Source organism: Schistocerca americana, chromosome X, assembly GCF_021461395.2.
Source record: "Schistocerca americana isolate TAMUIC-IGC-003095 chromosome X, iqSchAmer2.1, whole genome shotgun sequence".
Taxonomy (NCBI): Eukaryota; Metazoa; Arthropoda; class Insecta; order Orthoptera; family Acrididae; genus Schistocerca; species Schistocerca americana.
Window position 1 is genome coordinate 593,364,486 of NC_060130.1, and position 288,358 is coordinate 593,652,843.

Consider the following 288,358-nt stretch of genomic DNA (forward strand, 5'->3'; position numbering starts at 1 on the left):
TACTTCCGGTTCACAGAAGACAATCAAGGAATAATGAAGATAAAACACAATTTTGATAGTGTAATTTGAACTACTGAGTGAGAGCGAAATATGACATTGTACAAAAATTCCTATATGCAGAAAAGCCTTCATGGCAGTACATGGAATAACAAGGTGGTGATTAGTGACAGTTCATAAATTTATGAAGTTGTGTGAGTCTCCTCGTGATGAAGTGGGTAAGCATCGAAATAGGCCATCAGAAGTTAATGAAGTAGAGGGAAAGACAGTTTATGAAACTTCCTGGCAGATTAAAACTGCGTGCCCGACCGAGACTCGAGCTCGGGACCTTTGCCTTTCGCGGGCAAGTGCTCTAACATCTGAGCTACCGAAGCACGACTCATGCCCGGTACTCACAGCTTTACTTCTGCCAGTATCTCGTCTCCCGCGAAAGGCAAAGGTCCCGAGTGAATCTCGGTCGGGCACGCAGTTTTAATCTGCCAGGAAGTTTCATATCAGTGCACACTCCGCTGCAGAGTGAAAATCTCATTGTGGAAAGACAGTTTATGTTCACATTGTTTCATTTAGTGTAGATCAAGGCATTGTTGTTGTTGTTGTTGTTGTGCTCTTCAGTCCAAGAGATTGGTTTAATGCAGCTCTCCATGCTACTCTATTCTGTGCAAGTTTCTTCATTTCCAGTTAACTATGCACCCTACAGTCTTCTTAATCTGCTTAGTGTATTCATCTCTTGGTCCCCCTCTACGATTTTTACCACCCACGTTGCCCTCCAATACTAAATTGGAAATCTTTTGATGCCCCAGAATATGTCCTACCAACCGATCCCTCCTTCTAGACAAGTAGTGCCACAAATTCCTCTTCTCTCCAATTCTGTTCAGTACCTCCTTATTAGTTACGTGATCTACCTATCTAATCTTCAGCATTCTTCTGTAGCACCACATTTCACAAGGTTCTGTTCTCTTCTTGTTTAAACTATTTATCGTCCATGTTTCACATCCATACATGGCTACACTCCATACAAATACTTTTAGAAAAGACTTCCTGACAATTAAATCTGTACTCGATGTTAACAAATTTCTCTTCTTCAGAAACGCTTTCCTTTTCATTGCCAGTCTACATTTCATATCCTCTCTACTTCGACCATCATCAGTTAGTTTTTATTTCTTCTCCATGGATTTTAATTCCTACTCCGAATTTTTCTTTTGTGTCCTTTACTGCTTGCTCAATACACAGATTGAATAACATCGGGGATAGGCTACAAACCTGTCTCACTCCCTTCCCAACCACTGCTTCCCTTTCATGCCCCTCGACTCTTATAACCGCCCTCTGGTTTCTGTACAAATTGTAAATAGCCGTTCGCTCCCTGTATTTGACCCTTGCTACATTCATAATTTGAAAGAGAGTATTCCGGTCAACATTGTCAAAAGCTTTCTCTAAGTCTACAAATGCTAGGAACGTAGGTTTGCCTTTCCTTAATCCATCTTTCGGTGAAAAAAATGCATGAAATATTTTAACAAGCCGAGACTCTAATGAAACAGAAGCAGTCTGCATGGACTACCACAAAACTGTATGCTTACCATGTATTAACATAAATACTAACGATGTTATTACAAAAAGCAGTTGTCTGTTTACTTTTTCACATACACTGAAGACATTGAAAGAACAGGGCCCAGTAACGTTGTTTCCTTTTTAAATCACTTTATGAAAGAATTATTACACAATAAAGTCAAACATCTTGAAGTTTTTTGTGATTTGTTTTCAGGCCAGAACGAGAATTACTCTGTTCTAAGTTATTTTAATTACCTTGTGACTAAACTAAACCTTTTGGAGACAGTAAAATAACTTTCCCTACTAGGGGATATTCTTTTACTGGGCGATAAGAATTTTGGACTGATTAACACAAAAGCAGTAGCAGAAGTTCCAATGGCCTGGGTGTGGATCATGTTTAAAGCTCGATGTAAACCTAAGTCTTTCGATGCTGTCGTGGTCAGTCAATATTTGGCAGAAAACTGGGAATTATTTACGGAAAAGGATATGCTAAATGCTAAAAAGGCCTTTTAAGAACGGTAGTCATCACAAAAAAAAAAAAAAAAAAAATCTGTGCGTCATTCAACAGCGAGAAAACTTAAAACAGAGTTTGGTTTCCATTGGTGGTAAGAGATTCACAGTGACTTCAAGAGCAGCAGTCTGGAGAATACCTATCTCCTTCTCGCAGAGGTAAAATATAAAAAGGTAATACAATATTATTTTAGCATAATTTTATGTAATAGTAGTAATAATAATAATTTGTCTTCACAGGCCCTCTAGCAATATCGAAAAAAAGTGTCATGACCTCCAGGTTTTGCAAGAGTATTGCAGACAAGAGGCTAGAGAGTTTCACACAAATCGTTTCACGAGGTTGAGAAGTGCACGTTGGGACAAAGTGATATTATATTTTGTTCTTATTACCGCTTTATCACACGACGCTAAAATGGCCACGACAAGCTATTAAAAAACTGTCTTTATTATTTGAAACATTGTTCTTCATTATAAAATATTCTTGCACATGATCTTTAACAAAAACTACATTTTACTTGCAATATCTTCTGTTTCCTATACATAAGTAGCAAGTTTTTCCCTTGTATGGCATTACTTTACTTTGAATATTATACCAGTAAAACTGCAGTTTGAATATTTAAGGCATCAGTTTATATAAAATTTAATGCACATGTCTTTCCAAATGACTTTAGTATTCACTAATTTTATCCACTAGTACCCATGAAATCCGGTTTCAACCTTTAAAATTGTACTCTTGAACAGATTGACTATGGGGGCACTGCAGATTCTTTTCCTGTCTTCTTCATATGTCACTGGCTTCACATATGTGCCGGTGAAGCTTGTAAACGTCTTACCACGCGTTCTGAAGACCTGTATAGGAACATTCATAAACATTTCAAAGCTAGCGCTAAGGAACAGGCACAACTGCATGAATTTCAAACTTTTTTAGATATCAAAATTCAGAAATGTTGTATGCATTGCAGCCAAATCGCTATCTTTGCAGGCCTTTGTAGTGAGAATTTTAGAACAGTGAAATGCTTTGTGTCTCTGTTTTGTTTCTAAGTATGTACAGGAGAGACTGGTTGCGGCTGAAGAAAATCACCGATCCCTCAGTGACAATTTTTTAAAATTATTTCATTAATTTTGGCCTATATTTTACCGAAATTCACAGTTTTAAATAAGTACTTCCAGCATGGTGAAGTTGTTATCATTGAGTTACGTGAAAAGTTGGTAGAAGGATACAAGGAAATGTTGCTTCAATGTGCATGGACTGGCAGTATGTCATAACCAATAAACTATCTGAGCTTGAGCCCAACAACAAGTCAAGTTTCTTCCTGATAGCCAAACGTATTTAGGAGCTGAAATTCTCAAAGCAGTTCAGAAACTAGAAATGAATGGGGCGCCGTGAAAGACTTTTACCGCAAATACAGGCTTTTAATGCAGACAGGAAGTTCAGAGCTAAAAATCAAATATAACTTTGACGATGATTTATTGGCATTTCTTGCAGTTTTGACACCTACAGCGGCTCTTTCAAACAAAGGGAAAAAATTCTCTCTCCCATACCTCTTACGTCAAAATTGTCAAGAACAGTCTCTTCCAATGATAATACTCGCCTATAACAAAACATGGTGACTGAAAGGAACTTCCTATTGTAAAAATAGAAGAAAATATGAAAAAAATGTGCAGAAGTGGACGTATTTTGGGGAAACATACTCAATATAAAACTTTATCTGGCGAGAGAGGATTCCCGGTCCTACCAGAATTTGCATTCTCGTGACTGTCCCTTCCACATTCAAATATCGACTGCGAAAGAGTTTTTAGTAAGATGAGTTTTGTAAAAGTGAAAAATAGGAATAGGCTCGTTACTTCTACAGTGAATGGATGTTCGCCTCTCAAGCAGTGTGTGAGGAGCAACAGCTCATACAAACATTTTGTTCCCTCTGCAAATATGCTCAGTAGCATGAAAAAAAGCGCACTTAAATTCGTGGCGTTCCACTTCAGTTCTTCCGTTCCTGACCCTCTAAAGGAGGAGGGGAATGATGATGCATTCGATTTTTAAGTTTTCCTCGAAGGTAAGCAAACACCTTTTTATAAATTTTATGAACCCTGTGTAATTTTAATAAATTATTCCCTAATAATAATTTCAGTAACATTAAAATGCGGAGAAATTAACATGAAATAATCGGAATAGATCTATTTTTATGCAGTGTATGTACGATTCCCTAACGAAACGTACGACGATTTCGATGCAGTTGTACATACATACATACATTAATCCTTGTTCCATAGATCATAAATCCATTTCGTAATGATGTGGAATGTGTCACTTTAACACACGTTTTCTTTACACAAAATAATTAATTAATTTTTTTACGGTTATTACTCCATATCTAAGAATTAATCTACTGAGTAGGGGGAGTTATAACTCAGAAATTCTTTTAATTTGCTTTTAAATGTTGGTTGGCTATCTGTCAGACTTCTAATACTATTTGGCAAATGACCAAAGATTTTTCTGACAGCATAATTCACCCGTTTCTGTGCCAAAGTGAGATTTAATCCAGAATAGTGAATATCATCCTTTCTTCTAGTGTTGTAGCTATGCACGTCGCTGTTATTTTTGAACTGGGATGAGATATCAATGAGAAATTTCATAAGTGAACATATGTATTGCGAAGGCACTGTGAGTATCCCGAGTTCATTAAATAAATGTCTGCAAGGTGATATTTGGTGGGCTCCAGCTATTATTCTGATCACACGCTTTTGTGCAATGAATGCGTTCTCTCTTAATGACGAATTGCCCCAAAGTACGATGCCATACGAAAGCAGTGAATGAAAATAGGCATATTAGGCTAATTTACTAAAATGTTTGTCAACAAAATTTGCAATAACCCTTATAGCATAAGTAGCTGAACCTAACCGTTTCAGCAGATCATCGATGTGTTTCTTCCAATTCAATTTCTCATCAATGCACAAACCCAGAAATTTTGAGTACTCTACCTTAGCAACAGACTTCCGTTCATAGCCTATATTTATCAATGGTGTTATGCCATTTACTGTACAGAATTGTATAAACTGTGTTTCCTCAAAATTTAGTGTGAGTCGATTTGCAGAGAACCACTTAATAATTTTCTGAAAGACATTATTTGCAATTTCCTCAGCTGATTCTTGGTTCTTGGGTGTGATCCAAAACGCTGCGATCCAAACGGTGCGATCCAAAGCACTAAAAGATTGATAACGCTCCTTGTATATGTATTCGTGAGCATTTTGTGAAGCTCTACTGTTACTGTAACTTCTTTCGTAGTAGGTCGCCTGAATCTTGACTCTAATGTAAGAAATGCAGCTAGATGTCGACTCACAAAAAAATGAGATAGTAACTGTATATCTGTGTATCGCTATGATCTAGTTACCATCTTCCGACCGTCCTAGCATCACATCCGAAACTGACATGCAATTTTGGACAGTTACTAATTATTGAAGTATCTGAATTAATTATTAGCCTCAAATGCTTCAGTTTCTTTTATCCAAGTAATTTGCAGAAGACCTCCGGGGAGAAACCCACCACCCTACTACAACGAACATGAAAACAATCAGATGCAGCAACAAGAAGCATCTGCTAAACTCACAAGAAAACTTCCAAATTCGAAAGTCAATAGCAGAGAGGAAACACACAATTAGTGACCAGAGAAACGTCAGCAAGCAGACGCTATTTAAATTAGTAGAGGAAGTCGTAAAAATATGGACTACCATCTTGTTTCTCGTCCATAAATTTCTCAGTTTTTCACGTTAAGCAAACAAAATATCTGTAGCACATATATATTTCAAGCTTCCTATATCTTCGAATACATGCTATATTAGGAACATTTCTAAATTAGGCATAACACAAAGTTTGGCATTTTTGGCACTTCAGATTGTTGGGTGCAAATATGGGATACTCTATTCGTTTCAAGTTTATTAAAGTTAAAACAAATAATGGAAAATCTAATAATTCATTGTCAAAGAAAACACTGTGAAACATAAGAACACAGTAAAGAAACACACGAAATATACCATTCTCAGTTATTAAATTAGTTACTGTAGGTAATTTCACTTGCAGAAGTCACAGACATATCGTCCTTTAGCATAACGTGCACATTCAGCGTGCGCCCACGTTTCGCACATTAGACACATTACCCATTCTTCCCCTGCCTCGTGCTACGAAAATTTACCTGAGCAAAAGAGATAATTGCCATCTTTATTAGTGGGTACATTGTTGTCCAGAACGCTTCTAAGGGTGAACGAATCATCTCTCATACTAAAAACATCATCCTCAGTAACGATTATTCTTGGTTCCTAGGCTTTGGTGGACTCTGCTTCTTTGTCTCTTGTTTATTTGTTGCTGTCGTCGATACTTCAGGAGATCTCTTGTATGGAGACGAGGTTGGGACTGCTGAAGAATCTGCTTTTCTTCCCTTAATTCCTGGCCTCTTCTTTATTTGTGCAATGGGTGAGATTTGTCATGGTGTAATTTCAGATGTGGCAGCAGACGTTTTTCCCTTGACATCAACATAAGCCTTTCCACTTTGAGAAGTCACAGCTCTTGCAGATGGTTCATTGACTGGATCATTAGGTAAATCCTTAATTATTCCTTCATTGCTGGCAATGAAGTCTGCATCCGTGAAAATTGAGGGTTTGACGGATATATTCCTGCCACCGTAGACCCGTTGACTGTTATCTCCCCTGTCTGGCACTGGAGATAGACTTTCCCATTCAACTCGGCAATGCCCATGTTTGTTACTGGACCTGCATTTTCCCTCATTCTTACGCATACCAGCTCATAATAGTAGGCTTTCAAAGGACTCATGAAAATTCTATCCAGCGGTTGCGTATTGTGGGAGACATGAGGAGGCAGATAGAAGGTTTTAACATGGTTTCGCGTGCGAGATTTATAATACAAATTTCTGGAGTGGCCTATGTTCTTTTCTCTAATCTGGTACCGCGCGCCGCGGAATTTGAATCCGCGCCAGACGTCATGGACGTCGAAGACCCATAGAGGTCTCTGCATCATCGCGCCGTAAGCTGTGGCGGCGCGCGCCTCCTGGCCCGCTTTTAGTGTGGGGGCGCCACCGAGGAACACGTGGTCCCAGCGGCCAATAGCGGCGCCCCCGATAGCATACTTAGCGCCTGCCTCGCGCTCAGCCAGCATCTCTGGCTGTAATCCGGAAGGATACCGCCCTTCGATTGGCCTTTCGGTTCTAATCGAAGTGTTAGGTATATTGCAGTTGCCAGCCACCCTGCAGCGGTCCAGCCTGCAGCCAGCGTCCAGCAGCGGTCCCTGCCAGAGTCCAGCAGCCAGCAGTGGTTCCTGCCAGCAGCCAGCAGTGGTTCCTGCCAGCAGCCAGCAGCGGTTCCAGCCAGCAGCGGTTCCAGCCAGCGTCCAGCAGCCAGCAGCCCGCAGCATCCAGCAGCCAGCAGCGTCCAGCAGCCAGCAGCATCCAGCAGCCAGCAGCGTCCAGCAGCCAGCAGCGTCTAGCAGCAGCAGCAGCAGCAGCAATAGCGTCCCCACCGGCCAGCCAGCCAGGTCGCCTCCCCCACCAGCAGCAGCAGAGTGGGGCTTCGGCCCCAGTCTCCTTCATAGTTTCTCCGTCCCTTCTACTCTGTGTTTCTCGTCGCCTTGTCCGTCCCTTGTTTGCTTCTTTGTCCTGTCCTGTGCTTTTCCCCTTCTTGTAATGTCGACCCCCACCACCACCATTACTGCCACCACCACTGCCATCATATACACATCCCCCTCCGCCGCCGCCACCACTATCACACGGTGTGCCGCATCACTCCCCCCTCAGTCCATCCCCCCACTCCTCACTCTCCCATCTTCCTCACTATTTGTCACCCCATCCCCGGCTCCTCCCTCCCGTGCCTCCTCTGATCCCTTCCCTCCACTCCCTCCCTCTGCTCCTTCCGCTAGGGTGGTCGCCCGGTGGGCTATGGCCCACGCTCAACTCTCCCCTTCACCTTCATCATCATTGTCTTCACCGTCGCCTTCGCCATCGCCCTCACCGTCTCCGGCGCCGACTCCAGCACCGGGACCTGCCACTCCCTGCCACATTCCAGTCGCTCCCATCCCCCACACCTCCTCCGCCGCCGTCAAGCGCCCCAGTGGCACCCCTGCCTACTGTACTCCCAAAAAGGCTCCGCCTCGTCCCCCTTCCCCAGCCCATGATGACATGGATGTCTCTCCGCCTGTCCATGCCCCCTCCTCCTCCTCCTCCTCCTCCTCCTCCCCCTCCTCCTACCGCTACATCCTCTCCCATCCTGATCCCTCCCTTCTTAACGCCCGGAACCTCACCCTCTTCCTTTGCCAGAATTTTCCTGGTGCCCCCATCTCCCTCCTCACTCCTCGCCATGATTCGGTGCTCATCTCCTCCCCCAGCCCTACCCTCCACACAGATCTCCTTTCCCGCATCCCTGTCACCCGCTTTGGCCCTAATGCCTCCATCACCCATGCTCCTTCCCCGCCTCCCTCCCGCCAACCCCAACCCCCACATCGCCCACCAACCCTCACCACCATGATCACTCGGCTTAGTCCGGCGATCACGGAGGAGGAGGTGTTGACGGAGCTCAAAGCACATCCCCATCTGGAGGTGCATGCAGTTCGCCGCATCCATAACTCAGCCGGCCCCACCCGCCTTATGAGGGTCTTTTCTGAACACGCCCCCTCCATTGACCGTCTCCTGAAGGAGGGTGCCCTTCTCTTTCACCAACGCTACCAAGTTGACCCTACCCGTTCCCCTCCTCAGTCCCTCTGCTGCCAAAGGTGCTTGTGGTATAATGTACACCCGACATCTGAGTGCCGCGAGCCCCCACCTGCCCGCACTGTAGGCAAGCCTACTTTTTATGGCAGTGCCCCAATCTCCAGTCCCCCCCCCTCCTGTAATACCTGTAACCTCCCTCATCCTACTTAATTCCAGAAATGTAAGGTCCGACCCCCTCTTACCACTCCTGAACTCTCCATTCCAGTCCGCCCTCTGGACTCCCCCACCCCTCCCGGGAATTCCCTTCGCCCACCCCCTACTGCTGAGGACATCATCAGATTCCTCACCATCGTCCTTCAGAATGTTCATCCTTTTCAGCGCCCCCACACCCTCCAACTGATATCCCTCGCCACCCGTTCCATTTTCCAACTAAAAATGTACGCCACCTACTCTAACAACCAGGCCCATTTCACCTTCTCCCATCTTGACACCCTCGTCTAAATCCCTGTCATGGTGTGACAGCACTATATCCTTTTCAACAACATCCTCTCCCTTCCCGCCACCAAGAACCTCTTCCTGCACACCCTTGCCACCCACCGTATGGATGCCTTCCTCCACACTTCACCCTACCTCCGATAATCCCCTCCCGATTGCGCGTGGCGGAGTTATCATTGGTCACCACCGCCAGATCCCCGTTCGGCTCCAATCTCTCCTTTCTGACCCCACCGAACACCTGATCCTTAGTCTCTTCTTCCCCAGCCTTACCGTCACCTGCGCCACCATCTATGTCCTCCCTAATGCCCCTATTTCCTTCGACTTCCTCTCCCACATTGACCGTACCTTCTCCTACGTGATCCCCGCCGACCTCAACATCCATAGTCGTTCCGCCGCCCGGTTACGGCGGTGGCATCAGTTCCTCTCCTCCCTTCAAGGCGACCTCATCCCCACCCCCAGCACACCTGTCCTGAATCCAACTCCACTGCTGATGTTGTCCTTTCCTCCCCCAACCTCCTTGGCCGCGTAACGGTGGATGTCCTGGAGCCTATTGGTAGTGACCATCTCCCTGTCCTCCTCACTGTTTCGGACGGTCGTCGCCCCCGCCCCGACCCTCGTAATGACCCTCCCCTAAGTACGTCCATGACTATTCCCGTGCCAACTGGAATGCCTACTGGGATACCCTCTCCACCCAGGTCGATAGTCACCCCTTCACCTACCACCACCCTGACGATGTAACCCATACCGCCTCCTTTCTCCAGCAGACCTTGTCTGAGGCCGTGGAGGCCCACATCCCTACTGCCGCCATCCACCCCCACCGTCCTACCTTACCCCCACAGGCCATCCTCCTCCTCCGTGAATCCCGCCATCTCTACCGTGCCTTCCTCTGCACGCATGACCCAGACGCACTACGACGCCACCGGCAACTCCAGCGACACATTCATAATTTGCTCGCAGCTAAGAAACGCCGGAACTGGCGACAGACATGCACCCGTTTAAATGCTACCCTACCTACGAGGGCTGTCCAGAAAGTAAGTTACGATTGATCGCGAAATGAAAATCACAGTGGAAATCAGAAATGTTTCATTTGTAACAGTTAGCTACACCTTTCAGCTACTTCTCTACGTAGTCGCTGTTCTGACTCAGACATTTGTCGTAGCGTTGTACCAACTTTCAAATACCCTCATCATAGAAGGCAGCCGCCAGTGCTTTCCGCCAATTCTCTATGCTGGCCTAAAGCTCGTTGCCTGTGCCAAAATGTTGTCTTCATAGCCAGCGGTTCGTTTGAGCAGAGGTGAAACACAGTGGGAGACAATTACGGTCTGTATCGTGGGTAACCAAACATTTCCAATTGAAACGATGCAGGAACATCTTCATTGCCCCTGCAGAATGAGGCTGAGAACTGTCTTGAAGAAGAAACCGCACGACAGTTATGTAATGTTGGTTGCATAGCTTCATGGGAAAATTCTCACCAGGCCCTCGTACTTGGCGGGAGACACTATTTTCTATAACATCTTTACGCGCTCACTAAGAGCTCAGGAATGAAAAGAGCGACATAATTCTACCTAGAGTCATACTAGAGACACTGCCCAACACATCTTTGCAAAGGTTTATCGGATTTTCATAGTCATTTCCATTTCGCGACCGATCGTAACTTACTTTGTGGACAGCCCTCGTATCAACTCGTCCAAGTTCAGGTCAGCCTTCCGTCGCCTTACGCGAACTAAACCCTCCCCCTACTATCCTCTGCTCTATGATGATCACCCCTTCCCTGACACCCTTAGTAAGGCCAATCACTTTGCCTCCTACCTCTCTGATGTGTTTTCCATTCCCGATGATCCCCAGTTTGATTACTCCCTCTTCCCTGATGTCCGTGATCGAACTGACACCTCTGTCTCTCCCCTCGCACCTGGTTTCCAGTACTTGGACAACATTGCACACACGGAACTCAATGCCCTTATCACTACACAGGATCTCATTGCTACACGAAACGCAACACCGCTCCTTGTCACGATCATGTCACCTACCGTCACCTTCGTGAAGCTCCTGTCTCCTTCCTCTCCACCCTGGCCAGGCTTTACAATGTAGTCCTGTCCACCGGCTACTACCCCAACCTGCGGAAAACCTCCCGTATCCTGATGTTCCTTAAACCTGGCAAACCGCCGTCCGCCATCTCCTCGCACCGTTCCATCAGCCTTACCTTGGTCTTCAGCAAGGTCCTGGAATCTATCCTCACCTGCCGCATCCACCAGCATCTCCGCCAGCACTGCCTTCTTCCCGTTACCCAGTGTGGCTTTTGGCCGTCCTTCTCTTCCGACGACCTTCTCCTTCACCTCACTCATCTTCTTTCTGAACAGCTTAATTCCCATCGCTCCGCAATCTTCTTCTCCCTGGGCCTCGAACGTTCCTATGACTGCGTATGGTATTCCAGTCTCCTCTTCAAGCTCCAAACCGTCGCCCTTCCCATTAACTACGTCCGTCTGATCGGCTCCTTTCTCTCCCACCGTCCTTCCTACATCACCATCCATAACACGGATTCCTACACCTTTTTTTCCTCCGCCGGTGTGCCCCAAGGCTCCGTCCTCTCCCCCCTTCTGTACCTTTTGTATACGGCGGACATGCCGCTGCCATCACCCCCCGTCCACCTTCTCCAGTTTGCTGATGACACCGCCTTCCTTGCCCTTGCCCCCACCCTGCAGCGCTCCCAACACCTTCTCCAATCCCATCTTGACCGGTTCACCGCTTGGTGCAACCAGTGGTTGCTCAAGGTCAATACCTCCAAAACCCAGGCGATCATTGTAGGCAAAACCACCCCTTCCTTCCGACTCCTTGATTTCTATCTCACCATCTATGGCCGTCCTATCGCCCTCACCCCCACCCTCAAGTACCTTGGCGTCACCCTCGACCGTCGCCTCTCCTGGACCCCCCATCTCCAGACAATCCAAGCTAAGGCACGTTCCCGACTCCGTCTCCTCAAGCTCCTTTCCGGCCGTACGTGGGGTCTGGACCCCTCCACCGTCCTCCACGCCTATAAATCCCTCATCCGCCCTATCCTTTGTTACGCCCATCTGGCCTGGATCTCCGCCCCCCCCCCCACCTTTTATAAATCCCTTCAAATCCTTGAACGCCATGCTCTCCGCCTCGCCTATCGCATCCGTCTCCCCTCCCCCACGCGGATCCTGTACGATCTCATTCTGTTCCCCCACCTCCTCCTTTTCCTTGAAAGGATACGGATCCTGTACACATCCTGCAAACTCGATCCTCCTCACCAGCTTGTCTCGCCCATCCTCTCCCACCCCTGCCCGCTGCCGCGCCTGTATTCCCACGTCCCACCCAGTCTCCATCTCTCCACCCTCCTTACCCTCTCCCAAGGTGGCTTCCGCCAGCTCCCCCTCCCTGATGATGTCCTCCTCCCCTCCATCTACCCCTCCTATCAACTTTGATCCTCTCCCCACTTCCTGTGTCCTTTCCTTTGGGCACCCTCCCTCCCTTCTCTTTCCTTTTCCCCCGCCCCCTTCCTCCACCCCTCTTCCCCCGGGCTTTCCCCTCTCCCTTCCTCCCTTCCCCCTCTCTCCCCTGCCCATGGCATCTGTTCTCCCCTCTCCCTCTCCCAGCCCTCCAATCCTCCTCTCTTGGCAGATCCCCGGACTCGTACACGGTTAGTGAACATTCGCGCGCCGGAGATCAACGCCTCGTGTTTCTGTGTGTGCCGTCGTTTTGTGCTTAAGTGGATCAGTGTTATTCGTTCTGTGCCCCTACGTTCACGTGTGACAATTTTCGTCTCTGTATGTGTCCAAGTGTCTGAACAATTTTATCTTGGACTCTACGTCCGTGAACGGCACCTTGTATTTTAAAAAGTGTTTGTCTCCGTTTATATGTCCACCATCTTTTTTCTCTAATTGTCTTCATTTGTATCTTTGTGTTTCTCTGAGGCCAAAGAGCGGCGTAGTATGCTGCTGCAGGCCTGCCTGTAAACAAGTTTCAAAATAACAATAAAGAAAAAAAAAAGCTCAGCCAGCAGTCTAACATCGCGTGCGTCTCAGGACATATCGCCTCAGACAGCGTATTGACTTTCGTGTTTCTATTCCAGTGGACGTGGTTGTCTTGTTTGGTTCGTTACTCTATTGTCTGTTCTTGTTGTGTCGTAACGTCGTCCGTTGGTCGTGTCCGTCCACTCCTGTTGTGTTGTTGTTCGCCTGCCGCTCCGCGGGTCCCAGCGCGTTTCCGTCGCTACTACCCTGCGACCGTTCCGGTCGCCGTTACATCATCTAACATTCTTCATTGCTATTTGCATAGCAGATTCATCCCACTGCTTTCGAGCTCGGGAAGTCATTTCTGAAGCAATCCCTTTAAGTAAAGCAGACTGTGAAAGTACTGCACAAATATGGAATACCATGGTACAAATATGGAATACTAGTGTTCCATATTAGTGACACAGCCAATTTGAAATTCAGAAACGCAAATAAAAACGATAATTAAATTTCAGTAGGCTACAAATACGCCATTTTACGGCTTACTGTATTAGCTAAACGTCTGTTTACAAAATATATTAACAGTTTATGTGTTATGACAAGAAAGAAACTGAAGACCAGCAACATGCCACAATTATGCCTCCCAGTGAATTCGTGAAAACGGCTTCACTCACTCGAAGTGGCTGCCAGCTGTAATATGAATGCATCCCAAAGCAGTCTACAGTTTCTGAACGTAGTTTTTAAGCAGCTAACCAAAGTACAGCACATAAAAGGCGACATGTAATAGTATTCCATATTACTGCCCCTATTCCAATTTTGTACCTCTTCCTCTAGTAAGTAAAGCATGCATCTGTTCATGATCATAGCAAACAAAATCGTAAGAGAAAAACCATATTGTTGCGGTGACCACTGAAAATATTTAAGAATAAAACGAAACGCGTCAGGTCTTAATAAGTCTTTCATTACAGCTGCAAAAGACGGCAATTAACCTATACAATTTGTAATTATAAGGTCTTATCGCTTGAGGGTATGGTGCCACAGTTGGTTGCACGCTTTATATCAGACGAAAATAAGTGAGAGTGTTATTGGCAGCTAGCAGCACTCACATGAGGTGATCGGAAGCTGGGTAGCGAGCGGCCCTCAGGATGCCAGTGGACGCCTCGGCGAGATACTCCACTGAGGAGCATTCCGGGGCGCAGCTGCAGCTCTCACCCTGCTCCGCCTCCAGTTCCTCTGAAACGTCAAAGCACACTACAGTCAACAGTAAACTGAGACACAATGTGGACAAGAACAATGCTCATAAAATCTCAGACGTATCCTAAGTCTCAACACAAGGAATCCAGTCTCTAAGATAATGGTTAAAAGCTGAGTAATTTAATGTTGATCTGTTGAACATATCTATACAGTGTTATTCGTAAGTAATTTCGGGGATTCAGAAAACAATAAGACATAAGACATACAGAAAATAGACGCAGAAGGTGGTTGTAACTAAACTCTGGCTTCTTGCAAGGGACCCTATGAAAAGGAGTGACTGTAGGACTGTGAAACTTTGAGGAAACATTCTAAACGACATGAGGAAGAGAAATAACGAATAAAATGTTGAAAGAAACACAGTTTTCATACGAGAGGGTAACATTTGTTAATTACGTACCATTTTCACGCCCCAGGAGACAAGCGTTGCTCAAGGGGACGAGCATCTGCGTCCACGACGGCCTGGAAACGCGTCAGAGATGCAATTTCACAATTGTTCGCAGCACTATTCGGACAGTGGACCGTGGACTGTTCAGATGTCGTAACACATCTCGTGCACTACTTGAAGATTGTAGGTTGCGTCCAGCAGCCCCAGCCATGGCAAAAGTAACTTCTTCACAATTTGTAGCGCAATTGGCAGTCGGCCTCCCCCAGGATCAACTCCCAAATCGCCAGCTAATTCGAACTTCCGAATCATGTTCTTCAACCCCAGTGCGGAAAGAGAACCTCTCTGTCTTCCCCCAATGCGTCGTTACTCGCAGCAGTATTGCTGTTGTTTTGATAAAACAATTTTACGAGTAAAGCCCTGCTCACCTAGTCGGAACTATGTTAACTGTCTGCAACTCTAATGCACACTGATGCACGTACAAGACTTATTCAACGATCGGTCGCGAAATGGATACCACAGTGAAAATCCGATGAAGTTTTGCACAGGTGTGTTGGACATTGTCTCTAGTATGCCCGTCTATCGCGTTACGTCGTTGTTTTTAGTTCTGAGCACACATGGAGCACATAAAGACACCTACAACAATAGTGTCTCCCGCCGAGTACGAGGGTATGGTGAGAAATTTCGCCTGAATCTATGCAGCCAACATTACATTCTCAGCCGCATTCTGCAGGGGCAATGCAGATGCTCCTGGATCGTTTTCAATTGGAAATGTTTGATTACCTACAATACAGCTCGTAATTGTCTCCCTTTGAGTTTCATCTCTGCTCACATGAACCGCTGGCTATGAAGACAACATTTTGGCACAGACAACGAGCTGTGGGCCAGCGTAGAGAATTGGCGGAAAGCACTGGCGGCTACCTTCTGTGACGAGGGTATTGGAAAGTTGGTACAACGCTACGACAGACGTCTAAGTCTGATCGTCCACTATGGAGATAAGTAGCTGGAAGTTGTAGCTAACTGTTGCAAATAAAACAGTTTTGATTTTCACTGTGGTTTCCATTTTGCAACCTATCGTTTCTTACTTTTCGAATTGCCCTCGTATTTCTGCTAGCGTGTCTCTTTCATTTTAATTAAAAACGGGATATTTTAAAAAGTTTACAAAAGCCTGAGACAATGAAGGGAAGAAAACGTTACAAAAGTGTACTGACAAAATTTAATGTGCATAGAAATTTACCTTTGTGTAAATGCACTCAGATTATCCCAAATGTCTTTTTACAATTATTATGCTGCACTGTCACCGTACTTTTCACTCTTATGTATTTTATCAAGAAGTGCATTTGAGACTGAACACTCATCTGTTGTTTCTTCGTCTTAACCTGATTAACAATGGCAGACCTTCCATCACGCCCAATAGAAAAATTTGATTTCCACAGCGTGTATTCTACAGTTTCTTCACTACCACTGGTAAAAGCAAACTCACTTCCGATATTGGTGTTAAAATTACTCTTTCGCTTTGGCATGATGAAACAGTGAGCATGAATGGGTGCTACCAATAGTGTAAAACAATAACAGTGAACAAAGATTGTAGAGAAAATTGTGCAAGTGACACTTCTTAGCGTATATATATGTGTAATGCGCAGTAAATTGCAAATCAAATAAGCGGTAGCCTAAAATGTTTCAGCCTTCACAAAAAGCGGGTCGTTTGAGCGTCCCAATAAAAAAAAAATTCGGGACAGCGCGACATTTTGGAAAAAACGGAACTGTCCCGGGAAAAACGGCACGAATTGTCACCCTAGTTTCAACCCAAAGTCGCTGTAGCAGTACCGGCGCCTAACGGCAAATCATGACACTAACACTACTAACAACGCCAAATCCTGCAGCACACAGTCTGGACATCTTTCCTATAAAGTTGTGTTTCAATACTGTAAATGGTTTTTCATCTGAAATGGCAGAAGTAGCGGAAGTTTAATTATAACAACCATGCATATCAGTGGATTGTAGCCATTTTACTCACTTCACAGGTGCTAAATAGGCACAGTTTGCGATAAGACAAACATGTTCTGACGTGCCTGCCCCCTTGCGGTGCGCCCTGCAACTACGAATGAAAACGTGAAGAGATGCTTTGTCCACTGACATTTTTCATTTCTCTGTTTCTTGAAATTTTCACACACTCCTCTTCTGAAATTCCGGAGGTACTTATGAATAACCTTGTACTTCACAAGCAACCTACAACATAAGGCGGAAGGTATGTCGGTACCACAGTTATCATACACGACTCTCCAGTGACGACTGAGAAATGAAAACCACGCTCTGGCAGTGAGAAACTGTTACATACCCCAACCAGGGACATAACCCGCGCGGAGTGGCCGGACGGTTTAGAGGCGCCATGTCAGTGATTGGGGGGCTACTCCTGCCGGAGGTTCGAGTTTTCTCTCGGCATGTGTGTGTGCGTGTGTGTGTGTGTTGTTCTTCTTAGCGTAAGTTCGTTTAAATAGTGCGTAAGTCCAGGGACCGATGACCTTAGCAGTTTGGTCCCTTAGGAATCCACACATTTTTGAACTGGACAAAAATATTTATTTGTTATTGCAGGATACTGGATTTTACGGCAGTCCCAGTTCTTCCCAGTCTTTCATCACTATAAAACATAATTTGTACAACTTTAATAGAAGCTTTTGAAATGTGGAGTCACAGAGGAATGTTTAAAATTGTATGGGTTGATCGAATAGCTAATGAGGAGGTACGAAATCGAATTGGGGAAAAAGAAAGTTGTGGCAAAAAATGATTAAAATAAGGGTTGGTTAATAGCACACATCTTCTGGCAGGAAGGAATCGTCAGGTCTGTAATGGAAGGCAATGTGAGGTCTAAAAGTTATAGAGGGAGACAAAGGACAGAATAAGGTAAGTAGATACCAATGGATTTAGGTTGCCGTGGTTATGCAGAGATGAAGAAGCTTACATGGGATAGACTAGTGTGGAGAGCTGCATGAAACCTCTCTTCAATCCGAGGATCACAACAAAGACAAACACTGGTTATTTTTTACGGTAACGGAATTCATTAACGTCTACTGTCACACCATTTTCACTCTTTAACGTCCGAAATTTGCTCTCGTTAAACAAATCGCTGCCTTCCCTTTTGTTTTTCAACCGTCACACAGCCGCCGAATGCCAGAAACTACGCAGTATGCTATCATATTAATTTTCCTTTTTAAGGCTGCTGGAGCACAGGTTCCTAAGACACACATCTTTTGTTTGGAAGAAACTGCAAGAGAAAAATTTCCCACCGTTGTGCAAACATCACGAACTCACATGTAGTGTTCGGTGATGAGGAAGTTACGCGTATTTTGCATAACATCGTTCACTGCATGTTGTTGAGAATTGGGTTCTGAGCCAAACGATCTGTGTGTGTGAAATCGTTTACCCAACGACATGTTCAACAACGGCTGCCACATATTATGAGTGAACCATGGGGACCGCTTTTCAGATGATTGATAGGTCCTGTTGCAATATGTCGATGGTAGAGTCAAGATTCGTCGCTCCGAGGGGTGTTGAGCTCTCCACACAGACTTCGCAGATGTCAGGCAGTCACATGGGTCGTTTTTGGGTCAAATGGTTATTGCAGGGGGCACCATGAGAGATACGACTGTGATCATTTCATTATAAACCATTTGCACTTTTAGTCGTTTCCTTCTCCACCAGAGATGTCATTTCAGTAGTACAAGTGTGCAAGCCACATGACCGCTATTATGAGAATTAGTTGCAGGACCATGGCGATCGACTGCATTTGACGTCATAGCTTTGCAATTGCCAGCATGAGAGCGTGTAGTGAATGCCATAATGTAAGAAACAGCGTGTGAATGGACACAGAAGAGGGGACGCTGAAGTGCTTGTTTGAGTTTTGGGAAAATCCTTTCTCGAATCGCGAGCTATGGGTAATGCGGACTGGCCGAGAAGAGCACTGTTTCCCACTGTAGAGACTTTACAACTGTGTTGCAACCACGATGCTGATGGCGTATGTCGATGGGTGCTTGCTTTTTTAAGAGAGCAACCAGAATAAAAGTCTGATGCGGAAAAAGTTTCTATATTAATTTAAAGGATATGTTGCATTTCGTTCTATTTTATTAAACAATATATTGAAAATTGAATTTGAAATGACTGTATGATTAGTGGTTGGCTAAGGCAGGTTTTGCCGCGAGAATGACCTGGAAGGATCATTATGATTGGTCATTCAGATCAATAGCCAATCAGAATCAAGCGGTTCAAAAAAATGTTCAAATATGTGTGAAATCTTATGGGACTTAACTGCTAAGGTCATCAGTCCCAAAGCTTACACACTACTTAACCTAAATTATACTAAGAACAAACACACACACCCATGCCCAAGGGAGGACTCGAACCTCCGCCAGGACCAGCCGCACAGTCCATGACTGCAGCGCCTTGGACCGCTCGGCTAATCCCGCGCGACTCAAGCGGTTCCCGCGTGCAGATAGTTAGAGGGGCAGAGAGGAGAGGAGCATCGAGAGAGTCGCTCGCTAACCTGTTTCCGAGTAACACCATGCTTGATGTCTCCGAGAAAATAGTATGAAAAATGAAGAGCTTGTGAGATCATTTCAGATAGAACGCGTCGTGACTAATGCGGTTTAAGTTACGAACATTTTGAGGAAAGTGTGATTTTTCGGAACTGATTAGATGAAGTTTTATAAGCGTGTGATATTTTGGTCGTAGAGACGGAATACAGAGGCGTCCAAAAAATGTATCCACTGTTTAAAAGTCCATAACTCGCAAACTAGTTGACGGACTTGTCTCATTTTTGGTGAAAGTGTAGCTTAAAGTCCAACTTAAAGATATCACTGTAGGTGTTCGAAATGGTCACCATTAACATTCACACACAAACGATGCCGCCGAACTGCAGCACGAACTACTGCCTGCAACGTGTTCAGTTGGATATTTGCACACGAATGTACGATGAATTCTCGAAGTTCATCCAATGTGCGTGGCTTTTGTCGATAAACGACGTCCTTTAGCGTTTCCCACAGGTAAAAGTGCAGAGGAGTTAGGTCTGGGGAACGTGGTGGGTACTCCACAGCACCTCTACGGCCTATCCATCTTTCTGGTAGATTTTCGTCGAGATACGCCCTAACACGATTTTGGTAGTAGGCTGGGGCACCATCTTGTTGAAATTAATCTCTTCCGTCTCTATACAAGTCTCAGATGGCAGGTAAAATGGATGTATGAAGCCTTTGTCTACATGGACGTTCGGATTTTCGGCGGTCCAGTAGATGCAATTGTGGCGATTTACTGTACCATTGAGTTTGAACTATGCCTCATCAGACCACACAATCATCTCTGCAAACTCTTCATCATTGCGCACCATGTTATTAGACCAATGGCAGTACTCCACCATCCCCAGCCGTCACCCTGTAGGCAAAACCGGAAGACATTTGCTGGTCGCGTGTATGGGGTAGTCTGTCCACAAGAAACGAAAATGGACAGCGTGGAACAAGGAGTCAAGAGGAGGATAACTGCTCACGGGGAATCATCTATTGACTGGCATTGATATATAGTCAGCCAATGATAAGAAATGACGAGAAAATTCCAGCCCTCCCGAAGAGCGAGAGACCTGCGTCAAAAACCAGAGAGACAGAGAGTGGAGAATGAGGAATGAGCGTACTGTCAGTAGGGTGATGACATTCAGACGACCTTCTTTTCTAAGAAGTGAGATTTCCTGATGATCCTTCCGAGAGACTTCGTGTTGGGACTTAATCTCAAGACTTGGTAGCCGCGACTTGGTTTGCACTTTCTCTTGGTGCTGATCCGATCCTGTGATGACTTTAGTCTACTCCATTTTGCTCTGGTTCCATTCCACTCTTTACTGCATTTCATTCCAGTCTGTTGCTTATTGTCAGGAGCATTCTCATTGGTTCCATTTTCTGAAGCCACTGTCTCAACTGATGCTACTTTTGCGGTCTGATTACAAAATTGATCTAAGTTTTGACTCTGCCAACGAGTCATTATCATCATCACCGTCATCCGGTTAAAATCCGATTCCTTGGGTGCCGCTTCTGTAATTCCACCCATGAACAGCCCCGGGAAACCGATCCTTCATGATGTTACTACTTGAATGGTAAACCTTCAGTCCTCGCCAGTGGACCACTGGGCGAATCCTCGCGGCCTGCACAAAGGGAACAGGCTGTTCAACTGTTGACAACTATCAATCATCTTCCTGGTGCTATCCACTCACACAGCATCGAAGTTACTTCTATGCTCTATGTGTCTCCTCGCAGAGGTAAAGAACACGAAAGAACCCCACCAACAGGCAACTCTGCACCGCTAAAGATCGGTTCAAGACTTCAGTGAAATCTCACTGACAAGCCAGCTGCTCTGACAACGCATTTGTGACATGTTTGTCCATTCCAAGCGCCAATGCAAACTTTAGTCAATAATGTTTCTCTTTTTGTTTTTATTTTAATAAACTGTTTTGACATTACTATCTGTTTTAACCTCTCAGTCATTCTGATGTTTTGCACACATCCATTGAAGGATGACTTTTCATTTAATTAATGTTCATCAAGCTTGGCACCCAGAAAACGAGAAATCAATCATTTTTTCCGTATACTTCCACCACAAGTTCCCATTTACCACATTTCAGCACCCAGCGTGGTGCTCGGTATATACGAGACTTACCGAAAGCGCTATATGTAAATTATTGTGTTCTTAATCAAAATATCCACGGGTGTACTGCCGGTCTACAGTGTCCAACGGGCACAATATTTCGGCGATCATACATGTCGCCATCATCAGGTGAACTGACGGACTGGGCTCCTGTGAACGTGCCGGTACGGAGATCCGTACGCTATGGCTGCTCAGGGGGAACTGGGTTCAGTCGTGGTGGCGGCAGATTTAAATACCCTCCGCCCGCGGCGTACTCCCTCCGCCATCCGCGCCCCGCGCCACGGTCACGCGGTGGAACAGATTGCGACGGCGTCTGAGGTGACGTCGGTGTGATGGCTTTGTCCGCCGTGGTCGTCACAACTGTACGTTTGCTCGATATACTCTTGATTAACCCAATTGCTGGTTCCCAAGCCTTGCTAAGATTATAGCCACAGTCACGGTTTATGAGGTCGTGATTGGTGCGAATTTCGATGGCCTCTCTAACAACGCTGTCCCAGTATCTCGACGTCTGTACCAGAATCCTCGTGCGTTCATACTCCATAGCGTGATTTTCCGACAAACAATGTTCAGCGATTGCCGACTTGCTCGGATACATCAGTCGAGTGCGCCTCTGGTGTTCATGGCATCGATCCTCGACGGTACGCATCGTCTGACCAATATACGACTTGCCACATTGACACGAAATCTGGTACACGCCAGCCTTCCTCAAACTGAGGTCATCTTTGGCGCTCCCCACCAGTGCACGAGTTTTATTCGGAGGACAAAACACAGTTCCGACCCGGTGTTTCTTCAAAATGCGGGCGATTTCCACCGAGAGTGCGCCTGTATATGAAATAAACGCAGTGCCTACCTCCTCCCTCGTGATTTCATCCATGGATGACCTCGGTTTGAGGAAGGCCGACGTGTACCAGATTCCGTGTCAATGTGGCAAGTCGTATATTGGTGAGACGATGCGCACCGTCGAGGATCAATGCCGTGAACACCAGAGGCACACTCGACTGATGTATCCGAGCAAGTCGGCGGTCGCTGAACATTGTTTGTCGGAAAATCACGCTATGGAGTATGAACGCACGAGGCTTCTGGTACAGACGTCGAGATACTGGGACAGCGTTGTTAGAGAGGCCATCGAAATTCGCACCAATCACGACCTCATAAACCGTGACTGTGGCTATAATCTTAGCAAGGCTTGGGAACCAGCGATTGGGTTAATCAAGAGTAAATCGAGCAAACGTACAGTTGTGACGACCACGGCGGACAGAGCCATCACACCGACGTCACCTCAGACGCCGTCGTAATCTTTTCCACCGCGCGACCGTGGCGCGGGGCGCGGACGGCGGAGGGAGTGCGCCGCGGGCGGAGGGTATTTAAATCGGCCGCCACCGCGACCGAACCCAGTTCCCCCTGAGCAGTCATAGCGTACGGATCTTCGTACCGGCACGTTCACAGGAGCTCAGTCCGTCAGTTCACCTGATGATGGCGACATGTATGATCGTCGAAATATTGTGCCCGTTGGACACTGTAGACCGGCAGTACACCCGTGGATATTTTGATTATCAAATACGCCGGCAGAAACTCAAGAATCATGTTGTGTTCTTCTTTATTTTTAACTTAAAATTTTACGAGTTCGCGTAATTCGTTCCTTTCACATAGTTCAAACATTCTACTTTTACCCACTGTGTACTCGTTTCAGAAAGTCTTTTCCGTACTGACGTAGATTAACCCTATTTTATTTAATATTGCCCCAAAAGACTACAAGCACTGCACAAATGCACTGGTCGGATTTGCAAAGCAATTTCAATTTGGCGGAAAAAAATATAACTACGCACCACGAATGAATTATCCGAATGGAACGGAAATCGATAGATGTGATGTGCATGTACGGGCAAACAAAAGATTTCAGTTCCAGAAAAAGTGGATGATTTACTCAAGAGAAAGAGCTTCACAAATTAAGCAAGTTAATGGCGCGTCGGTCTGCCTCTGGCACTTATTCAGCTTGAAATTTATTGATAGAGTTGTTGGATGTCCTCGTGAGTTGTATCGTGCCAGATTCTGTCCAGCTGGAGCGTTAGCTCGTCAAAATCCCGAGCTGGTTGGAGGACCCTACCCATAACGCTCCAGACATTCTCAATTGGGAAGAGATCCGGCGACTTTGATGGGCAAGGTAGGCTTTTGCAATCACAAAGACAAGCACTAGAACTGATCATTGGGGCTCAATCTGAAGTGCGTCCAGGTCGAAGAAGTATCTGGAGACTCTCCGGACAGCGATGGGACACCGACCTGATTGTCGTTCGCCGTACAGCCCGACAACAAACAGTGATGGTCGGGGTATTATTTTATTTCATAGCAGGACTCCTCTGGTTGTCATCTACAGCACACTTACACCACAGCGGTACGTCGGCGATACTCTAAGCCCGGATCCGTTTTGTTGCCCTCCATGTCAAGGCAAGCTGAGCTTTCATATCAGCAAGATAATGCCCGCTCACAAACGACGAGAGTTCCTCCCACTTGTCTTCGTGCTTGCCAAACCATACCTTGGTCAACAACGTTGCCGGATCTATCCCCAATGGAGAACATTAGGAGCATTATGGGCAAGACCCTTCAACTAGTTCGGTATTTTGACAATCGAACACACCAATTGCACAGAATGTGGCACGATACCCGTCAGGATGACATCCAACCATTCTATCAATCAACAGCAAATCGTATAGCTGCTTGAATAAGGGCCTGAGTTGACCAGCGCGTTGTTGACTTGCTCCATTTGTGAAACTCTTTCTCTTGAATAAATTATCCAATTCTTCTGAAATTGTAATCATTTGTTTGTCTGCACATATACATCACATTTACCGATTTCCATCTCATTCGGATAATTCCTTCGTGGTATATCGCATTTTTTTCTTAGACCCAGTTACGTAAGATATTTGCGTTAAGTAAGTACAATCCGGAGGAAACCATTTACACATGGAAAAAGTGAAGACATTTCTGATTTTCATGGAGTAATCTATTATATCTTTTTTTGAGAGTGAGACAGTCACATCAGTACCAAGATAGAGTTTGTTTTTGACTTCGTTTGACCTGTTCAGTGAGAGAACTGATTAACTGGCTACATATTAATCGAAATAGAGGGGAAACATTTTCTACGCTTATCTCAGAAATCAAGTACAATTACCTCTGTGTTTCTGTAGACACTTCAAATCGAGGAAGCCACACTTTCTCTTTCCATCTGAAACCAAAGCAATTATTTCAGTGTAAAAAGGATATTGCTCCTTAGAGGAATATCTTGACATTATTGAAATCTAAGAAAGTTACAGCAGTGTATAGTATTATAACACCATATCTGTTATAATGTTCGACAATTAAGAGGTCGCAAATATGTTATGAAGTAATGGTGCTAGTCACTTTACATAATAAAGCATATTTTCGTATAAAGTCTTTAAAAAGATTTTAACCCTTTTAGACTGAAAGTTGATCTTCAGGTGTCGATTCAGAGCTCAACGCTGATATATAAATATTCCTATGTCATTTACTTTGGTCTTCTAATGGATGAATATCTAAGTATGTTGATTAATAATATTCCATTTCTATTAATGGTAGAGTCACAAGAAATAAGTAAATAGTATCTCTACAAATGATAAGCCACGTTAGCTGGCGATCGGCTTCAGTTAAAACGTCGACTGTTTTACCAGAAGCAGAAAACAGTAACTGTAGAATCACCAAATACTTGAAGAAAGACGTACACACAATCAATGAATGGAATAGGAAGAATATTTATAGAATAGGGGCTAAGGAGAAATGTGTGTACCTACTCCCATAACTGAGAGGTCAATGTATCTGACACCACACGAAAGGCCGGTCCGCTCAGCCTTATGAAGTATGCTGAGGAACTTGAAGGAGAAATTGCGTATCCTATTTCGAAAGCCCATGTTATCAGCAGGAAGAGGAGCGTACTAACAACATTCATTTTTTTTAAGAAAATATATTTTCTTCCACGCACTTCGCGATAATTCTTGGACACATAAAACTCCACCTAGCCCAAAGAAATCTAACTTATTTCTCTTTCGCTTTGCCCAATTAATTACGGATTATCCAGTATTTCGTCTAAACCGCGAGAAGTGCTTTCTGTAATGCATCATTTAAGATATACAACGGGCACTACAGGGCTATCGCTCTGAATTCTATGGAGTATCTGGATCTTGCGACAGACTGCAGAACGGTTCTGCTATCTCCATATCAACGTAAATCTTGCGTAAGAATCGCGAACACAAAAGATATCAGGACTCGAACAGAAGCATAGAGAGAATCGCTTTTGTCTAGTTCCAGTTACAGGTGTAACAGGTAATGCAGTGACTAGCAGTGGCACAAGGCATGCAATATAAGCTATGGCGAATTCCATGACATCTATCTCTTGTTTCGCGATAATAAAAAACGAGCTGTCCTTCTTTGAACTTTTTCGAGGTCCTCTGCCAATCCAGTCTGATGTGGATCCCACACCACACAGCAATACTCAAGAGGAGAGCGGACAAGCGTAGTGTAAGCAGTATCTTTAATAGATCTGTTCTATTTTCTAAGCGTTCTGCCAATAAATTGCAGTATTTGGTTTGGTGATCATACCAGTTTAAGTTATTCATAACTGTAATCCCTAAGTATTTAGCTCAGTTTACAGCCTTTAGACGTGTGTGATTCATCGTGTAACTGAAATTTAGCAGATTCTTTTTAGTGCTCATATGGATGACTTCACGCTTTTCATGATTTAGAGTCAATTCCCACTTTTTTTACTATACTAATATCTTGTCTAAATCATTTTGAAATTCGTTTTGATGATCTGATGACTTTATATGGTAGTAAATGACAGCACCATCCGCAAACAATCTAAGAGGTCTGCTCCGATTGTCTCCTAAATCGTTTATGTGGATCAGGAACAGCAGAGGACCCACAATACGTCCACGGAGAACGCCGGATATTACTTCCGTGTTGCTCGATCACTTTCCATCGGTTATTACGAACTGCAACCTTTCTGACAGGAAATCCATGAATCCAGTTACACAACTGAGACTATACTCCATAGCCGTGCAATTTAATTAGAAGTTTCTTGTGAGGAACGGTGCCAACGGCCTTGCCGCAGTGGTAGCACCTGTTCCCGTTAGATCATCGAAGTTAAGCGCTGTCGGGCTGGGCTAGCTCTTGGATGGGTGACCATCCGGTCTGCCGAGCGCTGTTGGAAAGCGTTGTGCACTCAGCCCTTGTGAGGCAAACTGAGGAGCTGCTTGATTAAGAAGTAGCGGCTCCGGTCTCGTAAACTGACCTCCGGCCGAGAGTGCGGTGTGCTGACCACATGTCCCTCCATATCCATATCCAGTGACGCCTGTGGGCTGAGGAAGACACGGCGGCCGGTCGGTACAGTTGGGCTTTCCAGGACCTGTTCGGATGGAGTTTTAGTTTTAGTTTGTGAGAAACGGTGTCAAAAACCTCTGGTATGGAATCCATTTGAAGTCCCTTGTCCATAGCACTCATTACATGGCGAGAATAAACAATTGAATCCGTGTTGGCTACTTGTCAATAAATCATTTTCTTCCAGGTGATTCACAATGTTCGAGCACAGTATATGTTGCATATTTCTATTGCAAAAAGACGTTAGTGACATGGGTCTGTAATTCAGTGGATTACTCCTATTTCCTGTCTTGGGTATTGGTATGAGTTGTGCAACTTTCCAGTCTTTGGGCACGTATCTTTCCACGAGCAAGTGGTTGTATATGATTGCTATGTGAGGAGCCATTGTACCAGCATATCCTGAAAGGAACCTGACTGGTATACAGTCTGGACCGTCTATTTCTCTGTTTGCGTTTGAGCCGCTTGACTGACTCAATGCAGGACCGCGCACTGAACAGTGACTGTGCACTAATAACACTGCAAGAGTTCTAGGGTATGAAACATGGCGTTGGTGCGATGCCTGGCAAGGGTCTGGAAAAAATGATTACCGAATTAGAAAAGACAGGTTCTTTTGAAGCGCAATGTGCTAGAGGAAGGAAACAACCGACCCTACGTCAGTAGAAGTTGTGGCCGCAGCACTACAGGATGCATTAGGTTTCTCAGTTGAGCATTCATGATGCGAAGAGCCCGATCGAGGGGGTCCCACAGATTCTCGATTGGGTTTAAATTCGGGGCGTTTGATGGCCATGGGACTATGGTAAACTCACCCTGGTACTCTACGAATCGTGCACGTACACTGCGAGCTGTGTGACAAATTGCATTGTCCTGCTCGTAGATGCCACTGCGTTGAGGAAAAACAGGTTACATGTAGAGGTGGAAATGTCCCCAAGGATGGATCCATTCATGTGTTAATCCATTGCGCCTCCCAGAATGTCGAGACCACTCAGGGAATGCCTCGATAACATTCCCCAGACTATAACGTCCCCTCCTCAGGCCTGGACCATTCTGACAATTATAGCAGGTTGTTTGCCTTCAGAAGTTTCACGCCGTACATGCCAACCGCCATCAGTCCAATGGTGCATAAAACGTGATGCACATGAAAAGGCCACCTATCGCAACCCAGCAGCTGTCCAGTTGCAATACTGGCGCACAAATTCCAGTCGTCGTTGCCAATGAACGCTAGCCAGCATCGGTGCATGAACGAGGCGCCTACTGTGGAGACCCATACACAGCAACGGTCACTAGACGGTCGAATACGACACACTGTTGGTAGCCCCTTGGTTAATCTAGGGATCAGTTACTCAACTGTTGCACGTCTATTCGCCTATACACGTCTGTGGGTTGGTGCACCACAGACGCCTCAGCATCGGTTTTGGATGTGACATTTTGCCATACACGGTGTACTTTAACCATGGCAGCATTCTATAAGCTTACAAACTTATCTATTTCAGAAATGCTTCCATCCTTTACCCGAAAGCCAATAACCATGCTCTTTTGCATGTCAGATAAATCGCTCGGTTTCCGCATTACGTCCCCCTGACATGCTTTAGATACCCTCCACTGCAAGTGCTCCCACCTGCCTTCTGTGAGTGGTTATTGCGCGTTGCACGGCCGCAGTGGGCGAGCGCTTCTAGGCGCTTCAGTATGGAACCGTGTGACCGCTACGGTCGCAGGTTCGAATCCTGCCTCGGGCATGGATGTGTGTGAAGTCCTTAGGTTAGTTAGATTTAAGTAGTTCTAAGTTCTAGGGGACCGATGACCTCAGATGTTAAGCCTCATAGTGCTCAGAGCCATTTGAACCATTGCGCGTTGACGTCAGACATTGGCGGTGGTCACATTAATGTGACTGGATCGTGTAAGCAGCTTGAATCACTTAATAAAGGCAAGGCCTCCGTTCCAGATTGTATACGAGTCAGGTTCCTCTCAGAGTATGCTGATAAAATAACTCCATATTTAGCAATTATATACAACCACTCGCTCACAGAAAGATCCGTACCTAAAGGCCGGAAAATTGCTCAAGTCACGCCAATACTCAAAAAGGTAAGTAGGAGTAATCCGCTGTATTACAGGCCTATATTAGTAACGTCGATTTGCAGCAGGGTTTTGGAACATATACTGTATTCGAACATTATGAGGTACCTCGAAGGAAACTATTTATTGACACATAGTCAGCACGGATTCAGAAAATATCGATCTTGTGAAACAAAACTAGCACTTTATAGTCCTGAAGTAATAAGTGCTATCGACAGGGGATGTCAGATTGATTCCATATTTTTAGATTTCCAGAGGGCTTTCGACACCGTTCCTCACAAGCGTCTTCGAACCAAACTGCGTGCCTACGGAATATCGCCTCAGTTGTGCGACTGGATTCGTGATTTCTTGTCAGAAAGGTCACAGTTCGTAGTAATAGATGGAAAGTCATCGAGTAAAACAGAAGCAATATCCGGCGTTCCCCAAGGAAGTGTTATAGGCCCTCTATTGTTCCTGATCTATGTTAACTACATAGGAGACAATCTGTGCAGCCGTCTTAGATTGTTTGCAGATGATGCTGTCACTTACCGTCTTGTAAAGTCATCAGATGTTCAAAACGACTTGCAAAATGATTTAGATAAGATACCTGTATGGTGCGAAAAGTGGCAATTGACCCTGAATAAGGAAAAGTGTGAAGTTATTTACATGAGTACTAAGAGAAATCAGCTAAATTTCGATTACGCGATAACTCAAACAAATCTGAAGGCTGTAAATTCAACTAAATACTTAGGGATTAGAATTACAAATAACCTAAATTGGAACGATCACATAGATAATATTGTGGGTAGAGCAAACCAAAGATTGCGATTCATTGGCAGAACAGTTAGAAGGTGCAACAGGTCTACTAAAGAGACTGCTTACGCCACGCTTTTCCGCCCTATTCTGGAGTATTGCTGTGCGGTGTGGGATCCGCACCAGGTGGGACTGACGGATGACATCGAAACAGTACAAAAAAGGGCAGCTCGTTTTGTATTATCGCGAAATATGAGAGATAGTGTCACAGACATGATACGTGATTTGGAGTAGCAATCATTTAAACAAAGGCGTTTTTCGTTGCGACGGGATCTTCTCATGAAATTTGAATCACTAGATTTCTCCTCCGATTGCGAAAACATTCTGTTGGCACCCACCTACATAGGGAGAAATGATCATCACGATAAAATAAGAGAAATTAGGGCTCGCACAGAAAATTAAAGTGTTCGTTTTTCCCGCGTGCCGTTCGGGAGTGGAACGGTTGAGAGACAGCTTGAAGGTGATTCATTGAACCCTCTGCCAGGCACTTTATCGTGAACAGCAGAGTAATCACGTAGACGTAGACGTGTAATCTAATCATGCATTCTTCCTGCTATACTGTGTAGACACAATAAGTAAAATCTTGCTATTTGCTATCCTTCCTCTTGAATGGCCAGCACTGCAGTTTGAGGAAGCGGCTGACCAGTGTCAGTGTCGTAGACGTGGAAGGGCAGGCAGGCGCAGAGCTGCCAGGTGCGGTTGTTGCGACAGTCGTGGCGGCAGTTGTGGCTGGAGTAGGCGCGTTCCAAGTCGAGCGGCCGCTCCTCGCGCAGCAGGCAGCCGCGGCGGCCCGGCCGCTCGAGCTGCGCGGCCTGCGTCGCGTACATCAGCTGCGGCTGCAGCGACAGCAGCACCTCCTGCCCGGGGGACGCCAGCCACGCCGCGCTCGTCTCCGCCGGCACGTTCAGCGCGTCGTGCACTAGCACCTGCGCAACACACGCTCTCCTCGCTCACCGTGCGTTTGCACTACGCGAAACAGCCTCTCACAGCAGTTTCGCGAGGCAAGTCACACTAGTATCGCTACTGCGAAATGTGTTGCGCGAGGCCGACTCGTGGCTAGGTAGACCCCAGCCGATCCTTGGGTGCTAAGCAAAGATCCTCACCTCCCTTGTCTCACGTACTGTTATCGTCACTTCTGAGTCAATGAACAAGGAGGAAAGCATACTCACCGTCAAATTACACACTGAAGAGCCAAAGAATGTGGTACACCTGCCTAATATCGTGCAGGGCACCTGCGAGCACGCAGAAGTGCCGCAACATGACGTGGCATGGACTCGACTAATATCTAAAGTAGTGCTAGAGGAAACTGACATGAATCCTGTTGGGCTGTCCATAAATCCGAAAGAGTACGAGGGGTGGAGATCTCTTCTGAACAGCACGTCGCAAGGCATTCTAGAAATGCTCAATAATGTTCGTGTCTGGAGAATTTGGTGACCAGCGGAAGTGTTTAAACTCAGATGAGTATTCCTGGAGCCACTCTGCAGCAATTTTGGACGTGTGGGGTGTCGTATTGTTTTGCTGGAATTACCGAAGTCCGTCGGAATGCACAATAGACATGACTGGATGCAGGTGATCAGACAGGATGCTTACGTACGTATCACCTGTCAGAATAGTTTCTAGACGTATCAGGGGATCCCACATCACTCTGACTAGGCAACATCACTCTGACTAGGCAACATCAACAGTCCAATGTCGGTGTTGATGGACCGAGGCGAGGCGTAAAGCTTTGTGTCGTGCAGTCATCAAGCGTACACGAGTGGGTCTTCGGCTCCTAAAGCCCATATCGATGACTTTTAGTTGAATGGTTCGCACGCTGACATTTGTTGATGGCCCAGCACTGAAATCTGCAGCAATCTGCGGAAGGGTTGCACTTCTGTCACGCTGAACGATACTATTCAGCCGTCGTTGGTCCCGTTCTTGCAGGATCTTTTTCCGGCCGCAGCGATGTCGCAGATCTGATGTTTTACCGGATTCCTGATATTCACGGTACACTCATGAAATGGTCGTACGGGAAAATGCTCGCTTCATCGTTACCTCGGCGGTGCTGTGTCCCATGGCTCGTGCGCCGACTATAACACCACGTTCAAACTCACTTAAATCTATATAACCTGCCATTGTAGCATCAGTAATCGATCAAACATCTGCGCCAGACACTTGTTGTTTTATATAGACGTTGATAACCGCAGCGCCGTATTCTGCCTGCTTACATATCTCTGTATTTGAATACGCATGTCTATACCAGGGGAACAACCCATTACAATCGGGAGAAAAGAGAGAGTGTGTGGAAGGAAATGAGCGCGATACTAGAGAAGCAAGTCGCTACTTAGTAATATTTTTCTTTCTTTATTTTGATTTCATTTTCCCATTCATGGATGGGCTGGCAGCAGAGATTTAGCCGCTGTTAACCTACTTTGTGAAATATGAAAATGGTATTAAGTACAAAGAAATACGAGAGAAGGCGATATTACTGAAAAAAGGTATCGCTGATGCGGTAAAGTTGATGTTATGTGGGGAGCTGCTTGGAGTCTATGAGAAGGAGGAGATTAGTGTGCCGGCCTGTGTGGCCGTGCGGTTCTAGGCGCTTCAGTCTGGAACCTCGTGACCGCTACGGTCGCAGGTTCGAATCCTGCCTCGGGCATGGATGTGTGTGGTGTCCGTAGGTTAGTTAGGTTTAATTAGTTCTAAGTTCTAGGCGACTGATGACCTCAGAAGTTAAGTCGCATAGTGCTCAGAGCCATTTGAGATTAGTGTTTAACGTCCCATCGACAATGAGGTCGTTAGAGACGGAGCACAATCTCGGATTAGGGAAAGAAATCGACCGTGCCTTTTCAAAGGAACCATACCGGCATTTGCCCCAAGTGATTTAGGGAAATCACGGAAAAGCTAAATCAGGATGGCCGGACGCGAGTTTGAACCGTCGTCCTCCCGAATACGAGTCCAGTGTGCTAACCACAGCACCACCTCGCTATGTGGCGCCTATGAGTTGCGAAAGATGATTCTCAAGTCGTTTCTTGCTTTGATCATTAGCTTCAGGTAATGGGTAGGGGAAGACATTACGATGGAGAAATAAAATGTCGAATGTAAACACCTTCAGCGGTCTAAATTTCCAGTTATTTTATTTCAGCAACCCTTACGCCAACATTACGCCATCTTCCTGATCGACTTGTAGGAAGAATCTCACGTCTGGTTCAGTCAAAATAGGGGCCAGCATTCAGTGAGTGGTATCCGTGGACTTTGGAACAGTGATTCCCTCGACGATCACTTGCCGACTCATACGATCGAAGGGATTGCTGTCTCAAAAATCTATGAATACTAGTCACTGAATGCTGGCCCCTATTTTCACTGGACCAGAGGTAGGATTCTTCCTACACGTCGGTTGGTTGGCGTGGAGATGGCGTAATATAGCGCCGAAACTGGTTGCTCAAATAAAATAACAGGAAACTGAGACGGCTGAAGGGGTTTTGATTCGACATTTTATATTGAACAGCTGAGGTTCCGCAACCATCCGTATAAAGATGGACTTACAGAGATATTATGTTGGTAAGTGGACACAGGATGAGAAGAGCAGAGGTAAATAAACTGGAATTATATATATGGGGATTGATATAAGAAATGACCGCTCATTTGGCGTTATATAGAAATGAAAGGTAGAGGAACAACAACAGTTGGATCACTGAATGACATGGGCAAATTATGTACTGTACAACACTGCTGGTCAATAAAACAACAACATCATAAAGGCGAGATGGAACAAACGTTAAAATGGCATGGATATGCAAATTATTAGGACTTGTATTTCATTGTTTCTTTATAAAGCAGGAAGGAATAATGTCACCTATACTGTGTATACAGGATGACTATAAACAGCCTGGAAAACTTGTAAGGGTCTTGCAGGATAAGTTGTGCTGAGAAATTATCATTAAGAAAATACTTGATAATTTGCGCCGTTTAAGACTTAATTAGCATTGAAATTAGCCAATCACTCTGTTTCGCGTGCAAATTCAAGCGGCCTGCCAGACACAATAAGAGACAGTTGTTTTTGTATCACTCTTTTGTTCGGTTTTAGGAAACCAAACGCAGAATACGTTTGGCGACATCGTCTCTGACGAGCCCCTTGAATCTGCGAGAGCAACGGCCTGATTGAGTACTTTCATTGCTAATTAATTCGGAAACGACACAACGGATCGAATTTTTTTCTTCACAATTATTTTTCAATGAAACCCTGCAATGCCCTTACAAGCTTTCCAGACCGTTTGTGACCACTCTGTATGAAGAAAGATTACGCAGCGGGTTTTTCATTCAGACAATGTATTTGAATGTTGTTTGTTTGTGAGAAGATAGAATTATACCTCGTGTAAGAAGGAATTCGGAATTCAACAGCGGCATTGTCATGGCTTGTCAAGCATGTGGCTTCTTGTTCCCCGACATTTCTACTCGTGTTGGCCAGGATCCCATGACTGTAGTGTAAAATACGCAACCAATGGATTCTGGAGGGTTATACTTAACGCTACGCAGGATCCTAAGAGCCCCACAGGATTGCGCCTGAGAGGATAGACACTGCTTGCTCGACCTTGTGGTCGTATCGCTGTGTCACATGCCTCGAGTCAGGAAATGGGCTTGTTTGCAGCAACACATTAATTCTATTTTAGTAAGTGCGTTGTACACAAGCTTTATGAAAATATTTATTTTTTCTGCGACTGGTCTCGATCCCAGATCGTCGTGATGGTGTTAGTAATTACAATTTTGCAAAATTTTCCACCGTGATGATGATGTGAAATCGAAACCAGTAGTGGGTGAAAGATATATTTCCAGGAACTTTTAAAATATTTATTGGCTGTTGACATCCGCCATATAGAAATGATTGACATTTGATACTGCTACGTTGATTGACACACGTTTATTTATAAAAAGCTAGTGATCTCTGCAGTTTCGCATGGATAGCACTGATTACCCTCCCCCACATGAACCCTGGGACTTGCCGTCGGTGGAGAGGCTTGCCTGCCTCAGCGATACAGATAGCCATAACATAGGTGCAATCTTAACGGAGGGTTATCTGTTGAGAGGCCAGACAAACGTTTAGTTCCTGAGGATGGGCAGCCGCCTTTTCAGTAGTTGTAGGGCAACAGTCTGGATGAGTGACTGATATGGCCTTGTAACATCAACCAAAACGGCCTTGCTGTGCTGATACTACGAACTGCAGGAAGCAAGGGGAAAGTACAGCCGTAACTTTTCCCGAGGGCATAGGGCATGCAGCTCTTCTGTATGGTTAAATGATCATGGCATCCTCTTCGGTAAAACATTCCGGAGGTAAAATTGTCCCCCATTCGGATCTCCGGGTAGGGACTACTCAGGAGGACGTCGTTGCCAGGAGAAACAAAACTGGCACTCTACGGACTGGAGAGTGGAATGTCAGATCAAAATGGTTCAAATGACTCTGAGCACTATGGGACTTAACTTCTGAGGTCATCAGTCCCCTAGAACTTTGAACTACTTAAACCTAACTAACCTAAGGACATCACACACATCCATGCCCGAGGCAGGATTCGAACTTGCGACCGTAGCCGTCGCGCGGTTCCAGACTGTAGTGCCTAGAACCGCTCGGCCACCCCGGCCGGCAATGTCAGATCCCTTAAACTGGCAGGTAGGTTAGAAAATTTAAACAGGGAACTAGATAGGTTAAAGTTATATATAGTCTGAATTAGTGAAGTTCGGTGGCAGGTGGAACAGGACTTCTCGTCAGGTGAATACACCGTTATAAAAACAAAATCAAATATGGGTAATGCAGGAGTAGGTTTAATAATGAATAAAAAAAAAACAGGAACGCGGATAATCTACTATGAACAGCGAAGTGACCGTATTATTGTAGCCAAGATAGACACCAAGCCCACAGTCACCACAGTAGTACAAGTTTACACTATGTGATCAAAACTATCCGGACACTCCCAAAAACATACGTTCTTCATATTAGGTGCATTGTGCTGCCACCTACTGCCATCAGCTACCTCAGTAGTCATTAGACATCGTGGGAGAGCAGAATGGGGCGCTCCGCGCAACTCACAGACTTCGAACGTGGTCAGGTGATTGGGTGTCACTTGTGTCATACGTCTGTATGCGAGATTTCCACACTCCTAAACATCCCTAGATCCACTGTTTCCGATGTGATAGTGAAGTGGAAACGTGGAGGAACACGTACAGCACAAAACGTACAGGCCGAAAAGTTGAAGAGGGTCATAATGTGTAATAGGCAGACATCTATCCAGACCATCACACAGGAATTCCAAACTGCACCAGGATCCTGTGCAAGTACTATGACAGTTAGGCGGGAGGGAGAAAACTTGGATTTCATGGTCGAGAGGCTGCTCATAAGCCACACATCATGCCTTGTTGACAACTTGGGTCCATGGCTTCTTGGGAGCTGCGCCACACTCGAACCCTACCATCAGCAATTACCAACTGAAATCGGGACTCAACTGACCAGTCCACGGTTTTCCAGTAGTCCAGGGCCCAACCGATACGGCCAAGAGAAGCGCTGTAGGCGATGTTATGCTGTTAGCAAAGGCACTCGCGTCGGTCATTTGCTGCCATGCACCACAAATTTCGCCACACTGCCCTAACGGATACGTTCGTTGTACGTCCCACATTAAGTTCTGCGATTGTTTCATGCAGTGTTGCTTGTCTTTTAACACTGACAAGTCTACGCAAACGCCGCTGCTCTCGGTACACTATTGACACTGTGGATCTCGGAATACTGGATTCCCTAACGTTTTCCGAAATAGAATGTCCCTTGCGTCTTGCTCCAACTACCATTCCGCGTTCAAAATCTGTTAATTCCCACCGTGCGGCCATAATCACGTCGGAAACCTTCTCACATGTACCATATGAGTACAAACGACAGCTCCGCCAATGCATTGCCCTTTTACACGTTGTGCATGCGATACTACCGCCATCTGCATATGTGCATGTCGCTATCCCATGAAGTTTGTCTCCTCATTGTGTCATTTTCAATAAGGGGACTGAGTCGATACTATTAAAGTACGACTGCTGGCTGCCCCGGAAAAGCTTCACCACCAAACATTACCCCACACCCTAACCGTCACCAGTAAAATAAACAAAATAAGTCTGATCAAGGTGTTCACGAGATGCCAGCTGACAGCTCCTTCGTCTTCTGCTTACATCGTCATAGGACGACAGTACTGCAGAGTCATTTTTCTAGCACACCACTCAGTTGTTATTTAATCTTTGCTTTCGAAACTGGAGCTACTGCTTGTAAACAAGCAGCTCCTTCGCTGTTTTTACGGGGCTACGTGGAACCCGCTGTAGTCCTGCCAGAAAGTGGCAGTCCTTTACAGGGAAGTCTCAATGCTTAGTTGTAAAAACGGATCCTCAGTACTAGAATCGCTGCTGAAGGGATGGACTGTTAAAGGGGGCTAAAAACGTTTGTTGTCCAGCATGAGGCTAAACTCTACTGTCAACTGAATGAAATCCGTATTAGACAACGTATGAACGAGAGAACCAATGTCACGAGTGCATATTTGTAGTACTGTTCGCTGAGAGATAGAGACACGACGGCCTGTTGAATCGCTATGTCTATGACCTGGTCTGCTCATTGATAGTTCGTTCATTCATTATTTAATATGAAATTTACTCACTGATCTGAAAACTCATACACAGATTAACTTGTAGTCTAAAGATCCCTATTCTATCATAAATACTTGAAGTAAGCAAATGTGAATACTGATGTACGGGGTGGGGCAGATAAAAGTGACCCGGAAAACAGTGTTACAGGGTAAAAAGAAGCACAGCAGAAATAAAGGAAATACAGTACTAACCCGACCATCCGTGGTATACTGCTGCATCCATCCATGGTATACTGCTGCACCGATAACAGCGTATTGTCTATCCTTCCACCTGCATGTATAGTATCAAACATAAGCTGAAGAGCGTAGTGAACTCGAAGCATAATTTGAAGAAAAAATATTCTGACGAATCCGGGTAACTTAGAAGACACAGTCACTCGTCACGCCTCTAAGTTCTCGATGTGAATGACTTTCATTTTAACAGTGGCAGGACATTCCTTCCGCAAAAAGTCAATATGCTTTTTGTAATAAAATTGCCCGTATTTTCCAACATGATTCACTTACATAAACACGTCTCAAGCATGTCAACTGAATGAAATCCGTATTAGACAACGTATGAACGAGAGAACCAATGTCACGAGTGCATATTTGTAGTACTGTTCGCTGAGAGATAGAGACACGACGGCCTGTTGAATCGCTATGTCTATGACCTGGTCTGCTCATTGATAGTTCGTTCATTCATTGTTTAATATGAAATTTACTCACTGTTCTGAAAACTCATACACAGATTAACTTGTAGTCTAAAGTTCCCTATTCCATCATAAATACTTGAAGTAAGCAAATGTGAATACTGATGTACGGGGTGGGGCAGATAAAAGTGACCCGGAAAACAGTGTTACAGGGTAAAAAGAAGCACAGCAGAAATAAAGGAAATACAGTACTAACCCGACTACAGCAGATGTTGAAAGTGACCACAATTCGTCTCTTGGCACTTCTGGGCCCGGGTCAGCAAGCTACTGAAGGCGGGTCGAAGTTGGAATTGCTGCAATATCATCCGAAATGTTCTGCTGCAATTCTTGAAGACTATGGGTGTTGTTGCGATACACCTTAGACTTGAGGGCTCCCCACACAAAGTAATCGCACACCGACAGATCAGGTGACCTGGGTGGCCAGCTAGGACCGCGACCAGACTGTCCTCCTCTAACAACTCTGTCAGGCGTGAAGATTGTGTAAATGTGCTTCAAGGTTCGGCTGGCTGTATGGACAGTTGCTCCATCTTGCTGGAAGTGACTGTAGGTCTTTTCCTCCCCTGTTAATGCTGCCATAAATGGTTTCAAAATGTTACCAATGTAATGCGCCGAAGTCAGCGTCTGATGAATACATTAGCGGCGTGCAGACATTGCATACCAAACCCCAACATTCTGATCATGCAATGGTGTTTCGTGGAAGTTATGAGGGTTCTCCGCTGCCCAGAACCTGTGAGTGTGTGAGTTGACATAACCACTCATGTGAAACCAGGCTACATCACACATAAATAACAGATCCACGTCCAAGTCTTTCATTGTTGTCTCAGTGAACAGTCACTGACTAAACTGGAGGCGCTGAGGAGGATCAGCTGGTTTTAATGCATAAACAACAGACACTCGTTAGTGATGCATGTGCAGATCCAGGTGGAGTAATTGTCGCATGATCGACGTGATATGCCGGTCTCTGAAGCATTTTCTGATGAACTGCAGCGACAGACATTTTCTAATGTGCGGGCACGTTTCGGAATGTTTTCTGACTTGTTCAAAACGGATCAAGTGTGACGCCATTTTCGGACTGAGCGTTGCGTAGCATTCTTTGTTGGCTCTTTGACACCATTAATCGTTCCAGCAAACAACTAACCACACCGTTTCCACGACTTTGTTGTCGCGTGACATTTAACAACGAACACCCGCTGCTGCCCTAGTAAAGTCGTCCCCTTTGCACTGCTCCACTCACACCGACACAGCCCGCGCTACCCTCTGAACCGGTGTGGATCACGTGGCGGGCGTACACGTGGTGTGCTCGTCACGGGGTGTGGTTATATGCATAAGTACACGTCCAGTCGTATCAACTTCTCCGGGCCACTTTTATTTGCCACACCTGTATATAGATATCTAAGATGTGAGTACATGTTGAGAACTGCTGTCCATATCTTGAGGTAAAGCGAAACCACGGCTATTGCTAGATGCAGCAGGCAATATTCTCTCACGACGAAGTGTATCCACAGACATCGCTTACTTCAGTAAAAGAACGTAATAAGTACAATGTGTTTCAGTAATGAGTAACCGACGACACTCTTTATCAATAATGCAAGTTAATATTCCACGAGAAGGTCAACGTTTTACACAGCCATTCTCCTGTGATTTGACAATACAACATCGGAGCAAAAAGGTTGGATTGAGAGTTTAGAGAAGAATGTAATTATAGAGAAGTGGAATGAAACCCTAACGACATATCTAAACGTTGTTAATGAGAATGTGAACTAACTCATTTGTGATCTACCTCCTTTTTCTTTTTCGGAGAGCAAACATCTCACAAGGGGAGGCCACGACGTTAGGATCACGGATTTACTTCAAACTTTGTTCACCTATAGTAGGCCATTAAAACAACATAATGTGCAAGTAGTAAGGTGCACTATGGCAATACCGAGAAAATCGCAAGAGAAGTTTTACGCGTCTATTATGTAACTGATGTATCTGTGCGTAACTACCGATCGTCGGAGTTCATAGTGGGCTAGTGGTATTCAAAAAATTTGCATCTACAGTAACCGTCTCGCTACATTAGAAATGTTTCACCGCTACGCAGATTAACAGCCAAATGGGGCCTGCCTCTGTGTCTGCAGCTTGAAGTGTAGAAGTGCAAAGTAGTCCTGGGTACCTTACCAGATTGAATGTGTAAGAGATTTCGCAAATCACGACAGGCACACATTTTGAGGAAAACTGTGTGCGTTTCTTCATTTACTTGTCGATAGCTATAAATACTGTTACGACTTCTGCACCGCTTGTTAGCAGCAGACACAGTGGCTGCGCCAAAGACGGAGACGGCGTGGAGTTTTACAATTATTTACTGAACTTTCTTTACAATTTCTCCCTCGTCGTCGCTGCCCAGCCCTGCGGATCCCTCCGCCTGGCTGCTGCTGTGTAGATTCTCCGACAATGCGCGCAACGCGCGCCGCTGATCGCACTCGGGAGCCTCAGGGCACCAGTGCTCCGCTGAAGCCAGGATGCCCTGTGGTTGACATGAACTCGTCGCCGCTCGGCGCTCCAATACGTGAGGTCAGATGCTGACGCCTGCTGCACCGGCGGCTGGGACAGTCGCGATGTCCGCGAGGTCCTGTCATGGACGGACCACGCGCCGTGGGACCGGCTTGCCGTGAAATCCGGGCATCAGTCTCCGGCGGTGCCTGTGACCAAGACCGCGCTGCGGCCGGTCCTGCTGGAAGTTCTCGCTGTAATTAGCCAGCCATGGTGCCGACCAGACTCGGGCCGACCTCCAGAGCTGAAGTTGACATCTGGCGGCGAACGGATGACTCCTACGAGCTGGAACAGACTTCTGGAATCGTCACCTACGAAGATTGAACATTCGGACACGGACCACGTCCGTCCTCAGATCAGAGCTGTTTCCTAATGGCTTCTGTGTGTTTGCTGCCTGCGCTCCACTATTTATATCCGGCAGGAGGACTTTTTTTACCCTCGGTGGTAGCTTTTTGTTATTACTGCCGCAGTATATTGCAGCGTAACTTAGCGTGCTGGCTTCACTTCCCCTTACTCAGTACTCTCCAGGCTTCGCTCGGCGCTCGGTCTGTGTGCGTCCTTGTGTCAGCCGGTTGGTAGACTGCTGCTGTAAGCAAGGCTATCTGTGTGTGCTTTACTTCGCAACGCCTTGGTCGCCGGCGTGCCTCAGTTTCGCCATTCCCCACTGCGTGAAGCAACGCTTACTACAATACGTTTGTTTTAATAATTAAATTTAATTGAAAAAATAAATAGTCAAATAACATGAAATTCACTAAAACTTCATGCAAATGCACGCGTTTTTTAATTATATTGCCCCTCATATGTCATAAAAATTAAATAATATGACCAGCAATGAAAAAAATATAGATTAAAAATTAAGTGTGAGCAGGAGTCGAACTGTCACCGCATACATTTTCCTCTTACAAAGCTCGAACGCTAACTACTTCTTCTCTTTTTTTATAAGGGGGCTTTAGGGATCAGGTCATGGGTTGAAGGAGGCAGGGTGGGCAGAGGTCGCAACCCAATGCCTGGCTACGATGTCTCCTCCCTCCCTTTTCCTGAGGATGTGGTCGAAGGGATTAAATTTATTTTCATCATTTTTTTATTTTTTTAGATTTTTATTTGATTGTTTTGCTTTTTTGCCATTTATATATGTAAAACACAACATACAAAACCTAAAGATGTCATTCAACACAGCCAAACGTAAAACGACTCCGAACGCCGTCTAGATTTAAAAAATTCATTAACAACAGAAAAACGAGACCCTGCAACGGTCCAGTTGGCATGTATCCAGGTCGGCTTCTCGCCAACTTAAGAACGAGATATAGTCTCCTGTGTACATCCGGGATGAACGTAAGTTCCTGAACGTTGAGCCATCTTCTCATTTCACTTCTCACACCCGAAACAGCCCAGCTAGCCGGAGGGTCCGTGAATAACGAATCTAAGTAATTGGAAAAACATGTTCTATATTTCACAGTGCGATACAGATAATACGTCGCCAACCCCTTTATTCAGTTTATGGTGTCGTTCTGGAGGTGGGAAAGTATACTTTATCTGAGAACAGTAGGTCGTCAGCTTTGATCGCCATATGCACCGTACGTAATTAAAAGAAGAGCATTTTGCTCGTTAGAAGCCAACAGTCGACTGCCTTGCCAGAAATCAAACGATGCTCGTCGGAGTCGACGACCGCGCAGTGGGGCATATCTGCGTGTCGACCAGGTGAATAGAGGGCAGTCGTTGACGCTTTAGGAATTATTCGTTCACCACTACATACCACAACGCACGTACCTCTGCAGGGAGAGAGGGAAGATGAACCGCTCTCCATATTCTCTGCCCCTGTATCGCCATGTACTTCTGTTCGAACCCATTGTAAGATTTGTTGCTGAAGGAAGCTTCGACATACGTCTTTCGTTGTGTGCAGCATGGTCTCCGGCAAACTGTCCTGAACGTAACTGTAATCGACGAAGAAGTCCCGAAGGTCTGCGAACAGTGCTGTGATGTGGCCAACACTGACTGGTGGACGAAGTGAATGGGGGACCACTTCGTTGATCACAGCGCCCATTAAGGTGACGTGCTCGGTTCGCCAATAGCGTTGGATCGTACTAAGAAGTAACACACGCGCCCTGTTCCTCACGTTTACGACTCCGATGCCTCCCCCTCTCGGTGGCAGCGTCAAGGTTCCACTGTAGATTCTAAAGAGGAGGTCAGCACTCACGAAATGTCCGAAGACTAACTGTAGTCTTGACGCGATCGTAGTGGGCAACTCCAGTATGTGTGCCAAGTGACTTATTTTTGGAGCTATATACACTCCTGGAAATTGAAATAAGAACACCGTGAATTCATTGTCCCAGGAAGGGGAAACTTTATTGACACATTCCTGGGGTCAGATACATCACATGATCACACTGACAGAACCACAGGCACATAGACACAGGCAACAGAGCATGCACAATGTCGGCACTAGTACAGTGTATATCCACCTTTTGCAGCAATGCAGGCTGCTATTCTCCCATGGAGACGATCGTAGAGATGCTGGATGTAGTCCTGTGGAACGGCTTGCCATGCCATTTCCACCTGGCGCCTCAGTTGGACCAGCGTTCGTGCTGGACGTGCAGACCGCGTGAGACGCCGCTTCATCCAGTCCCAAACATGCTCAATGGGGGACAGATCCGGAGATCTTGCTGGCCAGGGTAGTTGACTTACACCTTCTAGAGCACGTTGGGTGGCACGGGATACATGCGGACGTGCATTGTCCTGTTGGAACAGCAAGTTCCCTTGCCGGTCTAGGAATGGTAGAACGATGAGTTCGATGACGGTTTGGATGTACCGTGCACTATTCAGTGTCCCCTCGACGATCACCAGTGGTGTACGGCCAGTGTAGGAGATCGCTCCCCACACCATGATGCCGGGTGTTGGCCCTGTGTGCCTCGGTCGTATGCAGTCCTGATTGTGGCGCTCACCTGCACGGCGCCAAACACGCATACGACCATCATTGGCACCAAGGCAGAAGCGACTCTCATCGCTGAAGACGACACGTCTCCATTCGTCCCTCCATTCACGCCTGTCGCGACACCACTGGAGGCGGGCTGCACGATGTTGGGGCGTGAGCGGAAGACGGCCTAACGGTGTGCGGGACCGTAGCCCAGCTTCATGGAGACGGTTGCGAATGGTCCTCGCCGATACCCCAGGAGCAACAGTGTCCCTAATTTGCTGGGAAGTGGCGGTGCGGTCCCCTACGGCACTGCGTAGGATCCAACGGTCTTGGCGTGCATCCGTGCGTCGCTGCGGTCCGGTCCCAGGTCGACGGGCACGTGCACCTTCCGCCGACCACTGGCGACAACATCGATGTACTGTGGAGACCTCACGCCCCACGTGTTGAGCAATTCGGCGGTACGTCCACCCGGCCTCCCGCATGCCCACTATACGCCCTCGCTCAAAGTCCGTCAACTGCACATACGGTTCACGTCCACGCTGTCGCGGCATGCTACCAGTGTTAAAGACTGCGATGGAGCTCCGTATGCCACGGCAAACTGGCTGACACTGACGGCGGCGGTGCACAAATGCTGCGCAGCTAGCGCCATTCGACGGCCAACACCGCGGTTCCTGGTGTGTCCGCTGTGCCGTGCGTGTGATCGTTGCTTGTACAGCCCTCTCGCAGTGTCCGGAGCAAGTATGGTGGGTCTGACACACCGGTGTCAATGTGTTCTTTTTTCCATTTCCAGGAGTGTAGATGCTGACATAACGCGAGCTGGAATACATCTGTGGCACGCAGTGCATATTGTCTTACTAATGCGCGAATTTGTCGCAGTAACCGTCGATAATTATCCGCCGCTGTACGTCGTATGTTTCCATGGAACACCACTTCCAGACACGTGAGAGTGGGGACCTTGGTGATGGGCACTGCTGTCCTTGGTTGCAGTCTCTGCCCACTTCCATACATCGGGTCTTCCGTAGGTTAATGACACTACCCGTCACCGTTCCATACTGATGAAGCCATCCTAGCGCTGCCTGGATTTCATCTCCTGACCTGACTAAAACAACGCCGTCATTGGCGTATGCGCGGTGTTGGAAACATGCGGCCCGTACTCAGACGCCTTTAAGGCGTCATCGGAGGCCGTATAGTGCAGGTTCAAGAGCGACAGCAAATAAGATGGCCGAAAGGAGACAACGTTGCCACACTGAACGCCGGATCGTGATAGGTTCTGAGCTAGCACTGCTCACCAACACTCTCGAGTGCTGGTCTTGAATCAACCTCGATACCGCGTCCACAAACGTAAGTGGTATTCCCATCCGTTCGATGTCCGCGCGTAGGAATACATGGCCCACTGAGTCGAAAGCGTGATCGAAATGCACTGCCGCTAGGGCTCCTCGTAATCTACTGACCCACATAAGTGCTATGACATTACTGTATTCCCCCTAGCGTTGTGTGTATATTGCTCTTCCCACCTAGACATGTTTGACCTAAATGTATTTTTGTCCTTTATCGCCGCTTGAAGACGGCCACGAACGATACGTGCAAAGATTTTGTTATCTGCGTTCAATAATCTCAAAGGCCGGTAGCTTCGTAGTCCACGACCACCACGTGGATTTGGAAAGGGTGTCATGGTACCATCTGTGAACTCGGTAGGAACCGATAAGGTACAGGGTGACAATTATTGAACTATATGAAATAAAATCTTCAAAACATCTGAATGGTTTGCCTTAGGACGTTCAAACTACAGGGTTGGCTGCGGGGCATGATGGGAATTAGTATGCGCTGTATGGTTTGGTTTAGCGACGAAGCCCCTTTCGTTTGGATGGGTTCGTCAACAAACAAAATTGGTGCATTTGGGGAACTGAGAATTCGCATTTCGTGATCGAGAAGTCTCTTCACCCTCAACTGGTGACCGTGTGGTGAGCAATGTCCAGTCACAGAACAATCGGTGCGATATTCCTTGATGGCACAGTGGCTACCGAACGGTATGTGAAGGTTTTGGAAGATGATTTCATCCCCATTATCCAAAACGACCCTGATTTCGACGAGATATGGTTCACTCAAGACGGTGCTCGACCCCATCAAAGCAAGAGACGGTTTTATGTCCTGGAGGAGTACTCTGGGGACCGCATTCTGTCTCTGGGGTACACAGAGGCCTCTGGCATGGGCCTCGATTGGCCACCGTATTCTCCCGATCTGGACACATGGGACTCCTTTTTGTGAGCCTATATTAAAGACAAGGTGTACAGAAATGACCCAAAAACCATCGCTCATCTGAAAACAGCCGTTCAGGAGGTCATCGATAGCATTGATGTTCCGACACTTCAGTGGGTTATGCAGAATTTTGCTATTCGTCTGCGCCACATAATCGCCGATGGGGGCAAGCATATCGAACATGTCATAACCTAAATCCGAATATATTTAGTGACGTTTACATGTTGAATAAAGTGTATGCACGCAGTGGTTTGTAACTAATTTTCTTTTTTTTTCATATAGTTCAATAATAGTCACCCAGTAGGTGTTAAGAGTTCGTTGAACATCTGTACCCACGACGGCCCATTAGAGAAGGAAAGATGCGTTAGAACTCAAGAGGGAGTCCATCCAGTCAAGCAGATCTGTTTAACGCACCACACTTTAGGGCAGCGTCCAGATCATCTACGGCGATTTCAGCTATAAGACTGTCCACTTCAGTGGGACGCTCAGCCGCTGGTATTTCGCGAAGCACGTCTGCAAGTTCTGCTCTGTCCAGTTGGTCCTCCACATAGGAACTATGATGGTGATGAGCAAAAGCACGTACAATAGCCTTCTGCAACGTGATCCGCGATCTATCGGCCATTTCGACATCCCGTGCAAGTGTACTTCGCCGCTGCCTCCTTTCTCTCACTACGGTATATATTGTAATGACGGCCGTTCATTGCGTAATCCATCGAGCAGCCTCGCATGTACTTTAACTCCTTCCGTCCTTACTACCGTAAGACGCAGCAGTTGTGCTTTGATACGGTGAACAGTCTCCTGACGGACCGGAGACGGTGGTTGCGTCGGTAATTCACGTAGGGCTGTGAAATAAAATTCGGAAGTCGCCCGTTGCCAATGTGACTTATCTTGACCATACCTTGTGACGGTTCTGCGTAAGGCCGGTTTAACATAGTAAAGCCACCGCTTAAGCGTTGAATCGTACGCACGTTGACGCCACTGACATTGATGCCATGTGTCTTCTGTTGTGTTGGCTGAAGAGTCAACACCGTGTTACTAGAGGAGGCCGAAATGCACACGTTTAGCTCACGCAGGCTGGCGTGAAGAGGGAAGAACTATACTGACGTGAGGTCTGGAACATGACAAGGAATGAGAATTCAGAAAGCGGACGTAATTAGTTTCATACTTAACTTTAATCCATTAATGATGATCGTCGCTCTTGACGGTACATGATTCACAATATTATCTGTTAGTAACTGAATATGGCGCCTTGCTAGGTCGTAGCAAATGACGTAGCTGAAGGCTATGCTAAACTGTCGTCTCGGCAAATGAGAGCGTATGTAGTCAGTGAACCATCGCTAGCAAAGTCAGCTGTACAACTGGGACTAGTGCTAGGTAGTCTCTAGACTAGACCTGCCGTGTGGCGACGCTCGGTCTGCAATCACTGATAGTGGCGACACGCGGGTCCGACGTATACTAACGGACCGCGGCCGATTTAAAGGCTACCACCTAGCAAGTGTGGTGTCTGGCGGTGACACCACATCTCCAACCTCCTGTAAACAGTTCTCATTACGCAGGTGGGTAACATTGAGCTTCCACGGAACCCTGCTGCGCCATTTCTTTTGTCGAGACAGAGCGGCGGAGCAGATGTAACCCTGGTCGTCTGTAAAGGCCGCAGGCCACACCTCCGCGTCAATAGTCGCCGTGCGTAGCCCACGTGACACATACACCATCTCGAGTTGATTGGCTGAATGGATCGTAAAGTACGGATATCCGAGGCTGTCGCCGGGCGTCATTTCCCAGGTGTCTTGCAAGGCAAGATCCCGGATCAGCGTCTGTAACGCCGGGCAAGGGATTAAGTGTGGGCGCAGAACGAAGTTAAAGTCGTCACCGACAATGTAGTTCTCCTGACGTCCTCGAAAGATTGGTGACACTTCCTCTGTATAAAAGGATATGCGTTCGCGTCTCTTCGTCAAGTCAAACGGTGCCTAAACATTCACCAAGCGGACATCCCCTACAGTCAGGGTAACACCACGGCTCGATGGTAAATATTCCACATCTTCAGCCACCATTGCTTCTCATGACAGTATGGCTTGCCACCGCTTCGTCGTAACCTGTTAAACGATAGACGCCATAACCATAAAACTCAACTGGGACATTGCTTCTTATCTCCTACATAAAACTATGTCGTCCACTGCCCACAGCATTTCTTGCAGCATTTGTATCTTTACTGGGACGCGAATACCATTGATGTTAACTGTACGAATATGGTAGACGTGTTGCATCGGCTCGGTTGTGCACTGCTAAAACGTCACGCACCAAAGAATTGGCTGTCTACGAAGCATTCTTCCTGGACCGGGACCACACGACACCGCTTCATTGGCCGCCGTGGGCAAGGTCCCCTCCCGACTCGTTGTCGGTGGAGCCAATGGCTGAACGTCGACGTCCTGCATCGTTTTCTGTCTTTTCGTCTTCTGTGGACAGCTGCCGCTTCTTTCGCTTCTTTGTCAACCGCTGTTTTCATAATCGTGCCTCCACGTCTGCTGAGGGATACTGTTCAGTGCAGTCCTCTTGCAGATCCGCTTCCACATCTGAAGATGGGTTCGATTGGAGTGTGGGAGGACCGTGGCTTCGCATCTGTTATGGGACGTCTGGCTGATGGTGTGACAAGGTCATTTGTGCCGCCAGTGACGTGGGATCGGGGACGATACTCGTAGACTATATGGGCACCGGCCTGTCATAGAGACTAAAAATCTCGAAAAGATCTTGACCAATTTACTTAACAGTTTTACATGATGATCTAGGAAACATTCGGTAGGACGTAGGTTACATATATTTAAGTAAATCGGTCAACAACTATTCAACTATTAAAGATTTTGCGCTGATTTTTACAGGATACTCTAACAAATATTTGGACGGACATATATATATCAGTAAGACGGTCAAGAACTTTTTGAGATTTTTGCTAACAACGTTTCCCCTTTATATACAAAAAGTATATAGCCTACGTACTATCGACTGTTTACTAGAACATCGTGTAAAATTTTTAAGTAAACTGCCCAAAATCTTTTCGATATCTTTAGTAAAAACGTCTCGTCTTTATAGTAAACAGATCAAGAACTTTTAGAGATTCTTTTTGGCAAAAATTTCGAAAGGCTTTTGATGATTTTACTTCCAGTTTTTACACGATGCTCTAATAAACGTTTGAACAGACAAAGGCTATATATATGGACAAAGAGGGGGAGGTGGGTAATGACCGAGAGAGAGAGGAGAGAAGGGGTTGGGCACTTATATTCAATTCTCATACATATACAGCAACTGCGAAGGATTGCCGGGTTCTCTAGTTAATATAGAAATGTAGATTCTATACAGTAACAGCTTACCTTAACACCATGTGATGCCTCCGTTGTGGTAACATAATCATTGCGGTCGTCTTTTATCAGCATGGACAAGCCCATTTGGCGCCCGCAAGCGCTCATCCTGACAACGTCGTTTAGATTGTCTGCACTGTTTCTAAAAGAAAAAAAAAGATAAGACTAATATTATGTAGAGATCTCAGACGAAAAGCGCGAGAGTAGAAGAGAAAGGATGTAGAGGTTCCGGGATGGAAAGAGGAAAATGAAGTCCATGAAGGAACTGCCAGTGTTCTTAAAGAGTCCATAACCTAAGAAGAAGAAGAAGAAAAGGATGTGGAGCATGTGCAGACAGAATATCTGAGGCGGTACATAAAGAATACTTGCAGCGAAGACAGTACGGTTGGCAACGATTACAGGCGACGGAAGACCCAACAGACGATGCTGGCGAGACAGACGACAGTAGTTGCAATCTGACGATGCGGCACAGGCGAAGACGTAACAACGTTAAGGTGGCTAAATGCAGTGTACTAACTTAGGCTAGGTGATACATTGGACTTGCTGGCCACAGCAGCAGATGAATCCTATAACCTAGGTATGGAATAATACTACCCACCGAGCGAGGTGGCGCAGTGGTTAGACACTGGACTCGCATTCGGGAGGACGGCGGTTCAATCCCGCGTCCGGCCATCCTGATTTAGGTTTTCCGTGATTTCCCTAAATCACTCCAGGCAAATGCCGGGATGGTTCCTCTGAAAGGGCACGGCCGACTTCCTTCCCCATCCTTCCATAATCCGATGAGACCGATGACCACGCTGTCTGGTCTCCTTCCCCAAACCAACCAACCAACCAACCAATACTACCCACTTCATTATACAGGACACAGCATACACATACAAACACACATGATAGAGATCCAAAGACCCTAGAATAGTAAAATTATAAACAAGACCATAATTAAACCTGACTGGTGATAGTCACTGGAGTGTCGCGACAAAAAGTGAACATTAGACAGTAACGTTGGATTATAAGGCAAATATAAAAATAGAGGACCACATACGCTGCCCTCTAGAGTAGATGAAAACTAGAAACTAACCTAGATGTATGATCATGACATCTGAAGGTAAGAGGATGAAGGTATTGCTGAGGTTCTCGCCTTTGGATGGCGAGTAGTAGTAGATGGGGGTGGAGGTTGTCCAGGAGCGTAAATCTCAGTGTCTTTCTAAGGTACTCCCTCCTGGACAGCATTGGTGGGGGCAGTCTATAAATCTAAACTCTTTCCCATATTCCTATTTTTCTATCTTGGAGATACATAAATTGTTAAATTTAAGCCTTTCTGTATCCCAGCTAGTTTTGTTTCCACGTACGTGAAGCTACAACTACACTCCTGGAAATTGAAATAAGAATACCGTGAATTCATTGTCCCAGGAAGGGGAAACTTTATTGACACATTCCTGGGGCCAGATACATCACATGATCACACTGACAGAACCACAGGCACGTAGACACAGGCAACAGAGCATGCACAATGTCGGCACTAGTACAGTGTATATCCAACTTTCGCAGCAATGCAGGCTGCTATTCTCCCATGGAGACGATCGTAGAGATGCTGGATGTAGTCCTGTGGAACGGCTTGCCATGCCATTTCCACCTGGCGCCTCAGTTGGACCAGCGTTCGTGCTGGACGTGCAGACCGCGTGAGACGACGCTTCATCCAGTCCCAAACATGCTCAATGGGGGACAGATCCGGAGATCTTGCTGGCCAGGGTAGTTGACTTACACCTTCTAGAGCACGTTGGGTGGCACGGGATACATGCGGACGTGCATTGTCCTGTTGGAGCAGCAAGTTCCCTTGCCGGTCTAGGAATGGTAGAACGATGGGTTCGATGACGGTTTGGATGTACCGTGCACTATTCAGTGTCCCCTCGACGATCACCAGTGGTGTACGGCCAGTGTAGGAGATCGTTCCCCACACCATGATGCCGGGTGTTGGCCCTGTGTGCCTCGGTCGTATGCAGTCCTGATTGTGGCGCTCACCTGCACGGCGCCAAACACGCATACGACCATCATTGGCACCAAGGCAGAAGCGACTCTCATCGCTGAAGACGACACGTCTCCATTCGTCCCTCCATTCACGCCTGTCGCGACACCACTGGAGGCGGGCTGCACGATGTTGGGGCGTGAGCGGAAGACGGCCTAACGGTGTGCGGGACCGCAGCCCAGCTTCATGGAGACGGTTGCGAATGGTCCTCGCCGATACCCCAGGAGCAACAGTGTCCGTAATTTGCTGGGAAGTGGCGGTGCGGTCCCCTACGGCACTGCGTAGGATCCTACGGTCTTGGCGTGCATCCGTGCGTCGCTGCGGTCCGGTCCCAGGTCGACGGGCACGTGCACCTTCCACCGACCACTGGCGACAACATCGATGTACTGTGGAGACCTCACGCCCCACGTGTTGAGCAATTCGGCGGTACGTCCACCCGGCCTCCCGCATGCCCACTATACGCCCTCGCTCAAAGTCCGTCAACTGCACATACGGTTCACGTCCACGCTGTCGCGGCATGCTACCAGTGTTAAAGACTGCGATGGAGCTCCGTATGCCACGGCAAACTGGCTGACACTGACGGCGGCGGTGCACAAATGCTGCGCAGCTAGCGCCATTCGACGGCCAACACCGCGGTTCCTGGTGTGTCCGCTGTGCTTGTACAGCCCTCTCGCAGTGTCCGGAGCAAGTATGGTGGGTCTGACACACCGTTGTCAATGTGTTCTTTTTTCCATTTCCAGGAGTGTATGTTAAAACACTAAGAAACCACATAACCTTCAATTTGACATTGCGAAAACATGATCTGTCATAGCCATTAGGTTACAGGTCAAATGGAAATGGCTGCATATTAAATAAAGCAACAAAAAATCACACAGAAGCATTGCAAAGCATCTCAGCTTATAATAAACTACATGGCCCAAACTCTCTGAACACCCATTCTCGGTCTTCTCAAAGACTAAAATTATTTCGGCCTTCCTATTGCTGCTGTTTTAGTAAACCAGACGTCAGTGCGAAGGTTGGGTTGAACACCACAGTGAATTGTTAGGTATGGTCCTACTGGTGGCAATACGCAGTTGTCAACTCCCTAACCTATCAACTGACTTACCCAACCAGTTATAGGGGGAGCCAGAGTTTAAAGTTGACCCCAAATCACGTGACATCTAAGCATTTTTCGACATGAGGCAACAGAACAGATAAGTGAAAAAAAGTCCAACAGTCAGCTTGGAACTGAACCTCGTTTCTTTGCGTTTGGAGTGCGATACTTACTCACTTAGTCTCCGAGCACGCTTACTACTATTACTGCCTCCGTTATGCTGTAGAGGCTCTCCATTCCATTCTAACATACTACAGGCGAAATGAGTTTCCCTTGTCTCTTGAGCACGGTGAGCAGTTGCTGAGTTTTTAAGTGAAATGTTCTGTCGTGCAGCTAATGCTTTAGTTCATTTCAAACGCGCTCAGTTGTTTGAGATCTCAGCTTTGATGCCAGTCCTAAAATTCCACCTAAACTCCTTCCCCAACCAAGATTTAGTAGTCATCGCTTTGCGGGTAACCACATCATGATAAATATACAGAAAATGTGCAACTTCAACCGCTGCGGAGGAGGAGGATATTAGTGTTTAACGTCCCGTCGACAACGAGGTCATTAGAGACGGAGCGCAAGCTCGTGTTAGGGAAGGATGGGGAAGGAAATCGGCCGTGCCCTTTCAAAGGAACCATCCCGGCATTTGCCTGAAGCAATTTAGGGAAATCACGGAAAACCTAAATCAGGATGGCCGGAGACGGGATTGAACCGTCGTCCTCCCGAATGCGAGTCCAGTGTGCTAACCACTGCGCCACCTCGCTCGGTCAACCGCTGCCATTATGTAGAAACCGTCCTGTTGTCTACAATGGTTTCACGAACACCGCCTCCCATTTTTCTGAAGACGAAAGCTAGTGGTCTGAGTCCAAGTCAGGAAAAGAAGATACCGTCTGTGAAACAAACTTCACCGTACTTCACAGCCACCACAGTAACTCAGAGTTGTGACTAAACTTAGCATTTTTAGGTGCAAAAACGTGTCGAAAAAGGTGCAAAACCCCTCCTGCACTGTATGTTAAAAGGTATTTAAAACGGTGTCAATTCCATATGCGAAAATGTGTTGTGGAATACGTATATAAGTCATTAAATCACAAACATCATACACTGGAAAATATAATGAAATGCATCATTAATGCACTGACCCACTTCAGTTACGCATTCAGAAAACTGTTTAAACAAATAACTTTCAACATTTCAATGTATCTGTGATTACTCTGGTCAGAATTGAATAGAACGTACATATTACAGGAACGCGTTTGCGTCCTTCCGTTATCATCATTAGATGAGCTACTCTGTTCAAAGCTACAGTTTTATCTGTAATAATTTATGTAGATGTTTAGATGATTTGCTGTTTGTAAGTAAAAGAGGACCATTGTACATCAACAGGCACATGAGGTGCGTATTTTGTTTTCAAACGGTAGTCAATATTCTTATTTATCGATACGTTACCCACAGCAGCGTTTCTAAGTTCAGCACGACTCTACTTCACAATAATTAAAGCACATCCTTCACATCTGTCGAAATGACCCAATTTGCTTCTTTCTCTGAGGAATTCGTCTCCAGTATTCTCATGGCTGTGTACAATACAACACTCATCTCACATTTCCTCTTCCTCTGATACTTTCATAGCCTTTCTTTCAGCTAAAGTATCATCTGGAAAATCATCTAAACATCTTCAAAATGCCTGAAAATTACTACAGATAACCAGTACAGCTGTTTCACTGCAGACGTCACTTTCCAAAATTTTTTGAGAAAGTGACATATTCCAAAATAATACCTCACCTGAGAAACAGTAACATCCACGACAAATCACAGTTGCTCTACTGAGAATGCCATTTATATGTCACTCCCCAAATTTTACAAGCATTAAATGACAAAATAGAGCCAGTTGATATTTTCTGCTACCTACCTAAGGCATTTGACTGTGTAAATCATAGATTCTCCTACATAAATTGAAGTTTTATAGGATTGATGGTACAGCCAACCAATGGATAATATCATATCTAACCAGAAGAATGCAGAAAGTTGTTCTTAATAATTCAGCCAATGCAGTCTGGGGACATAATTATGAGTGCGGAGAAATCAAGTGTGGGAGGAGGAGGAGATTAGTATTTAACGTCCCGTCGACAACGAGGTCATTAGAGACGGAGCGCAAGCTCGGGTTAGGGAAGGACAAGGAAGGAAATCGGCCGTGCCCTTTCAAAGGAACCATCCCGGCATTTGCCTGAAAGGATTTAGGGAAATCACGGAAAACCTAAATCAGGATGGCCGGAGACGGGATTGAACCATCGTCCTCCCGAATGCGAGTCCAGTGTGCTAACCACTGCGCCACCTCGCTCGGTAAATCAAGTGTGGGGTTCCCCAAGGTGGGTTATTGATCCTCATATATATAAACGATCTTTCGTCTAATACATAACAAGCAGAATTAGTTCTTTTTGCAGATGACACTAGTATTGCAATCAATCCAAGCATACATACAGAAATAGAAGAACCGGTAAACGTGATCTTAAAAATATCATTGACTAGTTTTCTGCGGAAGGTCTCCTTGTCAATTTTAAAAAGACGCAACAATTTCAGTCCTGCATATCTAGGGATACTACACCAATGATAAGTTCAACACATGACTAGGAAATAATAAATAGGGTGGGAACTTCAGAATTCTTAGGCGTCCATATTGATGACAATTTAAACTGGAAAAACCATATTTTCGAACTCTTAAAAGAACTTAGTTCAGTCACATTTGCACTTATAATCATTGCAAATCCTGAAAGACACAAATCAGTAAGTTGACATATTTTGCATATTTCCGTTCAATAATGTCGTATGGTGTAATGTTCTAGGGTGACTCATCTTTAAGAAACAAGGTATTGATTGCTCAAAAACGTGCGGTAAGAATAATGTACCATGTTCACATACGATGTTCTTGTAGACATATGTTTAAACAAATAGGTATTTTGACTACTACTTCACAGCCTATTTAGTCACTCATGAAGCTTGTTCTAAATAACCCACTGCAGTTCAAGACTAACAACTACGTACATAGTTATAATACCAGAAGGAAAAAATCATGTTCATTGCTCCACATGAAGGTTGTCTTTATCACAATAAGAAGTGCAAAATGCTGCCATCAAAATTTTCGATCACTTACAGAATAATGTAAGATACCTGACACAGAGCAAAGTTGAGTTTGAAAACAAACTGAAAAAGTTTGTCCTTGACAACTCATTATAATAGCAATGTGTAAAAGGTGATTATTATTAACTCACAACAGTACCGATACTTAAAATATGTGCCGCACGCGCGCGCACGTGTGTGTGTGTGTGTGTGTGTGTGTGTGTGTGTGTGTGTGTGTGCATGTGTGTGTATGTATGTTGTTTACATCTCCTAAACCACTGGAGCGATTTCAACCGAACTTGGTACACGTATCCCTCACTGTCGGGCAACAATCGCTGTTGGAAAAAGAACCACATACGTATCATGATTCGGGAAATATGACGTCATAAATAACGAGAGGCGTGGAAAACTGCCACATCGTGCATGACGTTTACATTTATTACTTCTTTGCTACTTACTCTACTCGTAATACATTTTGCAGGCTGTATCCACATATGCCGCTGAATGTGCCTATAAAACTATATCACTTCACGACACATACATCAGGACATGTCATAAACACTGAGATGCGTGAAAAAATGCCGCATCATGCATGACATTTTAATACAATTATTCTCTACTACCGAGGAACTCCTACAGTGGAGTCAACTTAAGGAAATCCCTGACACGTGGTAGCGCAATTAACAGCTTTCAACTGCGAAGCGTAAACGGCTGTACACGAAAACAATACCCGTTTATATAGCTATGAAGAGGCTTTTCCGCAGAGACGGTTACAAGATCGCGCTGTAGACACGTGAAGCAGCTGTACTCATACGTTTGTACACTGTGCATATTTCTCTGTACGACTATTTCACAATTTCAAAGGTATTTTCACGAATACGTGGAAATGAAATTTTTTCGATATTACGCTACAAACACAGTTCATTGTTTGTTTCCGTTTCTAACAGAAGATTGGCAAAATGGAATACCCAGACAATCCCGGGCTTGTCAGCTAATAGTAGTAATAATAATAAAAATAATCATGTAGCCATTTTTACGTATGAATTTGTAATGTGAATATAAAATGACTCGTTTCAATCACCAACTTTCTCCTCCGAATGCGAAAATACTTTGTTGGCGCCGACCTACATAGGGAGAAACGGTCATCATAATAAAATAAGGGAAATCGGAGCTCGCACAGAAAGATATAGGTGTTCCTTTATTCTGCGCGCTATACGAGATTGGAATAATAGAGAATTGTGAAAGTGGTTCGATGAACCCTCTGCCAGGCACTTAAATGTAATTTGCGGGGTATCCATGTAGATGTAGACGTTCCACATCATTACGATTAATAGCACAACTGGCCCATGGATCATTAAACTAACTAACGTCTCATGAAATGCGATTTAGACGTTACAGACGCTGCACTTTTCAACAAATTTGTTACAGTAGCGTCACTATTAAACTGTTTGACAGTGTCATACATTCTCCCAGTGTCATTTTGGATTTTGGCATTTTGGATGCAGACAAAAAAAGAGAATCTAATCTAGCAGAAGAACACTACAAGTAGTGCAAACTATATTCACTAGAGTATGCGACCTGCTTAACGTCAAACTGCTTCTGCAGTTGGTGTAGTCGCGAGACAGTCACCAAGCAAACAATCAGCGTGGCGACCATTGTTAGAGCTGGCGTAGCTATGTACTCTGCCTTGCCAGGAATTTTCGTAATATTCGAAATTTAATCACACTAATACGAGAGGGAACATACTTTATTGTTTAATATTTGTATGACTGACTTATAGTTTTTATTTACGGCTTCATTTATTTTCTGTTCCATATATTACTCTTTTCTTGTTATTCATGACGATGCAACATAGTCTTGCAGTACAAAATTACATTTCTTTCTTCGCTGTACATCATATGCATAAACATATCTGCAGGAAGTGTTATGGTACCTATCTAACTTTTATTGGAGCAACCGCTCATGTGCAAACAGCAAGTGATTCAAAGAAAATAAATCACTAGCAAAATAAGACTATTCCCAAATATCTCTACTTTGTTTTAGGGACGAACGTCAGTTATAAGAGAAGGAGGGTGACGAAGAGACAGAAGTTGAGTTTTTAGAGTTACAAGTGCCAAACAGCGTGTCCAGTGACGATGAATATCCACGATAAAGATATATGATCATTTCAGACGAAAGCTGAGAAGTAGGTTTAACACTAATGGGATGAGCAGTACCTTGAGGCATAGGGTCACTCACTCTTGAGATATAATCAAGAACAAAGGTACTTTACTGAAACCAATTTCGGGCATACGTGGACGCTTTGTAATACCTGCCAACATAAGCGTAAACTAAGCATGAAAGCCAGTAAATGAAATACCGTTGATACGTGCAGTTCACCAGCGATGATTAAAGACAGTTATTTTCGATCAGATAACGGCAATTTTCAGAGTAAATCTTCCATATTACAGCCCACTTGAGGTCCAACGGGATATATCTGTCTCTCTTACAGTGTTTCAAATACCAGCATGCTGAGAAAACTTTTGAAATTATGTCTTCCATGAGGAACTCTTTCAGCCCAAAACCCAAACATTACACAGTGGGTCTCAAAAACAAAATAAATGAAATTGTCATAAAAGAGTTAAAGGTGCGGCAGAAGAAAAAAGTATTACAAAAGATACTGATAAAAGAAGCAGCAAAATCACGGTTAGGAGCATTTATTCCATGTTTCCTTTGCACGATAAGTCATTCACAATAGTTCAAATACGAAATAAATTAAGGCGCAGCTTTATATGCAGTAAAGTTGGTAGAGTTGGATCTAAAAGTGACCCACATTTCCGTGGGTGGCTGAGCGTTAACTGTGCACGAACAACGTGACTGACTGCCAAATAGTCTGAAGTTCTGTGAATTTTCAATTGATTACTAGTTCCGCTCTCTATCCTAAAGAAAAAAACTGTGCAACGGAATTTTAATTATTGAACTCCAGAATGACTGATCAATACTATTCAGTATTTTTTTTTTCACAGAGTACACGATGCTAAAGAGCATAGGACATGGAGGCGTGTGGTGGCGTACACTTGAGAGAAAAGTTCAGCGAACTAAGTAGCTGCATTACTAACATTTATTTATTATCTTTTTTCTATCAAATTATATAAAATTTTACACTCGTCACGAGCATCGCATGCGCTTGAATGGAGAATAAATCTCAAAGGCTTAATCCAATGAATGACACAAACTTACAAATCGAAAGAAACAATTAAAAACTGACACTGATTAGTAGCTAGTGGAGAAAAGATAGTAGCTGAACTATGGAAGTGAAACAAGTTGGTGGCTTCAAACATCACAGCACATAAGCTCGCAAGCCTAGTTCATTAAATGAGTGACCACGCAGCACTTACAGGGTGAGAAAGGAAAGGAAGAAGAACAATACCACTTGACTTGACTCGGTTCCCACTTTACCCATATAATGGTTGATTTGGCCCGTCGTTATCTAACCTGAAATCCATTCCTATCCCTTCCGATGTGCGTTCAGCGTTCCGCATTGCGTATTTTTAACCCTGGCTGATTCACTGATTACAGCGGCCGGTATCGCGGTGCGCCCGCAACTCATGCCTTCGCCTCACGTACCGGTAGCGGAAGCAAATTTCGTGCGTCCGCAGTCTGCCACCGTCGTCGAGTGAAAGTCTCTACACCATGTTACACTGACATTCGAGCACGAGTCCGACCTCCATCAAACCCCTGGCCAAATGGATGCCACTTCAAAACTGATAATCTCCATCTAGTCTTCCAGCAGTGTATCGTCACCTTCCCTCGACCAATCGCTGGGCAGACGCGAGATGCAGCTGCACATCAAAATAATTTGCAGTAAAATTAAAGCTCCCACCCGTGTGCGCGAGAGAGCCAGTTAGTATGGAATAGAATGGGAGGACCGACCGCGGTGGCCGAGAGGTTCTAGGCGCTTCAGACCGGAATCGCGCGACTGCTACTGTCGCAGGTTCGAATCCTGCCTCGGGCATAGATTTATGTGACGTCCGTAGGTTAGTTAGGTTTAAGAAGTTCTAAGTTCTAGGGGAATTATGACCTCAGATGTTGAGTCCCATAGTGGTCAGAGCCATTTGAACCATATTTGAATGGGAGGAGGTTGTCGATTGGACTGGAAAACTGTTCGAGATACACCAATACTCAAAAAGAGGAATAGGAGTATTCCGCTGAATTACAGGCCCATATCACTAACATCCATTTGCAGCAGGATTTTGAAACATATACTGTGTTCGAACATTATGAATTACGTCGAGGAAACAATTTATTGACAAATAGCCAGCACGGATTCAGAAAATATCGTTCTTGTGAAACACAACCAGCTCTTTACACTCATGAAGTAATGAGTGCTATCGACAGGGGATGTCAAATTGAGTCCATATTTTTAGATTTCCAAAAGGCTTTCGACACCGTTCCTCACAAGAGTCTTCTAATCAAACTGCGTGCTTATGGAATATCGCCTCAGTTGTGTGACTGGATTCGTGATTTCTTGTCAGAAAGGTCACAGTTTGTAGTAATAGATGGAAAGTCATTGAGTAAAACAGAAGTAATAACCGGCGTTCCCCAAGGAAGTGACATAGACTCTCTAGGGTTCCTGATGTATATTAACGACGTAGGAGACAATCTGAGAAGCTCTCATAGATTGTTTGTAGACGATGCTGCCAGTTACTGTCTTGTTAAGTCAACAGATGACCAAAACGAATTGCAAAGTGATCTAGATAAAATATCTGTATGATGCGCAAAGTGGAAATTCACCTTGAATAAAGAAAACTCTGAAGTTATACACATGAGAACTAAAAGTAATCCGCTAAATTCCGATTACTCGATAAGTCACACAAATCTTAAGGCTGTAAATTCAAGTAAATACTTAGGGATTACAATTACAAATAACCTAAATTGGAACTATCACATAGATAATGTTGTGGGTAGAGCAAACCAATTGGCAGAATACTTAGAACGTGCAACAGGTCTACTAGAAAGACTGCTTACGCCACTTTTGTTCGCCCTTTTCTGGAGTACTGCTGTGCGGTGTGGGATCCGTATGAGGTGGGACTGACGGATGACATCGAAAAGTTCAAAGATGGGTAGGTCGTTTTTTACTATCGCGAAATAGGGGGGATAGTGCCACAGACACGATACATGAATTGGAGTGGCAATCATTAACACAAAGCCGATTTTCGTTGCGACGGGATCTTCTCATGAAATTTGAATCACCAGATTTCTTCTCCATTTGCGAGTACGTTCTGCTGGCACCCACCTACATAGGGAGAAATGATCATCACGATAAAATAAGAGAAATCAGGGCTCGCACAGCAAAATTTAAGTGCTCGTTTCTCCCGCTCGTTGTTCGAGAGTGGAACGGTAGAGAGACAGCTTGCAGGTGGTGCATTGCACCCTCCGCCAGGCACTTTATTGTGAATAGCAGAGTGATCACGTAGATACAGATATGCAGATGTAGATTAGGCCGCCGCCTCACAAATAAGCTAATCAAATTTCGTAATTTTTGCACGAGAAACTGATCATGAAAAGTGGAAAAAGCAATCGCAAAACCAACGCACAATGATTTGTAGAGGAATGAAAAAAAACCCTCACTTTGTACAATATTATATTAGCGTTGCCATGCACAGCAAGTTATTTCATTTACAGTGATCTTACCAGGCAAACGCAAAAGACATTTGTGAATGTCTCATAGATCTGAGATAGGATCACAACAAACCATTAACTTAAACGTAAATGTCTACCATACATGCATTCTGAGACGGATAGACGTTGATTAGGCAGACCGTCGGGTAATGACAATGTAAGTACATTTTCTTATTTTCGTAATCAAGCTTGCAATTTGAAGAGAGCTTATTCGTCCATCTATAACTGTAATTCGTCAGCTATTCATTAAGAGAAGCAGACGCTAATTATTTATGCACGAACAAATTTTACAAGTCGAATATCATTTCCGATAAAAAAAATTATAGTTTGTCTTGTTCGTATTCCAGTAACCTGACACAAAAAGATGTAATCTGATGAATAGGTTTATAGCTGTCCATTCTACAAACTGAGTAAACACAGATGAGCGTGGCACATCAACGAAGCTGCATTCTTAACTTACTTCCTATAACAGTAGTGCGATTACGAGGTTTGTAGGAAAGCCCATTGCCAAAGTGTACCAACGTATACTCGTTTATTATTAAGTATAGAGTAAACCTGCCACGGGATGTAAAGCAATTTATGCAAATGATGTAACACGTAATTCGATAGAAGAATGGGTAGAAACATTTTTTTATGTTATCTCGGATATCTGCGTCCATACAACATGTAACAACTTCATATTGAACAGAAAACAGTCAAATGTATTTTTGGACAGGCAGCAGGACAACACTGAGTTTCACAGTCCTAGAGCTACTGTCATTCTAGGCAATTCCTAAATGATTGTTTTGAAATGTTTACACCGAAAACTACAGCTATTAAACCTTTGTTGCATAGCGGAACGGGCGGCCCTGTAGTTGAAGCTGCAGCAGACGCCACATTCGGTGAGCACGGTCTTGAAGAGCTTCTGGCAGTGTCGCTGGAGACCTTTGAACTGGCACTTGATCACCACCTGATCGCATTGCGGGGCTACCTGAAAAATCACAAGAATAACCTGTACCCAAACTGCCTGCACACGTTTCACATTTGGAAACATCCTGCGCTTTAAAAGAAACTTCAATACGAGTTAAGTAAAGGCGTAAGCAAACTCCCGTCATAAACGAAAACAAGTATCAAACTTTATGTAAATGAATACTACACAGTGCTAAAATATTGCGTGCTTCATTGCGGAATACTGAACACCACTGCGGGCATCTTTAGATAGCTGATTACACGCAGCAGCCGCCAAATCAGACGCCTCATAATTATTGTAAAACTATTTCCTGCTGCAATAAGGAGCAGTGTCATCAGCATTTCACAAACAGGAAGGTAGAACTGCTCCAAACGCCCGTTGTTACTGAACAACACCATCGCAAGCGTCTACAATCACTTTCAAAAGTATCGTTCATTGCAAAAACTATATGCCAATAGTCAGCATACTTGGTGAGAAAATGTTTTGTTTAATCAGTTGATGCATTCAGTTAGATAGCAATAAGGTTGGTTCAAATGGCTCTGAGCACTATGGGACTTAACATCTTAGGTCATCAGTCCCCTAGAACTTAGAACTACTTAAACCTAACTAACCTAAGGACATCATACACATCCATGCCCGAGGCAGGATTCGAACCTGCGACCGTAGCGATCGCGCGGTGCCAGACTGTAGCGCCTAGAACCGCTCGGCCACCACGGCCGGCAGATAGCAATAAATATCAAAAATAAATGAAATGGTACATGTTATAACTCACTATTGTTCTGATCAGCTTCGAAAGAAAGTACGATACTCGATTCAGATTCGGAAGGAATAGACTCAAAATCTCCGTCGACTATGCAGATATATATACTTCTTGGTTCCCAAAACCACTGAAGGTCAAATGATGCTATGATTTCTTTCTACAGGTAATCGTTAATTTCCATGCCTATTTTTGTACTCCATCCCTAATAGCCTAGTCAGTGACAGGACGTTAAATCGTAGCGTTCCTACCATCGATACAGTATCGATACGTCTCTACTGCATCAGATCTTTTTTTCACCTACAAAAGAACCAAACAGGAAAATTCATCGTAATGAATGATGTTATAGCACAAATAAATTATTCAAGAAGCTTCCTGAAGTGAAATTGTATAAGTGACATGTATTGAAGGTATGCTACACTACTGGCCATTAAAATTCCTTCACCAAGATGAAATTCAGATGCTAAACGGGTATTCATTAGACAAATATATTATACTAGAACTGACATGTGATTACATTTTCACGCAATTTGGGTGCATAGATCCTGAGAAATCAGTACCCAGAACAACCACATCTCGACGTAATAACGGCCTTAATGCGCCTGGGCATTGAGTCAAACAGAGCTTGGATGGCGTGTACAGGTACAGCTGTCAACGCACCTTCAACACGATACCACAGTTCATCAAGATTAGTGACTGGCGTATTGTAACGAGCCACTTGCTCGGCCACCATTGACCGGACGTTTTCAATTGGTGAGAGATCTGGAGAATGTGCTGGCCAGGGCAGCAGTCGAATATTTTCTATATCCAGAAAGACCCGTACAGGACCTGCAACATGCGGTCGCGCATTATCCTTCTGAAATGTAGGGTCTCGCAGGGATCGAATGAAGGGTAGAGCTACGGGTCGTAACACATCTGAAAGGTAACATCCACTATTCAAAGTGCCGTCAATGCGACCAAGAGTTGTCCGAGACGTGTAACCAATGGCACCCCATACCATCACGTCGGGTGATACGCCAGTATGGCGATGACGAATACACGCTTCCAATGTGCGTTCACCCCGATGACGCCAAACACGGATGCAATCATAATGATGCTGTAAACAGAACCTGGATTCATCCGAAAAAATGACGTTTTGCCATTCGTGCACCTAGGTTCATCGTTGAGTACTCCATCGCAGGCGCTCCTGTCTGTGATGCAGCGTCAAGGGTAACCGCAGCCATGGTCTCCAAGCTGATAGTCCATGCTATTGCAAACGTCGTCGAGCTGTTCGTGCAGATGGTTGTTGTCTTGCAAACGTCCCCATCTGTTGACTCAGGGATCGAGACGTGGCTGCACGATCCGTTACAGCCATGCGGAGAAGATTCCTGTCATCTCGACTGCTAGTGATACGAGGCAATTGGGATCCAGCACGGCGTTCCGTGTTACCCTCCTGAACCCACCGATTCCATATTCTGCTAACAGTCATTGGATTTCGACCAACGCGAGCAGCAATGTCTCGATACAATAAAGCGCAATCGCGATAGGCTACAATCTGACCTTTATCAAAGTCGGAAACGTGATGGTACGCATTTCTCCTCCTTACACGAGGCATCACAATAACATTTCACCAGGCAACGCCGGTCAACTGCCGTTTTTGTATGAGAAATCGGTTGGAAACTTTCCTCATGTCAGCACGTTGTAGGTGTGGCCACCGGCGCCAACCTTGTGCGAATGCTCTGAAAAGCTAATCATTTGCATATCACAGCATCTTCTTCCTGTCGGTTAAATTTCGCGACTGTAGCATGTCATCTTCGTGGTGTAGCAATTTTAATGGCCAGTAGTGTACTTAAACCTAACCAACATAAGGACATCACACACATCCATGCCCGAGGCAGGACTCGAACCTGCGACCGTAGCAGTCGCGCGGTTCCGGACTGAAGCGCCTGGAACCGCTCGGCCACAGCGACCGGCCTTTACATTCGTTTTATGTCCTACTGATGCATCCGTTTGTTGTTCTGTATGCAGTATATGAACATAATACAGATATATTCCAATTAATACGTCACATTTAAAAAGTTCTCTGCACGCAACCTACACTGCATCGCATTTCACATTCTCTTGTTCACTTGCCTTACGGTTAACTGAAGGATCATTGGTACTGTAGCCATGAGAGTTGAGTAGAGGTAGAGTAGATGATGGGACACTGTGCATGAGTGTGCTTGTGACACAATTAATATCAGTTTCATATCAGCGCACACTCCGCTGGAAACATCCCCCAGGCTGTGGCTAAGCCATGTCTCCGCATTATCCTTTCTTCCAGGAGTGCTAGTTCTGCAAGATTTGCAGAAGAGCTTCTGTGAAGTTTGGAAGGTGGGAGACGAGGTCCTGGCAGAATTGAAGCTGTGAGGAGGGGTCCTGCGTCGTGCTTGGGTAGCTCAGTTGGTAGAGCTCTTGCCCGGGAAAGGCAAAGGTCCCGAGTTCGAGTCTCGGTCTGGCACATAGTTTTGATCTGCGAGGAAGTTTCACAATTAATATGTCATACTTAAACATTGCCCTGCAGATAAGCTGTATTGTACCACACTATACAATTCTTGCTCGCATGCTTTAAGGCTGTTGGAGGGATCATAGGAGCTGTATAGAGTGAGAGTGGAGTGGCACGACACTGTGTGTGTTTGTATGTGGCCGGGTGGGTTTGTGTGCATGCGTCACACATTACGCATATTTTGATTTGAGATCTGTATTGTTTCTTCACGGCTCATTTAAATCTAATTATTTCTATTCACAACTACATGGTTGAGTGTGTGTGTGTGTTTTATTCACATACATTCATTTTCTTCATATTCGCTTCTGTGTGTGTGTGTGTGTGTGTGTCACGGTATGGTAGCAAGAAAGTTATGTCGCAATAATTTTGATTGCGTCCATCTTGTTTTCAAGTAAATCTGCTACGCTGAAAGAAAATATTCAAATAATATTTTTAATAAATTACGAAAGTAAAGTACAGAATTTGTCTCTTCAGGACTGGCTACTGTTATCTTTTAATTTTAGTATATATTTCAGGCGAAAAAATTGACAATAAGTTAGGTGCTGTTCTCAACTCAGTGGCAAATACATGAACTCAGGTAGGAAGTGCAGTGAAGTGTTTCGTTGTTGTGTTTTGTATGGAAACAACCGAACCATATATCCACCCAATGCTTCTGATCTTATACGACAGCCTTCTGCAATATTTCAGATAGAGGCCTGAACACCGTTTATCACATCATAATAGTTGTCAGTAATGTCCATTTCGAATTCAGTAGGAAGTTGTAGGTACAAATGACTAATGTGAACTGTTAAACGGAAATTTATGGCTTGTTTCGAGTGTAAAAGTTCTGATATGTGCGGGAGACAAGGTCGCGCGACAAGAAGCACTCGAACAGATGTGCTGGCCCACTCTAAACGTAATAGTTAAAAAGAGAGGATTGGGTTACTAATTTTTTGACAATATTAGAAATAAGCGGGTGAGGTTAAACACCTTTTTTCTTTATACTTCTAAGAAACTGCGAAAATTGTTATCCTCTTTAAGTAAATCTGACTCTTTCATTGTTGAAAAAATTTTAGTTAGTGAAAGTTTCTCTATTTGAGGCGTCCAGAAGAAAAGTGTTGTAAATCCACTATTTTTTGAGAATAAGTTATTGCCACTATTTTCTTCTCTATGCTGTCGTCTATCGATTAGGCCCTCAAAACAAGAGAAAAACAGTTTTTCTCTACCCTAAAACGCACCCGCAAAAAAGGCTACAGGTGCAAACGTAGGTGTATCTACTTCTGGTTGCAAAGCAAAACTGAATGATCCATTGCTCGATAAAGTAGCAGAACGTAGGATATCCTTAGCAAGGGCCATTATCTAAGAACGTTTGAAGGTGCAAAACTCACTATGTATCCGTTAAGTATTTTGTCTGAATAGCGCTGCTTTTCAAGTTTATTACTTCAATACGTTGATTTCCAGCCTATGTGTGGCAGTTTCGTCAAGTTGTTCAAACTGATCGCTAGTATAAAACAAAAACAGTAACACACCGGTTCTTACGTAGCCATTTTTCTTGACTGATCTTGCTTGTGAATGCATGGAGAACGTTTATGGTGTTCTTTGTTGGATAAAATGTCAAGAATGCTTTGTAATTTCCTTCATAGTGACGGATGTTAATAATGGAATACGTGTACGACCAGATCCGAAAGGGAAAGGCATTAAAAGATCAGCAAATCCTTCTGACTGGAAGAGGAACAAAGCAAAGGGCATGAGGTAAGATTGAATCGTAAACTCTCGTATTTTGTGCTGTTTGTCTGCATGGAAATAGTAAGAACTTCATTATCAGCATATCTTCAAACAGTAATTTTAATTTACACTGTGATGTGTTAGGTTCTTCAGGAGTTGGTCAGCCTGGCCTGCGTCTGTACGCCAGGGCACGGACGTCGGACGGAACTGTCGACCTTCCTATCGAGTGGGACTCCGGGTTGGCGGGCTACCACGGTCTTAAACACTTGACGATCACAGTAGTTCATGACGTGCGGGCCACCGCAGTTCTTGCACTTGGGAGGATGCGTCTTGGGTAACGGGCATTTTGCGCTCGCGTGTTCACCTGCGCGCTTCAGGCATGCTTCGGGGAAGGCACAGAGACGTGTCACATGTCCCATCGCTTTGCAGCAGAAGCACTGGGGTGAGCCTTTCTTATTCCGTAGACCTCTGACGGTAAACTGAGTGTCCTCCACCTCCTTCACTGAAGATACCTTCTTGTTTTCCTGATTGTTGTTGGAGACCAACGGGAGTGAAGGTGACTCTCTCTGCATCTAGGTAGATTTGACGCATGTCACTGTGTGCTCACCGAATCCGATGTCCTCCAGGGGATCTGTTTGGAGGTCATGCTCTGAGAAACCCATGAAGACCGCTCTGTTGAAATTGTCTGGGCCAGCAGCCTAAGTGTAGAAAGAAACCGAGAGCTCTGCCGCCTCGCTTGTGTTCTTCCGGAGGTCTTCGACATTTGAGAGTTGTATTCGCACATTGTTGCCTCCTGCAATCCCCGCAGTGAAGACAGCTGTCGTCCAGTGTTTTGAGGCCCTGCAGCACTCCATTGTAGTCCTTTAACTCCATGACGGTGGGCGGATGTCAATGCACACATCGCCTGGCGGGGAGTGCCGGTCGGGAACTGGCTTTTTCTGTATTCTGTTGGTTCTCGGCCGCCTGTGCTGCGGACCATGTTTGTAGACCCTGCTCCGACCTCCCGTCAGGGAATATTGGAAGGGAGCTGGTCAGGTCTTCTGTGGGTTCGTTGTCGGCCGTTCGCATAGGCTTTCTGTGTTCCGCCGCCAGTGGTTGATACCAGTTGGTGACTCGGGTGATGGTGGGCGATACTGTAGAAAAAATTTTTGGTCGAACAAAAAAGGTGCTCAGGTGACTTTAAGTAACAATTATCTCACCGTGTGGGTACAATTAAGTGTTCAAGTATCACGGGATAACTTTCCAATTCTTCATCGTTCGTATGGCAGACATATGCAGTACATTTATCTAACATGTAATGAATGTCATCGCATAAAACGAAAATAAATGGACTAAATGTTAACATCTAGGATTATAATCCATTTCACTGCTATGGCATTGGCATTGATAAAGTCAATGCACGTGCCCTCATAGCATCGTAGGATGCACTTCAGGCGTCGCAGCTAGGGCGCGATCGCCAATTTGTCTATTAAAGCTTTCTTGTATGAATGTATGTGGGCTCCAGTTTAAGCAGTCAGAATCTTATGCGTTCTGCAACGGGCGAGCTGTGTCCTGCAGACGTGCGTCGTGACCATATGGCGTGACTGCAGGGTGTGAAAGTAGCGGAGAGGCGCTTACAGAGTAGTTACATTCTCTGGAACTATAAAAATTAATAACTGACCTAGAAATAGCCCGAGGACCTTCATATTAGGTACATAACCTTCTGTTGTGTAAAGGAACAATCTGTCAAAATCTGAAGTCAATAACTGTCATAATTTGGAAGTTAGAAGTTACAAAAAAAAAAAAAAAAAAAAAAAAAAAAAAAAGAAAAAGAAAAAAAGGCAGTAAAAAACGTAATTATTCGACACTTAAAAAACCTAAATCAACATATATATGTTAATAGTTCACCAACTGTGACTATTTGAAAAGATATAATAACACCTTCAGTGTTTAGATTCAAATTTGGAAAGTTCACGTTTTAGAAAACCTTTCGTAATTTTGCTGTAGTAATAACTTTAAGAATTTAAAGTAGATATTTATGTTTTGTGTTAGGGTGAGTGTGAAAGAGAGTACTTGTGTGAGTGTATGTGGGACATTCGCCAATATTAAATTTTCAGTTTGTAATTCTCTGTAGGAACTTGCAAGTATTACAGCTTTGTATCGTGGGAACGAATCCACCAGTAACCCCTACTAGTGGATGACGGATGTCCAAGCATGTTTGAACATGTAAGAGATGGCCAGAATGTTCGCGACTATATAGTTAAATTCCGCACGTAAAGTAGAGCTTGAAGTTTATTTCATTTTATTTGTTTAACAAGAGAGTTTTGAGTTGCTTATTTTAATGACGTCAATGAGCTGAGAGCAGTGGTTGGTTCCTGCTCAATTTTGGCGCGAGGCGCGCCCTGAAAGTCAGTTCTGATTGCCCGTAATTCTGTACAGCCAATCAGAAGTGAGACGGTTTGCCACGTAACGCATGAGACAGACGTGCTTGTAGAGGCAGAGAGAAGACGGAAGTGGTGGACCAGCTTTCGAAGGAGCCGGTCATGCTGAAAGTGTCCGAACGCATTATGTGTAAAATGAAGTGGTATTGTGACTTCCGCGTTTCGGTACAGTGCTAAAGGTAGCATGTGTTTACCATTAACTATCTGTGAAATTTTAAGAGTCCAGAGACATTTTGTTCTGGAGAAAATCGGGTGTGTAAACATTGAACTAAAAGCGTGGCGGTACTAAGTAAATTTTTTTTACTGAGTATTTATGGCGAGCATAAACTTTATTTAAAGATAACCACTGAATGCTGAGTGCAAAAGTAAATAGCAGTTTATTGACTGTGTTACTCTCGAAAATGATTTCGGAATTGGATAGGAAAAGTTCTGGCTGTTTGAGTGTGATGAGGACTGTGAACAGGAACTTTAATGATTTGAACACATGTGGGCTGATGATCTTGCGTAATAGAAATAAAAAAATCCTAATGCAAGTTTAAAAGGACCTTTGAACTTAGAAATTTGAACAGCAACCCATTTCCGATTTATTCTTTAGAGTTCACAAGACTATTTTCAGCTTTTTGTACTTATAGCGACCTCCGACGTGTAACTACATGAAATCTCAGTTTTTTCGACACTGCTTTTCTGAGATCTCGTAAGTAGCTGAAGTCAGGAGTTACGTGTGCAGATCTGCAGCAGTATCGAGGTAGGTGGACAATTTATGTTGCAGAACCGCTGTCGATGTGTGAAAGAGCGCGTTACGTCGCACACTCCTCTCTTATATGACTGATACATTGTTTCAGTGCACCACAATCACAACTCGGAACTCCACAGTACCGCATTTACAGAGTGAGTCGGAGCACCGATCACATCCAGTGTGGATTCTATTTAATATGGCCCACAGTTTCCCGTCAAGTTCGACACTCACAGTACCACAGTTACAGAGCCATTCCTGTTCTTGCTAATTTTCAATGTGTTGACAGTTCTTGTTCCAGAGCTCTCTTAGTTTGGTGTTTCTTGTAGCTCAATGTTCAGCGCACAGTAGTTGCATGTGTCTTGAACGAAGCCTATTTCTTCGTAAGACAGGTATGTCGTGATGAATGGGTAGTTCCTTACCCTCCAGTATATTATGGTAATCTGTAAGCAGGGTCTCAGTTCTGCGAATCTGTGGTGAGTAGATATTGCTTAGCAGGCGGAAGCCAGTAGGCAGGAGTTGGTATGATTATAAACGTAATCATGCGTATCATGTTGTTGAGTTATGCATCGATGAAACTGGTATGACAAATATTGTACCACTCTGAAGCACAATACTCTGCTCCCCAGGTTGTGACATACAGCCTCTGAATGAAGTTGTTGCGAGTTTTTATCTTGGCCGATGTGTCTTCCAGGTGATTTTGTAACACAGAGTGCGGTAGAGTGTGATGCGAAGATACTTGGTGTAAAATGATAATTAAATCGACACCCCAGCTGCAAACAGGCGTTGATATACATCACTGGGGACATGTTGAAAATGTGTGTCCCGCCCGGGACTCGAACCTGGGATCTCCTGCTTACATGGTTGACGCTCTATCCATCTGAGCCACCGAGGGCACAGAGGAGAGTGCGCCTGCAGGGATTTATTCCTTGCACACTCCCCATGAGATCCACATTCCCAACAAGCGATGGGCAAACATCTATTAGGCGCCCTACGAATGTAGTGGTGTGGACTTGTTGAGAATGTTGGTCACATAGGGAGCGTGCAAGGGATAAGTCCCTGCAGGCGCACCATTCTCTGTGCCCTCGGTGGCTCAGAATGGATAGAGCGTCAGAAATGTAAGCAGGAGATCCCGGGTTCGAGTCCCGGTCGGGGCACGCATTTTCAACATGTCCCCAATTACGTATATCAACGTCTGTTTGCAGCGAGCGTGTCGATTTAATTATCATTTCATTCTATAGAAGCCGGGAACAGACACTACCTTCATATACTTGGTGTACTTGTTGTACTAGCTCCAAGCATGCAGACTAACTTAGTTGTTCATTTAGGAATAGACGTCGACAATCGGTGTTGCAAGGATCTAGATGCTTATGTCTTTAAACCACCTAGTAAGAGGCACTTCAGATGAAGTGTGAAAGAGGTTGTAGTAACCAAAAGTAAATATGGAAGGACACTAGTAAGAGGTGAAGTGGCCCACAGAATGGACGCTGGTGAAGGAAGAGAGATATGTAGGCAAAGCCTACTCGTCCACGGAACCAAGTGTCATCCGAAATGGAAGAGTTTTAAAGGAAGAAAAAGTGAGAGACACTGATTTCCTGCTCAAGAATCATTTCGGGCAGACTTGGGAAGAAATCGAAAACCTTGCTTTCTACAAGAATATAATCTATGTTGTGAACAGTGCAGAGGAGGACTTAGACTTTGACGGTGGTGGTATGTCCCTATGGGACTAAACTACTGAGGTCATCGGTCCCTAGGCCTACACACTACTTAATCTAACTTACGCTAAGGACAACACACACACACCCATGCCCGAGGGAGGACTCGAACCTCCGACGGGGGCAGCAGCGCGAACCCTCAGATTTTGAAATTCATCCAAAGAATAGTGAGTTGCCACTGTAATTTAGACGGGACAGAACAGAAATTGTAAACTTGAGACCTTTAAACTACTTTCAGACTTTCGTTTAATCTCACATACATTGTCATCACAATCTGTTGTAGTCATTATACCGTTTTCTTTTCTTCTTTGTGCCAGCAATAAGGTGTCTTTTTAGTGTTAGGTTATGTTATGATATTAATGCACATCCATCTCTACAGAAGCAAAGCTCTGAAGATCCGTGGTAACATATGGAAAGTTCGGAGAATCCAATTTATTTTTGGTTGTAACTAGTAGAGGAAAATCTGAAAATTTCAGGGACTGTCAGAAATGTATTCCTTAGGTAAACATAAATCAATGATGGACAGGAATTTCGAAAATCTGGCACTCAAAGTAGTAAGAAGTTTTTTGCGTTTCCTGAAAGAAATGTTCTGATACACTCACTGCATTTTGCTTCTGGACGCCTCATTTATGTTCTTATTTAAGCATAGTGGAGGCGTATAATTGGCCAGGTCTTGCAAAGAGGTAAATAGCTTTTTTCTTTCAGATAGTTCATCTGTTTGTATTAGAACACCAGCAGCATAAATATCAGGCCGTCGTAAACCCTTTACAGTGAATCACGAAAACAAATTCAAGAACAAAGTACAGAGTAAGAACAAACAAAAGCAGAAAATCCATTCCTATAGTAGTAATGAGCTCGGTGAGAATTGTTAACTTAAGATGTTAGCAGACACACCACAGTCTCCTGTTTCTGCTCATGTGCACTCTGCAGCATACTCAGGAGTTTAGAATCCCACACTCGGCACTGATCGTTAATACCACTGCTTCACTCGCGACATCGTTGCTGGCCTATTTAAGCCTGTTTTAAATGAGCGACTTTATGGACAAAATCGACTACTCGTTGTGGGTGTGCGTCATATGCTTGCGGGTAAATCAATTGCGAATCACATCGTGGGTGGGACAATGACAACAATGATTAATTGACTCTTCTGAATATAAGGCTCCAAAATCTTGAGCATCCGGTACTTCAGACAGCGCATGCGCAGAAGTAATGGACTGTGTCGTTGTCTGCTAACATCGAAAGTTAACCTATTCTCCTCGAGTTCACTCCTATTGTAATAATGGAGTCTATGCTTATGTGTCTTTGTAATCTTTATTTTGTTGTTTGCTTCGATTTCGTGACACACGGCAAAGGTTGCACAAGGGCCTCGTATTTTTCCTCCTGATGTTCTACCACAAGAAGGACGATACATCTGAAAGCGAAGAGATATTGATATTCACGTTTTACAATACTAATATCTGGATGAAGAAAAAGCCTACATTGTGCATAAATATGAATGTTTTATAATGAAAATTAGAACTATTTAACGAAAAAAATAGTTTTAGATGTAACTTAGCACATAGAAAGAAAACAAGATACAAAGTAAAAGTAAAAAGGCGCTGTTTACTGAGCTTTAAATATTGTTTAACGTGTTTGTAAGTGTATGTATATATCAAAAAAGTAAGTATCACCCTGATACGTGGTACAGGTGTGTTGCTATTGTGACTGTTCCTGTATCGATCGGAAGGTATCCCTTGCCGTTGTTTGTAAACTACCATGAGCGCTACCTATGGCTGGAATGACGCACTCGAATTGACTGAAGTATTTCTTTTGAAAGTAAAGTATCAGTAGGGACACATTAAAGACGTCTGCAGAATAGTAGAATGAGCATCCATCATATCACGAAGGACAATCGCGAAGAATGATCGAGTCTGTATCATCATGTTACGTGTAGAAGGCTTGTCTACCAAGCTAGTTCCTCTACGTGTGCACAAAAGTCAAAGTGATGTGGTGCGGATATGGAATCGGTTTTAGTCAACAGGTAGTGCTGAGCACTTACACCGCTCAGGTCGTCCACATTTTACCTGTGCACAGGATGATTGATATGCACGGCTTTTGAGTCAAAGGATCCGTGGCCTGAGTGCTCCGGATCTGAATTCTACATTCGAAGAGGCTACACGACGTTATACGTCGTATCAAACTATTAGGAGGCGATTGCATGATGCGAATCTCCATTCCCGACGACCATGACGAGCACCACTCGTACAGCACAACACCATGGACTTCTTTATAAATGGGCAATAAATCATGCTGAATGGATGCCTCAGGATTGGTGTCGGATGTTGTTTAGAGGCGAAAGTCGGATGTGTTTGTACCCTGATAATCGTAGACAACGTGTTGGGAGAAAACCCGGTAATACCGAAAGCATCCAGTACTACGTCCTACGTGTGCAACAAGGTGGTGGTGGAGAGATGTTCTGGGATGGCATGACAAGCGATTGTTGAGGGCAATATCACTGTTCTACTGCACGGGGATGAGATTCTGGAGCAAGTAGTGAGACGATATGTCCAATATTTTGGTGACAGTTTCATATCGACGGATGATAACTCTCGTAGTTCTTGTGCTGTTCATGTGGACGCGTGCCTTCAGCAAACAAGGATCACCAGAATGGAGTGATCTGCCTCTTCCCCGGGCATGAATGCAATCGAACACGTGTGGAATCGATTGAAACGAGCTGTTTCTGGACGTCGACGACGACCACGTATTCTGCGTGAGTTATTCAGAATCGCCGTTGAAGGATGGGACAAGGCTAGCTTGATGATCTCATCGATACGTTCCACTGTGTATTGACGTTGCTGTGGAATGCTGTGAAAACTCCCCGTGGGGAACAGGCTATTTTGCTGTTGCACAGTTTTTTTTTAAATTTGTGGATCGGGACACATTGCAAATAGCTATATACACGTGCCTCAGAGTCAGTTTCCGTCGTCTGTGCAATGAATTTCGAAATAATGGGGTGCTGCAAAACTTTTGATGACGTGTGTATATATTCTCAAGTACATAAATGTAGATATTTTGCAATGTTTGGACGAAACATTTCAGGAGTTTGGAAAATTTTCAATGCAACCTTTCTCAAGAACATCCACTATTAATTTTGTTTTCGTCAAACATAAACTCTATTATCATTCCTTGTTCCTCTATTCTACATACTTCGATTTTTTCGTAAAAAGGATAGTCCCTCACAACCACAATTTCCTCATTCGTGTGCCTAACTGCTAGGTAAACAATTCACACATACACACAGTTTTCGTGCTGATGTCTGGACGGAAACGACTACTCCTCAGTGGCGAGAGTCAGCCCAGGAATAAAACGCCATCGGCGCTACAGTAGATTCATGTGGTGTGCGTACTGTAAGACCTTCGGTACACACGCCTTCAGATTATTTGACTTGTCGCTCTAGCGAAGTAGGCGAGTGTCAGCAATATGTCTCGTGGTCTTATCGTGGCGTGTTTATCTTCTGCCGTTAGGTCAGACGATAGAAATGCCACTTGCACGCTTAGAGTAGCAGATTGACGGTGACCAACTTTAAACAGAACTTGATTAATTTTCACACACATTTATTAAAATAATAACAAGCATAAAAATAACTTAACTTGGTTCTGGATGCTACGCTCCTGGAAATGGAAAAAAGAACACATTGACACCGGTGTGTCAGACCCACCATACTTGCTCCGGACACTGCGAGAGGGCTGTACAAGCAATGATCACACGCACGGCACAGCGGACACACCAGGAACCGCGGTGTTGGCCGTCGAATGGCGCTAGCTGCGCAGCATTTGTGCACCGCCGCCGTCAGTGTCAGCCAGTTTGCCGTGGCATACGGAGCTCCATCGCAGTCTTTAACACTGGTAGCATGCCGCGACAGCGTGGACGTGAACCGTATGTGCAGTTGACGGACTTTGAGCGAGGGCGTATAGTGGGCATGCGGGAGGCCGGGTGGACGTACCGCCGAATTGCTCAACACGTGGGGCGTGAGGTCTCCACCGTACATCGATGTTGTCGCCAGTGGTCGGCGGAAGGTGCACGTGCCCGTCGACCTGGGACCGGACCGCAGCGACGCACGGATGCACGCCAAGACCGTAGGATCCTACGCAATGCCGTAGGGGACCGCACCGCCACTTCCCAGCAAATTAGGGACACTGTTGCTCCTGGGGTATCGGCGAGGACCATTCGCAACCGTCTCCATGAAGCTGGGCTACGGTCCCGCACACCGTTAGGCCGTCTTCCGCTCACGCCCCAACATCGTGCAGCCCGCCTCCAGTGGTGTCGCGACAGGCGTGAATGGAGGGACGAATGGAGACGTGTCGTCTTCAGCGATGAGAGTCGCTTCTGCCTTGGTGCCAATGATGGTCGTAAGCGTGTTTGGCGCCGTGCAGGTGAGCGCCACAATCAGGACTGCATACGACCGAGGCACACAGGGCCAACACCCGGCATCATGGTGTGGGGAGCGATCTCCTACACTGGCCGTACACCACTGGTGAAAGTCGAGGGGACACTGAATAGTGCACGGTACATCCAAACCGTCATCGAACCCATCGTTCTACCATTCCTAGACCGGCAAGGGAACTTGTTTTTCCAACAGGACAATGCACGTCCGCATGTATCCCGTGCCACCCAACGTGCTCTAGAAGGTGTAAGTCAACTACCCTGGCCAGCAAGATCTCCGGATCTGTCCCCCATTGAGCATGTTTGGGACTGGATGAAGCGTCGTCTCACGCGGTCTGCACGTCCAGCACGAACGCTGGTCCAACTGAGGCGCCAGGTGGAAATGGCATGGCAAGCCGTTCCACAGGACTACATCCAGCATCTCTACGATCGTCTCCATGGGAGAATAGCAGCCTGCATTGCTGCGAAAGGTGGATATACACTGTACTAGTGCCGACATTGTGCATGCTCTGTTGCCTGTGTCTATGTGCCTGTGGTTCTGTCAGTGTGATCATGTGATGTATCTGACCCCAGGAATGTGTCAATAAAGTTTCCCCTTCCTGGGACAATGAATTCACGGTGTTCTTATTTCAATTTCCAGGAGTGTATTTACAATTGACAATCTGAAGTTCCTTTGGGTCTTGGTACGTTAATCTTATTCTCACATCTCTGATACTTGACAAAGTGTCTATACATTTCTCTTCATGGCTATGTGCACGAATATGGTAATCTTATTAGGCACAGACTGAAACTTGACTATAGACTGGTACAAACTAATGCAGACTGACTAATCGGAGGTCTGTACACTCGTTATAATACCTCGAGCGTTCAGGTATCACTGCGCGAGTGTGATCCGCGAGGAGAAAAGGTTCTACGTTAGCAGCGATCTCATTGGCTCCGTTACATATTAATACGCGGATCGGCGGAAGCAGAATTTGGTCCGTCTCTATGACAGCGCCATCTCGTAGTGCGGAGACGGACGAGCGCTGCGCCTGCGCTGTTGTGCTTAGCCAGTTGAGCGCGCGATGCCGAAGAGTGCGGACAACGGAACGCGCGCGTCCGAGCCAGCCGTCTCGGTCGCGCCGGGGCTGGCCGCTGGCCGGTCGGTGGGGCCTGCCCCGGCGGCCGCTCCCCACAGGACGGATACAACGGCGACGACCCCTGCAACGACAACGGATTCTGACAGGCAAGATAATGAGGACAGGACCACGACGAGCGATATGCGAATGCAGAGCGGAGGACACCGTACGCCAAACCCCTGTGACGAGAGACATCAGCTAACACAGAACGATCGGCAACAACGGGAACTAAGACGTGAAATACAGCACATGATTCTGCAAAGTCAGGAAGTATACGACAACCGGACTAGTACAGTTCCTACTTCACAGCCTGAAGAACAAGTAGACGACGTGGAACAATTATCCCCACCAGAAGACGACGACGAAATGGAGGGAGTCTCCTCTGAAGAAGTTTGGACCATGCAGCCCACTGACGGAGAGGGCGATTTTACACTAGTTCGCCAAAGAAAACGACTCAACGCTTCTCCTAAGCAGAACATCTCTCGTAAGCGACAACGTCCAGAAGGACTGAAAGCTTCCAACCGTTATGCGGCTGTTGCGACGGAAGATACTACGGATGCTCCAGAACGTATGGACCAGACGAGTGACGTCAATCTCGAAGCAGATAAAGAGGGGACAGATGGCTCTGGCCGTAACTTACTACACAAAGTCCCGCCCGTTACTATTTACCATACCAAGAACTACATGGAACTCAACAAGGCGCTGAAAGCGAGTATTGACGGCAGTCTTAAGGCCATCTACCAACGAGACAGGATCAAATATCACTTTGACTCCTATGAAGATCAACAGCGGGCCATCAATTTCTTTGTGTCGAATGACATCCACTTTTTTACACATCAGGCCGCAGAGGACAAGGACCTCAAAGTCGTTGTCAAACGTCTACCTGCCGAAGTTACGGAGGAAGAGCTGAAAGACGCACTGATAGAGAAGGGTTTTCCTGTCATCAACGTCCACCAGTTTAAAAATCTAGACGACAACACGAAGGAATTACGATCTCAAGATGCTTACTGTGTCACGTTGCCAGCCCAAAAGGAAAACTACAAGATTTACGACATCAAATACCTTCTATATACTAAAGTCGTTATTGAAACCTACAACAGACAAGAAGGACCTGTTCAATGTCGCCACTGCCAGCGATTCGAAAATACGGCTAATCATTGCAGCTTGCCTGCTCGCTGCGTTCGATGTGGAGGGCAACACCGATCTTCAGCATGTACTCATCCCCGAGGGGCTCCGCCGAAATGTGCTAACTGTGAAAAGGACCATCCTGCCACATGGCGTGGTTGCCAGAAGTACCAGGAACTTCTCAGGAAATACAGACAACGGTCTTCCCCGCAGCCCTCTCAACGGAGGACTCGTGTAATACGGAACTCCAACCTGACGCCACACCCTCCGCCCCACCGTCAGCAACCGCCACAAGAACAGCCGGCGGCGACACGGCAGCCAGTAACACAGCCTCCTCCTGAAGCACGCGCACCTCGACAGCACCGCCAGCATTATTCATACGCCCACGCAGCATCACCACGCCGACCGGAACCGGAAACCTACGTCTCACCAGCTCATTTGATGGAATCTATTGCTCCAGCGCTCTCTGATGTCGAGAAACTTCTCACCGCCGTGCAGCAACAACTAGTGGGGATACTTTCTTTAATCGAAAGTGTATTGAAGGCCTTTGGAACACCTTAAGATGGATCGCCCTGGGACCACGAGAAACCTGATAATCTGTATATGGAACGCCAACGGAATGAAACACAAGAAAACAGAATTCACTGAATTTTTACGTCACAAAATCGACATCACACTTGTATCGGAGACACACCTTCATCCAACAACTGAGCTCAGATTTCGTAACATGTACGTCTATAGAACGGACAGACAAGGCCAACGACGTGGAGGGACCGCAGTTCTGCTTAAAAGGGAACTGCGGCACCATCATGAAACACTACCACACCTCCAACATCTGGAGGCAACAGCAGTAACGGTTCGATCGGCGTCAGGCAACATCACTTTCATTGCCGCGTACAACAGCCCCGGTAAAAACCTGGTGCCAGACGACCTAAGGAGTATCTTCACCAATTTTGACAAAATCTTCCTCGGAGGTGACCTTAACAGCAAGCACGTCGCGTGGAATTCCCGGCGTACGAACCCTCGTGGACGAACTTTGATTGCCATGGAAGAAGAACTGGGCATCACAGTCCATGGCCCACGAGAGCCGACACGGATTCCTTACGTCGATCGGCAAGAAGCAGACGTCCTAGATATTGCTATCATCAAAAATATTGAGACCAACCTCCAGCTCCGCACCGTCGACGATCTTTCGTCTGACCACCGACCTGTTATCAGCATAGTGGAACACGCAACGGCCAACCTTCCGCCCCCAACCTCACAAACTCTGAACTGGGGTCAATTTCGGACATATCTTGACAACAATATCTGCCCGCCGCAGGACGTATCAACACCGGAAGCCATCGACATCGCGGTACAAACTTTGACGCAGAAGATAAAGGCAGCCAAACGGAGGGCAACTACTCACACGGTCTACCCTGTAGTAGCTTTCGATGAGTTCCCGCCTCTACTCCAAGAACTGAAGACACAGAGAAACAGGAGTAGGCGACGTTGGCTCCGCTATAGAAACCAGATCGATCGACGAGAAACACACGTCTTAACACGAGAACTGCACAGGAGAGTGGCCGAGTGGCGACAGCAGGTCTGGGAATATAAGATGGATGAATTCTTACTTCGAACCAAGAACGAATGGCAGGTAGTCAAGAACATACGACACCAGCGGCCACCTAAACGAGCCATCAGTGGACCAGATGGCCTCCTCTATGACGAACTCGCCCAGGCGGAGCTGTATGCTACGACTTACCAAGAACAGATGTCTACACCAGCGACCCCCGTGAACGACGTCCGCCTGCAAGAACAGGAAGCCGTCGTTACAGCAGAATCGACTGCTTTTCGTGCTGCGCCTGTGCAGAGCCGCCCACAACTCACCACACCATCAGAGATCCGTAAAATTATCCGGAAGACTCGGAATAATGCGCTGGGCAACGACTCCATAAGCAACACCGATTTGAAACAGTTGCCCAGGAAGCCAACTGTGCTCCTTACCCGAATTCTCAACAGCTGCCTTGTGCAGGGATATTTTCCTACGGCATGGAAGACGGCTCGAGTAGTTCCAATACCCAAGCCAGGTAAAGACCCAGCAGAACCCAACAGTTACCGGCCAATTAGCCTCTTGCCGACCCTTGGCAAGGTGCTCGAGAGAGTGCTGTTGAAGAGGCTCCATGACACGCTTACAGCGCATGATGTTATACGACCCGAACAATTCGGTTTCAAGGACAAGTTATCTGCCGAACTTCAACTTCTACGGATCACCGAACGGATACAAGAAGGATACAACAAGCAGCACTTCACGATTAGTGTCTTCCTTGACATCGAAAAAGCTTACGATAAGGTGTGGCGGCCCAACCTTATCGTCAAATTGCATCGCACTACCCCTATTGCGGATTGTTACATTAGACTCATAGACAGCTTTCTGCAGGACAGGAAACTGTATGTCCGAGTCGACGACAAAAACTCCGAAATGAAACTGATCTCCGCAGGAATTCCGCAGGGCTCTGTCATTTCACCTTTCAACTTATATATAAATGACATCCCAACAGTCCCCCTTGTTACGGCGAGTTTTTAATGCAGACGATACGGCTTTTCTGGCAACTGGACGACACTTGGACCAGCTAATCGCTAGGATGCGACGGCAACTTGCTGTAATGGAGCGCTGGGCGCTGCAAAATAAGATAACGATCAACCCGACGAAGACGGCAGCCGTTCTGTTCACACGGAGGGAACCAGTTCTGAACGACAGTCACCAAATAGCTGACCAATTCATCCCATGGTCCCCGGGAGTGAAGTATCTCGGTGTCTACCTTGACAAAAAATTAATCTTTACGCATCATATTGACGACAAGAAGACGGCAGCCCAGAAGATGGCCAGGTCATTGATTCCGTTCCTGAAGAGTAAGGATCTCAACCCTAAGACTAAACTCCAATTGTATAAGGCAACAGTGGAACCCACAATGTTGTATGGCTCCACCTCGTGGGGCACTACGTGCGTCTCCAACTACAACAAACTCCAAGCGCTGCAAAACATTTGCTATCGATGGATCACAGGAGCTCCATGGTGGACAAGAAACGTCGACATCCGCACCACACTCCACGAGACCACTATACAAGAGAAGGTCCATGACAAGGCTCTACGAGTTTTTGACAAGATCGATGCCCTTAGGGACGAAGTTCGACAGTTAGAATCGGTAGGGACGGTAAACCCTGCAAGATGACACAAGTATCGAGTACCGAAGTCAATAACGTTTCACCCCCCATAGGCAATATGTCATAACACGAGGAAGCAGTCACACATAACAGCCTTGACACATTTCGCCCTCCACAGGAGATAGACATCACCAAAGACAGCAGGCTAAAGGACCCATTGCGTGCCCAAGCCTAACTGAATGTGTAATAAATAAAGTGTTTTCCTTTTATCTTTACATCCCATCCTAGAAGAATAAGTCATCAAGGATGATCTCTTCAGTCCACACTACACACTATATTTAAAAAAAAAAATGTGCTTAGCGGGGCGCGCTCTAGTGGGAAAGTTGTGTACACGCTGACTATACGGAACTATGTACACAACAATTCACTTGTCACGAGGAGTCAACTGAGACGACAAAGTCGATCGTGTGAACGGCAGTTCGCACGCAAGTAAGTGGCGCGCACCCACAACGAGTTGTCGATTTTGTCCAGAATATCACTCTTGTAAAGCAGATACTCGACTGGAGTCATGAACTGTTGCGGTCGAGTCTAGGATCGTTCTGCATATCTACGTCATGCGTTCTCTGGCAGCCAATGAGCATTCTGTAGGATTCGAAGCACTATTCTGTGAACGTTCAAGCCAGTGCGAGTATTAAACATGATTTTAGCGAGTGACATGGAGAATTTTTATTCCATTTTCTGCAAGTTGTCACGGCTATTGATTGCGGTAAGGGACAAATTCTGCATGAGCAAGCGAGAGAAGTAATTTTGCAGCATGCACGCCTTCTTAAAGCGCAAAGCACGCGTAGGTGCGTATCGCAACTGTCGTTTTGAACCGTAACACTGCAGTCTCCATCCGTGGCTCGACCTGCACGAACCGCCACTGTTAACGAATCGGATTGTAGGCCAATAAAATTTCTTATGGACTCATTAATCTCCTCTTTTATTGTGACCGCTTTATTGTTTTATTGTTTTAGCGGTGGTAACGCATATCCATTTGAAAGACCGGCTTGAGAACACGCTTATAGGCGAAAGACGAGCACCTTTTGCATGAAGTCGGCGACGGTGAGGTTGTTGGCAGAGACGGCGGCGGCGAGCCTGGCCAGCGCCCCCTGCGTGCCCACCATCCTGCCCAGCAGCGCCGGCACGTAGGCTGCGTCGCGCCGCAGCTGCTCCCGGCTCGTGCCGTTAGGGATCCTCCTGCCACAGTCAAAGCTCACATAACAAAGTCTTTGCGTTCTCACCGTTATATCTGCATCGCCATGCATACATTACAAACCACAGTGAAGTACACGGTGAAGGTACTTACAAGGGAACCTCCCCATCGCACCCCTCTCAGATTTAGTTATAAGTTGGTACAGTGGATAGGCCTTGATAAACTGAACACAGATCAATTGAGAAAACAGGAAGAAGTTGTGTGGAACTGTGAAAAAATAAGCAAAATATACAAACTCAGTAGTCCATGGGGCATATAGGCAACATCCGCCGTGGTCCCGTGGTAGCGTGAGCAGCTGTGGAATGAGAGGTCCTGGGCTCAAGTCTTTCCTCGACTGAAAATTTTACTTTCTTTATTTTTGCATAGTTATTATCTGTCCGTTCGTTCATTGACGTCTCTGCTCACTGTAATAAGTTTAGTGTCTGTGTTTTGCGACCGCATCGCAAAACCGTGCGATTAGTAGACGGAAGGACGTGCCTCTCCAATGGGAACCGAAAACATTTGATCGCAAGGTCATAGGTCAACCGATTCCTCCACAGGAAAACACATCTGATATATTCTATACGACACTGGTGACGGCATGTGCGTCACATGACAGGAATATGTTGTCGACCCACCTAACTTGTACACTTGGCGAATGGGTAAAAAGATTCTTCTACCTTGCCAGATTTAGGTTTTCTTGTGGATGTGATAATCACTCCCAAAAAAGTGATGAAAACATAAGAGTTTGTCACATAAACTGAAAATAAAAAATTAAACTTTTAACTCGATGGAAGATTTAAACCAAGGACCTTTCGTTCCGCAGCTGCTCACGTTACCACGAGACCACGGCGTTCCTGCGTTTCTATTGTCCTTGATGTTGCCTATCTTCCCTTGAACTACTCAGTTTGTACATTTTGCTTATTTTTTCACAGTTAGTTAGCTCTCGTCTCATCTTAACATGAGCGATTCGTAGGCAGTTGAGAAATATCTCTAGATTTTCACTTTATACTTGAAGACCCTTCTCAAAGAAGGTTGTACATCATGTTTTTGCCAAATTTTGAGTTTTCATTGGAATAAAGTGGTGCGTCACTTGAGATATGCTATCATAGCAAGGAATGTCTTTTTTCTGTCTACAGTTTGAAGTATTTGTAGTTGTAAAGCTGGCCATACAGCGAGAACGTTGCGTACAGCGTGGTCCGTTGATAGTGACCGGGCCAAATATCTCACCAAATAAGCATCAAACGAAAAAACTACAAAGAACGATACTAGTCTAGCTTGAAGGAGGAAACCAGATGGCGCTATGGTTGGCCCGCTAGATGGCGCTGCCATAGGTCAAACGTATATCAACTGCGTTTTTTTTTTAAATACGAACCCGCATTTTTTTATTACATATTCGTGTAATACGTAAAGAAATATGAATGTTTTAATTGGACCACTTTTTTCGCTTTGTGATAGATGGCACTGTAATAGTAACAAACGTATAGTAAGTGGTATCACGTAACATTCCGCCAGTACGGACGGTATTTTCTTCGTGATACATTACCCGTGTTAAAATGGACCGTTTACCAATTGCGGAAACGGTTGATATCGTGTTAATGTATGGCTATTGTGATCAAAATGCCAAACAGGCGTGTGCTATGTATGCTGCTCGGTATCCTGGACGACATCATCCAAGTGTCCGGACCGTTCGCGGGATAGTTACGTTATTTAAGGAAACAGGAAGTGTTCAGCCACATGTGAAACGTTAACCACGAACTGCAACAAATGATGATGCCCAAGTAGGTGTTTTACCTGCTGTCACGGCTAATCCGCACATCAGTAGCAGACAAACTGCGCGAGAATCGGGAATCTCAAAAACGTCGGTGTTGAGAATGCTACATCAAAATCGATTGCACCAGTACCATATTTCTATGCACCAGGAATTGCATGGCGACGACTTTGAACGTCGTGTACAGTTCTGCCACTGGGCACAAGAGAAATTACGGGACGATGACAGATTTTTTGCACGCGTTCTATTTAGCGACGAAGCGTCATTCACCAGCAGCGGTAACGTAAACCGGCATAATATGCATTACTGGGCAACGGAAAATCCACGATGGCTCCGACAAGTGGAACATCAGCGACCTTGGCGGGTTAATGTATGGTGCGGCATTATGGGAGGAAGGATAATTGGCTCCCATTTTATCGATGGCAATCTAAAAGGTACAATGTATGCTGATTTCCTACGCAATGTTCTACCGATGTTACTACAAGATGTTTCACTGCATGACAGAATGGCGATGTACTTCCAGCATGATGGATGTCCGGCACATAGGTTGCGTGCGGTTGAAGCGGTATTGAATAGCATATTTCATGAAAGGTGGATTAGTCGTCGAAGCACCATACCATGTCCCGCACGTTCACCGGATCTGACGTCCCAGGATTTCTTTCTGTGGGGAAAATTGAAGGATATTTGCTATCGTGATCCACCGACAACGCCTGACAACATGCGTCAGCGCATTGTCAATGCATATGCGAACATTACGGAAGGTGAACTGCTCGCTGTTGAGAGGAATGTCGTTACACTTATTGCCTAATGCATTAAAGTTGACGGACATCATTTTGAGCATTTATTGCATTAATGTGGTATTTACAGGTAATCACTCTGTAACAGCATGCGTTCTCAGAAATGATAAGTTCACAGAGGTACATGTATCACATTGGAGCAACCGAAATAAAATGTTCAAACGTACCTACGTTCTGTATTTTAATTTAAAAAACCTACCTGTTACCAACTGTTCGTCTAAAATTGCGAGCCATATGTTTGTGATTATTACAGTGCCATCTATCACAAAGCGAAAAAAGTGGTCCAACTAAAACATTCATATTTCTTTACGTACTACACGAATATGTAATAAAAATGAGGGTTCCTATTTAAAAAAACGCAGTTGATATCCGTTTGACCTATGGCAGCGCCATCTAGCGGGCCAACCAGATCCGGTGAACGTGCGGGACATGGTATGGTGCTTCGACGACTAATCCACCTTTCATGAAATATGCTATCTGGTTTCCCCCTTCAAGCTAGACGAGTTTCGTTCTTTGTAGTTTTTTCATTTGATGCGTATTTCGTGAGATATTTGGCCCGGTCACGATTAATGGACCACCCTGTATATCAATGAAAACCGCGGATGTTCGCTCCAAAGGATATTGCATTGTTAAATAAAAGCATAGAAAGGAAAACAGATACATCAGACTGGAAGCAGAATGTTAAGAAAGGTAGGAGGAACAATGGAAAATCTTACATTTTTACAGGTTGTAAAGACGTGCTCGAGAAAACTACATCCAATGTGGTACGCTTAAAGAACGTTGTATATCATTAAAACGTAAAAATTGTACACCAGAGTAATTTCTTGGGTCCGGCCGTTGGTTTGGGCGAAAAAGCAATGGTACAACGATACTTTTGTACAAGTACCTCATTTTGACAGAATATTTTATAACAGTACAGCGAAAGTTCATCGTTTTGGGGCATAGCTTTCTACTGAGTGAACTTACTTCTGCATTAATCGGGAAAGAAGAAGAGTAATGGATGTCATGATTACCTATGAATGGAAATATGTTATATCTGAATCTTGTTTAAATATACACTGATAAGCCAAAACATTATGACCACTGCCCACAGCGACGTTTCATGGAGCCTGGTAGCGTTGCGGGCACATCACGTGGTGACAAAAGTATGTAAGCGGAGCAGACACGGACGGGTGAGCACCCTAGCGAGGGGAAATCCTTTAAGATAAGCGACTTTGACGAAGGGCATGTTATTATTACGCAGAGCCTGTCAACGAGTATCTCGATAACGGGGAAGCTGGTCGAATGTTCACGTACTACTGTCGTGATCAGCTAAGGAAAGAGGTAGAAGGATAGTGAAACTACCACCAGCTGCTAAATGGTTGAACGGCCACGACTCTTCACAGAACGCGTGGCTCAGAGGCTTGTCTGCTCTGTAATGTAGGATAGATGGTGATCTGTGGCATCTCTGTCAAAAGAGCACAATGCTTGTGCACGCACTAGTGTTTCGGAGCACAACGTTCATCGTACATTGTTGAACATGGAGCTCCGCAGCGCACCAGTTCTGTGCGTTCACGTGTTGACCCTATGATATCGTCAATTGCGTCTGCAGTGGGCACAGAACAATCGGAATTCGACTGTCGATCAATGGAAACATATCACCTCTTCGGGTGAATCAGATTGTTGCTACACTAGGTCTATGGTCGTCTCCATAAACGCCGCCATCGAGGTGAACGGCAGCTCGAAACGTGTAGCGCCACGGACGCAACCTGCTGGGAGCAGTATTATGCTATGGGAAACATTCCCCTCCACTTGCATGGGACCTGTAGTAGTAATCGAAGACACGATGACAGTTTTGAACCACCTGCATCGCTTCATGCTTGATGTTTTCCCCGATGGTGGTGTCATTCTTCAGCAGTGTAACTGCAGAACCGTGCTACAGTGGTTTGAGGGGCATTACGGGTAACTCACATTGATGTACCGACGTGCAGATTCGCCTGATGTAAATCCTATGGAACCCAATCAGGGTCACTATCAGGCGCCATCGCCGTGTACGCAAAGCAGCATAATATACGCGAATTACATGAGTTGCTCGTAACATCTGATACCATATACCTCCACAAACCTACCAGAAAACTGTCGGATCCCTGATACACAGCCGGCCACTGTGGCCGAGCGGTTCTAGGCGCTTCAGTCTGGAACCGCGCGGCCGCTACGGTCGCAGGTTCGAATCCTGCCTCGGGCATGGATGTGTGTGATGTCCTTAGGTTAGTTAGGTTTAAGTAGTTCTACGTTCTAGGGGACTGATGGCCTGAGATGTTAAGTCCCATAGTGCTCAGAGCCATTTGACCCATTTTCGAACCTGATACACAGAATCAGACGGACAAACAATCTATTAAGCAGGTGCTCAAAATTTTTGGCTCGTCAGTGTACATTTAATTATAAAAGAAATTAACCAGAATGACCTTGTTGCTGTCAGTGTGCTCAAGGAATTGAAAAGTGTGACCCAATCTTGACAACTAATATTTACATATTAATATAATATAATATGAATTCAAATGATCCAAATTCATTATATCGACGCCTTAATCACACTGTCATTTACCCTTGGGTACATCATTCTCTACTAAAAAGAAAAAGAGACAATCAACCTCGTTTCAACATACCCACACATGTTATCAGTTTTCCTTTGTTATATAAAGATCTTCCTCCCATATCGACAGAGAAAATGAGGGACTTGTTGGTTGTCTATAAATACCCTGATGCACAATACAGGGAATTTTATATGAGTATACCTTCTGAGTGAACGGTTAAATTTACACTACTGGCCATTAAAATTGCTACAGACGCGAAATTTAACAGAAAGAAAGAAGATGCTGTGATATGCAAATGATTTGCTTTTCAGAGCATTCACACAAGGTTGGCGCCGGTGGCGACACGTACAACATGCTAACATGAGGAAAGTTTCCAACCGATTTGACATACACAAACAGCAATTGGGCGTTGCCTGGTGGAACGCTGATGTGATGCCTCGTGCAAGGAGGAGAAATGCGTACCATCACGTTTCCAATTTTGATAAAGGTCGGATTGTAGCCTATTGCGATTGTTGTTTATCGTATCGCGACATGCTGCTCGCGTTGGTCGAGATCCAATGACTGTTAGCAGAATATGGAATCGGTGGGTTCAGGAGAGTAATACGGAACGCCGTGATGGATCCCAACGGCCTCGTATCACTAGCAGTCGAGATGACAGGCATCTTATCCGCATGGCTGTATCGGATCGTGCAGCCACGTCTCGATCGCTGAGTCAACAGATGGGGACGTTTGCAGGACAACAACCATCTGCACGAACAGTTCGACGACGTTTGCAGCAGCATGGACTATCAGCTCAGAGACCATGGCTGCGGTTACCCTTGACGCTGCATCACAGACAGCAGTGCCTGCGATGGAGTACTCAACGACGAACCTGGGTGCACGAATGGCAAAACTTCATTTTTTCGGATGAATCCAGGTTCTGTTTACAGCATCATGATGGTCGCATCCGTGTTTGGCGGCATCGCGATGAACGCACATTGGAAGCGTGTATTCGCCATCGCCATACTGGCGTATCACCCAACGTGGTGGTATGGGGTACCATTGGTTACGCATCTGTCACGTCTTGTTCGTATGACGGCACATAGAACAGTGGACACTACATTTCAGACGTGTTACGACCTGTGGCGCTACCCTTCATTCGATCCCTGCAAAACCCTACATTTCAGCAGGATAATACACGACCGCATGTTGTAGGTCCTGTACGGGCCTTTCTGGATACAGAAAATGTTCGACTGCTGCCCTGGCCAGCACATTCTCCAGATCTCTCACCAACTGAAAACTTCTGGTCAATGGTGACCGAGCAAATGGCCAGATAACTGGCATCCGAGGTGTTTCAACAGGTTGCCTGCCTGCAGGTGCCTAGGACTACTTTGCAGGCTTTTTTCTGTAAAGGCATATTTTTAAAATTCTCAATAAATGTGGGCACGTGCCACCGAGGGTATTACCAAAATGGTGAAGGGGGAGTGTGCCTTAGAGGGACCCTTAGCCGTTGGATTCACGCATGTGTCAATGTCGCAACCCTGTGTGATAACGCCACAGAAGGGCACGAAATAGGAGGGTAGAAAACGCATAAGTACACTTTGCTGCTTCGGTTCAGGTTCAAATTTCGTCGAATGGTTTTTAACGGCCCCTAGTGGTTCCATCCTGTACACTGGAGCAAAAATTGAGGTCGCAAAGCACTCGACAGCGTGAGATCACATTCAGTGGAGCTGCTGGCTGGCGATGGTTGAAGTGTTTGTGAGGTGTCAGCAGTGTCAAAAATTGGCAAGAAAGTCGTCCTGTTGCTCACCGCACTGCGAACTGTCGTTTTCGAGTGCGAAACGTGTGGAATCAACTTCTCAAGGGAAGGAATTTCCTCAGCCAGAAAACGGCGTGATTTTAACTCTGGGTGTCGTGTTTCTGATCTCCATCGCAGAGGCGTCAAAAGAAGAAGTGAAATATGTGTAAGAAGGGGTGTGACGACCCTTCCATCGTGTGACACGTCCACGGTGCCGTTGAGCGGAACTGCGGCGAAATTTGGTGCAATTGTGACACCAATAACCCACCGCACACCTCGCATGAACTTCTGAGCTCAGGCCTCTTTTCCACGTGTGTCGATATCTTGCTGTTTGAAGCATCGCCAAGCCCGAGAGTGACGTTATAGGGCGCCACGCTTTCGCGTTATTACATAAGAACGTAGTAGCTACCTTATAACCAAATTTCAGGTTTATTCGTCGCAATGGGAAACAATTACGGGATTACGAAAAAGTAGTTCAAATGGCTCTAAGCACTATGGGACTTAATATCTGAGGTCATCAGTCCCCTAGACTTAAAACTACTTAAACCTAACTAACCTAAGGACATCACACACATCCATACCCGAGGCAGGATTCGAACCTGCGACCGTAGCAGCAGCGCGGTTTTGGACTGAAGCGCCTAGAAAATGTAGTCCTTGAATTGTGCTGCGTCGTGTATATGAGTGGAGCAGACAGGAATATGGAACCCTATAGGTCATTACGAGTTCGTACAGAGGGTGGGCAAAAATATAGGAACACAATGAGAAATGCGCACTTGATCATAAATGTGTATGCTAGGCAGCCTGCAGGTTGCACTGTTTTATTTCACCACGAACGGTTCGTGTGCAGTGTCCTGAATTCACTGCAAGGATCAGTCGCGGTCAGAACAGTGTTCTGTGTGATTGTGAGTTCATTGTGTCGGAGCTAAGTTAAGTCGAACGTGGGCAATTTTTTCATGCTCATATAATGGATGCTTCCCTGACTAAGATAGCCGATGTGTTTCGACGAGGCACCGTATCGAAGTATACTGGAAATACGAAAAAAATGTCATGCGCTAAGTCACAACGTGGACGAAAGTGTATGTTGAGTGATTATTGCAGAAGAGGATTACAACTAAAAACAAGAGGACGACAGCTGCAGAGAAATTGCTGCAGAATTGAATGTGGCACTCGCGTATCAAAACAACACGAAGGGAGTTACGTAGGAGGAGATTTCTGGGCGAGCTGGAATTCCAGAACCACTCATGATCGATGTTAATATCTGTAACAGGAAAACGTGGTGCTGAAGCCATGAAAGCTGAATTATGGTGCGATGGAAGAAAGCCATTTGATCGGATGAGTCTTGTTTCACAATTATTCCAACGTCTGGCCTAGTTTACGTCTCAAGAGTGAAACATGGTTGGGGGAGGGGGGTTAAGATTCGGGCAGCCATGCAGTGATATTTCATGGGCCCAATGGTTACTTTGCAATGTCTCATTACTGCCAAGGATTATGTGACCATTTTGGTTGATCAGGTCCACTCCACATTACAATGCTGTACCACCATGGTGATACTGTGTTCCAAGACGACAGTGGTCCTGTTCACAAAGTTCGTATCTTCCTGGACTGGTTTTGTGAGTATGTGAATTGATTGTCGCATCCTCCCTGGTCACCACAATCAATAGATCTCAATATGTCTGACCCTTTGTGATCTACTATGGAAAGGAGGGTGCGTGGTCACTATCCACTTCTATCACCGTTACCTGAACAAGACAATATTTTTCAGGAACAACGGTATAATATTCCCTTGAAAACCATACATTATCTGTGTTTATAGTTTCCGAGATGACTGGAAGCTGTTTTGAATGCCAACTGGTTATCTACTTCGTATCAGGCATTGTAATGTGTTGTCATTTTGGTGCTTCCATATTTTTATCCAACCTCTGTATGTCGCTGGGAGAGGACGCGTGTAGTAGCGCTGCGGACAACGGCCGGTTGAAAGGCGGCGGGTATAGGCTCGTCGGCAACAGCAGTCGGCCGAAGAAGGCTACGAAGAGAGGCATTGAGATGGACAATTCTTGCGAACCTGACCCGCTTCTGGTGCCACTACCGAGCTCTGACGATGAATCTAAGTCGAAAACTTAGTTTCGTGTACACGTGTACGGTACATGGAGCAGCCCTTCTGCCACTACCAGCCACCGCTACTCACTAAGGGGAGAAGGAAAAGAACGCTTGTACCTGGTGCTGAAGGTTTTGTATAGACCATCAAGACTATACGACGGTCAAAATGTTCCACCGTGTCCCGACAGATGTCGCTAAAACCTTCCAGTTTTAGACGTGGATACCAAAGAGGCTCGAACTGAAACAGAGCCATTGCTCATTGTAGTAAAATTCGAAACGACACTGAGCTATTTCGAATTCTGAAACTACTGGTGGGACATGATCAGTTTGCCATCAACCCTGATGGGACAGATCTATACAAAGTTACCCTGCCATCTACTGCCAACTACAGAGCAGCAACAGTAGCATTTGGAGAATAGGACATGCCGTTTTATACGTCCCCATGAACGGCAGATAAGATCCTGAAGATGGTCGTTCACGGCCTGCCGCGAAAATGCGAACTTAGGTAGAGCAGGAGGACCTAGATTTCGACTACTGTGTACGCTCCATATCACGCCTTCTATCGCTCGAGACGCGTAGACTACTCTCTTTGGTATTCATCATTATCAGCGGCACCCTACATAATCGTGAATAACGAGAAATTACAAGGATCTGTTTTACGCCAGTGAAGATGGAGGAACTGCGCTCCAAGAAGATAAAAACACAGTCTACTACCACCAAGCTGTCGGCCATGTCACCTGGTATTCCTCAATGCCATCTACACGCGTCAAGTGTGCTAGTAACCATCCTAGTCTCTACTACCCACGTCGTAAACAAAAGGAAACTCTGAAATGTTCTGGCTGCAACGAGAATCGTGTAGCCTCACACGATTGTCTGCTTTAAAAGTGCTGTTGCGTGGTGCCACAGTCAGCGATGCCAGAGAAAGCCTCACCAAATTTTACCTGGTGTGAATCCTGGCCACGCACATCGAACCACACAAGAGTCTGAGATATCGCCAGTTGAGCCAGGAACCTCCACCCAACCAAGTGTCCACCCAACAGAAGATACCACTGTGCTCGGATCGTCAGAGTCGTTCGTGATAAAATATAACGCCGCATCCTGTAGGCTCGGTTAGCATCTCCATTTATGTTTTTTCTCGCGATACTTCCAAATTTTTGTCCAACTCTGTAATTTCAGAAAGCAATTGCTAAGACTTAAATATACATTCAGTGTTAAAAAATTTCTCTTTTTCGAAAACGCTTTTCTTGCCATTGCCAGTTTCTATTTATATCATGTCTATTTCGGTCTGCGTCAATTATTTTAGTGCCCATGTAGCAAAATCCATCTACTATCTCATTTCCAAATCTAATTCCCACAGTATCGCCTGATTTAATACGACTACATTCCATACCCTTGTTCTGCTTTTGGTATATTAATCAGATAACTTCTTTCCAAGAGGCAATAAATTCTGTTCAACTGCTCTCCCAAATCCTTTCCATCTCTGATAGAAATAGAAAGTCATCGGTAAACAATGACGTTTTTATTTCTTCTTCCCGAAACTTAATTCACTCTGCAGATTTCTCCTCCGTTTCTATTATTGGTCGTTCAAAGTACAGACTGAATAACACCGGCGATAGGCTACAGTAGTATACCTATAAACTATCTGGCGCACTTTTTCCTTAAATGCTTCATTGAACCTTGAGATATCACTGACATCAACTGGAAGTGCTAATGTGGACTGCTTACACGCCAGGAGCAATGGCGTCATCTGTGACCTCTAACGAATTACGCCGTCAAGAAGGCGCTGGTGGGAAATTAAAAAATGCAAGACGTCGGTAAATTTAAAAAATCTGAAAGATTAAAAAATAATTTTAAAGAACTCAAAACTCAGAAGTGGCAGAACTATCCCTGTTGTACTTTGTAACCATTCCCCTCGCCATCCCATGCCCACCCCCTCCAGCCAATATCAACGTAGTATTAAAACAAAACAGCCAATCAGAGCTCAGTGTTTTAGCGCACATTCAAATGAATTATCAATTTTTCTTTTATTTTCTTCAAATTATTGTGCTTTTTGTTAAGCGATTAATAATTTTGTCACACACACACACATGATGTTTATGTCATAACTTACAGATTACGCAGCGCAAGTGAACGCGCAAAATCTGATCTGTGTACCATACACGATGCAAGGCACTATGGACCCTCGGAGTAATTACATTCCATATCTAAGTTATTCTATGATGCTTTTGAAGTGTCACAATGTTAATTCAACATCTAAAATGTCTGCAAAGATATGTCAACAATACAAAAAAAAGTTTTTAACAAGTCTCACAATGTCAGTTTCTGCAAACACCCACCCACCCACACACACACTACACCACCCTTCAGTAGCTGACACCTAATGCTTGTGTCAACCACCACTGTGTTGCCTGCTTAGCACTGTGGTTTCCACTGTGCGATATCATAAATTAGCATTATCATCAAAACATGATAATCGTTTTGGTAGTGCGAGATAAAGTTAATACCCTTCCATTGAGTCGCTATAATATTTGGCTAACTTCGGAAGTGGATAGTTGAAAGCGTGCCAGGCCCAGTTTGATAGCTATACAAATGAGCATTACTAGTGTTTGGTATGCTATCCCATTGAAGTGTCGTGTAGTTTCTACCGTGTGAAACAGAAGGTTACAACGTTTTCAACTACAAGATGAAGTTAATACCCTAGCATGGAGTAACTGTCATGTTTGGCTAGCTTTAATATCAGCTTTAGAGAAAAGTTTTTCATGAATTTAGAGGTGAGAATAAAATTGCTTACTTTGGTAATTCTAGCAGACAAGCGCACTTCAATATGTGAGTTGGTAGTACTAATGTGTGTTTTGCCGTGTTACAGAACCACTTTTCATGTTTTGTGATGAATGTAATGCATGGTATTAATGCGTGGTACGGGGATTGAACAGCTCTTGCTCAGTAGCCTATAATTTATTTAGATAGTACCAATAAGCAAGCTGCGTGTATTTCAATAAATTATACAGACATGTTAGATGTAGAAATAATTTGAAGGTCTGTTGTGCTTGCAAAATGTACTACAAAAATCAAACTTTGGTCGTGAACAAGTGCTGCTTAACCTATAAGTTCTCCAAATCTTTTATACTGAGAAGTAATACAATCTTATTTTGGCACAAAGTTTGAATTTTCTCTCGTTATCTGAGGTCTGTAATTATACTTGCAGAAAACTGTGTGTGTGTGTGTGTGTGTGTGTGTGTGTGTGTGTGTGTGTGAGTACTTCAAATCATTATTTATTATGATAAATAATTTTATTTTGGTGGTATGGATTGTATTTTCGAAACATTCACCTTTCACATCTACATTCTTGCACCATTATCTTTGACCATGTTTTGGCTGTCTTATTCCACCACCACAGTCTTTGGACTTGTTGTGTATTTACATCTTGTATGTGGAGATTTACGATGCTATATTTGCTAATTACGAAAATATGCAGTTTAAATGATACATTACAATAAACATTTCATCGAAAGACCTACTTCTTCCCTAAAATGGTGTTTGGTTATTTTGTTTGTGTTTTGACTGTGTTGTGTGTTTGCTTTTCACATCACGTATTTTGATTAGATATTTGGTGTTATTTAGTAGTCGACAATTTTGGCAACATAGTCCTGCTGATAAATTTTCCAGCATTCCTCGAAAGTTCTTCTTATAAATAACTTCCAGTTCAAATGCCAATAAAAACAGTATTAGCTTGTTAATAACATTGATTGTACTTTCTAATGTAAAACATGATGCATAATCTTCATTCCCCATAAAATGGTGCTAGCTAAGGTGAAACATTGTCAGAACAGGTGAAACTGATCAGTCAGAGAATTCAAGCTTGCCAATGTCTGCCCCTGCTTGCCTTGTAACACTTGAGAAGCGCCACAGAACAATTTAGATGTGGACATATTTCAGTTGAGGCTACATTGTACCTTACATCAATGATACGCTAAAAGTTGCATATAATTAACATTCTTCTACTATCTGGCAGTCATTCAGACTGGGTATTTGTTTGTGTGTTTCACATCTTAGCATAGTACTTTAGGGAACATGTGTTTTCTGCAATTATAGTCTTAGTCAGTTTAGTTTTACTACATCGCCTCGTTTATGCCTGTCTCTTAATGTCAACTGCTTGTTTAGCATGTTATTTTTTAGCCCCATGAGGTTAGCTTTGGGGCTCTTAATTTGAGAATTCAATCTTTTTAGGTACCAGTTTGCGGAAGTATTTTAGATATGGAACTACTGCTGGTTGCACTCTTTAAGTAATTTGTTTGGGTAAATGCATTTGAACACGATGAAAAATAAATTCATATCATTCGGATACTTTTGAGTACAGCCAAGATGGCTCCCTGGTTCTATGTTGTGATTGTCTGTTTCATTTCAATGTCCACTAAAATACTAGTCTCTGATTGGAGCAGAGGCAAAGAAGGGGGAGAGGGAGGGAGAGCCGGTTGAGTGGTTACAAAGCACAACTGGTTTAATTCTGCCATCTTCGATATTTTGAATCTTCCTTTCGAATGTCTTCTGAAATTTATTTGATTCTTTTTAATTTCCCACCATCTTGCATTCTCAATTTCTCATCGGCGCCATGCATTATTAAAAGTCTTGCCATCTGCCTTCTTACATTTTTTAAATTTCCCACCATCACCAGTCTGGATTTTTAAATGTCTCACAATCTCATTTCGGATTTTTAAATTTTCCCACCACTACCATTTTGATAACATAATGAGTTCGATGTAATAATTAAAACGTTTAGATTAGGTGTGTTAAAGGAAGGTATCTTGGTTTGTGGCATAATAGGTAAGGAGCCATGGGTTGTTGCGTGATAGAAAAGGGGGAGTGGTTCATGATGTCATTATGATGTCGTCATACATGAAAGGGCATGGCTTGCGACATCTCAAATGTAAACAAATGAATCTTTTGACTTATGGACAAAGTGGTAAAGGGTCGCCATTGATATATAACTGGCTACAACCTTGTCTCACTCCCCTCTCAACAACCGAATCCTTTTCATGTCCTTCAACTTTTATAACTATAGCCCTTTATTTTATACAACCTATAGATAACCTAACGTGAATTTAAAGGCACTAGGTGACAATGCTAGTGGCTGGTGGGTGTGTCTCACCACTCGCTGAGGAGGTTGCGCAGCTGGCCTTTGTGCACCTTGTTTGTGGGACAGATGGTGACAGCAGGAAATGGGAAGTTCCACACGGGGTAGTGCGACGTCTCGATGTCGATTAGCGTGGGTCGCGAGTTGTGCTGCTGCAGTGCCAGCCACACCAGGCTCACAGATGTCACCAGCGCTGCCGCCACTGCCGTCGCCCACAGCAATCTGCTCAGAAATATAGATTCAAGGAGGTAGGGGTTATAGAAACAGAGTATTTATATTTTTACATATTTCAAATATTTTTACTTTATTTTGTATATAAATATTTCGTATATTTATTTCCAAAGTTCTGCAGGTATAGAAAGCACCTATACATAGATATACCTCCAGAAAAGTCATCATGCCATCACACTACATACCAACATGTGGCATTTAGAGCCATGCTACACGGAGAACATTCACTTAATTGCCTTTAAGACATAATTGGACATAATTTAAAGTATTGTCATAAACAATGACTATACAGCTAAAACAATAGATAATTTAGACGCACAAATACACAAAAATAAGATGAGACATTACCAAATCAAGAAAGAAGAGAAAGTGTTTGCTTGCATCCGGTACCTACGCCCCATTTTACAAAAACCTGCTAACCTATTTAAAAAACCAATTTAACTCTATTAACAATAATTCAGAACACTTACTAGTCTAGAACATAAAAACAGATTTCCAAAAATTAGCTGTTGGAAGTCGTGATGGCTTGTCGCAAGTTCTAAGTGCTCTGACATCAGAACGAACAGTGTGGAATGCTACGTGATGTTTTGGATTCATTTCAGTGCTTTTCCGTTATTTCTGGATAGTGACTGTATAATATTGCTGACAAAAATATTGTGCTAGTTTGGTTTTAATTTTTTTCGTATCTCCTGCAGTCTAAAACTTAAGTTCAGTGAATATCTGTGTGGCATTTAGATTGTCCGTCTCTAAATCATCCTACCACTGCAGTCTTGGTCTCCCCTCTGAGCTAACTACCCTCTGGCTTTGCAGTTAGCATCTTGTTTGGTACTCGCTTCTCCTGCACTTCCATTCCCCGCACATGTCCCAACCACTGTGACCTTCGTGCCTTTACGTCTACGGTTCTGCACTGGCCCTATTTCTCCAAGCACCGTTATCTCATACTGTCCCATATACTGAGGTGACAAAAGTCATCGGGTAGCAATATGCACATATACAGATGACGGTAGTATTGCCTACACAGGGTATAAAAGGGCAGTGCATTGCTGGAGGTACCATTTTTATTCACGTGATTCACATGAAAAGATTTCAGATGTGATTATAACTGCACGGCTGGAATTAACAGACCTTGAACGCGGAATGGTAGTTGGAGCTAGATGCACGGTACATCAGATTTCGGAAATCGTTAGGGAATCCAATATTCCGAGATCCACAGTGTCAAGAGTGTGCCGAGAATAACACATTTCATGCATTACTTCTAACCATGGACAACAAAGTGGCCGACGGCCTTCACTTAACGACCGAGAGCAGCGGCGTTTGCGTAGAGTTGTTAGTGCTAACAGGCAAGCAACATTTAGTGAAATAACCACGATGTGGTACATACGACGAATGTATCCGTTAGTGCAGTACGGTGAACTCAGCCACTATGTTCTGCCGACGTCACACTATATCCACCAATCAGTGGTATTTTTTACCTGCTAGCACAGTTTCCTCTAGATGTGGAAGAGAATTGAGAAGAAGAAGTAGCTTTGTTCCTTGGTGACAGCCTGCCAGCTATCTGCATAGATAGCTTTTTAAAGTCCTTATTTCCGTGTATTTTAGGATGACAAACAGATGTCTATCTCGCGGAATGTTTCTCTGATACAAGCCTGATTGCCGCACCCTGCCTCACCGCATTCTTCACTGAACAACTAAAGCTTTCTGGGCACCTTTCTGTGACAGGATAAAAACCATAAAAAAATACCTCTCTCCAGCTGGACCTCGCCGTTTTAGAGTTCCATACCTCAATCGGTAGAAGCGGAACTCTTATGGGATCACTTTGTTGTCTGTCTGTACGACTGTTAGGACCCTCTTTTCTCAAGGACGGGTGGAGGTATCAAGCTGAAATTTATGTCACATACTACGGTCTATGGTCTCTTGGCGGCGTAAAAAATTTAAACTTATAACTCAATGAAACCAAAACATACGGCCATTTACGTCACATATTTCGACACTCGCCAGTTCACGCATCAAAGCCTATAGGGTACTTCCCAGTGACGTAGAAACATGAAATTTAGCAAGAAGCAAGGTTTCACACTAAACGTAACTGAAAAAATCCAGAAATTGTAAATTTATAATTAACTTTTGTTCTATTTGTTGTCTGTCACATATTTTGGTACTCGCAAACTTGCTCATCAAAACCTACAGCCGTACTGCTGGAACTGCATACATGTTGGGCCTGGTGGTCTAGCGGCACAGCACGTACCACCAAACCGCAAGGTCACAGGATCGAGTCTTGGTTGGGCCATGGATATTTTAGTCTTCGTTTTAACCTAGCCTTCACCTCTCAACAATGTCAGGATTCAGTATTGCATCGCGTCAGCAATCGTAAGTATCGAAATAATTATGAAAAATCCGCCTCGATTGCACAAAATACCTGGTGTTTACCTAGGTTTCAGCGTGTTCTGAAGAAGGCGTGGTTACCCACGTTGAAACCTAGGTAAACACCAGATAGTTTGGGCAATCGAGGCGGATTTTTCATAAGTATTTTAATGTCAGGATTCTCTAGAAAAAACATGTGGTCCGGATCCCACACCACGGTAAACTGTGGGTCCCCTTTCCGCCTTTGGGTAATTGAGGTAGGTTAGGGATATGCATGTCGCTGAAGTGGTGTCCAAAAGAACGACTTGCACCAGGTCATTGAGATACAAAAATTATTATTATTACCTATATACATAATTAAGTTTGTACAGAACAGTCAGTGTGCAATCCTACTCGTTCTTCTACGGTATTTCAATATGTCTGCGGCTTGGCTCACATTATTCCAGAGCCACCAGCGCTGCCACGCGGGTGGAACTGAGCCTGCGTCCAGTCCTATTTCACGCGGGCAATGTGTATGACCCCAGACGCTTCTGCCTGTGTCTGCCACCTGCCAGTTCACAGAACACCTCGTCCCTTATCTGCAGGGGTTCTGTTTCGATTGCGTTTATCTCTGAATGTTCGACCCCGTGCACTGGAGCACGCCACAGCTTTTAAGTTCATCCGAAAAAATCATCATAACAGTATGCACTAGGTTAATTGAGGGTCTAAAAGTACGAGCGGTAAAAGTGACATTTCACAATAAAATGACCTAAATGCCACGTTTTAAAGCTAAATTGTGGATTTCTTCAGAGTAAAAAAAGTACAAGCGATTTTCTGTATAGTGTTACACTCAGTGATGATAAAGTTCAGGCTCTGAGCCGATGCCTGGACTGCATGTAGAATACAACTAGTATAAGTGAATTGGCGGACGGAATGAGAATTATTGCTATCTTTAACGAAGGTTCAGATACCGTATGTATTTTTTTTTATAAGTATAGCAGTAGCCTAACGTCGACAGAAGCGACTATGGTCCATTGGTAAAGAGTCGAGTGAAGGGTGTGAATCCGAGCCTCAGACGGTTCTGCTGCCGCGTAGGCTGCAGATTCCTCGACGAGAGCCATAGGGTGGCGGGTTTCCGGGTTCCGCTAAGTAGGTCAGGGGTTCACTACACACAAGAAGCGACTACACGGGTAGCGGGTTCTGTGCGGAGAGGACTGGGCGGTTATTAGGTTACAGGGGTGGAGCGTTTATTGCTGTCAGATGTAATTTACCTTGTAGTGAAACTGAATTAGATACTTCCTGTGAGTTTAAATGGGTAGAGGTCATACTTGTCAACCGGAATAAATGAATAACTGGTTCCTTTTACCGATACCCAGACTCAGATGATACAATTGCTGAACAGTTTAAAGAAAACTTGAGTCTCATTTCAAATAGGCACCCCACTCTGAGTTATAGTTGGTGGTGACTTCAATGTACCCTCGATGTGTTGGCGAAAATACATGTTTAAAGTCGGTAGTAGGCATAAAAGATCGTCCGAAATCATACTGAATGCTTTCTCAAATGGTTCAAATGGCTCTAAGCACTATGGGACTTAACACCTGAGGTCATCAGTCTCCTAGACTTAGAACTACTTAAACCTAACTGTCCTAAGGACATCACACACATCCATACCCAAGGTAGGATTCAAACCTCCGACCGTAGCAGCAGCGCAGTTCCGGACTGAAGGGCCTAGAACCGCTCGGCCACAGTTATGCTTTCTCAGAATATTATTTTGAACAATTAGTTCAGGAGTCCACTCGAAGTGTAAATGGTTGTGAAAACAGAAAACATACTTGACTTCTTAACAACAAATAGCCCTGAGCAAATAGGGAACATCATGACAGATACAGGGATTGGAAACCACAAGATTCTTGTAGCTAAACTGATTACCGTAACATCCAAACCCATCACAAATAAACGCAAAATACGTATATTTAAAAAGCAGATAGATCTTCCCTTGACACCTTCTTAACAGGCAATCTGCTCTCCTTCCAATCTGACTATGTAAGCGCAGACCAGATTAGGTTTAAATTCCAAGAAATAATATCGATGGCAGTTGAATGATATGTACCACATATTAATAACAGATGGTACTGACCTCCCATGATACACTAAAAAAGTCAGAACACTGTTGCCGAAGCAACGAAAAAAGCATGCCTAATTTAAAAGAACAGAAAATCCCTAAGATTGGTGAAGTCGTACAGAAGCTATAAATTTAACATTAACTTCAATGCGTGATGCTTTTAACAGTTTCCACAACGAAACTCTCTCTTGAAATCTTGCAGGAAACTGAAAGAGATTCTGGTCGTATGTAAAGTACACCAGCAGCGAGACGGAATCGATACCTTCAGTCTGCGATAACAATGGTGACATTACTCATGACTAGAGACCAGATTATATGCACCATAAAAACCTTAAAATATGTATGCAAATACGCATCAAAAATGCTTAAAAATATATCAAAAGTGTCGAAACATGCAAGATCAAATAATAAAAAGACATGGTAGTTACTGTGTACTGTGTACATTATATCTCAAAGTCGAACCTGTGTATATCAGTTACGAGGAAGAGCGTCGGCCAAGCGAAAAATCGGTACATTTGGAACGGTGATATCATTTTCTGAATACTTTCTAGTAGAGGTTAGGAAGGGGGCCTTTCTGGGGATTAGTAAGTGACCAACATTCTTCAGCATGCGCCATATTTTGGAAGTGTGGGGATCGAAAAGTACAAGGACCATCCAAAAGAAGACGGAGGCCACATGTGAGTACTGTGAAACTATATGTATATCATAATGCAGTGGATTCTTCCATACAATCTCAACATCAGCAGTATATACTCTGTTCACAACCTATCAAACATGAGGCTGAAGAACCTTTACAGAGATCAGGAAAAGTTTCAAGGGCCACTTCCAAAAAAAACTAATGAAACGTCGATGTCTACTACGTCTGTGATCTCACCTGATGAGCAATCTAGTAACTCGAACGCCACATAATTAGTTTTATCAGACAGTCCTGCAGCAATTTTTGACAGACGCAGACGAAGTCGTCGCTAGAATATTTAAGCTTCAGAGGTCTCGTTGTCTATCTTAGAGACACAATACTGGAGGAAAGATTTTCATTTAATTCGTCCCAGTTACGAGCCACCTAACCAGGATGCTATGGGTACCACGTTGTTCAACGCTAAATATCAATATGTTAACGTTCAAATGCTCACACTTTAATTTCTGATGGATGGACAGATGTCTGATGACATCAAGATGAGGTACATTTAGAAAGATATACTAATATGAAATTCAGTATACTCCAAAGTAAATTTGTGTCAACAAACAAGGATATTTATAAAGAGGCCACAATAAGTCAAGATCCAACGTTACTTTTAGTGTAAAAAAATGACTATAATACTTTTAAAGAAAGTCATTAAAATCTCCAGAAATATGCAAGTCCTGACAAATGAATCATGCAGATAAGAAGATTAAAACTATATGGGATAATGTGAAATGGGAAACAAGACAACCAGATAGTGCACAAGCTACTGCAGTATTTAAATTAAATTATGATGATGTGACTGATTATTCACGAATTGCCAGTATGTGTAACAAGCACTAAATGTAGCAACAAAAATAGGATTAAATGTTTCAGATGAAGCAGCAAGAGAATGTAATAAAAATGTCATTCCACAAAACATTAAGCACCTACAACTAACATGAACATCTTTCACTGAAGTTAACAGAGTTACAAAATTTCTAAAATGGAAAACCTCATATGGCGTTGATGGAATTTCAGACAGAATTCTGAAGAGTTGTTCTAACTTAATAAGAAATGTTCTTAGTAATATATGTGTAGCACAGTTGCCCCAGAGAATTTTTCCATATAGATTAAAATATGCAGTTGTTCAATCTCTTTACATGAAAGGTGTGAAGAAAGCCTTAAAAATTATCATTCAGTTTCTGAACTGAGTTTGTTTTTCCAAAATATTCGAAAAGTAACATACTCAAGGGAAGTCTCACCTTTAAGTAGAAACAACTTACTTAGTATATCACAGTTTGAATTCCAGTAGGGTTGCTGGACTGAGAATGCGATTTACACAACCACTCACGAAATGTTAAAAGTCTTAAATAACAAAATATTATCAGCTGTTATTTTATTGGATCTTTTCAAGGTGTTTGATTGTGAAGGTAATGTCACTGTCTTAGAAAAGCTTAAATTTTATGGAACTGGTGGCTTTACACACAGCTGGTCTCAGTCATACTTAACAATCGATGCAAAAAGCTGTGCTGAATGATTCAATCAATGGTGAAAGAAGAGAAAATTTTACTGTCAGGGGAGAAACCACAAAGGGAGTGAGTCCCATAAGATTCATTGTTAGGTCTACCCCTACTCCATATGAACATGAATAACCTCCATTTAATATTCATCAAACAGAATTGCTACATTTTACAGACAATTTAGTGTTATAACATAGCCCCTTAGAGATATAGCAACAGAAGAGATTGTTAATGATGTTTTTCATAGAATTATAGTGTGGTTCTCTGAAAATGGATTGTTCCTTAATTTTTAGAAAATATACTATATTCATTTCTGTACAACAAAGTGATACACGCCAATAATTGATGTAGCACACAAACAGAAGTCAGAAAACAGTGTAGAATGCTCTAAATTTTTGGGTGTACATACTGATGAAAACTTGAACTGGAAAAAGCGTATTATAGAGCTGCGCAAAAAACTAAGTTAAGATAATTGGGCTCTTCATTGTATTGTTAATTTTGGAAATGAACGACTCAAACTCCTGCGTATTTTGCATGTTATCACTCAGTAATGCCTTTTGGAATAACGTTTTGCTGCAGCTCATCACTTATAAGTGAAGTGTTGATTGAACAAAAACGAGCAGTAAGAACAATATGTGATGTAAATCTGAGGTCGTTATGTAGGTAAGTCTTCAAGGATTAGGCATTTTAAATGCACTATCACAATATATATACACCTAAGGGAATTCACCATACGTAAACCATCGCCATTCGAGAAGAACAGTGACGTCCATACCTACTACATCAGAGGAAAAATAGCCTTCATCACTTATTATTTAAGTTGGCAGTGGCTAAGAAAGCAGTTAAGTATGCTGCAACAAAAAGTTTTGATCACTTGATCAATACCATACAATGTCTGAAAGATGGCAGAGTATGTCTCAAATCAGACCTAAAATCATTGCTCCCTGACAACTCCTTCTATTCCATGAACGATTTTTTTATAAAAAAATGGTAGCCTGTAAAAAATTATGTATGGCACATATAACTAACAACAACAGCGAAGGATATAAATTATCATGTCCCAATTGTTCAGCCCACTATGTAGGGAAAATGGGGCAGGTTCAAATCTCACTTGCAAGAACACATGAATGCTTTCAGACTTAATCAATCATTGTAAAATATATGCTGGAAACTAAACACATTAACAAAAGGGAAGAAAACAGCTTGGTAGTACTACCAACAAAGCCAATAAGCCAATGGTAAGACCCTAGATCTGTTACAGAAACTAGAAATACACTCCCACATAATCACAAAGCTGCTAGCCACAGTTATTTTAATAAATTCAAAGACTTGTCTTAAATTTAATGTCTTATCTATGTCAATTTATTGTAACACTCTGATATCTGACACTACATAATAAACGTCATCGGTGCTCATCTCACAGTAAAAAATTAACAGTATCTATGAAGTGTTCTGGGTTGTACAAACGTACGAACGTCTTGAATGATATAATGTGGAATTACAGAACGGATAAATCAACGTTTTCTGACATCAAAGCATTTTCCTGAACCTTTTGGTATGTTTTTGACTGTTGCTCATCATATTTTCTGATATCTCATTTTGAAAATTAATATACAACCTCGCAACAGCAACATACATTTCAAATCACTTTGCTCAAGAACAAAAGCAAATATTGTATTAACTCGATTTGCACCTGATGATAGGGACCGTGACATATCATGTGAATTATTGAAACACGAAAATTTGTAACTAAAGGCGTTATTATTCATATTTTCCGTGTATTACACACAGTTATCTCGACAAATGTAAAATTTCTCAGCAAAGTTTTGGAGAATAAAGTGGCATGCAATCTAAGAGCCTCGAAAATGACGAGAAACTCTAGACCGTAAACGTTTCTTGCATTGTGAAATTTTAGCTTCTGTAGTTCTAAAGATATCGAAATGTTGTCGTGTAATTGGGTGCTCCACATTTATCTGAGACGGCTGATATATTCAGATTTGCTTCAATATTTGATGTGAATTATTATAGACTTTCAAAGAGCTGTAAGAAGCTATCTTTCAGCTTGTCTGACACTCCACCATGTCTTGGAGCACTGGTTTCTGCACAAAGGCCATGTGAGTGACAGCCATCAAAATGCCCCGTGTTGGGATTATCCTATTTCCGGCGATGCTTCTAGTCTTTATCTGGACTCGCTTGTGCCACTCACCAAGCCGGAAGCTGGAACTTGGGCAGTGTGCTGTGAGATCTGGGCCCGCTAGCATCCAACCATACACCAAATTCATCTTACCATGTAGCAATTCTAGGCGGCCGATTATCTCGCCTACATACTCGTATCATTATAACTTGTTCGTCTCAAATTCCGTAGAAATGTTAGAACGCGTGAGGCAATACTGACCCTACAAATTATCTTAGAAGATTGATTAAGGAAAGACAAACCTACGTTTCTAGCAATTGTAGACTTATAGAAAGCTTTTGAGAATATTCATTGGAATACTCTCTTTCAAATTCTGAAGGTGGCAGGGGTAAAATACAGGGAGCCAAAGGATATTTACAATTTGTACAGTAACCAGGTGGCAGTTATAAGAGTCGAGGGGCATGAAAGGGAAGCAGTGGTTGGGAAGGGAGTGAGACAGGGTTGTAGCCTCTCCCCAATGTTATTCAATCTGTATACTGAGCAAGCAGTAAAAGAAACAAAAGAAAAATTTGGGGTAGGAATTAAAATCCATGGAGATGAAATAAAAACTTTGAGGTTTGACAATGACATCATAATTCTGCCGGAGACAGCAAATGGCTTGGAAGAGCGGTTGAATGGAATGGACAGTGTCTTGAAAGGAGGCGATAAGTTGAACATCAACAAAAGCAAATCGAGGATAATGGAATGTAGTCGAATTAAATCAGGTGATGCTGAGGGAATTAGATTAAGAAATGAGACACTTAAAGTAGTGAATGACCTTTGCTATTTGGGAAGCTAAATAACTGCTGCTGGCTGAGAAGATATAAAATATAGACTGGCAATGGCAAGAAAAGCGTTTCTGAAGAAGAGAAATTTGTTAACATCGAGTACAGATTTAAGTGTTAGGAAGTGTGAAAGTATTTGTGTATAGTGTAGTCATGTATGGAAGTGAAACATGGACGATAAATAGTTTGGACAAGAAGAGAACAGAAGTTTTCGAAATGTGGTGCTACAGACGAATGCTGAAGATTAGATGGGTAGATCACTTAACTAATGAGGAGGTACTGAACAGAATTGGGAAGAAGAGGAGTTTGTGGCACAACTTGACTAGGAGAAGGGATCGATTGGTAAGACATGTTCTGGGGCATCAAGGGATCGCCAAGTTAGTATTGGAGGGCATCATGGAGGGTAAAAATCGTAGAGGGAGACCAAGAGATGAATACACTAAGCAGATTCAGAAGTATGTTGGTTGCAGTAGTTACTTCGAGATGAAGAAGCTTGCACAGGATAGAGTAGCAACGAGAACTGCATCAAACTAGTCTCTGGACTGAAGACCACAACAACAACAACAACAACAAAAATGAGCATGAAAACGGATACAAGGGTTAGTGAACACAGGGCTTTCGTAGCGAGACTGAATAATGTACTTTCCATATCCACCAAAAATAAGCGAAAAATATACCCATTCAGAAAAAAAGATAAAAATTCGCTTGTCGCCTTCCTGAGAGACGACCTCCACTCCTAATATTAGTGTAGACGACATATGGCTTGAATTCTAAGAAATACTATCGATAGCAATTAAGAGAGTCATACTAGATAAATTAACTACCGACAGAGATGATCCCGCATGGTAGCAAAGTAGTTTAGAACATTGTTTCAGAAACAACAAAAAAAGCATGCCAAATTTAGACGAACGCAAAACCCCCACAATTGGCGATCTTTTCCAGAAGCTCGAAATTTAGAGCGGACTTCAATGCGGGATGCATATAGGCTAATAGTTTCCACAGTGAAACTTTATCTCGAAACCTGGCAGAAAATCCAAAGAGATTCTGGTCGTATGTAATTTATGCTAGCGGCAAGGCAGAATCAATGCCTTCTCTGCGCCATAGCAATGGAAATACTATCGACGACAGTGCTGCTAAAGCAGAGTTAGTAAACACAACCTTCCAAAATTCCTTCAGGAAAGAAGACGAAGTAAATATTCCACAATTCGAATCAAGAACAGTTGCCAACATGGGTAACTTAGAAGTAGATATCCTCAACTTAAAACTATTAGTAAAAGAAAGTCTTCGGTTCAGATTGTACACCAACTAGGTTCTTTTCGGAATATGCTGATACAGTAGCTCTACACTTAACAATCATATACAGCCGCTTGCTCGACGAAAGATCCGTACCCAAAGACTGGAACTGCACAGGTTTCACCAATATTCAACAAAAATCAATAGGAGTAATCCACTAAATTACAGACTCAGTCATTAATGTCGATATGCAGCGAGTTTTTGGAACATATATTGTGTTCGAACATTATGAATTACCTTGCAGGGAACCGTCTAATGACACATAGTCCACACGAATTTAGAAAACATGGTTCTTGAGAAACACAACTAGCTCTTTACCTTCACAAAATGTGAAGTGCTGTCGACATAGGATTTCAAATCGATTCTGTATTTTTAGACTTCCAGAAGGTTTTGACACCGTACCTGACAAGTGGCTTGTAACAAAATTGCATGCTTATGGAAAATCGTCTCAGATATGCGACCCAGTTCTCGATTCCAGGTCAGAGAGGTCACAGTTCACAGTAATTGATGGAAAGACATCGAGTAAAACATAAATGGCTTATGGAACTTATTTATATAACCAATTTAGGGGAGAATCTGAACAGCCGCAGTAGATTGTTTGCAGATGATGCTGTCGTTTATCATCTAATAAAATCATCAAAAGCTCAAAACCAATTGCAAAACGATTTAGATAACATAGCTGTATGGTTCTAAAATTGGCAGTTGACCCTAAATAACGAAAAGTGTGAAGTCATCGACATGATTGTTAAAAGGAATCTGTTAAACTTCAGTCGCCAGCCGTGGTGGCCTTGCGGTTCTAGGCACGTCAGTCCTGAACGGCGTGACTGCTATGGTCGCAGGTTCGAATCCTGCCTCGGGCATGGGTGTATGTGATGTGCTTAGGTTAGTTAGGTTTAAGTAGTTCTAGGTTCTAGGGGACTGATGACCTCAGATGTTAAGTCCCATAGTGCTCAGAGCCAAACTTCAGTCACACGATAATTAGTCAAATCTAAAGAACGTAAACTCAACCAAATACCTACAAATTACAATTACAAACTATTTAAATTGGAAAGAACATGTAGACAATATTGTGGGAAAGGTGAACCAAAGACTGTGTTTTATTGGCAGAACACTTAGAAGATACAAGAGATCTTCTAAAGAGACTGCCTACATCACACTTGTCCATCATCTCTTTGAGTACTGCTGTGCGGTGTGGGATCCTCACCAGAGAGGATTAAACGAGTATATTGAGGCAATTCAAAGAAGGGCAGCACGTTTTGTATTATCGATGGGGAGAGTGTAACGGCCATGATACATGATATGGGTTGGATAGCATTAAAACAAAGGCGATTTTCGTTGCGACGGGATCTTCTCACGAAATTTTCAACCCCCAACTTTCTCCTCCGAATGTTAAAATACACTATGTGATCAAAAGTATCCGGACAACCGGCTGGAATTGGCTTTCAAGTTCGTGGCGCCCAGCAGCGGTAATGCTGGAATTCTATATGGTGTTGGTCCACACTTAGCCTTGATGACAGCTTCCACTCTCGCAAGCATATGTTCAATCATGTGCTGGAAGATTTCTCGGGGAATGGCAGCCCATTCTTCATAGAGTGCTGCACTGAGGAGAGGCATCGATGTCAGTCGGTGAAGCCTGGCATGAAGTAAGCATCCCAAAACATCACCACAGATGTTCTATGAGATTCAGGTCAGGACTTTGTGTAGGCCAGTCCATTACAGGGATGTTATTGTCCTGTAACCAATGCTGCACAGGCCGTGCATTATGAAAAGGTGCTCAATCGTATTGAGAGATGCAATCGCCATCCGAATTTTACTGTTGCCACTAAACACGCTAGTAGATACATTTTGCCAGTCGGGGACTTTAAGACAACGTCAAAATAAATTATGAATTTTATATATAAAACAGCCGATTTTTAAAATTTTTTAAAAATTCAGTATGTTTAATTAAATCAAGCAATATTATTAATGTTAACTAAATTATGTATTTTTTACAATAACAGAACTAAATACAATAAACAACTTATTTATAACTTCACTGTAGCACAATAATATGTATTAGTTAATAAGAGTAAGTTATTTTTTAAAAAAATCACATTGTGAATGTAAGTAAATTAATTAAAATTTGTTAGTTAACAAAAGTAAATTATATTAAAAACTATATAAAATTGAAGTGTAACAAACACTTACACTTGTATCCAAGCTAAGAAAATAAATGAAATGAATTAGATAACAAATGTAAATTACACTAAAATTTTCAGCTTTTATTTTTCCCATCTTTCTTACAATGTTTCAGAATGTATATTAGCATGAAGTTACCATTTTTATAAATTTTCTAAGCTTTCATTCATTCATATAGAAGCAAATGTTGACATTTAAAAATTTTCATCAAGTAATCTATGTTGTGCATCATACGTAAGATTGTTTTTACTATACATTATTACATAAGCAAGTGTATCATTTGGAATTTTATCATCAAAAGTTGACGAAGTTTCATATTTGTTTTTTGTGTAGTTATAACATTTTTCTACATGTCATATTCATTACATCAGTTGCATAATTACTTATAAAAGCAAATGGATTAATACTGATTTCTGATTTAAATAAAGTAATTCTTTTAGATTCTGGAAATGCATCACATGCTTATAGAAAATTATTTGGTGGATTAATAGTCCACATTTGGTGAGGAAATACTTCACTTTTACTATTTTTTAAATATATAGTCTGTAGTTTAACATGATCAAATAATGATGAATCAACTGACTGATTATTTTTACGACAACGACAACAACAACAACAACAAAATATGGCATAACAAATTCTATAGAATTATAGTAATTTGTGATATCTAGTTCGAAATTATTTTTACCAGATAATCCACCAATTTCTTTTGTTTGGCGTGCATAAAAAGAAATAGGAATTTTAGGATTTTTAAAAATATTTTCAAATTGCTCAACTTCATAATTTGGTTCCCATTCCACAACTGGTACACAAATTTCCATAGATTCTATAATAATTTTTCCTTCTTTAGGAAGTGTGTCTTTTATTTCAACACCAGCATCAATTTAATCAAACCAACATAAAATTGTGTGTCCAGAAGATGAACGATGTGTAAAAACTACAGTTAAGTTCCTTCAAACATAATTTCTTTATAATCTTTAAAAAATCCACCAAAAATGATAATGGATAAAGTACTTCATTTCTTTTACTATTTATTTTCCTGTATTAAGAATACGTCCTTCTAAACTTATTTTGTCAGTAACAGATGAAGTTAAATGTAATAAAACTGTTGATGAAATAAAATGATGTTCACTTCTAGATAATATATCATTTCCTTTTTTTATTGTTTGAAATTCAAACAATTTAGTTACATAATTATCAATTAACTTTTTGTTTGATATTCCATCATAAGTTGGTTAATCTGTACCATCATTCTCAATAATACTAAAATTCAAACATAATTCTGCATGATTTGCATGAAGCCAACCATCACCAATATTTATTTCAATTTCAATGTCTATGTAAGGAGAATTTAAATTATTTATAGTTTTTTCATTAACAGAAAATGAACAAAACTGACAACTTGCAATTTTATTCATGATTTATTAAGGAAAAAGTTTTTATCATATTTTTAAAATAACTGTTACAGCAGCACCATTAAAGTCAATTAAATTATCATTTTAATCAGTTATAGTACCTTCTAAATCCTGAATTGTATTAAAAAGTGGAATATTTACAGGTTAATTTGGTTCATAAAATATTGGTCGACCAAATTCTGCATTATGTTTAAGTGAGGCAATAATATTAGTTTCTTTATGAAAATGATCATTATGTTTTACTTACATTCCATCGGCAAGATCAAAAATTATATTTATTAATTCAAAAGGAATTATTTTAGGAACATCATTAGCTATAGCTTTTTCATTAGCTTGAACAATTTGATTATTAAAACCAAGTAAACTTCCAATAGTATCTGCTATACCAATACACAATTTTACTTCACTTTAAGTAACAATTTTGTCTAAAATTTCATATGCTTTAATATGCATATTCGGTTTTTCCATATGTATAATGTTTTTTAAACTTTTAAATATATATTGACCTACAGTAATTTCTATTGTTTTTCCATCACCATTAAGTTTATTATTTTTTGTTGTAATATTTGGTAGTAAAAAAGTCAAGTAAAAACCAACTATTGAAACATTAGTATAATTATCATGCATTGGAATAGTTAATCAATTTCTAAGCATAGAAGATTTATCACTAAGCTGAAAACACCTAATCATTTACTACTGAAAAGTAATTAATAAATGTAAAAATTATTAATAATAATAAAATTATTAATAAAGAAAAGTTATAAATAAATGAAAAAATTATTTATAAATGAAGAACTCAGATTGGGAAACTAAAGTAAGAATTCCAGAAAATAATTTAAAAAACAGAACTTGGTAACCTTTTACCAAATCCAATAAGATGTGCAATAATTGGAACAAGTGGTAGTGGAAAAACAACATTAATGATGATAATTATATTTCAGCCCCAAGGATGGTTAAATTCGAATAAAATTAGACATTTGTATGATTATTCACGAGTTTAGAACAACCAAAGTATCAAGAATTTATAAGACAATATAAAAAATTGAAGATAAAATTATGAAAATGTTGTTGGTTTTATTGAAAATAAGAAAGAAATTATTCCTTTCGAAGATTGTGAAGATAATTCAGTTGTTGTATTTGATGATTTTATTTTAGGAAATCAAAATATTGTAAGAGAAAATTTTATTAGAGGTAAACACAAAGATATACATTAGTTTTATTCAGCACAATCTCATTCAAAAATACAAAACACTTAGTTAGAGACAATTTAAATTTTTTTGAAATTCTTAGACAAGATGATAAAAATTTAAATCATATTTATGATGTATTTGTTGGTGGAGATTTAAAGTTTAGTAATTTTAAAGAATTGTGTATTAAAATTTGTAATTATGACTTTGGTTTTTAACAATGGATATGTCTAGAAAACTAAATGAAGCTAAGTTTAGAAATTAAATATAACATTTCTTAACAATGTAATCATTAACCATTAACTTTCACGATAAGTTTCACTTAAACATAAACATTAACTTTAACATTAAACATACACATAACCAGAAACATAAACACAATCATAAATATTAACATAATCATAAACAAAACAAAATTAATGTTTTTTCTGCAATAATAAATGTTTGCAAAGTATGATGAATAAGTTTTTAAACAAGTTATACAAAATAGAAGGAAATCTGAAGAATTAAAAGAATAGCTTAAGCTTTGGAAAAAATAACCAAGAGTAGAATATGAAAAATATAAAAAGACCATCAAACTGATGCTATTGAAAAAGTAAAACTAGGTATTGAAGGTTTAGGTGATAATGTTTTGAAAGCAACATAAGAAAACAGAGAAGTTAAAAAACAAATAATTACATATAGTCATCATAGAGAAGATTTGGAAGATTTATCACCAACTAAAAAATTAGCAGATTGGTCTGATGATATTCCTGGAAAATATAATTATAATTAAGTGAAACAGAAATTAATAATATATTTCATAAATATGAAGAAGAACATAAAGGTAAAAATATAAATGAAAATAAATGTAAAAATGTAAACGAAACTAAAAAGATCAATGTTAGTCAAATAATGTTAAAGTATATTAATAACAACCATGATAAAGTATATGGTTTAAAACATCTTGGTATGTTTAAATATGTTGGTAATTTACCTGTATTATTTAATGGTGACAAATTAATAATTGGTGAAAGAACATATAAGGGAAAGATGGATTACGAGACTCTTAACTGAAAAACAAATTAATATAGATAATTCAAATGAAAAGTTTAATGATGAAGCTTTATCAAATTATGCAGATATATTATTAAAATGAGGAGCATTATAATCCGAAAATAATCAAAATAAAATAAGATCAAGTAAAGAAAATAAATAATTTTATTTAATAAAAACAATTGTTAATTATAATTTTCCAAATTTAAGAAGTCAAACTATAGATTTTTCAGATTTCAGTTCTTCTGAAAAACAAATATATCTGAAGATTTATTTAAAAAATATACACACAAATCAATTGAATATGTTTGGTTAAATGATGTTAGACAAGTAATTGATAGATTAGCAGTAATTCATGGTATTAACTGGGAATATAAATTATCGTAATGAAAAATTTAGTATCGCACAAATGTTAACAAATAAATTTAGAGGTTTTATAACTGTTAATCCAAAAGGAATTCCATATGTAATTAGATTTTTAAATAATCTTCCACATACATTTTGGTAAAGTTATAAATACAGAAAAGAATTAGTAAATACTTTAATTAACAATTTACCACTTCACTAGAAGAAAGATTAGCTAAAGGTGATAAAGGTATAAATCCATTAGATGCAGATTGTAAAAAACATGATATTGCTTACAGAGATAATAATAATTTTTAAAAAATACATATAGCTGATAAATAACATCAACTAGCTGCAAATGAAACGATGTATGCAAATTATGCTTCATTTCGTGATAGAGTTGCAACAACAGCTGTTAAAGGAATAATTGACGGGAAACAAATTGGGTATGGGAATTATTGTTAATATTGACGAAGATGGTTGGGGACATATAAAAAATCTTTATAAATTTTGAAACTAAATAAAAAAACATTATAAAATTATTTACTACATAAAAATTCTTATAATCCTTTACATTGTATAAATTTTTAACTATATAAAAACCTTCATAAGATTCTTTATAAATTTTAATCTAAATAAAAACTTTCTAACTTTTAACTGTTAAAAACTTTTTATCAAAATTTTTAACTATATAAATGAATTATTTTACAATTGATTATACTTTGCTACCAAGTGGTAAAATTATAGCAAAATCAAATAAATTAAAGTTAAATAGTAAACAATTAAATAGAATTGAACCATTTTTAACAGATGTTCAAAAAAGGAAAAGAAAAGAAAATTGGTGGAACTTGTCACAATAGCTGTTCCTGTTGTCAAAAAAATTATTGAATATTTAACAAGAAAGAAAGATGGTAAAGAAATAAGACAATATGAAGGTGGATTTTACCACTATTATTAGCTGCATTACCATATGTAGCAACAATTGTTTCATTAGCTAGAGAATCTGCAGCGAATGCATACGCAGTATCAAACAAAACGAAAAATGATAAAGAATTAGAAGAACAAAAAGGACATAAATTAGAAATGGAAATATGATGGTAATAGGAAAAAAAACATAAAAATTAACAAAAGGTAATTGGTAAATATTTTTATGCATTTAGTAATTTTGATATAGAAAAAGGAACTAAACAATTAAAAATTATAAACTATCGTGGGGTATCCATGATTGGTTAATTAGTTAATAAAACATTAAAAATTTAATTGTGATATATCTGATGTATCTGATAATGGTAGTACTCATAGTACTTGTTATTATAAAAATAATGATAAAAATTTGTTTTTGATTCATTTCCTGGTAATATATTAAAACAGTAAAATGTGTAAAACAAAATGAACTATATTACAATACAGAAGGAATAAAAAATTTTGGTGAAATAATATGTGGGGCATTTATGTTAATTTCTTTTAAAATTGCTATGTCAGAATTATAATTTTAATGATATTTTAGATTTAATAAATTGACGCTTGTGGAAATATGAAAAATCTAACAATAAAATATGCACAAGTAGTTAATACACCTACATTCATTAAAAAAAATTTGAAAATAAAGAAAATAATATTGAACAACTTCAATCATCTACAGTTTTAAAGATAACTAAGGCCATTAAACATGTTCAAAAAGATGGTACTAAACTTTAAATTGGTTTTAAAAATAGAAGACATTCCAATGTAAATTATCCAATTGCTGAAAAGATTTAGTTAACAAATAGTACTTACCAAAAGAATATGTTACAAATCCTGAATACACAAGCATTCTAAAACAATTTAATAATTATTTTACGAAAGAAAGAGCAGAAAAAGCTTTTTCAAATTATTTCTCCAAAACAGTCTTAACTCCATACTTAAATATGTTAAGTTATCTTAAAGGTAAAGATTATGATACACAAATAATTGAATTTACTTTTATAACAGGTAGTGAAAAATAATGTACAATTTTGAAAATGTTTTAATAGTTAATAGGATTATTGTTGTTGGTAGAGATTTAAACTTCGATGATTTTGATATAACAGTAAGTGTAGCTGATAAGTTACATTAAATCAACCATAAAAATGGTACAAAAAATGCCACAGAAGTCAAATTTTGTAACAGTAACATGCAAATTGTGTTAACACTGTTCGTGTAGATGTAAATGTAATTTTGTTGGATGAAATAATTTATATTTTAATAAATTTTTATTTATATAAATGAATAATCACAATTCACATCTAGTACTGAAAGATAATCATATTTATTGTTTGAAGTTTAAGAAGTTTAGAGACACACATAATGCACATAGACTACAAAGAATAGAAGACAAAGAATTGCAGGTATTTGTACAATTCGTAAATCTAAAAAAAGTAAATTCGTTAACAAAATATTGTAAATGGTGAACGTTTAAATTATAATATTCGTGACAATGTGATTAATTAACTATATACACCGATTAGAACAGATTATAAAAGAAGAAATGTTGTTTCTTTTAGTATAGATGATTTATGGCAAGCTGATTTAGATGAATTTGATTCTGGTAATTAATAACGAATTTGAAAAGAAGAAGGGTTACAAATATTTATTAACAATACTTGATGTTTTATAAAATTCCGATTTGCTGTTCCTATTAAATATAAAAAAGCTAAAAATAAAGTTGATTCTTTAGAAAAAATTTGTATTGTATGAAAACCATCTACTTTACAAACAGGTAATGGAAAAGAATTCTATAATAAAGATTTTCTAGAATTAATGAAAACATATAACATTAATCATAACTCAACTATTTCAGAATTAAAAGGATCTGTTGATGAATGATTTAGCTGAACACTTAATCTGGAAGAAGCATCTTTGCAAGGAAAATATAAATAGTTAAATTTAGTTAAAAATATAATTGATGATTACAATAAAGCAAAACATTCTGCAATAAAAATGAAACCAATAGAAGGTAATGAAAAATTAAAAAATAAGTAACATTTTCACTAATGGAAATACTACATTTAAAAAAGGAGATAAAGTTAAAATTAGCAAATATAAAAATCATTTTGAAAAAGATTATCCAGCTAATTGGTCAATAGAAAATTTTAAAATTGAAGATGGTATTTATTTTAATACGACTACATGTAAATTGAAATATATAAATGAAATTTTTATGAAAAGAAGTCCAGAAAATCGAATATCCAGATGTATAATATGTTGAAAAAGTTTTTAAAAAGAAAGATAATAGAGTTTATGGAAAATGGTTAGGTTTCAATAGTTCACATAACAATTGGATAAATAATGTTAAAGAAACTTTATAAAGAACTAGTTTAATACTTAGTTTAATAATCAATTAGTTGTAAAACAATTGATTTTTTTAAAGAATTAATTTGACATTTAGCTTAACAATCAATTAGTGTTTTCAATTGGTATCAAGAATTGCCATGAAATTTCGAATTCGAACAGTTTGTTCTTTAATTCATTCATCTATTAATTGAATTATATTATCTTCCATTTTATTTCTATCATTTTTAAATTGAATTATTTCCTGTTTATTTTTAATTCTAACATCTTTAAATTAATTATTCTATTGTTTGATTTATTCAAACTTTGTAGTTTTACTATACAATAATCATTGTTTTTTATTTGATCTATGTAAAATTTTATTTGATCTTTGTAATACGTTTCCCTTTATATAGAAAAATTTATGTATATAGAAAATTTATTAATTTTATATAGAAATAATATTATTCACTTTATATAGAAATAATTTTATTACATTTTTAACAATATATAATGACCATATTGTAATGTATCTATTTTGTATTCCAATACACATCTTATTATCATACCGTTTTGCTTACTTGAATTGTATATATTTCATTATTAATTAAAATTAATTTTCTATATTCTTCTGTATTGTTAAACAAACAATCTTTATAAACATATTTAATTTTTCATTAAATTTAATTTTCTATATTGTTCTGTATTCTTAAGCAAACAAACTTTATAATCATTCATTTTTGCTCATAAACCACAAAATTCTACAATTTCTTTTCTAGTGCATTCATCTTTCATTTTTCTAACAACTATTTTGTTTAATTGAAGAATATTATATATACTATTTGTTGGTAAATCACTTGTATCAAAATAATAAATCACTGATTTTGAAACTTCGTAGAAGTCTTCAGTTTTAATATTATAAATATAGCTTTCTTTATCTTTATATCATTATTCAATACCTTCACTACATTAAGGTTTCATAGCTCTATAGTGAAAAACAAACATTAGTCTTTAGATAAATCTAATATACGTAATCCAAAATAATTAGGTTTATCAAATGTTATTTTAGTTCTATTCATATGACTAGCACCAAGATTATCATTGAAAATTTTCAAAATTATTAATTGCCTTAGTTCATAACTGTGTTTAAATCTATGTGCTTTTTAACCAATCAGACTGTTTAAATTTTATAACTTTATATATGTTTGTAAGTTGCATTCCTAAAGATAAATATTGTTTATGATTTCAATAATGTACTACATAATTACATTTTTTATAAAAAGTAGTTATTAATTTACTTCCATTTCTACCTGGAGCAAGTTTTGAATCAGGAGCTAATGGTAAATCGTTATGTAAGTCATGTAATAGTTTTGTATATTCTAAATCTACTTCAAATACATAATTATTTTCACAATTGTTTGAAATTTCGATTACTTTAGTACAATTAAAATTATTTGGTTCAACCGATTTAAATCCACCATAAGGCTAAATATTGGTTCATAACATAACCCTATAAATTGTTTGCATCTTGATACAGTATATAATTCGATATTTTTTATTATTGAATTCTTTTAAATATGTATTATTTGCTTTTACATCTCTTTTAAACCTTGTGAAATTCCTTCTCTTATTCGTTTTCAAGCATTAGAGGTATATCATAATCAAGTTTTAGTTCAGTAGTTTTTAACATAGCATCCCAAGATAAAACTGGAGCTGTAAAATACCAAGAAGGACCTAGATTATATGTTTGCAAACATGTTTTTCTAAAATGTTCAAAAATATCACTTAACAATAATCCATGAGTTTTAAGATATAAATCATGATATTCACCAAGATTTTATGTTGAATATTTCCCCAAATAATTTTGCATCGTCTTAACCTTCAACACTTATATCAAAATCATTTAATTTACAATAAATTTTATTTTTCTTTGTAATTCTGTATCTTCAAATTTTTTCCAACTCTGTAGAACAATAATTTTTAATATTTTTAATCGTTTTTCTATAAATTTGTTAAAAGTTTATCGAGTAAAGAAACCATATATTTAAATGTATCAACAAATCTCATTTTTAAACTTTTTGGGTGTTTACCAAAATTAATGTATTTATTTTCATTGTTTTGTATTAATTATATTTCTTTATTATCAAAACCAAGTTCTTTTACAAAAGATATAAATCATAACCATAAAAATTCCGTAAATAAATTGTTACAAAATCAGGATATTTTAGCTTTACATTACAATTATTTGAGAATGGAACAACATATTTTCCCATTAGATCATCATTATGATGAACTTTCTTATTATTTTTTGTATAATTACTTTTACAAAGTTTACGGTCTTTCGAATTATTATGTATTTTACTTTCTTCAGATGTAAGTGGTATCATTTCAGAATTAATTTTTCCAATTTCTTCAACTCCTTCTTCTATACAATCAATAAATAATTGATGATAATTTTGTCCTCTATAAGCAACAGGAACTATATATTGTCGATATATTAAATATAATAACGAAATACACTTGGTTGATGTTTGTGATATTTCATTGTCTATGGTTCAGGATTTGGTTCACAATTATTCATTTTTAAATGTAAACTTCCAGAATCAGCATAAATAAGACATGGAACTTTTTGTGTATATTGATAATTTTATAAATATACATACTCTGCTTTATTTGGCATTTCCACTTTTTATGGCTTTTTGTTAAACAATTTGTTGAATGATTACCGTATGTTTCTTTACTATAAAATGTAATAAACATAAATCACAAGTTATTTTAATTTTTCATGCATATTAATTTGACTTGATACAAGTTTGGATTATTTTTTATATAATAAAAGCATGAATTAATATCTTTCTTCAAGTAAAGTAGATTTAAAAGTTTTCCCTTTTTAGAATTTGTATAATTTTTATGGATACACTTGATAGTTTTCACGTTCATCATCAAATGACTAAACATTAGTAGATACATTATAATATTATCTGTTTTTGGAATCTGATCAACTAAAAAGGAAATTTAATATTTTCAAATTTTTTATATCAAGATCAAGACCAACATTTTTATATTTGGTTATTCTTTCATGATGTTCATCTCCAGGATACAAAGTTAAGTTAAAAGACCATAAAAAAATTTGGCCATTATTTTTTACACAAACACAATATTTTTATTCTTTATTACTTATTTAGTGGAATATATTTATTAATTGCTAGTTATGAACGAATAATAGTATTTAATGTCCATCCTGATCCTTGTGCTTCATAATTAGATATTTTTTCTATAATATCTCTTTAACTTGTATAAATTTTTTACTAAAATTGCTTTCTGTTAAAATAGTATAGTTCTGAGATTCTTGACCAAATTCTCAAATTTTCATTTATTTAATTTTTTGCAGTTTATATTCACAATATAAATTAAAATTTGTCTTTCCACTATGATGTACTTTCACATAGTCTTTGTTTTTACTGCGGTTTAAAAATGATTAAGATCAAGTATATCAGTACTATTTTCAAAATTTATAGTTTGTAGTCTATTTTCAAACGCTTTTTCAACTAAGGAAATTTAATTGTTTTTCTATCTCTTGGTTTCAATTTTTCAAATATATTTGTTGAAATGCAAATATTCCTTTTAATGGTTTATCTTCTTTAGTTAGAAGAACATCTTAAATATCATAATATGGTAACTTTTTCCAAAAACTTTCACTATGTTGAGGTGTATAATATTTAACAATATTTGTTTGATTTTGACTTACTTCTTCAGGTATATAAATTTTAACAATATCTGTATAATTTTTACTTACTTCTGTTATATAATTTTTTTAGTTTTCACATGACTCAGCATGTAGAAGTCTTACAATTGCATTCAGATTTATTATTATTTTTAACAATATTATTTTCGCTTACTTCAGAAGTATTATTTCCAAAAATAATTGGATTATTTGTAATATTATTTGGGCGATTATTAATAATAAATTTAATTTAATTGGGTTTACATAAATTTGAATATCCTCATAAATTATTTATTTTACAAAATTCGTGAGGAGTTGCAATTACAAATTGCTGTAGTTCAGCAGCAATGAATGTTTCCATTGTGCGCCATTATTTATTACAAAAAATTCCTTATATTTCTGAAATATATTTTTTAATAAAATGATAATTATTTAATATATGGATAAGAACTATTATTTAATACATAATTAATGAAAAAGGGAATTAGTTTATTATTAAGTTCAATAATTAATTAGTATTTAAACAATTTGTTTTTAAAAAATTACTTTTCTATTTAGTTTAACAATCAATTAGGTTTAATAATTTATTTAATTAATCAAAAAGGATTATTATTTAATAAATAATTATTCATAAAGTTCAACATGCTTCTTCTGCTTTTTCTTATTCTTAATATATTCGTAAGTACATTTCTTAAATTTATTATAATTTTAATCTTTATGTGAATGATTTATATTAAACACTTTAAATCTTTAATTTCTTGACAACTTTTACATTTCTTTGTAGAAGTAGTTGCTTCTTCGGTTACAACTTCTCGTTTATTCATTGTAGATGAAGATTTTGCTTCAGTATCCATTGTTAATAATATTTTGTATGTTCTTCACTTCAATTTCATCGTAAGTTTTCTTTTAAATAATTTTTAATAACATACACAAGGGAATCGATTTTTAATGTAATTTTGTGCATGATATTTATTTATACATGGTCTACATATATTTCTATAACCATCTTTTGTACATTTATGTAAAGTAAAATTATTAATTGATTTCTCTGTATTACAATATTTAAAAATTTAGTTTTCACAGAAGATTCTTGTTGAACTTGTCCCATTTATATATATAAAACATAAACTAATTTGTGGAAAAGTAAATTTTAAAAAAATTTTAAATTGTTAATATAAATTATTTTAAAAATAGGAATCATCATCAGATGCATAATGTTGATTTCTAAATTGTTGAATTCTATCAAACTAGGGATTAAAATATCTTGTAGTTACTGGTACTGAATCAAATGTAGCCAATATATCTTCTAATGTAGGTTCTCTATTTTTAATAATACTTCTACAAAGTGGACAATTTTCTTTTTACTTTAGCCATTTATCAATACATTCTTTATCCAAAATATGTTTGCAATTCTTTAAACAAATTGATTATTATTTTTATCACTTAAACAAATAGGGCAATCAATATATTTTTCTCATACCTCAATTATTTCATAAGTATCTTTTTCTTTAGCTTGCATTTCTTTTTTGTTCTCCATTTATAAGAAATAATTTTTATCTTATTAATAAAATTAAAAGAGAATAATTTTCAATGAATCATTTTGTTATAAGTACACAATTACAATTTTTAAAAATGTGTTTTATATAAACTACAAACACATTTTTGTAAAACTAATAAATAGTTGTTTTGTATAAATGGAAAGTATTTTAATCAAGAAATTCTATAAGTTAAGTATTTTAAAGAAATTAGAACAGTAAGTGAGCTAGAGATAAATGTTTTATATAATATTAGGAACTGTGAATATTTAAATTTTAGTTTTGGAGAACAACTTTGTTTAGAACTCAATAATCATTTTAAAGTTATTTTACCAAGTAGGTTTCGTAAATTACTTGATGATTGTGATTTGGAAATAATTAAAAAAGGACAAATGAAATTGAAATATAATGAAATGAAAAAACTTATAATAGAAATAATGACTTTAATGCTATATTTTTCACAATGTGATTTTTTAAAATATTTTTTTTATCTAATACATTATAACTAATTTACTTAACTTCACAATGTGGGATTTTTGAAATAATGTATTTTTAGTAACTAATATATTTTAATTAATTTACATATTTTCACAATGTGATTTTTAAAAAATTAACTCACTTGTATTAACTAAATCATAGTATTGTGCTACAATCATGTAGTACATTGAATAATGAATTTATAAATCAGTTGTTAATTGTATTTAGTTGTATTATTGTAAAAATAGATAATCTAGTTAATGTTAATAGAATTGGTTGATTTAATGAAATATACTGAATTTTTTAAGAATTTTTAAAAAGTCGGTTGTCTTATGTATAAAATACAGAATTTATTTTAAGGTACTCTTATTGTCCCAGAACTAGCGAAATGTATCTACTCACACTGGCAGATGACGTGCACCGGGCATTCGCCATACTCACAATTTGCCGAGTCGCCTCTTTGTGTACCATGATTCGTTACTCCACACGACGTTTTTCCAATTTTTATGCTCGTTACACCACATGGGGCGTCGTTTGGCATTTACCGGCGTGATGTGTGGCTAATGAACAGCTGCTCGACCATGAAATCCAAGTTTTCTCACCTTCTGCCTAACTGTCATAGTACTTGCATTGGACCCTGATGCAGTTAGGAATTCCTGTGTGATAGTCTGGATAGATGTCTGCCTATTACACACTATGAGTCTCTTCAACTGTCAGCAGTCTCTGTCAGTCAACAGATGAGGTCGGCCTGTACCCTTTTGTGCTGTACCTGTCGCTTCACGTTTTCACTTGACTATCACATCGGAAACAGTGGACCTAATGATGTTTAGGAGTGTGGAGATATATGACACAAGTGACATTCAATCACCTGACCATGTTCGATGTCCGTGAGTTCCACGGAGCGCCCGATTCTTCTCTCTCACGATTTCTAATGACTACTGAGGTCACTGATATGGAGAAACTGGCATTAGGTAGCAGTACAATGCACCTAATGTGAAAACCGTATGTGTTTGGGGGTGTCATGCTACTTTTGATCACATAGTATACACTCCTGGAAATGGAAAAAAGAACACATTGACACCGGTGTGTCAGACCCATCATACTTGCTCCGGACACTGTGAGAGGGCTGTACAAGCAATGATCACACGCACGGCACAGCGGACACACCAGGAACCGCGGTGTTGGCCGTCGAATGGCGCTAGCTGCGCAGCATTTGTGCACCGCCACCGTCAGTGTCAGCCAGTTTGCCGTGGCATACGGAGCTCCATCGCAGTCTTTAACACTGGTAGCATGCCGCGACAGCGTGGACGCGAACCGTATGTGCAGTTGACGGACTTTGAGCGAGGGCGTATAGTGGGCATGCAGGAGGCCGGGTGGACGTATCGCCGAATTGCTCAACACGTGGGGCGTGAGGTCTCCACAGTACATCGATGTTGTCGCCAGTGGTCGGCGGAAGGTGCACGTGCCCGTCGACCTGGGACCGGACCGCAGCGACGCACGGATGCATGCCAAGACCGTAGGATCCTACGCAGTGCCGTAGGGGACCGCACCGCCACTTCCCAGCAAATTAGGGACACTGTTGCTCCTGGGGTATCGGCGAGGACCATTCTCAACCGTCTCCATGAAGCTGGGCTACGGTCCCGCACACCGGTAGGCCGTCTTCCGCTCACGCCCCAACATCGTGCAGCCCGCCTCCAGTGGTGTCGCGACAGGCGTGAATGGAGGGACAAATGGAGACGTGTCGTCTTCAGCGATGAGAGTCGCTTCTGCCTTGGTGCCAATGATGGTCGTATGCGTGTTTGGCGCCGTGCAGGTGAGCGCCACAATCAGGACTGCATACGACCGAAGCACACAGGGCCAACACCCGGCATCATGGTGTGGGGAGCGATCTCCTACACTGGCCGTACACCACTGGTGATCGTCGAGGGGACACTGAATAGTGCACGGTACATCCAAACCGTCATCGAACCCATCGTTCTACCATTCCTAGACCGGCAAGGGAACTTGCTGTTCCAACAGGACAATGCATGTCCGCATGTATCCCGTGCCACCCAACGTGCTCTAGAAGGTGTAAGTCAACTACCCTGGCCAGCAAGATCTCCGGATCTGTCCCCCATTGAGCATGTTAGGGACTGGATGAAGCGGCGTCTCACGCGGTCTGGACGTCCAGCACGAACGCTGGTCCAACTGAGGCGCCAGGTGGAAATGGCATGGCAAGCCGTTCCACAGGACTCAATCCAGCATCTCTACGATCGTCTCCATGGGAGAATAGCAGCCTGCATTGCTGCGAAAGGTGGATATACACTGTACTAGTGCTGACATTGTGCATGCTCTGTTGCCTGTGTCTATGTGCCTGTGGTTCTGTCAGTGTGATCATGTGATGTATCTGACCCCAGGAATGTGTCAATAAAGTTTCCCCTTGCTGGGACAATGAATTCACGGTGTTCTGATTTCAATTTCCAGGAGTGTATTTTGTTCACGCCGACCTGCATAGGGTGATACGATCATCATAATGAAATAAGGGAAATCAGCGCTCTTATGGAAAGATATAGATGTTCCTTCTTTCCACGTGCTATTTAGAGTCCAATAACAGAGAATTATTGTGAAGGTGTTTCGATGAACCTTCTGACAGGATCTTTAGTGCCATTTTCAGAGTAGCCACATAGATGTAGACATAGATATTTTTGGAACCCTGAAGAAAGATATTGGTGGCCCTTCAATTGCTTCAGACTAAGAGGTGCGTTCTTGAATGCAGTTATGATTCCACAGGGAGCTGCAAACATTTTTCCACAAAGGCATTGTTCAACTTATTTCACAGTGATATCAATGTTCAGGGTGTGCCAAAAAGAATCGTCCGAGCTGACACGTCTACATTTCTGAAAGTAATAAACATATACAACGAATTTTGTTTTCTGATGATCGGGAAATTGAAAAAGGTTTTTTCGTATCTTGTCATAAGTGCTCAATATGCCCCCCCTTGAGATGCCCGGCATTTGTCAGTGTGTTATTGAAATTGTTCCCGCACTGCAATGAGCATGACTTGAGTTACAGCTTCTACAGCTGCTGTTATGCGATGTGTCAGTTCATTCATTTTTTCTGGTAATGGAGGCACATAAACAGAGTCTTTTATAAGCCCTCACAAGAAATAATCACATGCAGTCAGGTCCGGTGACCTTGGGGGCCAGTAATGTAGAGCTGAATCGGTTGGTCCAGTGTGACCAATCCAATATTAAGCAATCCTTTGATTTAAAAATTCCCGCACTTCCAGATGCCAGCGTGGCGGTGCCCCATCCTGTTGGTGAATGAAGTCGCTCGAATTAGTTTCCAATTGTGGGGAAAAAAAGGCTCTCGAGCATATCGAGATGTGTGCTTAATGTAACAGTGTCCTCGGCAAAGAAAAATGGACTATACACCTTTTCCTGTGAAACTGCACAAAACACATTAACTTTTTGAGAGGCCCTCCCATGTTGTACAACTTCATGTGGTTGTTACGTACCCCATATTCTCACATTATGATGGATCACCTTTCAATTTAAATGGAATATTGCCTCGTCACTTAACACTAAACGTAGAAAAAACTATCATCCTCCATTTTGCCAAGAACGAAATTACAGAAATCCACACGTTGTTGTTTGTCACCTTCACGAAGAGTTTGCAGCAGCTGAATTCTATATGGACATCGGGGGCATGTTGAGCTTTCGAGCTGCATGGCGAATGGATTTCTGCTGACTCCTTCTAAAACTTTTGGCGGATGCGTTTGACGTCTGTGTCAGACACTTGGTGATGGCCCGGCGATTTACCTGTACACAAACAACAGTTGTTCATGATATCGTCTAATGTTCTGTGCTGCAGAATGATCCACAACATACCTAGTACGAAAGTCACGCTGAACAGTAATTAATGACCCGCACTGCGCAAAACGTAGAACCCCAAACGCTTTCTGTTTTCCTGACATCATTTTTATTATAACTGAAGTGGGTGCACACTGCTGCTACCTACCACGAGCCATGTAAAACTCGGGAGTTTTCTCTTTCTAACGGTATGTTGTTCAAGCACATATTTCACATAACTTAACAGTTATGACTTTTTTTAAAATCGGATGATTCTTTTTGATACACCGTGTGTTTAACAGTCATGGGGATTACGTTTGAAATATCACCCTATATTCTGTTGCAATCCGATCGAAGGGTATGGGCTTAGCGAATTCCTGGAGAACGTTCCTGCCATCATGTTCATTGGCAACAGTGAGGTGTAGAGGCGATGTTCTTGGTTAGGGTGTGGTCCCCTTATTGAGATTATGCACATACTAAATGTGGAAGGATACAAACTCATTATACAGCATTTGTGAGGCAAAGGTTTGTGAGCAGTAACATACCTGAAATGGACTGGCCTGCCCAGAGTTCAGACCTGAACCCAACCCAATGGACCACCTTTGGGTTGAGGCAGACCTCAGACCTACCTTCTATTGCTTCGGCTTTGAGGAAGAATGGGCTACCATTCCTCAACTGGCATTCAGACAACTCATTGAAAGTGTCCTCATCAGAGTTCAAGCAGTTATGAAGTGAAGGGTGGACACACTCAATATTAGTGTCCACTAATAGGTATGCGGACAGTATTCCTTCAGAAAAGACATCCTAACAATTAAATTTATATTGTATGTTAAAAATTTCTCTTCTTCAGGAACGCCTTTCTTGCTGTTGCCAGTCTGCATTTTGTATCCTGTATACTTTGACCTCAGAAACGGCTGATTTAACTCGACTACAGTCCGTTACATATAAAATAAATAAATGTACATTAAAAGTTCTCAGACGAGAAGCTCACCTTTCCACGAAGACACGGTCGGGCAGAGCAATGTACTTGTAGCCGTGCTGGGACGTGTTGAGGCAGAACTGCTGGAACACAGCCATGATGCCCGTAGCCTTCCGGATACCTTTGCCTTGAGGCGGTACTGCCTCAACATGGACTGTCGTCCGTGCGGGAAGCATTTTACTTCGAAGAGTTTTGTCCTCTGCGACACTATTTCTGCTACGGGAGACTGCCGACTTCCTGCTGCAACAAACGGTTCCTTATTCTGAATACCTCGCTCCACAATTGCGAGTATTCCGGTAGTGTCGGCCCCCATGTCGAGAAATTAAAGCTCGTCAGAACAAGACGCTACGTATACGTGAGTGTCAACGCGACAGTTTGACCATACCCGTCGGCACAAGTAACTTCTAATTCCCTCTTTTGATTAGTGGGTGACCATATTTCAGCAGGTTTCAAGTAGAGGAACTGATGCCTCATTGTCACAATTTATTGAACCATCCGAGCAGTCGCATCTTCGGAGTTTTGTACAGCGTGGATACATTTGTTTCAGAAGGCTATATTTATTATTACTCATTTAAAAAAAAAATATGAACTTTCAAAAAATACTATATTGTGTAGGTAATTTGTACGCATGTCTGGATAAAAAAATTACTGTTGTCGACATTATTCGAAAAATTTATGAATGTCTTTCTTTAAACGTTATGTAGGGCGAATCACGAGAAAGTTGCATCGCAAATATTGGAGAAATTGCTGTGCGGTTTTCACAGAATGGATTGGTAGTCAGGGGATCGTATTGTTAGCCAATAAACAAGTTGTAATAAGACTTACAAAATGTATTTTTTGTGCAAACATACATCTTTTTAAATAGAACAATCGATGTTGACATAAAAAAGCTAAAAGAACGGTAAATTAAAATGTCAGTAATATTTGTTGCAGGATTATAGTGTGAGTCGTTTACGAGATCTCGCATTTTGAAAAGTTTCCACACTGACGCTTGCGCCATTTAACCTGCATAGTTAACGGGTACAATGCTGTTATGATTGCTTATAGTGTGCTTGTGTGTTCCTTGAGTGCACTGCGTCTTGCTAGACAGTTAGGGCATGACAGTCCAAGCACTGGGTCGTCAGTGGACGATGGAATATAGCGATGCAGAAAAAAACCGACATCATCACGGTGTATGGAGAGTGTAGGAAGAATGCAGTTCGTTCTTGTAAGGTGTATGCGGAAAGATATTCTGATAGATGTTAACCACCCTGGCAGTTATTTATCAATCTCTTCAACCAGTTAGCCGGCCGAAGTGGCCGTGCGGTTAAAGGCGCTGCAGTCTGGAACCGCAAGACCGCTACGGTCGCAGGTTCGAATCCTGCCTCGGGCATGGATGTTTGTGATGTCCTTAGGTTAGTTAGGTTTAACTAGTTCTAAGTTCTAGGGGACTAATGACCTCAGCAGTTGAGTCCCATAGTGCTCAGAGCCATTTGAACCATTTTTCTTCAACCAGTTACATGAAAGTGGTAGTGTAACACCTAGAAAAAGTAACAGATGGAAACAAGTGACAACAGAAGAGAGAGATTTTAACGCTCTTGTTGCTGGTGGTGGTTAGTGTTTAACATCCCGTCGACAACGAGGTCATTAGAGATGGAGCGCAAGCTCGGGTTAGGGAAGGATTGAGAAGGAAATCGGTCGTGCCCTTTCAAAGGAACCATCCCGGCATTTGCCTGAAACGATTTAGGGAAATCACGGAAAACCTAAATCAGTATGGCCGGAGACGGGATTGAACCGTCGTCCTCCCGAATGCGATACCAGTGTGCTAACCACTGCGCCACCTCGCTCGGTACTCTGCGCTCTTGCTGCTGTTGCAGTTGATCCACACGTTAACTCCACGCAATCGCCCGAGGAAGTGGCATGAGTGAGGCAAGTGTCCTATGCATTTTCCATCGACATAGGTACCATTCCTATCACATCTCTCTCCATAAAGAGCTGCATCGAAACGATTATGAGAATCGTGTTAACTTCTGTATGTGAGCATGAAGACAGGATACCCCAGATGTATCATCTATCTTCTTTGGTGTCGAAGCCACATTTACCAGTAATGGCCAGGTAAATAGCGAAACATGCACTATTAATCTGTTGACAATCCCCTTTGGCTTCGTTAGGTGGAACGTCAACGTCCATAGAGTGTAAACGTGTGGTGGGGGATAATGAAACCTCAGCTCATAGGCCCGTTTCTCATAGACAGAACACTCAACTCACACAACTATAGCAGCCTCCTAACACATCATCTTCCACGGATGCTTCAGACTAGGAAGAAACTTTGGTAGCATCATGATGGTTGTCCAGCCCGAAGTGCACGAAATACTACAGCATGTCTTCACGAACTGTTTCCAGATCGTTGGACTGAGTGCAGAGGATCTGTGCCTTGACCGTCTCATTCATCGGATTTGATGCCTGTAGATTTTCTTCGGTGGAAAAAGCTACAAAGACATACCAGCTACACCCAATGATATGCAACGATGTATTGCTGCATGCTGCTAGGACATCTCCGCTGAAATTCTAGAACGTGTGCAACGGTAGTTCCATACCAGACTGGGAACGTGTTTTGACGCTGCCGGTGGTCATTTTGAACACAACCTGTGATGGTCAGTTGTCTCATTACTCGTCAGAATCCACATATATGGTGTATGCACTTGTTTTGTTCTTTAGTGTGTGCTACAACAGGTATTGGCATGTGTCGGTGTGGGCACTTTTCAAAATAGTGTATCTCCTAAACGACTCACAAGAATCGTGCAACAAGCACTACTGACATTATAATTCGCCCTACTTTTAGTTTGTTAATATCAATAGGCACTGTTCCATTTAAAAAGTGTATGTTTGCACAAAAAGTATACTTTCTACGCATTATTAGAATCTTTTCATTGGCTAAGCGTACGACCCCCTCCCCCCCCCCCCCTCCCCGCCCTCCGTCCTGACTATCAATCCATTCTGAGGAAACCGTACATAAAAGGCACTTTCCATTTCTACAATATTTGCGGTGAAGGTTTTACGTGATTCACCCCGTGCATTCGTCATCTTAGACATTCGGAAGAAAATTGTTCTTTTAGTATAAAATTAATCCCGCAGAGTTTTATGGAAAGGAGAGGAGTTTATCGAATCGTGTATCAGGCGGAAAGATGGTGAGGGGGATGATAGTTTCCTATGTGCCTCATCTAGTTTTCCTCATGATGATTATTATATGTCAACAAATGGAGGTGGTACATCAAACAGTTCTGATGATGCTAAGGATTTACTTTGTGTTGTATGTGAGGTCCGCCAGTTATACAAAACACCGTTTTTCTCAGTACCCAAAAACGTTTCGGCACCACTGTGCCATCATCAGTGGGTTTTCGTTTTTATTTATTCTACAATGTGAACATTTTTGTTAAATGATTATAAAATTACGTGCATTTTAGTTCAAACAACAGATAGTTTCTTTTTGTAAATACCTTTACATTTGGTGTGCATGAATTTTCTGGATCACTTGCGTGTTAATTATTACAGGTGACTTGTCATCTGCAACCAAACGATGTTGATGAGAATTTTTTTTTGCTGGGAGTTAACCTGTCTTCTAGAATGTAAGTCAGTTTTTCGCGATGTTTTCGCGTTTATTCGTTTTTACTTACGTTTTCGTGTGGCAAGTATTTCCATTCTCCGCATAATGCCGAGGTGTTGTGATGCACACGTAACTATAAGAAGTATTTTTCGAAAATAACGTAGTAAAACACTTTTCACTTCACCAGAACACAGTGTGATTGTGGTTTGTTATGTGTCTCCACCCAGTCAGTGTTCATTTGTACACCAGAGAGTTCGGCGCCAAATTTGAATTTTGTTTGCATTTTATCTTTGTGTGTGTGTGTGTGTGTGTGTGTGTGTGTGTGTGTGCGTGTGTGTGTGTGTGTGTGTGTGTGTGTGTGTGTGTTTTCTGTTCGCTTCTTAGCTGCGTGTGTTGACTTTAATATGGTATTCCTTTTGTGTGTTCCTTTAATGTGTTAAATAGTGTGCCCTTGCAGAGTGTAGTGTATTCTTTTAATACCTGTTTTCCTTCTGCTATTGCCTTGTGTGTATGGAAGTTTTCCTCAATGGTCAGTTTGCTGTATAGGCTGTGGCTGGGTTTTAATATTCTTAGGTCTGTTTCTTTTGTGGTTGGGTGGTGATTGTTGGCTACAAGGTGGTCAGCAAATGTGCTATGGTAGCTCACTTTGAATAAATAATAGAGAGAGAAAAGCCATATATTCAGAAAGTAATGCAAGAAAAACGAGAGAAACAAAACAGAAAACTCAACAGAATAGTCAACAGCACAAACACACCCACCAAAAACAATTTAAATCAACAATACAAGTTCCATGATAGAATCATTAACCTAACTGACATAAATCTTACTGAACAAGAAAAGAGCCAACTAGAAAAAGTGCCAAAACACAACATTAACACAAACATATCGCAGAAAACAACAGAAAACCTCATAACAGAATCAAAACACATTATACAGAAACAAGAACGACTCACCACACCAAATATTAATGCAAACTTGACTTGAGAATTAGTAGCTGCAGAATAACACAGATAATCAGAAAACACAAATCCACAATTATTTCTAACAAAAAAACATCAGAGGAAATCAAAACCAGCAAACTCAAAGAAAAATTAAAACAGAACAATGCTATAGTAACAAGAGCAGACAAAGGGAATGTTACTGTAATTATGGATGAAAAGCAATACATAGAGAAAACACTAGACTTTCTAAAAGACAACAACACCAGAAAACTGGTCAGTGACGCAACAGCAATATACCAGAAAAACGTTCAACAGACACTGAAAAACATCAATAACACATTCTCAAAAGGCCAGGTAGAGAGGATGACACAGAAAAATCCAAAAGCACCCATTCTAAATGCCCTACCAAAGGTTCACAAGGATAATATCCCATTAAGACCCATCAATAACTTCCAAAATGCTCCATCCTATCACCTAGCCCAACAAAGACACACACTACTGAAAAAACTGTACACGTTTGATAACAACAGGAATCTGGAAAACTCAAAGGAGTTAACAGACAGAACAAGAACATACACATACCAGACACAGCAACCCTCGTATCATTTGACATCACATCAATGTACACTTGCATTCCAATAAATGAAACAATCAACATCATTACACAAAGATTAAAACAACAAGGAAACATGTCAGACACACACATCAATAAAATAACAATCATACTCAAGACAATAACATCACAAAATTATTTTGTATTCAACAAAGAATTTTACTCTCAACACGAAGGACTGCCAATAGGATCACCAATAAGTGGTCTCCTACCTAACATATTCATGAACAACCTGGAGAACATGATCTTCAGACACATAATACAACCAAAGAACTACAAAGTTATGTACTGGTACCGTTATGTCGATGGCATAATATGCCTGATTGATGAACCACATACACACACACACAGAACAGCTACACAATGAAATAAACAACTTACACCATTCAGGAAAACTACCATATACAGAAGGCAATAGCAGAAGGAAAACAGGTCTTAAACGAATACACTACACTCTACAAGGGCACAATATTTAACACATTAAAGGAACTTTACAAATAAAAACAGCACAAACTGATAAAGTCTACACACACACACTCACACACACACACACACACAAGAAAAATAGATGAACTAAAATCTGCAAAGACTCACCATTTACACACAAAAGGAATACCATATAAAAGTCAACACACACAGCTAAGAAGCGCACAGAAAACATACCCACCCACCCACACACACACACACACATACACACACACACACAAAGATAAAATACAAACAAAATTCAAACTTGGCGCCGAACTCTCTGGTGCACAAATGAACACTGACTGGGCTGGGACACATAACAAACCACAGTTACACTGTGTTCTGGTGAAGTGAAAAGTGTTTTACTACGTTATTTGTGAAAATACTTGCTATAGTTACGTGTGCATCACAACACCTCAGCATTATGCGCAGAATGGAAATACTTGCCACATGAAAACGTAAGTAAAAACTAATATAGGCGCAAAAACATCTCGAAAAGCCGAATTACATTCTATTGCATTCTAGAAGATAGGTTACCTCCCAGAAAAAAAAATCTCATCATCATCGTTAGGTTGCAGGTGACAAGCTACCTGTAGTAATTAACACACAAGTGATCCAGAAAATTCGTGCACACCAAATGTAAAGGTATTTACAAAAAGAAACGATCTGTTGTTTGAACTAAAAATGCACATAATTTTATAATCATTTAACAAAAATGTTTACATTGCAGAATAAATAAAAACGAAAACCCACTGATGATGGCACACACAGTGGTGCCGAAATATGATTGAGTACTGGAAAAACGGTGTTTTACATAATTGGCGGACCTCATATCCAACAATTTTAACTGCAAACACGGCAAATACAAGGAGTTGCAAAACAAAATGATGGGTTTAGCTGTTATCTGTAGGTTTGTACTGCAGCGTTATTTATCTGTTTCTGAGGTAGTAATTTTCGAGGGACAGCAGCCTGTAGAGGTTTTTTGTAACTTTCACAGCCAAGTTTTTTCAGCAGGACAATGTTGGACAATGGCCAGTTGTGTCTAAAAAGAGAGGCAGGTGTAAAACTCCGAACTGCAAGGGAATCCCGCCAATTGCCTGCGAGAAGTGTGATGTTCCTTCGTGCACCGTGGAAGAGAGAAGCTGTTTCCTGGAGTTCCACGAAGAATAACAACTATACAGGTCACGAGTATCAAGTTCTTATTTATTTTCATATGTCAGAAAAGTATATCTGAATCCATCAGAAGGCAACATTTAACTCATCAATGTCCTCAAAACCCTGTCGGAAAAAAGTAACAGTGCAAAATGCATTATTTAAGCATATTTACATTTACATTTTTATGAAAATATGTTTATTGTGATAGTCAAGTCACAAAAGTTGAAAACGTATTAGTCTTTGTCTTTATTGCAAGCTAATTCTGTCCGTAGAAAAACAACAAATCACTGCTATTAGGATTCAGTACGTCACTAAAACGATTATCGATAGGCCCGCCACCAGACCGACGACCACCTCCTAATTTGGCTGACAATGACTCACGTAATAAGTGAGCAAGGAAGGTAAAAATTCTGATAATTTATTTTTTATTGATGTGTGAAGCTGCACCCTATAAATTTCAGTCTAGCAACCTTTCAAATGAAGTGACTACTTACTTTACATAAAGTAACTGAAGTGACAAGACTATACTTATGGAAAAAAATCGCAACATCAAAAAATAACTAATGTAGAGTAATAGAATTTCGAGAATATTTTTGTCCAGGTAACATATTTAAGTGATTAACATCGCAGGATCACAGATTAATATAAGCACGAGATGTGCCATTGCAAATTTGAAATGCTAGCACAATAGTAATCGGTGTAACCACCAGAATATTGAATGCAAGCATGCGAAAGTGCATGCATTGTGTTGTACAGCTGCCGAATGTCGGTTTGTGGGGTGGAGTTCCATGCCTGCTGCCCTTGGTCGGCCAATAGAGGGACGGTTGATGCTGTCTGTGGATAACGCTGGAGTCGTCCAGTGATGTCCCACATGTGCTCGAGTGGAGACAGATCTAGTGATCGAGCAGTCCAAGCTCTATAGAGCATGTTGCGTTACAACAGCGGTATGCGGGCGAGCGTAATGTTGTTGGAAAACACCCCTTGGGATACTGTTCATGCCGGCCGAGGTGGCCCAGCGGTTCTAGGCGCTACAGTCTGGAACCGCGCGACCGCTACGGTCGCAGGTTCCAATCCTGCCTCGGGCATGAATGTGTGTGATGTCCTTAGGTTAGTTAGGTTTAAGCAGTTCTAAGTTCTAGGGGACTGATGACCTCAGCAGTTAAGTCCCACAGTGCTCAGAGCCATTTGAACCATTTGCTACTGTTCGTGAATGGCAGCACAATAGGGCGAATCACCAAATCGACGTACGAATTTGCAATCATGGTGCGAGGGGATAACGACGAGAGCGCTCCTGCTGTCATACGAAATCGAACACAGACTACGGCTCCAGGTATAGGTCCAGTGTGTCTCAAACTCAGACAGATTGGTTGCAGATCCTCAGCTGGCCTCATTCTAACCAACACCCGGCCCTCACTTGCACCGAGATAGAACCAGCGTTTATCAGAAAACACAACAGACCTCCACACCGCCATCCAATGAGCTCTCCCTTGAAACCACTGAAGTCATAGTGGCAGTGGTTAGGGTCAGTGTAATACACGTTAAAGCGCGTCTGGCTCGACCTGTCCTTGAAACGTCCGATTGGTAGCAGTTCGTTGTGTCACTGTGGTGCCAACTGCTCCTCAGATTGCTGCTGCAGATGTAGTAAGATGCGACAGAACAAGTAGTGCCATGTGGTCTACTGGAGCAAGGCCTCGTGACCACCAGCAGTCATGTACAGTGACTACATTTCTGCCCAATCTTTCTGTAATACCGCAGAAGGAACCTACAGCTTCTCCTAGTCCTATTACTCGACCCAATTCAAACTCTGTGAGGCGTTGATAATGGCGTCTTCGCCGTCTTAAAGGCATTCTTGACTAACATCAACTCACCACGTCCAGTCTCAAAGGCAATTAACGCTCACGACCGCTAGATCGTGTATTTAAAGCAAACCTGATTTGCATCCTCATAGTGGCGTTAGTAGCGCCACTCTTACGCGAGTGGCGCGTAATACGAATAGACATATTTCAGATGTGGAAACAAGCCTACCAACTTTCGTTTACGTCGCACAACTCCTTCTTGGTGTTGCCATATTATTGATGGGGATAATAAACGTCATATACTGACTTATTTTTTATGAAAGTATCTACCTCTATCGTTATTGTTATTATTATAACTTTTACTGAATTATTATTAATATTAGTGGCAGCAGCAGCAGTAGTATGAGTACTGCCAGTATTAACTTTATTAGTTCACAGTCAGTATTATTTATTCACAATGTCTCTATAGACATTCAAATTATTCTAATACTATTTGTTACATTAAGACTGCTATTTCTTTGGTAACTAAGATGTACAAAAAGTACTGTATATGTGAAAGCCTGGTCTAATAAAAGAGGCCCTCTCTTATATTGGACGAGGGTTTCACATATACAGTACTTTTTTTACATCTTAGTTACCAAAGAAATAGCAGTCTTAATGTAACAAATAGTATTGAAATAACTGAATGTCTATAGAGACATTGTGAATAAATAATACTGAGGGCTCTAATCAGAACAGGTTCAGTGAATAAATGAATAAAATAAAAGTTTATTTACTACAATCTGGTTGGCACACTTTGCGGAACATTGTATGGGCAAAAGCCATGGTAATTTGCATGCGTAATTGTTTCTTTCTTTTGGAGGGCACAGGTAATCACTGTGCAATCATCGTGATTTTAACTATTCATAAATCATGTGTAGATTCCAGCTTTGTCCCATCGATCTGAATTACCCAATCTTTTCCGAGGTAGTCATGTGTTAGATTTATATTGACCCATGTTAACAATCAATACTTTTCTCACTATTAGCATTGCTTGTGATCAAACTGAACCGATAATAATTTGTTACCAATATATGTCAGCATAAAATATTGTAATAAATAGGGATAAATGTAGACCACTTTTTAATTTTGTCGTTAGATGAACACCCTGTTTATTATCTTGTGCGAGTTGCAGCATCCAGGCCTCATGTTTGCTAAGGCCAACCCTACCTCATTTATTATCCGCTGCACGACACCTTTTTCATTGAATGCATATGAGTTCATAGAGAGCGATCTGATTCAGTCGATGCTAATCATTCTGACAATCACAGGGATATGTCGAAGGCTCAGCCGTAACCCCACGACGTACAGGGATCACCTCAGACACAGTACATGCGCACTAAAATTGTACTAGACTATGAAAAATTTCTTATTCTTCTACCTACGAAATGTAAAACTGACGTTCGCGTAAATTTAACCTCAAAATATTGTGATTCTTAAAAGAACAAAATTAACAATTATTTTGTTTCGTTTGTCTAGCCTTCTTACAGCGAAACTATTGTGCTTCTACGATTAGATCGAATTGTAAATGTAATTAGACTTTGCGTAGCGTTTACAAAAGTCTTTCTTTTATTGCCCTGACGAGAAAGATAAAATTAACAATGTTGCTGAAACAGCCGACTACGTCGACGACGTAAGAGAGCGAGAGGATATTGAAAATATCGCATGTCGCGCACGCGATGTAGCTTAAGTGGCTTTTGTAAGCCAATTTGATGTTGTTTACAGGTTTGATAGACTGCAAGTGTCCTATATCAAATTGTTCGTCTCGATTTCCCCTACGTCCCTGTTGTGTGTTGTAAACAGTTATCGTTTACACCCCTATAGTTACGGTGACGTACGATACGTCTAATCAAAGGTACAGTACTCAGTTACACTTAATCAGTCATCTTACAGCCCGATAAGTGGTCCAGATACTACAGCCTAAATTAAAATCGCACGATTTGTAAATTCGTATAGATTAGTGAATTTTGTACATCAACACACAGTACAACGGCAGCATGATGTAGCTACGATATCCTTGTCGTCCCGCATATGAGATGTGTAATTGTAAGACGTATTTACTGAGTATATTAGAGATGAATTGAAAAGGCACTTAATAAAATTATCTGTCACCTGAAATTGGTACGATGTAACACATGGGGGCAACAGTGAAAATAAATGTAGAACGATTTCCGAGAACCTTTCAAACCACAAAAAGGTGCTTCATATCCGCTCGCTGTTTTAGATAGTGCCATGACTTTTATAAAAGTTTTCTGTGTTTAAAATCTTTTGAGCAAAATTATTGATTTTGTTTTTATTGTTGAAGAAAGAGCCATAACACATAGGTTCGATTGTAATGTCTCAAGATACAGCAGATTTAAAATATGCCTAATTTGACATTTTAATTTTAGTATTAATTTGTGTTTAAGATCTGAATGAACAATCTTCTAGTTTTAAGCTAAGACGTTGGGTTTACATTGTATACATTGCAAACATACAGAAAGCGGCCGCACGTTACGCCTCGGCGTCTCAAACTTAGTGGCCACTGTGCCCAGAAGTCAGAACCCGTGAATTTTCGTGATAAATCACGTCTGAACTGTTTTATGGGACACTTGTCAACGAGTTAGTGCGCATACTTGCTGGACTACGTTGTAATAGCGAGTGTTGAACCGTTCTAAGCTAAAATACATTAAAACTGCTTTGGACGCTGATTTTCGCGAAAATGTTTCGGACTTACAAGGGGAGGCCGCCAATTGTGAAATTCAGATTCGATTCATACTGCGCATAATAAAAGCTCATGGCCAGAGGTGTAATGTGGCAAAGCACCAAGATGCACTTCTCAGCCGTTGTCGAGAAAATCGACAGTTAAAAGAAACCGTTCCGGTGAAATACTCTCGACGAATAATAATTTTCTACAGCGTCGTGGCGCAGCGGCAAGCGCTCGGGTTCGTAATCCGAAAGTTGCCGGATCGAATCTCGGGCCATGCAATTTTTTTTATTATTAGTTTTTTGTAATTCAAATATATATATATATATATATATATATATATATATATATATATATATATAAAGTATTAATATATATAAAGTATTAATGAATTGCTTATGCATGTTGGTGAAGGCGGGTCGCTCTCCAATTGTACCGCCTCCATTTTTCCGTTTTTTTTTTAACAGGGTGTACCAAAGCTCTCCCGTCCGCACTGATTTTCGACAATGTTATAAGTTGCGCTAGGGACCGCATCTACCTTCTTTCGAAGTTAGCAGGCAACTACGCTGTTATGCGGCGACTCGTTTCGGCCCATTCAACATCTGTCATTCAAGTGTAACGAGCGAGTAACGGAGTTTATATTTCATACCTGCCACAGCAAATTTGTGTTCGTGGGGTCTCTATTCTAATTCGAACGTTTAACTTACGCTATACGTATTCGTTTCGGAATATCGTTTCTACGTCTTCCGTTAACTGTGCGTGGTTAACATTATGAAGACAATTAATAACATTTGTGAAATACAACTTTGTTTGCGGAAAACATAATGATGTTCGAAGTCGCCAGTTTTTCCACGACAAACGACTTTCAACAACTTATTATATGCATAATTGTTGCAACTGATTGCCGGGAATTATATATATATATATATATATATATATATATATATATATATATATATATATATATATATTTATATTTATATATATTAATTATAAAAAACAAATACTAAAAAAAAGTGTTGCATAGCGCGAGATTCGATCCGGCGACCTTCGGATTACAAACTAGAGCGCTTACCGCTGCGCCAGGGCGCTGTAGAGAGTTATTAATCGTAGAGAGTATTTCACTACAACGGTTTCTTTTAACTGTCGATTTTCTCGACAACGGCTGAGAAGTGCATCTTGGTGCTTTGCCACATTACACCTCTGTCCATGAGCTTTTATTATGCGCAGTATGAATCGAATCTGATTTTCGCAATTGGCGGCCTCCCCTTGTTAGACGTCGGATTGCATAGCCAACACTTAAAGTTTTGGTTGGACTTCATATTTCATGTGTAAGACCATCTTCGGTATCCTTGAACGCTTTTACGTCTACCTACTGGTGATGGGATAGTATATACTCTGGTGCCTATCAATGAAACTACAACGAACGTTAAGTAATTTGCAGATGCTTCCAACTTGTGGATATTTACAGCTCAGTATGTGGTATGGGAGTTTTCTGTAATGTAAACAAGTCGAATGTTCTTAAGCACGCGATATAAAGCCATAATTTGCATTTAAGATATACCAATGAATAAATAGCTATTATTCATTGGTCGTATTTCAGAATGACCTTTACGATCGTTTGCAAAGGTGTGTATATTTTTAAGATTAATCAATTTGCTGGTGTACACTCTTTGACATAAAACTTGACCGGCGGCCGGCCGCTTCAGAGGCTAAGTCCGCGCCGATCGCGACATGGGACAAAAAAACTGGCCAACTCGCTAATTCTCTAAGTCCGGTTATCTGCACAATCTGGCAACACTGTAGACTGCGGCACTTCCTGGGTGAAAACTTGTCCCATGATAGAGAAACTCTAGGCTGATTACGCCTGTGGTCTAGCGGTAGCGAGCGTTGTTTCTGTTCATAATGTCAGTGGATCGAGAGCAGCTGGCATAAAATATTTTTATAGCCTCTTCTGTCTGAATGCTGAAGACGTGAATGTAATGGTAGCGCAGATTCAATCTATTTCGCTTTGTGACACACCGATATCAAAATTTTATCCAGTAACGATTTTGCGGCACATTTCCTGCAGACTGTCCTCCTCCGGACGCCGTATGCGGCAAAGCTCCGGGATCCATTTGCTGGCTACTGGCAGCGGGCGTGGCGACAGCAGCGGCGCTGCACTCCCCCGTTCTTTATCGAAAGCGCCTGCTACCGCTCATCGCTTTTGATGATTTAAAACGCTTTATTATTAAATGTTGCTCCACAGAAAATTTCTACAATTTCCATTCACGCTCAAAAGCAAAGGAGACAGACGCCCTGATTAGTAGGCGGGTATTATATTACATTAATCGGCAAGAGCTGAGTATGGCCCGAAGTTAATTTTATAGACTGGGACGAAATGAAACCAACTCACTACATTCGATGAATTTATAAATGCTTCATATCTCGTTTCTTTTCCTTTCAAACTCAATTATTTGTGCAACTTTTGGTCAATGTTTGGATGTTTTCGTCAAGCCAGAGTGAGCGTCTGTGGTGTAAAGTGTATTACAGTTCTTGTTTCATTCCTTATGGTAAGTCTATGCGATAAACTGTGTGAATACCTTGCAATGCATGCTCTGTAGCAGTGCAGGAACATTGCACATTTGGAGTTCATGAAGTATTTATTGTTGATCGGAAGTGATAGTTAAGGTCATCAGATTTAAACCAGAAAAATTTGTCGTTTTGAAGGTTTCAGAGAACGGAAAGGAATTGCTAACGCCGGTGTTAGAAAACGTCTACAGTTGAATGCTATTGCAAAAATTTAGAAGAAGGGAACTATGTTAATGAACATGTGCACTTCATAAACAACCTTCTGACATGTTAGACCTATATGACGAACAAAGCTCAAATTTATATCGTTGACAGTCGGTTTGAATCTTTTCAGGGTCTATTTTACAGTGAAGCACCTTGGAATTTGCAAAGCAGAAATCCATGATATTAACTTAATTTACTAAGTCGAAATCGGACGAAGATTGATGTTTAAAGGCATTCTTCAGATTTCGCATAAGAAATTTTTACTAGCAGTTTGCAACTCCATTAATTAAAATGGAAAATAAAAGGTTGTAGTCAGCGGCTTCTACCGTGATTCGAACTGCTATGTCTTATAATACAAGCACTGCAACGCACAAGGGAACCTCTGAGCTAACGACACACTGGCTGCCAGAGGCGGAATGTAGTCACTGCGATGTTGCCTGATCCTCAAAACGCAACCTTAAACACACGAACAGAGGAGGTGGAGATTACTGTTTTAACGTCCCGTCGACAACGATGTCATTAGAGACGGAGCACAAGCTCGGATTAGGGAAGGATGGGGAAGGAAATCGGCCGTGCCCTTCCTAAGGAACCATCCCGGCATTTGCCTGAAGCGATTTAGGGAAATCATTGAAAACCTAAATCAGGATGGCCGGGTGCGGGATTGCACCGTCCTCCTCCCGAATGCACACACAAACAGGTGTTACTTATGTGATAAACGCCGTTCTTGGAGTCCAGAAATTAAATATACTTTCTAATTGTGTCATCTTGCAGTGGATTATATCGTACGAGTCTTCGATGTGGAAAACCAATGTCAAGTGAATTTAGCGAGGTAACGCCGACCTACACCCGGAAGTAAATGCACTATCGGAGTGTTGACAAATACTTGCTACGACGCTGCCATTTCTAGGCTCTCTGACGAGGCAGCTCTTCAGCGAAATGCTTGCCGTGATTCTCCGATACGGTTCTTCAGAGTGGAGACGCGCGCGCACGTTTGGTTTTTATGCGGCGTTCTCCCCTGATGGTTTCTGACGTCGCCTTGTGGGCTATGTATACATATGAGACATTCAATTATCATTAATCCAGAATCATACAAGTTTCTGCTTCCGGCGTGGAAGAAGGCTGTTGACGCCGACATTATATCATTTCAACGTAGGGAAAGCAAAACGGATCATTCAATGTTTCTCATTCAACATAAAGCATGTGAGATAATTTTCCGTAACGTTCATAATCATCTAAAACTACAAACGAAGTAAAAAATTCACCGGAAGCTTATTCGAATTGAATATAACGCTTTGCACCTCGATGTCGAATTTGTCCACTTGCAATCTTTTGCAGCATACACATAGAATGTCATGATTACCACGAGAATGAAGAAATATGTTGGTAAGGATGGAAGAAAGAAGAGACGCAGTCAACAAATATTCTATTCCTCATGGCATTCATTTCATTTGACACGTAAGAAGAGGTAAAGCGGGAATTTACTTTCGTTAACACGAAAGATATGCCGCACATATTGATAACGAGGAAGTCTGCGTCTTCATACGTTTCCTCCTTGAAATCTGTATGCTCTATTATATACTAAGTAGCCCGATCATTGTTTCAGTAACGTTACCCTCTTGTTTGACCCCGTAACGATGAACAGATTCCAAATGCATGTCTCCCTTCCTGGGTTGTTTTTTGTGTTTTATTGCTTGGAATTCCTGAAGCAGACCACTGTGCCTTCCCCCCTCGTGGGTTAGGTCTCAAAACTAAACCGCTCTGTATCCAATGGCATAATTTATTCAGACAGCATCAGCATAAGACTATCAAACAAAGCCTTCCATTTACAGTTGCAGCACTCTAACCAGCACTGACCAAAGTGTAATCCACGGTCATAGTCCTAAATTACCAGCTGTCTGCTACTGTGGCGAAGTCCGTACTACACTTTCGATTCCGCAGCACCATTTTATCTTGTAACACTGTGTAGTTGCACAGTTGTGCTACCAGGTCTGTCCTCACACTGTCAACTTTATGTATCTCACTTTTCCTGTAGCGTAGATCACGAGGAGCCGAAGTAAATGAGTGTATTCTGCATGACGTAACATTCAGTATTCCCTTCTTTCATAGCCACTCTTCATGTGCATCGATACCAAATATGAATGCGAAAACTCTTGCGAGTGAGAGAATGACAATAACAATCGTAACAAGAACAAGCAAATAATGAATGATGTTTATTCCAACGCAGAACGAGAATGGCTTTAAATATAAAAATCTGTATCTATATCCATATCCATATCTATTGATCTTTGAGTTGGCACAATGCAAATATATTCTTAGCATTTAGTTACTGAATTTAGTTCTGGATGTTTGCAGAGAAAAGGAAAAGTCGGTACTTCTCGCTAGTGTAATATAATGTGAACCAGCAACTATCCTTTCCTTAGAACACGACTCAAGCAGGTCCTCAAGTAGGTAGCAAGGCACTGCTGCATTCTGTTCCCTGACATTGCTCTGATGACGGTTAATGCAGATAGTTCCGATTATGAAATACAAAACGTATTGCAGGTTAGTTCCTAGGATAGTAACATTAAATTTGCGTTGTAGACGGCACATGAAGGTGACGACTATCCATATTACTCATCAATATAAAAAGACAATATTTTGGGAATTTAGCAGGATTACTCAAAATGAGTTCTGAAATTGGGTGACTGACTGCACAGGTGCTAAACGTCGTCAAGAGTATACGATGTCATAATCGCATTAGGAATATGAAGATCGTCTTCGACAGCTCGCAACTTTCACATTGCTATCGCCACCCTACTCCAGACAGCCCTCGGTGGAGTTGCACTACGTTGCCGATGTTATGGAAGGCCTTCAAACCGACAACAGACCACATATTGAAAAATACAAGCGAATTCTCTTGCAGCGTAAGCTTATTGTAACTAATCTAAAAATTATTGGAGAGGAACATTGTCCTATTCAAAAAAAGTAAAATGTTACACACTGTTGACGTCAAACGGACATTATCTATGTCCTGTCTTGTGTCCTACTCATCTATAATATCAAGTGTACTATGAAAATGATTATATATAATGGATGACAGGGTAATGCATTGATACCAGATGGTGGGGGCCGGCCGGTGTGGCCGTGCGGTTCTAGGCGCTTCAGTCTGGAACCGCGTGACCGCTACGGTCGCAGGTTCGAATCCTGCCTCGGGCATGGATGTGAGTGATGTCCTTAGGTTAGTTAGGTTTAAGTAGTTCTAAGTTCTAGGGGACTGATGACCTTAGAAGTTAAGTCCCATAGTGCTCAGAGCCATTTGAACTATTTAACACAAAATGACATTAAAAATAAAAGTTATTCACGAGCAGCTAGTTGAGAATATGTATGAACATTAAATGACACGACGAACTGAAATAATATGACGAAGAGTTCAGCGCTCACTGGGAATAGAGCCCCACACATATCGTTGTTGACTACACACAAAGAGACGTCAGCTACCGAATTTTTCTCCACCAGCTGCTCAGAATAGCATCTTGAACTTACAGTCATCTCGCAAATAGTTCTGTGTCTCACTGGGAGTTAAAAACGTCAGATATCGTTAGTGTTGACAACGAATGAAAATACATTAAAAATCAAAATTATTATCCACCAGCAGATAGGTGTTCTCCTGATAGAGCTTGATAATACATAATTAAATCTTTAGTGCCGGGCCAGGATTCGATTCCATTCACGCGTAATATGTGAAGTTGTTGAGGAATCTGCAGTTTTGAACAAACAACAAATTGTAGCCGAGCTGTATTGCCACGAAGGGATCAAATTCCGCGTTAAGGGCGGTCTGAGTTGCATTCCCAGTTTAGAACCAATTTTATCGACATACAGAAGCTCAAATAAAAGATGGAATAAGTGTCCTGTGACCATACATAGCGTTTGTGTCGTCACTTGAAATAAATAACTAGTATAAGAAAGGTTACTGGTGATAGAGTTTCTACATGTCGCCACTCCAGATTTTATTGTGGTTCAACCTACCGTCTACGTGGTAAAGAAGGAATATCATCTTTAATGTGAATTTTCAGACCACGCAGCCATTATATCTCCTTCACTTGGTGTAGCCAGGAGAGAATGGAATCTGTCTCTCCCTATCTAAAATCATTGACGGAAGTGAGAATCGAACCCAGACCATAGGTATAACAACCTACCATCCGTCCAACAGACCACGAAATCCTCTTCTCTGCGAGTCATTTTTCTATAGTAACGCAGTTGCGCCACACTGGATGAGAATTCTGACACACAGGCTCCCTGTAGTAATTTGCAGCATGTTCAGTAAATTCATTTACTTGGTTGACCGAATCACCATGAACTAGCTGCCTCGGCTACCCAGTGCATACATTCGACTATTTTGTAATCACAGAAATAAAATCACGTAACTGACACCTACACACAACTGCCAACAGTGTAGGATGCAGAAGTTTAAATAGGAAGTGTTCCTTTCCACTTGAGCTATTCTATTGCGCTATCTGTTACTAGAAAACGTCGTTCAGTCCAAAAGAAAAGCTGTAACTGTTTGTCTCTCAGAAGTCAAGACCTGGCCATATGCATAATCTCACAGTGCTGTGGAATCCAAAAGTTCTGGAGGAATAGTTGCCGAGCTTTGGAGCCTATGTAGCTACGTGTCAGCTGGTAGCATAGATAAGATGTCGCGAGTTCGAATACATTCAGTGCTACATTTTTTAAAACGCAATTCTGCTATCTGCTGAAGGTATCAATCTAATGGAACTTTGAACATAATTCCCTTCACTTCTCAACCCACAGTAGTCACATGTGGAAAAAGGGCTAACTACTGTGACATTTTGTTCTATTCAGGTTTAATAGACAGCAGGCAGCAGATGCATCTCGAAGATGTGCAGGGAGAGCGCATCGTGCCATAATATGTCAGAAAAGTGTTTTCTACATTAGCCGTCGTGTGGTAATGATATTTTATTCTTCTTCAAACTTTGTTTGACAGCTTTAACTCAGAACAAGTTTTCTACATGCATGTAATCAATAAACTGCATGTGCATTGTCAGACTGCCATAGGTAACATCAGAGAATTGGCATATATCGTTGATGATTAATTTCTCTCTCATGTTTACTATTGTTTTAGCAACACTAAAGGAAACCTTACGAAAATTGTCCACTGTATTATAAGAAATGAAATAAAACTAACCATGATAACCTTACGACGAAAGTATCTGTACACAAGCATGCCTCTATCGACACGAATTAGTCAAATACTACTCACTTAGATTTTGATTGGGTCTGTGTTTAATTGGTATGCTGTGTCATACTCAAGAGGTATGCAAATGTGGCAATTCATAAATATAGTTACGTATTCCTAGAAACCCAAAATTCGCTTGGCAGCAGCGGAAAGAGGCCTTACCTGTTGTGCAACATTGTAAGTTTTTCAACATTGCACTATGAACTGAAAGCATTTTCTTGCGATTTCCTTATTGATGTTCGATCTGACTGCTTGTAGCTCTTTCACAGAAGGGATAAAAACGTTACAGTCAGTGAGACTGGAACTGCGAACCGTAACAGACGCTTTCTCACAGGTCAGCACGTTACCACAGAGCTGGTGAGGAGGTATGGGTCTGAGTTTCCTATTACGACGGCAATAGGAACTCGAACTCGTAAACCGCTATTTGAAGGTCGAGATTAGTTGCGGTTTCCACCTGCAACGACTTTCCTGGGCTGAAAACCGTAAATTTTCAATCTTTTGTTACCCTTCAAGCGATAATAACTCAGATTATTCAATGGAAATGACAGGTAAAATCAAGTGAACTTTGAGGCTTAATTCCGTGCACACCAGGAAGTAACTCGTCGATCACAGAGTTGCCAAACATACGTTGCCTTGTTGCCAAATCTCAGTTACAGTACCAGCTGGAAGAAGACGAACCGATGTGATCCTACAGCGGTCTGGGAAGTGACCATAGCTGGTGTCTCTAAGTCGCGGCTGCTACGGCCTGGAATACGTAATGCGTCTGATTCGCTTTCTGTAACAAGGTTTAGGGACTGGAGCGTAGTTACTAATAATACTCAGAACTGACTGCAAACTGAGCATCATAAATCAGTAACTCTCATTGTTGTTTTTATATTTCTTTCGTAAGTGTACTCAAAACTAAGAAAGTCATTCACACGCGTTTTCGTGCCTCGCCGATAGTCGAGCACAACATACAAATAAAAATAAAAAAGAATGTGTGTGTGTGTGTGTGTGTGTGTGTGTGTGTGTGTGTGTGTGTGAGAGAGAGAGAGAGAGAGAGAGAGAGAGAGATAAATAAAAAGCAATGAGAGAGAGTGTAAAAAATAGTTGTAAAGAAATTGAATCATGGTATTTAAAGAAATCTTTCATTAAAATGACACGTTCCACATCATTACGAAATGTCGTATTCATGATCTATGGAACAAGAGTTAATCTAATCTAATCTAATCTAATCACATCATATTGATGATTAGCCATGAAGAGTCATGAATTACCGAAATTTTGGCCCATACCAGTAACCAAATCTAAACTTGAAAATAAAAGACGACAATTTTTGTAATAAACCGTGACTCCTATTAAGATCCTTTCGTCCCTGTTATCTAACCACGAAAGATGTCTGATATACCTCCATTCTGAAGTAACAAAGCGTGCATGCATTTAAAGATGAAGTGCATGATGTGAAGTTCTGTGACGGAGATACGAACCCAACACGTAATCCGATTGTTAACTAAGAACAATCAAATGTTACGTATCGGTTTTTCTTACGAGCCGCTAGGTGTCTGAATTTAAAATAAGGATACAAACTTTTGTGCCTAAGCGACAATCGAACTGCACACCTACCGTGCATCCACGAATATAGCTTAAGTATCAGTTGCTTACTCATGAACAGTAAGATGTGTGCGTGTTTGACCAGAAATAACGACACCTGTTGCGATTGTTGGAAACACATGAACAGACATTGAAATTGCGCGTTAATTTTCACTAGCAGGTGGGTGTGCACTTGATAAAGCTAGAAATGAAATTATGAATATTTTTGTACTGGATCAGGTTTCAGACCCACATACTTACCTTTGGAGGAGACCTAGAGAAGATTGCAGTCTTGGGAAAAGGAACGAAATGACTAAACTATACTGTTCCGAGAGATTCAGATCCTCGAAAGAGGAGATACGAATTCGAATCACAGTCCAGCACCAAATTTTTAAACGTCTCTAGTTCATCATTTTATTCATACCGCTGCTGTAACACAAGTGCTTGAACATCATTTAATGCCTTTTTGTCACTATAGATGTAGATTCCCAAGAACAGGTTCTTTCCCTGTCTACGGAATCCTTTTCATGTTTATATCAAACACCAGCAATTACTCGTAGATTACTTTAAAACTAAAGTAATTGACGAAGACGTTACTTGGTATGAAAAAATGATAACAATAATAACAGTAATAATCGAATTATCCGGCAACTTCACACTTCACAGTGAATTTTCTCGAACTAAGAAATTTGCTGAATTTGTGAAAAATCAAAATGGCTTCACATCCAGCCTATGATGCCTAGAAGAGTCTTTACATCCTGCTGACATGAGAATAGCATAATCTCTGCGTCAGAAGCTTGCTTCTACTTGACCATTTAATAGACTCGCATTTTTTCCACCGTGACTAATTTTGTAAGCTAAGCACATCATCCGTTACAGCACACTCTTGGGGCTGGGTAATGTGGCCACAATGGTATGGTGGAACGAGCTATCACAGGTGCAATGCGTGGGTTCAGGCATTCACTTTTAAGAGGCACAAACAGATTTATTTTACCTGTGGTAACCTCAAGAGAAAGACGTTATAATCCAGAATCCGCATTAAACATCATGTTCCTTCATTACCAACTGGGCAGGGCCGGTTTACGTTGGGAAATGACACAGCGGAAGTCATGGTAAACAGAAATACAGTCACCAGTAAGCTTACTTACATTAGAAAATTTTATTTTATTTGATGAACCGATAGCCATTTAAAGGGACAGGGCTCTTATTTTACTTGTACTTGATTGAACTAGAGACGTTTAAAAATTTGGTGCTGGACTGTGATTCGAATTCGTATCTCCTCTTTCGAGGATCTGAATCTCTCGGAACAGTATAGTTTAGTCATTTCGTTCCTTTTCCCAAGACTGCAATCTTCTCTAGGTCTCCTCCAAAGGTAAGTATGTGGGTCTGAAACCTGATCCAGTACAAAAATATTCATAATTTCATTTCTAGCTTTATCAAGTGCACACCCACCTGCTAGTGAAAATTAACGCGCAATTTCAATGTCTGTTCATGTGTTTCCAACAATCGCAACAGGTGTCGTTATTTCTGGTCAAACACGCACACATCTTACTGTTCATGAGTAAGCAACTGATACTTAAGCTATATTCGTGGATGCACGGTAGGTGTGCAGTTCGATTGTCGCTTAGGCACAAAAGTTTGTATCCTTATTTTAAATTCAGACACCTAGCGGCTCGTAAGAAAAACCGATACGTAACATTTGATTGTTCTTAGTTAACAATCGGATTACGTGTTGGGTTCGTATCTCCGTCACAGAACTTCACATCATGCACTTCATCTTTAAATGCATGCACGCTTTGTTACTTCAGAATGGAGGTATATCAGACATCTTTCGTGGTTAGATAACAGGGACGAAAGGATCTTAATAGGAGTCACGGTTTATTACAAAAATTGTCGTCTTTTATTTTCAAGTTTAGATTTGGTTACTGGTATGGGCCAAAATTTCGGTAATTCATGACTCTTCATGGCTAATCATCAATATGATGTGATTAGATTAGATTAGATTAGATTAACTCTTGTTCCATAGATCATGAATACGACATTTCGTAATGATGTGGAACGTGTCATTTTAATGAAAGATTTCTTTAAATACCATGATTCAATTTCTTTACAACTATTTTTTACACTCTCTCTCATTGCTTTTTATTTATCTCTCTCTCTCTCTCTCTCTCTCTCTCTCTCTCTCTCACACACACACACACACACACACACACACACACACACACACACACACACACACATTCTTTTTTATTTTTATTTGTATGTTGTGCTCGACTATCGGCGAGGCACGAAAACGCGTGTGAATGACTTTCTTAGTTTTGAGTACACTTACGAAAGAAATATAAAAACAACAATGAGAGTTACTGATTTATGATGCTCAGTTTGCAGTCAGTTCTGAGTATTATTAGTAACTACGCTCCAGTCCCTAAACCTTGTTACAGAAAGCGAATCAGACGCATTACGTATTCCAGGCCGTAGCAGCCGCGACTTGGAGACACCAGCTATGGCCACTTCCCAGACCGCTGTAGGATCACATCGGTTCGTCTTCTTCCAGCTGGTACTGTAACTGAGATTTGGCAACAAGGCAACGTATGTTTGGCAACTCTGTGATCGACGAGTTACTTCCTGGTGTGCACGGAATTAAGCCTCAAAGTTCACTTGATTTTACCTGTCATTTCCATTGAATAATCTGAGTTATTATCGCTTGAAGGGTAACAAAAGATTGAAAATTTACGGTTTTCAGCCCAGGAAAGTCGTTGCAGGTGGAAACCGCAACTAATCTCGACCTTCAAATAGCGGTTTACGAGTTCGAGTTCCTATTGCCGTCGTAATAGGAAACTCAGACCCATACCTCCTCACCAGCTCTGTGGTAACGTGCTGACCTGTGAGAAAGCGTCTGCTACGGTTCGCAGTTCCAGTCTCACTGACTGTAACGTTTTTATCCCTTCTGTGAAAGAGCTACAAGCAGTCAGATCGAACATCAATAAGGAAATCGCAAGAAAATGCTTTCAGTTCATAGTGCAATGTTGAAAAACTTACAATGTTGCACAACAGGTAAGGCCTCTTTCCGCTGCTGCCAAGCGAATTTTGGGTTTCTAGGAATACGTAACTATATTTATGAATTGCCATATTTGCATACCTCTTGAGTATGACACAGCATACCAATTAAACACAGACCCAATCAAAATCTAAGTGAGTAGTATTTGACTAATTCGTGTCGATAGAGGCATGCTTGTGTACAGATACTTTCGTCGTAAGGTTATCATGGTTAGTTTTATTTCATTTCTTATAATACAGTGGACAATTTTCGTAAGGTTTCCTTTAGTGTTGCTAAAACAATAGTAAACATGAGAGAGAAATTAATCATCAACGATATATGCCAATTCTCTGATGTTACCTATGGCAGTCTGACAATGCACATGCAGTTTATTGATTACATGCATGTAGAAAACTTGTTCTGAGTTAAAGCTGTCAAACAAAGTTTGAAGAAGAATAAAATATCATTACCACACGACGGCTAATGTAGAAAACACTTTTCTGACATATTATGGCACGATGCGCTCTCCCTGCACATCTTCGAGATGCATCTGCTGCCTGCTGTCTATTAAACCTGAATAGAACAAAATGTCACAGTAGTTAGCCCTTTTTCCACATGTGACTACTGTGGGTTGAGAAGTGAAGGGAATTATGTTCAAAGTTCCATTAGATTGATACCTTCAGCAGATAGCAGAATTGCGTTTTAAAAAATGTAGCACTGAATGTATTCGAACTCGCGACATCTTATCTATGCTACCAGCTGACACGTAGCTACATAGGCTCCAAAGCTCGGCAACTATTCCTCCAGAACTTTTGGATTCCACAGCACTGTGAGATTATGCATATGGCCAGGTCTTGACTTCTGAGAGACAAACAGTTACAGCTTTTCTTTTGGACTGAACGACGTTTTCTAGTAACAGATAGCGCAATAGAATAGCTCAAGTGGAAAGGAACACTTCCTATTTAAACTTCTGCATCCTACACTGTTGGCAGTTGTGTGTAGGTGTCAGTTACGTGATTTTATTTCTGTGATTACAAAATAGTCGAATGTATGCACTGGGTAGCCGAGGCAGCTAGTTCATGGTGATTCGGTCAACCAAGTAAATGAATTTACTGAACATGCTGCAAATTACTACAGGGAGCCTGTGTGTCAGAATTCTCATCCAGTGTGGCGCAACTGCGTTACTATAGAAAAATGACTCGCAGAGAAGAGGATTTCGTGGTCTGTTGGACGGATGGTAGGTTGTTATACCTATGGTCTGGGTTCGATTCTCACTTCCGTCAATGATTTTAGATAGGGAGAGACAGATTCCATTCTCTCCTGGCTACACCAAGTGAAGGAGATATAATGGCTGCGTGGTCTGAAAATTCACATTAAAGATGATATTCCTTCTTTACCACGTAGACGGTAGGTTGAACCACAATAAAGTCTGGAGTGGCGACATGTAGAAACTCTATCACCAGTAACCTTTCTTATACTAGTTATTTATTTCAAGTGACGACACAAACGCTATGTATGGTCACAGGACACTTATTCCATCTTTTATTTGAGCTTCTGTATGTCGATAAAATTGGTTCTAAACTGGGAATGCAACTCAGACCGCCCTTAACGCGGAATTTGATCCCTTCGTGGCAATACAGCTCGGCTACAATTTGTTGTTTGTTCAAAACTGCAGATTCCTCAACAACTTCACATATTACGCGTGAATGGAATCGAATCCTGGCCCGGCACTAAAGATTTAATTATGTATTATCAAGCTCTATCAGGAGAACACCTATCTGCTGGTGGATAATAATTTTGATTTTTAATGTATTTTCATTCGTTGTCAACACTAACGATATCTGACGTTTTTAACTCCCAGTGAGACACAGAACTATTTGCGAGATGACTGTAAGTTCAAGATGCTATTCTGAGCAGCTGGTGGAGAAAAATTCGGTAGCTGACGTCTCTTTGTGTGTAGTCAACAACGATATGTGTGGGGCTCTATTCCCAGTGAGCGCTGAACTCTTCGTCATATTATTTCAGTTCGTCGTGTCATTTAATGTTCATACATATTCTCAACTAGCTGCTCGTGAATAACTTTTATTTTTAATGTCATTTTGTGTTAAATAGTTCAAATGGCTCTGAGCACTATGGGACTTAACTTCTAAGGTCATCAGTCCCCTAGAACTTAGAACTACTTAAACCTAACTAACCTAAGGACATCACTCACATCCATGCCCGAGGCAGGATTCGAACCTGCGGCCGTAGCGGTCACGCGGTTCCAGACTGAAGCGCCTAGAACCGCACGGCCACACCGGCCGGCCCCCACCATCTGGTATCAATGCATTACCCTGTCATCCATTATATATAATCATTTTCATAGTACACTTGATATTATAGATGAGTAGGACACAAGACAGGACATAGATAATGTCCGTTTGACGTCAACAGTGTGTAACATTTTACTTTTTTTGAATAGGACAATGTTCCTCTCCAATAATTTTTAGATTAGTTACAATAAGCTTACGCTGCAAGAGAATTCGCTTGTATTTTTCAATATGTGGTCTGTTGTCGGTTTGAAGGCCTTCCATAACATCGGCAACGTAGTGCAACTCCACCGAGGGCTGTCTGGAGTAGGGTGGCGATAGCAATGTGAAAGTTGCGAGCTGTCGAAGACGATCTTCATATTCCTAATGCGATTAGGACATCGTATACTCTTGACGACGTTTAGCACCTGTGCAGTCAGTCACCCAATTTCAGAACTCATTTTGAGTAATCCTGCTAAATTCCCAAAATATTGTCTTTTTATATTGATGAGTAATATGGATAGTCGTCACCTTCATGTGCCGTCTACAACGCAAATTTAATGTTACTATCCTAGGAACTAACCTGCAATACGTTTTGTATTTCATAATCGGAACTATCTGCATTAACCGTCATCAGAGCAATGTCAGGGAACAGAATGCAGCAGTGCCTTGCTACCTACTTGAGGACCTGCTTGAGTCGTGTTCTAAGGAAAGGATAGTTGCTGGTTCACATTATATTACACTAGCGAGAAGTACCGACTTTTCCTTTTCTCTGCAAACATCCAGAACTAAATTCAGTAACTAAATGCTAAGAATATATTTGCATTGTGCCAACTCAAAGATCAATAGATATGGATATGGATATAGATACAGATTTTTATATTTAAAGCCATTCTCGTTCTGCGTTGGAATAAACATCATTCATTATTTGCTTGTTCTTGTTACGATTGTTATTGTCATTCTCTCACTCGCAAGAGTTTTCGCATTCATATTTGGTATCGATGCACATGAAGAGTGGCTATGAAAGAAGGGAATACTGAATGTTACGTCATGCAGAATACACTCATTTACTTCGGCTCCTCGTGATCTACGCTACAGGAAAAGTGAGATACATAAAGTTGACAGTGTGAGGACAGACCTGGTAGCACAACTGTGCAACTACACAGTGTTACAAAATAAAATGGTGCTGCGGAATCGAAAGTGTAGTACGGACTTCGCCACAGTAGCAGACAGCTGGTAATTTAGGACCATGACCGTGGATTACACTTTGGTCAGTGCTGGTTAGAGTGCTGCAACTGTAAATGGAAGGCTTTGTTTGATAGTCTTATGCTGATGCTGTCTGAATAAATTATGCCATTGGATACAAAGCGGTTTAGTTTTGAGACCTAACCCACGAGGGGGGAAGGCACAGTGGTCTGCTTCAGGAATTCCAAGCAATAAAACACAAAAAACAACCCAGGAAGGGAGACATGCATTTGGAATCTGTTCATCGTTACGGGGTCAAACAAGAGGGTAACGTTACTGAAACAATGATCGGGCTACTTAGTATATAATAGAGCATACAGATTTCAAGGAGGAAACGTATGAAGACGCAGACTTCCTCGTTATCAATATGTGCGGCATATCTTTCGTGTTAACGAAAGTAAATTCCCGCTTTACCTCTTCTTACGTGTCAAATGAAATGAATGCCATGAGGAATAGAATATTTGTTGACTGCGTCTCTTCTTTCTTCCATCCTTACCAACATATTTCTTCATTCTCGTGGTAATCATGACATTCTATGTGTATGCTGCAAAAGATTGCAAGTGGACAAATTCGACATCGAGGTGCAAAGCGTTATATTCAATTCGAATAAGCTTCCGGTGAATTTTTTACTTCGTTTGTAGTTTTAGATGATTATGAACGTTACGGAAAATTATCTCACATGCTTTATGTTGAATGAGAAACATTGAATGATCCGTTTTGCTTTCCCTACGTTGAAATGATATAATGTCGGCGTCAACAGCCTTCTTCCACGCCGGAAGCAGAAACTTGTATGATTCTGGATTAATGATAATTGAATGTCTCATATGTATACATAGCCCACAAGGCGACGTCAGAAACCATCAGGGGAGAACGCCGCATAAAAACCAAACGTGCGCGCGCGTCTCCACTCTGAAGAACCGTATCGGAGAATCACGGCAAGCATTTCGCTGAAGAGCTGCCTCGTCAGAGAGCCTAGAAATGGCAGCGTCGTAGCAAGTATTTGTCAACACTCCGATAGTGCATTTACTTCCGGGTGTAGGTCGGCGTTACCTCGCTAAATTCACTTGACATTGGTTTTCCACATCGAAGACTCGTACGATATAATCCACTGCAAGATGACACAATTAGAAAGTATATTTAATTTCTGGACTCCAAGAACGGCGTTTATCACATAAGTAACACCTGTTTGTGTGTGCATTCGGGAGGAGGACGGTGCAATCCCGCACCCGGCCATCCTGATTTAGGTTTTCAATGATTTCCCTAAATCGCTTCAGGCAAATGCCGGGATGGTTCCTTAGGAAGGGCACGGCCGATTTCCTTCCCCATCCTTCCCTAATCCGAGCTTGTGCTCCGTCTCTAATGACATCGTTGTCGACGGGACGTTAAAACAGTAATCTCCACCTCCTCTGTTCGTGTGTTTAAGGTTGCGTTTTGAGGATCAGGCAACATCGCAGTGACTACATTCCGCCTCTGGCAGCCAGTGTGTCGTTAGCTCAGAGGTTCCCTTGTGCGTTGCAGTGCTTGTATTATAAGACATAGCAGTTCGAATCACGGTAGAAGCCGCTGACTACAACCTTTTATTTTCCATTTTAATTAATGGAGTTGCAAACTGCTAGTAAAAATTTCTTATGCGAAATCTGAAGAATGCCTTTAAACATCAATCTTCGTCCGATTTCGACTTAGTAAATTAAGTTAATATCATGGATTTCTGCTTTGCAAATTCCAAGGTGCTTCACTGTAAAATAGACCCTGAAAAGATTCAAACCGACTGTCAACGATATAAATTTGAGCTTTGTTCGTCATATAGGTCTAACATGTCAGAAGGTTGTTTATGAAGTGCACATGTTCATTAACATAGTTCCCTTCTTCTAAATTTTTGCAATAGCATTCAACTGTAGACGTTTTCTAACACCGGCGTTAGCAATTCCTTTCCGTTCTCTGAAACCTTCAAAACGACAAATTTTTCTGGTTTAAATCTGATGACCTTAACTATCACTTCCGATCAACAATAAATACTTCATGAACTCCAAATGTGCAATGTTCCTGCACTGCTACAGAGCATGCATTGCAAGGTATTCACACAGTTTATCGCATAGACTTACCATAAGGAATGAAACAAGAACTGTAATACACTTTACACCACAGACGCTCACTCTGGCTTGACGAAAACATCCAAACATTGACCAAAAGTTGCACAAATAATTGAGTTTGAAAGGAAAAGAAACGAGATATGAAGCATTTATAAATTCATCGAATGTAGTGAGTTGGTTTCATTTCGTCCCAGTCTATAAAATTAACTTCGGGCCATACTCAGCTCTTGCCGATTAATGTAATATAATACCCGCCTACTAATCAGGGCGTCTGTCTCCTTTGCTTTTGAGCGTGAATGGAAATTGTAGAAATTTTCTGTGGAGCAACATTTAATAATAAAGCGTTTTAAATCATCAAAAGCGATGAGCGGTAGCAGGCGCTTTCGATAAAGAACGGGGGAGTGCAGCGCCGCTGCTGTCGCCACGCCCGCTGCCAGTAGCCAGCAAATGGATCCCGGAGCTTTGCCGCATACGGCGTCCGGAGGAGGACAGTCTGCAGGAAATGTGCCGCAAAATCGTTACTGGATAAAATTTTGATATCGGTGTGTCACAAAGCGAAATAGATTGAATCTGCGCTACCATTACATTCACGTCTTCAGCATTCAGACAGAAGAGGCTATAAAAATATTTTATGCCAGCTGCTCTCGATCCACTGACATTATGAACAGAAACAACGCTCGCTACCGCTAGACCACAGGCGTAATCAGCCTAGAGTTTCTCTATCATGGGACAAGTTTTCACCCAGGAAGTGCCGCAGTCTACAGTGTTGCCAGATTGTGCAGATAACCGGACTTAGAGAATTAGCGAGTTGGCCAGTTTTTTTGTCCCATGTCGCGATCGGCGCGGACTTAGCCTCTGAAGCGGCCGGCCGCCGGTCAAGTTTTATGTCAAAGAGTGTACATTGATTCAAGATCCAATTTATCATCTAAGGAAAATGAGGTAAGAATGGAAAATTCATGAGATATTTGTGGCCAATTGTTGAAGTTCTACTCTGTCTCAGAAATTCAGTTGATTTTGTTTAGTTATTTTTCTCACGTTTCGCCAGAGTGAGTGGATGTCATTGTCACTGACTAAGCTTCCAATATTGGTGGCTTTGTCCACCACCAGAATGGAGGGTGAATCATTGACAATGCCAGCTACTCGTTCTGGTGAAACGTCAGAAAGATCGTTTAACATACGTCGGCTGAAAATAACGAGACAAAAGGCAACAGGCAATACGTCATGATGAACGCGACAAGCCCTCGCAGCTGAAGTGTCATACAAATTATACAAGCCTCTACGGCTCACTTACTTCCAAAAACCAGGCGTAACCTCATAACACTTCGAGAGATACCAGGGATGGATGCAGCTGTCTGCCAAGGAAAACGCGAAAGTCCCGGAAGTTCTCGTCTACCCGTCGCAAGTTCTTCATCTGCTCGGAACTTAAACTGGGACCTCAAGGATAGATCTTATCAATAATGTGTTCCCAGTTGGTTGGTGGACTTTAAAAAGATTAATGACCCATGTGGAGAACTAACTCCTGACCAAGGCAGGATTTCTTCGCAGATGTCTCCAAGAGGTCCATTGCAAATTCTGGGAAACGCCTGTGACAAAGTGATACAATTCCCTCAAGAATGTCAGCTGCAGAAGTATCCTTTAGCGACTAATATCACGCCTCACCTGTTGCCTCACTACATAGACTCGCCGGTCACCCCCTTAAATAACACACTGGTCGCTTTGTAGCGTTGTAGATACTACAGAAGTGGTACTAGAGGGTGTTTTGACTCTCCACCGCTTACGTTAAGTGATGGCAGTGAGATGGTCTGCATGTGCGAGTCTGTGTGGAATCAGTGCAGTCAACGTAGAGACAAGACACTATCGCAGTAAGGAGCTACCGTGAAAGAAACACCGTGAACGAAATAGCATTTTCTGATGTATCGATCCGGAATGTCTAACGTTACTTCAAGGAATGGTGTCCTACTCGCAGCCATGTAACACGACGTAAGAACAGTGGTCGTCAAAACATCCTAAAGGAAAGGAATTGCAGCTACCAGTAAATGCTAGTCCAATTCAACCAGCATCCGGGCGAACGTTTGTGAAGGGAACTGCATTTAATGAGTACTTGGAGACGTGTAACTCGAAAAAGGCCTTCTCTCAGTGGCACATAAAGCTGTAATGAGTCAAAAAACACGCAAACTGGACAGTATCTGACAGGAAGCGTGTAATGTGGTCCGTCTTCAAGATTTTGCCCCTTTTTCAAATGATGCAACATGTCGAGTGGACTGGCGACTCAATGAGACTTTTAACCATCGATGTTTGGACCCTATTGTTCAGGTCGGAGATACACTATGTGATCAAAAGTATCCGGACACCCGCAAAAACATACGTTTTCATATTAGGTTCATTGTGCTGCTACCTACTGCCATGCACTCCATATCACCGACCTCAGTAGTCATTAGACAACGTGAGAGAGCAGAATGGAGAGCTCCGCGGAACTCACGCACTTTGAACGTGGTCATTTGATTGGGTGTTACTTGGTCATTCGTCTCTACGTGAGATTTGCACACTCCTAAACATCCCTACGTCCACTGTTTCCGATGTGATACTGAAGTGGAAACGTGAAGGGACACGTACAGCACAAAAGCGTACAGGCCGACCTTGTCTGTTGACTGAAAGAGACGGCCGACAGCTGAAGAGGTTCGTAGTGTGTAATAGGCAGACATCTATCCAGACCATCACGCAGGAATTCGAAACTGCATCAGGATCCACTGCAAGCAGTATGACAGTTAGGCGTGAGGTGTGAAAACTTAGATTTAATGGTCGAGTGGCTGCTCATAAGCTACACATCACGCCGGTAAATGTCAAACGACGCCTCGCTTGGTGCAAGTAGCGTAAACATTTGATGATTTAACAGTGGTAAAACGTATGGACTGACGAATCACGGTACACAATGTGGCGATCCGATGGCAGGGTGTGGGTATGGCGGATGCCCGGTGCACGTCATCTGCCAGCGTGTGTAGTGGCAACAGTAAAATTCGGAGGCGGTGGTGCTATGGTGTGGTTGTGTTTTTCTGGAGGGGGCTTGCACCCCTTACTGTTTTGCGTGGCACTATCACAGCATAGGCCTACATTGATGTTTTAAGCACCTTCTTGCTTCCCGCTGTTGAAGAGCAATTCGGGATGGCGATTGCATCTTTCAACACGATCGAACATCTTTTCATAATTCACGGCCTGTGGCGGAGTGGTTACACGACAATAACATCCCTGTAATGGACTAGCCTGCACAGAGTCCTGACCTGAATCCTATAGAACACTTCTGGGATGTTTTGGAACGCCGACTTCGTGTCAGGTCTCATCGACCGACATCGATACCTCTCCTCAGTGCAGCAGCACTCCCTGAAGAATGGGCTGGCATTCTCCAAGAAACCTTCCAGCACCAGATTGAACGTATGCCTGCGAGAGTGGAAGCTGTTCAAATGGTTCAAATGGCTCTGAGCACTATGGGACTTACCATCTGAGGTCATCAGTCCCCTAGAACTTAGAACTAATTAAACCTAACGAACCTAAGGACTTCACACACATCCATGCCCGAGGCAGGATTCGAACCTGCGACCGTAGCGGTCGCGCGGTTACAGACTGATGCGCCTAGAACCGCATGGCCACTGCGGCCGGCGAGGAAGCTGTCATCAAGGCTAAGGGTGGGCCAACACCATATTGAATTCCAGCATTACCAGTGGAGAGCGCCACAAACTTGTAAGTGGTAGTGGTAAGGTCTTATGGGACCAAATTGCTGAGGTCATCGGTCGAACTTGTAAGTCATTTTCAGCCAGGTGTCTGGATACTTTTGATCACATAGTGTAGTTCTGCGATGATTTGGGGGCGTTATCGTGAATATGAACCAGGGGTTTTATTTAAACATTCTCTGTAACTAATTCCAAAAGTACATACACATACATACTCCGCAAGCCACTGTATGGTTCGTGGTGGATGGTACCCTGTACCACTACTAGTCATTTCCTTTCTTGTTTCACTTGTAAATACAGCGAGGGAAAAACGACTGTGTATATGCCTCCGTACAAGACCTGATCTTTCTAATCTTATCTTCGTGGTCCTTACGCGAAATGTATGCTGGTAGCAGTAGAAACGTCCTGCAGCCACCCTTAAATGACGTATCTCTAAATTTTCTCAATACTGCTCCTCGAAAAGGTCGCCTTCCCTTTAGTGATTCCCATCTGAGTTCCCGAAGCCTCTCAGTAATACTTGCGTTTTGTTCGAACCTACCGGTAACAAATCTAGCACCCCACCTCTGATTTGTTTCAACGTCTTCCTTTAATCCGACTCGGTGCGGATCCAAGGCACCCGAACAGTTCTCAACAATGGGCCGCACTAGTGTCCTATATGCGGTGTTCTTTATAGATGAACCACTTTTTCCTGAAATTCTCCCAATAAATTGAAGTCGACCATTTGCTTCCCCTACTACAATCCTTACATGCTCATTCATTTCATATCGCTTTGCAACGTTACGCCCAGATATTTAATCGACGTGACTGTGTCGAGCAGCAAACTACTAACTCTGCACTAGAACATTATGGATTTGTTTTTCCTAGTCATCTACATTAACTTAGATTTTGCTACATTTAAGGCTAGTTGCCATTCATCACACCAACTAGAAATTAGGTCTAAGTCATCTTGTGTCGTCCTACAGTCACTCAACGACAACGCCTTCCTAACCACAATAGCATCATCAGCAAAGAGCCGCAGACTGCTGCTTACCCTGCCCGCCAGATCATTTATGTATACAGAAAATAACAGCGGTCCTACACACTTCCTTGGGTCACTTTTGACGATACCCTTGTGTCTGATAAATAAACGCCGTCGAGGACATCATACTAGGTTCTGTTACTTAAGAAGTCTTCGAGCCACTCACGTATCTGGCAACCTATTCCGTATGCTTGTATCTTCGTTAGCTGTCTTCAGTGTGGCACTTTGTCAAATGGTTTATGGAAGTCTGGGAATATGGAATCCACCTGTTGCCTTTCATCCATTGTTCGCAGGATATCTTATGAGAAAAGACCACACGAGCGATGATTTCTAAAATCGTTCTGATTTGTGGACAGAAGCTTTTCCCTCTCAAGGAATTGTTGTCCTTTCTTTTACATCTTCCTTGAAAGTATTCTCTTGGCACATACATCTTCCAAGATGACAACAGGCATATTCGCAGGGCTGCACGCATACGTTCCTGGTTTGACGAACGCTCAAGCACACTACACCATATCGACTGGTTTGGTAAATTACCCAATCTTAGCCCCATACAAAATTTATGGGTCTGTTCGGAAATGTGGGTGAAATTTAGCGATCAACATCCCTCCACTTTGGTAGCTCTATGGGCTCTAATTATTAATGAGTGGCTTCAGCTTTATGCGGCAGACTTTCAGAACATTATGGACTTCCTTCCATGCCGAATTGAGCATGTTATCAAGCCTAGGGCGGTGTTGTACGGTATTGATGTGCTGCCCACGATTCCTCTGCCCTTTTTTGGAGCACGAGGTTTAACAAGAGCGCAACACAGGATACATAAACAGCTAATGAATTCTGTTCCTTTATCTTTACACTTAAACTTGGATATTTCCCACTCACGTTATTGCCATTGTCATAGGATTGCGAACGACAATCTTCTATCCTAATACTGTATTTTCCAAAGAGATCTAGGATAACTTTCTTAAGACTTTCTCCCGTATAACTGTGTATGGAAATAAAACACAAAAATCTTCCGTGAACTCTACCCTCGAAACAATACCTAAAACGACTAATTGAGCTCCATGTGCCGTGTCTACCTTTGAATTTACAACTAGTCGTAGTATTTTGCTGTCTGAATTTCGCTAACTATTTCACTCTATACCTTGTTTGCCATTAGACCAATGAATTCTTCACAAGTAGTCTTGGTCAAGTATGACTGATGGCCACAGCCTTTAGAAACAAGTTTTAGAGTTTCAAAAATTGGTCAACATGAGCAATTAATTCAAGAGAACCTGTACCATTATTTGTGACTCCAAAAATATCGTTATCACCACGAAAAGCAAGTCCCCTTATTGCCAAATGTTTAACTACTTCTGCCACGCACCGTAGTACTTCTTACCAATAATTTTCTTCTGTTTTAAGCATATTCTGCAGTTCACTGTCAACACGTCCCTTGTACTTTGATCGCAGAAGCCACGTCACTAACTTTTTGCGATGATTAAAGCTTTTTTCATGAGAAATCACTTTTTCTTCCCTCTTCTTCCAGTCAGAAAATCCACAGGTAGAAAATGGAATACGCATATTGTCTAAGTCTATGCTGTAACTAAATATTTTACAGGATATACAAAATATACATCCTGTAGATTCGGAATATAACAGCCATTTCTTTCATTTTACTCTCCTTTTAGCAGTTTTCTAAAGAACAACTTTTTGGCTGCGTACCTTTTTTGTGATTTGTAGACATATTCAGATTTACTCAGATCATCTAAACTGTTCTTAAAATAGTATAAACCTTTCGCTAAACGCAGTTCCACGAATTCATTTTTCAATTTTTTCCATTTCGCCGAATCTTTCTCCGAAGTTGGGGACTAATTCATTGTCAGTACTGTCACCGGTTTCGGCTTTATGATCGCGTAGTTCAACGTTCGCAGTCATCACCGCCTCTCTTACAAAATACTGGTCCACAACAATTTCATTCACCGGAACTTGTCAGTCACTCCATAGAAGAAGTAGGCACTCCTTAGAAGAACTTCACTAACGTTACCAACAGAGTAATCTTTCTTCGTAAACTAAGAAGTCACTTTTGGCAGTTTCTTCGCAAATTTAGCTGTTTCTTTCTGTGCTTCACTTTTGCTGACACCACTGGAAAACTTTTTCACGAGATGAGATTCCATTTCGAGTCCCAAAAACAAGAAATGAACCCCAAATATGAGTTACACACTAACTGATTAGAATAAGCTATGTCACCCCACGCACTAACAACAGACAATCTGCAAATATACAGTACATTACAACGCACTAAACAATACTGGCACACGAATTAACAGTTCAGCTCAACAACAGCAGACAAGCGACAAAAGCGGCTAACAAAGGAAGGAAGCGATGAGGGGTAGGTGTATCTCACAGCGCGCAAAAGTGTTTGAAGTAACCCGCCTATTGTTGTGGTCAAAATTATACCCGACTCAATGCATGCAGAGTTTATAAATAGGCGGAACTGACTGACATGAAAGGAATATATCCTATTGTGCAACTACGCAGTAACTTAATTTGTTACTGGATTGGGACTGGGTATAGAATTACGAGTACATGAGACGGCAGAACACTTCCGTTCAACGAGAAAATATGAATCACACTTATCACGCACGATATTCGATCTTCTTTTTCACAACTGGTTTACGCTAATTTATTAAGATAGTTGATGTAAAAAAAAAAGAATATATTTGTGTCATATTTTTGGCCATATTTTATCCTGTGATGATGATTATATCTTGAATGATTCATATTAGACAGACATTTGAAAACTCGACCAGAGTGGAGGCCCCCATCCACCTGGAGGCACGGATCTAGAGCCTCCATAAGCCTCCCTCGCCCCCCCCCCCTCCTCTTAATCCGGCCTTGCCCCTCACGTATTCTGTTTAGTGGGAAGTGGATGTCATCTTCACTCAGATGACCACTTCACCATCTGGATTCACTTGCAAGACGGAGTAGTTCCCAAAAGGATGCCACCGAAATAGATGCTTAGCTGGGTTAACTAAATGTTATAGTCTAGGTTAACGGTGTTCGAGCACCGAGAAAGCGCCATCCACCAGGCTAGTCACTAATCCAAACAAATTCTTCATGCTTACCCATGCTCAGGAGACAGCCTGGAATGGCTTTCAGCTCTTTGTAACCAGGAACAGGTGGACGACACCTCGGAGGCTCAAACCGATTGTAGAGGACGTCGCGTGAATCGAGTTGCGAGGGAATAAACAATACAGTTCCACACAATCGCTGGTTTTGTGGCTACTTCTTTGGTGGGTGGATTACATTTCATACAGATTCTTACAATGAATCTGGAGCTGGCATCGGCTTTTCCAACAACTACTGTAGTTTTATATATTTCTCGGGAAGCATGCTCCAAGACATTAAATGGTTGTTATGGTTTCCAGTAACTGATCCTCAAATGGGTGCTCTAACAATAATGTCTCTTCCACCTATTTATGTGCAATACGTTACGTTGAGTCACGGTGAGCATCAACGGCCTTCCCTGCACGAAACGTCAATCTTCCACAGGTCTTCCTACATTTCATTACTTTTTATAGACTTATGAATTTCCTGTTCAAGACAATATCATCCACGAACAGCGTCACTAAACTTCCAACGTTAACCACCGATTCATTTATACACTGTCTGATCAAAATTAGCTGAGCACCTGTTAGTGGCCATTAATATGAGGTGCGCCTACCTTCAGCCCTTATGACGGATTGGACTCTGCTGGGGACGCTTATATGTGGTGTCTGAAAGCCTATGGAGGAATAACAGCCCATTATCCCTCAACAGCCGAAACCACGGATGTAGTGATGTGGACACTAAGGTCTGGAGCGAAGTCGACGCTCTAACTTATTCCGAACGTGTTCCATTAGCTCTGGGCATGTTAGCCCATTTCAGGTATAATCTCGCCCGGAAACCAGTGTGTCACAGATGCTGCTTTATAACAGGGTATATTATCATGCTGATAAAACAATCGTCGTCTCAGCTGTTCCTCTTACATGCGCAGTCCATAATTCTGTAAAATGTGTTCATATCCTTCAGCATTTAATGTTTTCTTAAGCACAATAAGGGAGGCATACCCTAACCCTGAGAAACACTCCCATACCGTAACGCCACATCCTCTGTATCTCACTGTTGGCATAACACAAGGCGCCAGGAAATATTCTCCAGGCATTCATCAATCCCAAACACTATGCTACGCCACAACTATTTCACTTGGCACGTCTGAATAAAATAAAGACAACATCACGCTAATTGAAAGAGCCTCATGGAAGCAGGCCAGACTGGGGCTGTCCAGGCAGAGTTACATTAGGAGCTACCTACTGATACAACAAATACTATCTCCACAGTGTTGGACAGTTACCACATCACCTGACCCAGCCGAAGGATCAGAGTCAAAGTATCATCGACAAAGCAGAAAGGCAGAGCTGCTGTGGTGTTGGTGACATGATTGCCTCACGTCGAAGTGAAGTGGTATACGTGAGGGGAACCGACGCCTTGACAAGACAGTGAAGAGGTAAGACCATAAATTTGTTACTCATTTCTAAACAGATGTATGCAGTTTTGCCGGCCGGTGTGGCCGTGCGGTTCTAAGCGCTTCAGTTTGGAACCGCGTGACCGCTACGGTCGCAGGTTCGAATCCTGCCTCGGGCATGGATGTGTGTGATGTCCTTAGGTTAGTTAGGTTTAAGTAGTTCTAAGTTCTAGGGGACTGATGACCTCAGTAGTTAAGTCCCATAGTGCTCAGAGCCATTTTTTGTATGCAGTTTGACTGTCAGCAGCTGTGGGGACGGACCTGTGCCAGTTTACGAGTCTGCATGGATCGACTATCCACCACCACTGGACTCTACCCCTGATCGCTCTAGCCCTGCTGTTCGAACTGACTCTGACGCTGCTGCCTTAGCGCCCCCAAACTGTTGAGCCACCTTTGGACACAGTTCATCTGCTGCCAGCCCCATATCTTTGTGGTCTACAGTTCGAGCCCGAGGCCGTGCAGCCACTTAGCTGTCACTGCCTGCGCCAACAAACTCCTTGCTCTCCAGCTCTGCTTGCGTCCAGCTGCTACTGCTGGATGCTGTCTCATCCACACTGAGTCCACGATATGATTCTGTGTGCTCCGGCGTTCCGCGCCGAGATGAGAGGCCACGTATTGTCTGCGTGGTCGTCAGTCCAGACCGCCGCATTTGCAGTGCGTCAGCGCCCCTATCGAGTCGCTGGCGTCATCGTTTCACCGACCGAGCGACGCTGCAAGCTGCCAATGACAACGCGCCGCTCGCTGACCGTAGCACCTTCTCGCTGGCCGTGTATAGCTTACAGCTGGGGACGCTGGCTCCTCCAAGTATCGGGACGACTGTTGTAGTTTTCTGACCAGGAAATGGATATGTAACAGTGCTGTTTTAATGACGAAAAGTCGGACGATAGTCAGGCATCCATTCGCAGCTCCACTGCTACCCCGAGCCGGGTGGTGATCTGCTGGGCTATCTGACCTCTGAGAACCCATGTCAATCACCTATCGTAGAGGCTAACCAGCGCCGGCCTCTGAACCTTCCCGGCTTGCCACAGGGTACAGCGTGATTAATCACTCCAAATCATTCGTTTCCAGTCGTACACTGCTCAGTGGCGCCACTCTTTACGCCACTTCAAGCGTCACTTAGCACTGACTACGAAAATGCATGGCTTATGAGGAACTGCTCGACCATCGTACCACATTCTTTTCAATTCCCTACATACAATCACTGCTCTATGTGGACTGCTGATACGACTTTGGAACTGATGGCTGATCCCTTCCCCTGATTTCATGTGACTTTTTACAGACATCTTGTACAATGGTCAACTATCCCCGTCCGTCAGTACGTGAGGTCTGCTTGGTCTTGATTTAGCTGTGATTGTTTCTTCGCATTAGCATTTCACTATAACGTCACCAACAATCGACTTAGGCAGATTTAGCAGACTTGATATGTCGCTGATGGATTTGTTACTTAAGTGACTCATCCAAATTCGAAGTCACTGAGCTCTCCTGACGGATCCATTTTGCTGTTATGGCTACGCTACTGATAACAAAATACTCTCGCATCATTTTAATGACTCTAAGCACTATGGGACTTAACATCTGAGGTCCTCAGTACCCTATACTTAGAACTACTCAAACATAACTAACCTAAGGACATCTCACATATCCATGCCCGAGGCAGGATTCGAACCTGCGACCGTAGCAGCAATGCGGTTCCGGACTGAAGCGCCTAGGACCGCTCGGGCACAGAGGCCGGCCATCATTTTATGCTGGCGACTCCTCCTCCCGTGACAACTAGCCGTCAATTCCTCATTACACAGGCGTGCACGGATACATATACACATACAATGTGAACCCGATCTCCACCGATAAAATTTCGGAGGTTGTTGCGAGATGTTGGTATCTGGCTCGACACCAGTTTGTAACTCTATAATTACCTTTTTTTCTGCAAAATACTTTCAGAACAGTGTACAAGCATATAATATGCAAGCAGCAGAACGCACAACATAAGACAGAGTAATGCAACAACCCTCAGATGCAAAATTTCTCTGGTGTGCTTGCCGTCGCTGTGGGAATACCTCAGCATTGTATCGTTGTGCTGCTCTACCATTACATTCAGTGAACCCATATACGAGGTTCAAATCGAAGCCTACCCGTCCTGTTGTGTAGCATTCTTAATGTACAACTAATGCTGCTGGAAACACAAACCCGAAATAGAATCGAGTAGAACTGAATGCAGGTTTGAGGGCGATGGCAAGTACCGTGAATGTGTGGAACAAGTCTGTTTCCAAATAAGAGTGGTAGAGGATACGGTCAAATTCAGCATTGTTGTACAGCTATTTTCGGTGCAATACAAATACGAAGTTGAATGGGGCAAGAAATAAAACGAAATACAGTTACAATAAGATCAAATTGGGCGTTAAGCAGCATAATTATAAAAGTGTAACCGCGCTGAAGAGAAGTATAGTTGTTTTAGTGTTTTATAATGACGTGGCTTAACACCGAAAATGTTATTCACATTTTCCCCGACCGTCAGATTCTACATAATGCAATTAATATACAACGAGTCAAGGAAGGCCGCAGGTTCTTATAGCAAAATACTCAGGAAATGTCCCTGAAGAACAGCCGAGGTTTTCAGGAGAATTTCACATTCACCTTGTGTATCAAGAGAAGCAACACCTGTGCAACAACCTCTTAGATATGGCCGAAGTTCGTTTAACATTGAACGGTTTCGACCCGTTAAGGTCAGTGTGTTGAGTTCAGTCTGCTAAAAAGTTCTGAAATCCATCGCAAAGTATTGTGGGTCTGTTACTAATGGTCAGTCTCATTCAATGTCAAAGTGAAGATATTCATTCCCAGGATGGACGGTTATCTATCGGTTTCATATTCTGACAACTTATGAAAGAGTAAAAAATAGTTCCCACAAATACATGAAAAATCATCTAAGGTACATTTGTTTTACACCATTGCAGCATAAATGCAAATTCTGTTTCCATGTTTTCAGAAGAATATAAGCACGCAAAAGAGTCATTACAATGATCTTTAGTTCCAAAAGATTTCACTGAGCGTCTCTACATTACCGTAATAAACAATAAAAATTCTGAGGAAAAAGTCCTACCTATACCAACAGATGCCAATATCCACAGAGCCCATACGATTTTATCGTAACAAAACAGTCGTTGAAACTGACATGCAGGTAGAATAACATTTGTAACAAGGTATGTACAGGGAACTAACGGTCAAATAAAATTAAACAGCACTTTTATTGACAGCAGCGATTACGGGTACACGGAAAGCTCTCGTTCATCATAATTACTAAATCGATATCGGCACCACGAGAGTTTCCTGCGTGACAACTGATGACCAATTAGCCCTTCGATTTGCACTTATACGATGACAAATGAGATCTTTTATATCTATAATGGTGTACATTAGTCTGTGCGTGTTTCCCAGTAGTAGCTATGTGAGTGCATCGAAGAATAACAAAGCAAAACAATTGTTCGTTAGCCTGACGAAATGGAAGAAAACAGAGAAGATTGTTAACTCCTTTACACAGATCTCTGCACTAGCAACTTCAGATATAGCGTGATTTTCTTTCGACTGTGTCCTGTGGCATAGTAATATGACGCGTTTCCAAACTTTCTCCATTTACGTTTCTGAGTAGCTGTGTGGCATACATCAGCTGTGGTCTTTCTTCTTTTGAATACATTCGCATTTTTTCATTATTCTGTTTCAGAGTACGACCACGATTCAGGATTATAGTTTTATTTACAGCTGAAGAGTGGAAATATCAAATTTCTAAGAACAAACTCTCAAAATTGTCAGGAGAATCAAAAAAAGTTTATATTTTAGTATTTTATTTATTTGCATCCAAAAAATCCCACTGAATTACGCTCTTCATCTCATCACCGCAAAAAATGAGACAAATTACAAGATAAATGATTTACTAAGAGCGTTCTAGGTGCCATAGCAGAGAACGTATAAGGTCCCCTCCTCCAGCATTTTTACTAAACGTCCAAAAGTGTCTCACATTAGTTAGAGAGCCTATAAAAGATGGAATAAGAAACGTCTAGTATGATTGGCCGTGCTTTTCCGTCCGAAAGTTACAGGGATCGAGGCAACCATCCAAGGATTATCTTAGTAAATTGCGTAGGATTTCTTACTACCTGTTTTACCGCAAAGCTCTCGTAGTTGGTGCCCCTACAGCAGTAGTATCAGCGCCATCGAATCATCTGTAAAATACAGTTCTATGTCCAGTAGTTTCTGACTGATGAAACGGGAGGCTATGTTATTTGAAACAGTGTTCTTGGATGCCCTTATAAGTGTTTGTTTACGAAAAGCCATTATCAGACAACAATGAAACAATCCATAACTTTTAACTCAAACTAGCTATTTCCTGAGAGCATGGTCTTGCAGTAGAAGTGGAACGAAAGGCTTCATATCGGCGACTGGCGACTGGCGTCTTAACAATCCTGAGCAGGCCAATGGTGGCCGAGCGGTTCTAGGCGCTTCAGTCTGAAATCGCGCGACCGCTACGGTCGCAGGTTCGAATCCTGGCTCGAGCATGGATGTGTGTGATGTCCTTAGGTTGGTTAGGTTTAAGTAGTTATAAGTTCTAGGGGACTGATGACCTGAGATGTTAAGTCCCATAGTGCTCAGAGCCATTTGAACCTTAACAAGCCTGAGACATTGTAACTATCCGTATAATTATCTAAAACATTGTTAGCCACTCCATGTGTCTGCCGTGTGTGTCAGTGCAGTCATAGAGTATCGGCCGCCGTCGGGTGAACATAATTGATCTTGGTTTTTCAGCGTTGATTTTTACTCTGGGTCTGGCCCAGTTTTCTATTATGTTCACTTGCTCCTGTAGCCTTCCTGTTGTGTCTGACCTACAATGAATATCCAGCAGCGCCGTGTCCTCGGCGAATTGCGCAAGGATGGCGTTTCCAGTTGTTGTGACGTCGTTTACGTACACATCGAATAGTGTTGCCGAGAGAACAGAGCCCTGTGGTATTCCTTCAGCCAGCGTCTTGACTTCAAAACTTTTCCTATCTATCAGGTCGAAGCATCTCCTATCATTTAGGTAACTGTCAACTATCTTCAGTTAACAGTCTGGTATAACCCTGTCTTCCTTGAGTATGGCAATAAGGTTGTCCCTCCACACTTTGTCGTACGCCTTTTCTACGTCAAGTAGTACTGCTGCGGTGTATCTGGAGTAGTCCATTTTTTTTGCTACGTATTCTATTATTCTTAGCAGTTGCAGATCGGCGGAAAGTGCCTCTTGGTAAGCGAATTGTTCCCTTCTCATTACGTTACCATCAAGTAGAGGTTGCCTGATTTGAGGAAGCAGCACTCACTCCAACACTTTTGACATAGTGGGGAGGAGACTTACGTATCTGTGGTTTTTCCGGGTTTCTTGAGGTCCTTCCGTTTTTTAGGTATTGGGACAATTTTGCAGATTTTCCATGCTTATTGGAAGTAATGTTGCAGGAGGCAGGCGTTGAAGATTCTGGTGAAGAGAACCAATGTTTTTCGCGTTAGGATCTGGAGTTGAGTGTTTGCTACTTGGTCAGGGCCACTTGCAGGCTTGGTTCCCAGTCTGTTTATAATTCTTCTGACTTCCGCTGGTATGGTGAGCTCGGGTCTTCATCTGGCGGTGTTTCTTGTTCATGCCAGAATGTGGTCATAGCTCGACGTTCAAATTCAGCGGCGTCTGGTAGGGGGTGCTCATCTTCCTCGACCCTGTTTTGCTGCTCGTATGTTGTTACGAACAGTTCGGCTTGGCGCAGTGCGTCGAATACTAGGCTATTATTTTGTATGAGCGCCGATTTGGACCCCTGATGTTTTTAATTAGTTTCCAATGCTCTCTATTTCTGAGTTGGAGTGCACTCATTCGATCTTCCCACACTTCCGCTTTCCAGTCCTGGACTCAGCAGTGGATTTCTCTGGTTAGTCTGTTCACTTCTTTTTTGTCCTGTGTGTTGTGAGTTTGAAGCCATCTGCGTCTTGCTCCTTTTTTTTTTAGAACTTGAGGTCCTGGATTAGGGGTGGAACTGTGTAGAAATTGGAGTCTTGAAACGTCACCTTCGTGGATGCCCGTCTGTGGGCGGTTTTTATTTTGTCTGTCAACGATCCTATGGCCTCCTAGATTCGTTGGTGAGAGTTGAGGTCTATGGTCGTTGTTGTTAAGCCATCTTTCGAATTGCTCCCAGTCGATGCTTGTATCGTGGCGCAGTCGATGTGGATAGATTGCACTGCCGATATATCCAACTACTGGGAGGTGATCGGAAGTTTAGTCCATCAAGTGTTCTTAGGTGGAGGTCTGGGTACATGTTTTTTGGTGTAAAGAAGTCTAGTATGTCGGTGATTGAATGGGATGTAAGTTGCGTCTTCTGGGGCCGTGATTACTACATGCAGGCGCCCTTTCAGGTCTTGAAGGTGATTTCCCTGAGGTGAGTTCCGTGCTGCATTTTTATCACTAACATCCCCGGCGTGTAACACACGTTGTTGCCGAAAATCAGTAAGAGATCCGTCAAAGACTGCTCTGGGGCTGAGGTATGCCGCTACCTGTGTGACTTTGCCTTGCACCGTCTCTATGCTTATTACTGTGGTTTCCAGGATGTCATCTGCGGCGTGGCTTCCGGGTTGATCATGATGTGTGACCGTAGGAAGATAGCCGATCCTCCTCCATGTCTGTTGACACGGCCCATACGGTGGCATATCATGTTTCATAAGTTGAAGGTCTCAGTGGGGCGTAGGTGGCTTTCTGTCATGAATAATGTCTGTTTTGTGGTTTTCACAAATTCATTGAGGATGTCCTTTTAGTCTTCAATCCTGCGGGGTTGAAATTGCAAAATCGGAGGTTTGATCTTCTTGTATGCCTAATTCCCTTTCGGCTAGCGTGGGGATTAGTGTCCTCTTGATTACTGATTGGGTTGTTCTGGCTGCTGTTTGGGGCTTTTGTGTGTGGTACGCCCTGATGGCTTTTTGAAACTCTTCGCACACTCTAAATGATGGTGATTGACTGTCCTGGTTGCAGTTCACACAGTGGGGGGGTGGCGTTCATTGGTTGCTTGCAGTCCCTCACTCTGTGGTTGCCTCCACATCGTACACACCTGGTTGGCATTTCGCAGTAGTTTGCGGTGTGGGAAGAACACTGGCATTCCTTGCACTGAGGTCTTTGCTCTTGTATGACTCGAAAGTTAACCTTCGTGTCTCGGTCATATCAGACGTGGTAGATTGCGTCATTTTCTGGTTTCTTCTCTAGGGCGACGCAGTATACGTCCTTGGAGGTGTAGGTCCTTAGTTTCGTTGTTTCTCTTTTTTTACCGGTGCATTCTTTGGGGCTGGAAGTTCAACAGTCCGAGGTCTTCCTCCAGTTCGTCCTCTACCGCTGTTTCAGGAAGGCCTTTTATGACCACCTTCAGTTGACTCTCATCAGTTACAGCAGCAGCCCCCCCTCCAGCAGAAACAGTGTCAGGAAAAAAGCAAACACAGCCACTGTAGGAGAAACCATGTCACCGACAGCAGCAGTCACTGAACTTCCAACAACACTAGCAGCTGATCAACACTGTCTGAGGAGGAGCCAAAGGCTAGGTACAGCTGCTCCACATAGTGATGATTTTTTATGGCACCAAACGAAGAAAAGGAAGAGATTGTGACAAATCAGCCTGAAAAATTGCAGATAAGTGTCAAAAATCAGCAACAAAGCAGCACTTCACCAGCGATTGACAAAATAACAAATACTTCCAAAACTTTCAAGACAATGATTCAAAACATTCAGTGTCTCAAGAATAAAGTGTTAGCATTAGAAAACATTGTAATAGGACTTGACAGAAACAACAGTACAGTAGGAATAAACTTGGACCCATCGAAGACACTCGATACTGTTGATCAAGATGTCTTGCTAGACAAACTAGAAGCTATACGTATACGAGGAGCTGCATTAAAATGGTTTCAGTCATATCTCCACAACAGAAAGCAGGTAGGAGAAATTACCTCACCAACAATAAAAACCAAAACATTGTGTATAGATCGGACATGCAGACTGTATCAATAGGAGTGCCTCAGGGCATCCTTCTAGGACCTCTCTTATTTGTTACATATATTAATGATATCAAATACCAATCAGTGGTATACACACAACTTTGTTTGCTGATGACACAAATATTGTTGTAACACACATAAATAGGATATTGTCAACATCTGCAACCAGAGTTTGGGAATACATACAAAACTGGTTTGAACTAAACAGGCTAACCTTAAATATTTCAAAAACTAGTTATATACATTACAAGAAAACAAAGTCCCATGATGACGTGAACCTCAAAATTCAAAATAACCAAATCGAATGGGTAGCTGCCACAAAATTCTTAGCTGTGCAAACTGATGAAAATTTAGACTGGAAAGCCCACATTCCCTACCTCACTAACAGGTTAAACTCTGTTTACTTTGCATTACACATGATTAGTACTGTGTGTAGTAGAGAGTGTAGCAGAACTGTCTACTTTGCTTACATACATTCTGTTGTCACCTATGGTCTAACCCTCTGGGGTCATAATAAGGCAAACATGAAAACCATCTTCACCTTACAAAAACGAGCTGTTAGAATAATTTCAAACAGTACAAGGCTAACACCTTCCAAACAGTTATTTTAACACCTAAATATTATACCCTTACCATGCCTCTATATAAAAAAAGTGTTGTTAATATAAAAATACACATTGATAAATATAAAACCAACTCAGAGCTTCATTCCTACAACACAAGAATGTGCAATGACAACCACATAAAAAGAGTAAACAAAGCTTCAAAACAAAAACAAACCAACATTCAAGGTACCATTTCGTACAACAAATTTCCAACTCAGCTAAAAGAAATAAAAGCATTGTCTACATTCAAGACAGCAATATTTAAATTCTTAATGATCAACTGGTATTATAGTATAAATGATTATCTCCAGTAGCCTTGTAGCAAGTAACTACATTCATTTGCTATATGCTAATAGTACCATAAATCAAATGATGCCATTGCCTCAGTGTTAATTTTTCTGAATAAAAGTGTTAAAACAATTATCTACTTCTAACGTATTTCACGTAAAAGGCCCCGAACAAAAGTGTTAAATCAATTATTTACTTGTAATGTATTTCATGTAAAAGATCCTTCTCATACTTTCATATTATTACAGTAATCAAAGTTGTATTGCCTAAAAATGTTGTGATGTATACAACGTACCATTGTATTATGTAGGAAACTGTACACCCTTACTTATTTTTGTTGTGCTATGTTCTTTGACGAAATCCATACAATGTACATTGTCGCTGGATGAATAAACTACTACTACTACTACTACTACTACTACTACTATAATAACAGAAGTTTCTGTTGGAAGTGAAGTTGATTTGTTAGTTCACAGTTCCAGAAAAGAAAAATTAAGGAGTAAAATAAAACTGCTGCAAGGAGAGAACAGATATTTACAAAACAAGGTAACTTCATTATCGTCTGAAGCTAAAAGCTGTGGCAGTTCACACCTTGCACATGTGGAAATTAATTAATTTAAAAGTTCCACAAGATTTCGGGTTGCAGCCGGATCTCATCGACTTCTTTCCACGATATTTCGGCTGACAAACTTACAGCCATCTTCAGGCGAGTGTTTGACACGCTTCAGTGTCAAACACTCGCCTGAAGATGGCTCTAAGGTTGTCAGCCGAAATATCGTGGAAAGAAGTCGATGAGATCCGGCTGCAATCCCGAAATCTTGTGGAATATTCGATACGCCGGGAAAATTTCAAGAGTCAAATTTAAAAGTTATGTGACAAATTTTGACTAAATATTTCTCACACCTTGTTTCATTGGCGTTTTCTTTCGTAAAAGTTTTCATTTAGTCTGATAGATTTGTTCTGGTTTGTTAGAATGTCCATTTCGAGCCTTAGTAGTAAGCAGTTATCGTTTTGTGTTTACTCGGTTTCAATATGGCGTCGAGCGCAAAGTTTGACTCTGCTTTCCTCCCGTATATTCTCTATTCTGTGGATATGGTTTACGCCAGAAGACATAAGTACTGCCAACTTAGGCTACTAGTTGGAACAGTGCCGATCATGACACAGCTGACTTGACAATCTTGTCTAAATGTTGTGTAACACAGTCCTTTCTCACCTTTCTTTATTTCTCTATAATTGCAAGCTCTCTGTCACAACTCGAAAAACCGCGTCCACTCTCCAGAAACTCCAGCTTTTCTTACTATTTTTTAAGCCCAAATTATCTCCTTCCATTTGAAAAATGTTTTATTGACTCTGGCAAAGTTATCGATACACTATACTAATAATTTTATAATTAATAGTTCAACATTGTGAAGAACAAATAAAAATTAAAAAAAGATTATTGCAGCAGGAATCGAACCTGAGCCAACAAATGTCCAGTCAGTGCGCTTGACTACCTTATTACATAACAATAATTTATTGACTAATCTACATGTACAGTAAAGTTATATTGAAATACAAATAATAAACATTTGTATGACACAGTTTACATATATGAAAACAAAATTAATTAGAAAAGGCACAACAGAAGTATCTGAATTTTATGGAAGTAATCAAAGACAGGGCGTTGGATAGTTCCGGCAATAGCTGCTGCGCTCACTGTGTTTTTGTTTTCTCGTCTCTGTTTTTCCTCAGTATTTCTTCCTTTTGCGCTATTAGTATTGTTACATTAAAAATAACGAAAAAAGAAGAAGAAGCCGTTTGAGGGAGCAGCTCATTGACACGGGGCAGGCATTGTGGCCAGGCCTCGGGAATCGACCCATGCCCACCTTGAGTCCATTAGCCTGAAGCTGACTGTGACCACCGCCAATTAATGGTGTACAGACACTTCAAGAATGTGTCATCAGTGCCTGCCAGCGCATCCGCGACGAGTTTTTCAGAGAGTGCGTGATTCCCTATATCGTCGGACAGAAAAATGCCTTTCCACGAGTGGATGCCGTATTGAGCAACTGCTTTAGCGATTGTTTACAATTGCATTTCGTATATAACAACAAGAAATTGGAAGACCTTCTGATTCACAGTAACAGAAAAATGTGTCGTCATTTGTTTACTGCTTTCTGCAGGGCAATTGTAATAGGCAAAGACACTGCAGAAGAAGGAAGTGCTTCACAGTAGCGACCGTGAAGCACTGCTCATAGCCCTTAAGGTATGCATTTTAGAGCTCATAGTTTCCTGGACATTTGTTATGTTTTGGTCTGCGCTACCGCCTTTCAAAACATGGAAAACTTTTTTTAAGACCCTGAATACGCATAAAAACGCGACATCCGAGGTAACGCACCTTCTGCGTCTGAACTGTGTGCTTGCTCGTGTGTGCGCGCGCGCGTGTGTGCGCGCGCGCGCGCGTGCGTGTGCGTATGTGTGTGTGTGTGTGTGTGTGTGTGTGTGTGTGTGTGTGAGGGGGGGTGGGGTGGGGGGAGGGATGAGTTTGAATTTAGGGCGGTCAACAGCGAAGTTACTAGCACTCTTGTTTGCTCGTGCTAGATTCTGTTTTCGTGGTGGCATTCTGCTTATTTGGAGCGCCACGCTCTCCTATCGTTCTTCAGCCTCACATTGTATTTTCATCGTTGTATTACACGTTTATCGATATCTGTTTAATCCCTGATCAGGGACGATTAATATATCTTCTTACACTGATGAGGGAAAACTTTATGACCACCTGTTTAAAATCGGGGTAGACCAACTCTGGAACGCAGTACATTAGCGATTACGCGTGTCATGGGTTCGACAAGTCATTGGTCGATTTCTAGAAATATGTAGCACTAGATGTCCACGCACACGTAGCACAGTTCCCGCGTCTTGTTGGTATGGGGGCACAGAGATGGTGCCCCATAGCATCCCAGGTGTGTTCCATGGGGTTCATATTTGGTGAATTTGGTGACCATGACATCACCGTGAGTACACTAGCATGCACCTAAGACCACTACAGACCTTCGTCACAGGGACAAACTGTAGTCACATATCCTATCTTCCACACATTAGTGTGGAGAAAGCAGCATTTAATGGTATCTTTAACAAAGAGTATTTCTGAACGTGGTGGTAAAGGGTACAACCTGTATATACTTGTGCATCACTAGTTAGCACAATTCAAACCCTATATATATTGTGAAAAATAATGTACCTATAATACTCCCATGGGGTACGCCTGAAGATACTTATGCATCTGAAGACTTCTCTCCATTGCGAATGACATTTGCCAGAAACCCTTCAATCCAATCACACAGTTGGTCTGATATTCCCTATGCTCGTATTTGGTTCATTAAGCGCCAGTGCGGAACTACACACATCAAAAAAAGTTGTGCATCACCTCGGTTCCGAGAGTTCCGGAGCCTGTACAAGGGTTTGGAATTGAGATCAACATAAACATCATTTCCGCCCTTTTTATTGCTCATGAAAACCACACATTGCATATTGTACCACCATACAGCGAGGCCTTCAGAGGTGGTGAAACAGATTGCTGTACACACCGGTACCCCTGATACCCACTAGCATGTTCTCTTGCTCTGATGTATGCTTGTATTCGTCGTGGAATACTAGCCACAAGTTCATCAAGTCATTGTTGGTCCAGATTTTCCCATTCCTCAATGGCGATTCGGCATAGATCACTCAGAGTGTTTGGTGGGTAAAGTCGTCCATAAACAGTTATTTTCAGTCTATCCCAGGCATGTCCGATAGGGTTCATGTCTGGTGAACATGCTGGCTACTCTAGTCTACTCTATGTCGTTATCCTGAATGAAGTCATTCATAAGACGTGCACGATGGGGGGGGGGGGGGGGGGCGAATTGTCGTCCACGAAGACGAATGCCTCGCCAATGTGCTGCCGATATGGTTACACTATCGGTCGGAGGGTGGCATTTACGTATCGTACAGCCGTTACGGCGCCTTCCATGACCACCAGCGGCGTACGTCAGCCCCACATAATGCCACCCCAAAACTGCAGGGAACCTCCACCTTGCTGCACGCGCTGGACAGTCAGTCTAAGGCGTTCAGCCTGACCGGGTTGCCTCCAAACACGTCTCCGACGATTGTCTGGTTGAAGGCATATGCGACACTCATCCGTGAAGAGAACGTGATGCCAATCCTGAGCGGTCCATTCGGTATGTTATTAGGCTCATCTGTACAGCGCTGCATGGTATCTTGGTTGCAAAAATGGGCCTCGCATGGACGTCGGGAGTGAAGTTGCTCATCATGCAGCCTATTGCGGACAGTTTGAGTCGTAAAACGACGTTCTGGGCCTGCACGAAAAGCATTATTCAACATGGTGACGTTGCTGTCAGGGTTCCTCCGAGCCATAATCCGTAGGCAGCGGTCATCCACTGCAGTAGTAGCCCTTGGGCGGCCTGAGCGAGGCATGTCATCGACAGTTCCTGTCTATCTGTATCTCCGGCATGTCCGAACGACATTGCTTTGGTTCACTCCGAGGCGACTGGACACTTCCCTTGTTGAGAGCCCTTCCTGACACAAAATAACAATGCGGACGCGATCGAACCGCGGTACTGACCGTCTAGGCATGGTTGAATACAGACAACACGAGCCGTGTACCTCCATCCTGGTGGAATGACTGGAACCGATCGGCTGTCGGACCCCCTCCGTCTAATAGACGCTGATCATACATGGCTGTTTACATTTTTGGAGGGTTTAGTGACATTTCTGAACAGTCAAAGGGACTGTGTCTGTGATACAATATCCACAGTCAACGTCTTTCTTAAGGAGTTCTGGGAACCGGGGTGATACAAAACTTTTTTTGATGTGTGTATATTGAATGCATTTCGTAAATCAAGGAACATGGCTTCTACCTGGGCACAGCCATCTACCACCTTCTGGGTCTCGTGGACGAATGAAGCCAGCTGGGATTAATACGATCGTTGAGTCTGGAACCAATGTTGATTTCTACAGAAGAGATGTACGGTTCCTTGGTAGACTACTGTGAAGATGTAATCAGTCTACAAAGAAGAATATTGCTCAAGTGTGCAGGACCCATGCCAGACAGGAGTAACTGGGGGTACTGAAAGTATACGCAGAAGGGCGGCACGAATGGTCACAAGTTTGTTTGACCAGATAGAGAGCGTAATGGGAATAAGAAAAATTCGAAATGGCAGAAACCTGAAGATAGGTGGCAACTATACCGAGAAAGTCTGGTTTCAATTTTTCAAGAGGAAATTAGGAATACAGGGAGGTCAGAAACAGTCTGAAAAGTTTGTGTGTTGCAGGCTAGGTTGTGTTATGAAATAATTCTAAAGAAAAAATTATATGTTTTTGTTTCCAAGTTAATTAGCATCGAATTTAGCCAATGACGCCGTTGCGCGCGCCAATTCAAGCGGACCGGCAAATAAGATTGAGGCGTTGAGATCAAAAACGGGTCTTATCATTTCTAGGGCAAATGAGTTATTACTGTAGTTGACGTGTTGAATAATCGGGATTTCTGCCGGATGTTCGCGTTGTTCTCGCACGATATTTCGACGGTGTAACTCGCTATTTTCTTCAGATGCTACCCGAGAATGCCAGTTGGTGTCTATTTATTTATTTTTTAAATGAGGTGGGGCCCCTACACACCCACACCGGCATGATGGCCAACACAAAGGGTCTACTGCCATCTCTGCATAAGGGTTAATGTTCAGTAAGTGAGGTCTCGGAAGATGTGGGTACTGCGATGGTTGCGTGCGTCTGGTTAAGATTAACTTGCCGGCCGGTGTGGCCGTGAGGTTCTAAGCGCGTCAGTTTGGAACCGCCTGACCGCTACGGTCGCAGGTTCGAATCCTGCCTCGGGCACGGATGTGTGTGATGTCCTTAGGTTAGTTAGGTTTAAGTAGTTCTAAGTTCCAGGGGACTGATGACCTCAGTAGTTAAGTCCCATAGTGGTCAGAGCCATTTGAACCATTTTTGAAGATTAACTACTAAATGGTTCAAATGGCTCTGAGCACTATGGGACTTAACATCTGAGGTCATCAGTCCCCTAGAACGTAGAACTACTTAAACGTAACTAACCTAAGGACATTACACACATCCATGCCCGAGGCAGGATTCCAACCTGCGACCGCAGACTGAAGCGCCTAGAACTGCTCGACCACCCCGGCCGGCGATTAACTATTAATACGCGCTCATCTGGAGATAGGTTTGGTAGAAAATTGAAGTGCCAAGGCCAGAGACAAGGGAAAAAATCCTCTGCGACAGTAGGATCGGTTAGCAGGAGCAATCGCGGATTTCTTTCTGCCTGCGACAGGCCATGAAAGGGTAGGTTTTGCTAGTAATGGGCATCATGCATCGATACCGTGTCAGAGCCATAGGTCGTTATTTTGAGAGGGATCCGGTGCGGCAGCCTTGAGCCCTCTGCTGCCCTGCGTCGTTTGTGACTAGGCAGAGCATCATTAGGCTGAAGTCGAACGGTGACAGCTCGCTGTTGGACAGCGTCTCCTGTTTACTGTGTAGCGCAGTTCTTCCGCAGCTGCTCGTCGAACAACCCTGCTTGCTCGGCGAACTGCACTGGTGATTCGTCGTCGGAGAGCTGTAGGCCGTTCTCTCGCGCTTGGGCGATGTATGCTGCCTTCTTGTTTTCTTCTGCCTTCGCGCTAGTCACCCACGTGGCTCTCGACGTCGCTGCCTTTGCCATTGAGGCGAATAGTGTCTTCCTGGGGCCCTTCTCCTGCGGCGCTGCTGGAGCGGTCGCAGGGGGAGGCACCATTACGCTCTTCTGCGTGGACGCAGGAGCATTCGCCCGAGTTTGCACCTCTTCTGCTGATTGTAGGCCTCGGGCAAGGACTGGACGCAGTTGCCTCAAGGCCTCCTCCTCCTCTGCAGCCGAGGGGACTGCGAAGACGGTCCTCTCTGCCGCCATGACGGCTTTGAGGTCCGCCGTGGCTTCCTCCACGGTGGTGTGGAAGCTGACGCCGCTGTTCTTCTCAGGGGCGCGAGTTGCATGCAGTCCGTCCGCCTCTTGGCGGTCGTCCCTGTGGACGCGGGAGGGAGCTGCTTTTGCGCTGTCCCTCAACTAAGCCGGGCTGGTCTGTGCCCGTCGTCGTCGCCGTCGTCTTATTCTCCGCTGCGTCGGTGTGGTCACGGCCGCCTCGCTGCCTTCCGCTCGGCTGTGGCTCGAAAAAGACGGCAGCCGCGCCAGGCGGCGAAGTACTGGGCGCAATTCGGCAGCACCTCTCTGCCGCGGTCGCAGGCGCGGTTGTCGCGCTCACCAGATCTCTTAACGCACCGCGCTGCACTGCGGCAATAGTTGTGGCACTGGGGTTGAGGATCCATGTCGGACGGAAGAGCTTCTGACATAACAGAGAAGTCCAGCAGCTTCTGCAACGCGAAGATGTCACCCCCGGCGTCGGGCGTTTGCACGGTCACGGCATAGAACGGGGGTTTCTTCTTGTTTGTTCGGTTATACAGCCTTGAGGCCGCGTTATCGAAATCGACTCGTAGCAGCCCTTCTCGGCCCACTGCCTCGTCACAGTACCGAGGCAGCCCCATTAGGAGTGCCCCGGTTGTCGTCGTTCTTCCGGGCGAAGGTGTCTTCTCACGCGCCGGCGGCGCGTCGACGATGTGGGCGGCCACAACGCTCTCGATCGCCCTGTGGTGGGCTATGTTCGCTGCCAGAACGCAGATCAGACTCGTAGACCATCTCGTTCTTGGCGCAGTTCGTCATCAAGTCGAACAGCGCTGCCCACCCGCCTCTGCTGATCGAGTCCAGTACTTATGCCTGGATGGTGTTGGGCGCTCCGTAACTGGTCCGCGCCGCGTCTAGTGTTCCGTCCGCTGTCCGAACCCGCCAGGCGCAGCTCCAATGGTCCTCTCTGGTCGCTGGTGTTCCGACTGCCATCCGCCCCCGGCTCGGCCGTCCTCTCGGGTCGTAGTCGTTATTTGAGGTGTGTCAGATCAGATCTGTAATGTTCTCTAATGTTCCTTTAGTGGTTCTTTCCACACGGCTCCCCATCTGTTGGTCCTAAAATGGGACTTGTTGAGTGATTATTTTTTCTCTATTTAAATCAGTGCTGAAATGTTTTTCGAGCAGAAAGAGGACTTGTCACAGAGACAAGTCCCTAGATTGCAGGAAAGAACTTGAGGCATGATGGCACCACTGCAGTGGCATGCAGTAAACAGCTGTGAGATTTCAAAATGGTTGGGGTGAAGGAACCGTCAGATGTGTCCAGAGACAATTTACATAAATTTAGAAGGAAGAAACGACACCTGGAACTGTCAAAGCGAAATATGTTTAAAAAAAGATGGGCATAGGTTGAGAGAATATGAACTGGACAGGAAACGGTGTTCCTAAAAGTAAAACAGGTGCAGATTGCAGGCAAATTGTCATACAGTGTTCATTGTTTGTATGCTCTGTACATAACACAATGACGGAAAAAAATCGTAATGCAAAAAAATAATTAACGTAGAGTAATGAAATTTAAGGAAAGCAATTGACTAGGAAACTGATTTAATTGATTAACATTACAATATCGGAAGTTAATGTAAGAGTGAGATAAGCTATTGAAAATGTCAAATGCTGGTACGTCAATAAGCGGTGTAGCCGACAGCATGTTGAGTAATGAGTCTGAAAGTGATGATCGAAGGTATCGCAGTGTTGAAAATAAGTCTACGAATACCGTTGACTGTATGCTGGCCACTGTTTCGATTGTACAAGATGTGGGATCCTTCGTACACGCAAGTCAGGGGCCTGAAGATGGTGTAGGCTAGCGCTGAAATTGGTAACAAAAATAAAATAAAACTGGAAATATAGATGGCTGAAAGTGTTGTGATTTGAGATTTTAACTCCTTCATGTTACAAGCCAAGGTTCTAACAAGGATATTGACTTCCACTATATTCTCTATTTTGATATGTATTCTTTAATTATGAATGTTTACACAAGTAATAGGAATGTGCACTAACATGTTGAAATGATTAAAAAGAATATTTTGCTTTAAAATATAATATTTTTATAGTTACATTATATTTATGATAAAATAAATGTTGTTCAAATCAGAAAGGAGGTATATCAGTCATCCTCTGCTACCATTTTCTCTTATTTGCCTTTTATTCAATGATTACAGATTCTGGTATAAGATTTTAGTTCTACCTGATGAGCATGCTGGAGTAACGATAAGGTTTAGGATCAATATTATTCATGATTACATAGTTTTCTTCAGTATATCTCAAAATTACCTTTGAGTGACATTCCCCTTTTGATCTCAACTCCTCAATTTGTGTAGGTTGTTCTGACAGCGTAGATGATAGTAAGCGAGACTATTATGCTTTGTCTCTTTTTCGATCCTTACTACCATCCCATATCAAATTTTTGTATCGCTCTCTTATTCGATTTTAGAAAAGCAAACGAAGAACTCGGATGGTGACAATCTCTGGCAGGCTGCTTGAAACTGCGCGCTCAACGGCCCTTTTGGCTAACTTCAATGATAATTATCTCTGAAACGGCGCAACGTATCGATTTTTTTTTGTTAACAGTTGTCTCTGAGCACAATTTACGTTTACAATCGTTTCAGATTATTTCTGAGCACACGGTATACTGCAGCGCCGTACGTATAACTGCCAATAGGAACCGAGAATCAAGATTAGAATAGATGCAGAGGCATTTCAGCAGTCATTCTTCCCACGCTCCAGACCCGAATTGAACGGAAAGAAACCTTAATACGTGGTGCATTCGGAAGCAGCCTCTGCCTTGCACATCACAATGATTTGCAGCATATGAATATAGAAATAGGTGTAAACAGCGAGTTAGGAAAATGTATTTCCACTGAACTATTGTTGTCTGAGCTACATTAAAATAAAAGACATTTATTAGGCAGCATTACAATCTAACCTAGCACTAATTATTATCAGAAACGAATTCGTAGCTGTGTTTAAAGCAAAGAAGAATTTAGCTGCTAGTAATCGACAAACTTCGAGGTAATAATTGTCAAAACATTCATATTTTAACATCTGCACTGTGACGTTAAAATCTACGAGTGTGTATTAATATATTAAAATGAGTGCTTGTCATCCAAACGTGTAAGACATTAATAAAGGAAAGCCTGTTCATTCATTAATTGCTCACGATTTTTCTACAGAGTTACTTACAGCATTCGGATAACTGCTTAAAAATTAGAATAACACACGACACTGTTACTGTTGATATAAAGAGGAGACGGGCCTACTGAACTGGAAAAGGCTCCTGCACGCTGTCTGACGTTCCAACATTTTGCAGACGAAATTGCCATACAAAGTCCGCCAGTTATCGAAATTTCTGGACGGCGTACGAAAATTACTGTCTATTCACTGCGCTCCCGCCTTGTCGCAGCTGCTCCTTCCGGGAATTCCAAACATTCCAAATTACCCTGCAGTGATAAGCGAGGCTCTGTGTTATGATGTCCTCGTGTACTGTATACACTTCCTGCCGTTGACATGGATTAAGGCGTGTTACTTCTGTAACTGTGAACGACTGATAAGTGTATGCCTTGACTTATAATGCGGTTTATCTAATAAAGGATTCTTTAGCATTCGTAGCATAGGCAAAAGCAGAATTTCTCTCTTCTGAAAATTACGTAAGTAACGTTTCGCGAGGTAATACTAGTGTTCCCTTCAATAGACCCTACCTATCAGTCAAAGTTCTTCACATTTGCTGTAGTACTTTCGAAAAAGCTGAACAAACGAGAAACAGTTAGTGCTACCGTTGCACTCCTTGACTTCAGTACTTTATTGGTCAGTCCACGAGTAGTCTGCTTATCCTCTCGCGTCAGCAGCGCTTATGAATCTAGCGTTTTGTTGTCTTTGTTACGTATTGTAAGGTACCTCTTCAATGCTGCATATTCAATGACTTGTCCTCAGACCGGAGATAGTCAATATTTTAAAGTTATTTTGCATCAAAGGGTATATCCACATATGAAAATATGAAGTTTTACTTAGCTGATTATCTTGATGTTGGCTTCGTTGTCTTCTTTGGAGGCATGATAACTTCCCTGGGTTTTCTTTTTCTGCGGAGAAAATTAACTGATGGAAGGATTGTGAAACTCAGGTAATTCTTGAAATACTAAATGAATCAAAGTATCTGAACTTTTAAACGTTTGCATTCTGCAATATTTGACATATTATGATGGGACAATTCGAACAAACAAAACAAAAAATAGATCTGCTTCTTGTATCCTCACAAAACCACTGGACTTCCACATATCAACACTTCCCGTCAAGTCTCTATACATTCAAGAAGGACAGAAATACTAAACAAAGAAAAGCGTTTACATCTCCGTGAGAGGCAATCTATGGTAGGCCTACACATGTAACTAAATTAGTAAAAGTTAATTTACTGACTTTAACGTAAAAACTTGAACATTATATTAACATATGGAATATAAATATTTAGGCGTGGAATAATTAAATTTTTGTGCAAAGTTTATTAGATGAATTTTCTTTATGTAAAGGCAGATATTAATACCCACTGTTATCATGGCATTCCAAACGCATAACTGGCTTGATTTAATTACAGGGTGCAGTGACTGCGTTAATATTTTACATACCTCTCTTTCAGACTCTCTATCCAAATATTTCTCAGCAGATTCTCACTTTGGTCCTGTTGCACCATTCTAAAAAACAAAGCTAGCCGTATGGTCTCTTCTTTCGCTACCAAACAATTATCGCGCCGTACATCTTACTGTTTCCAAAGATTTTAGAAGTGTTGAACAATAGTTTGCTTTGCAGAATCTTACAACTTACTTCCTCTTTCTTTCTCCCTTCGCTGGCAATTCTGCGCCCAAAGTAAATAAACTGGTTCACATCTTCCCTTGTATTATTGTTTGGTGTGTTTTTGAGTGGAGTTACTTGTAAATTTGCATTACACTCAATTTTATTGATCTGGGATTAAATATTTCTTTTCCATGGGGGTCACAATCATCTGGTATTCACCTAATGTCTTTTATACTCTACGTAAGGACTGTCCCGTCATCTGTTTCATTTTCATTGTGTAACGGAGGCGCTTTATTTTGTTGCCGTATTCATTTTAACGTGTTACTAAGGTGTTATAATTTACTCCGACCACCTCTTATACAATGGTGTGCAGAAGGTAAGAACGAAAGTAACTTTCGCATAACGTGTCAGTGCCAAGTAAGATAGCTCGTTGAAACTTCGAGAACATATAGACAGAACTGCTACAATACAATGTAGTAAAGTTCAATTCAGTTAAGTTCAGAAGGTAACTCAAAGAAATGCGCAATGCGGCTGCTAACTTGCTGTTCTCTGTTCTCCCGCTCTTTAGTCAAAATAATATTTTGTGTTATCAAGGTTGAGTAATCTGTGTTTTGTTTTTGACTATATGAAAGAGTTAAGAAATCGGTAAATAGATTCTATTTCGAGCAGGCAAACGAGCTGCAATGTACCATGGACGTCAGTAGTTGCCCTATCTCAAAAAAATGAGGAAACAATTAGTTTACACAGGTTACGACTCACCCTCGTCCATCGCGTGTGTAATGCTGGCCGATCCTAATGATTTGTAAGAAACTCGGATTTTAAATAACGCAACTGTACCGTCCCTGTGATGCGGTCCCACTACCCGGAGACGTGATGCGTATCACATACACAAGAAACTCCATTCATTATCATACTAAGTCTACTGAGCTTTCCATTTGTCTTTTGAGGGGAATAGTGAGGATCATGTAAGATGAGGTGAAAGACTTGCAAGGCAATTATCCTTGATACTGGCAATTTACTGTCACTCCACATCAAATACATGAATTATTATTGAATCATAAGTGAAATTACAGTCCCTTACTTATACAACGTATATGTTTGGAACAAAGATTGTCAGGGACATCATTGCTATGAATTCAAAGACGGGGACAAAATAACTGGAAATTATATGAAAGGAGGATAATCCAGCATCGATATTTGAATAAAACCTCATGTAACTGAACAAGTGAAAGCAACAGTTCATTCCATCACCACTGAAACTAAACTGGTTATCCAGAGAAGTCCCAACGTCAAAATCAAAGCCTTTCCACGTAAAGTGATAAACTCCATAACCATCACTCAATTCAAAAAATGTTATACAAATTGGGGATCGTTCTGCGTATCATTAAGTATTTACACAATGGGGTAGTCTTCACCTAGAATATCACTGTTTCACTCACATATGGCGGTGAAGCTTCACACAGAGTCATAGCTCAGAAATAGAAAACAAATCTCAAATTCTGTGATCTGGTTCGCTTAATTACATGGAAAGAATACGAGCGACTGCTGAATGCAATAACTCAATAAATAGGTAGAATGTAAATACTACTTATCACATGTGGTTCATCAGACGGAAATCTTTATGTGTTTACGATACAGGAAATGATTTAAATGAGTATTGTTATTCTTGCAAATCTAAAAGATACATTCTTCTTAAACAAAACACGGTAGGTATTCTGAGTGTCCAATGCTGATGGCACATAGCCATTTTCGGTGTGAAAAAAGACAGAGTAGCAGTTCAAACATTACTCACGAGAATTAAATGAGAAACACAACGAAAAGTAACAAAATAGCAATACTGGACCTTCCTTGAAATGAGTTAAATAATTTCTTCATAACTGACAAAAACCTGTCCTGACAATAGCAATAAAAATAATATCAAGATGTATTCCTAGAAACATTAAGTCTTACGAGGGTAGTGGTAGAATCTAGGGCGCCACTTCAGGAAAGCCAGCCGAGGCAGTTGGCTCAGAATCGACTTTTTTTTAAGGTGTTAGGTGAGGGACATTTCCTAACGTTTGGAGAGAAACAGCAGGAAGCGCTCTGATTAGCAAAGAAGTAGTTTTGTTAGACTTCTCCGGGGAAAGCTACAGATATTGCTACCGCACAGTCCAGAGCGGACAAAAGAATCTGTGCTTCCCTCACCAGCAGATTCACGCAAATGATCCATAAATTCATGCTTTGTAGATATCATCGTGAAAAGAAAGAGAATGTGAAGCGGGTGCTGGTTGACACAAAATAAATATAGTCGCACCTTGCGTGTTCTCTTATCAAGGGAGTACAGCCCATAGAAGAACAGTCTGTGCATCCTATACGGCATAATTAAGCAGTATCAAACAGTGAAAATGAAAGTTGGCTTATTTTCCTCGTTAATGATACATGTTCTTATAAAATGTACTTCGTCATGGTTCTGTTAATCATTTACTTTTAGTTTTATTTACGTTTGACTGTAGTCGTATGTCATTATTTTGTGACCTCCAGCGAAGTGTACCGCCACCGATCACAAATTATCAGCACAGACATGCCCACCCTGCGTAAAATCAGGAAAAAAGACTTTGACTATTTTGATACGAAAACTACCGATCACCGCAGAATGTCCTCGTTATTTCGAAACCTCCATCAGAGGAAATAAAAAGCGTAAATTTAAACTCAAAACCAAAAAAAAATCTATGTTGAGCAATTTCTTTTAGCTTGTTGAACAAATTACACGATTAGAGAGCGTCTCATGTGTTCAGTGTCTGTAAATAAGCTGTCATCCACGTGAAATCACAATAGGGAATACAATCTTTCAAGCCACTGGCTCACATGTCGGAAGACACATAATCATTTTACATTCGACAACAACAAGCTATAATTCAAGAGAATGTAGCTGTATTGTACACTACGCGATACTATATCATACTAGCGTTTACGAAACAAATCGTGAGAGCCTGTCTCGCCCTATGTAGGTGGGAGATTGAAATTTCGCCACAACGAAAAAAAAGGAACAACTGTCAAGAATCATTCCTTGGTGCCCTAGCCATCTCTTCCACCGGCCAGGCGCGCAATTAAAAACACGATCATAACGACTATGTTACCATCATTCTGCATAAAAAGTGGTCTTGAGTCTACAGGGGCACACAAGGGTCGCTGGTGGTGTTACGTTTTCAGGCAGAAATGCTGTCCGCAATTTGGAATCAAGTCTATTCAACCACATATTTGCGTTGGATCCTGTAGACACGTGTTTTAATGATTACAGCCACTGCTGAATCATATTCGTGTCACTCTAGTATCTCGAAACGAGTCACCTTTTTTTCGAACCTATCTGCTAAGGATCCCATACACCAAGAACTCCAGCGCTGTATTTTAGACAGTCCCTCTGCATCTTGTAACTGCTCCTAAGTCTCTGCCCTGCTCTCCCTATGTGACCATCCCAATTTAGGTCTGACCTGTCGGAAGTCGGAGAGCGCTATATCTAAGACCTTCTGCATCCTGTGGGGAAACAGGACGATCTGAGTTAATACGACAGGAGCACGTTTTGACCACTCGGTGGAAATGGGAAAAGGTAGTAGAAGATATGGTACTAGCAGTTACGGTTGTGCCCCTTGTTGGGAAAATTAGGGAGACTACACATCATACATGGCACGGAGGAAGGAAGAAGATTTTGCTACGGCATTGCGACACATCTCCTAACCTCATACAGGTAGTCCGAAGGAGATCTTAGTCTCTCAGGGTGCGTTCTTGTCTAACACCCAAACATATGTGGCGATCTTATTAAATATACGGGTATTGGTTCGTTGGAGCAGGTGGTTCGTGATCGAAGTAGCTTCCACAGACCGGTGTAAAATTTCATCACCTGTACTGTAGGATGACCATATCCAACAGACTAGCAATCACATAAGATGGTTCCCGTATTGTTCCTTAATAAGCAGTTTAAGACATTGTTTTTTTCAGTTGTAACACACCCAATCAGTGTACACCGCCGGACACTTTGTTTTTTCTACGATGACTTAGAGATCCGTGTCAGCTGCTGCTAAACCGACATTAACAAGTTTCGATCCTGTGGTTCTCACAGAAAACCGAACATCGCATGGCATAAACTATACAGCTACCACAACACAGACTGGTAGAAATAAAACACAGAGGCGATGTTCCTCATTGACAAAAATGTGGAAGACATCGCAGCATATGAAAACTGGAAGAGCTTGCGGTATTGTAGAGTGATTCCAACAGCTGTTCGAAGGTACAGTTGATCTCTTCTTTCCATCGACAGGGTCGCTGATGTCTCGGTGCTCCTTTTCGAAAACCATGATGCCTTCAATTTGCAGTCATGTACATGATTACTGTTCCGTTGTTGACCATTGCCGGAAGATGTTGTTGACACCACGCGTGAGGTAGCACAAATAAAAAGAGGTACTGTTATCTTGTTGGTGAAAAAAAATAAAAAATAAAAACATGTGTAGGGCAACGCATCATACGTAAATAGGACGAGTCTATAGTAATCAGGAACACTTCTTAACAATTGTATTAAGATGATGACCTCTACATTTAATCCCACATTCCACAGTGACAAGTAGCAGATATCCAGTGTACCGCCAAGGTTCCCTCCATCTCAACGGAGTGGTATCAGTCAGTCATTGTGTGACAGTCAACAGCGTACCCAGTGGAAGGTCAGGATGGGAAAGACACCACTGATATGGGGCGAAGTGCTGTAATACATCCCGCAGTTGATAGCGAGATCAATTTTACCCAGAAGTCGGAGAGAGCAATATCTAACACATTCTGCGACCTGTGTTGAAAAAGAGTAAGTTCAGTTAATGCTATAGGTGCGTGTTTTGACCACTCGGTGGAAGTTGCAACATGTTGTCGTAGCTCCACCACCCGTGTACAATGTGTAAGATCAGCACCAAACGAAGCCTGCTCCTGCAACACAAGGCAGTACGAACAGTTACGATGTTGTTTCTTATCGTGAAAATTAGGAACACTCAATATCATGCAGGTACTGCACTCCAAACCAGATCCGCGTCCCTCAGGGTCCATTCACGTCTATCACCCAAACATTCTATCATCGTTATTCTGTAAATATTACGAACTATAAAAGTTTCGTGAATTTCATCCAATTAATTTTCACTGCATATCTCTCTTCCGATATATCGAAAACGTATACCGTCTACGTGCCAGCATCGAGCACATGCGGCGATTTTTTTTTTTCCCTCTACAGCTTTGCGGTATATGTCAGATCCTAAACTGACATAACACGTTTGGTCCATGGACTCCCGCAGAAAACTAGATATCGTGTGGTGTAAATCATGTTGGTGCTACTGATCCCACAACACACCCACACACTGGGTGATTGAAATAAAAGCCAGTCACAACGTAAGGAAAGTGGAAGAGTTTTGAGGCATTGTGGAGCGTTTCCAAACTGCTGTCCGAAGAGGTGACTGATGACCTCTACATTTAAACTCATCATTCACAGTGACGGGATAGCTGATGACACTGTGTTCCGTTTGATTGATTCCTCATATTGCTGCTATGCACGTGATCACTGTTTCGGTGTTAGCCAGGTGTTTCCTCCTTCACCTTGACTCTTTCTCCATCTCAAACAAGCGATGTGAATCGATCATTATGTGGTAATCAACACGTCCTGTGTTTGCCGGCAAATGGATGGAAAAATTGGGTGCCAAACCACTCTTTGTTCAATCTGAGACAGATGGATAGTCTGACTTTTCCTAAGGACAGAGCTGTTGGGGAAGACGCTAACCCAGTAGACCGCCGGACACATGGCTGAGTGATGCATGAGTCACGGTTGTGTCGGTAGGCCGCCAGAGAGGTACGAGCTAACTTGGTGCGGCGCCTTTCATGTCAAAACGCCCGCAGCAGGCGGGAGGGGGCGTCGAGTAGGTGTGTCCTGTGAGGCGGGAGGCATCTGTCTTGAATGCCACCGGGCTGGCAAGTTGCTAGTTGATGCCAGGGGGCTGGCGGCCGCGAAGAAGCGCATGAGGCGACGGCGGTAATGTGCGATCCCCACAGCGCACGGCTGAGCGTCTTAATGACTTTGCTATCACGATATACAAAGCAATGAAGCGATCGGAAGTTAAAGAAGAGTATCCATGTCCTACGAAATGCAAATCATGTCCTTCTCAAAGCATACTTCTCCGATTTCGCGTGCTTTGTACTTTTTTCCGATTTCTAGCACCTATTGTGCATGTGTCGCAGATGGCTCCCAGGTCTCATAGTAGACCCGAGTTAGCGTTCGAGTGTGGATCCGCTGTGTGTTATATCCAGAGCGAAGTTGGGATTCGTATCCACACCACGTCACATCTGGGATAGGGCTCAAAAAATGGTTCAAATGGCTCTGAGCACTATGGGACTTAACATCTTAGGTCATCAGTCCCCTAGACTTAGAACTACTTAAACCTAACTAACCTAAGGACATCACACACATCCATGCCCGAGGCAGGATTCGAACCTGCGACCGTAGCGGTCGCGCGGTTCCAGACTGAAGCGCCTTTAACCGCGTGGCCACACCGGCCGGCTAGGGCTCAAAGATGGACCAATCACCCGTTATATAAGGAATGTGTTCTATGTTCGAAGTTGGATCCACCAGTGGGAAGAGCATGTCGTGGGAGGCTTCTGCGACACATGTACAGACACAGACATAGATGAAACAGGGCAAACGTGCTGCAGCTGTAGAATATGCGATTGGACGTGACTGGTTGCATTCGAGTACAGTGCTGTACTATGCCATCTGTCCAGAAAAATAGTGCATTTGCGCTAGGTGTTGTCAGCTGCACTACATTTACAAGCAATTTTGGAACACGGAACAATCTGAACCGAATACACAATCTTTTATTTTTCGTCGAGGCAACATTCTACTGTATGTCTGTTGAGGTAATAGTGACGCGTGTGAGTTGACTACTGTCTTTGATGCTTTCCTGAAAAAAAGGGAACCATCTGCCTCTGAACTTACTTGCAAATGCGGTAAAGGATGACAGAGTGTGGATGGAGTGATAGGGTGAGATGGAGTTGTAACGACGTAGGATTTAATGGTAGACTGATGATGCATTCTAGACAGAGAGGGACATGTCGCTGCAGGTCATTTGATCATCTTTTCCGTTGTTTTGTCGGGATGCATCAGATGTGTGACGTAACCTGCGTTCGACTTGCATACAACTGCGTGTTCTGTGTATGACTTAGAGCACTGTCTACTTGATTGTTAACAGCAAACCTCTCGGTCATCAGAGGACTTCCATCCTGTATCGACACATTTCTTTAGACAAACGAAGATTTATGCGAGGCATTCCATCCCCCTGCGGCATCTTGGGCACAAAATCGAGTCTTTAGTTTCATAACTACGGTGATTTTAAGTTAGCGACAGGTGTTTGCGAGGTACTACAATCCCCACGTACACATCTGCTTGACAGATAACCTGTTTACAGAGTTAGTGCCGGCATGACGTGTAATTTCACATGTCAAACACCGATGCTATGCGTTTGTCGCTTTCCTTGTAAGAGGCATTCTCCGTTACTAAAGATCATTTTATATAGGAGCATAGTATAATTTCTGAACGATCATCGGATGTGAATAGTGGGGAGCTATAAACCTCTGGAAAGCTATATTGTACGTATACCACAAGGAATCGATGTTTTAAGGAAGTGGTTGTCATATCGCAGTTTATCATCATATCATAGACAAATCTGCAAGGAGAATGTATGTCATGCGCTCGAAATATATTTCTTACATTGGGATAGTAACAGTGTTGCATTCCATATGACTAATACGTCGGAAATCTCAACCATCTAAAATTCTAGCGTCTTTAAAGTGCATAACATTGTAGCCTTAGTAGTGCATGTGTTTATGTTTTCTCTTACCAGTGTCTTCTTGGCAGTTACCCCAGACACTAGAACAATACTTTAGAATTGATAGCGCAGTTGATTTACGAAAAATGCAACAAACTCCATCCACCTGGAACTCCACCATGCATAAAAACCACCAGCTTCTTGTTCTTAACCATCAGTTATATCATCACAACAGTTTCATATCTAATGTATACCGATAAGGGGTGCTAACTTCCTCGACATTCGCGCATTTGGAGAAATCTTGTGCTCTTGCATGGGTGCTGGACAGCAGTTACAGCCTCGGTTTGCATTGTTCCTACACGGAACGTGGAATGTAGCGGCCTACTTCTGGTCAGCTGCAGGCAACGTTGGTCAAAGACAGTGAGATGAGATCTTTCAGTCTCTAACTTTATCCTGAGAATTCGAGAATGTCCTGTGACTCCCATCCACATAGAAAAAAATCGTAAGTTACGCATTATGATCGAAAGTGCTAGAGATATGTAGGTAACTGTCTGGTATACTTTGGTGTATATGTTCGAGAATTAACAATGAATGAACGTACTGTGCAGTCATCTATTTACATTCGCGATGGTACTCGCAAAGTAGTGGATGGGCTGTTTAGCGATAATACAGAAACTGGTAAGCATGCTGCCGCATCATTGGTCGGTGTTGAAATTACGATAAAATTGCTAAAATTGATCGCACTATCAACCATGATGCTCATTATTACAGGACATCGACGGTGTATGTTCCATCCCAACAGTCTACTGGTACGCTGTTGATTAATACATAATAACTGATTGACATCGCTTGTTTACGATGGAGAAAGAGTCTTGGTGAAGGAGGAAGCACCTGGCTAACACCGAAACAGTGATCACGTGCATGGCAGCTCTGTGAGGAATCAATCAAACGGAACACAGCGCTATCAGCTATCCCATGACTGTGACAGATGGGTTTAAATGTAGAGGTCATCAATCACCTTCGGACAGCAGTTTGGAAACGCTCCACAATGCCTCAAAACTCTTCCAGTTTCCTTACGTTGTGACTGTCTTTTATTTCAATCACCCAGTGTGTGGGTGTGTTGTGGGATCAGCAGCATCAACATGATTTACACCACACGATCTCTATTTATCTGGGGGAGTCCATGGACCAAACGTGTTATATCAGTATGGAATCTGACACAGACGTCAAAGTCGTAGCGGAAAAAAAAATCGCCGCATATGTTCGATGCTGGCATGTAGACGGTACTCGTTTTCGATATACCGAAAGAGAGACATGCGGTAAAAATCAACCGGATGAAATTGGCGGAGCTTTTATGATTCGTAATTTTTCTCTGTCGAATGGTACAGAATAACGATGACAGAATCTTTGGGTGATAGACGCGAATGGACCCTGAGGGACGTGGATCTGCTTCGGAGTGCAGTATCTGTATGATGTTGAGTGTTCCTAATTTTCACGATAAGAAACACCACCGTAACTGTTCGTACTGTCGTCGTGTTACAGGAGCAGGCATCGTCTGGTGCTGATCTTACACATCGTACACGGATGATGGAGCTACAGGAACATGTTCCCACTTCCACCGAGTGGTCAAAACACGCTCCTATAGCAGTAACTGAACTCCCTCTTTTTCAACACAGGTTGCAGAATGTGGTAGATATTTCTCTGTCCGACTTCTGGGTAAAATTGATCTCGCTATTAACTGCGGTGTGGGTGTAGGTCTCTCCAAGCCGGCGCAGACAAGGCTATCTGTCACTTGGCGGATGGTGTGTACTTTGCAGTTGAGAGTTCGTGTGATCAGCAGAATCTTTTTCACCAGATATGTTTTATGGAAACGTTGCAGTGGAGGATGATGGTGTTGTCAAATGTCAATGCACACCAGACCTTGAATATATTTATTGCTACCATCCATTTGTGGCGGAAATTTCATTACTTGATTTGCATAATGTTTGCGTGCAATACTCAGACTTTGAGAGTATTTTTATTAAAAATAATTATCATCATAATGTGGAGGTGAGTGTTTCAAGCGAACTCCTGTCAACTGTTAACAACTGATTTGATAGGGTAGTGCAAATGGACTATTTCACCCTATTTTTGGTGTAGAAATTGCATCAGCTCTCGTTTTGTCCCAGCATTAGCCAACAGGAACACAATATTCTGAGGAGAGATGAAAACCTCTGTCTGTACATTTGGAAACGTTTGATTCACACACATACACACACAGAAACAGGAAGTAGGCCCTGAAGAAAGACAGAGACAGAAAGCTAGCCTGATCCTTATCAACTGAACACCGTCACTTGATGCTTTGTTTGGGGCTGTGAGATCAAAGGAGGCCAACATCCAGTCCATGGTGGGTAGTATTTAGTATTGTGATCCGTAATTAGGACCTTGGGTGATTTTTGACCTAGGTGATGGTGTCCTAACGACAGACACATGGGCGAGAGACCCAAAACCTAAACTACTATACCACACTTCCGCACTTCATTCCATTTATCAGTGCTTACAGTTATTACATCATGGGAAGTGGGGCTGAGAGGTGCAGACATGAGCTCTACCCAAGTGGGGAGCCATAATTTATCTATTTAATTAATTAGTCAAGTAATTTGACAACAATGGTGTGCTTGTATTGGCAAAGTGAGTTCTCAGAGGGGAGGCGGAAGTGGAGGGGGAGGGGCCAGGGGGGGCCTTTCTTAGAAGGATGGATTAACCTAGGGGGTCATAAATCATCCCCAGGGGTAACAAGCCAGTTAGCAGAACAATAGGTTAAGCGGAGGGGAGGAGTTCATAAATCAATCAGCTGTCATAATTTAATTATTTGCATATCAGGTCGATATCAAATGTGTGCTCACACCCCTGTTCTCCCACTAATCAGTGGTTGGACAAAAATATGGAGACACCAAATACACACCACATTACCATGCATAATACGGTGTAGGAAAAGTGTTGCTATCCAAAACAGCTCCCAGTTGTCTCGCAATGGATAAACTCAGGTTCTGAATGGTTTTCAAGGTAGTTTTATAACATTCTTTCCGCAAAATAGTGACAAGTTCAAGTAATGATACGATGGTAGTGAATAGCGATCACGCAGTCTTCTCTCGAGGGTAGACCACAAAGGCTCTATTATATTGGGTTCTGGTGACTGTGGCCGCCAGCAGAGATGCGAAAATTCATCCTCATGCTCACAACATCATATGAACTTTGTGAACAGTGGCCCTCTCAGCTTAGAACACAGCATCAGCATTGATGAACAAACATTGTAGCTTGAAATGGACTTTATCAGCCAAAATGATCACATTATCATTGGCAGTAATGCGACCTTGCAGAGTACCCATGGGTACTATGGATTACCCCGATATGGCCTCGCAAATCATCACTGTGAACTACGCCATGTTTCACTCTCGGGACGTAAACACGGCCATAAGTTGGAAACAGACTCATGTTACCAAATTACTTTCTCCCATTGCTCCATAATAGACATAATCGTTAACTGGCCCTTAAAAACGCTCATATTGCATATTTCTGGTGTGAAAGGATTAGCAGTCATTCTCTGATGTCTCTCCGGGTATGCTTGATTTCTTTTCTCGGCCTGACCACACGTCACTGCAGTCTTTCGCGCGAGAATATGCGTGTCCCTTTCGGTATATTCAACGTATGCCACATAGAGGACATAGCTCTCAATGATACCTGCATAATCATAACAGCTTGCTTGAAGTCGACTCCACCTCTCAGGAATGGCACCACTTCCTGTTCGCAGAGAAATAGAGGCGAATGAGGAGAGGAATACAGTGGAGTAGGGGAGAACACGTCCTCTTTAGTCCATGTTTTATGGCTTCGGTACCACATTATCCTGTTACGAGTCTTTGCGTCACTGTTGAGCGATTTTGGAATCCCAGCTCTCCCTGTAGTGCTCTGCTTATGGAGATCCCTTAAGATTGTTTTGGTGTTCTCAGGGTTCGCGAGTTTGACATTCAATTCTGCAATGACTTTTGTAGTTGCCGTCCCATTATTTTGCGTCACAATCCTCTTCAATGACCGTCTGTCACAATCACTCAACTCATGCTTTTGTCTGCGTTGTGGCTAAGCGGGTAATGTTTTTCCGCTTTCCATGTATGTAGTATAAATCTTTGACATAATGCCTCTTGAAACACTAATCATTTCGGCTCCCTTGATTACGGAAGAATCCACCATACAAGACCAAAAATTTTCCCATTTTCGAATTCAGTTAGTTCCGACATAATACACTCACAGTTACTTAGAGCACTGTTGTGGCCGCGACTGACACTTTGGGAACACTGCACAAGTGTCGTTCGTGGTCACCTGCAGGCTTGGCTACAATTTGCATTTACGTTCGAGCATGTATTCTCGGGTGTTTTCATATTGTTGTGTAACCCTGTACATAGGAACCATTTGTACGAAGGTAGCACAAATTTTATAGCTTTCATCGTATTCCACTTTCCAAGAAACGAATGTACCTTTCATCTGTCAGACATCTATCCCTGACCACCTTGCCAATCAACATTGATTAAGTCGCTTGTGAAGAAAGAAAACTTTGTTGGAGCATTCTTTTCAGCTTCTAGCACCTCGATAAACCAACAATGGTTCTAATGTTCACGCACTGCTGAAAAAAATGCAGCACTCTCAAGAACTGTGTTCTCAGGCAGCAGAGTATAATATTTGTTTTCTGAGTAGTTATGGTTTATTTTTCACGGTCATCGACGGGCATATGGCGCGCAGGAGGCCTGTCTCTGCATCCTCTGTTTTGAGTAGGCCGTAACTGTTCGAAGTTCAGAGGTGAACATTGTTTGCAACATTCATTGTAGGGTACAATCACGCTCCACCGACGAGCACGTGCTCCTAATGAGCAGTTTCAGTTATTTTAACGAGTCTCACTGTGGACCTGTATGAAGCTGGATGGAAGTATTGACGGATTGCTGCACAGACAGAATTTATTGGTGGTGCGCCACTGCTTTCAACAGTGGCCTGTAGGACACACCCATACCTGTCGACCAGTTTCTGGAAATATGCATAGGCGCACGCCAAGATCGACGCACTGTACAAGTATCAGTGGATGCAGGGATGAAATTTGAGCACAAAAATGGTTCAAATGGCTCTGAGCACTATGCGACTTAACTTCTGAGGTCATCAGTCGCCTAGAACTTAGAACTAATTAAACCTAACTAACCTAAGGACATCACACACAGCCATGCCCGAGGCAGGGTTCGAACCTGCGACCGTAGCAGTCGCTCGGCTCCAGACTGCAGCGCCTGGAACCGCACGGCCACTCAGGCCGGCATTTGAGCACATGCTGCACATACTGTGTCATCAGGAACCACTGGGAACCGTCTGCTAGCAGCAGAATTCAGATCACTTGTGCCTATTGCCAGGCTACCACTGATACCACGATACCACCAAGCATGGCTACTCTGATGATGTGAAAGAGTTGAGTGGAGAGAGGAATGGCGTTCTATTACCTTCAGTGATAGTAGGTTCTGTCATCATGCGAGTGATGGACGTACATGGGTATGGGGTACACCTGGTGACCTGCCAAATCCATGGTCCACTCGTCCACGACGCCCAGACTTCATGGTGTGGGGTCTATCAGTTACAGCTCTCAGTCACATTTGATATTCCTGCAGGGTAAAGTTTCCAATGATCACAATATTTCACAGGAAGTAAGCCCCGTGCTACTGCCTCTTGCCCGACAGGAAGGTGCTGTGTTTTTTGAGCAGGACAATGCACATCCACATACGGCTCTGCGACGCATAGTGCTCTTCGTGGTTTACAACAATTGCCCTGGACAGCACTATCTCCAGATCGCTCAGCTCTTGAACATATATGGGATATGGTGAAGTGGGAACTTACTCGTTCTCCTGGGCCTGTAAGAACCATTGCCGAACTTCAACAAAGATGCTGGGACTACTCTGCCACACGATGCCATTCGTCACCGTTATGATCGATTGTATGCTAGAATACACGCCTGCGTTGAGGCCAGAGGGGGTACACTGTTTGCGCGCCGTTTACTGTGACGTGTGTGCTTCATTTGGTCTGAATTCGTTGTCACATACTCCTACAGTGATGAATTACCAGTTACCCCACTTGTCAATAAAATGATCTTGTCCTTCAGGTTCTTGCATTTTCCCCCGTAGTGTATAAGCTTTCCTGCATCTCAGCTTACGACACATTCGTAGCAGAAATTAAAATGGAAGCTTTGGCTGGTTCTAGATGAAACTACTAACTCCATCTTCTCGCAGAACTTGCTGTATTGTAACCTTTAGCGGAGCCGTGAGTAGTTAGTTAATCGATGGCGATGCTAATTTGGTATAAGAGAGCACGACAACGGGTCATTAGCGTCAGAAGAGTCAGCTGGACATCAAACGTCAAGTAAAGCGCCACGAAGTAAATGTGACAAAGATTGCGATCGATAGTGGATGGACCGACGGCTTGCTGGTCGTCGTTACAGAAACACAATGGCAGATAGCAATCTTCCGAAACATAGTCTGCCACAAAAGAAATGATCGCATAGATTTCGAAGAAAACTGACGTGGCCGTTGCGTGTAACCATGTGGTGCCATAAAATATCACAAGAATCAGCACAGTTTTATCAAATGCGAGTACTGCTCACTTTTCAACGATAGAATTCCTGACGAAACGAGGTAAGGGTTTGACGAATCTCCGCCTTGTGAGTTGAGCAGTGTACGTAAGCTGAGAGTAGACTTGGGTGTGACCTATTCTCGAGGAGGTATCCTAACATTCGCACAAATGACTGGAACAAGTTTCGGCAGACATAAATGTGTAAGAAGCTGTGGGAATGTGACCTCGAGTACCAAAAACGAGTCGAGTGTCGAAAGTACCTCGCCGCTTTGTTTTATTACTGCATGCAGGGAAATCGAAGCATGAATATAACGTCCAGTCAACAACTTGGACTTTGGAGCTAATACTAAGACAAACAGAAGTAGTTTCTTTTGTTGAGTTTTCATTGACTGAAGGGCAGTGGATTTACACTGAAGAGCAAAAGAAACTAGTATACCTGCCTAATATCGTGTAGGGTCCACGCGAGCACGCAGAAATGCCGCAACACGACGTGGGATGGACTCGAATAATGCCTGAAGTAGTGCTGGAGGGAACTGACACCACAAATCCTGGAGGGCTGTTCATAAATCCGTAAGAGTACGAAGAGGTGGAGATTTCTTCTGAACAGCACGTTGCAAGACATTCCAGATATGCTCAATAATGTTTGGGGAGTCTGGTGGCCAGTGGAAGTGTTTAAACTCATAAGATTGTTCCTGGAGCCACTCTGTAGCAATTTTGGACGTGTGGGGTGTCGTACTGTGCTGCTGGAATTGCCCAAGTCCGTCGGAATGCACAATGGACATGAATGGCGCAGGTGGTCAGAAGCATGTATATGTACGTGTCATCTGTCAGAGTCGTATCTAGTCGTATCAGAGGTCCTATATCACTCCAACTGCACACGCCCCACGCCATTAAAGAGTTTCTACCAGCTGGTACAGCCCCCTGCTGACATGCAGGGTCCATGGATTCATGAGGTTTGCTCCATACCCGTACGCGTTCGTCCGCTCGATACAATTTGAAACTAGACTCGTACGACCAGGCAACATGTTTCCAGCCAACAACAGTCCAATGTCGGTGTTGATGGGCCTAGGCGAGGCGTATAGCTTTGCGTCGTGCAGTCAGCAATGGTACACGAGTGGGCCTTGAGCTCCGAAAGCCCGTATCGATGATGTTTCGTTGAATGTTTTGCATGCTAACATTTGTTGATGGCTCAAGCACTGAAATCTGCAGCAATTTGCGAAAGGGTGGCACTTCTGTCACGTTGAACGACTCTCTTCAGTCGTCGTTGGTATCGTTCTTGCAGGATCTTTTTCCGGCCGCAGCGATGTCGGAGATTTGACGTTTTACCGGATTCCTGATTTCTCGGTACACTCGTGAAATGGTCGTACGGCAAAATCCCCACTTCATCGCTGCCTCGAAGATGCTGTATCCCATCGCTCGTGCGCCGACTATAACATCACGTTCAAACTCACTGAAATCGTGATAACCTGCGATTGTAGCAGCAGTAATCGATCTAACAACTGCGCCAGACACTTTTTGTTTTACATAGGCGTTGCCGACCGCAGCGCCGTACTCTGCCTGTTTCCATATCTCTGTATTTGAATACACGTGCCTATACCAGTTTCTTTGGCGCTTTAGTGTAAGTCATGTGGGCCATTCGCTATTACAACAAGAAAGGGATGGGGTGGGGCTGGGGTGGGGGTGGGGGGAGTGACTGTGGCACACACAGTACCCTTCGCCACCACCACACACAGTTAGGTGGCCTGCGGAGTATGGATGTTGATGTGGAGCACAGCTTCTCTTCTTTGCTGTTGAAGCAAGTTCATTCTCTTGCAGGCCTGTCGGAACCTTTGAAGACTTTTCTTTGGATAAGTTCACCTCCTTCAGCAGTCCATGCCGTCATATCTTCCGTAAATAAGGAAGATTTTGCCAAACCTTCTAAATCAGGGGTGGCCAAGAATTCGGTTAGCGCGTCCTGGCAGGAGTGCCATAGTGCTTAGCCTAGCTGCACGCTTCCTCCACGACCACGGCACACTGCGTGGAGGGGGAAACCGTGAACGTGACACATTTAAATGGCAATGTAGTCGCACTGCATACGTCTTTGTTTTATATCTCACATTCCTCAACAGCATATATAACAAACAAAACCAATTTTCAGTATTGTTTAATTATTTTTGGTGCACTAAAGACATAACATGATTTTTATCTGCTACAAACTGACGGTATACGGACAGATGCAGAAAATTTCATAGATTTTCGCATTCACGTTCCCGCGTAATCGTGACTTATTTAGTTTCATAACTGAAAAAATATATTTCACAAATATTTATGTTGATCGAATTATTGCAGCACTTTTGCAACCTCATTATGGAGACGTGGAAACTCTACCTGAGGAAAACGATGTAGACGTCCTGGACAACTTTAATGTTAACGGATCTGCCTTTGAAATGGGAATAACACTGCAGATCAAGCACTTATATCTGCACATGCATAAGGGTCCTTTCAACTGAAATAGCGCCGGCCGAAGTGGCCGTGCGGTTCTAGGCGCTGCAGTCTGGAACTGCGAGACCGTGACGGTCGCAGGTTCGAATCCTGCCTTGGGCATGGATGTGTGTGATGTCCTTAGGTTAATTAGGTTTAACTAGTTCTAAGTTCTAGGGGACTAATGACCTCAGAAGTTGAGTCCCATAGTGCTCAGAGCCATGTGAACTGAAATAGCAAAGGTTTCGAAAACATCTCTAAAACAGATGTAAGATTGGCAGTGTTCTCAAAGCGTTTAGAGAATTATACTTGTAATTCTTTCGAGTTCACAATGGGTTCTCCAAACCTCGCGTTTCCTTTAACATCAATGACCTACGTGGACTGTATTTGTTAGTATTTGTCCCTCCAACAATGCAATTTTCTTTTTAAATGCATCCCAGACAAATCAGAAATAAGTTATTTCGCATCATCCAGTGTCTTACTGTGGTCAGTGTGTAGTCAACTCCACTTAAACTGAGAGGTCTGCAATCCATTATAGAAGTTCTAATTTTCGTTCCTCCATTCCTTTTTTCTCCGTAAATTAAACAATAGTGAGTTTTAAGTGGAAAAATAGTTCCAGGCGTGCCCTTTGTCTTAAACAATGTACTTTTCTATGATATGTAAAGTCTCCATAATCTTCGTTCAGTTCCATCGAAAACTGTTGAAACTGACGATGGAATTTTACTATTCGTACCAATAATTTCTTCACGTGCGTTATGCCTGCAAATTTAGCCCAAAGTGCTTCTACACGTACAGAACAATGAAACCGTGTAGCGACCATTGTAATTTTTGCCTCTTTCTTCGTCAACTAAATCTTTAAATTCTTTCTCCATGATGTAGTAATATCGCTTCATAACACATTTGCAGTACCCGCTGGTTACGTGACTGTATAGTAGATACTGGGAACTTTCATCCCTCTCTTCTGTCACTCCCAATATGTTTTAAAGACTTGCGACTACAGATAACTAGATTGGCTCTTTTTGTGCAAACACCCACTGGACCTGTGAACTTCCTTCATACCCCAATAAATAGCAAAGTGTAAACAGTGCTGCCACCACGATTGTGCCGACCTTAAGAGAGCCTTGCCGCCATAAAAATACCACATCGGCATTCTAAATAATTTGTCGCTCTGTACCGGGTACTTCTGGGAAGGACCGACCAAAGCAGAGACAGGCCTCGCTTCGGCCCGCACACCCGGCTCGTGTGCGGTTTTGCGCGCCGTTGCTGGCCCTCAGTGATCCACTGTCGAACTACAGTGAGGTGACGAAATTCTTGGGACGCCTCCTAATATCGTATCGGACCTTCCTTAGGCCGGCATAGTGCGGAAACTCGACATAGCATGGACTCAGCAAGTCCTTGGAAGTTCTCTGCAGAAATATTGAGCCATGCTGCATCTAGCCGTCCATAATTGCGAAAGTGTTTGCCGGTGCAGGAGTTTGAGCAAAAATATACCACTCGATTATGTCCCGTAAACGTACCATGGGATTCATGTCAGGGGATCTGGATGGACGAGTTATTCGCTCGAATTGTGCTGAATGTTATTCAAACCAACAGCGAACAACTAAAAGGAGAATTGTTATGTATAAAAATTCCATTATTGTTTGGGAACATCAAGTCCATGAATGGCTGCAAATGATCTCCAAGTAGCTGATCGGTTCAAATGGACCGGAGGACCCAGTCCATTTCATGTAAACACAGCCTAACCATTATGGAGCCACCACCAGCTTGCACAGAGCCTTATTGATAAATTGAGTCTGTGGCTTCGTGGGGTCTGTGCCACACGCGAACACAACATCAGCTCTTACCAGCTGACGAGGCCACGGTTTTCCAGTCTTCTAGGGTCCAAACGAAATGTTACGAGCCCAAGAGAGGCGCTACAGGTGATGTCGTGATGTTAGCAAAGGCAATCACGGCGGTCGTCTGCTGTCGTAGCCCATTAACGCCAAATTTCGTAGCACTGTCCTAATGCATAAGTTCGTCGTAAGTCCCACATTGATTTCTGCGATTCTTTTAACGCAGTGGTGCTTGTCTGATAGCAGTGACAACTCTACGCAAACGCCGCTGCTCTCGGTCGTTAAGTGAAGGCTGTCGGACACTGCGTTGTACGTGATATTCTCGGCAAACTCTTGTGTTTGGGAATTACTGAATTCCCCAAAGATTTTCGTAACAAAATGTCGCATGTGTCTCGCTCTAACTACAATTCCGCGTTCAAAGTCCGTTAATTCCTACCGTGCACCCGTAATCGCGTCGGAAACCTTTTCACATGAGTCGCCTGAGTACAAACGACAGCTCCACCAACGCACTGCCTTGTACTATTATTAGTCAGTCCCTTTCCTGTTCCACTCGAAAAAAACGAGGGCATAACGATTGTCTGTGTGCTTCCATACGAGCCCTGATTTCTCTTATCTTATTTTCGCAGTCTTTACACGAGATGTATGTTGGTGGCAGTAGGATCATTCTGCAGTTTGTTTGCAAATGTCCGTTCTTTAAACTTTCTCAGAAGTGTTTCGTGAAATAAGTATCTTTCTGTCTCCAGGGATTCCCATTTGTGTTCACGGAGCATTCCCGTGACACTCGCGTGCTGATCTAATCTACCGATAAGAAATCTAACAGCATGTGTTTGTATTGCTTAGATATCTTAATTTAATTTGACCTGGTGGAGATCCCAAACAGTCGAGTAATACTCAACAATGGGTTGAACAAGTTTACTGTATGTTTTAAAAAATTAGTTTTTGTAGGGGTCCACAGCCTCAACGTGTTTTGTGAATGAAAACGTGGTCCAGGTAGGCTTATTATTATGTGGGGCTACACTTTCCTAGAATTTTCCCAGCAAACCAAAGTCGACCACTGGCCTTACCTAAAACCGTCCTTACATGATCGTTCCATTTCATGTCGTTTTGCAACGTTACGCCAAGATATTTAATGTACGTGACTGTGTCAAGCAACACACCACTGATACTGTATTCCAACATAACATTATTGACTTTTCTACAATCTACATTAACTTATATTTTTCCACATTTAGAGCCACTGATCGTACTCGTATCAAAAAAATATTCTGTCCAAGTCATCCTGTTTGCTCGTACAGTCACTCAAAGATGACACTTTCCCGTACACCCCAGCATCATCAGCCAACATTCGCAGATCGCTGCTCATCCTAATTGTCACGTAGTTTGTGTATCTGCAGAGTAATTGCCATCCTATCACACTCCCCCAGAGCACTTCTTACGATATCTTTTCCTCCTATGAACACTCGCCATGCCGGACAATGTGCTGGGTTATGTTATTTAAAAGTCTTCTAGCTACTCACAAATCTGAGAATCTATTCCTTACGCATAGACATTTCCTAACAGTCTGCAGGGTAGCATTGTGTCAAAGTCTTTCCAGAAACCAGTGGTATGAATACTAATCCTGCTGGTTTTGCTAATCCATCGCCAGAAATGCTGCTGCATGTGAAGCTGTGTTGTGTATTCTGTGTGCTGTGAATACTAATGTCATCTGCGAAACGCTAGACCAAACGTACGTTTGTGGCAATGATTCCCATTCTAGGACAGCATACAGTGTTCTGTAAACATAAAATTCTTTAATTAGAAGAAAGAGCTGTTGCTGACTAAAGCTACTGCTTCAGAATCATTAACGCTTGTTTGTAATGCCATTCTTCTGAATATGTCCCTTCTGAACTGAGTTGTTTCCTAATATGTTCATAGCTGGAGATTATACACTCCTGGAAATTGAAATAAGAACACCGTGAATTCATTGTCCCAGGAAGGGGAAACTTTATTGACACATTCCTGGGGTCAGATACATCACATGATCACACTGACAGAACCACAGGCACATAGACACAGGCAACAGAGCATGCACAATGTCGGCACTAGTACAGTGTATATCCACCTTTCGCAGCAATGCAGGCTGCTATTCTCCCATGGAGACAATCGTAGAGATGTTGGATGTAGTCCTGTGGAACGGCTTGCCATGCCATTTCCACCTGGCGCCTCAGTTGGACCAGCGTTCGTGCTGGACGTGCAGACCGCGTGAGACGACGCTTCATACAGTCCCAAACATGCTCAATGGGGGACAGATCCGGAGATCTTGCTGGCCAGGGTAGTTGACTTACACCTTCTAGAGCACGTTGGGTGGCACGGGATACATGCGGACGCGCATTGTCCTGTTGGAGCAGCAAGTTCCCTTGCCGGTCTAGGAATGGTAGAACGATGGGTTCGATGACGGTTTGGATGTACCGTGCACTATTCAGTGTCCCCTCGACGATCACCAGTGGTGTACGGCCAGTGTAGGAGATCACTCCCCACACCATGATGCCGGGTGTTGGCCCTGTGTGCCTCGGTCGTATGCAGTCCTGATTGTGGCGCTCACCTGCACGGCGCCAAACACGCATACGACCATCATTGGCACCAAGGCAGAAGCGACTCTCATCGCTGAAGACGACACATCTCCATTCGTCCCTCCATCCACGCCTGTCACGACACCACTGGAGGCGGGCTGCACGATGTTGGGGCGTGAGCGGAAGACGGCCTAACGGTGTGCGGGACCGTAGCCCAGCTTCATGGAGACGGTTGCGAATGGTCCTCGCCGATACCCCAGGAGCAACAGTGTCCCTAATTTGCTGGGAAGTGGCGGTGCGGTCCCCTACGGCACTGCGTAGGATCCTACGGTCTTGGCGTGCATCCGTGCGTCGCTGCGGTCCGGTCCCAGGTCGACGGGCACGTGCACCTTCCGCCGACCACTGGCGACAACATCGATGTACTGTGGAGACCTCACGCCCCACGTGTTGAGCAATTCGGCGGTACGTCCACCCGGCCTCCCGCATGCCCACTATACGCCCTCGCTCAAAGTCCGTCAACTGCACATACGGTTCACGTCCATGCTGTCGCGGCATGCTACCAGTGTTAAAGACTGCGATGGAGCTCCGTATGCCACGGCAAACTGGCTGACACTGACGGCGGCGGTGCACAAATGCTGCGCAGCTAGTGCCATTCGACGGCCAACACCGCAGTTCCTGGTGTGTCCGCTGTGCCGTGCGTGTGATCATTGCTTGTACAGCCCTCTCGCAGTGTCCGGAGCAAGTATGGTGGGTCTGACACACCGGTGTCAATGTGTTCTTTTTTCCATTTCCAGGAGTGTATTTCGTATCTTTTTATCCTCAGTGAATAAATCAATAGATTCTTTCGTTGCTGCAAGCAAGTTTGTGCACAAGTAGAGCTCTGGAAATGAACAACAGTTGCGTTAGCATTTCTTTTTATAATCTGTTTAGTTATTTTGAAAGCTTTCGTTGTTATTAGCACTAGGCCCAATATGAAAGACAAAATTATATGTCTTGGTTGTTGTAAATGTAGGTTTCCAGATGTAACCTTAACTTACTGCTCAGTCACTTACCCCACACTGTGCAGTTACTGATGAGCACACTTGTTTGTGTCCCAGTCTAGTTCTCCTTTGTGTTGTCTACATGGCTCAAGAAGTATGCAACAATATCACAAGACACCGCGATCACACAGGGGCGCCTGGTGTCTTCTCAGTTCCGTCTCCAGATGGCGCTCTCTATTCTGTTTCTGTCGCCACCTCCACCAGCAAGTTAAATTCATCTACCGATAGTTTCTCCAGCCGCCAGAGAGAGCGCTGTCAACCGGGGATTACTTTGCTTCGACCTAGTACTGGCGGGGATGGATACGCCCAGCAGACACACTCTCAGTCCAATTCTTGCAGCGCCAGCAATTTCTGCATTTTGCTCAGGACTGACAGTGCCAACATAGTTACGTTACGGAGAACAGTCCCTCGAGTTCAGTCAAAAGGCTACAATTCCAACGTAGCAGTTGCTAACCGTCGAGAACTAGGACAGTCAAGCTCGTGTATGCGTAACACCTTCAGTCATAGGAACCATATCCTAGACTAACAAGGGACAGCCGGCCGCTGTGGACAAACGGTTCTAGGCGCTTCAGTCGGGAACCGCGCTGCTGCTACGGTCGCATCCTGCCTCAGGCATGGATGTGTGTGATGTCCTTAGGTTAGTAAGATTTAAGTAGATCTAAGTCTAGTGGACTGATGATCTCAGATGTTAAGTCCCATTGTGCTTAGAGCCATTTGAACCATTTTTGACAAGGGACAGCAATGTTGCTTAGATTTCAGTGTAGTAGGTGTAGGATAGGACATCAACTTCGACACATAAAAACTGTTGCTATAGTTAAGAAAAATTTGTAACACTACCATTAATAAATAGTATTGATTATTTCTTATAGCTTTACCAGATTTCTGTTCTAGTGCTGCCCTGTCAAGTAAGAGTTTAATTATTAATAACAAGAGAGCAAAATACCACTCATTTTATTTAACTATAGTAGGAATTAAAGCCCTGAAGGTCTTCTACCGTGCCTGTAACTTATCTACTGAGATGGGGTTTGGACCCTATTTTACAGTGTGGTCCGAATAAAACTGGTCCACATTGTGTTAAATTTATTAATGGAACACCTGACGTAAGGTGAGGAGGAGGAGGAGATTATTGTTTAACGTCCCGTCGACAACGAGGCCATTAGAGACGGAGCGCAAGCTCGGGTGAGGGAAGGATGGGGAAGGAAATCGGCTGTGCCCTTTCAAAGGAACCATCCCGGCATTTGCCTGAAGCGATTTAGGGAAATCGCGGAAAACCTAAATCAAGATGGCCGGAGACGGGATTGAACCGTCGTCCTCCCGAATGCGAGTCCAGTGTGCTAACCACTGCGCCACCTCGCTCGGTACGTAAGGTGATATAATGCACAGATATTGTCAGCAAGAAGGAGTAACACGACCTTTCGCACGTGTGCGAGTGATAGGCATAAAGATTTACTTATCACCTCGAAAAAATAAAGATAAATAATTAATTTTTTGTTTGTATTCGGATGCATGTCTGCAGCCCCGCTACATATTGAAATCGCCCCCCTCCACAGTACCACAGGACACCACTAAAGGAGACAAAACAAAATGTTCTCGCCCACTGATAAAGCGGACCTCCTGTTGAGGAGCCCTCCGTGGCCCTTGACAGGGCGATTTCAGTGTGTAGCAGGACTGCAGCCATGTAACTGTAAAGAAGAAAAAAAACTAATAATGTAACTTCCTTTTTTCGATTTGATATTTAAAACTTCATGACTACCTGTCACAGCCTTGGCATGAGTTCATCAGGTCTCCAGAGAGAAGAGGACAGTCAACAAAGCCAATAAAACGTCATAGCCTCAAAAATCGCCTGGCCTGAATTTTTGTATGTGGGACAACTTGAAGTGTCAGATGCACTCATACAATCCCCACACACTGAAAGAGCTACAACAAGACACAGAAAATGCAATTGTGTCAACCGTTAGAGAGAAATGCTGTGTATATCCAACGTTTGATGAACCGTGCGCACCCCAGGGTTGATGTAAAATATGGTATTGCCATTTCCAGCATCTTCTGTAAGGAGCAGTTCTCCTGTTCGTTGACTAGGGTTACTTACATCGTTTGGCATTTATAGCCATGTCAGATCTATAAAATTTTCATGCTATCTTTTATTTCAGTCAATCTGTTGCTCACGGTGCAGTCTAGTTTAATGAAGGAGCAGCGTCCCTTAGGTCCAAGTTAAGGCTGTGTCAGACTGAAAGGACGCGCTATCGCTCATATGTACACTGTTGGCGGAGTTCATTCACGTATTGCTACCTGATTAGTAAATGATTAATGATCAAGGTAACCCTCCTGGATTGAAAGTTTTAATCCAGCCCACTGTTCAGTAAACGTAATAGAACAATGTCAAAAAGTAAATATACAGCAGTGTTTTAGTATTGCACTGACACTTGAGAAAAAGCTGCGCAGTTTGTTAAGACGATTGTCCGTTCTTGGCCTGTGCCATAGGTTGGAGAATTGTAAAGTCTCCCATAATACGCCAGGAAGAGTACGTGTGGACTCCACATGAGGGATCTTTAGATTAGAATGTTCAAATGTGTTTGAATTTCTAAGGGACCAAACTACTGAGGTCATCGGTCCCTAGACTTACACACTAATTAAACTAACTTATGGTAAGAACAACACACACACACCCATTCCCGAGAGAGGACTCGAACCTCCGGCGGGAGGGGCCGCGCAATCCGTGACATGGGCGCCTCGAACCGCGCGGCCACTCCGCGCGGCTTTAGATTAAAGAAATCCTCTGCAGGCCCGACGGAGCGAGGTGGAACAGCGGTCAATACAGGAGGAAGGTGGTTCAAAAGATCTTCTGACCATCAAGATTTAGGTTTCGCATGTTTTCTCTCAATCACTTAAGGCAAATGCCAGTACGGTTCCCTTGAAAAATAAACGGCCGATTTCCTTCTCCAATACCAACTCGTACTCTAACTCTAATGATTTCTTTGTCAGCAGGACGTTAATCTTCTTTCTAACTCGATGAGCAGTTACGTCTAGTACACAACATATCCATAACCAGGTCACCTGTATTTGCTGCGCTTAGGAATACACGCTCTTGCAGGTCAGAAAATGGAAGTGTGAAACTAATAGTCATAAACTGTAGTAAGGTTCAGGGTAAACTCCTAGAATTACTCTTACTTATTCCCAACAATAACGCATAAATTATATTTGGAGAAGGAATCTGGATGCAGCGAGAAATAACAGCGGCGATATCTTAATATCTGAATGGAGCTTATGCCGGAAAAACGGGCTCACTTCACCGGTGGCAGCATGTGTGGATTGTTATGATGTTGGCAGCACTGTAGCTCATTGGTCAGTCACCCTGGTAGAAATACGCCCAGTGCCATTTCCAACAGCCGTTAATCTGATTAGTTTGGGCATCAAACCTTCACTAGACTGGGCGTGCTATTCATTAGGGTGGGGAGGGTGTTTGGCCGGCCAGTGTGGCCGAGCGGTTCTAGGCTCTTCAGTCTGGAACCGCGCGGCCGCTACGGTCGCAGGTTCGAATCCTGCCTCGGGTATGGATGTGTGTGATGTCCTTAAGTTAGTTAGGTTTAACTAGTTCTAAGTCTAGGGGACTGATGACCTCAGATGTTGAGCCCCACTGTGCTCAGAACCATTTTTGGGGAGGGTGTTGGGGAAGCATGCAGCGGAACGCCCAACTCGGCCAAGTGCGTTCATGCAGCCAGCATCTGGAGGTCCTACAAATGCGCCAGGGTGCAAATTTTCGGTATAAATATACGAACTTCCTACAATAAACACCAGTGGCAGTATGCATACTGACTGCCTTCAGTGGGCGCAAAATAGAGGTCTTAAATAATCATTGTGCCTAATTATTGACTAGACGACGGCGGAACTCCACCAGGTAGCGGTAATACCTTATCTCTGAGGGATACTTAAATGATCCAGTGATGACTTATAAGTGAATCGTTTTTCGGCAGCAAAACGACGCATCTGTAGCCTGTGCAGCAGCGTGCAGCACTGTACCAACTGGCGGTTAACATTATGAAGCACCCAGAAAGGGAGGAAGAAACGGAATGAGAAGGTATGGATGTTATTTCGGTGATTACAAAATCAAGTCAAATTTACAAAGAACGTCGGAAAATGAGCCCATTTATCAATATGGCGTTGCATCCTCTCTGGCCTGGAAGCACGCACTGATTCGGTTGGGAAGGGTCTCATACAGCCGTTGAATTCTGAAAATCAAGTCAAATTTACAGTGAACTTGGCAGTATGAGCCCAGTTTTCAGTATGGCGTTGTGCACTCTCTGGCCTGTATGCATGCACTGATTCGTTTGGAAAGGATGTCATAGAGCCGTTGAATTCTCTCCTGAAGCAAGCTGTCCCAGAATTGAGTTAACTTGTGTTTGGTATTATGAATACTGGAATTGGATGGAGTTGAAATTCTGCCTGATAGTGCCGCGTGACAGGCAACACATAAGGTGGCGCAGTGGTTAGACACTGGACTCGCATTCGGGAGGACGACGGTTCAATCCCGCGTCCGGCCATCCTGATTTAGGTTTTCCGTGATTTCCCTAAATCGCTCCAGGCAAATGCCGGGATGGTTCCTCTGAAAGGGCACGGCCGACTTCCTTCCCCATCCTTCCCTAATCCGATGAGACCGATGACCACGCTGTCTGGTCTCCTTCCCCAAACCAACCAACCAACCAGGCAACACATAAGGCCGCACGATGCCATTGACTTACCATTGTGCCGTCAGGTTTCCTTCCGTCAGTACCAACCGTGACCTGAAGGCGTATCCGAAGTCTCCCCACGCCTCGACGTCAGTAGCAGCACTGCTGTGCCTCTCTGAAATACTAGAAGACTGGAATCCCTCCCCATGTCTCCGTCGTCCTCGCCGACAATGACATCTGGTGTAGTGCAGAACTGTGATAAATCGCTGAGCACAATGTGACGCCATACATCACCAGTTCATGCTTCCCGGCCGCGGCATCACTCAAAACACAGCAGCTTGTGTTGTGGCATTAGCGGCAGCCTACGTATGAGAGAGTAATTCCATGGTCTGGCTGCTGCTAGTCTGCCACCAGTGATCTGGGAGGACAAAGATTGCCGCAGTGAGTCCATTAATTGTTATCCGTTGACAGATGCAGATGAGAACAGGTTACGATGCGTTTGGTGCACAATGGGGCGATCCTCCCTTTTGGTGGTCAGCCGTGGTCGACTGGAACCTTGGCGACCAATATGCCCGCCCTCACATTCCCATGCAGTCCAACACTATCATATCTGAATGCCCCACAAATCTGAATTTTGCACGATTCGCCCAACTGGAAAATGGAGACCTACGATTAGGCCAATTTCCAACTCTTTGAGATGCTGATAATTGACTGAAGCCAAAATAATTAAACGATAACAAAAATTTGGTGAGATCCAAAGGATCGGTTTTGCTGAATCTATAGATTTTTAATGTCAAAAGAAACCAACCTAGCATTTTCTGCTAGAACAAGATCTTTTATGATGTGTGTCATTTCGTAGGTGTTCTTCAGACTATAAGAATTTTGGATTGTGAAGCCTTCTTTAATGTTCGAGTAAGAAAAACTGTTAACAAAATAATTCGGGCTTAGACACGCGCTAATCACCGGGCAATAAGACATACTTTCTTGGTGAAGCTTTATTTGTTATTTAAAAGGGGAATTTTAGGATTCATGATTAGTAATCGTTTTATCTTCCAATTGGAAACTATTCGAATTGTTGACAGTGACTTTAATTTCATTTGCAATGTCAAAGGAGGGTGTTCTTTTAACTAAAACGATTTCATTAGCCACCACAAAAGTCATCGCCTAAGTTATCTCATACAGCCGTTGAATCCTCAAAATCAAGTCAAATTTACAATGAACTTGGCAGTATGAGCCCAGTTTTCAGTATGACGTTGTACACTCTCTGGTCTGGATGCATGCACTGATTCGTTTGGAAATGATGTCATTAAACAATACAAGCCAATTGCTTTTGTCCGCTTTTATTGTAAGAATATTGTTCTGATGTAACCTTGAATTAAGTTTCTTAACATTATGAAACATATGGTTTGTGTTTTGTTGTTTACTTTCTTTTCTTAAATAGTTACATGTACAAATATTGGCCTTTAGAAGATTTACATCCACTTTTAACTTCAACAATAAGCTTTTTAAGAACTGGATTGCTAATTTTTGTTGGAAAATTATAATCTAGGCCCTTATTGAAAATATTCAGTTCTGCACCCGAGAAAGACGTATTGGACTTCACTGCATGTGCAGCACAGTTGTGTTGACTTACTTGGTGTACTAGCACAATGTGGCGGTTGGTGCATTCTGTAATGAGTCGTTTTGTTTTCCACACATGTTTACAGCTGATAACTGACCTCTCATAAGATACATAGTTGAAGATAAGATTTACAACTTTTCTAAAGACAAGAGGTCAGAGATTTGTAAGCAGGCGACAAAAAAAAAAAAAAAAAAAAAAAAAAATCTCAGCGAATTGGCTAGCTGAAAATTTTTCTTAATAGGCTGATCTAATTTTACTTTTAATCCATATCGCTTCACATTTGTTCTTGATACACTGTGCATTGAATAACTTATTGAGTATTTTAATTCTTGCATATGTTGCTGTTACATCATGTTTCAAACACGTTTTATTAAACACGTTACTCAACTGCTAAGTCATAATACCTCTCTTTGCACAATATAGTTTACTGGCGTCTTGTTTGGCCATGCTAGGAGCAATGAATTCTAAATAAAATTGAGAGCCCTTATAGACGCCTGCAACTATTATGAATATAATTATTTGAAGACATTTTAAAAAACTGTGTGGTTGCTTAAAAACAGTCAATGGTTTTCTCTGAATTTATTCATTATATGTGATAATGCATTTCAGAGTAACCCATTATGTCTTATAAATATCAGTTCTAAATGAACAATAGTCAAGGACCAAACACTTCTTGATAAAGGAATACATACTGGTACCATTTTAGGTACAAATACATGACACTTTGATATAGGTATAAAAACTGTCATTACCAAAAGTAGGTAGCCCCATTAATTGTATAGTTTGACCATAGATGTTATTGTTGCATACAATCAATGACCAGTGCTACCATGTGTGCTGGGAGGAAAACACGGTCATGATAGATGACATAACTTTGTCGATGGGCGTTTAAAGAGCTCCACACAGATTCGTTGTCGATGTAAGTATTATATTTAATTCTTAAGAGATCATAGCAGAAAGTGAGTATGAGTGTATAAAACATTCAAGAATTGTTCGCCCTCATACGGGCAAAAATCTAATCTTTCTAGCGAAAATGCAACTAACACGTTATCGTAAAATCACCAAATAAAAATCTCAAAAAATATATGCGTAAAACTGTGAGGAAATACAAATCTGTTACAGTACAAATTGGCCATGTAACGTAGCATAGGTATGCAACATCAATTTTATTACAAAATAAAAACTCGTGAGTCGTTGCTCACCCGAAAAATACAGTATACATACGTCACTAGATGAAGATAACATGTCACAACTGAACGGTTAAAGTTTCAGCATTGCTACAAATAAGAGACTCCTTTGTCGTTGTTCATCCGGCCAATTACAAAATACATACTGCATTACATGAATTTCACAAATGAAAGGCTATCAATAGCTCAGGTAATGGAATAAATGGGAACGGAAACTATATTTCCGGAATGCCAGAAAGTTTCGGGAAGTATATTATTTTATTTTATTTCGATGGAATAACAGTTCGTCGAAAAGTCGAAAACACCATTTACGGTTGCTTGGTATCTGCTCTTTGATCAAGAAGGTCGTTTTCAAGCGGTTAATAACACAAATTTTCATTTCTTCTAGTAGACCCAAAATATTACCCTTATTTTTGTGTGCAATGTTCATAAACAATTTTCAGTAGAGACTAAGTGATGATTCAGTTCCCTTAAGTGGTATCCCCAGCCACTACCATTACTGGTATCCATGCTCCCTGAAATGTGTTTTGAATCCCATCCCATTTGGTCAATGTAATAACATTCACAAGAGCCAAATTTGATCTTGCACACCCCGACATTACAAAACTTATTCCTCATTCCCACTGGCGTCTCGCAGTTTGTGACGGAAACGCATGTTTCTGACAGACGCCGATATCTGTTGCGCGGGGACCTCCGAATACAATGATGTGTGTCTGGTGACATGCCTTAAGCGGCTCCGATTACTACACTATGTGATCAAAAGTACCCGGACACTCTCAGAACAATACGTTTTTCATATTAGGTGCATTGTGCTGCCACCTACTGCAGGTCCTCCGTATCAGCGACCTCAGTAGTCATTAGACATCGTGAGAGAGCAGCGTGGGGCGCTCCGCGGAACTCACGGACTTCGAACGTGGTCATGTGATTGGATGTCACTTATGTCATACGTCTGTACGCGAGATTTCCACACTCCTAAACATCCCTAGGTCCACTGTTTCCGATGCGATAGTGAAGTGGAAACGTGAAGGGACACGCACAGCACAAAAACGTACAGGCCGACCTCGGCTCTTGAGTGACAGAGACCACCGACACTTGAAGAGGGTCATAATGTGTAATAGGCGGACATCTATCCAGACCATCACGCAGGAATTCCAAACTGCATCAGGATCCACTGCAAGTACTATGACAGTTAGGCGAGATGTGAGAAAACTTGAATTTCATGGTCGAGTGGCTGCTCGTAAGCCACACATCACGCCGGTAAATGCCAAACGACGCCTCGCTTGGTGTAAAGAGCGTAAACATTGGACGATCGAACAGTGAAAAAACGTTGTGTGGGGTGACGAATCACGGTACACAGTGTGGTGATCTGACGGCAGGGTGTGGGTATGGCGAATGCCCGGTGAAAGTCATCTGCCAGCTTGTGTAATGCCAAATGTAAAACTCGAAGGCGGTGGTGTTATGGTGTGGTTGTGTTTTTCATGGAGGGGGCTTGCACCCCTTGTTGTTTTGCGTGGCACTATCACAGCACAGGCCCACATTGATGTTTTAAGCACCTTCTTGCTTCCCACTGTTGAAGAGCGACTCGGGGATGGCGATTGCATCTTTCAACACGATAGAGCACCTTTTCATAATCCACGGCCTGTGGCGGAGTGATTACAGGACGAAAACATCTCTGTAATGGACTGGCTTGCACAGAGTCCAAACCTGAATCCTATACAACACCTTTGGGATGTTTTGGAAAGCCGACTTCGTGCCAGGCCTCACCGACCGACATCGATACCTCTCCTCAATGCAGCACTCCCTGAAGAGTGGGCTGCCATTCTCCAAGAAACCTTCGAACACCTGACTGAACGTATGCCTGCGGGAGTGGAAGCTGTCATCAACGCTAAGGGTGGGCCAACACCATATTGAATTCCAACATCAACGATGGATGGGGCCACGAACTTGCAAGTCATTTTCAGCCAGGTGTCCGGATACTTTTGATCACATAGTGTAGCTCCCTCTGGCATGGCGATATAGGATGGCCTATGGTACCTACGGTCCCCAGTCTCATTTACAGTCTTCCACAACCTTCAGTACTAGTTAGCCTTTGGGAGTTCACTTTTGCATTAGTAGCGGGAGCTCACACTGCACGATTCTCTTTTGTTTCTTGTAATAGCTGGAATTTATTGCTGTTTGTTCTTTTTGTAAAGTTTCTTCGTAACGCTTGGAGAAAGCAACAAGTTAGTATTGGAACATCCTGTGTTCTGCCCCAAAGTACCGTTATCAAACATAGCGGAGATGACGTCATCCAAGATGGCGGCGATAACGTCATCTAAGATGGCGGATTTTGGCTGGAAGTTTGAATTTTTTTGGGAAAGTGCCACACCCCCTTGGCCAGAAAAATAGTGAGAAGTTCAAATTCGAACATGATAATGCGTCACACCTAGGAAAATGGAGGGAAAAATGGACTTGTCTTTATTATGTAACCAATTTCAAGCATGTGTGTTCGCTAACTAAAGTAACACCCAAATCTCCTGTCTAACCTATCAATTACCTAAGTACTTGATTCCATTTCAATTTTAATCATATTCAATAATCCAATTTACAATTCAATATTCAATGATAAAATGAGAAGTTCCACAATTTCCCACTATCAGTGCGGTGTTCATTCATGACCTATCACCCCACACCCCTAGAATGCTGCACTCCTATTGGCCACGTGTTTCATCTTGATATAGGTAGGGAAAGATGTTCACTGTACTTTCAGCTACCTAGTTTCAACTACTTTTCAAGGTCCAGCCCAACACCTCTTCCTAGGAACCGCCGCCGAGTTTGAATTCTAGCAGTAAATAAAGATCACTGGCTCTTTTGCCACCAACCTACGAAAATTGTTGCAAACGAAGCTCACCATCACTAACCTAAGCCTCCAGGGCGCAACCTCTTTCTAGGGGTTGCTGGTAAAAGGACTCAGCCCACACTATGCTGATGGAGAGAGGAACGAATGTACTTTATTTATTTGGGAGCAATTTATTTAGGGGTGGAGTATATGTATCACAGAACACATGCTCAGACATGCTCCACATCATCTGCAATCTACTCCTACATAACTCATCTATAACGTTCTACACACACGCTTGCTAATTGTAAATCGTCAAAAATAACACATTGCACAACCTACAGACACGCGAACCACTCATAAATAACGCAAAGCATTTACGTCCAGATAGCCAAACAACTCGTAAATTGTCAAAATAATAATCTATTTAAAACACTATGCTAGCTAATCGTCAACTGTCGAAATCATACAGCAGCCTTTATTTAAAGAATTAGAGGCAGCACCACTACCAAGTGTATTCGCCACTGGGTCCATAGCCCAAGTGACTTAGTTCATATTAGTGCCACTAGAGGACGCTGTAGTGATGTCAAGTGATGACGCAAGTACCATAATCTAATATGGCGCCAACTAGTGGGTTAATTCAAGTTCCAGACCGCCACCTCTTCCTAGGAATCGGCGCTGAGTATGAATTCTGGCAGTAAATTAAGGTCACTTGTGCTTTCACTACCAACATAAGAACATTGTTGCAAATGAAGCTCACCACCACCACTAACCTAAGTCACAAGGCCACCACCTCTTCATAGGGGCAGGTGGTAAAAGAACTCAGCCTGCACTAGGCTGATGGAGAGAGGAAGCATTCTATTTAATTTCCTTTGGAGCAATTTATTTAGCGATGGAGTATATTTATCACAGAACACACTCTGACATGTCACACAACATACAGACCTGCTAACTACTCCTACATAACTCGTGGCTAAGGCTCTACACAAACGCTTGCTAATTGTAAACCGTCAAAAATAAGCCATTGCACAGCCTACAGACATTCGAACCACTCGTAAATAATGCAGTACATTTACGTCGAGAGAACAAAACAACTCGTAAATTGTCTAAATAGTAATCCATGTAAAAGACCCTGCAAACATGCTTGCTAATCGTCAACTTTCGAAATCATACACCACTCTTTATTTAAACAATTATAGGCAGCACCACCACCAAGTGTATTCGCCACTTTGACCATAGCAACTAACTTAGTTCATATGAATGCCACTAGAGGACGCTGTAGTAACGTCACGTGATGATGCAAGTACTGTAATCTAAGATGGCGCCACCTACTAGATTCACCACGAGCTCCAGTCTCCAATTGGCTTAGTACATTTCGTCGCCACCAGAGGACACAACCATGACACCAGCTGATGACGCATGTAAAGTTATCCATGATGGCCGTAAACAGTATGTTCTCCATGACGTCTAGTACTCAGTACCACCAGTAGAGGACTCTGTCGTCCGTTTCTTGACCTAAATCAAAATGGTTAGGGAAAATGGTGGCAAAACGACTCAGCCTGCTCTGGGCCGCTCGGGAGAGTAACGACTGACTGCACTCTATTTACTTTCGAACACTTTATTTAGGCATGGAGTAAATTTATCACACTATCACGAAACACCCACCAAGATGTGCCTGGGGTCACGTTGCACAGCACACAGACGCGCAAACAACTCCTAATTTCAGTACACAATAGCAAACTGCTCCTAAATAATGCAGTACACATATCGGCAAACACGCTCAGTACTCGTAAAGTGCCCAAATAATGCATGCCACAGGCTACAGGACCGCTCGCAAAATAACGCAACAGACGCGGGCAAGCAGCCTCCACCATACCCTGTCCCCCGCCTATTCACATGCCCGTCAGCTGTCAAACTGCGCACAGGTCCCTGCACAGCTTCTACAAACATGAGGTTGCGACAGCCGCATTCATACTTGACACTCTTGAAATTCCTATCCAAATACGTGTTCACCTAGACGCCGACAATGACGCGAGCAAAGCTGGCCTGCGCCCGCCACAACCTTCGCGAAGTGAGGAGGCTGCAGCTCGGATCCCACGCGATCTGTCTCAGTCCCTGAGCCGGCGTCGTCGAACACCGGTGAAAGTTGCATATCAAGGAGCGCTCACGCCAGTCTCATATGCCAGGCATCTCAAGGTGCCGCTTGTCTCTGCCACTGAAGGCATAATAGCACAGGGCGTGTTGACACACACACACGTTTAACCATACTTAACTACCCAGCATGTCTATCGCTTCGCCGCGAAACGTCTGCATGACGACTCACCATCTTAAACGTTCTCAACGTTATTCTTACGTTTCATGGCCCTGCCAAAAAATAACACCCAAGTCAACCTCTCAGAAATTGTATAGTATGCCAGAAATAGTTAACACTCGCTTTCTAGATGGCTCAGGTTGTGTGCACGGAAATTTATTCCATAACAGTACCTCTTCACGAAAATAACATTGAATTTGCTCTTCCTAACGCTCCTAACTGGTACCCTTCCAGCTCTTAACATACGCAAAAGTTCCCTCCTATATCCCACCACAATCAATCTACTTTTTCTTTCTGAGGCTTTTGTGGTTATTGTCCACAGATCGCTAAATTACGCTGACAGTTAAACACCCAAAGTTGTCTACACATTATCAAATACATACGAGATTCACAAGAATGTTGGAAGAGAGGACGATATTTACCAGAGTAACTAAAACTAAATATTGCCATTGCTGCTACATTCTGACACTGGACAATATACAGTTAATATCTCCTCTTGACGACTGCGCCTCAGTATCTATAGCGCATATAATTTTCCATGTAAAAAATCGCTAACCGTTATCTGTGTACCCAGTCTATACGTCCCTCACGATAGGATACACAGTTATCCTCTCCATTCATCCCTTAACATAAACAATAGTAACTTTACAATGTAATATATACACTGTTTATCAGTGTAAGCCACACTAACTTTTAAATACAATATATGCACATTTTACACAAACAGCGCAGTTTTCTTTTATATCAGTACAGCATCCGAAAAAATTATGGTACGCCCACACTCACACTGCCTATATGTCACGATACTCCCCCAGTCCTGGGGAAGCAATGTCATCCTGTTCTTTCCTTCTACAGACGCTACACTCAGCGGTAATAAACTATTTTGCACTGATCACCATTTTGCACCAACAACTAAACATCGCAATGTTGTCTACAGGTCATCAAATACATACTAGACTCGCAGGAATATTGGAGCGTCAAACCGATCTCTAACCAGAGAATGTACCACCGAGTACCGTCTCGATCTAGTAAACATACAAACCATACCAAATCATCCCCTTTACATCAGCGAACCAAAGTCACTCTCAGAACTGATATGGGAGGAGAAGCTCGTCTCCCCTCGGCACAAACACGTTACTGTTTCCGCTTTCTTGCTCGCATTTCTACTGACATCTCCAGGCTCGTCGATTACAAGGAAACCCATATTTTCCTTATACTGTTATACCATTTTAGCTGTACTTCTCGATATCGAGAAACAGGCAGCATCCTACCGATCACTCACGCAACATAATTCCGAACATATAGACTGGGAATTATTTCTTTACGAACCCGAAACTTTAGCTAAGTGGAGCCTGCTCTAGACAGCTCAATAACTAGAAACAAACAGACGATGCAACCTCGTGATAAAATCGGTGAATTTTGAAAGTCATTCGGCTAAGGAGCGCGGTATGTGAACGGTATTTGCAACTCACTCACGCCGCTAGATATTTCTCCAGTATGTGTAACGTATTCTGTCTCGATACCATGTCAGAGGTTTCGTTATATATCCACTGAGTTAAAGTCGATGACTGATTGACAAGGATCACAAACAGTAGTAAATCGTATGCTTATTGAGGTCGTAATAAATGTACATTAGCTTTTCACACCTCTAGTGTTACTCTATCCGCTAGAAATGAAGTCTATGATTTGGAGTAAGGTCCTCCCATTCAGCCACATACCTGCGCGGGATCACAGCCACAACCGAATCATCTTTCTGGCGCTCTCATATCTCGAAACGAGTCACCTTTCTCGAACCTATCTGCTACAGTAACATTCCAACATGGTCTTAGTCAGTCCCTACACATCTTCCATTTCTACAGCTTTGCGCATGTGATCATTCCATTTTAAGTTGGAACTGAGCAGATATCAGTCAAAGCCATATACACCACCTTCTGCAACCCGTCTAGACACAGAGCGAACTGAGTTAGTGCGATAGGACCGTGTTTTGACCATTCGGCGGAAATGCGCGTATTGTGGTGCGTCCCGAAACTATATACAAGTACTACAGATTCACGTCCATTCAAATCTATCAGCCCAAAATGCTATCATCTTTATTCTCTACCCGCCAGCAGAGAAAAATTAACAACTATAGAAGCTCAAAAACTTCATCCGATATAGAACTCACATAGACGCCATTACTAGCGCGATGTCGCAAAGCTGCATTGGGGGTCCAGCGCGCAGAGAGAGACAGAGAAAGAGAGAGATAGAGGGAGATTTCGCAATGCTTCCCAGAATAGCACAGCGTGCAGCCTTCCAGGTATTCCTAATGGCATACTTCGTCCCTCACTGAATTTACCTGTCAAACTGCTGCTGCTACTGCTCCCTGTGTGGAACGAACCTATTAAATACACATGTATTGATACACTACAGAGGGTATTTCAAAGTTTCATCACCTCTACTCTAGGAGTATGATCGTATCCCACGAACTATATTGTAAATCGCAAGAAACGCCCCCTGTGGCCCTGTTTAGTCATTTGAAACACTGTTTTCTAACACGCTTTGTACACCGCCAAACATTTCGTTTTTCTGCTACGACTTCGAGGCTTGCGCCAGGTTCTAAACTGACATTAAGAAGTTCTGACCCACGGGCTTTCGCCAGACATTGTACGGTGTAAATCATATTCTTAAGGCTGATACCATAACATGCCACACATCGGATGATTTTAAATAAAAGACAGCTACAACGTAAGGAAACCGGAAGAGTTTGCTCGCATTGGGTAGAGTCTCCAAATTACAGTCCGAATGTGATTCACGAGCTCTACATTTAGACTCATCGCTCACACTGATGGAATAGCTGATAACTCTACGTTCCATTTCGGCTCATTCATCATACTGCATTCATGTACGCGATCACTGTTTCGGTGCTATCCACCCCAGGAGGTATAGCGCAGCCGCCAAAACTCTCCCTCCATCTCAAACAAGCATTGTCACTCAATCATTATTTCGCAACCAACAGCATGTCAGCGGACGGATGGGATGGAAAAGACAGCACCGATGTAGTCTAATAACAAGCATGATAGTTGATATGTTAACAATTTTAACACTTTTATCCCCCCTCACAATGTCATTGACCACCCGCCCTGCAGCACTGTTACTGATTTAATCTGCAACCGACCAAAAGTAGACCGCTTGATTCGACATCTCGTGAATGAATGAAGCTTGCCGAGTCCTCACCCATCCAAATGCACAATATTTGTAGAGATGCGCCCGTGTCGTGGAGGTTAGCACTCCTTATCGATGTATATTTACATATTTGAAAGTGTTGTCAGGTAGTAGCAGACAGTTGAGAAGAACAAGAAATGCATGATTTTTATACACGATGGAGCTCCAGACTGATGGAGTTCGAAACATTTTTACCTGAATCAACCATGCTATCAATGGCTCTGAGCACTATGGGACTTAACATCTATGGTCATCAGTCCCCTAGAACTTAGAACTACTTAAACCTAACTAACCTAAGGACATCACACAACACCCAGCCATCACGAGGCAGAGAAAATCCCTGACCCCGCCGGGAATCGAACCCGGGAACCCGTGCGTGGGAAGCGAGAACGCTACCGCACGACCACGAGATGCGGGCAACCATGCTATCAATTTTAAAGTATTATCCCAGAGTCTAGGATCATTACTGGGGGAGCATCGTGACATATAGGCAGTGTGAGTGTTAGGATACCATAATTTTTTCGAATGCTGTACAGATTTAAAAGATAACTGCGCTGTTTGTGCAAAATGTGCATATATTATATTTTAAAGTTAGTGTGGCTTACACTGTGTAAACTGTGTATATATTGCATTGTAAAGTTACTATTGTTTATGTTACGGGATGAGTAGAGATGATTACTGTGTGTCCTATCGTGAGGGATATATAGACTGAGTACATGAGTAATGGTGAGTGATTTTTTACGTGGAAAATTATATGCGCTTTAGATACTGAGGCGCAGTCATCAAGAGGAGATATTGTACATTGTCCAGTGTCAGAATGTAGCAGCAATGGTAATATTTAATTTTAGTTACACTGGTAAAAATCTTCCTCCCTTCCAACATTCTTGTGAATCCCGTATGTATTTGGTAATGTGTAGGCAACTTTGCATGTTTAACTGTCAGTGTAATTTAGCGATCTGTGCAAAATAACCACAGAAAGCCTCGGATAGAAAAAGTGGATCGTGTTAGATACCAGCTGCATCACTAATTCGGCGGGAAAATTCGATAAGAGCCAATCAGCCTAGATTGATTGCGGTGGGATATAGGAGGGAACTTTTGCGTATGTTGAGAGCTGGAAGGGCACCAGTTAGGAGCGTTGGGAAGAGCAATTCTATGTTGTTTTCGTAAAGAGGTTCTATTATGGGAAGAATTTCCGTCCACACAACTTGAGACATCTAGAAAGCGAGCGTTGACTATTTCTGGGACGTTATTCAATTTCCGAGAGGTTAAATTGGGTGTTATTTTCTTACAGAGCCATGTGATGTAAGAATAACTTTGAGAACGTTTTAGATGGCGACGCATCACGCAGGGTTTGGTGGAGGGTGCTGGCGCGCGTCTGTTGCATAATTTTCTGAGCGGTCCTGTCGGCTGTGCCAAACGTTATTTTGACAGTTTGCGAGTACTGACCGTGTTTGCCGATATGTGTACTGCATTATTTAGGAGCAGTTTGCTATTGTGTACTGAAATTAGGAGTTATTTGCGCGTCTGTGGGATGTGCAACATGATCCCAGGCACATCTGGGTGGGTGTTTCGTGATAGTGTGATAAATATATTCTATGCCTAAATAAAATGTTCGAAAATAAATAGAGTGCAGTCAGTCGTTACTCTGCCAAGCGGCCCAGAGCAGGCTGAGTCGTTTTGCCACCATTTTCCCTAAAGTCTGTATGTTGTGTGACATGTCAGAGTGTGTTCTGTGATAAATATACTCCATCGCTAAATAAATTGCTCCAAAGGAAATTAAATAGAATGCTTCCTCTCTCCATCAGCCTAGTGCAGGCTGAGTTCTTTTACCACCTGCCCCTATGAAGAGGTGGCGGCCTTGTGACTTAGGTTAGTGGTGGTGGTGAGCTTCATTTGCAACAATGTTCTTATGTTGGTAGTGAAAGCACAAGTGACCTTAATTTACTGCCAGAATTCATACTCAGCGCCGATTCCTAGGAAGAGGTGGCGGTCTGGAACTTGAATGAACCCACTAGTTGGCGCCATCTCAGATTATGGTACTTCTGTCATCACCTGACGTCACTACAGCATCCTCTAGTGGCATGTATGTGACATAAGTCAGTTGGACTATGGACTCAGTGGCGAATACACTTGGTGGTGGTGCTGCCTCTAATTCTTTAAATAAAGGCTGCTGTATGATTTCGACAGTTGACGATTAGCTAGCATAGTGTTTTAAATAGATTATTATTTTGACAATTTACGAGTTGTTTGGCTATCTGGACGAAAATGCTTTGCATTATTTACGAGTGGTTTGCATGTCTGCAGGTTGTGCAATGTGTTATTTTTGACAATTTACAATTAGCAAGTGTGACTGTAGAGAGTAGATATATTTTGCCAGTTCTGGCGCAATAATACGGTGTTAAAATGAATTCTGCATTTTATATATAAAACTACTGAATTTAAATATTAAATCAAAAATTTATTATATTTAATTAAATGAACCGATTTTATTAATGTTAACTAAATACCTATTTTTATAATAACATAACTAAACACAATAAAAAATGGATTTCTTACTTCATTATTAAATTTACTATATTATTGTACCATAATGACATGTATTAGTTTATAAAAGTATGTTATTTTATTTTTAAATCACATTGTTAAAGTAAGTGATTTAATTAAAATGTATTAGTTAATAAAAGTAAATTATTTAAAAAAACTACACAATGAACATGACTAAATTAGTTAAAAATGTGTTAGTGAATAAAAGTACATGATATTAAAGGTTTCAGGTTTTAGTTTTTTTATCTTTCTTAAAATGTTTCAGAAATGTATATAAGCATGAAGTGGAAATGGAAATGAGCGTTTGGCGTCATTGGCCGGGAGGCCCCTCGCGGGGCAGGTCCGGCCGCCATAGCGCAGGTCTTATTACATTCGGCGCCACATTGGGCGACCTGCACGCCGGATGGGGATGAAATGATGATGAACACAACACAACACCCAGTCCCTGAGCGGAGAAAATCTCCGACCCAGCCGGGAATCGAACCCGGGCCCAGAGGACGGCAATCCGTCACGCTGACCACTCAGCTACTGGGGCGGACTAAGCATGAAGTTAACACTTCTATAACATTTTAAGATTTTCAATCATTTATATAGAAGCAAATGTTAATAATTAATAATTTTCAGTAAGTAATCTATGTAGTGCATCATAAGTAAGATAATTTTTACCATACACAATGACATAAGCAAGTGTATCATTTAGAATTTTATCATAAAACAGTTGCACAAAGTTTCATATTTGTTTTTGTCTGGTTACAACAATTTTTCTACATGTCATATTGATTACCTAAATTGGATAATTAGTTATAAAACTAAATGGATTAATATCAATATCTGATTTTACTAAAGTAATTCTTTTAAAACCTAAAAATGCATCATATGCTTTTAGAAAATTATTTTATGGATTAATATTCCACATTTTCTGAGGATAAACTTAATTTTTACTGATTTTTAAATACATATACTGTAGTTTAACATGATCAAATAATGATGAAATAACTAATTGTTTATTTTTGCGATTTGTCTTAAATACAACATAAACAAAATATGGCATTTGAAATTCTATAGAATTATAGTAATTTGTTATATCTAGTTCAAAACTGTTTTTACCAGATAAACTAGCTATTTCTTCTGTTTGAAGTTCATAAATAGAATTAAGAATTTTAGGATGTTTCAAAATATTTTCATGTCATTCAAGTTCATAATTTGGTTCATATTTAACAACAGGTACACGAATTTCAATACACTCTATAATCATTTTTTCTTCTTTAGGAAGGGTATCTTTTATCTCAACAGGCCCGCATCTCGTGGTCGTGCGGTAGCGTTCTCGCTTCCCACGCCCGGGTTCCCGGGTTCGATTCTCGGCGGGGTCAGGGATTTTCTCTGCCTCGTGATGGCTGGGTGTTGTGTGCTGTCCTTAGGTTAGTTAGGTTTAAGTAGTTCTAAGTTCTAGGGGACTTATGACCACAGCAGTTGAGTCCCATAGTGCTCAGAGCCATTTGAACCATTTATCTCAACAGCAACATCATTTTTATCAAACAAATGTAAAATTGCATCTCCAGAAGTTGAACCATGAGTAAAAACTACGGTTAAGTTCCCTTCAAATATATTTTTTTATAATGTCTAAAAAGTCCATCAAGTAATGATAATGGAAAAAGTATTTTTTAAAACATTTATCTCTCCTGTATTAAGAATATGTCCTTCTAAACATATTTTGTCTGTAACAGATGTAGTAAACTGTTGATGAAATATAACAAAGTTCACATCTACAAAATATATTATTTCTTTTTATGTTATCAAGCCAAACAATTAAGTTACATAGTTATCAATCATATTTCTGTTTGATTTCCCATCATAAATTGTATAATCTGTACTGTCATTTGCAATAATACAAAAATTCGCATTCGATTGTGTATGATTTGGATGCAGCCAACCATCACCAATATTTACTTCAAATTCTGTATCTTTGTTAGGTAAATTTAATTTGTTATTTTCAGTTTTTTCATTAACCAGAAATGAACAAAACTGATAATTTTCGATTTATTCATGATTGTTTTTGCAATTATTCATTTATTAACGAAAAATGTATTAAGATATATTTAAAATAACTGTTACAGTAGCATCATTAAAGTTAATTAAATTATCATTTTCATCAGTTATAGTAACTTCTAAATCTAGAATTGTATTAAAAAAGAAATATTTACAGGCTAATTTGGGTCATAAATTATTGGTCTACCAAATAGTGCATCACGTTTAAATGAAGCAATAATATTAGTTTCTTTATGAAAATAATCATTATTTTTCACATACATTTCAGCAGCAAGATTAAAATTTATATTTATTAATTCAAAACGAATAATTTTAGGAACATCTTTAGCTACAAGTTTTTCATGTGCTTGAAGAATTTGAATATTTAAACCAAATAAACTTGCAATACTATCTGCTATATCCATATACAAATTTACATCACTTTCAATAACAATTATATTTAAAATTTCATCTGGTTTAACATGTATATTAGGTTTTTTCAAATGTATTAATTTTCTTAAATTTTGGTAACTATATAGACTTAGTGGAATTTCGTAACAATAAATTTTATCATTTTTTTGTTTTAATATTTCGTGTTAAAAAATTGAATAAAAACCAACTAATAAAACATTAGTGTAATTATCACATATTGGAACAGTCAATCTTTTTCTAAGTATAGAAGATATATCACTAACTTGAAATAATCTATTCATTTACTACCAACAAATTATTAATGAAATTAAAAATTATTAATAAATGAAAAATATAAATAAATGAATAACATTAATAAATAAAAAATTATTAATAAATGAACGAAACAGATTTGGAACCTATAGTAAGATTTCCAGAAAATAATTTAAAAAACAAACACGAAAAACTTTTACCAAATTCTATTAGATATACAATAATTGGACCAAGTGGTTGTGGAAAAACAACATAAATGATTGATAATTATATTTTAGCTCCAGGGTGGTTAAATTGGAATAAAATTTTACATTTGTATGTTTTTTAAAAAAGTTTAGAACAACCAAAATATCAGAATACATAAATCAGTGTAAAAAATTGGAGATAAAATTAATGAAGACATTGTTTTTTTATTGATCATAATGAAGAAATTATTCTTTTAATTGAAAATGAAGATAATTCAGTAGTTGTATTTGGCGATTTTATATTGTAAAATCAAGATATTGTAAGAGAATATTTTACTAGAGGTAGACACAAAGATATAGATTGCTTTTATATAACACAATCTTATTCAAAAATATCAATTAGTTAGAGATAACTTAATTTTTTAAAATATTTCTAGACTAGATGAAACAAATAGCAATCATATTTATAATGAATTTGTTGGTGGAGATTTAAAGTTTAGTAATTTTAAAGAATTGTGTAGTTAATGTTCGAATGATGACAGTATAGTAACAGATATGCCTAGAAAATCCATAAGATGAGGCTTGTATAAAAGATGATATTGCTTATAGAGATAATAAAGATATAGGAAAAAGCCATACAGCTGATAAAGAACTTCAATCAGCTGCAAGAGAAAGAATGTATGCAAATGATTTGGTGAAAAAGTTGCAGCAACACCTGTCAGAGGAATAATGTATGAAATAAAAATATTAGGTGTGCGAGTTAATCATAGTTTTGTGTATTTTAATTACTTCAAATATTAATTGAATTAACTCAACTTTTATTTCAATTGTATCATCTTCCATTTTAATTTTTTCATAATTTAATTGAATTATTTCATCTTCTGTTTTAATTCTATCATCTTTTATATTAATTATTTCGTTGTTTAGTTTTTTTAATCTTTATAGTTTTTGTATACAACAATCTTTGTATTTTATTTCCCAAGCTAATTTTGCACGTTTTTATTCTTCATCAGTTATACAACAACAATTAAATTACTGTAATTTTTTTTTGGTAAGTGTGTTTCTTCAAATTTTTTTTCCAGGAATCCATATAACCATATTGACAAACACATTTTGTAAGTACTACATTAAATAATTCAGAGCAAAATTTTTTTTTAAGTTTTTAATTGTTTTTTCATTACATTTGATGAAAGTTTATCAAGTGAAGAAGCTATAAATTTAAATGTATCAACAAATCTCATTCTTAATTTGTGGTATGTTTACCAAAACCAATAGATTTTATTTCATTGTTTGATATTAGTTCTAATCTGTAGTATCATAACCAAATTTTTTTACAAACAGATGAGTATCATAACCACATAAATTTTGTAAATAAATAGGTTCAAAATCAGGTTGTTTTAGTTTCTAATTACAATTATTGCATAATGGAGCAACATATTTTCCACTTAGATGATCATGATGATGAACTGTTCTCTTACTTTTGGTATAATTACATTTACATAATGAACAACAGTTTTGTATTTTGTTTTCGTCAAATGTAAGTGGTTTCTTTTCTTCAATTTCTGCATAAGTTTTTCCAATTTCTTCAAATTATTGTTTTATACATTCAATAAATTTTTATGGCAACAGGATTTTTATAATTTCCATTTATATCATTTATATAATAACAAAAAACACCTGGTTCATGTTTTTGATAATTCATTGTCGTTTTTCTAGATTTGCATCACAATTATCCATTTTTAAAAGTAAACTTTCAAAATCAGCTTTAATAACAAACAAAACTTTTTGGATATATTGATAATTATTTAATACATGGAAGAGGATATTATTTAAGAGGTATTTAATAAAAACGGAATAAGTTTAATTTTTAGTTTAACAATTACTTTTAAACATAGGTTAATCATAGTTAAAAATGAAGCAAATTAGTGTTAAAAGAATTAGTTAACTATTTATTTTAACAATCAATTAGTTGAACAATCAATTAATTTTTAAAGTGTTATTTAATAGATAATTAATCATTAAGTTCAAGATGCACCTTCTTCTTTAGCTTTCTTATTCTTAATATATTGTAAAGTACATTTCTTACCTTTACTATAATGTTTATCTTTATGTGAAGGATTTATGTAAACACTACTTAAATATTTAATTTCTTGAGAACTGTTACACTTCTTTGTAAATGTAGATGTTTCTTCACTTACGACTTCTTCATTATTCATTGTAGATGTACATTTTTCTTCATTATCCATTGTTAATAATATTTTTGTATATTCTTCATTTGGATTTCCTTGCAAATCTTATTTGAAATAAGTTTTAGCAACAGTCTTTCTATATGCACAAGGAACTTAATTTTTATTGCAATTTTGTACATGATATTTATTTAGACATGCCCTACATATTTTTCTATAACCATCTTTAGTATATTTTTTGTAAAGTGAAATTATCTATTGATTTCTTTGTATTACAATATCTACAAAATTTAGTTTTCACAGAAGATTCTTGTTGAAGTTGCACCATTTATATATAAAAAAGTTTATTAGATTTGTCAAAAATTAATTTTTTAGTTTTTTTATAATTTTCTTAATTTTTATAATTCTTACAATTAAATATATAATTAACCACTATTATAACCATATGATGGTGCTACACTATAAATTGCAGCTTCATCTTAAGCATCAAACATAGTATAAATATCAATTATTACAATTGTTTCTGGTACTTTATTTTTAATAATACTTCTACAAAGAGGACAATTTTCTTTTTCCTTTAACCATTTATCACACTACATTCTGTATGAATAATACGATTGCAATTGGTTTTAACAAATTCATTATTATTTTCGTGTATTAACGAATAGGACCATCAATATCTGCTTCATATTCCTCAATCAATTCATAAGTTCCTTTAGGTTTAGTTTGCATTTCTTTTTTGTTCTCCATTTATAAGAAATAATTTTTATTAGATTTATAAAAAAGTAAAAAATAATAATTTTCAGTGAACCGTTTAGCTATAAGTTCAAAATTACAATTTTTTAAAATATGGCTTACATAAACTATAAATTTATGTTTGTCAAACGATTAAAATATTTTCTATATAAATCGAACTACTTTAATCAATAAGCTAAATAATTTAAGTATTTCTAAAGTAATTAGAAAAGTAAATGGACTAGGGATAAATGTTTTATACAATATTATGAACTGTGAATATTTAAATGCTAGATTTGTAGAACAAGTTTGTCTAGAACTTAAGTTATTTCACCAAATAGAATTTCTAAATTAATCGATGATTTTGATTTTCAAATAATAAAGGAATGTAGAAACTTAAAAATAGAAATAATGAATTTTATTATAGAGAATTCACAATGTGATTCCATAAATTAACTTACTTTATTTAATAAATACATGTTATTTGGCTACAATCTCATTGTAAATAAAATAATGAAGTTAGAAATCAGTTGTTTATTGTACTTAGTTCTATTATTGTAAGAATTAGGTAATTTAGTTAACATTAATAAAATGAGTTGATTCAGTTAAATATACTAATTTTTTAATATAGTTTAAAAAATCGGTTGTTTTATATAAAAAATATAGAATTCAGTGCACCAGAATGGGCAAAATATATCTACTGTAGTGCGTTAGAGATGAGTTATGTAGGAGTAGTTTGCAGGTCTGTATGTTAAATAATAAGAGAAGTCTGTTTTTCTCGCCATTATCGTACTGGAATTTGAGCTTCCCGCCATTTTCTAAGGGGATGGGGGTTAGGTTAGTGGAGGTAGCCCAAGTGTCATATCTTCCAGCCAAAATTCGCCATCTTGGATGACAGCATGGTGGTGCTGTGTGGTGGTGACAATATGAACTAAGTTAGTTGGAGTCCAGGCCTGGCGCCAAACACACATGCTTGAAATTGGTTACATAATAAAGGCAAGTCCATATTTCCCGCCATTTTCCTAGGTTTGATGCATTATCATGTTGAAATTTGAACTTCCCGCCATTTTTCTGGGCGAGGGTGCATGCCACTTTCCCGCCAAAATTTTAAACTTCCCACCCAAATCCGCCATCTGGGATGACGTCATCGCCACCATCTTAGATGACGATATCTTGGATTATGGTCCTTTGGGGCAGAACGCAAGTTGTTCCAATACTGAAGTTAAGGAAAATTCTTTTTACTATACGTAAGTGTTGGCTAACCATTTCTGCTGCTGTCCAATTTTCCTACAATGACAGGTGCTGCACCACTCGTTCTAGGTCCATGTTTACTGCTTTTGCACCCCTATCTTCTGTGCTAGTTCATATTGCTTTTCACGTCTTTGTGTATTGCTTAGTTCAAAATTATTATCATACCGCAGTTGCCTGCTGCGCCACCTGCTGTCGATCTAATTCAGTTTATTCACATTCAGATTCAACAAATGGTGCAACCATCTGATATGATGAATTGCTTCATGACTGGTGCACATGGCTTCGAAAACGACACCAGAACCAACGATACTGCCACTGCCTACACTGTCTATGTGTGTACCCCCATTTGGTGAGTTTAACGAGACGAAGGAATACTGGAATGAATGGCACAGCCCCGAATCTTCCCAAAGCCAGGTAAGTAAGCAGGTAACATGACTGAATCCTCCCAAAGTGACACATTGTATGTTGTATTATAGACAATAATATAATTATCTCTGCCATGTTCCTTATCTCCTTCCACTGCCCCTCCCATTTTTTGAACAAATAATATTGATACACTTATGCACACTTTGCACGTGACCTTGAGCAGGACTTATTCACTGGCGCTGTGCCGGCTGGACTTTATCTCAATAAGATAAAAGATAAAACTTTTAATGGTACTCACAATACACGCAAAAAATGTTTACATCTTCTACTTTAACTTAGTATGCTTTCCTTTGCTGCTTGGAGTATTCATAACGTTTAGAACTGCTACCTGCTTCAAACAGGGCGATTCGGTCCCATAGTTTTTCAGACCCTTGCAGGCTCGGGAGGATTTGCTACCATTTTTCTGATCGTGGGAGGATTCGGGGCTGCACCCGAATAAACACCTGCCAAGATTCAATGCACACGTTGCAGCTCATTGTACCCAAGGTACTAACAAACATATCTTGGTCACGATAGGAGTGACTGTTATAGATAGTGCCCAAACACTATTCCACTTCCTGCCTAGAACATGTAAAATATGATGAACTATAACAGGCGTTTGCAAAGTATTGTGAGGGTAAGGTACAAGTGGCGGCTGCCACTTACAAATTCTTTAGGTTGTTTAAGCAACAAAACCACACATGCTGTCAGTGGGTGACCAACTTTTAGTGCCATAGATTTAAATTGACTGTGGGAAATACTACAGAGAGTCTGATTCGTAGTCCATAGTGACATCACGCACAAAGTAACTGAGTCTAGAGTTTGGGAACAGATTCTTCAACACTCAGACTGTTCCTTGTAACGGGTTCTTGCAGATCCTTGACTTAAAATTCCTGCGAAAGTGCAGCACGCAATTTTGAGGTATTGTCTGTTTATTTAATAGACAGGCAAGCCAAAAAGGCCTCCCATTACCATTACACAATACAAGCCAATTATTTTTGTCCTCTTTTGTTGCAAGAATATTATTCTCATGTAACTTAAGTTTCTTAACATTACTATACATAGAGTTTGTGGTATTATGTTCATGTTCTCTTCTTAAGAGTTAGCTGTTGCAATGGCTACACAGCCTGTACAAATTTTGGGTACTTTAGAAGATTCACATCCATTTTTAACTTCAGCGGTAACTTTTCAATAGTTGTATCGCTAATTTTTTTGTTGAAAAGCTGTAATTTAGGCCTCACTGAGAAGTTCAGTTCTCCATCTGAGAAAGGCGTATTATATAGGTTCATTACACGTTGTGCACAATAGTTTTCACTTACCTGACGTATTAACACAGTGTGGCGGTTGGTGCATTCTGAAATGAGTCGTTTTATTTTCCACAAATGTCTGCAGCTGATAACTGCCCTCTCATACGATACATAGTTGAAGATAACATTTACAACTTTCCTACAGACAAGAGGTCTGAGATTTGTACGCAGACGACAACGAAAATTCATGAGAAGATCCCATTGCAACGAAAAACGAAAAAAGGTTAATTCACACAATCTATGAATTGTTTCCTCCACAGTGGGTCCAGGTTACAAAATTCTGAAGGTGCCTGGCAATGAAAGATATCTGCCAGTGTCTGTACAGACGTTAGCCCATCCCAAGTTGAAGAGCACAGATCAGATCTGCAATATAGTAGACTCTTGCGGTAAGGAAATAATAGTATGTCTTTGTCTGACAGAGTTGTGGGTTTACAGTATAAATACAATGCATACAGCCAGTAGGAGATCACTTTGCAGCTGAAGCAGAAGGTGATAACATATGGGAATAGGCTATTTTCCTCTATTAAAAATATGGATCGGATTGTTATTATTTGGAGTGATTATAACATTCAAATCATACATTATGGCCAGTATTCTCTTATTTTTAAGGAATTAAAGCTTAAAAATCTTTAAATATCAAGATTTGGTCACGTGATCGCAAATACTCTTTTATTGGCTGACGCTCTGCTGACACCACATACTAGGAGTTAAGATGAAGCTACAGAGCATTACACGAATGTTAGCCGAAGTTACTAAGTTTTTATTTAATTTTCCTTTAGTAAAGGAAAACGCATTTACAACTTTTATGTAAGAATAGAAACGAATTTTGGGAACATTTATGGTGGATACCTTACGAAAATTGATGCGTTTATGCTCCACTCATTTAGGGTGGTGATATGTGCAGGGACGGACATTCCTTTCCCTGCTCCACGCAACATCATTTAAATCCACTCAAAACCCAAGAATTGTGGAACTTTCGACAATGGGTTCGTATCTTATCTCCAGATTGTCGACTGTCAGGCATTAAATACAACCCAAAGCAGAATAAAATTATTCTAGGCGAATCTTAGTGTTGATTTCCACTATACGTGATGCAGAGGTACTGCCAGCAGCACGCTATCTGTGCCGCAACGTTCAGCACATGTAACTACTGATAAGTTGGAATCCTGGAAGGGCCTTAAATTTTTAAAAGTTCTACACGAAATATGGAAATAACAATAGCAAGAACTCATTGTAGCAGTTGTTTCGACGGTGGGATGTATTGTACATAGCTTCACATTAATCTTAAAGTGAGAAATGGACAACTGAGGATAAATGCATCAACTTAGCTTACAAACGACTACCTTTTTTAGAAAGCATTGTTAGTAGCGAATGTCTCACCATTCTTCCACAACCTAATGAGCTGTACGACGATGAGATTTTGTATGCGGAGAGATATAAAGCATGTACACCATGCAGGTAACACAAACTTAAGGGGTGTGCTGTTTTTGAGTGTAAGCGAACGTCAGTGTCTGAAACAGACATAACTTCATCTTATGTAAGATGATGAAACTTCATAAGCTTTAACAATAAGGATCCTAGTTCGACAGTACGAAGATAAAAAAAACCATTGTTTCTAATAAAGTAAAACATGTGTGGTTGCATTAACTATAAAATATCTTATTGAACGTGCCGTGTGTGGACAGCTATTGCAAACATAAGCGCATGTAAATGCCAAGGAAAACACAATAATACTCTTTTTGTAATTACTATAGCGGAGTTTTGTAATTGTGATTTGGTTTTCATATGAAAGGACTGTCGATTTCTTTTATAAATAAGTTAAAATATTGTTGAAGACCAAATTCGAACGAACGACCTACATATTTCACCCTTCAGTATTCGAAAATCCACCGTTTTACCGACCGAGCTACCAATAGTGTACAAGGAAGCGGCTGTAACAACAATTTTTACTAACAGTTTAATTTCATCGACTGAAGCATCCATCTTACTAATAATGGGAAAGCGTATGTCGGAAGTAAATTAATGTTAACTTCGGAGTGCAACACATTTTTAATCAAGTAAAGGAAGTAGGGCATCGACTTGGTGACATTTTGCCAGTACAGTGCCACCAATTTTTACGCACCTTCTCATCCTCTGAAACGCATAAAACCATATTGCTAGAGTTTTTATGGATTTATTAGTACCGTGTGGTACTACACAACATTTGCAAGCTGTTTTCAGGAACGTAAATCCCAATACAAGAAATCCTTGTGAATGACCTTAATGACAGTAGGAGCAGCGAGGTAGCCAGTGACTTCACAGGCATCACATGACTCATTTGTATTTCATTTCCGTTTTTATAAAAGAATAATGAAATTAAAGAAGGAAAAATGCATGTATTGAGCATAAAATGACATAATTACCCAATTAAGAAGTTTTTTAGAAAACTGTCAAATACCCTATTACGCGTTTCTTCAATCTATACAAGTGAAGCCTCCCAATGACGTCGCTCCATACAACTCGAGTCCTACATGATGATCTAAATATTTGTCAGCAATATATATTCCACAAACTTTTTGCTTCAACTACCTTTAACAATTAAGATGAGATAAGAATTCTTATTCAGTATGAACATGAGTTATCACTTTGAACCAACAGTTCCTGTATTTGGAAGGAAGATTTGTGACCATGAAGAAACATGGAGCCGCTGTGACAACAGCAACATCGCAGTATACGCGTAATGCATTAGTCTCTCTGTTTCAAGAAAAAAGACGTGATCTTGATGGCACTGCACTCAAGTGTACAAGAAATGTTGGACTCACATCGACTCTCAAAACATACGCTTCTACATCAACTTTAGTCATGCATGTATTAGAACGCCAGAAGAAGAATATGAAATAGCACTGAATAAATTGGTGTAGAAAGTACACCATTTATCAGTATCATTTTAAGAGTGCATGAAATTTGTGTGTGTGTTACATACAGGTGCCTAGGTGCCATTAACTTTCTGTTCATGGAAACTTTACAAGTATCCATTTCTTCTAAAGACTTTCAATTAATCATGGACAATAAAAACATCTGTTCAACTAGAAATGCGTAGAATTATTATTCTAGCACTGCACACAGAATGGGGAAAGGAAAGAGTATTGAAGCATATTTGACAAATGTTAACTAACCAACGCTAAAGTGTAGCTAAATTCCATATGTTAATATACAGCTTGACCAGAAACTAAAAATGTTGGTCTTTTGTATGACATGTACAAGAGGTCTCTCTTATTGCTATGAGGGCAATGAGTTTGGATGCATACTCAATCCTAAAAAGTTTAAAGAGCTAGTGTCCAAAGTAGTGACTGAATGTGTCAAGCAAAATTAGGCCATCAAAAGCGAAAATTGTGAATGTGCGTACTGAATTTGAAGCATTGCAAAACTTCCCTAAAGGCATTGCAGCGTATTACTTGTTATTATATGATCGTAAATTACTCACCTTTTATAGGAATTGTACCATGTGTGATATAAATGTAAAGGTATTCCACCACATGCATCTTATCTCATAGCGATGTATGCGAGTGCAAATGGCGTTGTGAATATACAGGGGTTTTATGAAGAGCGTGGACAATTTGTGTTTAAGGATGTTCCACTCACTGCATTCTTCAACGCTGGAAATTTACTAACGAAGTATTCCACAATTTGTTGCTTCGTCCAAACCATTTAGTACAGTACAGTGCGCAAAGACTCATCAAACAATTACAAGACTTACTCGCTATCGTCACGGAAATTGGTGAGGAAACTATGAAGCATCGTACGAAAATACGGTGACATTGCTCCAAACCTGTGACCATAGAGGGAGCATAATTCACATGAAAGTCCATAAAGACGTATTGTGTCTCCATGTTCTCGAGGAGTTAAAATGCCCATCAATCCGAAGACTCAAGCAAATGTATGGTGGCGACAACAGCAGCAGTAATATGTGTGCTTCAGGAAATGTACAAATCGTTTTAAGACGGATTATCCATAAATAAACTGTTTGTTAAAAGCTTTGTATTAACGTATTCACTTAATGTTTTTCCACCGCCTCACATACATGCTTTAGGTAAGCATTTAACATAAGCTGGCTATGTTGCTCATGAAGAATTGGGGAAATATGTTTAAAGACTTTGTTTTACATTGTTGGAAATGGAGACAGCCCATGGCAGACTGCTAACATATTTCAGTGTGGGCCTCTCTCTGTATACGGTAAAATGGCAATCATCCAATTCACGAATCGATGTACACATCTTACGTAAACAGGGAATGCCTTTCTGAATGTTCTGCAGTACAGGCCCAAACGTACACGGTGTGTTTAATGTGGATGCTGATGACTGACTGCACTCCTGTGCCCTGCCCCCACATGCATTACTGCTTATGTTGAGATAATGCAAGTGCAAGTGCCATGACATAATCGAGGTCCTGAAATTATGCTTATGCATGCAGCTGCCATTACCTAATACACTGCAGTTACAATGGTGTGGAAGCAGATAACTGTGGCTCCATTTGTGTTCCCAAAACTATGTATATGCATGCTGACTGCTTCCATACCCCAAAAGTACCATTGCACAGTCGTATTGTTTTTTGCAGAGCATGTTGAGATGATGATGGATGGACATACTAATAATATGTGCAAACTAATTATTGTACCATCAAGATGAACACATTGGGATACGCCTCCCAATGCTGGATGTAAGTAAGTCAGTCTGAGCAGGCCCTCTTCAGCCCAATTACCCACAAAGCTATAGTGCAAATATCAAGCAACAGTCTGGCAGTGATAATGGCGATGGTGTGTCTAGGTGCCCTTGCTTCTCATGTGATGACTATACACCATGACTGATCTTCGATGAACAAAGTATGGCTTTCCTCCAGGAATGTAATTATACATATTTATGTGTTATGCATAATTTTAAAAAATTCTGTAGAGAGTACTTGTAACAAATGTTTATTTCTAGGTGCATGAATGCTCTCATATATATGTGTGAGCAGAACAGTAACATGGTGTCACTACAGCTTGATGATGAGACTATGGCTTTCCTAGTGCATGATTTCCAGGAGGGCGAACATACGTATACATATTTATATGTTTGTGTCTTACAGTTTTTCCATACTTACACCCAGTGCTTATGTGTTCCTATTTTCTTTTCGTCTGTAGCTGCTACCGACATTGTGTTGCCATTGACCATGATGCCATTTTATGGTCAACGCTCGTGGGTATATCACTGATAATTGAGGAGTGGCTAGTTGTGTATTACAAATTATTCTACCAATAACAATTTACACTTGCATAGAGTGCTTATGATATGCTTTTCCTCATTTGTTTTAGATGCACTTGAAGACTACATAGCCACAGATGTTGTTGCATTATTAAATGAAAGACTATCAAAATATACGTGTAATATCTCAAATGACAGAAATGATGAGCGGCTGAAATCTCTTATTAGCGTCGATGAACTGTAACGTATCAGAAATTGTTATTGATGCATGTACATATCTATTGCATGTGTGTGCATGATATTTATCATTCGCACATCTACCTTTGCAGAAGTATTGGAGCCGTCTGCAGGCAGACTAACTGCACTACCGATGCTGTGCTTTTCGTCATGCCCCATCCTTGTCCCTAGAATTAACGGTCATAAGCTCCAAAGCCCAGGTCATCATGCTTACTGTGGTCATCATCTGCAACCCTGTTGCTGCAGCTGGGGTTCATGATAAGCCCATCATCATCATACCAACCCAGACTGTCAAACTGGTGGCCACAATCACCATTGCCCATGCCACCACATTCACTGTAGCCAGTGCTTGTGGCCCACTGACATTGCATGTGGCAGCCCCATTGCCCCAGGCCAGAGTATTAAACTGATTTTGACCATCGACTACAGTACGTTTGTCATGGTCGCCATCTCATCAACCTGGTCTGGAGTGCCACGTTTACCGTATTCACCTTCTGATTAACCACCATCGCAACACCCTGGGTCGAGCAGCACTAGAAGTCACCGAGCCTTTCTTGTTAATGAACACCATATTCACTGAAGAGCCAAAGAAACTGGCACATGTGCCTAATATCGTGTAGGGCCCCAGCGATAATGCAGAAGTGCCGCAACACAACGTGGCATGGACTCGACTAATGTCTGAAGTAGTGCAGGATGGAATTGACACCATGAATCCTGCAGGGCTGACCATAAATCCGTAAGACTACCAGGGGTTGGAGATCTCTTCTGAATAGCACATTGCAAATCATCCCAGATATGCTCAATAATGTTCACGTCTGGGGAGTTTGGTGGCCAGTGGAAGTGTTTAAACTCAGAAGAGTGTTCCTGGAACCACTCTGTAGCAATTCTGGACGTGTTGGGTGTCGCATTGTCCTGCTGGAATTGCCAAAGTCCGTCGGAATGCACAATGGACATGAATGGAGGCAGGTGATGGGACATGATGTTTACGTACGTGTCACCTGTCAGTGTCGTATCTAGAGGTATCTGGGGTCCCATATCACTCCAACCGCACACGCCCCACACCATTACAGAGCGTCCACCAGGTTGAGCAGTCCCCTGCTGACATGCAGGTTCCATGTATTCATGAGGTTGTCTCCACACCCATACACGTCCATCCGCTCGATACAATTTGAAACGAGTCTCGTCCGAACAGGCAACATGTTTCCAGTCATCAACAGTCCACTATCGGTGTTTACGCACCCAGACGAGGCAAAATGCTTTGTGTTGTGCAATCATCAAGGGTCCACGAGTGGGCCTTCGGCTGCAAAAGCCCATATCGATGATATTTCGTTGAATGGTTCGCATGCTGACACTTGTTGATGGTCCAGCATTGAAATCGGCAGCAATTTGAGGAAGGGTTTCACTTCTGTTACGTTAAACGATCCTCTTCAGTCGTCGTTGGTCCTGTTCTTGCAGGATCTTTTTCTGGACGCAGCAATGTTGGAGATTTGGTGTTTTCCGGATTCCTGATATTCACGGTACACTCGCGAAATGGTCGTACTGTAAAATACCCACTTCAAATCCACCTCGAAGATGCTGTGTCCCGTCGCTCGTGCGTCGACTACAACACGACTTTCAACTCATTTAAATCTAGATAACCTGCCATTCTAGCAGCAGTAACCGATCTAAAATCTGCGGCAGACACTTGTTGTCTTACGTAGGCGTTGCCGGCCGTAGCGCCGTTTTCTACCTGTTTACATATCTCTGTATCTGAGTACGCATGCCTATACCAGTTTCTTTTGCGCTTACATGTAAATACCACAACTGCATTATGTGACGGTACAAACCCCCGTTACTAGATGAATAGGTTTAGTATGCAAGGATTGCTTTGTGGAGAACGAGGGTGCCACATGGTGCACCATTCGCGCCCGCGCGAGATTTCCAACTTGTCGGCGTGATGCCTTCGCTGTCGGGCGGCCACGTGGCACGCAGCTTGGGGCATTCTTTGGTTTTTCGCGCATTACGCGAAAACTACGTAACTTACAGTGAAGAGCGATGCGGCAGTGGATTGTGGTCAGCAGTATGCACCTTCTGAAAGATCGACCTTTATTTTAAGTCACAAGACGCAAAAATTGTAGCAACTTGAAAATTGTTTAATATCACAAGTAATAAAAATAGTAAATAACAACTTACAGAGATGAGCGAGCGCTCATTAAAAACGTCTCGTCATAGCGGATCGAGTGCCGTAGTCATATGTTAAGATTCATAAATAATTAAGCTCGTAAAGAGCAATAAACAAAGTTTGATGGAAAATTGTTTATAAAATTCAATAGAAAATTCATGACGGTAAAGAATGGCACTATATGATATTTTGGGTGGCATCACACGTATTTTAAACTAGTTAAGTTATACTATACACTTAACTTGCAATAGTTATCACTGTTTGCAAATTATTATTAACATTTATCGCCCATACTTAATTAATTATTATTGATATGAAGATTTTGAGCAGTGCAATGTGTAGATTGCTTGTAGATTACGTCTAGAAACAGTGCTATATGTAGTTCTATGTTAAAACTTTCCAGCACAGATGTAAACAAACAAATCTGCGCTAAGTGGCGAAATTTTCCAAAAACTGAAACTTGATTTAAGGGTCACAGAATAATCCTAGAAATTAATGTAACACAGTAAATAAGATGTACTTTCTAGTGTGGTTTCGATGGTGTACTTATTTCTGTTGAGGGATGTATGTGTCAAAATTTGTAAGCATTACTGGTGAGATTGTTACTTGCATAAGCGGGGGTGGGGGGGGGGGGGTGGGGGGGGGGGGGGGGTAAACAACCGAGCCTATATAAGCGAGCGGCCATCTTGGCTAGGGGTCAGTCATCGGGCAGTTGCTGGGGAGATGGCTGATGAGTGGCGAGCGAGCCCCACTTGTGGTTGGCCCATGTGGTCGTTTGAGTAAGAATTTTTTCGCGCCAATTTATTTCGACAAAGAGTATTGTTAGAGCAAGTGTGCAGTCATATATTTGGTGAACTGGAAGTGCTTCGATTATTTGTGTGACTACGAATTACGAGGTATACAACGGCGTAAGTGAACATGTGGCAATCTGTGATTTCGCGCCAAAACTGCTAGAACAAAGAGGACAGTGGGACTTGTTGTTGTGTTCGAGTTGAGTGAGCAACATTCGATTATAGCAGGCTACATTACTGTTATTGTGGGCTCGGAGTCAAATTATTATTAAAGTAAAACTGTAAACCTCTCACCAGTGCTGATTTCGTTGCGTGAAAGAAAAGGGCGACGCCAATAAACAGTGATGATAAAAAGCTTAATTGAACTGTGTCGTGAAAAATGATTTTGCTATAATAGTCGCCTAATTTTTCTTCCCTAACATAAACTGTACTCATGTCTGAGAGAATATTAACTCAAAATCTATAGTTAATGCGCGGGTGTGGAACAGTGTATTAATGCACCAACTGTGGAAATCATCCCCTGAGACTTACGTGAAAGCCAAAAATTTGCACTAGCACTTTTAACGAACATTTGCATATGCACATTCGTGTGAGCGCTTCAACCCTTCGCAATTAGATTCTTCTGTGATTGCTAATGCTCTCAGGAATAGTATCTCACAATTCCACATTGATAACACCTATGTGGGGTATCGAGATCTGGCTACATTACTTCATGCTTATCGAGTGGTGTTGGAAAGGGAGCCCCCTGAAATCATGAGCGCCTAGTGATATCCCACCATCAGGTGCAAAGTAGTTCTTTGCTGTGAGCTGGCACACTCCCCCAAACAAGGCATTAACACCGCAGAGAAAACATTTTCGAAATTTGCGGGAAGGATGACGTGATATCATAGCATGAGTCTATTTCCAGTTACTATGGAACTTTTACCAAGCGTGTCATACTGAGCTATTTTTATGATATGCTGAAAAGAGGTTCTGGTAAGGCTCTGAGGCATGTATTCCACCTTGATATATGCTCGCATGTTTATGTTCTGGTAAGCAGGAGGTCCAGTTTCATACTTCTCCCAGAAAATATTGTCGCTAAACAGGCATGTATTAATGTCCAGAATCTCGCTAAGAAAAATGAATATTGCATGACAGGGTCGCTTCTGGCCTGCAATACAAGTTACTTGAAAAATGCACGTCGTATAGATAAATACAAGACATCTAATGGTTGGGGGCACTATAACTTTGTAAGCATCTCTTTCCCTGTGACAGTCCCAGACCTACAAAAATTCGAGAGGCGGGACCCTAATTATTCGATTCAAGTCTATGGTCTGGATATAATAAGAAAATAAGTAAGCCAGAGGATGTGAAACCTGAAATAGTTAGGCACTCTTCTTTTCGAAAGCAGCTGGTCAGTGTCGCAAACACATGGATTTATTGCTACTCTCCAAGAGAGAAGTATCACTACTTGTGGATCAAGAACGTGTCTGGGCTACTTTCTGCCCAACTATCAAAGAAAATGGGGCATGACATTTTCACCATAGATGCTTTCAACTCTTTTCTAAGCCTGATTATTTGGAATGGCACGTGATACATTGCTGGAATATGTGTAAATGCCCACTGGGAGTAAAATGTCCTTAAAGTTTAAGTACTCCAACCCAGAAACACTGTCCCTTCATTGTATATGCTGATTTTGAGTGCTTACTATTTCGTGTGGGGTGTTGCAAAGGTGATCCCACAGCCTCTCACACCACTTTCACAGATTGACACATACCATACGTGGGAGAGTACTAAGGTGTACCCTCATATGATTAGAGTCTCAACAAATTCGAATCATATGCCATGGATAATCCTGCAATCTTTGGGAAATAATGTAATTTCACTCTATTTTTAATGTCTCTCTCTCCCTCTCTCTCTCTCTCTCTCTCTCTCTCTCTCTCTCTCTCTCTCTCTCTCTCTCTCTCTCTCTCTCTCTCTCTCTGTGTGTGTGTGTGTGTGTGTGTGTGTGTGTATTGGATTTCTCAGACCTTGAACTCATTTCTATTTATTTTTTTTATACTATGAACAGAGGTATGTAACTTGATACCATTTTTACACATACTTTTAATATTACACTGATTAAATGCAGAGATATGCAAATATTATAGAAATAATGTAATTTGACACCATTTTATCCATCATTTAAGTATTATGCCAAGGGTAAATAAATATCTTCCATAAATAATGTAACTTGACACCATTTTAGCGCCAGTGGTCAGTATCTTTCGGAAATAACGTAGCTTGATACCATTTCTATCCCACAAGTATGCATGTGAACAGAAATAACACGTTTCTTTGAATTCAAAGTGAAGGTTCTGTAGCTTTTACTGCATTTCTGGAGCCATTTTTATGCATCATTTCAATATTATGCTCTGATTGGTTTGAAAGAAGAAAAGGAGAGGGGCATGGGCATGAAGCATAATTGAGCTAGTTGGATTTTCAATTTATTTCATTGATGGATTGATTGATTGATTTTATTTATTGATTCATGATGTCACTGATATGGATTATGCTGTTGCTGATAAGAGTATGATGTCACTGACAAGGAAGTCAGGGCCTGCTACATCACATGATGATCATGTGATCACTTTCATGACCTTCAACAGATGTTTCAAGGTGACAGTGGTGTGGGACATTCATAGCTATACTACTTCGAATGCCTCTCCATATTTTGACACCAGTAGTAACATCTCTCTAGCTGTCCAAGACATTGGAAGAATGAGATCTCTTCCCAGGTTGCCTTCATATTCGCTGAAGAAGGTTATCCATATCCCTGTCCTGCATGAGCAGAGGGGTGAATGCTTACTTTGAATGAAACGTGTTGATCATGGGCGGTGGAAGTCAACGATTGCTGAACAGATGTACCAAGCTGTAGGGTGTAGAGAATGTCAAGAGAGGTTAACTGTATCAGGGAATCTGTGGCTTTGGTCAAGGCAGTATTGTAGGTTGGTAAGGTGACCATTGGTCATCTTTGGGACGCAGGCCCCCCACAATTTTCCTGGTGGCCAAGGAACAGGCAAGCCATCTCCCATGATTATTCTGCCTCCGAGACAGCAATAGGGTGATGGAAATGAGTGTAACAATGAGTTCCAAGTGTGTGTGATGATGTCTTCATATTTTTCGTGTGACGCTTTGCGTGATATTCAGACTTACATGTGGCCCAAGCAAGTATGAAGGCAACATGCCCTTGCTCATTGGTGCTCATAGTAGATTCGTTTTCTGTTTAGCATACACTTAACAAGAGTTAATGTGCATAATGCGGAAATAAAATTAACAACATTTTCGAGTGATGCTTTGTATGAGATGCAGATTCAGCATGGATGCCCCAACAGAACAAAGGAAACACGTCTTTGCTCATTCCTTTCAATAGTAGATTCATTATCGCTGTCAAGTGTAACTTCAGGAGAGCAAATGTGCATGACGTGGAATTAAAATTGATAATGTTTATCGATGTTATTGTATGATATTATTGTGTATTGTTCATGCCCACATGTGCGTGCAAAGTAATACAAAGAAATCACACCTGTCATATCTTTTAGTTGTAAACTCTCTATTATTGTTTAACATTCCTTTAAGGACAGTAACTGTGTATATCTCAGGAATAAGATCGAGTGAGGAACTTGAGAGCTCATTTTTATATTTATTTTTTTATGGTCTCATGTACCTTGAATGTTGTTAAAGATTAGGGTGAGACACCACATGCTTCGGTACTTCCCTCCCAAACAACCTGTTTTCTCTGGACAGACACTGTAGCAATCTTGTGGTTTCGATCGGTGGTCAGAAATCTTCAAGAATTAATTCACTGAATGAATGTATGATTCTCAGTTGCTTGTTAGTGCTGTTTATCACCAAGTCAAGTATGATATTCCCAAAATCCTGATGGCTCTGCTAGTCAACGCACTAATTGTTAATACTGTTGCATGTGGGGACCCGTTTATTTTATAGCTGTGTCGCATTCTGAATGTCAAATAACAAACCATATGAGATAATAAATATTACAAGGAAATTATTGTAAAATATGCTTACTGAGATTAGTACCCTAAACCTACTAAATAGTGATGTATGTTCCACAGATATGTCGTTTCGGTAACTGGGGACAAGTTTTGACTCAAAGTGATGCTGATGAGACATGTTGTCTCTGGGAATGCTCTAGAACTGCCCCAGAATATCCAGAATAGAAGTGATAGTACATATATAAGACGCTATCCGTTGGTGTCATTAACATCTGTTGCCACTATTTCAGGAAAGAAACAGGGAGGAGAAGGGGGGGATGATTGTTCCTGTTTAAAAGCTATTGCACGTACACAACTGAGCCACTCCCCAATAGCAAATTATTTTTCATTTGGATATCCTTCCTGTTACTGCGTAATAATTCCACAGGATTGGGCTCTTTTACTTGTCTATCTTACTCGGTATAGGACAGCAGGTTTTTCACTTGTGTACACAGCCCAGAATGCTTTATTACGATCTAATCAATAATTCTTTTCAGGTGTCACCTCAATAATCTTTTCTCTGTGTTGCTTGATGGCGTTATGATGAAGTGCTTCTGTGGATCTTCATATATGGTTGAATTTTGGGTGATTTTGTGTATGGAGTGTAACTAGGAGGAATGTCTTAGGTGCGAAGAAAATTTCGGGGGGGTGGGGGAAGTATTGTTAGAATGTGCTGCGATATTTGTGGGCGTAGGACGAATTTTTAATGTCGAGGGTTCATATACATTAGTGGATTGAGTGATACTGTTGCAAATTTTGGGTTGTTTTCCTTGGGTTTATCGATTTATTTGTAAATTTGTTTGGTGTAGTGAGTTACTCTGAGGGAGACTGATTTTTGTTCTTTTTATGATTTCATTAAAGTATTAACAGCTTTTGGCGACATGTTAAGGGAATACTTAATAGATAGTCTGAGTACGAAGATAGAGAAACAGAGTGAAACTTGGGAAGATTTGGGTGAAAGAATGAGAAAATGAAGAGTGAATATGGAGTGAGAGGAGAAAGAATAGAGCAAGTGGGTAGTGAGCTCTAGAGATCAATGATGGGAACAGTTAAGCCTGCAAAGGAAATGACAAAATAAGAGAACAGGGAGTTGTGAAGAAAAATAAGGAGTATACTGCGGTGCAGGAGATTGTCACAAAAGTTGAATTCATTACTACTGGGGGCCCACTGATTGGTAATTTTGAGCTGAGTTCAGATGACATCATGCCAGCCAGTGTTTGTAAAGTAGGTGATGTTACAACTGTCCAGAAAGAGACTGTATGTCATGAGCTTATATCCATGGAAAAAGGGGAAGAAGTTGATACAGAAATCGAATATGCTACTACTACAGAACAGGTGACCATTTACAATGAGCATAGCTTATATAGTGAATTGCCAGCTAGTTCTTGTAACTTAGAGGATGTCATGGTCATCAATAAGGTGATGAGGTCTACACATAGTGATTATGATGTACAGGAAAATCAAGGGTTAGTAAGTGAATGTGAACTGAGAAAAGAGGTATCTGATTTAGGTGTTACTAGGGAGAAACGTGATCAGGAGGAGATGGTGTCTGTTGTGAGTTCATATCAACTGCCATGACTGGCCATGAGTTAGCTGTGCAGAATTTGGAACAAGAGCTAATATCTAACATGACTATTTGTGAGGTGGAACTGGTCAGAAACAGACGAGTGGTGAACAAGATTACAAGGAAGAGATAAAAGGGCATGACAACCATGATTAAGTTTATGATAACTAGTGAATGTGAAATGGTTGGTGTCATGCTAACAAGGGTTGGAATCTCACGAGATTCTACATCAGTGTAGAAGTCTAACATATGTTTATTTCTGTCAGCAGATATCTGCGTAGTTGTGAATAAATTTGTTTCGACTAATGGTATGCGGCACAGCAGAATAACTTTGCTATGAATTGTAAAAATTTTGTTAATGTTCCATCAAGCGAGGTCAGAACAGAATAGGTCACCACTGATCTCGTGTGCCAGTTGTTATGTCACCATGGCTTACCACCAATGCAGCGGACCTCGAAACAGGGCAGGCGAAACACAAGCACCACTGTACTACTTACCAGAGCACATTGAATTAACACTGTGTAGCTCCGCGCCCAGGTGCCGCTACAAACTCCTTTGTAGTCAGTTAGAACTGAGCACAGCGACTTAAAATCGTTACTGAAGTTACAAAGTGAGGCAAGGAGTACTAACTGGTCTGATAAATGGGGACAAAAGTGCCCATGTCCTCAAAACCACTGCGTCATAGGTGGAGGCTCGGCTACCATAAATAATGCAGTCTCGAAGCACAAGACACATTCTGTCATGCTGGTATTCTGTCCGTGTCAAAGAACTACAGAGACTGACAATCTAATGATTTCCAGAGAAGCCATGACAAGCTGTTCGATAATGGCCAGCCTGCTACCTACTTGTAGACTTCAACACCAAAACAGTCAAACCTGATGCACACCACAGTCGTGGGATGCCATTGCTGCCTACTTGGTCATCATGGACGAGAAGACTGGTGAATGGCCAGCCCTCCTCCTACACTGGGTCATCAGGAGAGATCTACAAGCTGTCATATTCTCATAGTCCAGTCGAGGCCCATCTGCACAGCCTCCTCGCCGATTTGTGAACGTTGCAGCAGTCTTAGTGGGTGACCAGGCAATCTGCGCGACAATTGGCATCCTGGGCACAGTCGACAGATTCCATGTTAGCACATCATGAGGATGTCATCGAAAGCTCTAAGTTAGTAGCCGATCTGAGTCACCGTAATACGTCCAATGGGCCTCGCCTGGCACCATCGCCAGCACCACCCGCAGCTGAGGCACTGTCCAACTATATCATGACACACTGATGAGGCATCACCATTCCTTCTTGACTTGTATGCTCATACCCAGTAGTTGCCTGCAGCTCTGAAGAGGCTACACTTTTATATACTGTACTCGACCTAAAGATATATTTACAGGTAACGCTGTATCACTGGCACCTGCATGCATGAACTGGACCACTCACTCTCACACTTTGCTCGACTTCCTTATTGCAACGCGTCCCCAGGTTTGGGTCGTAACAGGCACAAAGCACAGTGGAGCCTTATTGGTATAAAGTAGCTGCAACTATCTGACTCCCCCAGTACTCTTGAGGAGGTATCTGAGATGTCTTTCCCATTGAATGATGTGGAAATAAATTAATGGAAAGTGCTTTAAAAAACTCAGGTTCTTCACACTGAAAGCAGGTCAAGATCCAGTGTGGAAGTGTTTTGCAGCTCTGTAGCTTTGAGGCATCATGGTCGGAATAAATTACTCAGTGCGTTTGTTTTTTGCCGTAATTAATTGTTTGTGGTATACTGTGGCAACTGTTAGACTAGCCGTGTCTAGGATGGGATGATATACGTGTATTAGTTCTAATTTTGTGACTGATTGTATGTATTTCTAATTTCGGGAAGTTTCAGATATTAACTGAGACACCATGTCAAGAAAATTTTAGGTTCGAATAAACAACTTACGAGGCCTTACGGTATAGAAGGAGGCAGATAAATTAGAGAGACATGAGAGAGGGTAAGCTTGGTGAAATCCGAAGCATGGAACGAGGCAAGAAAAAGGGAAAAATGTGAGTAATTTGAGTAACAGTGAGAGACAGATGAATGGTAAAGTATATGCTGATCAAATTGTCTGTCAAAAGTATCGGTGAAACACTTTCTTCAGTATCTGTAAAGGGAAGCCTCCTCCAGATAATGACATATGTTATTTAAGTTATATCTTGTCCTCTATAAGGAAGAGGTGATGGGTATTGGCAAGGTTAAATGTTGTCCTGTGTAAGAAGGAATGACTGTGTGTTAGTTAAGTTGAATTTTGTCGCCTGAAAGGAAGACTTGACTCTGTATTGGATAGATTGAACTGTCCTCTGCAAGGAAGAGTTGAGTGTGTATTGGGTAGATTGTGTTGCCCTCTATAAGGAAGAGTTGGCTATGGATTGGTTAAACTGAATTTGTTCTCTGGTTAGGGAGTTGACTAGTATTGATTAAATTAAAGTTTTTCCTCTGTAAGGAGGCTTTAACTAGTGTCGTTTCGGTCACATTTTGTTCTCAATACCGAAGAGTTTATGGTGTACTGGATAAGTTAAATTCTGTCTTCTGTAAAGAAGAATTCACTGTGTATTGATTAGCTTAAATTCCATCCTCTGTACGGAATAGCTGTCTGTGTATTAGTTAGGTTAAATTTTGTCCTCTTTACGGTAGACTTGACTGTGTTGGTTAGGTTGAACTTTGTATCAAGAGTTGATGTGTACTGGGTAGTTTGAATTTTGTTCTCTATAAGGAAGAGGTGACTAGTGTTTTTTAAGTTTGTCCTCTATGCAACGAGGTAAAGTGTGCTGGTTAGGTGTACTTTGTTCTCTGTGTTGGACTGGTTAGACTGGAGTAATTTTGTCCTCTATAATAGAGTTGATTAATGTTTCCAACAAGACATGTCACATGTAGGATGACAGGATTGTGAAATTGGTTCTGTTCCTTTGTGTAATGCAGAACATCAATTAGTAATACGATTGTTAGCGTGTTGTATGGCACGGACGTACGTTTCAGAGTAACTGAGTGGCCATACATGAAGTATCTCAAGTAAATATTGGATGCACTAAGTTGTTCTAGTAGCCTGGCTAATTTGCAAAGTAGATTGTCGCACAGATGACAAAATGGTAGATATCGAAATAGACGACAGAGAGATAGAGAAACAATTAAATTCACTCAAAAGAGGAAAGGCCGTTGGATCTGATGGGATACCAGTTCGATTTTACACAGAGTACATGAAGGAACTTTCCCCCCTTCTTGCAGCGGTGTACCATAGGTCTCTAGAAGAGCGTAGCGTTCCAAAGGATTGGAAAAGGGCACAGGTCATCGCCGTTTTCAAGAAGGGACGTCGTACAGATGTGCAGAACTATAGACTTATATCTCTAACGTCGATCAGTTGTAGAATTTTGGAACACGTATTATGCTCGAGCATAATGACTTTTCTGGAGACTAGAAATCTACTCTGTAGGAATCAGCATGGGTTTCGAAAAAGACGGTCGTGTGAAACCCAGCTCGCGCTATTCGTCCACGAGACTCAAAGGGCCATAGACACGGGTTCACAGGTGGATGCCGTGTTTCTTGACTTCCGCAAGGCGTTCGATAGAGTTCCCCACAGTCGTTTAATGGACAAAGTAAGAGCATATGGACTATCAGACCAATAGTGTGATTGGATTGAAGAGTTCCTAGATAACAGAACGCAGCATGTCATTCTCAATGGAGAGAAGTCTTCTGAAGTAAGAGTGATTTCAGGTGTGCCGCAGGGGAGTGTCGTGGGACCGTTGCTGTTCACAATATACATTAATGACATAGTGGATGACATCGGAAGTTCACTGAGGCTTTTTGCGGATGATGCTGTGGTATATCTAGAGGTTGTAACAATGGAAAATGTACTGAAATGCAGAAAGATCTGCAGCGAATTGGCGCATGGTGCAGGGAATGGCAATTGAATCCCAATGTAGACAAGTGAAATGTGCTGCGAATACATAGAAAGAAAGATCCCACATCATTTAGAAACAATGCAGCAGGTCGGCCACTGGAAGCAGTTAATTCCACAAATTATCTGGGAGTACGCATTAGGAGTGATTTAAAATGGAATGATCATATAAAGTTGATCGTCGGTAAAGCAGATGCCAGACTGAGATTCATTCGAAGAATCCTAAGGAAATGCAATCCGAAAACAAAGGAAGTAGGTTACAGTACTCTTGTTCGCCCCCTGCTTGAATACTGCTCAGCAGTGTGGGATCTGTACCAGATAGGGTTGATAGAAGAGATACAGAAGATCCAACGGAGATCAACAAGCTTCGTTACAGGATCATTTAGCAATCACGAAAGCGTTACGGAGATGATGGATAAACTCCAGTGGAAGACTCTGCAGGAGAGACGCTCAGTAGCTCAGTACGGGCTTTTGCTGAAGTTTCGAGAATATACCTTCACCGAGGAGTCAAGCAGTATATTGCTCCCTCCTACGTATATCTCGCGAAGAGACCATGAGGATAAAATCAGAGAGATTGTCAACAGTGCATCTGTTCTAATCTTGTACTCTCGGTCCCTATTGGCAGTTATACGTACGGCGCTGCAGTATACAATGACGCTGAAGCAAATATGCTATCTGAACAAAAGCTTACGATAGTGGTCGATTTCTGCCAACTGATGACTGGGGTGAAACCGTTCAAGCTAGAGTGCTTCAAATTATTTGACAGAATATTAATTACATACCATTTCAGCTCACTTTAATTTCCGTCAGGAACGTCTAAATGGAGAGCTGTTATCTTATTTTGAAAAATGTGCAGTAGATTTTCGTGTCAAATATACCATAAATATAAATACAATTGAGCTAGTTAACGAAATAGCGGCTTTCAAATTCCAGTAGAGGGCAGTGATGAACAGCACTGACACAATGGATATATGGAAGCTTTTTCACAATGTATGGTTTGTAATTACTTTACAACATGATATATTTAAATAATTATGTATGGTATTTTTTATCTGTTCCTGATGTTGTGGCCTTCGATCCGAAGACTGATTTAATGCAGTTCTCCATGCTGATCTATCGTGTGCAAGCCTTTTCATCTCTGCATAATTACGCAACCTACATCTATTTGAACCTGCTTACAGTATTCAAACCTTAGTTTCGTTGTACAGTTTCTTACCCCCGCCACCCTTCCACACACACACACACACACACACACACACACACACACATACACACACACACACACCGACTTTCATTTCCATTACCAAACTGACAATTCCTTGATGCCTCAGGATGTGTCACAGCACTACATTTCAGAACCTGTCTTCTTCTTGTCTCAATTATCTAATATCCACGTTGTACAGTTTCTTACCCCCGCCACCCTTCCACACACACACACACACACACACACACACACACACACACCGACTTTCATTTCCATTACCAAACTGACAATTCCTTGATGCCTCAGGATGTGTCACAGCACTACATTTCAGAACCTGTCTTCTTCTTGTCTCAATTATCTATTATCCACGTTTCGCTCCCATAAAAGGCTATCTTCAGAAAAGACTTCTTAATACTTAGGTTTTCATTAGATGTTCACGAATACCTCTGTTTCATAAATATTTGTCTTGCTGTTGCTAGTCTGCCTTTTATTTCTTTCATAGTGTGGCACTCATTTGTTACTTTACTGCTCAAAGAACAAAACTCAAGTACTACTTTTGGAGTCCCATTTCCTAATATAATTCCCTCAGCATTGTCTGATTCACTTCGACTACATTCCATTACCATTGCTTTACTTACACTGATGCTCTTCTTATAATTTCTTTTCAAGACGATATCCACTCCGCTCCCACGCTCTTCTATGCCATTAGCCGTCTCTGACAGAATCACAGAGTCATCAACAAACTGTGAAGTTCCTATCTGTTATTCCTGAATTTTATTTCCCTTCCCCAATTTCGCCTTGGTTACCGTCACAGCCTGCTTGGTGTACAGATGGAATAACACCGTTGGTAGGCTACAACACTGTCTCATTCCTTTCTTGACTACTGCCTCACTTTCATTTACTTCTGCTCTTCTAACTGCACTCCAGTTTCTGTACACGTAACAAATAGTTTTTCGGACCCTGATAAAATCCCTGCAACCTTCAAAATTTCGCTGAGTGAAGTCCAGTCAACGCTGTTGCAATCTTTCTCTAAATCTACAAAGGATGGAAACGTAGATTTGCTTTTCTTCAGTCTTTCTTCTATGCTAAGTCATTGGGTCAGTACTGCCTTGCGCATTTCTTCATTTCTCTGGAACTCAAATTAATCTTCCCCACCGACAGCCTCAACCCATTTTTCAATTCTTCTGCAAATGATGCATGTCAATATTTTGTAACCATTACTTATGGTCCGATAGTTGTATTTTCACCCATCCATACCTGCCTTCTTTCAAACTGGAGTTATTACATACTTCCTGAAGTCTGGGGGGTACTTCACATATGTCACATATTTTGTCCACCAGGTAGAATATCTTTGTCGTGGCTGGCTCTCCCAGTAATGTCAGTTATTCTGAGGAAAGTCGTCTACTCAAATAGCGTTGTTTCCATATAGACCATTCAGTGCTCTGTCAAACTCATCTCGCACTATTGTATCTCCCACCTCACCTTCATCTACTGCCTCTTCCCTTCATATAACATTGTCATCATCTCCCTTGTAGAGGTCCATATACATTCCTCCCACCTTTCAACTTCACTCCTTCGCGTAGCACTGGCTTGTTATCTGAGCTCTTAATGTTCATATAGATTGCTTCTCTTTTCTACAAAGGTCTATTTAATCTCCTTATAGGTAGTACATATCTTATCACTAGTTATGTATAGTTCTATAGCCTTGGGTTTTTCTCTCTCCCATACATAATATTTATACAATTTCTATCAAACTCAATTTTCAGACATACAAATCGCTTTTCGCCTGATTCATATGCTGCGTTTTCATACTTGATCCTTTCATCAGTTAAATTCAATATCTCACACATTATCCAAGGATTTCTACTAGCTCCCATCTTTTTTTCTATCTGAGCATCTGTTTCCCTCACTACATCTCTCAAAGCCACCCATTCGTTTTCTATTGTATTCCTTTCCCCCGTTTCAATCAGATGTCGTCTAATGCTCCCTCTGAACTGTTCAACAACTTTTGTTTGCTTCAATTTATCCAGGTCCCATATTCGTAAGTTCCTACCTTTTAAAACTATTTTCAGTTTTAGTCTGCAGTTCAATATCAATAAATTATGGTCAGCATCCACATCTGTCTCTGGAAATGTTTTACTATTTAAAACCTGGTTTCTAAATTTCTGCCTTAACATTATATAATCGATCTGAAAACTTCCATTACCCAAGATCTCTTCCATGTATATGACCTTACATGATTCTTTAGCGAGGGGTTGGGGATGATTAAATTGTGCTCTGTGCGTAGTTCTACTAGGTGGCTTCCTCTTTCATTCATTTCCCCCATCCATATTCTCCTACTATATTTATTTTCCTTCCCTTTCTTACTATCGGATTCAAGTCACACATCAATATTATATTTTATCTCCTTTGACTATGTGTATAATTTCTGATATCTCATCAAACACTTCATTACGATACTGCATTTTCTGTCGATAATCTTGTGCTGACCCATTCTTGCTGCTACTGTACTTAACTAACTCCCACTATATCTAACTTCAAAACAAACTCTTACCTACCTATCCAGTTAAAGAATCTAACATAGCATGCTTCTGACCTTAAGGATGCCAGTTTTGATTTTCCTAAACATGACATTCTCCAGAGAATGGCAGAACACTTAAGTAGAATGATTTTGTAGGTTCTAGCTCACTAGCTAATTATTAAAATAAATTCTGTATTTTATAAATAACTTAACTGATTTTTTAAAAAATTCAGTATATTTTATTAAACTAACTGATTTTAAAATGTTAACTAAATACCTAATATTTAGCATAACTCAACTAATTATAATAACCAACTGATTTACAAATTAATTATTTAATTAACAACATGATTTAAACACAATAACATTTCTTACTTAACAAAAGTAAGTTATTTTTAAAAATTGCATTGTGAATGTAAGTAAATTAATTAATATATATTAGTTAACAAAGTAGATAATTTCAAAAAAGTCACATTGTGACATAAGTTAATAACTAAAATGTACTAGTTAACAAAAGTACATTACTTTAAAAAATCACATTGTGAAGGTAAGTAAATAAATAAAATACATTAGTTAACAAAAGGAAGTTATTTTTAAAAAAATTAGACTGTGAATGTAAGTAAATAAATAAAAAGGATTAGTTAACAACATACATTATTTTAAACGTTTTACATTGTGAAGGTAAGTAAATTAGTAAAATAAAAGTTAACAAAAGTAAATTATTTTTAAATTTTCACTTCTTATTTTTCCTATCTTTCTTAAAATGTTTTAGAAATGTATATAAGCATGAAGTTAACACTTTTATAATTATTTAAGTTTTTCATTCATTTATATAGAAGCAAATATTAATAATTAAAAATTTTCAGTATGTAATCTATGTTGTGCGTCATATGTAAGATTCTTTTTACCATACAAGCAAGTGTATCACTTGGAATTTTATCACTAAAAGTTGCACGAAGTTTCATAATTGTTTTTTGTGTAGTAACAACATTTTTTCGACATGTCTTATTGATTACATAAATTGGATAATTAGTTATAAAGCTAAATGGACTAATATCAATATCTGATTTTAGTAAAGTAATCCTTTTAAAATCTAGAAATGCATCATACACTTTTAGAAAACTATTTGATGAATTAATATTCAACATTTCCTGTGGAAAAACTTCGTTTCTACTATTTATCAAATATATATTCTGAAGTTTAACATGATCAAATAATGATGAATCAACTAATTGATTATTTTTACGATTGTCTGCAATACAACAAAAACAAAATATAGCATATCAAATTGTGTAGAGTTATAGTAATTTGTTATATCTAGTTCAAAATTGATTTTACTAGATAAACCAGCAACTTCTTCTGTTTGAAGTTCATACAAAGAAATAGGAATTTTAATGATTTTTAGAAATATTTTCACATTGCTCAATTTCGTAATTTGGTTCATATTTAACAACAGTTACACGTATTTCTATATATTCTATAACTATTTTACCTTCTTTAGGATGTGTATCTTTTATTTCAACACCAGCATCATTTTTATCAAACGAACATAGAAGTGCATCTTCAGAAGATGAACTGCGTGTAAAAACTACAGTTAATATCCTTCAAACATAATTTCTTTACCGCTTTTAAAAATTCCACCAAGCATTGACAATTGATAAAGTACTTCATTTTTTTACTATTTTTATTCCTGTATTAAGAATATGTCCTTATAAACTTAGTTTCTCAGTAATAGATGAAGTTAAATGTGGTAAAACTGTCGATGAAATAAAAGGATGTTCAATTCTAGATATTATATTATTTCCGTTTCTTATTGTTACAAATTCAAACGGTTTTGTTACATAATTATCAATTAGTTTTTTGTTTGATTTTCCATCATAAGTTGGATAATCTGTTTCATCATTTCCCATAATACTAAAACTCATTTACAGTTGTGCATGATTTGGATTAATCCAATGATCACCAATATTTATTTCAATTTCTGTATCTTTCTTAAGAATATTTAAATTATTTTAGTTTTTTCATTAACAGGAAATGAACAAAACTGATATCTTTCAATTTTATTCATAGTTGTTTTAGCAATTACTTATTTATTAAGGGAAAAATTATTAAGATATTTCTAAAATAACTGTTGCAGTGGCACCTTTAAAGTCAATTAAATTAGCATTTTCATCAGTTATAGCAACTTCTGAATATTGAATTGTATAAAAAATAGGAACATTTACAGGATAATTTGGCTCATAAATTATTGGTCCACCAAACTCTGTATTATGTTTAAATGAAGCAATATACTAGTTTCTTTATTAAAATTATCATTATGTTTTACGTACATTCCATCAGCAATATAAAAATTTATAATGTTGAATTCAAAAGGAGTTATTTTGGGAACATCTTTAACTACAGCTTTCTCATTAGCTTCAACAACTTGATTATTAAAACCAAGTTAACTTCGAATTCTATCTTCTATATCCATATACAATTTTACGTCACTTTCAATAACAATTCCGTTTATTTATTTCATATGCTTTAATTGGTATATTGGGTTTTTTTCAAATGTATTATTTTTTAAAAACGTTACAAACTACAGGAATTTATCTTGTTTCTCCATCAAAATAAAGTTTATTATTTTTTGTTGTTTTTTTTTGGTATTAAAAAAGTTGAATAAAAACCAACTAATAAAACATTAGTTTAATTATCATGTATTGGAACAGTTAATCGTTTTCTAAGTATAGATGATTTATCATTAACTTGAAATAATCTACTCATTTACTAATGAAAAAGTTATTAATAAATGAAATAATTATTAATAAATCAAAATACTATTAATAAATCAACAAAACAGATTGGGAACCTAAAGTAAGAATTCAAGAAAAAAATTAAAAAACAAACATGGTAAACTTCTACCAAATTCTATAAGATGTGCAATAATTGGCCGAAGAGGTTGTGGTAAAACAACATTAATAATCGATAATTATATTTTAGCTATAGGGTGTTGAACTAGAATAAAATTAAACATTTGTGTGTTTATTCAAAAAGTTTATGACAACCAAAATATCAAGTATTTAGAAAGCAACAAAAAATTGAAGATAAAATTAATGAAATCATTTTTAGTTTTACTGAAAATAATGAAGAAATTATTTCATTAGTTGAATGTGAAGAAAATTCAATTGTTGTATTTGAGGACTTTATCTACATCTACATTTATACTCCGCAAGCCACCCAACGGTGTGTGGTGGAGGGCACTTTACATGCCACTGTCACTACCTTCCTTTTCTGTTCCTGTCGCGTATGGTTAGCGGGAAGAAGGACTGTCTGAAAGCCTCCGTGCATGCTCGAATCTCTCTAATTTTACATTCGTGATATCCTCGGGAGGTATAAGTAGGGGGAAGCAATATATTCGATACCTCATCCAGAAACGCACCCTCTCGAAACCTGGTGAGCAAGCTACACCGCGATGCAGAGCGCCACTCTTGCATAGTCTGCCACTTTCGTTTGCTAAACATCGCTGTAATGCTATCATGGTTACCAAATAACCCTGTGATGAAACGTGCTGCTCTTCTTTGGATCTTCTCTGCCTCCTCTGTCAACCCGATCTGGTACGGATCCCACACTGATGAGCAGTACTCAAGTATAGGTCGAACGAGTGTTTTGTAAGCCACCTCCTATGTTGATGGACTACATTTTCTAAGGACTCTCCCAATGAATCTCAACCTGGTACCCGCCCTACCAACAATTAATTTTATGTGATCATTCCATTTCAAATCGTTCTGCATGCATACTCCCAGATATTTTTACAGAAGTAACTGCTACCAGCGTTTGTTCCGCTACTATATAACCATACAATAAAGGATCCTTCTTTCTATGTACTCGCAATACATTACATTTATCTATGTTAAGGGCCAGTTGCCACTCCCTGCACCAAGTGCCTATCCGCTGCAGATCTTCCTGCATTTCGCTACTATTTTCTAATGCTGCAACTTCTCTGTATACTACAGCATCATCTGCGAAAAGCCGCATGGAACTGCCGACACTATCTACTAGGTCATTTATGTATATTGTGAAAAGCAATGGTCCCATAACACTCCCCTGTGGCACGCCAGAGGTTACCATAACGTTTGTAGACGTCTCTCCATTGATAACAACATGTTGTGTTCTGTTTGCTAAAAACTCTTCAATCCAGCCACACAGCTGGTCTGATATTCCGTAGGTTCTTACTTTTTTTATCAGGCGACAGTGCGGAACTGTATCGAATGCCTTCCAGAAATCAAGGAAAATAGCATCTACCTGGGAGCCTGTATCTAATATTTTCTGGGTCTCATGAACAAATAAAGCGAATTGGGTCTCACACGATCGCTGTTTCCGGAATCCATGTTGATTCCTACAGAGTAGATTCTGGGTTTCCAAAAATGACATGATACGCGAGCCAAAAACGTGTTCTAAAATTCTACAACAGATCGACGTCATAGATATAGGTCTACAGTTTTGCGCATCTGCTCGACGACCCTTCTTGAAGACTGCGACTACCTGTGCTCTTTTCCAATCATTTGGAACTTTCCGCTTCCGTTCCTCTAGAGACTTGCGGTACACGGCTGTTAGAGGGGGGGCAAGTTCTTTTGCGTACTCTATGTAGAATCGAATTGGTATCCCGTCAGGTCCAGTGGACTTTCCTCTGTTGAGTGATTCCAGTTGCTTTTCTATTCCTTGGACACTTATTTCGATGTCAGCCATTTTTTCGTTTGTGCGAGGATTTAGAGAAGGAACTGCCGTGCAGTCTTCCTCTGTGAAACAGCTTTGGAAAAAGGTGTTTAGTATTTCAGCTTTACGCGTGTCATCCTCTGTTTCAATGCCATCATCATCCCGGAGTGTCTGGATATGCTGTTTCGAGCCACTTACTGATTTAACGTAAAACCAGAACTTCCTAGAATTTTCTGTCAAGTCGGTACATAGAATTTTACTTTCGAATTAACTGAACGCTTCACACATATCCCTCCTTAGGCTAACTTTGACATCGTTTATCTTCTGTTTGTCTGAGAGGTTTTGGCTGCGTTTAAACTTGGAGTCAAGCTCTCTTTGCTTTCGCAGTAGTTTCCTAACTTTGTTGTTCCTATCCCTCACAGTTTTACTCGGCACGTACCTGTCTAAAACGCATTTTGCGATTGCCTTGAACTTTTTCCATAAACACTCAACATTGTCAATGTTGGAACAGAAATTTTCATTTTTGATCTGTTAGGTAGTCTGAACTCTGCCTCCTATTGCTCTTGCTAAACAGATAAACCTTCCTCCCTTTTTTTATAATCTTATTTACTTCCATATTCAGGGATGCTGCAATGGCCTTATGATCACTGATTCCCTGTTCTGCGCTTACAGAGTCGAAAAGTTCGGGTCTGTTTGTTATCAGTAGGTCCAAGATGTTATTTCCACGAGTCAGTTCTCTGTTTAATTGCTCGAGGTAATTTTCGAATAGCGCACTCAGTATAATGTCACTCGATGCTCTGTCCCTACCACCCGTCCTAAACATCTGAGTGTCCCAGTCTATATCTGGTAAATTGAAATCTCCACCTAAGACTATAACATGCTGAGGAAATTTATGTGAAATGTATACCAAATTTTCTCTCAGTTGTTCTGCCACTAATGCTTCTGAGTCGGGAGGTCGGCAAAAGGAGCCAACTATTAACCTTGCTCAGTCGTTGAGTGTAACCTCCACCCATAATAATTCACAGGAACTATCCACTTCTACTTCACTACAGGATAAACTACTACTAACAGCGACAAACACGCCACCACCGGTTGCATGCAATCTATCCTTTCTAAATACCGTCTGTGCCTTTGTAAAAATTTCGGCAGAATTTATCTCTGGCTTCAGCCAGCTTTCTGTACCTATAACGATTTCAGCTTCGTTGCTTTCTATCAGCACTTGAAGTTCCGGTCCTTTACCAATGCAGCTTCGACAGTTTACAATTACAATACCGATTGCTGCTTGGTCCCCGCATGTCCTGACTTTGGCCCGCACCCTTTGAGGCTGTTGCCCTTTCTGTACTTGCCCGAGGCCATCTAACCTAAAAAACCGCCCAGTCCACGCCACACAACCCCTGCTACCCGTGTAGCCGCTTGCTGTGTGTAGTGGACTCCTGACGTATCCAGCGGAGCCCGAAACCCCACCGCGCTATGACGCAAGTCGAGGAATCTGCAGCCCACATGATCGCAGAACCATCTCAGCCTCTGATTCAGACCCTCCACTCAGCTGTGTACCAAAGGTCCGCAGTCAGTCCTGTCGACGATGCTGCAGATGGTGCGCACTGCTTTCATCCCACTAGCGAGACTGGCAGTCTTCACCAAATCAGATAGCCGCCGGAAGCCAGAGAGGATTTCCTCCGATCCATAGCGACACGCATCATTGGTGCCGAAGTAGTATAAAGGTACGTATGGGACAGACAAATAATTATGGTCCTCACAACCATAAAAAATATACTCCAAAAATAATGGTTCAAGTAACCATAAACATCTAAACAACCATTAAGTAGCTACTCAATGGCCCCTAACAACCACAAAAAATATACCATAAAAATAATGGTTAAATAATGGCCCCCAGTGACCATTAACCATCATCATACTACCATTAAGGTACCAATCAACCATAAATGACATCAAAAAATATGTCCTAACTTAAGATACTAAAGAACCATTAATTTGAAAATAAAAACAACTGGGTAATGGTACTAAAGAACCATTACTTGACGAACAATTTAAAGGTTCTAAACAACCACTAATTTAAAAAAAAATATTTACACGTAAGATAAAGTCCTTTTTAGGGTATGAAAGAACCATTAATTATGCATCCATTAAAAAGGTAACAAAGAACCATAAATTTTTTCCAAAAATACAAATGAAATTTCAAGAAATTCCATATAATGGTTCAGAAGACCATTAAAATTTGAAACACTATTGAAGTCACGTATAAAAGGTACTTAAGAACCATAATTTTTTATCCAACACCTTATTCATTTAAAGGTTACCCCAACCATAACTATAAACTATAGGATCAGTTTATAAGAATGAAAAGTAGTAAATAAAGACAAAATGAATAACAGTAAAAATGGCAAGCGTCGTAATGACAAACGTATTAAGTCTTCGGTAGTGATGTATAACAGTGATGACGTAAGATCCTGTGTAGAATACATTAAGAACTTCTTGAAAATAAAAGTAGAGACTAGTTGGATTCCGATGGTAGGCTCAAAAGAGGAATATGTCAGAATAATTAAAAGGAATTTTGATGATGAACTTGACATTAACAGGATTAAATTCAATCTTGCAAGACACACCGTCGCCAAGTGTTGTTTAAATCGTAAGTTGCGTGAACTTGGTCAGTTGATGAATGTGGAATACACAGAGATCATCAATGATCCACAAAGGTGGTATGATCTATTACTAGATGATAAGATAGAGATAGCTAATGTCGTCATCATCAGTGAAGAACTTCTTTTGGTTAGTTACGATTATGAATAGATAAATATTTGGAAAAAGTACAAACCTTGTTTGAATACATGGTTATGATATAACACTACTTGTCCACTTAGCCGTACAGTACTGAGGTAGGAACGTTAACTCAGACGTAAAGAAGGTCAGAAAAACGGTGAACTCGGACGTGAAGCCGTTACGCAATCCGAAGCTGATTATCTGACAGCCCACCAAGCCACAAGAAGAAGGCCATCGTCGCGGAAACGTGTCCTGTACAACCGCATCTTGCGCAATCAGGAGCCGCCTCACTGCGCTAGTCTCGTTCATTCGCTAGTAGATGGCAGTGTTTACAGCTTCAGCATGACTTATACCCAGACACAGCTAGGTTTCTATCGCCGCCGCGGTTGCTTAGCGCGTTCGGTCAGAGGTCTGGCCAACCTCTGTAATAAATAAACTGAGTAACATTTTCATCGTGGAGTTTTGAGTGACGTCATGAGACGTTCGCACCGCTCTTCCCTGTCTGTCAAAACATGGGACAAGATGCGGAAAGAGATGGAAGCAGAAAAACCCTGTGGGGCGAAGAAAGCAGCAGCAATGATGACAGAAAGAGAAGACCCACAGGGTTCCTTGGCCCCAAGGTTTTGCTCTTTCCGACATATTTTTCAATTTAAATAATAAAGTAAATAAATAATTATGAACAATCAAATAATACCTCCTTGTAGTATGACGATGTTAATGAAAGGCAGTGACAAACCAGCAGTACTTCCTTTTGATATAAACAGGGTGCCAGCACACCTAAAACAGATCGTTTTTAATTATCTAAGCAAGCTACAGTATTTGCAACTGACCATTATGGAATTAGTAGAAAATCAAATTGCCTCTGCAAAACAGGTGAAAGCATATCACAACTAGAAAAAGAATTTGATACGTTGATGGTTAACCTCATTTAATAACTTCAAAACATTTATCAGATTTTAATGGTTTTTAACCATTAAAATATTTTATCTAAACCATTACATTACTTTTATTTACCCAACTATTGTGTGAGTTATCAAACCCTAGCCACTTTACATATACTTTGTCACCCTTTTTACTTATTACTTTTTCTACAAGATAGACATCTGGATACTTAGTTTTTTGTAATTTTTGTTCGTAGAAGTTACCTTCAATTTCTTCTTTATTTGTGTCTTTCAGCTTGTACATGGTTGGTATTGTGTTACTGATCTGACTCACTTCAAATATTTCTGTCGACCAATTAGCTGTGTACCCTTTCTCAAACAAACCTTTCAACTTACTGATCCTAACTTTATCACCTATCTTGAACTTTGGTGGGCCTGCTTTAAGTTCAATTGTTGGTAGCAATATCTTTGCATTATTTTCACTCACTTCTATTGGTTTCATCCCTATTGTTCTATGCTTCCTGTTGTTGTAGTCATATATGAGTTTTGGAAGTAACTCAATCCACTTTTGATTACCCTGAATTGAGAATTTTTTCCACATTTTTTTCTTTTAGCGTTCTGTTAAACCTTTCAACTACTGATGCTTTAAGTTCTGTAAATGTGGAATAGTGGTTTATGCCCTCAAGCTTCATCAGTTCCTTAAAGTGTTTATTGTAGAACTCTTTACCATTATCTGTTTGTAGATTCTTCGGCTTCCTTTCTTGTAGAATATTTTTAAAAGCCCTGGTCACATTCACACCTGATTTGTCTTTAACAGGAATAGCCCATGCATACTTTGAAAAGATGTCTATTACAGTCAGTAAATACTTCATACCCTTATTGAATTTAGATATGCCTTTTAGGTGTCCAGAGTCCATTTCAACCAAATCAGCTTGCCACAAATCATCTATACCATAAGCTACAACAGTTCTCCTCGAGAAGTTCTTTCTCAGTGGGGTGTGAAGTTCGTTTACAATACCTACACGAACAGATGGTTGTTCCATAGGAATGTTACACCCGACGTTTTCTACGTTTTTATTTTACAGATTTTCTTTTCCTGCTTTTCCATTCTGAACAAATACCCTCAATTCTTGTTCGTCCGTTTTTCGTCAAAGTGTATTAGTAAACCTTTTACACTTTAAACACTAAATACTTCTTTCGTCGTTCATTTATTTAATTTAAAATTAGAAATATATTTTCTGGATGTTTAACGGTCTTCTATAAATTCTCGACAACTGGTATCAGTTCACCATATATCAGAAATTTTACGTTAACAGGTACGGTTTTAACACTATCTTTTAGTCTTACAGAGAGAAAATTTCCTTCATTTATTGTTATTGAATGGTTTCCACCATTAATTAGATGTATTTTGTCATATACACTTACTGCCATATCAAAATCCTTAGTTGACAGACGTCCATTAACGTTTTCATCAATTGCAACGACTCTTCTTAACTGAAAGGTGTATTCAAAGTTGTGCATTTTTTGTTCGTCACCTGTCACAAATGTGAATTCAACTGTTTGTTTATCACATAATCTACTCTCAATATATGGCTTCAAATCAGCCTTAGTAAAATAATCTGAAAGAACTTTCTCAATCTCTTTCTTGCTGTAATAATTACTGAACTATGTTAAAAGACCAGTGTATTGTGCACTACTCTCTACAAGATTTGTTTGCAGAAACCTCTTGGTAACTACATCCATATCATCAACAGGATCATCAACGTTGACTAATCTTCTACCTAGAAAATTAATATAACGCTTTGATTTCTTCAACACATCTGTGAAATATTTTTGAAATTTCATAAAGCTCTTTTCGACATTTTTTATCTTAGCTAACTCTTCTGCCATCATTCGAAACGTTACATCAGTAGCTACAGCTAGCTGATTCCCAAAAACGTCCATTTATTACATTCAAAATTTCGTTAAAATTCCACCCATCTGCAAATAGCTTCAGTACCAGCATACACAGGTGACCGCAAATATACTCGTCATAACACTGTATTCTTTCTGAGTTGTAGAATATGTTCTTTGAACCTAGGTAGCGAACCAGTTCGTTAGGTACATTTCCTCCAAATGAATCAAAAACCAATTTTTCGTCGCTTTTTTTGAAGTAACAGATCCAGTGTGAACCGGTATGCGTAGACAAATCTAAATTAACAATTCCTGATTCGTACTTTAATGGTTTATTAGGTAACTCATCAATCATGTAAACACCTCTGAAAGATTCAATTTTCAAATCTTTTCCTAATTTAACTATGACAAAGTTGTTTAAAGCATGAGGGTAGTCTGTGATTATTTTTTTGAACTTTTTTTTTCATTCCAGATCCCTTCTTTTCCATTGCTAGATTGTCTCTCTTCTGTTCAGCCAATTCTGCATCCTCCTTCTGTTTTTTATGAACGGCACTTGTAATGGCAGCAGCACCACCTGCTAAAGAACCGATCGCTCCCAACACAGCAAGTATCAACGGTACGAACCCACCTTCGTGTTCACTCAACCCAGAGTCCTTTTTCTTATTGAGCAGGTGATGACACATTTTTTCAAAATGGGTATAGCAATTGTCAAAAGTAGACTACCGCCTTTAGCAATCATTGTTGATTTTTGCTTCTTCTGAGTTTCTGTGAGATAAGCATCTAGAAAATCATGGTTTTCCAGTTCTTCTCGGTTGAACTTAATTTTCACTCCTTTTGGTTTCGTTTTACCGTTAGGTAAAACAGTATAGTCAATACTAAAGCTTCTCATTTATTAACTGTATCAGTTTAATTTTTCTACAAACCAAAACCGTTTGCATCGACTTCCAAACCCATACCCAGTTTTCTTTTCCCAAACATTATTGCAGCAACAGCTGTGGAAGCTAATCTCTCTCCAAGTGAAGCATCTTTGCTGAACATCCTTTCCTTTGCAGCTTTTTGTAGTTCTTTGTCAGCTACGTGTCTATTCTTCAAATCCTTATGATCCCTATAAGCAATGTCATGTTGTTTACATGCTTCGTCTAAAGGATTGATTCCTGCATCTCCTCTAGCTAATCTTTCTTCTAATTTGGTGCCATGGCCGCAGTAGTTGTATCCAGGAAGGTGTAATTCAACCGGGAGATTATTAATTAGCGTGTTCACTAAACCTTTCCCATGTTTTTCTGACTTCCAGAAGGTGTGAGGGAGGTTGTTTAGAAATCTAATTAGGTAAGGTATCCCCTTTGGATTATCGATAATAAAGTCATTAAACTTATTACTGAGCATTTTAGTTATTGCAACTTTTTCATTGTGGTAGCTATTATTTCCAGCATTTTCTTCCCCATGAATAACCATAAGTCTATCAATTAAGTCGCGGACGTCGTCCCTACTTTTCATACTCTGTTATGGGTGCTTCTTCCACGATTTAATACCTTCCCTGAGTTCTTCAAACTTTTTTCTGTTCTTCTGCGCATTCTTAATAGCTTCAGGATTATATTTTCCAAACATCTTTATTATATGTGATTTTTTTATAGTAAACGTAAGCGTTGGGCGTTAAGCGTTGGACGTTAAGTGTCAGACGTTAAGCGTTGGGCGTTAAGCGTCAGATGGTAGGCGTTGGACGTTAAGCGTCAGACGTTAAGCATCAGACGGTAGGCGTTGGGTGCTAAGCGTTGGACGTTAAGCGTTAGACGGTAGACGTTGGGCGTTAAGCGTTGGACGTTAAGCATTGGGCGTTGGTCGTTCATCAGTTTAAGAATGTTTTGATCTTATTTCTGTACTTTCCATCACTAGATTTCCGTGTTAAGTCTAGCGTTATGAAACCAAAATCGTCTTCATTCCAACAATTACTACACATGGATTTGAATTCTTCGTATCTCATATCACCGCCAACAAACTCGTTAAATATATGATTTAGATTGCTATTGTCTTGTCTAAACACGTTCAGGAAGTTCAGATTATCGCGAACCAGTTGTTTTGGTATCTTGGTGTATGTTTGTGCTAAGTAAAAACAGTCTACTCCTTTGTGCCTTCCTCTGCTGAAATATTCCCTAAATATATCTTGGTTCTCCAAAATGAAATCATCAAATATCACAACTGAATTTTCTGTACATTCATCTAAAGGTATGATATCTTCATTGTTGTCAATGAATGAGGCTATTTTTATATTTGTTTTTTCTTCTAGTTTGTCACACATTTTCATTAGTTCTTGATACTTTGATTGATCTAGACTTTTTGAATATATGTATACATGTTTTACTTTGTCCCAGTTCAACCACCTTGGTGCAAGAAGGTAATTGTCGATCATTAGTGTTGTTTTACCACATCCGCTTGGACCGATAACTCCACAACGTATTGAATTAGGTAAAAGCTTCACATGCTTCAATTTTCTTTTCCTTTCTGGTATTCTAACTTTAGGTTTCCAGTCTGTCTTCATTTCTCCTTTCTTTATTCTCTATTTAATAAATGACCAGATTACTTAAGTTGAGTGGTAGGTCCTCTGTATTAGAAAAGAGGTTGACAGTTCCGATTAGAGACCACTTTAAAGGTGTGGCCTTAAAAGGATTTTACACGACGTTCTTGCCTCCAAATATAACCACAAAGAATAATAAGCTATACTATGAGAAAGATGGTGTGGTTAATACATTAAATATTCCTTCTGGACAGTACAGTATACAAAGTTTAGAAAAATACATTCATACCAAAAATACTGAAATAAGTATTAAAGCAGACAAGGTTTTAAACAGAGTTGTTATAGAAAGTGAAGAAAGCATAGGAAGTGTGCTGGGGTTTAATAAACAAGTCATTGAACCAAATACAAAGACTATTGCTACTGGTATTCCTAAAATTATACCTTTCGAAACGATTAACGTTCATTTCAACTTGGCAGATGGTATGTTAGTTAAGGGTGGTGAACACTACCACAGAGAAACTAATATTATAGCTTCTTTTAAAATCGGTGTTTAGTTTGGTGGCCCTATTATTTATGAACCACAGAACCACTCGTTTGTTCCCCTTCACGATAAAATTCAGGACTTGGTAGTAACTGTAACTGATGATGACAATAATTTGATAGATTTTGGAGGAGCCGATGTTACAGTAATTTTAGAAATGCAATAAAAAATTTGCAGCTAATAAATGAACAAGATATAAAGTTACCAGTACCAGTCTTTTCCCATAAACGAGAAGACGAAATTTAATCTCAACGTACCAAACAAAGATGTTGAAATAGACATCAAAGTTGGTGATGGTTGGATTGATAGTAAGAATGCTTTTCTTTACATGAATTTTAATGTAACTCACGTTAATGGGTCTGATTACACTAGCTACAATGGAAAATCTAACGTAAAGCTGATTGACAATTTTGTGTCACAGTTGTTTTCAACAATCACTATAAAAAAGAAAGGAGCCATTATCTCTAGAATTGAACATCCAGGTATTTCCTCAACGGTTTTGTATCACCTTACATCTTCAATTATGGATGATGTTATGCATAAAGGAAATTTTGTAAACAATGGTAAGTTAAGGTCTAAATCAAATGAAGTCTTGTACCCACTAAAAATGTTTGGATGGTACTTTAAAGACTTCAAAGATATTATGTGGGAGGGTGATCTCACTGTATCTTTTACTTTGAGACCTAATGCTGGTGATGCATTGGAGAGATGGTTTTCAAAAAATGCTGCTGGTGTTGATATTGATGGAACTCGTCCAGAAGAGGGAAAAGTAACCATCACAAATGTGGAAATAAGAATGCCAGTAGTTAAATACGAGCCAACATATGAGCTTGAACTAAGAGATAAAATATTTAAAGAACCTAAAATCCCCATTCCATTCTTTGAACTACATACTCAGGAGATTGCAGGTATCAGTGGAAGGAGGAACTTTGATATTGACATTACAAATTACTACACATCCTTAGAATTTGATATGCCTTACTTTATTTTTGTTGTATTCCAGACTAACCGTAAAGGTAACCAAGAAAGAGATTCATCTCAGTACGATCATGTCAACCTTCAGAACATTAGCCTGAAAAATGGTAGAAACGAAATATTTCCTGAACAGGTGTGGAACATTACTCCTCCTTCAACTTACTTAAAGGTATACAACGCATTCTTAGATTTTAAGTGGATAACCGTGTTAAAATCTGATTCAAGAATCAGTCCTTACACCTTCATTAATTCTTATCCCATTTATGTCATTAATATGAGCAAAAGTAGAAATGTTGTAGCGACACACAAAACCAGTATGAAGCTCTGTGCAACTTTTAATGCTAATATACCAGAAAACACTACAGCTTATACTGTGATGTACACCAAAAAGAATTTGATCTATGATGCAAAGCACGGAATAGTAAATGAAAGCTTTTAGATTGTCTGTCTAATTGAAGTATTTTTAATGCCTGTAAGGGCATTAAAAATTATATGAATTCTATGATGTGTCTTGGCTTTGGGTCACCTGTCATACCTTTATATACCAATTTCAGTCCTATAATGGATCTAAAGTCTTCCCAACTTAGGATTTTGTTGTATCTTTCAGGAAAAATTAACTTTAAATTGGGCATCGAGTTCTAAACCGTATCCGCTACCATATTTCATTGTACTGAACTCCATGTCTGTAATAAGATATTCATAACCTATTTCAAGATCTCGCAAATTAGTTAACGATATTTTCTTATTGAAACTATTGAGTTTTAGTAGAAGTTGATGTTGTTGGCTGTTCATTTATTATACAGAAATATTTATTTGTTCTAACAGGGTAACTGTATTTTTTAGAGTACTTATTATTTCCACAGTAGAATATGACTGTTTAGGACAATTTATTTCAAACACAGAAAGATCCATTTTCCCAACTCTAACTACAGAATTAGTGAATTCGCTGAACTCATAGAATGTGTCCCCTTTGAAGAAATATAACAATCCATTTGTATATCTAAAAGATGAATCAATGCTTGGAGGTATTCCTGGAAATTCTCTTGTTATTCTTCCATATCTTCTGCTTATTCCCTTACATTAGTCAACTTCTATATAGTAAACATCGTCAAAAAATATGAAACTCTTACCAGAATAGGAATTTATTGCAGAATGTAACGCTACATTCTTTCTTAATGAAAGGTTTGTTAATGATTGTGGATAACCATATTTTAACTTAAAAGAGGGTATTTCCATTACATACAGTTTGTTATCAATGAATAAAACAACATCTCCAGGTGGTCGTTGATAGTCTGCAGTAATATTTTTAAAGCCTTTTGGAAGAAATGTTAACCAATCACTTATGAGTTGTAGTTTAGGGTGCACATTTAAATTATCCAAATCCATTACCCAAACCCATTTTTCATAGTAAATATACAGAACCTTATCAACAATTAAAAAGTTTTTTATTTTCTTATTCAGTTTGCACAGTTCTGGAGGATTTGAATCTTCTTCCACTTCATTATTATCGTCTTTAGATTCATCTTCATCTTGTTTTCCATACAAACTCTGTATTCCAAGAATATCATCTTTACTTAACTCAATATTTGAACTATTGTACATTGGATACATAATTGAAGTATTTTCAGCTGAATGTGCAAGTCCTAATGTGTGACCAATTTCATGAACTAAAACTGCACAGAAGTTTATCTTTTCTTTTGGAGTGTTTGTATCAATCTCAAAATACCAATCTTCATCTTGATCCATATGAATTTCTACAGCATTGTTATTAATATCTGGATAAAATGCATGACCTAACACACCTCCTGTGCCATCAAACGGTTTTGAGCAAAAGTGTTGACCACTAGTTTCTTTCCTGTGTAATCGTCTTTTATTTGAAATAATAATGTCACTGTTCGATTGGTCTTCTTCAAAAGTTAAATCTGTATGTTCTTTCCAAGTATTAAAAGCTATTTCAGTTAATTCTTTCGTTCTTTTTGATGAACCTGCATAATACCATTTAATATTTTTCTTATTCCATTTATCAATATGTGAAGTAAAAGATTGTGCATGATCTTCAACGCCACATCTAGGTCTCCTTATCAGTTCAAAAGTTTCATCACTTATTTCACCTGTGGGTTTCAAATTAAACTTTTCTTGAAGTAGTATTAGTGCATTCCTTATATCTGAAAGTTCTGGAATATTTGTAGAATCTGGTTCAAGATACCCAAAATCATGTAAATATTTGATTACTTCTTCATTAGCAGAGACAACTCCACAAAATATTAAAGTTAGGACGATTGTTTTCATTTATTATTGGTATATTTAATTACTTTTTAGTACCCCCAGGGTAGAGTGTCAATTATTCCATCTGTCTCCTTCAAGGCCATTCGTTTGTTGTAGGTTACTTTGAACTCTTTTTCCATCAGCTTATTGACAAGTTTTTTTTTGTTTTCTTCTCCCTGGTGATCATTTTGTTGTTTGTAGTTATACTGTCACTATCGCCATGTATTAGTTCACCCATTGTTTCCATGTTAATTTTCAAACTATTTTCGTAGTTGAGACTGAACCCTTGTACTTTGGTACACCGATTGCCTTTGTGAGAGTAGTAAGCATAGCTTTTTGGGCCTGTACTTAACCATTCAACAATGTTATCATCTTTTCCAAGTTCATCTGTCCATTCGCCTAACATACAACCTGTCTCAACTGTATTTGTCCCATCAACGATGTAGACTACACTGTCAGTATCATAGTAGACAACTTTGTCCCCAAGGCGATCAAGCATTTCGTATAATCTTATCCTGGCATTAGATGTTGTGAAAGCTGCTATAAATATGTTTGTTGCAGTACTATCCTCTACGTACTCATTAGTATACTTGTAGCTAACCTCGATCATATCTTCATTGATGAAGATGACATTAGATATCTCTATCTTACCATCTAGTAAAAGTTCATACCACCTTTGTGGATCAGTGATGAACTCACTTTGCGTCAAATTTTGTCTTTGGCCGAATTTACTCCACAAAGAGTTTAGGCAGATCTTGGCGACGGCACGTTCTCCAGGGTTGGGTTCAATTCTGTCAATGTCGAGCTCAATGCCTTGGTTTTCTTTAATGGTTTGGACATATTCCTCTTTGGTTTCGTAATCATCCTCCCAAGGACTAGTTTCCAACTTGATTTTCATGAAAGTCCTAATGTAGTCCTTGAACAGATCATTGCTCGTATGAGGGAAGTGCCACACCTCGTAAGTTTCAAGTATCTTGTAGCCCTTTTCAATAGCCTTATTCAGTTCAACCGTAGACCATGTGCCTGCAAAAGCTCTCTCTTCATCAGTATGGTTACAATGCCCTACCTTTTCCTCAGCATATTTGGCGCACAAAGCGAATACCAGTTTTTCCTGCTTAATACGAAGCACAGGACGGTAAAGACCTTTTGGAGCTAGTACCTTGCATTTGACCAAACCAAACCATTCCTTCTTGTATTCTTCTGGTTTGAATATTTTAAGGGGGTGACCTACAGGGTACGTATCATAAAACATCACTGTTGGATACAAAGAGCATATGTCTATATACCGCATTTTCTTCGCAGTCACTTTCAGCTTTGCGGCATTTGTTCGCCCACTGAAAAAGGCGTCTCTAGGCTTTAAGGGTTACACAACGTTGATTGTTTTATTTAGGGATTCTTTGTAAGCTTTAGATTTCTTCCACTCGCAAGACCACACCTCAACTACGTTGTAGCCCTCATTTCTCAGTGTGTTAGTCCGGTCCATTGTTTTAGTGAACAAATCGCCCATGGTTTCATTGTTTACACTATTGATTGTATCGGAGTTGTAACAGTCGGGGCATCCGTGCCAGAAACAGCCATGGTATTGGTAAACTGTTTTAGTTTTGGGATTGTAACTGTCAACTTTTGAGCCGCATATCGCCACTTCACCACCATTCAATGCATGGCGTACACTTTCGAACGTATTTAACCAGGCTATGGATTCTTTACTAAACATTTCCTTCTTATCTTCTTTCACGACTGCAATAGTATTTCGTTGGAGGAATTTCGATCTTTAGATAGCCATACAAACACTAGCGGTGGTTATGTATTGAAAAGGATCTATATTGGCGATTTCTAAGAATATCTTCCTAAATTAAAGGCACCCGTGTCTAAGAATATCGACATCTGAGTGACAATACTCAGACAGTTCCTTCTTGAAGTCAAACGTGTAGTTTTCTTTAACCCTGTCAGCGTGCCATTTCAAAAAGTCTTTACGCTGGCTTTCTTTCATCGTGTTGACACCAAAATATTTTGTGGATGGTATAGGCCGTATGTAATTTTGATTCCCTTTTGAATTGAAAAAATGCGGAAAGTATCCTTTTTTAAGTTCTTTATGGCCAAACGTTTTCGGGAATGAAGCTAGAGCGCCTTGAACAAAATTAATGCTATCGATTATCCCGAGTCTCAAACTCGGTATTGCAAGCTGCATTATTTTAGACCCTGCGTATATAGTCTTTGGTCTTATCCCATTTTTATCACAGTGTTGTAGAATAAAGTACGAATCGTAACCTTTAGAATTATGAGCAACACAAGTAAACCCTTTGTGTGCATCACTAATAAGCCATTGGCAAAATTCTTCATTTGAGTCGAAATCACGTCTATTTCCATCGAAGCTGTGAACAGCTATATAATTAGGGTTGTGTACACCAGTGTCTTGCTCAGCTTCGTAATCGAAAAAGTAGTATTTTTCAGTGTAACTACAGTTACCATGTTTCGTCTCTGATTTTCCGTTACATACACACGGTTGAAAACAGATACCACCCTTATTGACCTTGAGATACATATAACACTCATGGTCAGTAATCTTCACGGCATCCTGACAATTTTGGCACCATACGTAGCCGCAATGATGCTTCTTTTCCCTTAGACAGATGTTATTGCAAGTTTTGCACTTGTAGACTACCTTACAAACTTCTTCGTGGTTTTTGAAACAATCATGGCTAAAACAGTATCTATTACACTTATTGCAATATAATCTAACACGTTCTTTACCCGTAATTTTCTTGTGTTGTGGTCCTTTGCACAAATTACATACTTCCTTCTTGGCCTTTTTACACTTGTGTAGATCTTTGTTGTTATAAGGTTTGTCACACTTCTGACAGTAGTACGAGCTTCCAAGAAAGGCTTTCATGTTATTTATAGCGTCATAGTGATTGTTGTGGTGGTATAGGTAGATGACACTGTCCCTTTCTTTTGCTGAATGAATGACCGCGTTGAAATGAGCAGCAGAAACAACCTTAATTTGAACATTCAAAAACTCTTCAGCATCCTGGATATCTTCTAAGGTGAACATATCTTCGCAGTTCTTCCCCAATCTGATACACAGTTCTTTAGCAAACTCTTCTTGCAAGTTTCTACCTTTCCTTATATAGATTAATTCGTTACTAGTGAGTTCCCTATCAAGAATAATCTTTGTTTCATATGTCAAGGCCGTAACTATAGCTCTAGGTCCACACATATTGTCCTTATTATCTATTTTGTTAACGCATCTTTTAGTATTAACGTCTTTATTAAGGTTGACTACTTTTTTACCTTTCCCACCTCTGGGTATTTTGTATACTTAAAATTCAAATCTGGTTCCATTTATGTCTACATTTTCATTAGATGTAATAATTCTCTCAATTTGGTTAAGTATAAAAGAGGCATTGACTTTCTGATGTCTTTTAGTCGAGATTGTATGGTGAAAATTTTCATTCTCTGCCACTATCTTCATCTGATCGCCAGGACTGTAATTACTCATTTTCCTTACAGCCTTTATAGTTGCATGGACGGCTGTCCTAACAGCTTTCATTTGTTCTACAGCTGTTCCTTTCATATCTTTTATTAAAATAGTGTAGTTAGCTTGCCAAATGTTGAATGTCTTAAGATATGCACGTTCTCCTTCATGAATGGCGAATGTAGGTCTTTGCTTGACAAGTTTATCGAACAATTTTTGTTTAAAAGAGAAAATGTGGCCTAACTTTTGTGGTTGATATTGTTGTGGTTGATGTCGTTGTTGTCCTTCAGTGGTTCCTTCAAACAAGTCTTCAGCGAAGTTGTAGTGTCTGATTTTATCCAAACGTTCCTTCTCGCCTTTTATCAAAGCCGTCAACCCATTCTTCGAATGAACCATCGAGTAACCCTTAATTACGTTTTCCTTAGCAACATGCTTCAGTTGGCGAACAGTCATTGCTGACGGTTCTTAATTTGCATAATTAAATAAAGCGTTATTCATAGCCTTTGACGTCTCATTGATCAAAGCTTTGGAGAGATCCTCCTTCTTCATCTTGTAGTAGCCTTTGATTTTGAGCTCTTTAGCCTGAGCTCTTAGTTCTTTAACAGTTGCATCATTATGACGATTGCCATTTTGACTGTCATTCATTTTGTCTTTATTTACTAATTTTCATTCTTATAAATTGACCCTATAGTTTATAGTTATGGTTGGGGTAACCTTTAAATGAATAAGGTGTTGGATAAAAATTTATGGTTTGGGGTAACCATTAAAGAATAAAGGGAATTTGATGAAAAGTTATGGTTGGGGTAAACTTTAAATGAATAAGGTGTTGGATAAAAATTTATGGTTCTTAAGTACCTTTTATACGTGACTTCAATAGTGTTTCAAATTTTAATGGTCTTTTGAACCATTATATGGAATTTCTTGAAATTTCATTTTTATTTTTGGAAAAAATTTATGGTGCTTTGTTACCTTTTTAATGGCTGCATTATTAATGGTTCTTTCATACCTTAAAAAGGAATTTATCTTACGTGTAAATATTTTTTTTTTAATTAGTGGCTGTTTAGAACCTTTAAATTATTCAAAAAGTAATGGTTCTTTAGTACCATTACTCAGTTGTTTTTATTTTGAAATTGATGGTTCTTTAGTATCTTAAGTTAGGACTTATATTTTTTGATGTCATTTATGGTTGATTGGTACCTTAATGGTAGTATGATGATGGCTAATGGTCACTGGGGGCCATTATTTAACCATTATTTTTACGGTATATTTTTTGTGGTTGGTGGGGGTCATTAAGTAGCTACTTAATGGTTGTTTGGATGTTTATGGTTACTCGAACAATTATTTTTGGAGTATATTTTTTATGGTTGGTGAGGACCATAATTACTTGTCTGTCCCATACGTACCCTTATACTACATGCCGACGTGAGCGACCACCTGCAGATTGGTTCACCCTGTACCCTTCATGGCATCTGGAAGGACCCTTTCCACATCTGGAATGACTCCCCCGGTATGCACACAGAGTGCACATTGGCTTTCTTCCCCTCTCTTGCTGCCATATCCCTAAGGGGCCCCATTACGCACCTGACGTTGGAGCTCCCAACTTCCCGTAAGCCCACCCTCTGCGACTGTCCAGATCTTGCAGACTGAGGGGCAACCTCTGGAACAGAACAAGCAGCCATGTCCGGCCGAAGATCAGTTTCAGCCTGAGACAGAGCCTGAAACCAGTTCGTCAGACAAACTGGAGAGGCCTTCCGGAATGTTTTTCGCCCCCTGCCACACCTCGAGACGACCTCCCACTCTACCACAGGTTAGGGATCAGCCTCAATGTGGACAGTATCCTGGGCAGCCACAGTTGTAGTCCGATCGGGGGATGTGTGGGACGAGCTGGCCGTCCCCGACAAACCCCCATCCAGACCCCCACAGTGATGCCCATTGGCAACAGCCTCAAGCTGTGTGATCGAAGCGAACACTGCCTGGAACTGGGAGCAAAGGGATGCCAACTCAGCCTGCATCCGAACACAGCAGTTGCAGTCCCTATCCATGCTAAAAACTGTTGTGCAAAGAACGTCTGAACTAGTCTACAGAGAGCACAAACAATTCAACACAAAATTTAAACGGTTATTAAAATACAAGATTGCCTAATAGATGGAGTAATGCTGCTACTTGCGCACTGCTGACACACTGCTCGGCGGCGGAAGAAGACTACGCGATTTTGCACTATTCACGTACTAAAAAACGCGATGCTACACTCTCAAATACTACAATACGCCCGAAGTTTATGAATTAAACAATGCAAGTACCAAAAACACGCAAAGAAATTATGAATTGAACTATGTAACAAATAACTTAGCTCCATCTTATTCAAAAATACCAAACAATTGGTTAGAGACAATTTATATTTTTAAATATTTTTAGACATGATGATACAAATTTAAATCAAATTTACCATGAGTTTGTTAGTGGACATTTAACGTTTGGTGACTTTAAAGAGTTCTGTAGTAGGCAATGAACCGATTTTAGACGGAAAAATTCGGGAATTATGTCGCAAAATTATTGCACTGTATGATAAACATGCTCCTCAACGCACTGTCAAGGTAAAGAGAGCTCCCGCTCCGTGGGTCACCATTGCATTACGCCAGTTAATGAATAAACGTGATGCTGCACATAGGGCCTTCAAGTGTAACCCAACTCCCGAGGCGTACGAAGCTTATAGGAAACTCCAAAACAGAACCAAGCAAAGCGTGAGGAATGCCAAAATCAGACATGCCCGCTCTGTCGTATGCGGCATATCACAACCTGCTGCATTGTGGAAAATGCTGCGCAGTTTCGGTATAGGGAAGCGAAGATCTGACGCTGTTTATCAAGCGTCTGCAGAAGAATTAAACGATTTCTTCTCAACAGCTGTAAACTGCCACACAGCGACAAATTACCAGCCCCAGGATATCAATCTCTCGAGAGACAAGTTTTTCCTAAAACATGTCACTACCGGCACAGTACTCAAGGCAATTATGAGAATCTCTTCCGAGGTAGTAGGAAATGATGGAGTGAGCATTGGCATGATTAAGAACGTCGTAGACACCATTATTCCAGTTATCACAGACATCTGCACCCTGTCTCTTGTCAGTAGTACATATCCTACTGAGTGGAAGCAAAGTTTAACTCAAGCTATACCCAAGACTGACAACCCTAAGTCGCCAGGTGACTACAGGCCGATCAGCACACTACCTGCAATATCTAAAGCCCTAGAATACATCGTCCATGAACAGCTGACGGATTACCTCAAAACTCATAACATCCATGACAAATATGTCAGGCTTTCGAAAGCACCATAGTACAGCAACTGCATTAATCAAAGTAACTGATGACATTAAACATGCTATGGACAGACGTGAAGCTACCATCCTAACACTGCTTGACTTTAGCAAGGCTTTTGATACAGTTGACTTTGATACATTACTAATTAAAATGAAACAGCTGAATTTCTCAAACAGTGCAATACACTGGTTCGACAGCTACCTCAAAAACAGAAGTCAATAAGTCATTTGTGGGTCGGAAAAGTCATCATGGAAAAACGTGTGCTCTGGAGTTCCCCAAGGCTCCGTCCTTGGTCCATTACTCTTCTCACTGAACATTAATGATATTTCTTCAGTGATTCACTCCTGCAACTACCATCTATATGCTGACAACATCCAACTGTACATAAGTGCAAGCCCCAAGAACATTGCTGACGCAGTAGCGAGTATGAACGCAGATCTTTGCTCTGTTTCTCCTTTGGGCACAGAACCTAGGTCTGAAACTAAACCTCAAGAAATCCCAGGTCATACTTATATCTCATCCAAAGTTAATCAGCCGGTATTTTCGCGAAACAGTCCCTCAAATACTACTCAATGGTACCCAACTACCATACCAAAAAACAGTAAAAGACCTTGGAATAATCTTGGATGAACACCTAAACTGGGAAGACCAAACAATCATAGCTTGCCGGAAATCGCTCTCTTCCCTACATGCAATTCAAAAATTTAGTAAAAATATTTCCAACCCATGTTAAACAAAAATTAGTCCAAGCACTAGTCTTGCCTGATCTTTACTACTGTGATGTAGTTCAACACGGCACAAATAGTGAAAATTCGAGACGCCTCGAGCTAGTGATGAATGCCTGCGTTAGATACGTGTGCAATATACGGTTGTATGATCATATCTGTCCTTCATACTCCCAGCTAGGTTGAATACGCCCACATAAGGCACGCGATCTCCACACGACGTGCTTACTTCATCGATTTCTTAGCCACTGGTGCCCTCAATACTTATCTTCTCACATTAACACCTATCATCATTCCACAACTGCAATACCAGATCAGATACGTCAAGCATCTTGGCTGTACCTTTACATAACAAAATCTTTCTCCGTATCATTCTCCATCTCAGCCATACGACTATGGAACGTGCTCCCCTGTGATCTGCGTCTTATCCAGAACCACACAACATTTAAGAGGGAACTCAAAACTTACATATTAGGGACGGTATAGCCACCATTGTTGTGCCCCTCCCATCTCTTTCTTTCTCCTCTCCATTATAGCTTAGAATTTTACCATTCTATTTCTCTTCCTCTAACCTATCTACTTCTTCTATATCTCTTTCACCCCATTCTATCGTCTTATGTCTCTGCTCAATGAGAATAACTCACAAGCTGCAAGAATATAACGAGAAAATTCCCAACTAGTAATAGGACTGACATTCATAAAAGAAAAATATGTTTACTTTCATATACATAGTCATTACTATTATTATTATTTCTTTCTTGTCTCAGACGTTATGTCTGGTTAAAAATGGAGGGTGACACGGACCTTGATTAAGCGTGACATCCTTTAACTGTACGGTATATGTTACATTGCATTTAGGAACTTTTGGGTAATTGAACAAGTGACAATAATTACAGATATCTGTAGTTGTATATATAAGTTTGAATGTAGCTGTATTGCATTGATGTACTGGTGGATATTGTGTGGTATGACTCCTGTAGTTGATGGTATAATTGGTATAATGTCAACTTCATCCTGATGCCATATGTCCTTGACTTCCTCAGCCAGTTGGATGTATTTTTCAATTTGTTCTCCTGTTTTCTTTTGTATATTTGTTGTATTGGGTATGGATATTTCGATTAGTTGTGTTAATTTCTTCTTTTTATTGGTGAGTATGATGTCAGGTTTGTTATGTGGTGTTGTTTTATCTGTTATAATGGTTCTGTTCCAGTATCATTTGTATTCATCATTCTCCAGTACATTTTGTGGTGCATACTTGTATGTGGGAACGTGTTGTTTTATAAGATTATGTTATAAGGCAAGCTGTTGATGTATTATATTTGCTACATTGTAATGTCTTCTGGGGTATTCTGTATTTGTTAGTATTGTACATCCACTTGTGATGGGATCTACTGTTTCTATTTGTTGTTTGGAAAGTCTGCATTTATCTGTTGTGGTATTAGGATCTTTAATAATATGCTTGTTGTAATATCTGGTGTTTATTGTTTGATCCTGTATTGCAATCATGAATCCTTCCGTCTCACTGTATATATTGCCTTTTCTTAGCCATGTGTTGGATGCGTCTTGATCGATGTGTGGCTGTGTTAGATGATACGGGTGCATGCCATGTAGTGTTTTCTTTTTCCAATTTCGTATCTGTTGATGTTATGTGATCTAAAGGGTTGTAGAAGTGGTTATGAAATTGCAGTGGTGTAGCCGATGTATTTATATGAGTGATTGCTTTGTGTATTTTGCTAGTTTCTGCTCGTTCTATAAAGAATTTTCTTAAATTGTCTACCTGTCCATAATTTAGGTTTTTTATATCGATAAATCCCCTTCCTCCTTCCTTTCTGCTTAATGTGAATCTTTCAGTTGCTGAATGTATGTGATGTATTCTATATTTGTGGCATTGTGATCGTGTAAGTGTATTGAGTGCTTCTAGGTCTGTGTTACTCCATTTCACTACTCCAAATGAGTAGGTCAATATTGGTATAGCTTAAGTATTTATAGCTTTTGTCTTGTTTCTTGCTGTCAATTCTGCTTTCAGTATTTTTGTTAGTCTTTGTCTATATTTTTCTTTTAGTTCTTCTTTAATATTTGTAAAATCGATTCCTATTTTTTGTCTGGATCCTAGATATTTATAGGCATCTGTTTTTTCCATCGCTTCTATGCAGTCGCTGTGGTTATCCAATATGTAATCTTCCTTTTTAGTGTGTTTTCCCTTGACTATGCTATTTTTCTTACATTTGTCTGTTCCAAAAGCCATATTTATATCATTGCTGAATACTTCTGTTATCTTTAGTAATTGGTTGAGTTGTTGATTTGTTGCTGCCAGTAGTTTTAGATCATTCGTGTATAGCAGATGTGTGATTTTGTGTGGGTATGTTCCAGTAATATTGTATCCATAATTTGTATTATTTAGCATATTGGATAGTGGGTTCAGAGCAAGGCAGAACCAGAAAGGACTTAATGAGTCTCCTTGGTATATTCCATGCTTAATCTGTATTGGCTGTGATGTGATATTATTTGAATTTGTTTGGATATTAAGTGTGGTTTTCCAATTATTCATTACTATGTTTAGGAACTGTATCAATTAAGGATCTACTTTGTATCTTTCCAATATTTGTAGTAACCATGAGTGGGGTACACTATCAAAAGCTTTTTGGTAATCAATGTATGCATAGTGTAGCGACCTTTGTTTAGTTCTAGCTTGATATGTCACCTCTGCATCTATTATCAGTTGCTCTTTACATCCTAGTGCTCCTCTGCAACAGCCTTTTTGTTCTTCATTTATTATTTTGTTCTGTGTTGTATGTGTCATTAATTTCTGTGTAATGACTGAAGTTAATATTTTGTATATTGTTGGTAGGCATGTTATGCGGCGATATTTAGCTGGGTTTGCTGTGTCTGCTTGATCTTTAGGCTTCAGATAAGTTATTCGACGTGTAAGTTTATCAGAGAATGTGTATGGGTCTCCAATGTAACTGTTAAATAATTTAGTTAGATGTGAATGTGTTGAGGTGAATTTCTTTAGCCAGAAATTTGCTATTTCATCTTTTCCAGGGGCTTTCCAATTGTGAGTAGAATTAATTGCTTGGGTGACCTCATGTTGCAAAATTATCACTTCAGGCATTTGTGGTATCATCTTGTACGTATCTGTTTCTGCTTGTATCCACTGTGCATGCCTGTTATGTTGTATCGGGTTTGACCATATGTTGCTCCAGAAGTGTTCCATGTCTGTTATGTTTGGTGGATTGTCTATTTTAATGTGTGTGTTATCTATTGTCTGGCAAAATTTCTTTTGGTTTGTTTTGAATGTTTGGTTTTGTTTCCTTCTATTTTCACTTTTTTTGTATCTTCTAAGTCGTTTGCCCAATGCTTGTAATTTCTGCTTCTTTTCATCTAATTGCTCTATCACTTCTTGTTGTGAGATTTTACCTAACCTTTTTGGTTTTTTTTCTGACATTTCATTTCTTATAAATTGTGTTAGCTGTCCGATGTCTTTCCTCAGTTTTTCTATTCTGATCTGTAGCCTGTGTTGCCATGCTGGTTTTGTGGGTTTCTTCTGTGTGTTGGTTGGTTCTGATCTCTGCCTAGTGTGTATATTTAGTGTTGTGAGTGCTCCTATATAAACCAGTGGTTGTAACTCTTCCATAGTTGTGTTTTCATTTATTTTGTTGTGTATGATTGTGTTGATAGTTTTTATTGTTGTTTCGACTTTGTGGTTTATTTGGCGGTCTATGCAAGAATGGTGTAATGTCTGTATTTGTGTCTTTGTATTCTATATATGTCAGCTGAAATTTTTCTTCTGTATCTAACATGTGTGTCACTTCGTGTTCTATTTGTGCTTGTTCTGGTGGCTATCTTAAGATATCGTTTTCCTCTGACTGTTTAATTGATGCGTGTTGTTCTTTGTTTGTTTGATCTGGGATGTTTGAGTCCATTACTGTATTATTATTATTATTATTATTATTATTATTATTTTTATTATTATTTATATTATTCTTGATTGTTACAATTAATTTTTGATTGTTGTAATCATCATTGTACTACTGTTAATATCCCTATTTTTTCTTTTACATTAATAATGTATAAAATGTTATATGTCCTTGATGTTCTGTAGAAACTGAAATTTGTTCAATCTGAGTATGCCTGGTTAGGTGTAAGAGAGGGCCTGAAGGCCCTAATCTTGCCAGGTAAAATAAATGCATAAATAAATAAATAAATGTTGGAATGATGTATTTGGTTTTCTTTACAATAGATATGTCTAGAAAACCAAATGAAGGTAAGTTTATAAATAACATAAAACATTTCTTAACAACATAAACATTAAACAAAAACATTAACATAAACATTAACTTTAACATTAAACAAAAACAATAAACATTAAGATTAACTTTAACATTAAACATAAATACAAATATAAATAGAAATATAAACTTAATTAATGTTTTTCTTCATTAATAAATGTTTGCAAAGATTTATGAAACTGTTGTTAAACAAGCTAAACAAAATAGAAAGAAATATGAAGAACTAAATGAAGAAATTAAGCTTTGGAAGAATCAACTAAGAACAGATTATGAGCAATATAAAAAGGATGATCAAGATGTTATTGATGCCACTGAAAAAGTAAAACAAGGTATTGAAGGTTTAGGTGATAATTTTTTAAGAGCAATTAAAGGAAATAGGGAAGTTGAAAAAAATGATTAAATATAGTAATCAAACAGAACATTTATCACTAATTCCTACCCCCATGAACCATGGACCTTGCCGTTGGTAGGGAGGCTTGCATGCCTCAGCGATACAGATAGTCGTACCGTAGGGCAACCTCAATGGTGGGATATCTGTTGAGAGGGCAGACAAACGTGTAGTTCCTGGAGAGGAGCAGCAGCCTTTTCAGCAGTTTCAGGGGCAACAGTCTGGATGATTGACTGATCTGGCCTTGTAACACTAACCAAAACGGCCTTGCTGTGCTGGTACTGTGAACGGCTGAAAGCAAGGGAAACAACAGCCGTAATTTTTCCCGAGGGCATGCAGCTTTACTGTATGGTTAAATGATGATGGCATCCTCTTGGGTAAAACATTCCGGAGGTAAAATAGTCCCCCATTCGGAACTCTGGGCGGGGACTACTCGAGAGGACGTCATTATCAGCAGAAAGAAAACTGGCGTTATACGTCGGAGCATGGAATGTCAGATCCCTTAATCGGACAGGTAGATTAGAAAATTTAAAAAGGGAAATGGATAGGTTAAAGTTAGATATAGTGGGAATTAGTGAAGTTCGGTGGCAGGAGGAACAAGCCTTCTGGTCAGGTGACTAAAGGGTTATAAACACAAAATCAAATAAGGGTAATGTAGGAGTAGGTTTAATAATGAATAGGAAAATAGGAATGCAGGTAAACTACTACAAACAGCATAGTGAACGCATTATTGTGGCCAAGATAGACACGAAGCCCATGCCTACCACAGTAGCACAAGTTTATATGCCTACTAGCTCTGCAGATGATGAAGAATGCGAAGAAATGTATGATGAAATAAAAGAAATTATTGAAATAGTGAAGTGAGATGAAAATTTAATAGTTATGGATGACTGCAATTCGTCAGTAGGAAAAGGGAGAGAAGGAAACGTAGTAGGTGAATATGGATTGGTGGTAAGAAACGAAAGAGGA

General features: G+C 41.2%; 2 protein-coding genes across 2 annotated transcripts; both read right to left on the reverse strand.

Moving 5' to 3' along the window:
* Positions 1–14,324: 14,324 nt before the first annotated feature.
* On the reverse strand, positions 14,325–128,229 carry LOC124556196 (sodium channel protein Nach-like). The gene is made up of 7 exons (XM_047130188.1): positions 128,144–128,229; positions 97,032–97,238; positions 82,719–82,875; positions 61,847–61,995; positions 49,165–49,294; positions 30,421–30,703; positions 14,325–14,455 (listed from the first exon to the last, which is right to left on the reverse strand). The coding sequence occupies exons 1-7, from the start codon at positions 128,227–128,229 to the stop codon at positions 14,325–14,327; spliced, it is 1,143 nt and encodes a 380-aa protein (XP_046986144.1).
* Positions 128,230–274,012: 145,783 nt separating this feature from the next.
* LOC124556197 (matrilysin-like) lies at positions 274,013–275,221 on the reverse strand. The gene has a single exon (XM_047130189.1). It carries the CDS (start codon positions 275,219–275,221, stop codon positions 274,013–274,015), a length of 1,209 nt encoding a protein of 402 aa, XP_046986145.1.
* Positions 275,222–288,358: the final 13,137 nt, after the last annotated feature.

Bases quoted from the DNA above. Each gene is read 5' to 3' on its own strand.
- LOC124556196 (XM_047130188.1), bottom strand. From the start codon at position 128,229: ATGGCTGTGTTCCAGCAGTTCTGCCTCAACACGTCCCAGCACGGCTAC. The intron at 97,239-128,143 runs GTGAGCTTCTCG...ATTTCTGAGCAG, and splicing joins GACCGTGTCTTCGTGGAAAG to ATTGCTGTGGGCGACGGCAG. The intron at 14,456-30,420 runs GTCAGCCGCTTC...TTGACGTTTCAG, and splicing joins CGTCTACGACACTGACACTG to AGGAACTGGAGGCGGAGCAG.
- LOC124556197 (XM_047130189.1), bottom strand. From the start codon at position 275,221: ATGAAAACAATCGTCCTAACTTTAATATTTTGTGGAGTTGTCTCTGCT.